This window comes from Lampetra planeri, chromosome 36 (assembly GCF_965212315.1).
Source record: "Lampetra planeri chromosome 36, kcLamPlan1.2.h2, whole genome shotgun sequence".
Classification (NCBI taxonomy): Eukaryota; Metazoa; Chordata; class Hyperoartia; order Petromyzontiformes; family Petromyzontidae; genus Lampetra; species Lampetra planeri.
The window spans coordinates 3,883,839-4,172,196 of record NC_136142.1 but is presented as its reverse complement, the minus strand read 5'-3'; the positions used below and the strand labels follow the sequence as shown (position 1 = coordinate 4,172,196).

The 288,358-nt window shown below is 45.2% G+C and overlaps 1 protein-coding gene and 1 long non-coding RNA gene across 2 annotated transcripts; one reads left to right on the top strand and one right to left on the bottom strand.

Annotated features, from left to right (window-relative positions):
- Positions 1-123,248: 123,248 nt before the first annotated feature.
- LOC144730699 (ephrin type-A receptor 4-like) lies at positions 123,249-230,014 on the bottom strand. The gene is made up of 17 exons (XM_078611390.1): positions 229,739-230,014; positions 208,781-208,845; positions 204,954-205,617; positions 185,671-185,826; positions 176,846-177,184; positions 168,896-169,020; positions 166,386-166,548; positions 161,955-162,063; positions 161,476-161,543; positions 159,719-159,844; positions 158,509-158,694; positions 153,286-153,347; positions 144,059-144,268; positions 140,986-141,135; positions 132,642-132,841; positions 129,181-129,336; positions 123,249-126,837 (listed from the first exon to the last, which is right to left on the bottom strand). Exons 1-17 carry the CDS (start codon positions 229,824-229,826, stop codon positions 126,723-126,725), a joined length of 2,982 nt encoding a protein of 993 aa, XP_078467516.1. The 5' UTR covers positions 229,827-230,014; the 3' UTR covers positions 123,249-126,722.
- Positions 230,015-247,424: 17,410 nt separating this feature from the next.
- Positions 247,425-276,268, top strand: LOC144730634 (uncharacterized). The gene is made up of 3 exons (XR_013587825.1): positions 247,425-247,905; positions 252,435-252,563; positions 276,181-276,268. It is a non-coding gene; the product is annotated as an uncharacterized LOC144730634 (long non-coding RNA).
- Positions 276,269-288,358: the final 12,090 nt, after the last annotated feature.

The following is a 288,358-nucleotide window of genomic DNA, read 5'->3' as shown; positions in this document are numbered from 1 at the left end:
GTCACGAAAGCTTCAAATCAAGGTCTACCTTTATTTAATCACCCCCCCCCCCACCACCAGCCTCTGTCCACCCAGAAGTATGAATCGGTTCACCACAGTCAGTCGATCGCCAGGTCCACGTGTGGTGGGGTAAAGTTTGGCTTACTCCCACCTCTTCCAAGCTGTCTGGCCAGTGTCGCAGAAGAGGCCAATCAGCACGGTTGGCTACGTACGGTGCAATAAAAGTTCAACATACGTACAAAGTACCCCCAAGAGGAGTGGTCGAGTGGAGACCCTTCTGCCAGCATTGGCATGAACAAGGCATTGCAGAACTTCGCCTTTGCCTACATGTGATGTATTTAGCATGTTCCATGTTTACCGAAACGTGTTTGGCTCATGTCCCAAAACAAATTCACAAATATAATCTCATCCCGACGAACTGAAGCGTTGGTTTCCACCTGCTTGCAAATATTATTTAACGATGTATTTGTTAAATGTTTAAATGTAATTAATTTTCTCAATCCTCTGCGTAGACATGCATTTGCTGCCACGTGGAATTAACAGTTATGCAATGGGATTACTGGAAAGGAAATGCGCTACTCAAACTGAGCTGTAAGGTGGCCAGGAGATACGAGTACAGCCAGTCGGACTGTTAACTCATATGTGCAGATGGTATTCAGTTCATCCCACTTGCAAAATACTCCTCGTTTAAAAAAATAATTTGCCAAACATTTTTATGCAAAACCCTTATCAAGAATATCTTCTGACTCGGTGAGGTTTTCCTGCATAATTAAAGGGCAATGTTATTGTGTTGACTGAAGAGGAAGTGAGGATAGATGCATCATTGAGAATATTTGTCATAAATATGGAATGTAAAAATGTAAACGTCATCGAAAAGCCTTCAAAATCATGGTTCGATCGGCTAACGTTCCTGGTTCTTTGTGATAATGAGAACACGATTCAAGATGCATGGCCAAGTGATTAAGTGTGCTCTCTGTTGAGCTGAGCTGCAGAGGCGGAGGTTAAATCAAAGTTAGTGTCCCTGTGCTGAACCGAGTGTTGGATGGTACTACCCTGTGTTTGGCAGCTCTGAGCCTGCGGTAAATATTCAATATTCTTCAGGCTGAGACCAATATTCCAAAAGGGCAACTACTGCTGACTTGGTTTATCGACCCAGGAAGGATAAAGGGGTGAATCGACTCTAGCTGGCACGTGAACTCCCCATCTCAGAATTTGGCTCTTGGCGCTCTACTTGTGCACGTGTGTACAGTTCGGGCACATGTGCAACCCTCCATCAGGTCTGCTTGCAAGAGGCCCAATGAAGCCATTTGCAAGACTGGATAGCCCATTATATGCTGGTCAATTCAGAGTGTATTTATGGTGGGATTGCAAAGGATGCTTTGTCTCCTCTCGCGTTTATAATATAAATTAGCCAATTATCGCCCATGCAGAGCCCCCACAGAGAGAAGATAAATACAACTACAAACAATACAAATGTGAAAAAAAATAGACAATTTGATTTCCCAATAGAATCATGTCCCTGAATGAGCATCCAGAGGGACTCATCGCCTTTAACGGCCCTGAGCTAGAAATTGAAATTCCACATTCCCATGGTGGGGGCCACAGCTGCACAAATGATATTTGAAATTACAACTTTGAAATTGCAAGTCGAGGTTTCCAATAACCGCACCAACATTCTGTTGATTACTGTCATAATGTATGCATTTGGAAACATTTTGTACGTGAGTGCTTGGTGGGAATTTGAGATAACAACAATAGCCATGCAATTGAAAGCGAATCGGGATGGAGAGGAAAGTAATTCAGAGGAAAGTCAAACAGCATAAAGCTAAACTGAAATTAAACTTGTTTTTATTATTTCACCAGGTAAGGCCACAAACGATAGCCAAATTAAGTGGCTTATCACAGTGGCTTATCACATGGACATTTAGAGCAGCCAAATACATACTCTAAACGCATGTTGATTCTAAATGTGGAGAGAAAAACCGGAGGGCCCGGAGGAAAATCCACATGACCACAGGGAGAAAATTAAAACTCCAAATATACAGGTGTCAGGGTCGGGATCGAACCCACGACCTTCTGCATACCAGGCGAGGTAGTTAACGTCCCGCCACCGCGGCGAAATGTTAAATCATCAGCGCGTTGTCCAATATAGGTGAGGAATGAAGCAGAGCAGACAACACTGTCCAAACGCGTTTGTCTGAGTTAGACCAAAATCTTGAGCACGTTTTTTAAAAATCATTTATATTAAGTTCGCTTGCTTGCTTAGGACCGTGCAAATCTTTAGGTCGTTTTTTAACCCACTTCCCGTTATCCAATCGAGCTGACATTTTGCACACAGACTCGTTGTGCGTGACAATGCATTATCGTGAAAAGTTTGTTTCCAAAATTTTACACTGTTTAGGGAATTTTATTTAAATATTTAATTACCAATTGTTTAATGCTGCCAGAGGACGAGAGGACTCTAGCTGCCCCGATGCCACGCATATAAAGGATTTATAGTGAAAAACTTTGTTTTTACGGGTTTACTTGTCCTCTCTCACGCTTTCACCACGAACTACTGTGGGCATCTTCGGGAGCTGGATTGAAGATTCCCACAGTAGCGCGGTGGCAAAAAACTTGAGAGAAGATATTTTATTTCGATTTAAAGCTTTCGTGACTGCAGGGATTCATCTTCTTGTTTCTTTCGGTAAAGTCACGCATTTCACAAGTAGTACTAATCACATACCTGCATTTCCCATAAATATGCTTAATTCCTCTTGATATGCAAATTATTTTGTCAAGGCGCCCTTCCCCCCTTCCAACCCAGCTTAAATATACGCTCCAAGCGTTGTGGCCGAAACGTCGTGAGAATTATTTTATTATGTTTCATTTTTATTATTTCATTACTTCCCTTCTACGTGACTTTACCGAAAGAACCAAGAAGAAGATATTTTATATTGATTGAGCGCCTTTGCTCTAACCTGGAAGACCACACTTGGGTCACGAGTGGCTGCGAAAACCTACATGTCAAAACAGACAGCGCACCGTTTCCCCAAACGGAACTCTCACTTCATCACTCGGCCGGATACGCCTTCAGCATTGTGTAAAGGCATGTCACACACGCATCTCCTCGCGCAGAGCCGCATTCCGTGCTGGAGCGGCCCCAGTGGCAACGGGGTGCAGAGCGAGGGGAAGGAAGCGCTGTTTATGGATCAGGACCTCTGTCGGGGTGTGGTTAGTAAATCTCCGGAAGAGCTCCATCGATTCTCGATCGTTCAGGGAGGCCGCCTTCACCTCTACGGCAGGACGCGGCACTTGTTAGCATTCACCTGCTCGAGCGCAGCGTATTGCTGGTAGCGTCTTTGTGTACCAGGGTCTGATTGAGGCAGGCGCTTTGAGGGCAACAGCCCACAGGCCTCGGCATTTCAGCTGCCCCCCTGGAACATGTACGCTGCTGTCTAATGGTCGAAATGCAATGCTCGCAGTGTTAATTTGGAAATTGAAGCAAAAGCATCGTTACGTGTGTTGCTGGCACGTGCGTGCCAGAATAATGAACATTGATTTCGTTTTGCAATGTGTGCGTTACTTTTACAAATCAGAAATTAACAAACTAAAGGATTCTAACGCTTAAGTGTTGGGCATTGGTGGTGGTAAAGCAGAACAAGGAAAGGAAATACTTCTACAAAAGTGCACCCCCCCCACCCACAACCGATTCAGTCCTGGGCTCGAAGCTGTACCCGATTATTCCAAAATGATTTGATTTAAAAATATCTTTAATGACAGGAAAAACACGTAGTTGGTTCTGCTCATCAATTAACCAGAGCACTGATGAATATATATGTAGAGTTGTCATGACTAAAATGCAACACTTTCATCAATGTCACCACCGTCGTTGGCTGCAGCCTATGTCCGCAATTGTGGCAGGAACAGCAGCGGAACTGGGTGCGTTTGTGCCACGTGGTGTGAATCCGACTCCGGAACCGGCAGTCACTTGGCTGAAGAATGGATAAATGATGGGCAAAGCAGCACCTTCGATTATTACGGTTGGCTACGTAAGGTGCGAAAGAAGTTGAACATACACTCGTGAATCTGACACTCCGACTCCGTGACTGACTCACGCGACTGATGGCTGCCAGGGTGTTTGCTCCAAATGAGAAGTTTGTCTTTACGTTTACTACGTCACAGCAATTGTGCATATAGCATAGATGTGCACCTTCCTATTGTCGTTTGTGTCACACTCCATCGAAGCCGAAATCCTTGGTTCACCTACTATGGTGATATTATATTTGAAGTATTTAGCATGATTGATTTAGAAAATTAGGCAGAGCATACCACTATTATTTCACTCAATCAGTCTCTCTGCTGTAATGTTTAGGGGCTGAACATTCTGCAATTTATCGTTAGAAAATTATCATAATCACAGACTTGACTTCATTCGTGCCACATTCCTGCTTCCTGGACCTTCTATAACATCGTTATAATTCATATCAATCAGTCCGTCACATTTTTTTTATATGCATATACATAAGCAATTTTAAAACGACGCGTGTGTACACTCGCCACCGACAATGAGATCACAGTGGAGGAAGATGATTGATCACTGGTATGCGTCTCTTGCCACGTCGCCTAAAGGCAATCTTTGTCTTAATAAAAGCAGATGAATGAAAACAGGTTATGGAAAAATGTCAAACTCTCCAGGAATGGAATGCGTTTTTTGTAAGAGCCAACAACCTACCACCTTCCTGTTGAGCAGCAGCCGCAGCAGTCTGCCCATAGAACAGCCACTGTTCACTTGCTCACAAAGTCGTAGCCATGCAGTTGATGCCAGCCAGGGAGGTGATGGGCTGATTTGACCCCCAACTTGGGATTTGAACTCGTCTGACCGTCTGATTGTGAGTTGAGCACACTGACTGCAGTTACACAAACACATCACTTCATGCAACTGCAATGTATTCTTTGGGACCTTTCTGTAAAGTCACGTAGATAGGTTGAAAGAAAATATTATTTTAAAATAAGTTATTTTTTGTTATTCTTTGGGTCTTTCGGTAAAGTCACGTAGATAGGTTCAAAGAAAATGTTTTTTTCAAAGAAAATATTATTTTCAAAGAAATGATTATTTTCTTTGAACCTATCTACGTGACTTCACCGAAAGACCCAAAGAATATGAATTCCTGCAGTCACGAAAGCTTTAAGTCAAGATGCAACTGTAACGTGTGATATGGATGCTACCGTGGTGTCATAGTTAGCACACTGTTCCAGCAATTCAGAGGCTGTTGGTGCGATCTTCTGGCGTGGCAGTTACAACACAATAGCGTCTTAAATCTCCTACGCCTCTGTTCATCGATAAGTATGAACGGATACACCGCAGTTAGTTGATTGGCAGGTCGTGTATGGAGGGGTAACGTTTATTAATGCATCATTGCGTGTTCGCTTTGTATGTGTTGATCGACACCCTGGACAACCTTGGAAAATGATTGTTTCATCTCAAAGGATTTCCCGGGTGAAATATTTTAACTAATAAATAAAAGCGTGGGCGACCTTACTTTTCAAGGTATTCATCAGGAGTGCAAGAGTAGGCCAAATTCCCCGGTATAAATGGGTTCACCAAAGCCAGTATTTCACCCTTATATTTTACACATCGTAAGGGGTTGTATTTGGGCCGACACCACCAAATGTGACTTCTTGTAACGTTGTGCACGTTTTGTGACACTGTTTTTTCGTGGCCAGTCGATGACATGGAAATGCTTCCTTTCTAAATAAACACGATCTGAGGAGTCTTCCATTGGTTTGAAAAAAATTATGACCATCACAAGAATTGTTACCAATAAAATAGACCGACTATACATGTTTCATCTCTTTAACAGAAAATAAGAATTCCAGACCTGGCTTTAAACATTGATTTATATATATCACATTTGGGGTTTGGTTACTGAGCAACCTCAATTACTGGTTATCCGCCCCAAAGCACTTTAAAGGTCAAAACTCAAGTGGAAGAAAACATTGATCATGATTTACACTAGACGCTTGAAGGAAAAGGACCTTTTTTTTTACCAACAGAGAAAAATTCCACCATCTACCGCAAACCCCATTAGGGCGAGACCTCCCCCCAATATCTTGCCACCAGAATCGCAACAATGCATGAAATTACGTGGAGCTGACCTTAACGGGGGAGGGGCGGTGGGGGCTCATTCCACTCGGTGGTTTTTTGACAAACTACGCTCGCCGCTTACACGGTGGTCGCGTACGGCCGAAGAACGAGCGGACGAGGGGCTCTGTGACATTCTGCACCATTTCTCACTTTGCTCCTTTCCCAGCTTTCCACGCTGCGTCACGGCGACTGATTTCACTGTAACAAAATTTTTGTTTTTGTTCCTGGGTAGTAAGTGTTATTTTCCAGTTGCTTATGCCTCAAAAGTACAGAAAATGGATATTATTCCCCACCATGCTTTTGTGACCAGGACATTGATATTTAGAAGTGTACCCATTGTCAATGAGAAAACGTGGTGTGCATTTGTGTCTTTCGTTCACGTAAAGTCCTGGTCACAAAAGCAACGTTTGTGGGGAATAATAGCCATTTTCTATACTTTTGAGGCATAAGCAATCAGAAAATAACACTACCCAGGAACAAAAATCATGTTACATGGTGATTTTCCAAGTAATGCATCGATGGTCACAAAAGCCTCGTGCCTTGCAACAATGGTATGAGCGTGAAACTCAATGTATTTGTGGCATTTTTCACCACAGTTTCTAAGACTTTGCCGATATACTCAATGCGTTTTTTGTTCGTGGTCCGTGTGTAAGTTTGTTCCAGTTATTACAAGCTATTTCCTCTGTTGATCAGTTGCTGTGGATGTAAAGTAATTTTGATGAAAAGTTACTCGGGCGTGGAGTGGTAGCACTGTGGTTCGTGCACTGTGCTATCAAACCAATCACCTATTTTTGATTCTTGCCCACGACTAACATCAGTGACAATAAATATCTTAACCAGGCCCTTCCTATCTTGATTTGAAGCTTTCGTGACTGCAGGAATCCATACTCTTTATTTCTACCTCCGTGACTTACCGAAAGAACCAAAGAGTACAGTTCCTTCCTCTCTCCGCCTGTGCTCAGGCGGAGATGGCAGTGTACAGAACGAGGAAAAAGATGCTGGAAGGTGACACTGATGGCTGCTCTGTGCTTTACAACGTTCAGAGGCCTGCTTAAGGCGCGGCTCCGGCTGGAGCACGCATACCACACACGTGTCGGTGATGTGCACGTCTTCTTCGAACGCTGTGGAGCCGGAAAAGCCCCTCTCTGTACCAGCGTGAACGGCACCCTCGCGTTCATCTTCTGAAGCGCTCGCTCGTCACTGTGGCGTGAGCGATGACCACCACCACCACCACCACGTGACTTTTCTTTCGTGTTGTGCGCGGTGCTTGTAGCGCCACAGCGCGTGGATTTATAGCATTTATTTTCATTTGTGTTGCTGGTGACTTTGTGTATTTCGAATCGAAATCGCCTCCAGTGCTGTTGCTGCTGGCGGCAATAAAAGTTGTTTAAAAGTCAAAAGTCTGCTGCTTTCAAACCGGCACTCATCAGTGCAGTGAGGTATGAACTATCCATATACCCAAGAACTAACCATACACTCATCACCAACAGACCATGTAGTTAGTATTTATCCAGCCGTGCATTGACAAAGGGCTATAAATAATAGGCATTGACTACACATTGCAAATCAAGGTTGAAATGTTGCGAATTTAATACGAATAATGACACGTTTCAGCCCTTTGAAAATCCATGTAATGTACATAAGAATGCATGAATCACTGTAGTATTGTCCAAAATACAGATTCACAAAAGGACCTTAGCTTTTTGATTCCATTGTCAAACTGTTCAAAACCTTCCACAAAACGGGGTGTATTTTTACAATTCTGCAGATTGATTGAATGTAAACTCAAAGGGAAAAAAAACTGCCGATTCAATTTATCAACAAACACTGAAGTGCGTTATTGTATGTATGATCGTTTCTTTAAAAAAAACCTGAATTGACTTACCCCACTTTTAGATTGAGGTTTTATGAGGTCAGTGTCCAACTTCTTAGGGTTATTTATCTTTGTTTTAATTATTTAGCAGCACATTTGCTTGAGCTGTCCACCACTTCTAACATGAGAACTACACTATTAAAGGCTTTTGTTGGATAACCTTCAATGTTCACTTCAAGGTTGACTGCAATGTTTGGTATGTATTATCATAAGATGTGGAATTCCAAATCCAAATTGTTGAAAAAACAAATGAACTGGACGTAATTTATCTACGTATATATGTGCATGTGTACAACTTCTTCCTTGTACATAAATTGCCATGTATTGACAATGTGGGAATTCCTAAAGGATATCGGACTATGCATTTATTGGTTTAATTTAGATGGTTAAAACTATTGTATGGTATTTCATGATGTTAACCAACTTCAATAGAATAGAACAAAGCATGTTTTCCCCCGAAGCATCACAATTTCAAGTCCAATCACTAGATTAACACACGGCTTCTCTTTCACCAAACTGGGTTTTCATTCCAGATGAATTGCTATGCACGGATGGGCTTCCAGGTCATCATCATCATCATTAGCGCGTAATCAATCCACTGCTGGATGAAGGCCTAACAAACCCTCCGCCACCCTCACGATCTTGCGATGTAACAATCCTTCTTGCCTCTGCCCACGGGCTCATTTCAACACTACATCTCATAGGTGAATGTAATCGGTGTGGTTGCGTTACCAATAAATGGTGCATATATTCGCACTCCAGTATAATTAGTGTGTGTTCACTGTTCAACCTTGTGACTGCTGCTGCTGGGTCACGGTTGGCTTAGGATAGATGGGCGGTGCGTAAGGGCAGGTTAGGCAGACACGTGATTCAATTGGCACAGTCACGTGACTCAATTGGCAGTCACGTGACTACTGGGCAAGGTGTGCTGGCATGAAAATGTAGCTGAACTATTACAATTTCAGCCGTAGCCATCAATAATACAATAACAATTAACACATTTATGTTTTATTATTTACATTTGATATTAGTAAACTTGCAATGGAAGTTAATTATTTTATACATATTTTAACATAAATTAAAATAATAATAAATGCATGGTCTGAGATGTATTCTCTAGGGATCTTGAAGAGAGGGAGGCCTGTATCGACGGCCACTCGTGATGCCAGCACATCGATATTACAGAAAGTCTTTGTGTGTGCACGTGGCCGGCGTCTGGAGCGAGTGCCAGTCGTGACGCAGTTGACACAAAGGAGGATCACCCGGCGGAACCAAGGACAAACAACGCAGGAGTGCTACCAAAACTTGTATTTCATCATCTTTTCATGACCGCCCTGTGTTCTCGATAACAATCACGGCCAGGAAAGACCGAGGCACAGTGGACAGGGGTCGCATGAATATCATCTTGGACATGTTCCCTTCCTTGGACATGTTCCATTCGAGCATCTATTGATTGTCGGTCATAATTCATGCAAGCAACATTTGCTGCCCAAACTCGGCTACTTCTCTTAAGTTTTCGAATTATGTCTTTAATCTGCATATGTGAAAAAAAACAAATCCACGCGTTTCTCTTAAGTATATCGCTGTAATTTTAAGGATGCGTCTCTCCGTGCTTCTGTGCACACGTTTGGGTCTGATCCGTTTTCTCAATTCATCTACAATGGTAGATGAAGACTATCTACAAAGTCTAATAGAAGCCACTGCATCCAAGAGATATACAACAATACATGATTTGCATCTTATAAACATATATTTTAAACTACCCATAGCGCTCACGTAGGCACAGTCAGCGTGTCTATTGTTGATAGTTTTGTGCATTTCAGGCCGTGGTCGTGGAGAAGTCAAACCGGTTGTTGATTTGCGTCTTTGTGACGAATTAGATAGAAAAGTTGACCTTGACGCACAACACAACATTTACATTTTGTTTGAAACTTTCGAAATGAATAATAGTCTTTGAGTCAATGGACGTTTCCTTGGTTTAATTATACACCCATTGTTATCCATAGGTCATGGGGATATTGCTCACAGAATGCATCCGATCTCGTCACATCTCGGAAGCTAAGCAGGGTTTACCTTAGATAAATGTTCGAGCGGGTGAACGCTCCTGCACATCAGTTTTTTTTACAGGCTGAGTGGCTACATGGCCGGCAAGAGATGACAGTGAACCGACATTAATTATTGTACTCTACTTCAATGTGCCCACGTCTATGCTCCAGAGGTGTGGACTCGAGTCATGTGACTTGGACTCGAGTCAGACTCGAGTCATGAATTTGATGACTTGCGACTCGACTTGGACTTGCATAACAATGACTTTGTCCCACCTATGAGATGTGGACTCGAGTCATGTGACTTGGACTCGAGTCAGACTCGAGTCATGAATTTGATGACTTGCGACTCGACTTGGACTTGCATAACAATGACTTTGTCCCACCTCTGCTATGCTCTTACTTCGCACTGACCAGTGCTTCGAATGAAGGAGATCGTTAACTATCCAGCGGCTTAGACGGGAGAGGTGTGGTCGGATTTTTCTAAACAGATTATTTAAAATAACTTATTTTTGCACATTCTTGTTGAACCTTTTTAGGTGTTGTGTGTGTTTTTTTAGTGTTTTAACTGTGTTTATGATATGCAACTGGTATGAATAAACATACACAGAAAAATAAATGTATTGTAAAACCTTACTGTATTTACTGTACTGAACTTAGCACTCTTAATCTCGAAACTCTGCATGGGGTGTTGATTGGGGGTCTTGAATCGGAGGTCGTTAGTCAGTCGGAATACAACTCACAACAGCTGTGATGGAGGTGCGCCGGATCTGCCGGGGACCGCCGGATAATGTTGGAAGCCGGATAATCGATAATCTACTGTATGGCCGAATGACCCCAATGACTCGCACGGCAGAGGGAAGCCTCTAATCCAGCAGTGGATTGACAAACGACCACATATGTACACATGTATATGGCAATGCCATGTGGAAAAAAAATCCATCGTTATAATCTTTATCATTGTCATAAAATGTTGTTGAGTCGTAACAAAGACACTTCATATGCCGAGGATAAATGCAGATTTGCTGAAGTTTTGGTTTCGTGATTTCTTTCACTTGAACATATGGTCAGACAGCCTTGGCAAGCATTCATAATTGACCGCTAATTCAATAAGTGTGGGTAGTGATCAAAAGGTAGCCAAATGTATATACCCAAAAACAATTAAATTGTGTAATCAATATGCCCCATTCTTTATTACTTTAATATGGATTCAAGTCAAAGCCACATTAAAGTGTCTTCCTGTTCAAATGGACAATATGGTTGTAATCATGTCCATTAGAAGCCCTGAGCCAGTCGTGAAAGTTCCACATTCCCATGGCAAAGCAGGAATTCGAACTCACACTCCTTATATCAGGCAATCAGGACAGCAGCACCACCTGACTGGATTTTACATGGCTTTATCATTTTAAATGAATAAATTACACACGTTCCTGAATAGCCTCAAAGGGCTTCATCTTCTTGGTTCTTTCGGTAAAGACCAGGTCTGTCGGGGAGACAGCGTCTGAATTCAGAATTCAGACGCTGCCTCCCCGACAGACCTGGTCTTCACCTGAGGACGGCTGCTTGCGATGTGGCCGAAACGTCGTGAGAATTATTTTATTATGTTTTATTTTTATTATTTTATTATTTCCCTTCTACGTGACTTTACCGAAAGAACCAAGAAGATGAATCCCTGCAGTCACGAAAGCTTAAAATCGAAATTTAAAACCTCAAAGGCCTGTTGGGGCAAGTGCTGTGAGCAAGACATGATCATGGCCAGCATGGCACACCAGGGGGTGATTTGGATAGCACCACTCCTGGCCGCCACTGTTTCCCAAGTGTCTAAGTTTACACACCGCACAAGTTACTCATCAAGACCGAGATTTTTGCGCTGACTTTACCGGTTTAGATATCACTCGGCACTGATATTGGCTGTGACCAGGAATCGAATTCAGCTTGCTGTGTTGGTAGAGCGGTGCACTAACCCACTGCACTGCCACTCCCCACACACACATATATATACACCACATTACCTTGAACTGACACGTGCTGACTATAGTGAGCACCTCTTAAGGCATGCATGATGTGGCGTGGCCTGAACTATGGGGCCGTCCATAAATGACGTCACGCGATTTTGAACGATGTTTGACCCCCCCTCCCTCGTCACACGGCGTCACAAAAAGTCAGATCCCCCCCTCAAATATGACGTCACAAAGCTCTGCCCCCCCCCCCTCCGGCAAAAAAAAAACATGCTTCAAATCGCTTTAAACTATTGTCATTGTAGTGCGTATTTAATGTGGCGCTGCACTCTGATGTTGTAGGAGAAAACATTTATTAAAAAGTGTATTTAATTAAGTAGAAGGTGTTGTCTATATTTATTTAGAGTTGTGCATTTTGATGTGACGTCACATTTCTCACCCCCCCCCCCCCTCGTCACACATCGTCACAAATGTCTGACCCCCCCCCCCCCTAGGTACGTGACGTCATTTATGGACGGCCCCTATGTCCGGTCACCGCTGTCTCCCAAACGCTGGCACTAACTTACTCGGGTCGCTGGGCTCACAATGCACTGCGCTAACCACAATGTGACTACCCCCTCCCCACGCTGCCACAAACCCCCCGCTGCTCCCCACAAAACAAAGACAAAGATCACCCGCATAGTCTGAACAGACTGTAGGGGCAAGTGCTGTTAGCGAGCACCTATGAAGGCCGGCACGGCACTCGAGGGGGTGCGTGGCCAGCACCACGCCCGACCGCCTTTGTCTCCCCAGTGCCGATGTTTACACGCCACACCGGGTACTCACTTGAGGCTGAGTCGACCTAGGGGAGGCCCAGGACCGGTGCATTTAATGGTCATTGGTGTTGGCCGTGAGCGGGGAACGAACTCGGGACGCCGGGTTCGTAGCGCTGCGCCCTAACCGCTGCGCTCCCGCTCCCCGCACACACAAAGACTGAGAGACACGCATACAAGAGTTTGGCTAATCAAACGCCTGCTAAAACGTATTTCCATAGCAGATGGTCTTTATATACTAAGACACGGTAAGCAGCTTAAGCTCCGTCCATAGAACACAGGGTCTAATTAAAATATCCCGGAATATTGAATAGCTGTGAGACGCAGCAGTCCAACAAAAGCAACGCCACGGAGCTCAATGGGGAAATGGCATACCCAGCATACTTGAATTGTTGCCGCCAGCGCAGTGTTGCTGCGATGATGCGTGCGAATAACAGTTAAGTCACCCCGAAGGGGGTAAAACAAAAAAAAAATTAACCCGTAAAAACAAAGTTTTTCACTATAAATCCTTTATATGCGTGGCATCGGTTTTATTTTATTATTCATTTCTGTTTTTCTTGAGTAAGAGTTTCATTTTTATCACATTGGTATTTTAAATTAAATATAAGGAAAGTCGTATATAAGGATTATAAGGTTTTCAGTTTTTGTATGATTGTTTATAGTGTACATTTTTGTTGTTTTCTTGAATAATTTTCTGTGTTTAGGAAAAATATATTATTGTGTTAGTGAAAAAAATTTTTTCCTAAAAAGTTGAAAATTTTGGAAAAAAAAATTCACGAAAATTAATTATCACGCACAACGAGTCTGTGTGCAAAATGTCAGCTCGATTGGATCACGGGAAGTGGGTTAAAAAACGACCAAAAGATTTGCACGGTCGTAAGCACGCAAGCAAGCAAGCAAGTGAACTTAATATAAAGGATTTAAAAACCGTTTAATACATCACGAACATAACGTGCATGTCAATCGTGCCTATGGAGAGAGTAAATATTTCATCTTAACTCATCGCAGGCGGGGAAAGGTTATCGAATCAATATTCGCCCCGAGGTTTACATTTTCAAAATCAACCTCGTTGTTGTTAGTGGACGCACATTCACTGCACTGGAAGAAGTGGGACAATGGGTGCAGCTCAGAAAGATAATGATGCTATCCTCCGCAAGTGTAAACAGCACATTAAGCATGGCCTTGCGTTTGGTGACATTGGTTCAGTGTCTCTGTCCCCCCCCCTCTCACCTTGCTTGTATGTGTGTATGTTGAACTTCTTTCGCACGGTACGTGGCCAACCGTGGTAGTCGGCAGTGCTGGGGAAAGACAACAAACTAAGCGCAACAAGCAGTTCTAAAGGAATGGGTTTTCAATCGACATTTAAAAGTCGCATAGCTCCAGTGACGTCCTAATATCGGAAGGAAGAGCATTCCAGTTGAGACAATGAATGCAACATCATGCACCACTCATTACAACGACGACTCTGCAAGTGACGAGCCAAGCAAGTGTGGAGACATGATGAAATGGCCGTTGAATGTATATTTTAATGAGTGTTTAAAGTGGTTTGAAAAAAGGTGCCGCTGTGCAAGATAATAAAAAAACCGCCAATACATTATGCACTACATAATGCCATTCGTGTGCATTTAAAGTACCTGTATTTAATACACATTATGTGCAAGATAACACACTTTCCGATGTACTGTCAGGTTGTACCACGTGTCGTTCACTATTTTTGATGTCTCTCTCCATGTGCAGGGAGCTTGTTCGGGAACTGAATTGAAGGGGCTCCCAGCATGTAGAGTTACACCACACACACCGTGGCAGTGTGTCATTTCCACCACTATTACGAGACAGGGAGGTTCACATCCCAGCCAGGTTCCATTCAGCCTTTCATCCCTCCTGGGTCAATAAACCGATGCAGCAGTGGTTGACCTTTTTGGAATATTGGTCTCAGTCTTAGGAACATTGAATATCTACCGCGGGCTCAGAGCTGCCAACAGAGGTGAGCAGCGTCAAATACTCGGTACAGCACGGGGACACTAACTTTGATTTAACCTCCGCCTCTGCAGCTCAGCTCAGCTGAGAGCACACTAATCACTATGCCGTCCATCTTGAATTGAGCTGCCATTATCACAAAGAACCAGGGCATTTGAGTATTGAACGTTGACATTCGAATGCTTTTAACTTTAATGTGATATTTTTTTCATGCTGTTTTTTAGACCAACTATCCTTGTGTTTTATTTTTATTTCGTCATAAATGTTCAGTATAATAATTTTATAAATCTTGCATTGAAAACTTTAACTAATCAGTCCCTCCAGAAAAACGCGATTATGCGATCGCATGATTCCATGCAAAATCAGCCAAAGTCCGCATATTTATGCGGGGGGCGCGTTTTTTCAAATACGTCGCACTTTCGCCACATAAATTGCAGATTTCCGCGCGCAAAATATGCGGGCTTGCATGATTTCATAATCCCCGCATTTTCCTTGCAAAAAGTCACATATATCTTAGCAGAAAGTTGAAAAATGTTGCGTTTACTTCACACAAGCGCAGCCATTTCCCCTGTTGCCATGGGAACGTTATGAAGTGACGTCACTCATTACGCGACATCATTGAAAAGCTGCAAACCCCGCGATGCCAATGCAACCATGATGAAGCCCGCAAATCTTTCTCATTTGCCAACAAACATAAGCGCAAAAGACCGCGCAAAGCAGTTTCCCAGTGTGTTACATGACAGTGGGGGCAAATTATTTTGCACTCCGTGCAACTGCGTGTTGAACCACAGGCGGAAGTCGACGCTGGACAGTAGTATGTAAATTTACATTACTGTAAGACTGTACTGTTACTGTATTGCTTACGTTACTGTGCACTGAAAACACTTATTTTAACAGAAGATGTCTGGTTTGTATAGTTACCTCTGTAAAACAGGAAGCACACATTTTATTTTTTAATATTTTATTTATTCAATTTTACAGAAGTTGTAGCATATTCATTTTGTAAAGCTACAGAACTTGTTCGACTCAATGTTTTGTAAGTTTGAGCCATCTGTTTGTTAAGGTCTGAAATAAAACAAGATGAGAACTTAAATATTCCCAGCACTTTCTGTGATGTAGTATGCTTGCTTATCATAGGAAGTAATAAGAAATGACTCTTTACATTAAAGTAGTAGCCTAGTGAATAGGGTGTTGGGGGAATCACTTTTTTTTCTCTTTTTCATCAAACCGCAGTTTTTGCAAGTTCCCGCAATTTTTGCAAGTTCCTGCAATTTAATCGCATAAAATTGCATAAATATCCCGCATATTCCATCGCATTTTTTAAGAAAACGTGCCGCATAATCAACGATTTTTGCCCGCAACAATCACCAAAAAACTCCGCGTTTTTCTGGAGGGACTGACTAATTCTATGTGGTGAGGAAAACTCGAGTAGCCTAGAGAAAAGCCACCGCACATGAGGGAATAAAACTCAAAACTCAACACAGATACAATAATCCACTGCTGCGTTGCAATTTACTGGTCACCTGACAGCCCAATTCTATGACATCTTACATCTCCCAGCAGTCTCCCATCCAAATAATAACCAAGACTCACCCTGCTTAGCTGTCGAGAGATGATGAGATTGGATGCATCGAGTGTGATTTAGTCAAAGGAAAAAATACATATTTCACGTTGGCAGCATTCATCAGTGGATTTCCTCGAGAGGCTGGACCCTTCCACACCAATGTGTCATTTCCCCACGAGTTCTTGCCCATGCAGAGAAATGAGAACGGCCAAATGTTGTGCTCATTTGTCCTGCAATGCCACAATCCTCGTCTCATTCCTCCATTTCTGTGGTGGTTGTCCTCTTGGGCTTGTTTGCTTACTCTAGAGTAAACGTATTGCTGTTAAAAACAAAAGTCACATTATATATGCAGCTTAGCAAAACTGTCGTAGGAACGCAACTTTTAATGCGTTCTAAGTTATAGACGAGTGATTTATAATTTGCGTGTTTTTGTATAGTCTAAACGGTGGCCCTCGAGCGCGGAGTGATTAAAAAAAGAAAGTTTTGATTGAATACTCTAAGAGATTTATTATGCCCTTGTAGGCATCGTGTCATCATATGCTGTCGAAGAGGTATTTGTGGCTGAAATATGAGCCTCCGCATCATTAATCTGAGTTCAACTTGCTTTGTGTGTGCGATGAAAGAGGGGCATTGGTTGTATTGAATTGATGTGGAGGGGGGTGGGGGGGTGTATACGTGTGCTGTATACGATAATTAATATGGCATCCGTGAATACTAGATACACATTTATATAACACGTCGTGATTGGAGCGTGTTATTATTATTATTACGTGCATAATTCGACAAACTTAATCTACTCCACTGAAAACAATGTTTAGTGGTCACGATCCATTAAAACGAATAAAATGATGACTCTGCTTGCCTTTTTAGACTGCTAGCAGTGACAGATTATGTTTAAATTGGTGCAAAGCGCTGGTCAAGCGTTAATGCGGAGAGACGTTTTCTCATCCGGCGTGCCCTAAAATTATAACCGGAGGTCAAACAAACTGAACCGTGTTTATAGCTCGCTTTCAGTGGGAGTGCACGCGCCTCCGAATGATATTGTGTGTGTGTGTTCCGCGATTGTCACACAGAGCTGCAATGGCAGGGACCAGAGTTCAATTGCCGGCGTGAATATCAAGAGCGGGGACGGTTACGGGGAACCTTTCGTGGGTCTCCGCTGGGTTGCCTCGGCTCTCAGTTGGCTACGACCGGCGCGAAATAAGTTCAGCGTGCACACAATACAGCCGCACACGCGCGTGTTGTGGCTGGTTATACAGCGTGCATATCTGTGTTTCTGCGAGTCCGCGCGTACGTATGCTTGCGTGCGTGTGCATGCGTGTGCGTGCGTGTGTTGTCCACACATTGTGGCGGAGCACAAGGTATATCTGTGTTTCTGCGAGTCCGTGCGTACGTATGCTTGCGTGCGTGTGCGTGCGTGTGCGTGCGTGTGCGTGTGTGTGTTGTCCACACATTGTGGCGGAGCACAAGGCTGGATAATTATTTATAACCTTGGGGCGAGCCTTGCTTTGCGCGGCTCGTTGGACAACCACCGTTCTGGGTGGTGTTGTTTTTTTTTCTGCAGATGGAGGGAAAAACAATTGAAAGAGAATAAATAATTGAAGAGGGGCACCACTGTCTGATTTGTTCATCGAAGGCGGAGAGAGTGTGGCGCTCATTGCGTGATGTGCGGAGTTAGCGGGGAAGTGGTGGTGGTTGGGGGTGGGTAGGATGAGGCGATGGAGAGAGGCAGGAGGGGAGATGGGGAGGGGGATTGTCCAGACAAGCTGTTGACTGCGTTTTGTCTGAGCCCTTGCCTGCTTCTGCTCACACCACCTGCCTCAGCGGCTGGGCATGCCTTCCGTACGTGCCACTGCTACTAAGCTGCTACCATTTGTTCCCCCCCCCCCTCTCTCTCTTATTCGCTTTTTGTCTTAAGGATACTAAAGGGGGAGGGGGGGAAACACCCCAGCAGATTCACTGCGTAATACGTGGTCTTGCTTGCGATGTGCTGTTCAGAGACACACACACGTATATGATGGTATGATGGGACACTGCACATGTATAGATTAATTATCTACGTGCATCTTTCAGTAGGTGTCCGTGATGTTGCTGTACAGTTATCCCGATCTGTTTTTTTTAGGGGGGGGGGGGGGGGGGTGGAGGTGGGAGGGTTGTTCGGCACGATGTCCGACGTTTCGCGCCACGTTCTGGAAGCGTGCTCAGTCCCCGAATAGGCTCCCGTGGACGTGGAGCGTAGCGAAGACTCGCGGAGGCCTTTGTCTGATGCAGTAAGTTGCTCGCTGTTGTCGTGAGGGCGCTGAATAGCGACCCTTTTAGCGCAGGCCCACTCGTGCAGATGAGCCACCGTGTCAGTCCTCCCTCTTCTCCGTTCGTACGTCTGGTGATGTGATCGCGGAGCAACAACTTGCACTTGCACTTGCACGTGGTCAAGCCAGATAACCGCGTCAGAAGCAGCAGAGTGGATCGCCGTGATGTTGTTACATTTTGTACGGTCTGTTCTGGATGACCACAGTCCCACAATGGAGAGTTGTTTTTTTGAGTTTCCATTTGTGCATCGGGTATCCGCATCTGCCATGGTGTGTGCGGATGCGTTTTAGGGTGGACCGTGGGCTGCCGTGGAACATCAAACCCAGCGATCTTTTGCTCGAGTGAGAAACTAGGATGGATTGTGTGCAACTGTGCAAGCTCAAGAGTTGGATTGCTTGACACTGTTGTGTATATTAATAACAAATGCCGTAAGATGCTGCACTTGGGTGTCTACGATATGAATGTGGAATTTATTCCATTGTTTCAGGTCTGTACAACGAGTTTTAGAGCATCAACATACGGTGCGGATATAACGTGTCCTTTATTAATTGCACTTTTTAAAGTATAAATTATCTATTCATGGGGAGGCAGCGGTGGCACGGTGGTTAGCGCACTGCACTGTGTACTCAGTGACCCGAGTTCAAATCCCAGTCACTGCTGGCATCAGTGACATCTGAACTGGTCTTGGCTCACCTCTTCACCAAGGCACACTGACCAGTGTGGTGAAGTATGGCCAAAGCAGGGGCATGGCTAAAATGTGTGGCGAGGCGTTCAGAAGTGGATCGATAAAGCACATCGTAATTTGTATACATTTACGCACAATTCCGTATATTTTTTCTTAAAGCACTCTTTGCAATGTGTACAGATGTTTAATTGCGTTTGATTTGTAAATAATCCGTGGAATCTGAGTCGCTGTTTTCAAGCTCATTTAAATCAGTTGCAGACACAAATATAACGACGTTAAAAATCACACACACGCGCGTGTGCATTCCAAATTACATTCCCCATTCAAATAAGTCCTTTACATTTTGTTCATTATAAATTGTGGGATTTTGTAAAAAAAAAAAAATTATTAGCAGTAGTATTATTTGGGAAAAGATATTTGACATAAGCCTATACCGTGCCGTGGTTCTGTGTCAGGAGGTAATGAATGCTACACAGACGCAGTAGCTGGTGTGTGTACCATGTCGTGACGGGCCAAGGCAAACAGCTCTTTTCCATGAAATGTGCAAACGCGCGCATGCGTGTCACGAGCACTTTCCTCGGACGAGCACAATGAACAATGCGCCTCTTCGGCACGACCCACAAGCTTTGCCACGAATTAGTCTGAGTGTGTCCGTGGCAGAACTGTATCCCACTGATTTCGCCGCTTATATCTCTAAACCTGGATCGCGGGCCTGCGTCCACGTAGCCGGTCTTCGTCAACCTTTTTCAAAACGCGCACGTTGCATGAGCTCTCCCATGTGCTTACCGATTGCGTCGCGGGTTGCATAGAGTCCGACGTTTCGCCGCATGTGCCTGGATGAAGGGGTGACAAGGTGTCGTGATGGGTACTGCAAGGTCTGACCATGTCCGTTCAGAGCTCACCGGTTGCCGAATGAACACATCGCAATGTCGTACTCGTTACACGTAAAGTGCTCGCCACGAATGAAGCACAATACCTCGATGCTCTCGTCAAGGAGCAGAAGCCACCGTGCGAACTCTGTTCATCCTCGCAGAGGCCTTTGGCTGTCCATCGCAACAAAGGCGGTCAACCGCGTTGCACACTTTCAGGTGCGCTTCTGCGGCCGTCTGGAACGACTCTTCGGATATTCGGAAGTCACTGGAAGCTGTGCACTTTTAAAATTCCAGATTGAAGACTCGTTTCTTTAGAGCAGCTTTTTTGTGTTCAGTGTGTTGTCCTTCCCCCGCAACCTCCGGTTAGCACGGTCGGCTACGTACGGCGTGAAAGAAGTTCGACATACATACGCACGTGCAAAATGTCGGACGTCGATCTGAAGGAGCTCACAGGGCAGCCCGAAAACAAATCGGAGAGCCGGTGCAGCAAAACTGCGAAAACCTCGTCATTAGTGTTGTACACTGCATGTTGCAATGTTGGCTTAACACGGCTGAATGCCTCGTATGACGTGGGCTGTGAAATGCCAAATTAATCACATGCAGAATATTAACACTGAAATTAGTGTAAGTAGCAATTACATAGTCTTATGCAAGCTTTAAGTGAAGATCTTATGCAAGGTTTAACGCTTCCCTTGGGGCAATCATTATTGGTTTCCACGAAGTTCTACGTATGTCTTTTAACCCAAAATGTGCTGAGTTGACTTGAAAAATCAATGATTACATCACAAAAGTGTGCCAGTTATATCATTTTTTTTGCACGTTCATGTTATAGAATACTTTTTTTACGTATATATATAGGATTGTACAGACAGGTTTAGTGCCGTTGTTTTGTGGGTATCAGTACAATGAGTCGGCACATCTGAATTTCTTGCCAAAAGCCAGTCTGAAAAAAAAGTGCAGCTACAATCTAGACAAAACAGTCACTGAAAGAGACATGCCGATGCAGTGTTTGAATACAATTTAATTCGATGGCACAAACTGCTTTTTTGTTAACTTTTAATTTGGAAAACTCCGTGTATTATCAAGCATTGCATTCTTTATAGGTTCAAATTCTACCAATCTAATATTTTATTTACACAAAAAAAACACTTTGAAGCTCCATTGCAGGGGAATTAATATTTATAACCTATTTTATAGTCTTAAAGCTCTTTCAGCAGTCAGTTGTTTTAGCTCCAATAATATCAGTGCCAATATTCTGTAATTGTTTTTATAAGCTTGTGCATACAAAATTTTCCCCAAAACAGTCTACTTATCTAGCACCACGTATATATCTCAATAGACAGTTATGAGTAGTAACTGAGGGAGTGATGTCAATTCTAAGCATGCTATAAACGGACTATGAGGCTAATGTTTGGAGCAATTTTTTTCGGAAAAAAAACTCAAGACCTAAGAAAACTCTTATATGTTTGGCCCTCCTGAAATCTATGGGACATATTTATAAACCTTACCAATAACTACAAATGTTTGCTTTGTAAGGCTTTCGAGGACTGCTTATGAAGCTGAGAAACATTATCACGACCCACTTCGTGGTGCTCATTTTGGCAGTGACACAACATACAATGTCACGCTGGCAATGCCCCTTTGTATAGACACGGGTGTATGCGTTTCACATAGCATGACCGCGCGTATAGTTCTATGAGACGACGGTGACTGTTGTTGCGTCAAAGTGCATTCATAATAAACACCACTCGTTTTGCCATGACAAACTGAATTTCACCTGGAGCGATATATTCGTTCCAGTGAGCAACGCTTTGTTGGATGACGCCTGAGCAAACACGCGTTGGATAGTGGCTGTTATTGTTTATAGAGTTATTGCAGCAAATATGCACTCACGCAAAATTTGCAACTGCACCGATGGGATGCATTAAAAGGCAGGCACTTTCTCTTCTCGGTGTCAATGTTAAGCAAGTTAGATAAACAACGAAGTACATTGTTTAACTCGTTATTCACGTCAAAATTACCGTCATGCTTTTGCAATATCAACAACTCCGTGATATATGGGTCCCGCTTTATTTTACAGCATCTATATGTTGACAATCCTTGATAAGTGCAAATATATATGTGGAGAACAGTCTGTAACAAAACAAATTCAACAAACGGACATTAGTATTATTTTAGTGGCAAAGGTTAAAAAGTGAACATGTTGTCGGTTATGCCACTGCTGGCAGAATGGCCTTTACTTGAGAGCATTTTAGAGAGCGTATTTCTTGAGTGCTTGTAAGAGTACCCACACTTTATCTCACCGCACGTGACCTGCCGATTGACGAACTGTGGCGTACCCATTCACACCGCGAGGCGTCCAGTGAATGAACCATTGCACAATGGCACCGTCACTATACGTTCAATGTCACACATGTAAATCAATACAGCCCAGGTGATGCTGTGCAAAATGGACCCTCGATTTTTGCCGAGTGCATGATGGGACTTGTGGTCATTCCACTGTCGAGTTCTTAAAAGCCAATTTTATTTGTTCGAGTTGCATCAACAACGATTTTATCATTTTCATTTCAGATTTTAATCACAAGCCCACTTTGCCCGTCACGAGACAGGCTTCTAAATGGAATTTTTTTTTTTATCAACGTGTATATATATACAAAGTTCACCGCCAACACAGCCTAAATCCACCTGCCTCCACCTCCGTATCGATTTGTCAATAAAAATGTCTCCGTTCATCCCTGTGGCTTGTTATCAATTCCCATCTCCACCTTGGCGAACACAAATAGTTGTTGGTAATAATGAGGGCTCTAATGTTTTGTTCTTCCAGCAGCTCATCTGCCAGCTTTGACAGCCGATTGGAGCGACCGCACAGCGCTTCTGGGTTATTATTTGCTTTTCGAGATCGTTGATGACGGGGCTTCTTGCAGGGAAAGGTCTGTTTGGTTTGATACTAAACTAGGCTCTGACTGATCAAATAGCAATTTAATGAATCCTGGCGGTCCAGCGAGGAGGTGGCGGCAGACCCGAGGCCGTGTTCCGTGTGACAGCTGGCATGTGGGCAACACTCGACCGGCAAATGTTATCGCAAATGAAGGCGATGCTCATGGGACGAAGGCAAGTCCCCATGTGCTCGCTTTACGTCCGCTTGCACAGGAGTGCTTTTTTTTTGGATCGCTGTGCAAGCAGCGAATCTCTGCGTCCACTAATCCCCAACGTTGAACATGTCTCGCATGCGCCAGTGTAAAAATGTGTTTTTTTTTTCGCATAAGCTGCGGTTTGCTCACCACGAATTCATGTGCTACGATTGAATAGAGGCACCGTTGATGACGCGCGCTCTTTGTACCGAGATATTTTTATTTCTTTGGGGGGGGGGGTGGAGGGGTCTCTCACCCTTCTGATGACGAGGGTCTGAATGATTGTTGCGTGAGACGTGGAGAGAACCAGACGATGTTGTTTCTTATTTGGTTCGTCTCCACGTGTTTGAGATACTCAGCATAAATTTGCTCCGGAAACGTCGCCCCCCCTGAAGCAGCTTTTGCCAATTGTAACCCAACGTTAATGCATGTTTTTTATTACTGCTGAATTGTATTTTTTTTGCATATACATATAGTAAGGACATTTTACAGATTTACCTCTACGTGAAACTTAAATAATATGTTTGTATATATTTAATAAGCAAGTTATAGGACAGGACACAACGAACTTTATATATACAGGGTGCTTCGAAAAAATGTTAACACTTCTGAAAATTTGCAACGATACCGCAAGAAATGTTGACAATGATGGCGAACAAGTGGAGACTCTTTGACTTTTTGAAGCTATTCACGTACATTTGTTTTAACGTTACAGTCTATTATCCGTGTTTTCCCATTAAAAGCGATAGTCCCATGTAAGTGTTAACGTTTTTTTGAAGCATCCTGCATATATTTTTATTATCGTTTATGTAGCCGACCTGTCCCCCACGTTAGGATTCACGACAGGAGGAGAGGAACAGGGCCGACTGGCTACTTATTCGTCATCATCATCATCATCAACAGCCATGGTTTATCTACTGCTGGATGAAGGTCTCCCCGTGACGTTGCCATCCCTCGCCGTCAATAGCTGCAACCGTCCATCTCATTCCTGCACGTGGACTGATCCCATCGCTCCATCTCCGTGGTCGTCGGAATCCTTGATGTCTTTTTACTCCTTTGGCCGCCACTTTTGTCACCAATCTCGTCCATGAGGTCATCATTCTGTCTCGCAAAGTGTTCTTCCAGAGCCCGTCCATAAAATGTATAGCATAACTATACAGACAATCTATATATGATGTAGGTCCACCCAAAATGCAATAGGACAGGAATATTTTCTAATTTTACTTTGAATACTATTTTATTCCTAAAGGATTTGTCGATTAGTCGATAGCTACTAATATGTAATCATTAATATGCCAATTTCAAACCTGTACATCAGGATGAAATATAGAAGTTGAATTATCATCTGTGTTACGCTGATATTCTCCAGTGCGACATCTTTCTGGCACCAATCTCTGATGTCGTTGTTAAGCCATTCTCTGTGAGGTCTTCCTCTCTTTACTTTTACTTCCATTTGTCCGAACGCACTTTTAACATTCCTGTTGTTTTCCATCCTATACATGCGTTCAAATAGTGCCAGATTCCTCCTCATCACCGCCTGCATCACCAGGTCTTAATCTACGGACACCATTTTTCTTACTTCTACGTTGATCACTGTTTGGGTCCAGTTTAGATGCAGTGATCCTTTGGTAGAAATACATTTCGAGTGGCAGTATCTTCATCTGTATTTTTTTAATGAATACGAATCATCGATACAGTCAAGCCCATCGTCATTGATGCTTCAATTGTGTTCACGAGCTGTGGAGACACAGACGAACGGAACGACGCAGCGTAGGTCCGTGCAAAACAAGCTCACTTCCTGCCCCAGCAATACGGACACGTTCTGCCAGGAAGTTCTTGTAAGCCGCCTGGTTTTCTTCAGCGGGTGGACCGGGATGGGTGGGTGAGTGAGTGAGTGGTGGGGGAGGGAAGAGACCTGTACTCGGCCGCGTGTTCCCACGTGTGTCGCAAGATGCAAACAAATGTGGCTCAGTGAGGCCCGCGGGACCATTTTAGACCCCATCTCCCCATAAACCGAAGCACGCATCTCGTACAACAATCGCGTACAACGCCAGAGGAAGAGGGAGAGAGATAAAAAAAATAGGCACTGGGGGTTGCTATACAGTGGAATGGGGGGGGAGGGGGTGAGCGTGTTGGGCAAAAAACGCAACTGCTGTTAGCTTTTCACCATTAAAGAGGCAATGTCCCCTGTCATCGTAGCCTCCCGGGAAAATATTATTTATCCTACCTTCGTGCCACCCCCAACCTCCCCTCCAGGAATCGAATCACGGCCACGCTGCTTGACGCGTTAATCGCTGCCGTGGCAAAAGCGTGCGATGTGTGTTACGCGGCTATTAACCCGCGTCTCGTGCCATGCGCTATGGCAAAGCAGGCTCGAACCAAGTGAGTTATGGGGGCTGCCTCCGTGGCCCACGAGCCCTCTTACAGCAAGGCACGCGTCGCCCTGCTGCCGTGAATCAGTGCCGTAGTAAATCAGTGGCACCCTTCCCTGTGCGTGCGTGCGTGCCCAGAGGTTGGTGGAGCGGTTAGTGCCCTGCGCTACGAACCTGGCGACCCGGGTTCGAATCCCGCTCACGGCCACCACCGGTGACGATTATCTGAAACGGTCCTGGGCCTCCGCTAGGTCAACTCAGCCACAAATGAGTACCTGGTGCTTAAACATCGCCACGAGGGAGACAAAGGCGGCAGGGCATGGTGCAAGCCACCCACCGCCTTCACAAGTGCTCACGAAACAAACTCTTGCTTCTACAGTGTATTTAGCCGGCTATACTGGGGATCTTTGTATTGTACCCATTGGTGAGTTGTTGGGGAATGCTGGATTGAGGACATTTGAGTCTGCAGTGTTTCTCGAAAGCCACACCGATACAGATATGTAGACGGAGAGAACACGTGCAATGTTACACCGGAGTGTTTAATTGTGGGTATTTGTGCGATGAAATCAGTTCATGTGCAGATACTCGGTGGATTATTACATCGCAGGAGCATGATAGGTGGTGGCAGCTTGGTGAGGCCTGAATTCAGCAGCGGATTGACCATGGATGATGATGATGATAATGACGAAGACGGAAGCTTGTGTTGCCTCCGAAACGTCGTGATTTTTATATTATTTTTATTTTACGTTTATTAATTTAAATTTTTTACCTACGTGACTTTACCGAAAAAAACCTAAAAATATGAAAAATGAGGATAGTGTCAGCCAAGAGATGGGACGTGTTTGAGAGAACGTCAAGAGCCTGCGTGCAGGCGGTGAGTGGATTGTGACTTAACTTTCGTGACTGCAGGAATTAAAATTATTTGGTTCTTTTAGTAAAGTCACGTAGATAGAAAAACAATAATGAGAATAAAAATGATGAAAATTTTTAAAACCAAAAACTCACGACGTTTCGATCACAACACAAGCGGTCGTCATCATTCTATCTCCGCCTGATGACGACCGCTTGTGTTGCGATCGAAACGTCGTGAGTTTTTGGTTTTAAATGTTTTATTTTATTTTTATTGCTTGTTATTTCATAATTTTTATTTTCTATCTACGTGACTTTACCGAAAGAACAACAGAAGGTGAGTGGATTGTTACATTACGTGGCATTATGATAAATGTCTTGGAAGCGTAGCAGCTTTGAGCCTGCTTGGTACTTGAATATGAAAATCCTGGTGAATTCCAGGTTTATGCTGTGATATGGCCAAGAAATGCCAATGCAACAATAATTCTCCAGTGCATTTGTGCAGAACTTTGAATGGTATCCACTTGCATGTGGGTATTTTCTCTGGATGCTGCAGTTTCCTCCCCCACTGCCAAACACAGACAGGGAAACATCCCATCCTGAAAAGAAAAAAAAGCAGCGTTTAGGCTCGCTGACGTTTTCCTAGATAAATAATGGGCATTATTATTTTGACGATTGTCAATCAATTCACGGTGTCTCCCTTGTTCACATCAGTGTGTGTGGGGGTAGTTCTCATCTTTACAGGCAGCACTGAGCGCATGGCATACATTTCATATTGCCATGGCTGATATGACCGTTACCACAGTATGGCTCCTGTTGACATCTCTCAAAGAGTTGCTTACATTTATATCACGCGTGTGGGGGGTGACCCAGAGTGACTCACAGTAACTCAGTGGCACTGCGCCTCGTTTGTCAGGCAGCACGTACTTAGTTTATTTACTCTTCGATCAAAGCTCACGTGGAGCTGATAGGCACCTTACCCATGAACGGCCACTTAAATGCAGTTGCTTATCCCCTTGGGTCATTACGCTTGCGATTTTTCTCTCCACTGCCGCTGCGTCAATAGTTGTGCTCGTTAGATGCCATTCCCTTTCCAGTCATGCGTCCAGTCCATGTTCAGATGACCGTGTAGAGCAGTGTGCGGGGAGTGGTGGTGCAGTGGTTTAAGGCACTACAATTCAAAACTCCAGTGATCAAGATCGCATACCTGCCCGTGGGTTAGATCAGCGGGCCTCCGCTTGGTCGATTCGACGACCTTACCTGAGTACTTGGAGCAGTATGTTAATAGAAGCATTCGCTAGCCAAAGGTGTTGAGGCGTAGCTGTTGGCCACACCATCCTATGCTTGTCTTCATAGGTGCTCTCTCTTAGTACTTGCTCAAACCGTCTGAATGGCTATACAAACGACGGTCTGTCTTTTGTGTGTAAATGTGCATGCTTGTGTGTATGTGTGTACGTAAGTTCCTCAGCGTCTGAGTACCTGGTTCATTGTGTAAACATCGCCACTTGGGAGACAAAGGCGGACGGGCTTGGTGCTAGCCATCTAGCCCCGTGTGTACCGTGTCGGCCTTCATAGATGCTGGCTACCAACACTTGCCCTCCAAAGTCTGTGAAGGCTATCATGGGGATCTTTGTCTTGTGTGTATGTGGAAGCGTCTAAAAAGAAAGAAATTACTATTGACAGATGTCGTCTCATTGAAAGCATAATGTCCATGGCAAGGTTAAAGGTCAATGGCATTTGTTGATTTTTTTTCTCTCACATTTAGGGAATATATTTTTGTGTTTGTTTCTGAACGAATGCATTGAGCTAACCAAATTAAAAGATCACAACGAAACAATTGAAGACGTATTGGAGGCAGTGGCCTTTCTCCTAAGCAGAGAGATACAACGAAGAAGAGCCATTGCCTGGAATGTTACCTATTATATACACATCTTTGTTTAAGTTTAAGGACAGTTTTATTTATGAATTTGTTCAGCTTTTGTTATTGGTTTAGGTTTTAATGCTCTCTGTAATCTCTGTTAAATTTCACCCCAATACCGTGAATCAATTGTAATTGGTTGCACGATTTAGTTTTATGGTTATGTATCGAATAGCCTATTGTAAGGTACAAAGTCATGCATTACTAAATCTTTAGTTTTTGGACGAAGTTAAATGTTGTTTTTCTTCGTTTATTATGCAAATTATTTTAAGTACTTAAAACAGATTTGTATGAATTATCCTATAACACCAAATTCAATTGACTGCATTTTTTTGTACATTCTGTATTTAATTAATTAATGTACACTTTTTATACAAACCAATTTTTTTATAATATTAAAAGAGTTTAGCACAGAGCAACCAATTTCATTTTTTTCAGCCACATCTTTATTAAATATTCTCCTGCCGTGCAAACTTTAAATCATAACAACGGTTTATGTTGTGGCTGAAGTTTAGGTTTTCCTGTCCTTAACTTGGTCAAGCTAAACCCGCTTTAATCTCTTTCTTTTGCAAGATGCCCTCATCATGTATAATGATGAGTTCGGGTGACGCTAAGTGTACCTACTGAGTTAGCATGCTGTGTAACACCTGGAAGTGAATTCAATTCTGGAGCCAATGACATATTCTCACCGTTCTGCCGCATTTAACGAATATTCATACTCGGTGACGCCTTTTTATAAATAACAGCCGTGTTGCATCATTGGCTCTGCAACCTATTAATAATCTCACGCCGAAGGGCTTCGCGACTACCCGTTTAGTTAAAGCCATCTGGAATCTTAGCTCATCCTGCCACTTAACTGGAGAAGCAACCTTACATTCATTATTCATGCGGGCTTGTCAGGCCACCGAAAATCGATGCATCCAGGCTGGATTTGGGTGCACGGGGGGGGTGGGCAGCCACTTCTCACTTCGATTGCCTGTCTGTGCACGAGGAGCAATCAGCCATGTGCCGGCTCCACCGTCGTCAATTCTCCGTCTGCTGCGGTTGCACTTGGAACTTCATTATTCCGCCGCGATTCGATATGCACAGCGAGAGTTACTTGCGCTGGAGCCAATGCGCAGCAGCCAGGATGTTGCAAAACATATTTAAAGTGGCAACCCGACTGGTTATAATTAAGTTTTACATTAGTAGTTTCTTAAACATGTGACTAACAGTTTTTTGTTCAAGTTGCATGCTTTACAGCTGCTTTATGGAATGCTACACAAATGGGAAATTACAGGCGAAATGAAATGGCCACCAATGTAATTTACTAGCTAATTATGGTAAGAAATAGGAACAACAATATTAACTTAAATTGAGTATCTTACAGTTTCCAAAGTTAAATTGTGTCTCAAAGCGACCAGTCTTGCTCTGTGATAGTGATCTAAGCATTGTTTTACGGTTAGATTCTAATTTTAACTGTAAATCCATCACGCGTAGCTTACTTTAAACTATAATTTATTTACTGCGTCCAAGTAGCATTTTCAAAAAAAATACATAAAAGGACTTCTTTAATTTATAGATACTACTTCCTTAAAAAAAACTTTATTGGGGGAAATTTTTAAATTCCTTATTTAAGTACAAAACATGTGAATTTGGAAACACAACTTATTTTACTTACTGTGGAGTTTCATTTTTGTTACAGTTGTCCTCTGAAGTGTTATCTGGTTGAACCGCGTGTTTGTTGCCCAAGATGTTCGATGCGTTTGCTACACATGCCGGCAGCGTCGTCGGAAGAAGATTTTTCCATCGCACGGAGGGAAATGTCAGACACCGTGCCGAACAGGACGCGGTAAAACCCCAAAACAAAACTACATCGGATAACTGCTCGACTGTTTTGGATACGTGAACTGTGAGAGATGTTTTTTCGTTGCTAACCTCTGCTTATTTTTAACTCAACACCTGGGCGAATTCTCAGTGGCTGGATTCCTCCTTCAGAATGTTGAGCAATGGAAATATTCCACACCATTTGTATTTATTTTGTCTGTCACGTGGTTTACATGAGGTTTCCCCGCAGGCTCTCTGAGTTGCTCTCGCATGCAAACACACTCAAATAAAATACATAGATAAATATTCCAAAGCTCCTGAAAATTAGTCTTGAATAAATACACATATGTATTTATCTGGGATTCAAACTGACTTCGAATCAGTATATCAAACAAACATCGAGATACAGAGGTAGATGCAAAATATTAACAAAACACCGTTTTAAGTATCTTCAGTAAATGTAATCTAAAAACAACAAAAAAGGTTGCTTTATGCATGATGGGATTTACTATTACAGATATATAAACCACGACAAGCACTGCTGGCACAAAACACATGTCCAATCGTGTGGTCAAAAGATTGTGTCGATAGTGTTCAACCAACATTTTCAGATCAGGGAGTTGAAATCTAAGCCTGTCATTGGCGCAGACTATCATCCCCCTGGTATTGCTTGAATAGAGTCGTACTACATTATGGAAAGGCAACAATGGTCCTCCTATGGACATGCATCAGAATAAGCAGACTCTATCATTGGCTCTTGGCCAACAACATAGATAAGCTGCATAGAATTGCTTGCTGGGTCAGGGAGACACCTGCACTAGATTTGATATTCACCTTAATAGCAACAGTGCTGAGCAATTTGAGATATCGTGACTAGGTCTCTTTGGCAATTTCTACCACGAGGCCATTAACACCACCGTGTCCTTTGCTGGTCTCCTTCCAAGCAGTGATTGTGAGTTGAACACTCGGCTCCACTCAGCTTCTGAGAGCTGAGATGAGATCAGGCTCCCGGGCACCACAGATGGAGTTTAAGTTAAGCTGCAGGGACGCTAGGGAATTGACACAGCATAGTCTTCAGTTCGACCAAGTGCTGTAAATTGAACAGTCATTAACAATTGCACATACAATTTCATTGATTTCTGCAGTTCTTCAACTAAGCCGATTTGTTTTTTTGATCAGTGAAATTCTCCAAATTGTGTGTGTGTGTAAAGAACAGCGCGGGAGGGGGAGGGGGGTGAATGAAAAATGTTAATTTGTAATGAATCGCATTTCTAAAGATAGGCAGATCAATGTACCGCTTGATTTAATGTGCAGCTGCATTGTTAACATACGTTGTATATAATCTACACATGCTGCGCAGGAAAATGCGCAATCTGAATTAGCAGGGTTAATTTTTCAAATGCAGTCCTGGCTCGGAAGCCAACATTGTCTTCTGCTATGTTATCCCAAAAATGTTTATTGAATACCTCTCTTGTGCCTTCAAGGATGAGGTACCTTGGGATATAATAAAGTTGCATGATTAATGTGGCTGGCTCACGTTGACCCTGAAAGGCGTGTGATAGAGAAAGCCATTGCTGAACTGGCATTGATTGTCAGCTGGTCATTTCCCCCCCCCCCTCAACCCCCCTAGGCTGACAGTGTCCGTGTATTTGTCAGAGATGAGCAATGAAAAGTGGCACGTTTGTCCTTTCATCTTGCTGTTGTGCTGTGTTTTTTTTATCTCAACGTTTCCCTACGACGACGCGTGGAGAATTGTGGGTGAGGAGTGAATATGCAGCTTCGTAAAAGTACTGGGCTTAGATTTAGTGTGAAATGGAGATGGAATTCACAATTTCCATTCTCTTTTTTACGAGCAATCAGAGTACTAATTGGAACGAGTGGAAGACATGATGATTAGAGCAATGCAAGGGCAGACACCAGCGTTCACTCAACACTACAACCAGATAGAGTAGAATGGGTGGTGAATATTACTTGAGAACTGCATTTTAAAAGTCACCCTAATCGACAAGGTAAGGGTACTTAAAAAAAAATATTACAATAGTTGGAAAATGAAAATGGCCTTTTGTAAATCCAATGTCGTCTGAAGGTCACCCCACACTACCATTGGAGTTGTTTGATTCTTCGACACGCTTGTCAATGTAGGTTGGTAAGCCATGACCAGTTTGAAAATCTACTCACTGCTGATGCTAGCCGTGACTGGGAATTGAACTCGGGACACCAGGTAAATAGTCCAGCGTGTTAACCACTGGACCGCAATATGTTTTTTTTTGGTATACCTATGATGTGAGCCTCTGTATGGCACATGAGGTATAATATTTACTTTATTCGTGAGTGCCTTCAGATACGTTTGTCTTTATAAATGAAACATGCCACAAACGTGCACTCACCTCTAATCACTGCACAAACTTGGGAATCGTGTCCTTAATTCATGAGCATGGGGATGTCTTGCTACACAGGAATTATCTATTCAACTTGGGACTACACTCATTATGAAAAGTAGTAGCTTGAGCAGCATTTATTAACAAAGGCACAGCAATTATACAAGTTAAGTCCCGTATAATCAATTATACAGACTGCATACATGAGCTGTAAATGTCATTAATTTACTCAGCATTTGCGCCTCGCGTGATTGTGTTGTGTGGCTGGCCTCCGTTCCAGATGAGCAGTGCGTTTGGTTTTGATTGATAATTTGGGTTTGTATTTTTAAGTTGAGCAATTTGGTGCATGGCCATGTGTGATTGGGCGCGGTGATACCGCATCTGACAAGGTCACGCGGCAGAAGGGCAACACTTTTAATGACACTGAACGCTATAATACCCCCATTGATTTGTTGGCATGCACTGTCGGTGGAGGGACTTTGGAAATTAAATCATTCCTTGATTCCCGATTGCTCAGGATATAGAAGTGGCATCATGTAAATCCATATTTTTGTAAATTTACAACAAAAATTGTGATCTGGTCAATTGCCTACTTTTATGATTAATATTTTAAAGCGAGCCTTTATTTTATATCTTTAGATAGGAAAAAAACTCACGTTGCATTGATGTGGAGCATTTTTGGATACATTTTTTTTTATATATGGTGCTTAGTACTAGCCGGAACAGTCTAGGACATTGCTCCGGGAATTATGTTGGCACGGCACATTCGTTTCACGTTATTTTGTCTTCATGATTTTAGGAAATATGTGTATAGGATTATAGGAATATGGGGTATAATAATAATAATGATAATGGATTATTCTGCATCGTCCTAGCTTGTACTGCTATCTTCTTCTTTTGTATTGATATTGATTGAGTAGCAATGTATATGTATAATGTAGCAGTAATGCTACGTAATAATCATCGCTACTAGCCAAGCCCAACAACGTTCGGGAAAATACTGAGTAGAGAATGAATCCCTGTATATTTCTCTCTGCATATATATAAAACTGAGCTTTGCTACCGCATGCCACTCCTATAGCATGGATACAATTGCGCTGGAACCAAGCATATTGATTGGCTTCTTGAGAACTCACAGGGATGGACCCAAGGAGGAGGAGGAGGGGGGGGGGTCATCTTTCATGAGCAAAATGCCGTGACACAAAAAAAAGTTGCGCGTTCCACCGTTAATTACACAACGCGTAGCCTGGGCACCCACGGGGAAACTCTGCAGAGACGTACAGGTGTGTGCAGTGTTTGTGTTAGGTTTCAATTTACGTGGGAGAGGTTTTCTTTTGGAAAGCACTGCCGCAATTACTGACCCCCCCCCACCACCACCAACCCTGCACTCTGTGGCTTCACCGTTGATCCTGCTCATTCACCGTTTTAGTTTCGGCACAGTTGGCAGTGGCCAGGGGGCGAGACCCACACGCCTGGGTTCTCATTGAAGATTAATATGGATGTATGTTGACATTATACTGGTAGGAACCACCTGGTTACACAAGCCCACAGGGGATTATTGCGTCCGTCCGTCGTGCAGGAAGGGGCTGGGTGGGGAGGGAGGGGCTGGGTGGGAAGGGTGGGAATGGGCTGGGTGGGGAGGGTGGGGAGGGGCTGGGTGGGGAGGGTGGGGCTGGGTGGGGAGGGGCTGGTCACCCCGTGGTGCCCTTATAAAACTCAACGTTTAACCTACTCACGCCGGCTTGTGCCCGCCCTCACAGTCGGGCATATTTGCGGAATACACCACGCCACCGTTGACCCTGCCCATTGACCGAGCAACCACCGTGCGAAGCCAACCGTGCTATCCAGCTATCATGGCGAAACATCGAGACGTAAAAGTGCACGGCTCAAGTGGCCTCCTAATATCGGAAGGAAGAGCTCTCCAAACGGCAGCGGAAGCGCACTTGAAAGCACTCTGTGGGCTGAATGTAGGGTCGGGAACTTCTCAGGTAGAAAAACTGTGGATGGTAACCTTCATGTCTCTGGATTCCTGATGGCTGTAAAGCTACATGTGCATACAGTGTGTTGAATGAATGTATGTATTGTAAAACAGCCCCCGTAACCTAAAGGTATCAGTGTATATTCAACCAGCAGTGGATTGTCGAAGGACTTTACTTTAAACTATTTTCACCTCTCCGCTTTCCATCCATACATTCATGCATTAGTCTTTCAGGAGCCCACCTATAGTGGCAAAACTGCCGTAAGATCTTTTTTTTTTTTACGCAGATCATTAAAGCGTCTACAATTACTTAAGACACACATTTTAGACCTTAACATCTGCTCCTTTAGAATAAAAAAAACATGCATCACTCCAAGCAGGGCCACTTGACCACTCCCTAAACAAAACCTTAACCCCCTAACCCCCAACGATAACCTTCTTGTCAAGCGTGAAATAGCATCAGAGAAGAGCAACACGTGGGCCACCGTGACTCACCGGTGATACGCTGGCGCCCAGCTTCAGCACGGCGCAGTCGCCTTCGACGCAACAGTTCACTCGGCTCCACCGCCCCGGATGGCCGCGAGCCTGGAAGCAAAGCGCAGCGGCAGTAAGCGCAGCGCTTCGCCTCTCTGAGATTTGGGGGTAGCTGTCGGAGTGCAATTGTGTGGGGGGGGGTGGTGGGGGGATTTTATGTGCACTGCAGTCCGTGGTCATTGGGGCTAAATGAACGTCGATCGCCAGTTGCATCTTTGACAGTCGAAGCTGTGGGGCGTGAAAGTGTAGCGGCTAGCGCAACGAGCCTGGCTGTGGATAATGTGTACGCCAAGTGATATATTGCACCTATGGACACGTATTTTTTTACTTAAAACTTTCGTGACTGCAGGAATTCATATTCTAGGTTTTCTATTTACGTGACTTTACCGAAATAACCAAGAATATGTACCTATGTATGTTGGAATTCTTTTTCACCATACGTAGCCAACAGTACGAATCGGGGGTGCAGGGGATGGACAACAAAATACACCCAAAAATAAGTTCTAAAGATACGAGCTTTCCGAATATTGGAAGGAAGAGCATTCTAAACGGCCGCAGAAGCGCTTCTGAAAGTGCGCGATGCAGTGACCGTCCTTGTTCGATATTGAGTCACTCCCGGACCTCCCTTGTAGCCTTCATTACCTATTCTTTGAGTCTTTCGATAAAGCCACGTAGATAGAACAAATAATAAAAATAATAATATCACGACGTTTCGATCGCAACACAAGCAATCGTCATCAGGTGAGAAATATAGCGGGAGAGCTGCTGAGAATATTTGGTTCATTACCTAAACAATATGGTGAAGTATGGTCAAACAACGGCATGGCGAGGGCATTTGTTCATCAGCAGGTTAACAATGAGGTGAAAGTTATTAATATTATTACGGCTGTAGTAGCTGTAAACACATGAAGACTGTGCATATAACCATTTGGGTTTGCATACACACCGTGTTTTATACTCCTGAAAATTACTCACAAACTGTACAAAAGTCAATAGAAATATTGCGACTTGAGATTCAGGTCAGAGGTCAACCTTGCCCATTAATCCTCCAGAGTCAATAGAATTACGTATCGTTGTGTGGTAAAAAAAAATCAAACGCGATCGTTCTCTAAAGAAACTTCCTCTCACCGTGGAAAGGTGGAACTACTGCTCCTGACAACAGAGATGAAAACAAGCCAATTTGGACTCGATTCACAACCATCTTTAAATTTTGACGGTATCTTAATTTCCCGCCGACTGATTCGCAAAGTTTTTGCTTTTAAGAAAAAGTACATCTGCTCTCCTATTTGCTCTTTAATCAAACCGCTTTCAGAAACTGGAAAACCTCAATGATCAATGGAACTGCGAAACAAAAGCTCCCCCTTATGTCAGTACCAAATTTACGAATCGCTACTGGGATTATTTTTCACTCTTCGATATTCTACAATCATATCTTACTTGTGCACCGTGTCCACTGTTTTTGCTCGCTCTACATTCGATATGCTTATTTCGTTTTCTTACGAGGTCACCTGCTTTATTTATTTATTATTTACTGCTCGTGCATTTGGAGTGACTGATCTCATCAGCGGTTGGCCCCAGAGGTCGCAAACGGGTTTTGATTCCTTACCCGTACCCGGCCGCACCAGGGTCGAAAACGGGTACCCGTACCCGAACCCTACCCGATACCCGGCTACCCGTACACGGCCGGGTATCGGGTAGGGTACGGGTACGAGTACCCGATTGCGACCTCTGGGATGAAGCCATGTTACAGGCGCCGGTGGGTTGATTCTAGGAACTTGAATTGTGAGAATAGGCAAGACGTTGGGAAATGAGTGACAAACGGTTACTCACCAGTGACTCACGGCCTACCCGTACCCGTACCCGGCCGCACCAGGGTCGCAAACGGCTACCCGTACCCATACCCGGCCGGGTACGGGTACGGGTATCGGGTACCCGGTTGCGACCTCTGGTTGGCCCCCCTCGGAGTGGGGGGGGGGCTGGTTAGCACTTGCAACTGGGGCCTGCCTGTGACCAACAGCTGCTGCCCTCAGTGGACGGGCTACACGGTAGCCAATGGGATGACAGTACATGGGCGGAGTGCATCTACGCTGGAGGGTTTTTTTGGGGGGTGGGGGGGATGAGATCACGTAAATATAAATGTGCCGTTAAACCCGCCACCACCACCCGGCACAGCCAATCAGTAAGGTTTGTCACGTAGACAATACGTGACAATTAGTTGCTGCTTCGGTACACGGGTTGTGTGCTGTGACGTTTCGCCGGTAATTGCAAACAGCCTCACAAGGTTGTGCTGCATGAGTAACGAATTGGAAAAAGTTTTGTTTACGTGACAAACCTCACTAATTGGCTGTGTCGGGTGGTGGTGGCGTGGCGGGTTTGACGACACATTTATATTTACGCGATCTCATCCCAAAGAAAAAAAATACCCTCTTGTGGACAATATTGGTCGCGAAAGCCTCCGTGTTACAACTGGATTTAATCTGTCTCCATGGAAGTCTTTGAGTGTTTTCTCTGGGGCACTACAGTTTCGCCCTCACGTGCCCCAAACATTCATGAAATCGATTGACCAAACATTCAAATTCAGGACCCGAAAAGAAAGTCGCAAGATACGGTGAAACTTTCCTAGATAAATAGTTTGCATTGTTTTGGTTAATGTTTGCTTTAAACTTAAGGAATGAAGAAACAACGTTATACTCTGATGTATTTTTCTCTGGCCATATTTATGACAAAGCAAAGCAGATAAATAATAGTCGTGAATAATTGAACATCACCAACAAACTAAGTGATTTAAAACGTTTTAAATGAGTAATTGATGGCACAGCAATTATATAATATCATCATTTACCGAGTACATTTAATTATTAGAATGCTTAATGTATATCTGACCACATTTGTCTTAATATATAAGCATTTTAAGCAATAAAGTTACAATGAGTAAACTGCTTTGACGCACTTATGTGACCTTCAGGTAAATCATTTTAAGCAATATGTATTCACACTGCAAGTACAACTAAATTTAAACACAATACAACCCACGTGCAAAAAATTACTATCCCGGAGTGATTAGCAACTGATGTTGCGATACTCATTGAGAATTAATAATACCGTTTTAGTTGTCCTTCCCCGCGGAATGGTTGGCTACGTACGATGTAAAAAGGAGTTCAACATACGTACGTACGTACATAATACAATAAAACATTCTCGTGTAGAAATTAGATGGTGGTCGTCAACCTTCGAATGACTAAAGCCATAAATGAAGCACACCGCGACTTTCACGGTTTTCATACTTTGGTCAAAAAAAAAAAAGTGCGATCCACCAAATCCGCATGTGCGTCGTGTAATTAAGCCATTGCTCCTGGGAAATGGACATGGATAGAAAAAATAAATATATGAAGCTATGATTGAAGTAATTAAGAGAAAGCACATGGGGATGCTTTAACAATAGGGCTTTGGGTGTTCTCCCGGAGAATCCCATGGGGGAATAGATGCTTTGTAAATGTTCTATGCGAAACGAACTGTATCGTCCCTTGACAGTCCCACCCACCTTCTGTTGTTGTGACCTCAGAAACTAGAGCCCTAATATTGCACGTGTAATTTAAACGGGAGTCATTGGGGCCAGATATTTGCACCCTCCTCACGTTTGGGAAATTGTCTACCGTGCTACGGGCACACAAGCAGCGCACAAGCAGACCGTATGCACACGAATGTGAATTGATGCTCAAGTGCAAAGTGACACACTATGTACAAGGATCCTGGATGTAATCGGTTTGCTGTGCTTCATGTGACTTACTCTCAGAAAGTTGCGTGTTAAATCTCGTGGCGGTGAGTCGCCACATTATTTCTTTGTAAAAAGAAAACGGGAATCCCTTTCATCGCTTGCTCACGTAACTGCTGGTGGGTGGAAGGGTCTCCGGTAGAGATAGCTATGGAGAGCTACTCTAGGCTGTATTGGGCCTACTCTTCTCATGCTGGCTTAGAGATTGTGGTACAGATGGCAGTACCCCCACATTTCCCCACCACACTCGACCTGCAAAATTGACGAACTTGTGTAGTGCATTAAATAGTTAACTCTGCATAGGACAACAATAGTGATCCTGCTATGAATCGACTGGTCCCTGCCATGAAAATAATGAAATTCCAATCACAAGCTCAAGCCATCGACAAATATGCGTCACCCCAAATGCTCGTTTGGACAGGAAGACGTTTTTACGGGGAGAATATGCAAACTCCGAATATACAGGCATCAGGGTCGAGTTCGAACCCACGACCTTCTGTATAACAGGCGAGGTAGTCAACATCTCCTCACCTGCTCGCTGAACAACTTAACCTGAGACACGTCTTTGGCTTCCAACAATTTTCGTGCTGCATGAATGCGGCATGATAAGCATATTTTCTTCAGGACAGTGAGTGGGGCATAATATGTGCTTCACTTGTAAGATGTAAATGATCTGATGATGTTCTCAATGCTGGGCTCTTGAGTGCTCTTTTCATGGCCAAACGTGTTGGAAAAAAATTGGCCCTTGCTATGGAAAATGTTCTCATGAGATCGGGCATTGGGCCACGTTGCAACTGAGGCACCTGCAGTTCAATGCAACACGTTTGTGGAGAAATAAAATTTTTGGGGGACAAAAAAAAATATGCATTTGTTTATCAGCGTATTTCAAAGCAGGTGGAAGTCCATTGAAGTGCAGCGTGTACTTCGTTTTAATACATTATTTATATTGCCAGGAAGGTCTCAATGACTCTCGAGGCCCTGCTTAGCGCTACGAAGCCACGTCCTGTGTTGATTATTATTTGTGCAGGTGTCGGAGAGACTTGGGTCCACGGATAACTAAGTGCACCCACGTGAGGAGAACACTCGGAGTGGAAACCTTTCATTGTTCGAATATTCTGGGAAAAGAGATTACGGGTAAAATGTTCCATTAAAAACACGCGCACAACAAATGTATAGAAAGCACGCGTAATTGTTACAAGGTCAACCTGTCTCCCTCCTGGCTTGTGGACACCACTCATCTGTATCTCTCCCGTGTATTTTCGAGTTGCACCAAATGTTGCTCGGCATAATGTCGAATTCAGCCCCTGGACAAGCCCCTGGTGTAGCCCTACAAATGACTCAATCTCCCGCACATGAACTCTGTATGTGTCTTCATTTTACAAACCCACTGCCAACTCTCAAATAAATATAATTAAGTAATGGCGGTGACAAATTGGGAATGCCTTTATCTAGCAATGGATTGACAATAGCTGATGATGATATCCGAAGACGTTAATAATGACATCTGAAAGCGATTAAAAAAAACTAAAACGTTGCTCGAAGATTGGCCACAGGGATGCACTTCCTTCATAAAATTGACAGTTGCTGTCTCGCACCTGGATGCTGTATGATCGCTGTTAATGCCATTAGCACGATGAACTCTGCCACACTGTGAGCAAGCACATGGCCTCGACCGAGGGCCAGGTGGTAGGGCGGCCTTTCCCAGGAGAGCGAACGGGGATGATCAGGCACCAGCTGGCTAATAAATGGGATTCTCCATGAGGTCCTCTGCCGGGCCAGTCTGGTCTGGCGGTTACTTTTCGGTCATTTTAATCAGCCTGGCCAGAAAAAAGAAAAAAAACTCATGATTATTTAAAATGGGGGTATATCGTAGAGTGGCTTGTTAATGTTACGACGACGTTTGGATCTAAAAAAAAAAATCTGAACTCAAGAGGGATGCGTTGAAGTCATTAATGGGGGGGGGGGGGGGGGTATGCACCATGCTCTGCACAGAGCGCTTTTGATGCACATTTACGAGGGTTGTGAATTGCAATTCCAGTCGACTCATTGGGTTGAATAAAAGAGGTATCACTTTGTGGAACGTCAAGAGTCCTCGTCCATAGAACGCCCTTGCCATGAGAATGTCAAATTTTCACCACTGGCTCATGGCCATGTGTTTATATGAGCATTGAATAAGTGCTCATTTGAGTGCGAAGATACTTGGATTTGACTTTGACAGCAAGGAATCGTAATTATTAATGAAGCCAAATAAAGCATCCTTCTTAATGTGTGTTTACAAGCGGTAGATGCCAGCATTGTTGATCGTAATCAGCAGCAGCCATGATCAATCCACTGCCGGATGAATGCCTCCCTAAGCTGAAACCACCGATGTTCATGGGTTACAATAGAGTGAACCAAGCGTTACAAAAAAATTGCAGACGATTGTTTACTTTGTTTAACTAGGGTGAAAAAAATACGTTCAGCTTTGAAATTGCTCATTCATTAAAATAAAAATAAAATATACTTTGAAAAGTATCATCAAATGGCACACACCGTTATTTTATTAGGCATCTTCTTTTGATTTTCTGACGTTTCACTCCACCTGCGGGGAGCTTCTTCAGGAATTGAATTGAGCAGCTCAGTTCGAGGCAGAACGTAAGCTGCTCAACGCAGTTCCTGAAGAAGCTCCCAGCACGTGAAATGAAACGTTGGACATTGTGCCGAACAGCACGCGATACATCCTGAAGACATATTCCGGAGCAAATGTGTCTTTACTTGGCTTTTAAAAGATACATCGCTTCATTAAAGTAATGTCCCATGTTCGCGATTCGCGTATCAAGTTGTTTACGTATCAGTTAGTTACAAGGAATGAAAAGCGTGTGCAAACGAATGTACAGTCATACATTTATGCGTAATGGAGCGAGCAAAGCTGTACAAGCGAGACAACACTGGGAGAGAGAAACAAAATCAATACAATTAAGATGGTAAAACGAGACGAGAATGGATTGTCACAAATCAAATTCAACAATTTGATTTGTGACAATCCATCACATGTCAGTGACGAGATGTGGGTAAATTCAGACTTGTCTCTATCTTTCTCTCTCTCTCTCTGTTGCTCATCCTCCTCCTCATCCTTGCGCTCAATCCACGCTTTCGCTCTTTTTCTCTTCTTACCCACCGCCTTCGCTGAAACAAACTTCCCCCTCCACACTAAACAGTCACCTTGGCTCACCAGTTTCCGCTCCGCACTCAAAACTCACGTGTTGCTCCCCAGCTCACCCCGCGACCCCCTGAATCTCCCCCTCAAAAACCGCCACCGTCATTTTTCGCTCGTCATATTCTCATTACATGGCTCTCACTCATTCCCCATTCATGCAATGCCTCCATCATCACAGATTTGCCCATTGCTTCATCTCATCCATTTCAATCGCCTCATCTCCACCGTTACATCCGAATGTGCTATTGTTATTTCTGTGTAATGCGCCTTGTATAAGGCGCTGTATATATTCATTTAACGTAAGATAAGACTTGGACTTTATTTCAGCTGGTAAGGCTCCATTGAGCTAAGCAGCTCTGTTATGGGAACGACCACAGGCTACGACTATCAGCAGTGGTGACAGTTTCATGGAATGTGCAAATGAGCCAAATATATATTTCCATGAAACATGCCAAAGACGTACTGCCACATGTCTCATATATGCACACACTATGTATAGGCACGAGGACTGAGGAGTACTCTAAAAGCTTTTAGGACCAAACACTACGGATGTTTTTTTTTCTTCCAGCAAATGTGAGGCTTGCTTGGAAAGCCTCCTAATCTTCTAATGATTCAACAGAGCAGCCCATTGGTGAAAAAGGCAAGTTACGTTATTAAAAATAAAGTAATAAACGTCAAGTCTGTGCAAAAACACTTGGCAGGCCTTCATCCATAAATGCACACAAGACTAAAATCTTCCTTATAGCCTTAACAGACTGTTGTAGCAAGTGCTGTTAGTGAGCACCTATGGAGGCTGGCACAGTACACGGGGTGGTAGCCGGCACCATGCCCGGCCGCCTTTGTCTCTCCAGTGGCGATATTTACGCAAAGCACCAGGTTCTTGTTCGAGGCTGAATCAACTTCTCCACCAATGGACGTCCATACAGGAGCACACACAAAATACGAAACATGTACACACGGTGTGTAAGAGACCAACTGGATATCCAAGTGGTTAGCAAGCTTTCCATTAAGGCAGCAGATTGAAAGGGATCGGTGGGTCGAATCCCATTATAACACTCCCATTAATACTGCATCATCAAGTCTCAGTGTCTGCTGCAGAGTGGAAATGCAGGGTGCAGTGATATCTCTCATATGAGCAGATAAAATTGCGTTGTCATTGCCTTGTTTAAGGGTGGTATTTAAAAGGTACTTTGATGATCAAATGTGCAAAATATGAGTAGTAACGATCCACTCGGGTGGCAGAAATAGTGCAGTGGTCACCGCACTGCACCGATTAACCATGGAAATCTGAGTTTGATTCCCAGCCAGTCCTGGCCTCCCCATTTACTGAACTGCATTGGCCAGTGTGGTGAAGGGTGATGAAATATTTCCCATCATAACAATTCACCCTGATACTTACATAGTATGCTGCAAGGTGACTTGCAGAACATAGTACAATTCGCATTTTCAGGTCCATCTGCGCAAATGCATTTGTACTATTCCCACATACGTCGAGGTATTCTCCAGACACTTAGATTTCCTCTCACACACTTTCCTATATACGTATTGGCATCCATAAGCAGAACTCCATTTCTGTCTCCAAACATAAATAAAATATGTTGCATACCATCAGCATATTGGCTGGCATTCCAGTCCAATATTATCAAGCAACATTTGTCTAAGCAAGCACACTCTAAGAAAATAAAGTCCACTTTAACGACTGCTGCTTTGAATATATTTTTCCTGGAAGCAAAGAGGCTGATGGACCTCTTTTTTGTGTGTGTGGAAAGATTAAACAAAACAGAGTTCTGCTGATATGCGCTTTTCCCCAGAATGCTTCACAGCAATGCATGATGAATGTGTGCGTACATGTCTTGGAACTACGTTCCGAGCAGGGCCCTAATGAGAAAACAAATATTAAGACTTGGTCGAACTTTCCTGGATACAGACATTTTATCTTGGGACATGCAGATGTCCATCATTAACTAAACCACCTCAAGGCATACAGTTAATTTATGGAGCAAGTGATTGGATCATACGAACACACGGACATACATCTCAACTCATTTCTCACGCAATTACATTAATTCATCGAATGCATTTGCATTGATTGCGCATTTTTTGCAATGAATATCGTGATTGATGCAAGTATCTGAAATGGTGCTGGAATAGAAAACAAAATCACAGCTGTGTCTGGGAGTGTTTGTGATAATGGTCAGAGTACTTTCTTCTCGTGTGAAAAATAACAACAGGTTTCTGGCAATAAAACAGGTGTTAAGATGTTCAAACACTAAAAATAAACCTTTTGCAAGGAATCGAGTCTGAACATGGACACAAAAAAAGTCCCGTGATGTAGCTGCTCACCCCGAGCTATGAATGATCTGATAGTGCATCGTCTTTGTACTGTTCGCCTTCTGCCGTTCTCTGGTCTGTCACAGGTGAGAGAAGACCACAACGAAGGTTTTCTCTGGTGTAGGCCAATCCGTCTCAAAGACAATGCACCTATCAGAGCATTCTTGATTTGAAGTTTTCGTGACTGCAGGAATCCACACTCTTTGGTTCTTTCGGTAAAGTCACGTAGGTAGAAAAATAAAATAAAACAAAAATAATGCAGCAATGCATGATGAATGTGTGCGTACATGTATTGGAACTACGTTCCGAGCAGAGCATGTTTGTTTGCATGTTCACCACAAGTACGCCTGCTTAATGCGAACTTGATTCCTTGCAAAAGGTTTCTACTTGGTGCCAGAAAAGGGTAAAATCTCTTCTTAATTTCCATACTTTGATATTGTCAAAAAAAAAAGTCCCGTGCGTTATTCTCCCCATGTTGTTTTGAAACCAGCGGCATTTTAACTTGATATGGAAACATTGAGTTGGCCCAGCTGCTGTAAGTGTTCGCACTTCTTCGCTTAAAGTTCTCTGAAACAAAAAATCTTTTCCACGTTTCAGAATGTTGTGTTTTCTTTCAGTGGCAATTTGACAAATGCGATATATTTTGTTTCGTAACAATACCATTTTTTTTCATTCCTAACAACATTCAGACACATTTGATGTAACTTTTAAAATACATATTCATAGGGTACAAAAAGGCAGATAAGAATTTATTAAACATCTATTGTGTAGTATAATTTGCATCATCTCATCTGTGTGCCAATTAACTTGGGATAATTTGGCCAATGGGAAAGCCCTGTTATCTTAGCTTAGCAGAAGGGCACCTTACCCTAGCCAGCACACAAACCATGGGTCAATTGTGTTAAAAGTAAATTACTGATTCTAAAGAGATGACACCAGAATACAATAATGCACACTTGTGAATGCCACTTTTCAGTATGTAATGTACATTTGTAACAATATATGGTAATGCTGCTTCAGCGAGTCAAATACAATGTGTATTATATTTTTCTGATTGAAAGGCGTTCCGGAAAGTAAGGCGCATCCTCAAACGTGTGCCCAGTGCCAATACAATTATACAAATCGATGCATCCATAACCTTTACTTGAAAATACAGCGGGTCTTATGATCATTTAACGAATGCATGTTGGAGTGTGTGAATATACCGTGCGGTGGCGAGGTGTTAACTCCCTCGCCTGACATACAGGGGGTCGTAGGTTCGATCCTGACCCTGATGCCTGTATATGTGGAGTTTGCGGGTTCACCCCGTGGTCGCTGGACTTCATTTTCAGGTCCTCCGGTTTTTCCCTCCACATTTGGAAACGTGCATATTTGGCTGCTATAAATGTCCACATGATAAGCCACTTCATTGAGAAACCATGTGGGGCCAGGTCGCTGCTGAAAAAAAGCGAGACATCTCAGTGGGCGTTGTCTGATAAAATAAAAAAAAAATAGTTTAATAGTTGAGTCGTTTATTTTAATATCAGCACTTGGGAGGCAAAGGTGGCCCGGCATGGTGCGGACTGCAACACCTTTTCAGATGCCGCCATGGCCTAAATAGGCATTGCTAATAGCACTTGCTTCAACAGATAAGGATACACATGTTAATATCTGCATTTGATAGACATGTATTACAGCGCGCGTTATGTTTCAGATATCACGGCCACATTAATGTGCAAGTTTCATATGATTGGTCTGGAAAAGACAATTGGCAAAGTTAGATTCTCTATCCATCTGTATATTTTTATGTTATAATATATCGGTGTTTTACCCAGATATCCTCAATAAGTAATTGGCAAAATAACCCAAGCAGAACAATCTTTAAAATGCGTCTTTACAGTAAGCCTTTCCTGAATAAATTATGGACTTATCACTACAGCATGGGTTATAGGCACTGTAGGTCCAATGCTCTTGAACCATGAAGGTGTCTATTTTCATGCCAGTTAATTGAATTATTTCTTTCATATGTATATTGGACCGACATTGATATGCATATTAGGTTACCAACAACACACAGAAACAAAGGAGTCCCATTTAGCCTCTTTAGACATAAGGGGGAGTGGCGGTGCTGTGTGGATATCTTGCACAGCACTCATAGAGGCACGGGTTTAATTCCTGACTGTGGATTTTGGTAGTGTATAGTACGTATATAAACTTTTTTTCCCGTGCCTGTCCTAATTCAGCTCAGCCTCGAACGAGCACATGGCATACAGCATGTGAATAGCAACAATGGCGAGACAATGGTGGCTTGCTATGATCAGTGCCGGATGATCCTAGTAGCAAAAGTAGCTACATATGAAGTAGCTACGGGCCCCGCACTTTCAAGGGCCCCGCGCTAAATACTTTCAATCTATCAATTTCAGTTCGGGTGATTCTGCACTTGCTCTATTACTATAGCACTATACTGCCTTCAACTTTTATGAACGACTGGTTGTTTAAGGTTATCGATTTGTCGTATAGCAAGTGGCTGTATAGCAAGTGAAAAAAAAAAAAATTACTTTACTATGCAAGTAAAAAAATTGCGTGTTTTAATATTTACGTGGTTTTTTTCGGGCCCCTTTATAACATATGCTACAGGCCCCGCACAAGCTTAATCCGGCACTGACCATGATGCTGGCCATATCATAACTTCGTGTGACTTCACGGCCCGCTCGGTGTTGACGGCTAAAAGCACACACAGAGACAGTGATCCCCCCTATATAGCCTTAACAGACTGTTTGGGCAAGCGCTGTTAGCGAGCACCTATGAAGGCCGGCACGGCACACGAGTGGGCGGGTGGCCAGCAACACGCCCGACTGCCTTTGTGTCCCCAGAGGCTGAGTCGACATCTGTACATGCACACACACACACCGAGGTTGCCTCTGACCAAAATGCCAATAATGATCCCGCTCTTCGTAGCTCTCAGATGCTAATTAGGGTTGAGCTGGAGCTCGGCTCGTATTCAGGTAGCGAGGGCCGAGGATGCCTCGTAAGACCAGGCCTTGCAGGCTTTGGCCGTGAGGTGACCAGGAGATGGCGGTGGATCAATATCTGGAGATCCAGGCACTTGGGTTTCCTCCCTAATGCCAACCGCTTGTTAATGGTATTGGGCAATAATGCTAATAGCAGGAAGGATCCTTCTTAAAAGAAAACGGATGCTCTACCTTCCTGGGTAAAGCAAATGCAATTGTCACGCTTTCTCACGTCCTGTCTCCATATTGGAAGTAAATCGTAGCTTCTGCGTTGATGATTACGGTATGGAGTAAGCAGAGATGTCCACGGAAATATGAACGAACGTCATTCAAAGCTGGCACACAGCGGCAAGGCACTTTGGCTGTAGATGCTGCCCGTGCCACTCAATGTATGAGAGTGGCAGGGGAGGAAAGGCTGCATTTGTGAGGACAACTCAGGGACAGGTGGAGCGATGAATCACGGGTGCATTGTTACAGAGATGCTTGCACTCGAATGGAGTGATGTCTATAGTTGGCAGCGAATAAGGTATTGATGCTGCTGCTGATGGCGGTGATGATGACGTATCCGTAAACTTGAATTCTTCCTCTTACCATTACGACTAGTGGGGAGTAGCGATGGCACCACGAACCTCAGCGACTTGAGTTCAATTCCCAACACGGCTAACATCAACGGGGAGTGATATCGGATTGTTAAGTACAAGGGAGTAGAGGCAGTGAACTATTGTGATGATATTGATTGGATCTTGGTGTGGTATGATTACTAATTGTGTAGATCGCACAACTTCAAAAATTCGACTCACTTGGTTCGTTGGTTTGGTTGGTTGTGGGTTCAGTTGCCCTATTGGTATTTTTGCAGCTCATCACCGTTGCACTTTTTCGTGGGAAGTCCATGGGGTTTTGTCCTACGGATACCCTGGCCGCCATCAAAGATGAGAACCACCTTAGAATTATGTCTGTTGAACTTCTTTCACACCGTACGTAGCCAACTGTGACCACGTTTTCCAAGCACCGCATGGGGTGTGAAGTGGGTGTAAGAGACCCTGTGTTTAAAAAAAACATTGATTCTTAAGGGGGCCCCATTGCCAGTAAGGTAACGATTTACAATTGTATGTTTCGCAAGTGCTGCCTCAGAAAGCTCAGTGCTTGGGGGTCCATTGTTGTTCACGTTGCATAAGGCCATCAATGGCATGCCGTGAGGTGATTACAGACTATACCGCAGATGCGGAGTGTTTACAGTACGTAAAATGCTGCAACTTAAAGGGAATTTAAAGAGTACAGCTGGCCACTCAATTCTCGTCCATGTTAATATTCAAAATCAAAGGGTCGAGGTCAAGCCCTGACAATTCCTTCACAATTCAAATGTATTTACCATCCCCCATATTTCACTCAGATGTGAGCGAGGCCCTTCAAAATAACCTCAGTAGATTAAGCTGAGATTAGGCCCAATAATATAATCAAAAATACGTTGAGAATTACAAAAAACTCAAGAACCCAATCTTTCTAATTTGGGACCCCCAGAATGATTGAACCAGAGGTTACATAGTTATACTTGTACAGCACGGTCAGCCTTTAAGTTTTAAATTGTTTGGAGCCTCGAGCTAAAAACCGAATAATTTGCCTCGCATGGATAGTGACACGAAACGTCTATTTAGAGCAGACAAATCCCACCACCAAAGATGGCAATGTACAATTACTCAAGTTTAACAGAGGTTAACATATTTGGCTATAAATAGTCATTTCACAAAGAACACTATATTTAATGCACCATATAGAAAAACAAATTCTCACGATTCTAGAACACAGTTAGAATGTCTACCTATCATTCAATCTCTCAATCGCATTTTTTTAAATGTCTGAGATACAAGTCAGAGTGCAAATGCGATGCCTATATACATGTCGGATAGTGCTCACCTTCAATGCTGGCCCTCAATCAGTGGTGGAATCCTCCTTCCTCTGACTCGGGCTTAATATCTGCATGGAACAGATTATGGTGACTTAACACTTATTCATTTTTATTCAACTATGAGTGAAGAGTGGATGCTGCTGTGGTGTAACAGTTAGTACCCAGGACTTAGTGCGACGGTTAGCACCCAGAAGTCAGCGGTTCAACTCAATCTACTAGAGTGGCAGTTGCAACAATGGGCACATGCTATCAAATCGCCGCACCTTTGTTCACCCAACTGTAAAATAAGTAATATATTTTTTAAACCTTTTTTAAAAACACGCTTTCATGAAATGTACCCTACTCGTAATGGCAGAACTCCACGACTCCAGGAAGTGGCCCCGAAGCTTGCCATAACGTAGGGGACCGTGGTCAATTACAGCCAACGTCAGTTGAGTGTGGACAATTAGACCCAAGCCGAAACATAACATATAAAAAAGAACGTTTAAAAATATAGAATTTATATTTTTCATGATAGAATATAGTATTGTCATCAGTATGACATAAGTATACCAAGTTTGCAGTCGATAGCACATTGGGAAGTGGGTTAAAATTGAGTTACAAGATTTGAGAATACAACAACAACAGACAGAGTGAGTTAATAAAAAGCGTGTAATGTAAAAAGGGATACAACCACAGTGAGTTGATCAGCTGATAGAGTGCGGTAGAGTAAAGTCAAGGTTCCTCTCACTTCTTCCAAGGCCACCTGTCCAGCGCAGAAGAGGAGGCTTTAATAGTCCCGAGTAGGCCTCTCTTGAGATATGCTAGTGGAGATCCTTTTTTCCCCAGCATTGGCATGATATTGCAAGTGTAGGGCTGCACCCAGGGGCGGTTTCTTCGTTAGGGCGATTGGGCGACGCACCACCAATGTCATTCAACCACAGAGTCACGCTAGCCGTCACTGTGCCTCTGGATATAGTCCAATCAGCGTCATGTCACGTTCTGTGGAGTACCGCCTCTTTTTGGGCGATTTCACTCTGGCTGAGAATCGCCCCGAGTGGCCCCATCGACTTACATTCAAAGATGTTTTTTTTCGAATGGGGGGCGCTGCAATGCATTCTCTATGGCTTCCGGGAGGGCTCGCACTAACGTGCTTACGTCATCATACGTAAGCACGTTTCATCCAACAATATAATTTGTCGCCACCTAGTGGAATCTTTAATAAAAGAAACTTGAGTGGATTGTATTAATAGTGAGTATAGAAACAAACAAGATGTATTGTAAGAGTCACTTTATTTTTCATTAATATTAAAGAAGTGAAGTTGCCTTTACATGCTTAAGCTGTTAATTTATCCATTGCATGGGTGGACCTTATCCTTATCAATCATCCAGACATTTGCCCCCCTGAGAGATTTTGCAGGAGCCGCCACTGGCTGCACCTATACTTTTCCCTTTGGTGGTAGAACCGGCTGATACAATTCCCAACTGGGATTAGAACCCCCGTCTTTGTGAATCAAGTGCTCCAATCAAAGAGGCACACTACCTCGTGAAAAATACCATTCAAAAAAGTAAAATGAAACTCTTTTTATTGCACCAGGTAAGGTCCACTGAGCTGGTATAGCTCTTTTTCAGAAGCGACCTGGCCACATATGATAGCTCAACAAAGTGGCTCATTACGTGCATATTTAGAGCAGTCAAATAATATAAACGCACGTTTCTAAATTTGGAGGGAAAATCCGGAGGACCTGGAGAAAATTCCTCACGACCACAGGGATAGAGAGAGAGACATGCAAACTCCAAAAAGAGGCGTCAGGGTTGTGATCGAACCCACGACTTCCTGTATACCAGGCGAGGTAGTTAACATCTCCTAGCCACCGCGGCACCATCATTATAAAATAATGTACCACTATAAATACTGTTAAACCTCTTCATGGGGGGATTTTATTTCGCGTGCATATTTTATCCAGACGTCAGAAGTGAATTGTGTCTGAGGATCAGTTGTCTAACTGAAATGGCAGAGCAGTGGTTATGGCGCAGGATTTGCATATGTATCGGAATATGCTGGAGCAAGGGTTGATTTTTCTTAAAGTCACTGCCTGCAAAAGATGTGTCAATTAAAAGTGAATGATGTTAAAATTGTAATGGCTTTTGGTGCTCGCAATGACAGCACTTGTCCCCTAGAGTTGAAATAAATAAATTGAACAGGTGGTCGGGGTTTTTGCTCTTGAGAAAATGTAAAGCGGAGCAAATGACCTTTTGAGATGCCAGTTGTTGTGACAGGAACAAACATCCTTGTGAGCGCTCTAAATTTGCACTGCTTAAAGCAAACACATGCACACGGTGGTGAGAAAAAACATTAAATTATAGGGCAAACTTTTACTACTCCTGACTGCCACATTTTCTTAATACAATATTCGTTTTTTTTCTCTCTCTCATTATGTAGCAACCAACACCCATAACAAATGCCATTATAATAACTTGCCAACACAACTTATCGACTGCTGCATCTTAAATGACAGCCACACACTGACACATAATCAGTCACGATGAAAACATATAAATTCATTAATTCTTTGTCACATTATGATTACAAGTCACATTTTGTGAAATAAAATAATTACGTCAAAGTCATTTCCTGCAAAAATGAGCATCGAGGCATTACTTACCTCCCGTTTAACAGCCCTACTCCTGTGAATGGAAATCCCGCATTCCTGTGACGAGCTGAGTATCTCCATAGATCAACCACAAATAACTTCATGACCAGAAAGTGGTCGTGATTTTGTTGTTGCCGGATGGGGTGATGGGCTGAGACAAATTCCAACCAAGATGTGAGCTCGCAACCTTCTGATTGCTGCAAGCCGCTTGCATCTTTGTTTAGAATGCGTCAATTGTGAAGAAGCACGCGGAAAATTGACCGGGTGGCACAGGAGTCAGACCACTGAGCCGCTGATTTCCTAGGGTTTGAATCCGATGTTCTCATATTTAGCGAGTTGATGTCCTCACTCCGGTGACCATTGCAACAATAAAAATCGTGTTCAATTTGGTTTGTCATTACATTTGGCTTCTGCCAACCTCTGAAACGTATACATATCAGTTTGATTGACATGTGGCATTAAATGGTTTGCCATCAAATGTCAAGAAAGAGGAATGCATGTTTCTGCAATACTCATGTAGTTCTATGACATCTTCTTTGTCCGTTCTAACTCGGAATGATTCACTGCTATCTGTAGAATTCAGATGCGATTCACTGTTAGCCAAAATCGCGGGTAGCAAGTTCTTTAAATAACGAGGGAATACTATAATATTAATTATTAAATCATAACATTCTGTTACATCATGTGTGTAACTTACGTGAATGTATTTTCCAGAATTTTCTACGTTCAAAAGTTGTCTTCACTGCTTAGAAATGTGTGCTTTTTAATTGCAAAAGGAAAGCAGTCAATGTATGTCCCCTGTTAGTTTGGTGGCCAGCTGGTTTCGAGGACTGTTACACTGGATGCCTCACCAGATGTCACGAAGTATAATCACCCCCATCTCTCAAAAAAAAACATTGTCACAGGTGGAGCTCGGCTTCTGTGTTCGGGGGAGGGAGCAAGATCTCGCTTCATCCCTCTCATTAGGAATCACGGGTGCATATAACTAATCCATTTATTTAAAATATGAATTGTAAGCAACTGAAAATGGATTAATAAAGGTGCCCAGTTTATATCGGGCGTTGCTCCCCCCACCCTTTGCCATGCCCCCCCCCCCCCCAAAAAAAAAAGAAAATCAAGTAAATCTGACAGCTTTTCCAGACACATTTAATTTTGTTATAAGAGAGCAGAGGCATCTAATAAGATCGTTTGGTGTTGACCTCTTGGTGACCCCCCTCCCATGATAAAAAAAAGTTATCATGCAGCAACGTCAATATATCTTGCCAAGCAAATGAACAACTGTGTGGTGTGCTTCTCAGTGTTCAGCCCCTCAAGCCCAGTGGTGTTCATTTTACATTGCTGTGGAAAGCCTCTTCAGGGGCTTACCGCTTGTTCCTTACCAGAAAAAATATGAATTATCCATTCATCCTGGTGGGGAAATGGGCTGAATTTACCACCAACTGACATTTGAATGCACAACAGGCTGATAATAAGTTAAGCACTCTCAAGGCAGGTAATGATGCCTAAACTAATTGTTTGATAATTAATATTGTCCCTTAGGCAGGATTACATTACAACAGCATATTTAACGAAACTCTTTATATTTTTTCTCAATACGAATTTCGATCTGTGCTAAACCTATAACTCAACGTGTATTTCAAAGAATGAGATCGTCTACACATGACAAATAATTGTTTGAGTTGGCACTGTTGTGACTTAAATTCTCACGGTTCAAACTTCAAATTGCTTGTGGATTGACACTACAGGCAGGCTTTGGAAAACTAGCATGCGTGCGTGTGTGTGTGCGCGCAGACTGGGGATCAGTGGTGCTGCAGTTAGCTCGCTGTGCGACGAACCCAGCGACCCGAGCTCGATTCCCGTTCGCGGCTAACACCCGTGACGATTATCTGAACCGGTCCTGGGCTTCCCCTCGGTCCACTCAGCCTCAAATAATTACCTGGTGCAGTGTGTAAAGATCGCCACGGAGGAGACAAAGGCGGCCGGGCGTAGTGCTGGCCACCCATTCCCTCGTGTGCCATTCTGGCCTTCATAGGAAGCTACTCACTAACAGCACTTGCCCCAACAGTCTGTTAAGGCTACACGGGGGGATAATTAATCTGTTTGCACACAAGCGAAACGAGGCTGCCAACTGGCTGCACGTGACGCCAAGGCAATGCGACTAGCACGGTGGGGTCAACTCGTGCGAGGCCCCAAGTGTGGCTGAGTGTCTAACAAATCACATTTGTGCACTTCGACAGGACCACGAAGTTCACTTGATTGCTCAGTATAACTTCACGCCGTTGAACTCTACAACACAACTGCAGGTGAACTCTCCGGTACGTGATTTGCTTTAATCGTGATGTTGTTTGCACCTAAGTGTCAAGCCTTAGTGCAATAGTTTGAGAATAATGATGTGAAACCGAGTCGAGAAAGGTTTCTGCAAATGTGCGGCTTCTGAGTTGGCCGCGTGGCCCTGCGAGCTGACAGCGTGTCGAGATTGTTGAGCTGGCACCGCCGAGCTCTTACTTTAAGCCTCCAGGGAGCCATCCGCGATTAAACTTGGTGCTCAAGCCTACCGATTTGATGGCATCATCCTGGTCACCCTTGACACTACACTAATAGAAGTAAATTACCAAGTGCTACCTAATTCAGTATGTGGTATTTAACCCTGTAGGATGAACAAACGAAGTAATACTCATGCTGATGATAATTTAAAGTTTAGTTTTCATTGCTGTGCAATAGAACATTAACTTTTTAAGGTGCATGCAAAGGTGGCACCACGAAATCTGGTGAAAGAGGCCTCGTGACGGCTCCTCACAAAGAGTTGTGTGGTGTCATGATCTGTGATGTCACGATCTGTGATGCCATGCTTGAGTTCTCAAGCCATTCTCGCAGCGAGAGGCCATCGCGATGGTGCTACGTTTCAAAGACAGTAACAGTGGGGGACGGCGCTGCTACACGGCTTCACCACATCGGCAAATTTCCAAGTATTTTTTTTTTAATCTTCTTGGTTCTTTCGGTAAAGTCACGTAGAAGGGAAATAATAAAATAATAGAAATATAATAAAATACAATTCTCACGACGTTTCGGCCACAACGCAAGCAGCCGTCCTCAGGTGAAGAACAGCGTCTTTCCGACAGACCTGTTCTTCACCTGAGGACGGCTGCTTGCGTTGTGGCCGAAACGTCGTGAGAATTGTATTTTATTATATTTTTATTATTTTATTATTTTCCTTCTACGTGACTTTACCGAAAGAACCAAGAAGATGAATCCCTGCAGTCACGAAAGCTTTAAATCGAAATTTATTTTTCATGTTAAGCTGTGACCCCGGTACGTGTGGCCCACTCTTATTTGAATAGCGTCATGCAGTCTGGGATGTCCACGGTGGTGCAGTCGGTGCGTGCCTGTTCATCAGTACGCCCACAGCCGCTGATTGGCACGAAGCACGAACCTGGGCAAAAAGCGGCGAATGCGCCACCACTATGCCATGGCACCGTTCCACGATCGTTTTCTGATTTAAAGCAATACACCGCTGGCTGCAGGATTTGTGAATGGATTTGTTTTTGCCATCTCGTTTGCACGATGCTGGAATCGTAGCTTGGAGAAAAAAAAAAATTCATCGCGACCATGCAGAGAAAGTGCTGTTTTGGTACAAGCCGCTGGTGTGTCTCTTGTTACTCGACACTGCATGTGACATTTCACGTCTGAGTTCTAACCCGTCACCAAAGTCCTCCATCCGTTCTTTCATTCTTCTCCCAACAACGCCAATCAAACCACAACATAACTGCTGTTGCTGTTGTTGGAATCCTGCCTTCCACGGCTCACAGCGGTGAAACCCTGTGCCAACCTCTGATTGGCCTGCATTTGTTTGAATTAACATGGGTACATGTCCCACCTTGATGAAGATTGAGATTGTATTACTTAATCTGTGGCCACCAAGGGTCACTGTCAATAACGTAAAAAAGTAAATCCCCGTGGTCGTGTGGAATTTTCTCCGGGTCCTCCGGATTTTCCCTCCACATTTAGAAACGTGCGTTTATATTATTTGGCTGCTCTAAATATCCATATAATGAGCCACTTCGTTGAGCTATCGTTTGTGGCCAGGTAACTTTTGAAAAAGAGCTATAGAGCTCAGCGGGCCTTACCTGGTGAAATAAAAATAGCTTGATTTTATTTGTTTCCACTGAATGGTATTTTCACGAGGTAGTGTGCCAGTGTCAATTACAGGACAGAGGGACAGAATTATTTTTTTAATTGAAAACAGATTTTACGTCTCTTTCTGATCATGACTATTCCGAATAAACCCAAATAGAATTTCCAATACAATTCCACGATGCCCAGGTTTACGGTGCTTCACATACATACACATACAGGATATAATGTGTTCTTACACATTAATGTCGGCAATTGATAATTCTCGATTGAAAAAAACATAATTTAAAGGTACAAGAATAAGCAAGGGACCAACATAATGAGGGAAGACAATGTTCAAGGATGACATTGCTCTATGAATACATGTCAGAATACCGTTCGCTAATAAAATAAGCGAACAGTGTCGTGCCCTTTATCAATCCGCTGCTGGGTAAAGAGCCCCCCGTGCCGTTGTTGGTTATGGGGGTTGTTTGACCATACTTCACCATGCTGGCCACTGCAGGTCGTTAAAGGGGATGCCGTCCAGGACCTGTTCAGATATCACTCGCCACTGATGCTTTCCATAGCGCGCAATTTAACTCGGGTTGCAAGGCTCATCGTGCCACGTGCCCCACCATATACCACGTGTATTTTAATCGTGCGTGGTATGATACACGCGCATGTGAATGGTTGCTCCTCAGAGAAGAAGGACGCTTGCAATGGCAGTGCTCCTGCACATTTGCGGAGCGATCATATCCTCTATAATTTACATGCGACGGCGTAATGCGTCAAGCACCGCGGACATTAACCGTTTAAACGGTGCGTTCGTATTGGCTGAGCTAAGCCATTTCGTGGCACGAATCGTTGGATTGACGTGTCCACCAATTTATCTGCCGATGGATTGTTCCGAGCCACTGGTTTCTATCATCAGCTGGCGGCTCGGCTGCGAGTAATGAGTGTGCGTGAGGGGATTTGACGCTGCTGAGTGGTCAGCGCGCTCGCTATTGAGCCAGTCGGCAATGCAGCTGACATCTCGATTTTTGGGGGAAATGTGGTCTCAGAACATCCAAAGGGGGGGGGTTGGGGGGGGTGGGATGGCACTCGGTCATAGGGAATACCCCCTCGGGTGGGCCCTCGATTTGCAAACGGCCAATGCATTGGAGGTTCCAATCCCGGGCTGGGAACGACTCGGCACGCTATTATCTATTTGAAGGTTTGCAAAAATAAAAATAATAAAACCCACCAGCTTCGAGAGCTTTTTTTTTTTAGCGGGGGTCATCTTAATTTGGGAGAATGGGCCCTGCCATGGAAATGTGGAATTTCTATCGCTGGTGCAGAACCGCCCGCATTGATGAACATCGCCTAGCGCCTCGCTTATAAAACATAGAGCGTGCTCAGCACTGCGATTTCTTACTCTCGCTACTGCTGGCAGAATCAGAATCAGAATATTTTTATATATATACTGGACGAAATCCGATGAGCTATGAAGCTCTTTTTCAGAGATGTCCAGAAGGGTCTCCGCGGGAGGTAACTCGAGGGAGCCGTCAAGAGTCCCTCTCTGAAGAAGGAACTAATACTTACCTTTAATCGTGTAAGCTTCATATTTACATGATATCAAAAAGATGCTTCACAATGTACGCAGATCACCGCGTTTAACAAGCGACATCACTGATTGGCTGAGCGAAAGTTCCCTTTTGATTGATGTGCAATTGAAGGAGCTTGACTGTAATGAGCGTGATACACTTAAGCGGCAGCAAGACGACTTCATCCTGAGACTCGGAGGGCACCCACTGCTGAAACCTGGGGAGGATTTCGAAGAGCTTAGACTAATCTTTTGAAAAGTTACTGTAGCGTATGACAGCCGTTTATTTCTCAAATCCCAGGGTGGTGACCGGTCAATATTAAAAGTTCGTGTGTTGCGCTCCCATTGAAGCGTGTGAGAACCTTATACATATATCTAAAAAGTGTAAATGTATTTGTTTTGGCGAAAAGATAATTAATGTTGGCTCGTCTGTTGGAGGGGTGGGAGTGTATTTGTTAGCGAACTAATCTGGTGACCCAAGTTCGATTGCTGGCGACGGCAAATATGAGTCAGTGGTGATCATCCGACGCGGTTCGTGTCCTCGGCTAGCTTGGCCTCAGCCTTGTGTGCGGTGTGTGACAAACAAAAACAAAGTGAGACAAAGACGGCCGGGCATGCTAGTCACCTTCTCGTCCGCGCACAGTTGTGTTGACAAATGTGTCGAGACTCTTTGCGTCGCTGCTGTGACGTGCGTACGATTACGTGCGCTGAACTTCGTCCGCGCCGTACGCAGAGATGCCAGGGACGGACAGCAAACACGATTGTGCCGTTCTCCATCAGAGTTCACTGATCGAACTTAACCCCAACGGCTTTTTAAGACCGCAGAGGGGATCTTTGTCTGTGTCCCCCCTTTCTCCACACCCCCCCCCCCCCCACCCCCCAATAATAGCATTTATATTTAAGATCACTGAATTCAGCCTTGACTTGGACTTACAATTATTCACGATTGCATTGACATTACGGTGCTCCTGAACGCATGCAATGAGTATTTGTAACAATTCCAGTGCTTTGTCAATGCGCTGCTGGGCGAGGGCCTCCCCAACCCGTGTCAGTGTTCGTCTGATCATGCTTCACCACGCTGGTCAACGGAGGTCGGTGATAGTGGGGGGGTGATGGGGGCATGTAGCGGTCAGCGCTACGCTAACCGCTACGGACCCGGAGAGCCGAGTTCGATTCCCGCTCACGGCCAACACCAAGTGACGGTTATCTTAACCGGTTCTGGGCCTCCCCTAGGCCGACTTTGCCTCAAATGAATACCTGGTGTGGTGTGTAAACGTCGCTACTAGAGAGACAAAGGTGGCAGGGCATGGTGCTGGCCACCCATCCCCTCGTGTGCTTTGCCGGCCTTCATAGGTGCTCGCTAACAACACTTGTCCCGACAGTCTGTTAAGGCTACACGTGCGGGGGGGGGGGGGTTCTTTGTCTTTGTGGTGGTTGGTCCAGGACCTGTTTTGGGATCAATCGCTTACAAATAATCTTCTTCATATTTCGTATGGCATGGTTGTGAGGGGGAGAGGTGAAAGCAACAGTTTGTTAAATGTCAGAGTTGAATGTTAAAAAGTGGGCCGTTCCTGGCCCATCCCCCCCCCCTCAACCAGTATATATACGGGGTAGTATCTCCTGGAATCTCTCATTTACTTGATACAGCTATCGTGCTGTGACGGTTCCACCTGAAGACGGAAGCTTGTGTTGCCTCCGAAACGTCGTGATTTTTATTTTATTTTTATTTTATTTTTATTAATTTTAATTTTAATTTTGTACCTACGTGACTTTACCGAAAAAAACTAAGAATTTGAATGTTAAGGTCCTTGAAGGAATCCAAGGCGGCAGTAGAACGCTGTACAGATCGCAGCAACACCGCCAGGGTGCGCGCGGATGGCTGCGCTCGTAGGCGGTGCGCTTGATGGCGTGGGCTTTGTCACAGTTGCAGTTTGGCGATTGTCTGAATTTGCCGCTCGTGGAACAACGTGGTACAGCGGGCATCTCTCCCTTGCTGCGTTAGACCGCGGTTCAGCGTGGGCCACAGCCAACGTGTGTGAGAGAGAGAGAGATTATCACGCTACGAAAAATATTAATCGCTAATTTACTCAGAAAAGTCACGCTGATTCTGAAGACTTATTTTTTTTTAAGAGGGCCCTGCATTAGGGATTTTTTGTCAACACCAATTACGTTGCATGTTTGTTTATTTTTTTTATTTATGGGGAAAAAACGATGTTAACCGCTCTCAGGAATCTAACTCAAGATTGCAGGGTTCAGAACACAACAGTCTCAGAGCCGCGCCACTGCTCACGCTTGTATTGACATTCCAGGCAGCTGATTCATAAAAATGAAAAAAAAGTCATTGCAAATCTGTGGCTACGTTTAATATTCTTTGTGCATCAGTAAATGATGCACAAACATCACTCCGGTTTAGTTCGTATATATCTGCACTGTTTTTATGGCTGTGTGTATATTAATGTTTGCATGTTTACAAGTACTGTATATATATTCATAGCCTGAAGCCACTTTACTGTAGGGATCCCCTTTCGATATTATTATGGTGACCTTGTACTCACCTTCTTCATGCAGTGTATCATCCAGAAAAGCATCAAAGGTTGGCTGCAAGCTCAGGGATGACAGCAAAATCCCGGGGTGCGCTGTTCAGGTCAGCCAATTGCTACGATTCTACTCACCAACAACACTGACCTGAAAATACACAATCACCACCAGACGTCCTTACACTCACCGCCCTACGTTGCTATTGTTTGTAAATTTATTTCACGCCTTGCCCGCTATCGCATCGCCATGGTGACATTCATCACGTACGAGCACTTTGTGTACGTACAGGCAATTCCCAATGACGCGTCGGAAGTGGGTAACGGAAGTAAAGGGCACGGTTTCGGATCTGGCTCACAAAGATGTGGGCCTCTTCGCCAGCCATGGCGAGATAAAACGGCGTGATGCTGCCTCGCGCACAAAGGGACCCTTGGTCTCCTGCCAAATTGATATGGATCGGTTGGTGTAACTGCGCTTTGCGGGGATAGCGTTACTGGTGTGAACAAGCACGCAGCTGCAAACTCACGTTTTGCATGATACAGAGATCAAACATGGCATTATAGATTAATCTGCACCTCGCCTCGGAAAGATTAAGTGTTTTAATTCTTGCGGGCGGCTGAGCTTGTTCTGAACATGTTAAGAAAATGTTTGCTGCCACTCTCCATCCGCCCCACCTTTTTGAAATTCACCACGAACCTGGGTGCGTCATGTTGTGAAAGATCGGGCCGTAAGTGTCGTGGAAATTAAAAAGTTCGTGATGCTGGAATCACTTGTTTAATGAACCGTGGTTGTCTCTACAGAGCACTTTCAACCAATGTAATTATACTATTTAATTAAAAAGTGAAATATTTTCTCGAGGCATAATATGTGTTCATATTGGAAAATTGCTATATCTACACCTATTTAACATCTTATTATAATTAGCTTTTTTTCATGTTAAAAGTAATTTAACAATAATGTCTGAATGCGATGTAACAAAGTGCGTGAATTTTGTAGATAATTCGGTATTATTCAAAAGGTAATTATTTTTTTTGAATTTATCTACTTTTCCAGTTTTTGTTGAAGTTCAAACTGGGAATATCTTTATATTCTTCTAAACATTGCATATTCCTTGTTATTGATGAACATCCTTGTTATATTTTTTGTATCCTTGTTATAATCATACATGTTAATGTAAACAACACAGAAACGAAATCCTGCTCACTCATTTCCAACTATCATGTCACGTTGAGTCAAAGTGCAACCCTGATCAGCCCTTAACTATCAGAGGAAATTCCACATTACTATGGCTAGTGTCTGTCTTTCCTTAGGACATTTTTAGAAATACATTAATATGCTGCTATGCCACAACCAAGAACATGATCAATAATATTTAGTTATTTTTTTCTCCATGCCACCATTTACCAGTAACCTCCATGCCCCACACTAATGTAATTACTGGATATCAAGTGATGCAAAAATGGGTCAATTGTATGGACTTTCCATATTGACATTTTTATTCCAGGCTTATGTGATGGACTGTTTCATCTCATCCGTACTGTGTTCAACCACCATAATACAGGTCTAAACACATCTCTCTTTCTCCATAATACGTGTTAAACCGCTCGCTCTCTCTGCTTCTTCCTAAGCACTGCTCCACTTTTAAATCCTCACCAACCGTCTCTTTCCAAAGCTCTTATAACCTTGCTCAATCAAAACATGTTCAACTTCTATCTGTTATCATTTTGAGAGTGTTGTTCGTTGCTGGCCATTCGGCATATGGGCCTTTGGGCCTGTGCTCAGACATTATATCTAAAGTATCCAGCTGGATGTTGATGCAGTTGAGCATTTCACCCAAATCTGGAGACTAATAAGTTTGCTTTGTGAAAGAGGGTCATTGAGTACCATTTTGCGGATCATAACCAGACTGCGTTCCAGCATCGAAAGCGTGGAATTTTGAACGGCAGATTCTGTCCCACCAGCAGAGAATGAGCATCACCCCCTCTACACTTGTTTGATATATGTAGTTTACGCTGAACTTCTTTCGCACCGTACGTAGCCAACCGTGTCAATCGGAGGCCCTCATAGAGAGAGAGAGAGAGACTGTTTGACTTTGAAACCTATAGCCATCACCCCGTTGCAATGTTTTTTTTTGCAAGCGCCCAAAAATGGGCGACGTAAGGATCTGCACCGGGACGCTGGTTTGGCAGAACGGACCGTGGAGGCGGACGAACCGGCACTCCGGCAGCAGCTGCCTCGGAGGCAGTGAGCGGCGGCGCTGACCTCTGGCTCCGAGGTTTTTTTTTCTTTTGCCTGCCGGCTTCAGTCTCCACGCCCAGCGTGCTGCCGCCGTCTGGCAACGCGCTGGACACGTCGCGCCCGGGATGGGCTGCCAAGTCGTCAAGTAGTGCGTCCGGTCGTTGGGGATTTTAACGAGCGAAGACCAATGTACGTTCGTGTCGCGCCAATATTAATTGCTGTCTCCCCCCCCCCCACGCCTGCAATTAGTGAAGTAGTATTTCCGTCGCTGCTTCACAAAGGGACCGCGTGATTACACTTGAAGACTGCATGCCGTTTTAGGTCTGCTTTTGGTGGTGCCAAGCGCTGGCCACAAAACAAAGTTTGTGACCTTGTGCTTGCTTGTCAAGAGCCCTCCCACGGGCTCCCAGTGAAGGCAACGTTTGTCCTCGTGCCCAATGTTGTTCTCCTCCTGTGAAAATCAAAGCCCCGTCTGATACAGATGTTGTGTTCCCCATCGCATGCATCCACAAGAGGATTGATGTCATTTTCAGAGGGGTTTGTAGTCTGTTTTTCTGTGACGATTCAAGTGCATCTATGCTCAAATACTCAAGAGATTGGTGCCAGAAAGATGTGGCACTATTTGAGCGTATTGGCACAAGACAGAGGAAAGTGGAAACAAATGACTAAATGTGCAGTGGACACCCAGGTATTAAACGAACATTGAGATGCATTTCACCTGCACTCTTGGTTTTCAGATAACAGCAGGAATTCCACATTCCTATGGCAAAGGCCAGTCACATCATATTGGCGTGACTGTTAACTTGCCACAGAGAGAGATCCTAAGTTTAATGACCCCACAGAATGATGGGATGGTTCAGAGTTTATCCGGTCCCAGTCATTATGAACCGCCCCATGGTTCAGTTTCACGTGGTTTACAATATTTCCCATTGATGTGTGAATCGGGCTGTTTCTCACCGCGTCCAGTCGAGAGTTGGCAATCATGGAGAGCTGCATGTTGGCGAAGGTTGCAAAGAGTTCGTGAAACATTGGACTAAGTATTGGAGCAAGATTTGAACTCACAACCTTTTGATTGCGAGTATAGTGCTGTCACCACAGCATTACCCAGCAATGTTCTAAGTTATATCGTCAAAAAGTTTATACACGTCAATGTAACAGACACTTAAGTGGTTAATGCACTGTACTTTCAACTCAGAATTTGGGGACTTAAGTTCGATTCCCAGGCACCGATTACCGGTGATTCGTGCCCCCCCCCCCCAATGTGGTGAAGTATGATCAAGCTAAATAGCATGACTGATCGGCATGGGGAGGCCTTCATCGACCAGTGGATTGATAAAGGGCTGTTGATCATATGAGCACAATCCAGTACTGACATTGCACGCAATTGTCTCATCTGAGCACTGGCTAGAGAGAGTGAACATTTATACTGGTAGAAACCTCCTGGTTACACCAGCCCACAGGGGATTATTGTGTCCGTCTGTCGTGCATCCAAAAATGGGATGGGTGGGGCTGGGTGGAGAGGGGAGGGTGGGAAGGGGCTGGGTGGGGAGGGGAGGGTGGGGAGGGGCTGGGTGGGGAGGGTGGGGCTGGGTGGGGAGGGTGGGGCTGGGTGGGGAGGGGAGGGTGGGGAGGGGCTGGGTGGGGAGGGTGGGGCTGGGTGGGAGGGGTGGGGCTGGGTGGGGAGGGGCTGGTCACCCCGTGGTGCCCCTATAAAACTCAACGTTTAACCTACTCACGCCGGCTTGTGCCCGCCCTCACAGTCGGGCGTATTTGCGGAATACACCACGCCGCCGTTGACCCTGGCCATTGACCGAGCAACCCAACGTTCCTACCAGCTCCCTCCGCAGGAATGTGTTTAATTTATATTGGGCAATATACGTGTTATGAACTCTGGCAATGTGAACATTTATATAATATAAATCCTTATCAACCATGAGCCGTTAATCAGTGGCTTGTTCTATGCGTGTCAAGCCGGCCTATAATTCACTCGGAGCTCTGCAAGTTAGCTCTTCATTGTTATCTGCAAATTCACATCGGTGCCTTTGCCTGCTGTGGAAATAGCTGCGCGTTGCATAGCTGACCTTTAATAATTTCTCGAGACCTCTATATTCTTTGTAACATGGACGAGAAGCCTATTAAAGTGAACCGTGCATAATAGGCTCGGGTAAGATCACCCTGTGAGAGGGAGCCGCTGCTGCACCCCCGGTGAATCTGTCCACTCATTCGCGCATTCTAAGCTGATCACAATTAGCTTTTAAAATCTCATGTTACTCGCTTGCATAGTGGAGCGGAGTGGGGGAGGGGGGTGAAAGGACCCGATTGGAAACACGTTGAGGCTTGACGCACAGCGCTAACCGATGGGGGGGATATGTTGTGTTGAGAAAGTCTTCAACGGTGGTTGTGGATGTCATTAACAGCACCGAGTCTGTTCAACGCGATGCGCTGACGTCGGAGCAATCTTTTACAGCGAGAGCTTATTTTTGCTGTTGTTGTTGAGAAAAATGTGCAAAAGCTAAATCCTAATGATTTGCTCGATGCTCAAGGCCCGTGTTCTGGAGGGGTGGTCATGCGCCTACGGTTCATGATGAGGCGACACTGCCAGTACTATCCAACAATCGGAGCACTGTGGATGGAACCGCATGTATTGCACGCAGGCTGCTGTTGTGTTGTGCCGTGGGTGTCTGTGTACGTGTTTGCATGTGTATTTTAGGATTTTACATTTATAAATATTTTTGACAACGTGTACTTTACGCTGAATGTAGAAGCGTGAAGTTACTGAACCGAATTCACATTTTGTAAAAAAAAAACAATTCCTAAATAGGATTAGGCTGTCTCCCTTTGCCAACAAATGGGCAAATTGCCAAGGTGATTTATTTGGGTCATTTTGTTGAGATGTGAGGCTGCGCCTGCATGTTTAACCATACAACCAGAAGGCTATTGCTGTCACTTTAAATCGTCAGTCAAAGTTAGACATTGATGAATTAAACCCACGGTTGCGGTCACCTCGGTCCATCATCATCATCATTGATCACGGCCAACGCACCGCGGGATGGAGACCTCCCCCAAGACGACACCGCCTATCACGATCCCGCAATGCGATAAACCACCTCGCACCTTCACACGAGCTCAGTCGGCTCTGCAGCGGTCATTGGACTTAGTACACATTTATTGTGAGATACAGCAGTCGGTGTGCCCCCAACATTGTGGGAATGTCTCATTCCCATCGCTGGTTCAGGGATGCCAATGAAGCAGAGGTCGCAATCGGGTACCTGATACCCGTACCCTACCCGATACCCGGCTACCCTGGTGCGGCCGGGTACGGGTAGGCCGTGAGTCACTGGTGAGTAACCGTTTGTCACTCATTTCCCAACGTCTTGTCTCTTCTCACAATTCAAGTTCCTAGAATCAACCCACCCGCGCCTGCAACATGGCTTCATCCCAGAGGTCGCAATCGGGTACCCGTTCCCTACCCGATACCCGGCCGGGTACGGGTAGCCGAGTATAGGGTAGGGTACGGGTACGGGTATCCATTTGCGACCCTGGTGCGGCCAGGTAAGGGTACGGGTAAGGAATCAAAACCCGTTTGCGACCTCTGCAATGAAGGTCATTGGCATCGTTATTCATTTTTTGAACAGGGAGACACACTTTTATTTGACAGAGCCTTTAAAAGCACATCGTTATCATCACGATCTTGATGGGGGGAGATACCCAGTAGGGGTCCATTGCACATGTCGTCATTTGTAAGCGCTTAACAGCACCTGTATTTTTAAATATTTTGTTCAATTTAGCTTTGTTCATCGCATGTAAACACCATTTCTTGTTCTCTCTTTAAAATTATGTTTTCACTGGTGTGTTCATACGAACACGAAGACAGCCACCCTTATTCAGGATTACGGGTCTGTGAAGCAAATGTTATTCGTGACTACCTATTGAGGCCAGCTAAAGAAAATATATAACAACATAATAGCTTTGCCCAAGGTAGGCACAGGCCAGGGGCCAGCCAGGCACCGTGATCGTGATTAGTATACACGGCCAGGGACTGAACCCAGATGATTGGGATCAAAGTGCAGGGTGATGACCATTACTTTAACTCATTTGGCCCTATAGATTGCGGGGGCAAGTGTTGCTAATGAGCGTCGGTTATTTCCGGCGCAGCACTCAAGGCGCGGTGAACGTGTAACGAACGCCACACCCAGTCACCTTTGTCTCCCCTTAGGGACGATGTTAACAACCACACCAGGTGCTCATTTATGCCAAGTACTGATACCACATGAGACCGATATTGCTAATGGCATAAAACTGAATTAGCCTGCATTGTAGCGCAGTGTTCAAATGCTTGCCAATGCAGTTTTATATATTTATGCACGCGCACACACACATACGTACCACATCGGCAGCTGCCATTCCACGCCAAGTGGTGACATCACCATGGTGCTTGTGCCAGGCTAGGTGCATTCACAATCAGATTTTTTTTAAATGTAAGCTGGAGAAATCCGATTAGCTAGGACCGTCTTTTTTACAGATACGCGGCAGCCACATGCACATCGTCGTTTTCTTTTTGGTCAATGTAACTGCCATGAAAGGAACATCACGGTATAATAGGTGGGAATGCCCCCTGGCCTTCTCGTTCATGTAAATGAGGAAACATGAATTGCATTTAAAATAGATATCATAGGCGACGTTAAAGAACGGTCATTTACAAAAAAAATGACTCCTATATCCGTTTTTTTTTTATTCGGGCAGTGCTGTTGACGAATGTGTTGAGTGTTAGTTTAATCAAACAATGCACACACTCTGACAGATTTCGCATTGATACGATCGCAACGGTTGAAGTTTTGTGATGACACAAGCAGCACTGTCGATTGGTTAATTGATCGCTATTACGTCCACAACAATTATTGTTGTCGACATTAATTATGCATTCTGCCTCTCCACTGGTAAATGGGACAAACGTCATCATCATCATTCCTAAATCGTGCATGAGTTGCCATCCCATCCATCAAATAGGGTCCACAATTAAAACACGTGTGTATGCAATATTTCACTTTTTTCTATGTTTAAATCATTATCATCATCAATTACTTGATATCACACACGCATACGTTTGTACTTATTTTTTATACACAAGTATACACAAAAGTCCGAAACACCAACGGATTTAAGAAGCAATTTAGAACAGAGCATTGCACACAGGTAGACCCGCACATGAATTCGGAATCACAAATAAATATCCCAGAAAATCTATTACTGTGTGTATACACTGCAGTGTAGCAGCCAAATAATCTATACACATCAATCAGTGGTCACTCACAAATGAATTCAAACTGCACGAGCAATACAGACATCCGCAGCCCTGAAAACGTGAACAAATGCGATTAAAAAGGCATAATACAGACAGCTAGAGTGCTGGAAGCGACCAAACATGCATATCTCAATACGGCACTGTAGTACACTCGCGCTTAATTTCGATTTCGATTCCAGGAAGGATTGATTGTAACTGATTCCACTTTGCGAGCCTTGCAATTCCTCACCGCCGCGTGGCCGATGCACCCTGACGACGCTAGAGGTATGGCAGTCTCACCGGCGCGGACAGCAGTGGGACGAGGGTTACGTTTGTCCGTGTGGATTTGATGCAACGTGAAACACCCGCTTTGACAGAGTGTTCAGCCAGAAACGTAGGAAGCGTGATATTTGAAAGGCAATCCATCTTTGAATACCAGATACTTGACGGTCTAACGGTATTTGTAGAGTGTGTCGCCTGCAAAGTCACAGAGGGCTGATATACCAGATCGTGTATATTAAGGGCGTTTCGGGGGGTGCCCTAAATCGTAATTATTCCGTGAATTACCAAGTACGTGTATAATGCAATGGCACAGTTTGTCCATACTCATATTTAAACCATGTTCTTCATTAATACCAGCTGGTGTATTAGGCTTTAACCTCGTCACTTACTCTAGCTGGCTGTGAATGGAACTCGGGCTACCGGAAATGTAGCTCAGTGTGCTAACCATTACGATTCTGCTCCACATACACACAGACAAACATCGCCCCCCCCCCTATCCTGTAACAGACGATCGGCGCAAGCGCTGTTAGCGAGCACACGAGGGGGTGAGTAGCCAGCTCCTCGCACGGTCGCCTGCGTCCCCCTCGTTCTGGTGTTTACAAACCGCATCAGGTATTGATTTAATGCTGAGTCAACCTAGCGGGGACATATTCTAATATTCGTCACTGATGTTGGCCGTGAATTCGGATCGCCGTGTTCGTAGCGGAGTGCGTTAACCACTACACTACCGCTCCCCTCGTGTGCCACGTCAACCTCCAATGGTGCCCGCTAACAGCACTCGCCCCTACGGTCTTTTGTTATTGTTGTTGTTGACAGACACGCGCGCACATCATCGTCATCGTCGGCTAACAGCGACTGGCTGTGACGTCACAACGGCATTGGCGTCTGGCTCTTTGCCACGTGATGTGGTGACGGGGCTTGCTGACAGCGGGATGTCACGTGACGCCGAGTTGTTTATAAACACGCGCACGTGCGCAGGGTAGGATCCTCCCGAGCAGACAGAGTTGTGTGGACCCCGTGTTGCGAACTATTTACACCAAGTGTGTGCGTTGAAACATGCTATCCTATTGCACATACTGTCCGCACGGAAAAAAAACATTGTTTCGGGGTTTATTGCGTGTGCGCGCGTGTGTGCGCGTGACTGAATGCATGTGACTTTGGCCAAAGTCTCTGGCGATTATTTGAAGTGATGCTGCCCCCCCCCCCCCTAGGTGGTCGATACAGCCTTGAGCGACTACTTGGCGCTGCATGTGTGAGCATCAGCACTGAGGAGACAAAAGGCAGCCAGGCGTGATGCTGGTCACACCACCCACTCGTGCACCATGCCGGCCTTCATTAGTGCTCGCTCGTAGCACTTGCTCACAGCGTCTGAATGGCTATATGTGAGATATTATTTGTTTTACATGTGTGTGCTTGCGAGCAAGTTTCTATGTAAAAGTCTGTAAAAAGGTCACATGGGGCATCCCTGTCTTGTCTTTATGTGTAGGCAGTTAAACAAACCAATGCTGTTTCAGAAATCGCACATAGGTCGATACGTGCAGTAAAATAATATCAATAATTTTCACCGAATGGGAACCAATAAGGCGAAATCAAGTTAAAGTTAATTTGTTAGGTATAGCCCTGTGAGCCATTCGGCTCTTGAATTGGGTGCAACCGCAACAAACAAAAAACAAAAACATGAACAAAAAACATCTTAAAGTGAATATGTGACTAAGTGCAAACGGAAAATCCAAGAAAAGACAGCAAAATATTGCAGAGCGTGTCTTGGATTGCTAATGTTGTTCAAATCTTGTTCGCTGAAGTGTCTCTCCCAGTTGTCTTTGTTTTACCTGGGATGCACACACACTTGGGTCGACTCTGCCGATCGTAACTTCAGGACCGATAAAAAAATGAGTTGGGGAAAACGTTTCCCAACGCCGCTTTATCGAAAACGTGTTTCGTCTGGGCTCTTACTGTATGCTGTTTACCGAATGAGGTCTGTTTTACGGAACACTATGCGAACGATTTATTTACCACGTGTTTTTTTCGTGTGCGTTTTTTGTGTGATAATGTAACACATACCTCGACACGCACAATTGCACGTCTCAAACGCTCACATAATTCCATTTGCATCTTTCCGTTGAGGACGTGAGCCGAGCAGACTCCCAGATGGCAACTCCTTGACGTTCAAGTGGCAGTGTTAGGAGCTGGCGTCGGCCTAGGAATTCAGTGTTAGGGGCAAGGGTTAGGCTGGGAATTCAGTGTTCGGGGCGAGCGTTGGGCTGGGAATTTAGTGTCTGGAGCGAGCATTTGGCTCAGAATTCAATGTTGGGGGCTCGCGTCTGGCGTGAGTGCCACGGTGCCGGAAGAGTAATGGAGATGGGAGTTTGTGTTGCGTTTTCATTGTAAATTATAGAGCGTGGACACACACACACACACTGGCAATGTAAAGTGACTCAGCATTCTATAATGCAATAACGTGGGTGGGAATCTTGCAGAATCCGTTAAACTAAGAGGGAGGCGGGTGCTCATTTCGGACCCAGGAAGGCAACCATTTATTTTTTTCCCAGCAGGTCTATTATTTGTCGAACGCGGTTTTCCCCAACACGTAATTTTCCAGGAACATAACCCTTGCGTTCGAGGTATGCCTGCATAGTTTGGTGAAACGTCAACAGTCGTGATCCTACATCGACACTGGGCAATAACAAACGTGGATTTTCCATCACCGGTTCAGGGATGCCAACAGAGATGCGTACTACTCGGTTTCTTGTTGCAACAGAGAGACTTGAATTTACAACAACAACAAAAACGTGGATCAGAGATAGTATTCTAGTAAAGAAAGCATATTTTCAGGAAACGACCAAAATGTGCATCATTAACCCGCAGCACCTTTGTGAATGTTCGATAGCGTTTGCTTCCATGGTGAGTGCGAATGCATGAGAGGTGCTAACAACAACAGCAACGAGATGATTGCACCCATTAAGAAGTGCAAACTCTTCACATCCCACGGAGTGGAAGCAAACAAACCTAATTACACATTGAGTCAAAGCGTAATCTCTTACTTGCATTACATTTTCTCTCTTATTTCCAGGCCAATTCAAACAAGTTTGCCGAAACGTTTCAGTTTGCTTAGACCTCCACCAGATGCACAAGCCTAGCTTAATAAAAATCGGTATTTGAAAAGGTATTATGATATATAATTACGTGTTTTTTCCATGAACGTATGATATGCAAAAAATACATGCACAGAAAATACACCCCGGCCATACAATATCTATGATCATCATTCACCTTGATCAATCCACTGCTGGATCAAAGCCTCACCAAGCCATTCCTCTGCCCTGCCCCCCATGATCCACCTAGCACCTGCTGATCATTGTGCCCGTCCGAGCCACACAGGACCTTGTTGTACTTGGCAACGTTGAGCCATTGCTGGAAGTTCCACATTGACAACGGTGGGGGAACACTTCCCACGTTATCCATGGGACATCAATATTTGACTGACCACGGAGTGGGATCCTAATTGTTGATTTGGACTTGCGAACTCCAACTTGCCAGTTAAGTTCCCCGCCCCCAAGGATAGTATGCTAGATTTAGGACATGTGCCATCATAACATGTTTAAGAAGGTCTTTGTGTACATTTACAGCGACGTTGTTTCGTCAAGCTCGCACCTCTAATTCGCACGGTTGGCTACGGAGTGTGCTGTTAGCAAGCACCGATGAAAAGCCGGCACGGCACACGAGGAGGTGGGTGGGCAGCACCCCGCCCGGTCGCCTTTGTCTCCCTCGTGGCGATGTTTACACATCTCCACCGGGTACTCCTTTGAGGCTGAGTCGATCTAGGGTAGGCCCAGGACGGGTTCAGATACTCATCATTGGTGTTGGCCATGAGGAGGAATCGAACTCGGATTACCGGGTTCGTAGGGCCACGTGCTAACCGCAACACGACCGCTCCCCACAACAACAACAACCGCCATTCGCCACTAAGTGGCGGTGACCTCACCACGGCGCTTGTGCCAGGCTATGTGCTCGTTGAGGCCACGTGGCCTCCCCACAACATATATATAGATACATGCAAAGCTCCTACTAAACAACAATTGGGTTTCATGCACCACTCTCGACTGCCCATAGCAGCTACTACAACGTGTGGCTTTTCACGATTGTTTGGCCACCCTTCCAAGCACTATCTAAGGTTCAACCAGGCACATTCCAGGTGATCTTGGTCGAAGGCATTTCGTAACATTATTCTTAATTTTGCGATTGTAGTCTAAAAATAAAGTGCTTCGCACAAGCACGTGTGATGGGGGCGCGCTCAGGCAATGCTGCATTGCTCCACTATTACGATGATCAATGGCGCCGTTGACCTACGTGTGGATGTGCCAAGATCAATGGTCTGGAAAAGACACAATCCCACGGTCTCATCACACGAGGCCACTCCAATGACTATTGGCAGCACCATTACAACCCGGTGACGCGCTAATAGTTGCGATTTTTCTCTCTTTAAACATCGATTTTCAGAATAAAAAAATTTCTGAACATACAATTTCGAGACATTCACGACATGCCGTTTGTGGCACGTGGGATCTCTTTGTTACCATGCGTACCAGAAAGACGACCTTTGAAAGTGATGCATTTGTTTTATACAATTGTAATTATACAACACACATTGTGGTTTAACGAATTGTCATAATTCAGTACCATTGTTAGCATCAAGCATTTTTCTTGGTCCTATTTTCTTCGTATTTTCTTCTGTGTCCGCACCTCCAATTAGAATGGTGGGCTATGTACGGTGCAAAAGAAGTTCAACATACACACAGTAGGTTCCATTATATTAGCCGTCATGCAACAGCACGCAATTTGTATGTTATTCGCATATGTTACAATTCAATCGTATGCACGCATATCAGCATTTAAATTGATGCTTCATTGCATGCTTAGAATTGAACGTCTCTCTGGTTCTATGGACAGAAAAGTGGAAAACTTTCAGCAAAATGCAGAATAGTTGAATTTCACATGACCTGATGAGTGGTGAGTTTCTTCGTGAAACATCTGCTGTCTCCTCGTCACACAGTTATTCCATTTTAATGACTTTGGGGGCGTGTGATTGGCAGGATGTACTGATGGGAATATAATCTCAAACCCCAAGGTTGCGTAAAACTCCCTTCAAAGTTCCTGTCATAGAAATGTGGATTTTTCTGTGTAGCTTAGGGTTGGCATCAGATATGCGCATCACCTCATACTCACTTGAACAGGGAAACGCATTGTGGTGGTGAGATGTTATCTACCTCGCCTGGTATGCAGGGGGTCGTGGTTTCGATCCCGATCCTGACGCCTGCTGTATATTTGGAGTTTGAATGTCTCTCACTCTCTTCGTGATTTATGTGGATGTTTATCTGGTTCCCGGTTTTTTTCCCTCCACATTTAGAAACATGTGTTTAGAGTGCTTGACTGCTATACACTTCCACCTGATAAGCCACTTCTCTGAGCTCTCGTTTGTGATAGTCAGGTCCCTCCTGAAAAATAGCTAGATAGCTCAGTGGTAAAATACAAGTTTTTTTGCATGTGGTTTTAGTTAAAATATATTTTCTTTGTTAATACTATGTTCAATTTGACATCTATACGTGTCAATGTATGGACATTTCAAAGTTGTGTCAAAAAACAGACGGTGCATTTGATCCTGATAGTTTTTACTCTAAATGCCTTGGTAATGCAGCTGTGAAAAAGAATGTTGAATAAGCCCCCCACCCTATTGGGATGTCATCTAATCTGATAGCTTGCGGTCAAGAATGCTCCACTGACAATGCACTAGAATCTCTCTAGTGTCTGGAAAGTTACCTGTGGCTACAAAAGGATGTTAAGGAAGTAGCACATGAACGGTTTGCAAGTGAGTCTCATGAATGCAGGTCTGTCGGAAAGACAACGTCTGAAGAACAGGTCTGTCGGAAAGACAACGTCTGACACTGTCTTTCCGACAGACCTGTTCTTCACCTGAGGACGGCTGCTTGCGTTGTGGCCGAAACGTCGTAATAATTATTTTATTATGTTTCATTTTTATTATTTTATTATTTCCCTTCTACGTGACTTTACCGAAAGAACCAAGAAGATGAATCCCTGCAGTCACGAAAGCTTTAAATCGATATTCATATCAGTTGATTGTATCACTCCATTTCCTCCATGGATGTCCACTCAGATACGTCCCATTGCATGGCTGTAACTTCATCATTATTTTTGACCAGTCATCTTCATTTCGAGTGGCATGCCTTGCCCAATTACATTTCTGAACGGGTTTAATAATGCAAATAACCTGTAGCATGTCGCTTGATTCGTGTGTTCTCATTAATATTCCTGAATGCAATTTAAAGCTTGCAGCTCTGCATGCTTGGAATATAAAATATTCCATTCCATACTCCAAAATCATTAAGAAACAATATGAAAAAAAAAATGTGCTCAGTCCCCCATCGTAACACTCTGGGAGTCATCCCTGTATGGATAGTTAGTAGTGGTTGTCATAAAGACAGACTGGGTCTAAAGACGGACTGGCCTCAAGAATTACATTTCCAAACTGTTTCCATACTGCCAGAGTGCTAGAGCATGGAGGATATATATTATGTATTTTTTTAAACGTAACATTTGGCAACACGGGTAAAATTAGGCAAATTATCGGGTGTCTTCAAACTGAATAAACAATAGTTCTAAAGAGGTAAATTCACTAATAAAAAAAAGATTAATTACTAAACAGTGGAAAACATTCTTGGTTTTTTCGGTAAAATCACGTAGAAGGAAAACAATAAAATAATAAAAATATACGTGACTTTACCGAAGGAACCAAGAATATGAATCCCTGCAGTCACGAAAGCTTAAAATCAAAAGTGGAAAACATATTTGTTACAATTCACCATGCATACAACTTAATACAAGGAACTGGAAACTACAGTTATTTGTTCAAACAAATATACATTTTTAAAGTCGTGAGTTGTGGTGTCACAAGGTCAAGTTCTGTCAAGGCCTTGGATAAAAAAAAGTTGGCCTAAAAGTCACGTGTCATTTTTAGACGTCAACTCTTTCTTTCCAAGAAAGTGCGGGTCAACTGGGAAGCAGATTCTAACAGGATCCATCTTATGATGGAAGCAGAAATTATTATTATATTTTTTTAAGAAGAACAGTCTACCTCTGTGTTCTTACTGGACAATAATTAAGTGTCAGAGTTCACGAGTCTCACTTTTTTTCATTTCAACATATGGTTGGGAATAGCTCGACACATATGTGGCTCAATTAAACAATTTCAGAAATTGTCAATGTTTCAAACACAGTTGTAATATCAAAGTAACTTCATACGTTGTCAGTCATTCAGGGGCCCTTTCCTACCAGGTAAGCTACCACCAATGCATGCACCCGCTAAGACACGAGCTCACAAATACTAATCATACTACTCCTACTAAGAGTAATTAATTTAAGAAAACTAACAAAATAAATACTTTGACAACCATCTTATATATTTCCATAACGATGTCACCACAGTTGCTTTGTCCACACGAGAGAGAAAAGGTTATACATAAACCGCTAAGGGGCCGTCCATAAATGACGTCACGCACCTAGTGTGACGAGGGGGGGGGGGTTGAGAAATATGACGTCACATCAAAATGCGCAACTTTAAATAAATATAGATAACACGTTCTACTTAATGAAATAGACTGTTTAATACATGTTTTCTCCTACAACATCAGAGTGCAGCGCCACAATACATGCACACTACAATGACAATAGTTTAAAGCGATTTGAAGCATGATTTTTTTTTGGGGGGGGGCAGAGCTTTGTGACGTCATATTTGAGGGGGGGTCTGACTTTTTGTGATGCCGTGTGACGATGGGGGGTGGGTAAAAAATCGGCCAAAATTGCGTGACGTCATTTATGGACGGCCCCTAATGAGTACGAGATCTATTGCGTGTTGTTTGGTAATATGTCAAACGATTCGCTCCCCCTGCTTGGAGCGTCACCAGGAACGGAATCCCAGCACGTGGAGTGAAGCGTCGGAAATCGTGCCTCGCAACACGTGGCCACAACCAGATAACACATCGGATGGCCGTGTAGAACAACCACGAAAACACATGTTGTTTACCATTCTTAGGATCAATTCCAAATGCCAAAGGCTCCACAAAAACTAAAGCAACTTATTGAACATCCTTACGTAAGCAGAGAGTAAAAAAAACACACCAACATCCCAGGCCTGTTCTGTGCAACTCCCTCGTTTGTTTATAAAGCGACTATCACAATCAGAGACGCTCATCGTTGTGACAACTCTTTACTCGGGACAGGCAAGCGTTTCTCGTTTCCATGCAGAGACGATCTCAATGCATAAGTGAACAACTGGGGTACTGCATACCTCTGAGATGACACTGACCGTAAATGATTATTACATGACTGCTGGTTTAGCGACCCTGCCTAGGCTTGCTGAGTGGTGTGGTGAGCAGGATTAGTTATGGGAAAGGAAGCTTTGCAAGGCACACCTGGCTGCGATTACAGGTGTGCTGCCTGCATCCTGTGAATGTTTTATGTGCACTAAGTGCTTAGACATAATCTGCAGGATCAGGGTCTAAAGAGAAGCTCGACATTTTTTGGCATCTGCTGCTTTTCACTTTGAAAGCACCATAAAAACTTAAATGCTTTGTGGTTGGAATATCTCGTAAAACAATCCGTCGTAGGTTCAAAACACACGTAACGCAAATCCATGGCTTAATAAAAATGAAATGCACGAACCACCACCGTTCGTGTCTTCACGATTCAATTTAAGAATAAATTATTTTTGTTCGCAATTCGGGATTTCAATTCAGTGGAAGCATTTCGTCTCTTTGTCTCGTTTTAAAGTAGCAATTTTTTTTGTATCCGTTCTTATTTTTCTCTGCCTTGTTGGCCTACGTTTATAATTAATTAGTGCGACGTTTGTGAAGATGAATTATCGAACAGGTATTTTGGTACGCGTATCATAAGACTCGGAATCAATTGAATTAGTAGAATATACCACGTCATTTAGTGCATGTATTGTAGTGCACAATACTGGCCGAACATGGCATATCACTTCTTTCCATCACTACGCAATGCGTACCTAGCTTGGGACCAATGCTATAATAACATCACGCACACACGGAATATTGTCGCATGTGTAACAGAACGTAATACTGAAAAACAAAACAATCCACTAGGCATGAACTCAGAACCATCAGAAAACATGCAATGAGTGTTGAAAATAACTGTGTATTTGTGTTTATAAACACTAATGTACGTGACGGAAAATGGAAATGTATGCTTTTAGGATTTTGCAAGTGCAGATTTGTCGTAACTTAAGCATCTCTCATGCCTGTAGTTGCGTTTTACTCGCCGTGCTACAATTCCTTAAAAAATAGTTTAATGACCGTACACAACATAACGGCCAAGTGTTACCTGAGCCTTCCATAGGTAGATTGAATATAGAATGAGTACCTAGTAAAAAAAAGAAACTATGTTTTATTTGACCAGATAAGGCCCATTGAACTATTAGCTCGTTTTCAGAAGCCACCTGGTCAGAAATGATGGCTCAACGGAGTGACTTATCACGCGAATATTTACGGCAGCCAAACACAAAAAAAAATCACGTTTCTAAATGTGAATCGAAAAACCAAAGGAAACCGGGAGAAAAATGTCACGTGACCACTCGGGAGACCATGCAAACTCCAAATATACAGGCGTCATGGTTGGGTTCGAACCCACGACCTCATGCATACCAGGCGAGGTTGTTAACATCGGTGCTCACTGACACAACACCTGCAATCTGCAGGTTAGGACATTACATGTGAATGTTCTGTAATAAAACATATGAAAACAATTCACTGTCGAGGTTTGGTTAATGGAGGAGCAATTCGAGCCAAGTGCCTCAATAATCATGGATAATTGTACAGTAATACTCATAATTTGCACGTACAAATCCACTGCTAGATGAAGGCCCTCCCATTCCGAATTGCTCGTTGGAGTTGTTTTGCCATACTTCGCCATTGCTGCTCCGTGCGGGTTCGTGAATAGAGGGAGAGCTTAGAACCAGTCTCGTGTATCACCGATATCAGATACCACTGATCTTAGCCGTGGTCGGGAAACGGAGTGCGCAGACCGCAGTGCCACCCCAGATCTTTGTAATGAAACAAGGGGGGGTAATTTTCACCATAATGCAATCGCCTCCTCTTAGCAATGATGTCACTGGCTCTTCATTGTCCACTTAACCACGAACATTACGCTCGTGTTACGCCGTGAACTATCGGCAAATTGCAGCAAGATTGAACTATTGAACCTTTGCACGCTACTTCATCTACAAAGCGTGTTGTAACTCAGTCGGCTGTCCAGATGTGTTATGCCAATGCTACGAGTACCGCATGCATTCGTAAGATGCACACCCACCCATCAGTCTATCCAAACAGAATGGGACGCGCACACACGCACGCACACACGGCCGATTTGTGTGTGATGCATTGGAGAGACAGCCCATATAAATTAATGGCTGAAACTAAGACATTTGGTTCAAACTGGCTGTCGCCTGATGAAGCTAGTGGTAATTACTGGCGAAACTTCGCACTCAGATTGTAAATGTTGTGGATTTGCTCTCCAACACCTATATTATGGACTAATACATATCTAACCATTAAAGTAGCTGCACTGTGGTACGTGTGCATGTTTGCAGATCTCTCCCTCGACCGCTCCGCCAGTTTCAATGAACCAGGTGTCATTTGTTAACTTGCGATGACATGGCCCTAGTTGGTGACAGATTCCCTGCTGGTTGCATGAAGTTCAAGGCCATCCTGGAGTTGTGATTCAGTACTGGGCGCTTTGCTTGTGCTTTTAGTGTTGCACGTTGTACGCTTAATGGGTGTAGTTATCGCTCAAGATCAAACTGCTTGTTTTGATATCTTTCGGAGGATGTGTGTGTGTGTGTGTTACAATTGTGATGGTGATACCACGCTTGCTTGTGACTGCCAATGCATGAGATTTGGACGAATTTTCCACTTTGCCCCTCCCTCCGCTGACAGACAGACGGGAAACAGGCTGGTGCACAAGAAACAGGCAGAATGCCCTTTGGACATAATATAAAACAATATTCAAGATATTCAACAGTAAATAAACAGATATCTCCCGTGATGCATCTGTTTCTTGTAACATTTCAATCGCTCCAGCCATTCATAATGCATGCGTTTCTTTTTCTTTATTCATCCTTTAATCCATTCATAATAATACTAAAATTATTATAATAACGCATACATTCATCCCAGATCCATTCTCATGCCTAAGATCCACGCATGCATTATTAATATTGCACCTGACTGCCTTGTTTGTTGTCTCTGTCCATTCATCCAAAATGGGTTGTTATATATATTGTTATTTTTGCGCAAATTGTAAAAAAAAAAATGCTCTTCATTTGTTTGTGCCTTCATTCATGCGCGCGTTTAGTCATTCACGAATGCAACTTTAGAGCCACAGTGCTCGTGGACATATTTTCTTGCATCAGATCCAACGCGTCCTGTGCGTGGTGAGAGAGCCCATCAACAGAGGATAATGGGCGCAGGCTGGAAACAAATAACAACATTCAAGGGTTGTTCTCACAAGCAGCAGGAGCGCACGACTGATGGGAGCTGTGCCTTCCTGCTGTTCGTGAGCACACCTTTTGCTCGTTTCTTTTTTTGTGTCCACATGCCGTTTGCATTGGCGTATGGACACGTGTGCCTACCGTGTAACGATTGCGCAGAAGTGAGTTTAAACGAACAATACATGACGCCAAGATGACTCATTTCAACACACCACGATGCATAGCATCTTGCTGTTATCTTGCCACAAACCCACAGACAAGTCCATTTGGAAAAATAAAAATAAAAACTTGCAAAGGTGGAGCCCTGCAATTGCTTGTTCACGTCACTGCGGGCGGAAGGTCTGGAGAGAGAGAGAGAGAGAGCGTGCCTCTTGACGGTGTTTGGTCTCTCAATCTTCTTGGAAAAGATGGCAGCGCCCGCACTTTGCCCCACCACACATGAGCTGCCGATCAACTGACTTTGACATTTTGCTGGGTGGACAGAGTTGGGGGGCATTGAGAAACTCGCCCCATTGTCTCCACTGCCGTGCCAGGAGACGGACTCGAACTGACGACCCCTCTGTATTGCAAGCTCGGCGTTCCCAACCGTTACATCTTGGCAGTGACCCTTACGAAAAAAAACACATACATAAATAATGCGAGAGTGTGTGTCTAATATAACAAACAAACAAAAAAAAACGAGTGAAGTTTGTGAAAAGAACTCGCTCGCTTTTGCACCGACCGCGCTGGGACGCGATGGGTGCCAAAAGGCAGCCGAAGCTGAAATTTCATCGCTTTGTCGGCACTGGTGCCATGTGGGGATTGGAAGGTGGCTGGGCACTGCGGGGGGTGGGGGGGGGGTGTGATGGTGTGCGAGGCTGATGTTCCTGGGCAGTGGGGGGCGTCTGCAGTGATGGTGTCGGGAGACGGGGGGAGTAGGATTGCTTCGGGAGCCGTCAATGGGGGTAGGGGATGAGACCGGTCTCCAAAGAAACCCGAGCCCCTGAAACGTATGCCTCTGAGCAGACCACTAATGGACAGGGGGGGGGGAAGAGGGAAAATGGAAAGAAGCGTTGCGCTGAGATCACCCCGAACATCCATCCGACCAATGGTTGCGATCACGGTCGGGGGGAGTGGGGCTGCTACATCTTTTCGCCGCTCGCACCGATAACATCAAGGGGCATGTCGAATCTGATGTTTACTTCGCTCCGCTGGACGGTGAGGGCGGTGTGGATGCTCAGCTGTCCCGCTGCAGGATTGACGGGCCAAGCAATGTTGCCATAGTGCGGGATTATTGTGGCCAAAAAGAACGGCAATAATTCTAGATTTGAAGCTTTCCTGACTGCAATGATTCATATTCTTAGGTTTGTTCGGTCCCACCTGATGACGGAGACTTGTGTTGCCTCCGAAACGTCGTGATTTTTATTTTATTTTACTTTCATTAATTTTAATGTTTTACCTACGTGACTTTACCGAAAAAACCTAAGAATAAGAACGGCAATGCAGCGTGCGCGGAGGGTCCAGACGCACTCCATTGGCGAACGTGAATTTATTTTGATTTTTTGGGGGGTGAAATCACAAAAAAATATACCAATGTCTCCATGGCTATGTACGGTGCGAAAGAAGTTCAACATACATTAGCCAAACATTCCTCCCGCATTGGGATCCTTAGTTCAAGATGGCAAAGCAGTCGATAACTAAGAAAGGCATAGGCTTTGAACCCGCAATTCGTTTGTGGACAGATATAAGTACAGGATTGCAATAGGTTCATGAGGCTCACATTCCAGAAACAAGCCCATTTTCTTCAGTTTATTTGAAATGCATTTGCTATTACAGCTGTTAACATCAGCTGTCCGACAGCAGTTCCCTGCTGTCTTTAATGTGCGGAAGACCATCTCGTCTGGTGCGGCGAAGTGTGTCTTTAGTTGCATCTTTTGTTTCCGAGTTGTATGACACTTAAACGTGTTTCATTCTTAGTCTTTTTTTTACGACACGTATTTGTTCGGTTGTGCTGTAAGTCCTCCAGTGTGTTTGTTTTTTTTATTTTATAGCACGCATTGTTCGACAATTATATCCGACGTTTTTCTGCTGAAGTGAGTTTCCGGAACTAAAATTCCCAGCACGTGGAGTGAAGCGTCGGAACATCCACGATCACGAACATGCGGAACAACATTAAATCACACCAGATCACAATTGGTGATGCTTAATCGAGCGGTGCTCATTTGAGTCGGTGTCCTTGAATTAGCGGTGGTATACCCCGCGTTGATGCAGTGAGGCCAGTTCGTGACATCCCAAACAGCAGGTACTGATTCTATTGACCACGGATTGGACCGACAGAGCTAATCCCAAAACTAGGATTAAGACTTGAAACGTTCCAATTGTGAGATGGGTGGCCTTAACTATGGCACCATTTAGCCTCTATTCTCTTCAATATATCTACTGGACAACAGATAAATTAATTAGGCATGCAATGGTGTGCCACTTCACCGGTTTAAGCAGATTATTATGCTCATGATACTTGCATTGAATGGTGCATGCGAGATCCGATTAATTGTGGTCTATGCAATTGATATGCAAAATGTTACTTAGGCAAACGGCGCAACCAAAACTATACAAATAAAACGGAAATTCTGAGACTCAATACAAACTAGATGATAAATTGTGGCCCAACATTTTTTGTTTTCATAAAATCACTCTCTCTAAACATAACTGTTAATCAAATCATCAATGGGTTTGAGAATGGACGTGAAGAGTTATCCACATACATTACACTGGTCAACAAAAAAAATAAAAAAAATTCTGGCCTGGACTTTTGCAGCTGTTTTAGACTAATTTCAGGGTGCTGATTCCAAATATCATCTCAGATTTGCTCTATCACATCCTTTTTATGCTATCGGCATACCCCATTTTCATTGATTTTACCCGAAATTTACTCTGTCACTTATAAATGCAAGTTGTTGCGAGTCAGTGACTGCTTTAGTGTTAAAATATGGTGCTGTATTTTTAGGATAGTGTGTTAATAATATAATTTTATGTAGATATCCACATTTATTTAATATTTTTCTTCTGCAGTTTTAATTGAAAATGCAATATTTGATATCTCAAAAACCTGATGTGATAAACAAAAACTGATGCCAGATTTGGAATCAGCACCCCAAAATTACCTTAAAACCGTTGGAATAACTTATGCCAGAAAAAGTGTGTAGACCAGTGTTATAAATGGGTTTGAGCATGGCACGTAGGGATGGCGCGCACCCCTGGAGGAATCCGATGAGCTATGAAGCTCTTTTTCACAAATGTCCACTGGAGCGTTGCCCCTTCGGATGTGTGGCTTTTCTCCGGGCACTTTGGTTTCCTGCCACATGTCAACTCTCGTTCGTTTGACAGATTACACCCTGAATACGTGGAGGAGCGCGCAATGTGACGCCGACTCGCTGTGCGGCTGCCTTTCCTCGATTGCCTGCGGTTCCTCGCACCTCGTGAGCTGTCATCTCTCGTCGAGAGCGAGCAGAACGCAGTCGTTCTCACGACACGCGCAGTGGTGCGACGCACGCACAGCCTCGCGAACGCGGCTCGGAGGTGACATCCGGGGCGGTTTACTCCCAGTCGCTTGCAAAACATTAAGGCCTCCCATGGTACACTTTACAAGCGTTGCGCCATTGTGTGCTTACATTAAACTTAACCACCCACTATAGGGTAGAATTAATCACCCACTTACGAGAAGGCAGAATTTACCACCGCGGCTGTAAGGCAAAATTAACCACCCGCTAAAACCTAACCATCCGTGGTGAGCTGCATTCCCAAAAGCAAACAGCACCATTAAGCCGCATTTGAGCTTAATGCTGTACCCAGCATAGGGCTATTCGTGTGGAGGTGGGGGGGAGTGGCAAAATGGGGTCACTAATTCATGTGGTGTGGCACCCGTGTGGATGAGTGACACACAATGGGTGTCCCCCAGATCCCCGCCGAAATGTTGTTTTGAAAGGGTGTCGCTGAAGCTTATAAGCGGCCACAGAAGAAGAATCCTGGGAGGTCTGACTTACCATTGCAGGCGCTTTTCTGATTAGTCCCCTGCTGCTAGCGTCAATGACGATAAATTGAAGCTGATTGGGATGTGTTTGTCACTCGTCGAGCATAGTCTGCATGTGATTGGATGTGTCACCGTTTGTGTAAAGTTCTTCCTGGTCTGAGCACACCTGGTTTGCGTCAATATAAAGGCAAGCAGCATACTCATTCCCGAGTCAGAGTTTCGTCGTGCCTGAACATGTGCTGGGCAGTTCCCACCTCTGAGCCAGCGGTGTCAAAATTCCACATTCTTTTGGCAGCGATCAGTCTCCCAATAAATCAACTTGCTGTCAGGTTCCAACAAATGGATGCTTATTTTATAGACCCAGAAGGGATGGTGTTCCTGATTTGACCCCTCCCGGGTCCGATTTGAACTCGCAGCCTATTGTTTTATGGAGCAACACAGTTGGATTTTGATTTATAAATTGTCAAAATTCAATTACGCCTCGAGACGGGTTGTAAATTCTTAAGTTCTCTATGTATTACAGCAGGTGGTCCAGATGCTCAGGAGGCTAAATGTCAATGTCCGAGTACTGAGCCATACCATCTCTTGAGATGGGGGATTCCAAGTGACAAGTGGGATACACGAAAATTGCCATGACCTCCTTCAATCTCTTCTCAGGTTGAAAGCGTTCACACTCGCAGGCCCTTTGGGGATCTCGGCCCAGTCACCGGTGACTGCACAGAATAAGAAAAAAAACCCTCTCCTTCTTTCCTGCAAATTGGCATCCGTGTTTGTTTTGCTCGCACCGAAACTCCGAGAGAGAAAAAGTGGCAAAACAATTACTTGTCTCTGCACCAGAGTGCCTTCCATTGTGGCCAGCCATGAAGGTCTATCGATTGAGTTCAGTGGGAGATGTGCCATTATATTAGTCGAGTGCTGTTGGTGGCCCTCCGAGGTACGCTCCACTGCAGCGATGGGGATATCTCACCCTACTTAGCTGGCAGGAGTAGCGCAGTGGCAAAAACATGACTGTGAGTCATATTTACCGTTTATGTTGCATTGATGTAGCATCACAGTGGCTGGATGAGGCTAAGCCCTCCCCCCCCCCCCCGAGAGCCCCCTGCTCCCCACTAGCCACAGCAATATTCATGCCCCCCCCCCCACAATTAAATAAGATATCACTACAGGGTTGATTGTGTCTTCATTTCATGTGTAACAACCAATCTGGCATGACTGTGTGTTAGACTGTTGGAATCACAATCAGAACTGCAGGGTGCTCCAGATGTCTTGTGACCCCCAATTCATTGACCCCGATTATTTTTTTTCTTTGAACATTCATTTCTGTATGAAATAAACCTTGCAAAAAAATCCTACATTTTGTAACATCAAATGGGGATCACAAAACATCTGGACCACACTGTAGATGGAACATTTTTTTTTATTTAGAACTCCTTTTGTGTTAAGTTTGTTGTCCTTCCTCCGCGCCTTCAATCAGCACGGCTGGCTCCATACGGTGCGAAATCAGTTCCACAGACATACCTGAAGACCCCAGTGGTGAAGGTTGGCTGCATAGAGACCTTGGCCTCTCCTGACGAGGTGGCAGCTTATTGTTTAGACGTGCCGTGTATAAATAATAAAAAAAACATCTCTTACATTGGACAATATTAACATGCTGCTCAAATGTTAACGATATGCAGTTATGCAATCTAGAATGATATGCAGTCGATACAAATATGTGGAGCTGTAAATTGATGGAGCTAAATCATAAATATGGAGTTGCAGATCCCAGCACTTCAATGATACATTAGATGAGGGTCTGTTTTAAAATGTGAAATAAATCTGAAATACTCAAGTCCATTAGCAATTGCTTGATTGGTTTCGGTTTCCTGTGGCAAATCAGCAAGCCATCTGGCTTCACCAATGTGTGGCTTCTCTATGTGGCTGTCAATGTGACTGCAATGCATTCGCCATGATAGGAAATTATCGTTAAAACATTACACAATTTGTATTATTATGTAAGCATGTTGAACTTAGTAATAGTTTTTTCCCTTTCAATTGGTACAAAAAAAAACTGACACCTTTATACAAGGCATCATGTTTGTAATAACCACAACACAAGCAGTCAAAATGCAAACAAAAAGAAACATCTCTGATGATGATAATGATATGCACTGTCCTTGAAGTTGATTGGTCCACACCCGAGACAGCTTTTCTTAGAGCCTAGTCTCCATTGGTGTTGGACCAGATGACGCCAAAAGGCGTACAACTCAAAGACAGCGCACTATCAGAGTATTGAGAGCACGGGGTAAGCATTCACACTATGAGACCTCCTTTAGTACCAGTTGAAAGGGTAAAAACCTATTACTATATTTTGCCACTGGTAAAGGAGGTCTCATAGTGTACATGTTGAACTTATTTCAGACCGTATTGTAGCCAATCGTGCTAATCGAAGGTACACCATTTAAATGTTACATATATTTTGCTCGATAGAATAGATGCTGCCTGGTAAATATTGGTCTCGAAAGTCAATTGAGTGATTGACTAAATGATGTTGCTGTTATTTATATGTGGAGACACACACCATACTGGATAGAGAATAAATTTGGGTTCACCATTCGTTTGCTTTCAATGGTTTTGTGTGTGTAGCGCTCTTGTCAATAACATCTGGCAATTCAGCAGCATTTGCTGCTGGACAACATTGGACTGGAAAACAAGTAGGCTGATGGATTAAAAAAAACATAGTATACTTGACTGGGTCAGGGTGTTGGGAAAATCTGGGCCAAGCCAAATTTTCCTCTTTGAAAAATTGGTCGGTAAGTGTTAATCAGAACACGGCATTAAAGTGTTTAATTTCGCCCCCATTTTGCATCTCTTATGGACTTAACTTATGATGACACGAAGAGGATTATAATCCAAGTTCGCGTCATCATAAGTTAACTTCGAATATATATAATCCAAGTTTGTGTCATCATAAGCTGATAATTATCAGCTCTAACAATTCGGGGTGCAACGACCCTCCCAACAAACACGAATACTATTAAATGCATATAATGTACGTTCTAAACAGCTTAAGCCTAATGCCGCTTTGATAGTTATTGCAATAATATTTATTTTTTTATTTTGACTTAAAACTTTCGTGACTGCAGGAATTCATATTCTTTGGTTATTTCGGTAAAGTCACGGAGATAGAAAAAAAATAATAATGAAGTGAATAAAACATTTAAAATAATAAAAATATAATCAAATAAAAATCGATCGCAACACAAGCGCATGTCATCCTAATGACGTCATCCCGATGACGGCCGCTTGTGGTGCGATCGAAACGTCGTGGTTTTTATTTTATTATTTTTATTATTTAAAATTTTGTATTAACTTTATTGTTATTTTCTATCTACGTGACTTAACCGAAATAACCAAAGAATGTGTGTTTTTTTTTACGTGTAGCAGCCGAAATGAATAATAGCCAGGACAAATGACGAGTGAGACTGTGACGCGCGTGCATGCGTCACACACGCACGCGCACACACCACGTGCATCTGTTCCATTGCGCGCGTGCGCGTATCTGCGCGGGCATATGTTTTGTTTGCACGTGCATATGCACACGCACATGTCCGCGTGCATGAAAGGGAGCAGCGGTGAAGTTGGTTAACCACCCATAAGGGGGCAATGCCCCCCCCCAATATCACGGGGCTAAAGTTATTTCCACCGCGGACAGCTCCGCTGGGGCGTCCCCGCCACGTGTTGAAAGCAAGTTGAGTTGAGCAGACAGCTTCTTCTCGTATACGCTGTGCCGAAGGCGTGGTACACGCTCGCCAGCAAACTGCGTGCCTGACCAAACGCACAACAACAACAACAAAAATCACGCATCTTTTCAAGTCTTCTCTTTTCATCCCGGCTATTAATTCTTGAACGTAGAATTGTTAACGTGACACGACGCTTCATCCATTCTAAGTAGAGTATAATGTTGTAAGCAACTCAATATATGTAACTTTCTTGTTTATTTTGCTCTGCGTTGTGAACTCTGTGGTCAGAGTTTGATTCCATTGACTCAACCATAAATCAGTACCAAGTGCAGTGTGCACGAGTCAAAGGTGACCCAGCATGGCGCTTTGCTGGCCTGAACAGGTGCTCGCTAACAGCACTTGTCCAAAGAGTCTATTTATGTCTGCACATTATATATATGTCTTTGTGTGTGCTCATGCATTCTTGTATGCTTGCTTGTGTGTGTGCTTGAGCTGTGGCACAGTGGTTATTGTTCTGCGTTACAATGCTGGCGACCAGGGTTTAATTCCTGGAAAGGCAATTGCTATATTCAACAACCTTGTGTCACCACTTCAATGGGTGCAACGTACAGACGTCATCTGTGGAGATATTGACGGTTGTGTGCTCACTTCACCAAGCTCCCAGGTGCCATTCCTGCATAATTCAGCTCTTGCTGATAGAACTAGCCCCTACACTTCTACAGTGGATTGTCTCGACTTTATATTTCAACAACATACGGAAGTAGCACGAAGAACTGGGGCTCACAGTGTCCAAGCAACTCCGCTTAAATGGAACACAACGACAAGTTGTAGCAGGCTAAACGGTCCAATCTTTACTTGTTTTAGTATTTTGCGTGTGCGTGTGTGTGAACAGTTCAAAGGTGAGTAGTTCCCCTTCGACCCACCTGACGTGCAGATACCGCACATACTCAGCTCAGAAATGATGGGGAAATGTGACTCTCTTCCCAAGGAGCAGGTGGCCGTGAGTCAGTCTGTAGCGGCAAACCAAAAAAAAACACTTGGCAAAGAAAATATGAGGGGCAGGACCCAGACAGCCCGATACCAAGTTTAGCCCGACAGCGTGACGTTTTCTTCAATTTCAGGAGCTGCGGACATAAATCTCACACGTGTATGTCTGCGTCGTGGTTATTGAGAGAGATGCGTGTGCTGCTTTGGGTAAGATAAAGGCTGAGCTAAAAAAAAAACACGTGTTTTGCATTCACTTCCACTGATGTTGTTAACAATTTCCTCAAATGTCACAGATTTAATTTGTGCATTTCAGAGGGTCAAGTCCACATCAAGTTAAATTGGCTATCTCAATTTAGCATGCATGTCCTTAACCTCCTCGAGTGGTTGATATTAAACCGGGTGTCCTATATAATGATACTGTTCCATTTTCACCCATTTTGGTCAAATTACTGCTGGATGAAAACATGCGCTCCATGTGTTGGTAATTGCAGTGCAGGATTAAGTGCGGGGCCTGTAGCATATGCTATAAAGGGGCCCTAAATACAAAAAAACACATAAATATAAAAAAAACATTTTTTACTTGCATAGTAAAGGAATTGTATTTTTAATTTGCCATAGAGCTAAATAATACGACAAATCGCTAACCTCAAACACCCAATCGTTCATAAAAGTTGAAGGCAGCATAGTACTATAATAATAGAGAAAGTGCAGATTCGCTGAACCGGAATTGATAGCTTGAAAGCATTTAGCGCGGGGCCCTTGATAGTGCGGGGCCCGTAGCTACTACATATGTAGCTACTTTTGCTACTAGGATCATCCGGCACTGGGTCATGGAGGTTGTTTGACCATACTTCACCATGCTGGTCAGTATGGGTTGGTAAGCGAGGATGTGGCAGGACCAGCTCTTCTATCACTCGTCACTGATGCTAGCTATGGCCAGGATCTAAACTCAGTTCGCAGTGTTCATAATGCAGTACACAACATTGTTCACCACATTCCCCTCCCCCCAAGGGTTCCAAAAAAATAAATTGCGCTTCTTACGGACTATTTCTAACGGGCTCATCAACTCAACATGAATGGATCATCGGAATAAATTCCACTGACAATGTTAAACATGTTGGGTCGGGTTTTCCACTCTGCATTTTGTTTTTTGTCCTCGATCAACAAAACTCCATCCATCACTGCCATCTTTATACTTTGCTCGCGTTTTCTCTCTCTCTCTCTCTCCCTTTGCATTCGTTATTTTTGTTTACGAGGTGTACGACGCATTAACCACCCCAATTAGCAAGCACGCAAGCAAACGCTTGCAACTTAAGGCGTACTTTGCAACTTCTCACTTGCGTTTCGAAGTAGTTTTTTCAAGGAATGCGATGATAAACAATTCAAATACAAAGGCATTCTGCACGCACACAGAACCACACTGCTGCCTGCATTACATTCTTGTTCCGTTTTTTCCCCCTGCACTGAAATGTGGAACATCGCTTATTTCGCATCTTAGGTCTCCTTTGCAATTGAGACGTTTTTGTGTCTCAATGGGCTCTCAGCATGCTGTAGGTAAAGTTCACAACGATGAAGTGATGTCTGTCTCTCTGCTCAAATGGCAGCACTTATTTCCATTGGCGGCCCAAGGCAAGTGGTTAAAATTCGGCATTCCCATTAAGAGGGCCAGTGTTCTCATAAGACAACCACTGCCTTGATGCAGCTAATCTGGCTGTGACGGTCCCACCTGATGACGGAGACTTGTGTTGCCTCCGAAACGTCGTGAATTTTATTTTTATTTTTGTTTTGTTTTATTTTACTTTCATTACTTTTAATGTTTTACCTACGTGACTTTACCGAAAAAACCTGAGAATATGAATCATTGCAGTCACGAAAGCTTCAAATCTAGAACCACTGTTGACTTCCCGCAAAGTGGTGCGCACATTATTGAGCCCCTGGAGGCCGAAAGGGCGACGTGAACCCTGCACCAGAATGTGAACTCTCACCGATGTCTTAATTGTGAGCGCGGCACAGTCAACGTGAACGGCTTTTATTCTACTACCTTAATAATGCGCTCTCTGTCGTCGCTGACGTTACACGTGCTAATTGGGCCCCGTGTCCCTTGTGAGTAATGCGGGCAATGGATAATGTGAAAATGAATATAAACAGATCCTCGCAGGAAGTGTGAGCATTCATCATGGGCTCCGCAGCCTGAGTCACACCACAAACACAAGTGTTTCAAAGAGTCCCAACGGCCCGTGGCACAACCGAGACTTGGGTGTAAATTTAGAATTAGCCGTGATTTATCGATTGAAAATGTTCAAGCGCAGCGCAGTCACGATGGAACTCGGTCACATGAGCACCAGTAGCAGGAGGTGCATTGAATCCGAAAGCACGTGAATGTTTAACAGACTTTTTACTTGCTAATGTGAAGCAGTTTTTTTTTTAACTAAATATGTTATGGGGACTAAATATTAACGTTATTTGTTCGCTTAATTAATGTATTAAATTATATGTGAGAATTGTTCCAATCCGTTTGAGTTATCCATACCAATATGATAATGGTCGAGGCATCATTCCACCATTCAGGTGCTGAATTCTAACTTTGTGTAAACAATTAGTCAATGGGTGAATTTTTCTTTTGCCACGAAAAATAATACTTGTCTGTTGATCTGCACAGTTTTCCGCATTGGTCTACGAGCTTTCAGAAACATACTTCACTGGACAAGTAAATGCGGGTTGGTAGAAGGAGGAGAGGGGGCCAGGACTGGTTAAACTATCGCTCATCATGAATGTTAGCCGTCTCCAGGAATTAAACTCATTTCGTCGCGTTTCATTTTACTGTCATGCAGTTATTTTTGACACATGTGCCTGTGACCGGGTTGAGCCCATCATATTTACAATCCCATTTTAATTACAGATGGCTACCCAGGATTGAACTTATCTACCCAACCACCTCTAAATATATATAAATCAAAAGTGTTAAAATATCGAATTGCTGTACATTTAACAATTTTTGTCCGATCAAAATACTGACTCCTGTCATTGGATATGTGCAATTTCTACCTCTGTATCGGGGCCACGAATAGAAAATAAATAAGCACTACCCCTCATACTCATTTAAAGAGAAACATCGATTATTCATGCGCTTCACAATTTCATCCATAAATTACGCGCATTACACTATCAAAGTTTCACCCATTTTGGATGGAGATAATCACCTTTAAAAGTGAAGTTAAATCACTCTCGTTGCCGAGGTGCAGTGGTCTGCGCATTGTGAGCGCACTGCAATGCGGTTTTCCGCAGGAGGTTATTCTTAGACTGACATTCGGTCGTGTGCACATTTTTGCAGGAAGATCCAAGCGCCCATCCAACACCCTCAACTTTTTAACACCTCTCTCGAAATCTCCTCTCCCCACTCTCCCCCTACCTCCCGCTCCCAATCCTTGACCTACAAATGTGCAATGATAAAGTTTGAATCTCCGCTGCGGTAATTAATGAGCCGAAGTTATTGCGCCTGCCTTGCGTTTGCACGATTGACGCTGAAACGCGTAACAAGCTGCCTCGATTATGCGCGCACGTATGCGCGTAAACAATTGATGGCTGGGTAAGAAGTTCGTTCTAACAAATTAGCAAACAATGCAGACGTTGCAAAACCCGTAGAACTGCATCTCAAATTGCTTCACACTTTGTGAAAATATAACACTCGATAATGGCATGCAAGGAAGCCTAGTTTTTAGGTGTTTTCACAGTTTTAATCCATTGTCACTAGGGGTCTGTCCTACATGTCGGTGTTGGAGTGTTTTCAAAGGCATTATCATTGTTTTTTGTCTTGCACATACCACGAACAATGCGTCTTTTACAGGTCAAATCTGTGATTACATGGTGCTATTATATTTAAACGCGCTACTTGTTGTGTTGTGTATGTCTACATCAATTAATTCCCAGCTAAACATCAGTGTCAATAATACTTGAGTGATTATTCGAATTCTGGGATAATAGGTCGGATTAATCGCCCAATTTTGAATTAAACGACGATTGGAACATCATTTCAAGATTGTGTTTATACGGACATTTAATAATGGAATTACCTCGAAGTGCGCAGGTACGTTTGGAGAGGGTGCACACCTGGAATGATGGACACTGGGAGAAAGGAAGAGGAACACGTGGGGTACATAGAACATGCAAGCTACGGATGTCATCTTGACTGTTAGGAAAAGTGGATTTTTGGAGGTGAACTTGATCAGAAGGAATGATAGCCTATGGTGGAGATTAATTATAATCGGTGGGACAACTTGTGAGGTTGGTTGGCAACATCGCTATCGTTTAGAGATTCGCAGAAGGAATGCATCAATGGCGTGGTCTGTTAGCATCATTAGTTCGATTCCAAGTCAAGGCAGATTGGATTTTGAGCCACAAAACAGTCGAAAGCTTTGGAAAAATGTCTTCATCGACGGTTGTCCTCTGTCCTTCCCAGAAATAGTCGTCAATTTTCCCTGGAACGTAGAATTGGAGATTGTTTTACGGAGGGGAAAAGTGTGGATACCCCCACAAAGGCGGTGGTCCCGTGAGCACTGATGGGGCAGCATTGACTTCGACTTTGTCGGGCGGTCAATGTTGTTTGCTGCCCGTCCAGGTGTGATTTCTCAGCCAGTGAAGGCCTGAAATATTGACCCGACACTCGCAGGTGTGTGTTGGTGGATGCCGAAGAATGTTTCGACAGTCTGTGATTAATGTGCAGCGCATGTGGTGTGTGTGTTTTTTGTGTGCGTGCATGCGTGCATACGTGTGTCGAAGGCGCTACATCCGATGCTGCCTCTATTCTGTTCTTCCTAATCACTGCCAGCCTACACCCTCCAACCTGCACTCGACCCCTACGACATCCATTTTCTCCGCGTGTCAACTGTGATCATATTTGTAATTCACGGTTATAAATATTTCGGTGGTGGTTATATTTCTGAAATTCAACATCCACTTCCCAGTCAGGTTTCTAGTGTATAGAGTCACAAGTCCTACGAGATACATTAAAACTGCAACTGTATACTGACACGAGGCATACGATCATTCACCTCCCAATGACTCAATTAATTGTCATGTAGTGAGTCAAGAATTATTAGGTTTTTGGCTAGGTGTAACCATCCCATATGAATTGTCTTTCTCATATGTGTCGTCTCGTTTATTCCGTGTTGTTCTCTCAGATAGACTAAGTGCAACATTCACGTATAATAAGCATATAATGTGAATAAATTGTAATCTATTCCCACACCTGTGATTTGTCAGTGGTATCACAAGCATAACATGTAATTTTCTGACTACATTGTTATATGACTGGCACATTTGTGTGGTTGGTTGGCGTTTATAATTATTCCACGGTACGATCGCTTTAATTGTCTTCTATCTCTTTGTACTGAGGCTTCTATTAGGTCAGCAAAGCCCAAAATGATGTGTGGTGTGGTGTACAAACATCGCTTATGGAGGAGACACAGATGTGACCTGGTGTGGTGCTTGCCAAACTATCCCAGTTTGCGTGTCTCAATGAAGTCAATGTGCGTCCCTAGAACCAGTGGTGGAAATTCCCCATTACAAAGATTGGGGGGCAGTATTTCCTTAGCACGAGCACTCTTGGCTTCCTCCCAAGCAGCGCTCAATATTGTCAACCACACAGGCTGATAAAGTCCTTAAACCATTGTCACTCACAACAATTATGCCAACATGTTTTATTTTTTTACGTGGATATTTGTCAGCAACACATTCTTTTAAGAAACCCAGAATCTGCACTATGGAATCTCCGTGCCTCAAGTCTCCAGCAGCCAGAACAGTCACGTGAGCGAGTCTGCGCGTGGATGATGCGGCGTGCTGGCATTAAAACAAATAAACAAGGTGATGCCGATGATAGTTGGTCTCCGCCCTGCTCGTTTGTTTTCCTACCGTTCAATGATAGAAACTCCCGGCTTCCAAGTTCTCCAGATGGTTGATTCCACTGGGGAAAGGAATGTGGCATCCATCATTTGCAAGCCTTGCACATTCAGGCTACACTACACCCTGCTTAAGCCCAGAGGTCCCCCGTTGCATGCAATCCATCTGAACCACGTCCCCGCCGCTCAAACTCACCCAGCCCACGCTAACAACACAGCACCCATTTTTTTGTTCTGTGGTTCAACAACCTCGAGCCTTGCTCGCGGACGGATCGGCACGTGCGCTCACAAGTCTTTGTATTTCACGTCTATTCATTGTCAATCCAGTTGGGTGGTACGGCGATTAGACGGTTGTCAAAAATCCCAAACACAACGCGTCATCACTTTGGGGGTGGGGGGGGTGTATAAAATGAGCACTGACTCTTTGAAAAAATAATGGAGCCTTCCTTTCCAGTATAAAAATATAAGCATATGTTTTCGCCTTTTATGGCAATAAACAGGTGCAAAGACACGATTCCTTGCAAAGGTTTCCATTTGGTGTTTTAACATCCTAACACCTGTTTTATCGGCAGAAAGGGTAAAACCTATTCTTATATTCTTATATCTTTTTGTAAAATGCATGTTGAGAGTGTCATGGGCGGAACCCATTGAGCGAAAGAGAAACTCTCAGAGCAGAGGACAAACACAAATGTGAGATCATCACATGGAGCATTGAGAAAAGTAAGCGGGCTTGGGGCAAGACACGTGGTTTGTATGGACGCATGTATGTTGAACTTCTTTCGTACCGTACGGAGACAAACCGCGCCAACCGTCGCTCTTGCGACAGTGACCGATGGTACGAGACTGGGGATTGAATGTCAGCCAATGGGAAGATCAACCAGAGAGAACGACCACCGTGGAGATGGAGCGATGGGATTCATCGTGAGGGTAACAAGTGAGGGATGCTCACGGTGTGGGGAAGCCTTCGCGGTGCAGCAGTTGATAAAACCGTGTGAATGATGATGTTGATGACGATGACCCGCCCATACTGGGCATCTGCAAAAACAATTACCTTCACAACTCATCGGATTCCCCCAGTCTAAATAAAGATTCTGATGATAACATTGGCGTATAATTGTCATCAATCGTCGTCGATTCTCAGACAAACAATGCCGTGTATGCATCGTAAACCGTACGAATGCTTTTAATAAATAATGATAAAAGTAGTGCGCTTCGTGATATTGTACATGACTGCCAATGCAGTGAAGTGCTTTTTTCTGATCTATGTATTGTTCATGCTGCCCCAGTATTATATTTCTGAGGACCCCCCCCCCAACGCGTGCCCTACCCCCTAACATCCCACCATCCGCCAGCTTCTCCCCTATTGCATACCCCACGTGTTCCTCTCTTTCTCCTCCTCGCTAACGCTCAAAGCAAACCTCCCCTGACGCCAGCGCCGCGGGTTGTCAGACCAGCAGCCTTATCGCCTTATCGCCCCAATGACCGACCCACAAATTCTGATGAGATTCCATTTTCCTGCCAGACACCCCCCCACCCCCACCACAACCACCACACCGAGAGGAAAATGAGCTTTTTTGGGGCTTTAAAAGGACAGCTGACTAAATGCGGTGCAGAAGAGAGGAGACACGTGGCTCGGTTGATTGGATGGATGAGAAAGCACCCGTGTGGTGTCGAGGCTGAAGTAATGGATTTCCATATTTGTTAGCGGAACCATTTCGAATGCTGGGAAATCGGAGGGAGGCGTCGTCAGTGCAGTTGATGTCGTTGTGGGCATCTCTCTGTTTTGAGTGGACTTCACTGTTAGGCTGTCACGCAGGCTGCTGACACTTTTCGAGTATATTTAGATTGAGGCGCGAGATGGCCAATAGGCTCTCGGCGAGGCTAATACAGCAGGCAGTCATGTGAGATGCTTGATATTATATCTAGTCGTAAATGTTTTTTTTTAAATCTTTGACATCAAAGAGAAATGTAAAATTACCACGTCCGGGGCGTTTGGTTCAAGTAAAATGCCAACCTTTGCTCTCATCTACAGCCACAATTATTTTAGACGTACGTACCCTGAGGTCAGAGCTTTTGCGGGTTCTGTTGAAAGCGCATACCAGTAGACACGCGCGTGGGAAACACTCTAATGCTCTCGTCATTGCCAAACATTGCTTTCAATACGGCATGTGTTAAAATTTGCATGAGGCCAAATCACGCAGAACGTTACCCTATCGGCCTATCCCATCAGACGTCGCAAGCTCAGCGGATTTTGCAGAGTCAGTGCAACTTGCACTTACCAGAGTGGTGATGACACTGGTCAACACACGTTTTCTGGCATAAGGTATTACAACGGTTTTAAGGACATTTTTGTGGTGCTGATTCCAAATCTGGCATCAGTTTTTGTCTATCACATCAGGTTTTTGAGATATCAAATATTGCATTTTCAATAAAAACTGCGGAAGAAAAATATTAAATAAATGTGGATATCTACATAAAATTATATTATAAACACACTATCCTAAAAATACAGCACCATATTTTAACACTAAAGCAACTTGCAACAACTTGCAATCATAAGTGACAGAGTTAATTTCGGGTAAAATGAATGAAAATGGGGTATGCCGATAGCATAAAAAGGAGATGTCATAGAGCAAATCTGAGATCAGATTTGGAATCAGCACCCTGAAATTAGTCTAAAACAGCTGCAAAAGTCCAGGCCAGAAAAAAATGTGTTTTTTTGTTGTTGACCAGTGTTAGTGGTACAAAAGGATGCTCGCTGCATGCACGACGTGGGGCGGCCCTCATCCAGCAGTGGATTGACAAAGGGGACATACATGCACACGTACACATGTACACACGTACATAATAATTTACTATAGTATATGACACAATCGTATTGTGCTACCCTTGTAGTTTACTGCATACTTTATACATAATCCGCAGATTCCCAAAGTCCGTGTTATAAATTGGGGAGATATATGGTGAACCTGTTTGGGGTGCACCTGTCAGGCAGGCACCAACCTTCAAAGGTTTGGTACCTAAATCAAATAATTGAAAATAAAAGTAATAAAACATCGTTTTTTCTTTTGTTTTTATTCCTTAAATAAACACATTTTTACACAATAATAAGCAGTATACAATTATGTTTTTTTTTTCTTCAATGCAGATTAGCCTGAAGTTGAGTTCACTATATCATTGATTTGTAGCCGTTTGTTCATCAGCACAGCCTTGAACCGGCACTGATGAGATGCTGGGCTCAAGTGTGGGGCAGCCAACGTGTGGTTAATCGAGGTTTTAAATCTTTCAACGCACAGAACACCCCGTGATATTAAATTGTCTTATTTTCACTTAATGTTACAGGTAGGCTTCCACGACCGATGTTGTGATTCACGATTGGCCTCTTTTTGATGCACGTGACGCTTTTATTAATTGTCCGTGTCGGGTGGAGGAGGGTTTACGACACACACTTGTACACCACGACTCAACGCAAAATAAACTAATCAATGATGATTTATCTGACTATGGCTTATTCAAGCTCTTATGATGATTAATTGATAAATCCTATGGTTGACATGTAATAACGACACTCTGTAGAATGTTTTTATTTATTATTCAAGAATCCAGAACACGGCTATGGGGAGATACAAATTACAAACATGTGTCGAACCCGGAACAATACACCCTCAAGTGGAGGGTTCGTCCGGATATTAGGAAGCCGCTTGAGCAATGCGTTTTTAAATCTAAACTCATGTATTGAGAACTGAGTTTTGTGTTTCGTTTGTTGTCCTTCCCCCGCACCTCCGATTAACACGGTTGTCTACGTACTGTGCGAAAGAAGTTCATCATACATACATAGACTTGTGCGCATTGCCCTACCAAAGTAGGTGCAGTGATTGGGAGCAGCAAATTAACGGGGAAGGGGAAGAAGAGGGAAGGGGGATCTTTGCAGGATTTTTGTTCTAAATGTGCCTCTATTGGGTGAATAGCGATATCAGGAGCAGTTCTATGAGATCATATTCTGGGAGCTTTCTTTGACACGAGGTGGTGTATTTCTTGCTGCAACCGTTAATCTCATGACATGATTACAATGGGCCAAATGGAATAGCAATGGGAGAATTTATTTTTGTTATCTAATATTACCTTGATACACTGGTTATATCAATATTCTGTTTCTCTTCATGTGTACGGAAGCAATAACTTCTGGAGCTCAATGTCAATGTTGAGGTCTACTTGCCACGAGAGGGCTTCAGCAGAGACAGTTTGTGCAGTTTTGCGACTCCTCCTCAACGGAAGGAGTCTGAATTCCAGTGGTTTTATTCTGTGGTCCATAGTTTGGGATGCGTGGCCACGGTCGTGCTGTGGCTTGCCTTTAAAATTGTATTCATGAAGGAAATGTGCGCGTTGGACTGTTGATGTTCTGATGTAGTTGATGGTTAGACCGTTGTCTTATGACACACAGACCGACAAACGGAAGGGGACGATTATGGCATTATATGGCCCATGGTTATTTTTGGTGACGAGGGTTTGGGCAGCGTATTTAACAAACGTTCAGATTAAATATATTTAACAACGAGAACCAAATTACTCCACTCAAATGCAATCCTTTAAATCTTGTTGCATAAGTGACCATTTGGGGTTTCGTACGTCTTTTTATGAACTGAACTTGACTTTCAAAACGTTGACCTCATTTCAAATCTAACCAGGATTCACTTTATTCCCATGACATGCGGATTATACATTTTTCAACAAAACTCATGCATCTGAACATTTCTTTTCTCTGATTGCCCCGCTTTAAATTGCTATTTTCAACGCTTAAAAAACATTCCCACGAAGGTGAATGCAGAAGCATTTGCAAGTTAACTAAATGTAAATGTGAAGCAATAGATGTGAGTGCTTGTTTTGACAACAGACTCTGTAGGGCATAGGTCTAGAAAAGATGGTAAATAGTTCAGCACATGGATGCACACATGCATACATTAATGTCTACACACAAATTGACTTAGACCCCCCCATTTTGCCTTGCAGGCTATTTGGGAGCAAGGCCTGAAGACTTGCCATGTATGGAAATATGTTGAACTTATTTCGCACCATACATAGCCAACCGTTCTTATCTGAGGTGCGGGGGATGGACAACACACTCATCACAAAAGGCTGTTCTAATTGTTTTTTCAATCGACATTTTTAAGTGCATAGTTCCAATGGCTTCCTAATATTGGAATGAAGAGCGTTCCAGATGGCCGCAGAAGCACATCTGAAAGTGCACAATGTAGTGACCATCTTTCTTTGATGGCCAGCAAAATGCCCCTGCGAGGATTATCAGATGTTGCTTGATGACATGGCCCATAGGGTGTTGGCATAGTTAGAGCCATGCCTGGCTGCCACATCTTATACTGAAAAAAAAATCCTTACCGGATACGCATTTAAATCTGAGTTAACCTCGGCATGGTCCATGACGGATGCAAATACTGCTTGCTACTGGTGTTTATCCACGTCGTTGATTCGAACCCAGGTGACTAGGAAAGCAGTGAAATCCTTTCACCGCTGGGTGGCCAGCACCAGTCACGGCCGCTTTGTCTCCCTCCTGGCGATGTTTATACATTTTAGCAGTTACTTATATGAGGCTGAGTCAACCTAGGGGATGCCCAGGACTGGTTCAGATAATTATAATTGTTCTTGGGGCAGCGTGCTAACCACTACATTACCGCTCCCGATACCCACCAACACGCATGCATACACACACTCAAATAGCAACCATGGCCAATTGTGAAGCAATTTAAACGTGATTTTCTTTTGTATATTCTCTGTCACCAACAGGGACAATAACACACCACTACCCATACAGCCAACCACACACACTCCTTTACTGTATATCTTTTATGGCATTGTTATCTTTACGTAACACAAACAGTGGAAAAAAACACGAAAATAAATTGTTTGTATGTCATAGTTTTCATTACACATATTTTATATTATATTCTTGTTGTGTACTGATATCAACATGGCATTTTTTTAATCCAGCATCTCTCTGATGAAATTGAGCATTGGGTTATGCTCATCTCCATTAGTTTCCCAGAACCAGGAGTGGAAATTCCCACATTCCTACAGTGATGAGCCTACCCACGAGACAGCGATAGTTGACTTCTTTTTAAATGGCTACTCACTTTATCGACCCTTGAGAGATTATGGGCTGAGTAAACTGCAAAACCAGGATCTGACATCGCAACCTTCTGATAGTGTAGCCGCTTGCTCTATCACTCAAACCACCTGGCAGGATATTTGACAAAGAACAGCTTTAAAATATGCAGCCTGCTGCTGACGATGGCGGTTATGGCACCGACATTCATTGAAACTTAACAGATTTCCGCACTCATAATTAGGCCTCGGCAAGGTAAGGTAATTTACCCTTTTTACCGGGTAAAAGGGTAAAGGTAAAGGGTAAAGGTGTCGACATGCCAAGGGGTAAGGTAAAGGGTAGGGTAGAGGTAGCTCGGAAGAATTACCCGGTAGGGTAAAGGTAGCGCGAAGTATTACCCGGTAAATACGGTACCTTGTTTACCGCTATAAGCACGCTTTTATTAAATGTACTAGTAATGGCATCAGTATGACATAAGTATACCAAGTTTGCAGTCGATACCACATTAGGAAGTGGGTTAAAATTGAGTTACAAGATTTGAGGATACAACGACGATAACAACAACGACAACAACAACGACAACAACGAAAACAATGACAACAACAACAACAACAAGCGTGTAAAATTGGAATCATCGAGAGTATTCTATATGATTAAAGCGCTCTACCTTGTAGCATTTACCGTTATAAACCTTGTTCATGTGTAGTAGTACCCCAGTAATTACCCTGTAATCGGGTAATTTGTATGGGGTAAGGGTTAAAGGTAGGGTAAAGGTAGGCTCGTTGCTTTTTACCTTTTACCGTTTACCTTACCTGCTAAAGGGTAAAAGGTATAGTAGAGTGATTGTATTGTGGTAAGGTAAAAGGTAGGGTAACGGTAGGCTCGTTGTTTTTACCTTTTAACTTTTACCTTGCCTTGCCGAGGCCTACTGATAATGTTGCCATCCAAAACCAATATGGTAGCACCTAAGTGTCACCAATGCCGCAAATGCTAAGGCCCTCTGCCAGTGGCGGTCGGTCGGTGGGTTTGCATTGTTCTTAGAAAGTGGGTAGAGGCAGGTGGTATACTTTAGTGTAGACACTTTCACCGGAATGCGTACCGTAGAGAGCCGCTCCAGGTGTACTCAATAGCGTGAGTTAACAATGTTGTGGGCTATGACAGCAAAAGAAAGTTACTCGGGATTTCAGGAACACTGGCATCTCTAATTCCCGGCCCAGCTGAAATTCCAATCGTAAAAAAATAATTTCCTGCAGGGAAAATTTGGAGCGAGAGTTGTGTTTTGGTGGGATGGGGGGGGGGGTCTTCCACATCATGAGATGCTGCTGCAAAGTGTAACTAAAGCATGCTCCAGCCGCAGAGTGAGAAGGCAGCTGTTGTTTTTGGGACCGTGCCGATGGGTTTCTAAGCGAGGGGCCACACCGTGCAATCACACGCACTGACGGATTACATCTCAGAGAAAATAAACAAGGCGCCTTCTGCCCCGTGCCATCTTAACACTGGAAGCGGACCCAGCACAGCTTCCGCGAGGGCAATGCAACAAACAAATCTCACATCTCATAATGTTGTTTGATAATTAATTAACGTGCTTCTAATTGCACGGAGGGAGTGGGTGGCTGGGTGGTGTCGACACAGTTGCCTGCTAGAATTCAAAAGAGACTGATTTTGTAAGATTATATCCCGCCTGGAGCTTGCTGTAATTCATTTGCACCTAAAAAATAACAGATGCGTTCGACTGTTAGCACAGCGTTAATGCCTACAAAATATGTCAATGAAAATGGGTTTTTTGAAATGCAAAATTGCGTGAGAAAAATAGATGTTTGCAGTGCCAGCAAGAGAATATGAATATAATTCCCTCCAAATATATTCAGGTCTTCTTTGATACCTATAGCAATCTAATGTTGTACATGGTTATAACAAATGGGTTATAATAGCTTTAACTCAACATTTTACTCTTCTATTTGAAAAAAAAAAACCTTTGCAATGTATTTGTCACATCATCGGCATCATGAGACATTTTCTACGCACTGTTGAACGAAAGCCTCCCTCGATCATCACCATCTCTCAATGTCTTGTGATGGCAACACACCAGCTCGCTCCCGCACTAATCCCATCGCTCCATCTCTGTCGTGGTCATCATCTTGGTTGCTGGTCTCCTTGTGGCGTCGTTCTCTGGTCTGACACTGGTGAGACTAGGCCCTGAAGAAGGCCGTCTCTGGTGTAGACCAATCAGTTTCAAAGACAATGCCATATATTATCAGAGCATGCTTTTGTTTTACACGTTCGACACATGTACGCGTGGTTAATACAGATATGATTCCTTTGCAAAAGGTTTATATTTGGTGTTTGAACATCTTATCACCTGTTTTATTGCCAGAAAAGTTAACACATATTCTTACTTTTTCATATCTTGGGTGTGTTTCCCACTGGTTAAGCTGCTGTTATGTCACCAACCTCCACTTACACTTGGAATGTTGTGAGTTAAAATCCTCATTGGGGATAAACTCAGCTGATGATCCCTCTGGGGTGAACAAAATCAGTCCCCACTGTGGAGAAAATGTCCTTTGCCACAGGAATGTGGCAATTCCAAATATGGTTCAGGGCCACAAATAGATTTGAACACTGACCCAGACATGTCGACTAAGACTTTTGATTAATCAGTGACCGTAATATGTTAAGTTGTCAAAAAGTCAAATAGGGTTTAAATGATTAATCTGATTCTGTACAGGAATGCCACGGAATACGAGTGAGCCTGAGTTATGGTTGTTCTGCCGTAAAGTGAAATATGCCATCCCACTGTGGAAATATTTGGTCGGCTTGAAAACGTACCAAAACTGTCAGTAGCGTAGACCATGCACGCACACACCACACACACAACGGCCTACTGGTTGAGTGCTGAAAAAGAAAACACTGCCTGGAATCGCCTACGTCCCCTGAGGTCCACTTTTAGCGTATACACTTTCACCGGAATGCGTACCGTAGAGGGCTGCTCCAGGTATACGCATAGCGTGTGTTAACAATGTTGTGGACTATGACAGAAAAAAGAAAAGTCGGGTGTTCCCCATGCACTCTCAGAATTCACCGCGGCAGAGGTGATGTGAACCAGGTTAGGTTTGAAAAGTTCCTTTCGTTGAGAGTTGCAATTTTCGAAAAAAAGGGTGACCCTGAGAAGACAATCAAAGTCAAGTCGCCCCCCCCATGCTGTGCTCATCGCCAATGCCGCCCCTGAGGTAGCGGTGGAAATCCCACAATGCAATGGGAGAAAACAATCTCTCCATATCATGGCCATTCGTTCACTTCGTGTCCGTGTTTAACCGCCACATTTGCAAGACACGACATTCCTCTTACTCATATAAAAAGAAAAAGTATGCCATTGCCAATAGCGGAATTATAACCGAAGCGATTATCCTCACCACTCCTCACTATTCCGATCTCACCCTTCCTCCTCCACTCTCCTCCTAACCACTCACTCTTCCTCCTCATCGCCCTCCTCTTCCTCACCACTCACTCCTACTCCTGTTTTCCCTCCCATCATCTCTATTATCTGCGATAAGCCAACCCCCACGCCCTCCCCCCTCCCCCCCGCTTCTAAATTGTTGTCAAATATTGTTGGTATAATATATAAGTAGGGGGTGAGCGCTAAAACAGAATGAGCGATATTCAAAATAAGATCTATCATTCGTCATTGTGTTTAGCATATAACACTTGTTTCGTTCCTCCACCCCACCATCGTTTTTTAATGCCCCCCCCCCATCCCTCTAAGTCTGGTCACGCTACAAGGCTGTTTCCCACACTGCCATTCGTGCTCATAGTTGTTGGCCAATTTGCATGATACAGGCCCGTGTTGCCTGCGATTACCAACAACAATTAAAAACAAACGTTCATTTCGCACAAGGTGGAATATTCATAATAGAGTTTTTTTTGGATTAGATCGGGTTTAACAACACATTTACATATTTACGCGACGTAACCCAAAAACGTGTATTATGGTTGACATTAGTCGCGGGAAACCTCCGTTTTAAACTGAAGGTGGAATCTGTTTATGGGCCTGCAATTCATCTTTGACACGTTCGACTTGCAGACAAAGTTTCGAGCTCACGACCCTCTGATTGTGATTCTACGCCCTTCCCATAGACTTCGGACGCAAGGTCTGATCTGTGGGCAGGGTACGACATTTTTTTTCAGCGGCCTGATCAAAAAACAATCTCGGCATGCGCGTGTGATACCAGCCTGGCCCTTGTGGATTTACTTTGTTGGCGTTGAATACACCTCGGCGTATGATGTGGACCCGCACGCACGTGGGAAATCGAGCATATCGCACCATTTGTCTTTTTGTACGAGCAGAGCAGGCGGTGGATCCTGGTGCGCTTCGACAGCTTCGCTCGCTCGCTCGCATGGTTTTCCTGTGGGGAAGCTCTCCTTTTACCCCCCCGCTGTGCCCACTGCGCGTGTCTGCGTATGGGCGAGGGCCAAGAATCAGCGGGGAAAAGTCCGCTCCCCTTTTTTCTTCTTCTTCGCAGCGCAACAGATGCGCGATGCGCGGAGTAACATGAGCGGCCAATGTTTGGGTCGATGAGCGCACTGTGCTCACGTCAACGCTCCGAGACACGGCCGTTTGAGGGATTCTTTTCAGAAAGCTATCGCTGTTCCTCGCGGAACATGGGAGGCCCGTCCGTGGTGTAACGGTTAACACATTCCAGGAGTGGATGATTTTGATTCTATCTCCCAGCGTGACGGCTGAATGGGTATACTTTGCCTGTGGTGTGATGGTGAGAGCGCCTACCCAGGGTCAGGTCGAGGGTTGATTCTTCGCATCATTACCTTGAGGGTCGGTTAAATGGGTACCACTTTGTGGCGAATTAAAAAGGGGACATATTTGAAGGGGGGGGTAGACCACTTTCATAACCTTAGGGAGCCACTAACTTATGTGAACGACATTGAAACTGATAGCAACGTCACGATTGGTTAGAGCTGTTATCTTTGAGTCGACTGATGGAACTCCTGTATGAGCTGTCACCAATTATCTTAAGTTGCTACTACACGAACGTGTTTCCTGTGCTTTTGTTGCGGAGCTTAAAGAAAACAACAAAGGATAACAACAATAATTATAGATTGGAAACCTTCATGTGAACAGGATGACAATGGCTGACGAATGTAAATTACAATCCAGTGTTTAGGTTGGCGAGCTTTGGTGGATCGCACGGATTTGTGAATTCTACAAACACACTGCACCGTAAAGTGGCAAGCAGAACAAGAGCATGTGGGCCCATGCACCCATATGTGTGGATCTCTGAGTGATTCATTGCCGGGGGTTTTCGATGTTCTCCAATTTTCCTCCGATATGAAAACTCATCATTAAAAAGGAATTGTCCAAACATTCAGAATCAGATCCTCTCCTTGATAAGAGGCACGTGACTTCCTTGACTATATATATGACATTCATATTATCATTCTAGTCCAGTCTCCGCAGCCTCATGTGGCTCTTTCGTGACTGTTTTCGTGACGTTATTTATTGAGGACCACCGTCTAGTTTTTTACGAGCATTGGCGGCTATTGAAATATAGTTTTTTATACCGAATTCTAAAAAAAATGTCACTTGTTATTTTGGTTTGCCGACCCCTGTTCTCGGCGAGGAACCGGGCAAGCCACCCAGAATGCACCACTAGGGTAACATTTTGGAAAAAAATAACATTTGAAAGAAAAGCCTAACGTGGTTCGGTTACTTTCCTCAAATTGACAGGCGCACAATCGCAAATAGAGCAACAGAATGGCTACAGACGGAACAGAGGCAGAACCAGCAACATGCGCTTTAGGACTGTGAAAGATGCAACTGGGCCGAGGTCAATCACTGCACAAAAACACAGGAAGGACTGGAGAAGCTGGGTTGCCTCAAATGCTCCTGGAGATGATTTATTGTTGAAAGTGAACAGTCGTCATCACGTGGATAAACTTGCCCTCTACCATGGGAATGGTTGAATTCCCACCACTGGTCCAGGATCAAAACTCTCACCAGGGCCACCAACACAGATGAGTGCTGAATCCCATGATCAGTTGAGTAAGAAACACGTTTGCCTTTTAAGTTCAATTTGTTAACATGACACGACACAAAAAATAACACAACAGTCTTCACGGGCTTGTTTTTTTACTGCCAGGCTTCAAGAATACATTGCATGTGCATCGTATATCACATTCCATTGTTTTTACTCTTAAAATTTTCCAATAACATTGTAGAAATGATTCATAGTCCCATCGCCAGTTCACCCCTGTGTGTGCTTTTATTATAGAACAGTAAAAATATTGTTGCGCAGTGCTGTATAAAGTCATGTTTTGTTAAATTAAGCGTTGATAGTAACGTTTCCCTGCCCCAACAACCTCCTCAATCAGAACCCCAGTGCCTTGCCTAAAATCCAACAACAGAACAATTTAATGTGTACAACTATTCAACAAACTATAATATTTTGTTTATTTTACCAGGTAAGGCCTACTGAGCTACATAGCTCTTTTTCAGAAGGAACCTGGCCAAGAATGATAGCCCAACGAAGTGGCTTATCATGTGGAAATGTATTGCAGCCAAATACTCGTTTCGAAATGTGGAGGGGAAAAAAATGTAACGGGGAACCTGGAGAAAAATCCACGCAACCACGGGGAGAACATGCAATCTACAAATATACAGCGGGCGTCAGGGTCGGGATCGAACCCACAACGTCCTGTATACCAGGCGAGGTAGTTAACATCTGGACCTAAGTGTCAATTGTGGCTCTTTCATGAAACAAATGTTAGATTGGTGGTGGCTGATGCAGCCGCTGTCCCTGGGAATGCATTACGAGTACAAATCTCAGTGGGTTTAGCCCGAACGATAAAAAAAAAACACTTCGCAAAAATGAGAGCGATTGTAACAGATATGAGGGCATGGGCAAATATGGCATGCTTAACGGCACTGCTTTGCTAAGTTGTTTTTATTTCTCATGTAAACTTCGTTGGACTTTGAAACAAAACAAACAGCAAGAGTGCATGCACTTCATCGTTCCGCGCAAGTGGTGTATGTGTGCGAGAAGGAGAATGTGTGTCTGTGTGTGTCTGTGTGTGTCTGTGTGTGTCTGTGTGTGTCTGTGTGTGTCTGTGTGTGTGTTTATGCCGATGACTGGTACCAGCGGTGTCAAGATCGGCCTCAGTGGAGGAGGCTCGTGAAGGACGCTACTGGGCAGTTGGAGGCAGTAGCCCTCCAACAACGGAGGGTGGAGGAGCGACGCTCACAACAACGAGCGGAGCGCCGGGTGGCTAAAGCACAGCAAGTTGGTACAGTAGGGGGCACAGGTGGTGCATCAGCCAGTCATCTCGGTCATCTCGGTCAGTCGACCCGTGGCACCTGCTGGGTCTGCCCCGTGGCCTCCTGCCAGCGGGCTTTCGACACTTCACGTGGCCTCAAGGTGCATTTGGCCTGGCACAAGAGTCGTGGTGACGTCACCGCCACTTAGTGGCGAATGGCGGTTGTTGTTGTTGTGTGTATATAGTGGGGAACGGTAGTGGAGCGGTCAGCGCGATGGACTACGAACCCAGCGACCCGCGTTCGAATCCCGCTCACAGCCAACACAACAGTGTCGATTATATTAACCGGTTCTGGCCCTCCTCTCGGTCGACTCAGCCTCAAATGAGTACCTGGTGCGGTGTGTAAAAATCGCCACTGGGGAGACAAAGGCGGCCGGGCGTGTTGCTGTCCACCCACCCCCTCGTGTGCCGTGCCGGCCTTCATAGGTGCTCGCTAACAACCCCTTGCCCCAACAGCCTATTGAGGCTACGCGGGGGATCTGTGTCGTTGTCTTTGGCATGAGCACCACGGGGTGGCCCATGAATCAGTCTAGTGGCTCGCCTCGCACCCAGCTGACATCCTGGCCTTTACTTCCCAGAAACAACACGTGACAGCAGTGACACGTGTGGTATCTGAGTCTGCCCTGGGTCTCTCCGAGGACAACGCCGCCTTCTTAAGCGAGTGGCCGGTCCGGTGTGGTGGGTGAACATCACCATCTCGAAGGATGGCCCCGCTGTCATGCTTCCCCGTAATAGATGCCACCCTCACCTCGCCAACTCCCCGCAGCCTATAAGGCTAAATATGGAAACTTCTGTGCGTTTGTGTGCATGGCACTCTTTTTCTGTTAAGTCCATCCCCCCCCCCCGCTTCTATTGGTGTCTGCGATCTCCCCATCGCACCCCAGTTCTATTATACCCACGCAACCTCTTCCCCCCCCCCAGCCTCCACTCCACTCTGACACCCACTGCCAAGTCACCAGTTTAGAGAGAGAGAGAAAAAAAAACCTGAGGCTCGTTTACATTGGGGTCCCCACACTTCAAACATTAGCCCTTGATAGATGGCTGGCCTGGTTGCGTCCACGCTTTCCCACTGGCTAATCTGTCCCAAAGCTCCACTGGTGCGTGGCACTTTATGGCTTCTTTGAAACTTGTCAAACGGACCAAACGTCTAAACAATTTATATACGAGCGTGTGTCCTGTCCCTCTTTCTCACTCTGTTTATATATCTAGGTATACACACACGCGCTTTTTTTTGTATTTAATAGGGGTAAGGATAAACGCGCGGGCAGGAAGGCACATTCTATTTTAAAATTGTCCACTTCAATATATAAAGTCTTATTAGACAGGCTGCTGAAATGTATTCGTATAAATGCAAGCTTAGCAGCAATAACATGTGGCTTGGCAAACTTCTCTCTGGTTTGGAGATTTATTCATGCCATCTGTTCATCATTCATCCGAAAAGTCGCATTTTGCATTCTTAAAATAAATACAAAGATACAGTGTGTGCTTGTAACCATAATTCTTCGCCTAGAGGCTGATCTCGATCTGTTATTGGATTTCGTACCAAAAACGACAACGGCGCTGCAGTATGCAGGTAGACAACAGACGCTCGGAATGCTTTTAAAGCGAGCCAGCTTGGGAAACTCACATCGCCCACAATCATTTCAATGCAACGGAATATGAAAGCCAATGTTGGAGTGTCCCATTGCTCAAACAAGCCTGGCAAGGTGCTCGCTTCCATTGGCGGCAATTCTTCCCATTGATGTTGAGCAGCGACACTCATTTTACATCGGGATGGTTGCGCAAGAGAATTTCGCCAAGAGTCGTGTGGAGTGTATCGCTGTGGTGTCTCCGTCGTATTGGTGAATCGAGCGTTGAGTCATTATGTCTGTTGGTCCTCTTTTGCACCGGACGTAGCTAACCGCACGCATGGGGGACCACAGTCACGCACCAGATCGTTGTTTTTTCTTTACCATTCGTGCATCGTGTATCCGCGGCTGATGCCGTGGTTTGTGTAGATGCGGAGTGGAAGATGGCAGCATTTCGCACGACCAAGTTTGTTAAGTGAGAAACCACAACTTATTATCAAGTTGTTGTTTCAACCCGGGCGACTGAACATCAATCAATGACCTCCCAGTCCCCAGAGCAACAACTCATTGGAATACATTTCACAATATCAGTACTCATTTTATTGAGCTCACAAAGATCATGCGTTCAGCTGACACCTGCCCAGGATTTATAAACTCACAACCTTGCGATTGCTGGGCCAAGCACTCGAACGACGATGCCACCTGGACGGATAACACGATTGCAAGAGGCATTTATTTAGCTCGGCCTTGTTTATATTTACGTAACCTGGTGAGTATTGGGAGGAGGGGTGCTCGGTTTGTTTGTTGGCCTGGAATGTGGACACATTGGGGACAAGGGACGGGTGTACACACACGAGTGGTTGGAAGTGAGTCATTGTGAATTGAGGTCACCCGCACGAGTTTTGAAAGTCTGACAGTCTTGCCATACAGACTTCGCGACAGTGATGGACAGCCCGAATCTCATGCCAGCCTTCATTTATCATAGAGCAGACGCAGGAATATAATTTAAAGACCAGGCGCGTGCAACAGGTCTCTTGAGGAAAGGGGCACTCACCTTCAGGGTAGGGCGCTTGAGGAAATATGTCTCTCTGGTGCTTACGCAGTTGAAAAATCACAGCCCTAATGTTATGACCCCCCCCAATGCCTCGGAACATTTGGAGGTATATAAATCTGGAGGCATGCATCGTAGAGATAGCAAAAGCAGTGTGATGTGGAATGCATGACTGGGAAGATTCGGTCGGAAAAGTGGACACCAACACGAAAATATAGATATTAAAAGCAGAGTCAATGTCAATCTTAATTTTGGAGCTTTCGTGACTGCAGTAATTATTCTTTGGTTCTTTCGGTAAAGTCAAGTATTTTATCTTTATACGTGACTTTAGTATCCCTCATTGTTCATTTCGAGCAGGGGGTGGTGGTTGGAATATATACTTGAACATTTAATCGCACCTAAGTTAAATATCCTAACATTACCAAACACGAAACGGTGACTTCTTCAATGCTCTGAAGATATTTGTTTTGCAGACACGTGTTATCCAAGATGAATCGATATACGATAACCTAATCGGATGCCATTACGCAACCAATCTCAGAACCTACTTAATACTAGAATGGAAGAATGCCAAGGAATACCAGGTGTTGTAAACGTAGTTTGGAAGGTGGCCAGGTGATGGCAGTACAACAATGTATTCGTAAAGTAAACTACTCAACTTTGTTTTGACCAGGTAAGGCCCACTGAACTTTATAGCTCTTTTTTCAGAAGCGATCACCCACAAATGATAGCTCAACAAAGTGACTTATCACGTGGACATGTATAGCACCCAAATACTCTTAACGCGTGTTTATAAATGTTGAAGGGAAAAACTAGAGGACCCGAAGAAAAATCCACGTGACCTCAGGGAGAACACGCAAACTCAAAATATACAGCAGGCGTCAGGGTCGGGAACGAATCCACAACCTCCTCCATACCAAGGCGAGGTAGTTAACAAAAACACAAGTATTGTGTTTTTTTTGTGTGGAGTTATTACTGATCGAGTCATTGCACTTGAGAAACTGGTTTCATCACAAGTGGCTACCCTGGATTCTAACCCAGGATATCAGTGGTGCCCAGTCAGGACTTTAACGAAGGTATTATGGGCCCTCTGAGCCACTGAGTCACCGACAACATTTTTATAAATTTTATAAACATTTTGACGAATTATCTATTTAAAATTGTAGTCATTTAAGTGCCCCCTTAGAGCCAGGCTTCAGTCAAAAAAAAGCAATTTAAGATATCTCATCACAGAATACCTTTGGCTAAATTCATCATTAGAAATACAGAATAGGACAGGGTCACTTAATATAATGACAGTTATTTTAGACGCAATTTTTTAAAGTCCTCCTTTGTGCTTGGTTGGGCTCACAAAACATTGCTCATCTATATTCATTCTGAATGGAAATAATACAATGCAAGTGTAAAAATACCCATACTACAATGCGGGACAAGAAAGGTACCTTGTCAAACATGTCACTGCTCAAAAACGCATGGGGGATACTCTAATCTCCAATCGAGGCCGTGAACTATTTTTTACTAGAATTGCGTTTTGTGTTTAGTTTGTTGTCCTTTTCCAGCACCTCGGATTATAATCCGATTATAATCCGAGGTGTCAGCAGCGATAAAATAATTATCACTGTTGGCTACGTACGGTGCGAAATAAGGTCAACATACATGCAACTAAGTGGTGCTGTTTTGGCCACCCTAAAGGCAGGATAGGCTAAGTCAATCCCCTTGATTACGATTTGAACATACACCCTTTCCGTTGGTGATCAAATGTTCCATCAGACTCACCTTTCCGCTGGCACTATGACATAGCACTGCCAACAGATTTCCCCACCACTCCATGCTCATTTCAGCAGGGATATACTTTGATGTTTGAAATTGTATTCTAATCGTGAACACTTCTTGATGTACATGTTTGAATAGTTCAACGTTGCAAAGTGTTTTAACCAATGCATCGCCTGGTCGAATCATCAATAATATTAGCACCACTTGTGATAAGTTAACAATGGATATCCAATTGAGAGGTGGTTCCGGGTATAGGAATGTGGAATATCCACCATAAGGTCATGCTGGCAATGCATCAGTTATTTTAGCAGATATAAAATGACAATTTTTTTACTACCCCCAAGTAGCTCAAGGGTGCCCCAGATGAATAAGAAATATAGCGGTGCACGATAAATTAGCCTGAACTCAGATCCTCATAAACATTTTAAACGCTTATCATTCAAATACGAAATAACATGTTTAATTGCAATATATTACCTTAATGATATCACACAACTCTGATATAATGAAGTGTGCAGAGGTTGTCGCGGTATGTTTCTGTAGTCACGTGATGCTTCAAATTGGCTAACACCGTTACTGGTGAAGTTGCCATCAAAAATAGCGGGAAACAGCAAACTTTAGCAATATGCTGCTATTGGCAACCATGCAGACTGCTAGGCTATTTGAACCATCTTGTAAACTGTTGTTTTAATAGCATATTCTTCCAACCTAAAGACAATTCGTTTTACTCTGTGTATTAAATAACAAGTTGGGGAAGCATCGTATAATCTGGTAGGTGTGGAGCACGTGACCAGATTCGCGTAACATTACAGGCAACTATTTCGGATGCGTCAAAATTTAGGCAGCATCTTATCGTTTGGAGAAAACAGTTTTTTCGGTAATAGTTTGAATAGTGTGCCCATATATTTTGGGACAAAATTTCTACATTATTTATCATAGCCACGACATGCGTTGAATTTCCATGAAAGCTACACGTTTGATAACAAATTCAAACATGTATTTCGTCCACAATTACACTGAGAAATCGATGTGGAATTTCAGGACTGGTTAATCCAGCTCCACGGGGGAAACGCGTTTCTGAATTCCCAGCACCGTCAATTACGAAGTCAAATTGTTTCAAAAGGCAAGTCAGATGTCATCAATCAATCGAGCCTCTATTTACAACGATTTAAAACCAATTTACACAGAGTATCCCCATTTGCTTAGGTTACCTGGATCTGAAGGGTATTGATGCTAGGAAATTAAAGATTTGTTCACAAAAGGCGCATAGGGCCTCGACGCATCCGATCCATGTAGCAATCGTGAAATCTGTAGAAATGTCTGCATTTGTAAACATACATTAAAATGATTCGCTTGTGAGGCAACGCCTAGTGCTTTAATTTAAAGATGGGAAATTACGGAGTAGCATTCATACAGAGGTGTAGAGAAATTAGTCAAATAATCGGTGTAAAACATTGTGCGAAGCACTAATTTAAAAAGGTAACATTTATTTAGTTTGAAATATATCTGGTTGTGAACTTCGTTTATTGCTTTCAAAATTGTTTTGTCAGGAAATTAAATAATTAAGACAAATTAACAGAGCAACGATCGTCACAATGATGTTTTGCAAAATGACGATATGATCATCGTACACGGTTTACAGTGAGGTCCGAATTCCGGAACACGGGAGCGATGTGTCGACGATACACAGTTTGACGTTGCTAAGATTACATCTTGACTTAAAGCTTTCGTGACTGCAGGAATTCATGTTCTTCGGGTCTTTCGGTAAAGTCACGTAGATAGGTTCAAAGAAAATAACAAAAAACTACGACGTTTCGATCACAACACAAAGCGATGACGATCGCGATGACGATCGCTTGTGTTGTGATCGAAGCGTCGTAGTTTTTTTTAATTATTTTCTTTGAACCTATCTACGTGACTTTACCGAAAGACCCAAAGAATATGACTTGCTAAGATTGCTGCTGAGATGTCTTGCACGAAGGCGAGAGTGCTGGAGGTTGCTATGGTGTTAATGAATCGACTGCGAGAAAGATTTATATACCACGCGTGCTTATTCATGTGGGTTTCATTTTTGCCTTCGCGATAATGTAACACAAATACTCTTGGTTATTTCGGTAAAGAAAAAATGAAAATAGAAGATACAAATGTATCTTTTATTTTATTTACAAGATAAAATTTTATTTTTCATTTTATTTTTTTATTCTCTTTACCTACGTGACTTTACCGAAAGAACCAAGAGTATGGATCCTTGCAGTCACGAAAACTTCAAAATGAGAATGTAACACAAACTTAAACACGCTCGCGCACGACTCCAATGTCCACGCACCGCCGGCACGCATCACTCGTTGAGGACGGGAGACGGACGCCGAGAAGGCGAATGGACGTGCCAGTCAGACTCCGTTATTCACCCTGGAAAAATCCCGATGAGCTTTGGAGTTCTTTCTCCACAGATGTCCAGTCGTGAAACTGTTAAGGGATGAACGTCGCTCTGACTTATTCTTTTTTACTTCGATCATGGCCACGGCACAAAGGCACTAGCAAAAGTTGTCATGTGGAAACTGGTACATAAGCTCTCTCTATATAAATAGAAAAAAGATCCCCCATATAGCCTGTAACAGACTGTAGGGGCAAGTGCTGTTAGTGAGCACCTACGAAGGCCGACACGGCACACGGGGGGGTGGGTGGCCAGCACCACGCCCGGCCGCCTTTGTCTCCCCAGTGGCAATGCTTACACATCGCACTAGGTGGTACTCATTTGAGGCTGAGTAGACCTAGGGGAGGCCCAGGACCGGTTCGAATAATCGACAGAAACATACACGAACACAAGGGAAAGATGAAAGAGACACATGCGCAAAAAAATATAAAGAACTAAAGACTACGCGGCCGGTGGAGGCCACGCGTTGAGGTTTCTCACACCAGGGACAGCACGAGACAATGGGGCCGCTGCTGCTGCTGCTTCTGCTGCTGCTGCTCGTCGCGGAGGTTATTGTGAGCCCACCGCTTTCCCAGGGCGCATCCCAGGGCGCCGCGAGCTCCAACCCCTCCCTCCCTCCAGCCCTCTCGAGCGGAACGGAGAAGGGTCGTTGGGGAAGACAGCGTGAAAATGCCCCACATTCAGGCGTTTCCTCCTTTGCCATTGAAGCCCCCGGCCGTCACCGCGCTCCGCACACCACCACCACCCCCCCCCCCGAGCCGTGCCCTGTCCCGCTTTGTGCTCCGGCACAATCGCCCGGGAAGCGATGGATGGGTGTGGGGGGGGGGACTCCCCGGGCCATTCATGGAGGGATTTTGGCAGATGAATAATTATCGCCGCCATATACAGACAGTGTCCTTCTTCTTCTTCTCGAGGAGGAGGAGGGAGTGCTTCCGTCGGTGGCATGCGCGTGTTCATAGGTGCTCGCTAACAGCACTTGCCCCAGCGGTCTGTATGGATTTCAGGGTGGGTATCTTTGAATCCGTGTTAAGGAATGATGGCGCAGTAGTTGTCACGTTGTGCTTCAATCACAACAATCCATAGTGTGGTTCCCTCTAGTCGCGCGCAAGGTACGTGACACTTGATTGAACTGGCCAATCGCCTTCCCAAGGTTGACTCAGTCTTAAATGAGTACCCGGTTAGATGTGTAAATGCGGTTGGACGTGGCACTGCCAAACAAAAAAAAACTCTATCCCCGTGCACCATGTCTGCCTTCATAGGTGCTCGCTAACATTACTTGTCCCCAACAGCCGAGCACGAATGTGCGTTTGACCTTCGTCTTGCGTGTGCGTTAAAGAATCGCGGTGCGGCGGTTGTTACGCTGCGCTACGATCACGGCAATCCGGGTCTGATCCCTGGGCATGCTCAGCGTAAGCGGAACGTCCTTTCTGAATCTGCCTGGGGTCTCCGCTATGGTGGACTCAGACTTAATTGGGTTCCTGCATGCGGTTGTTGGTGTGAACATCAGAGACCGGGCATAAGCATAGACATTTCATTTAAGATGAGAGAACACGATGAGCCGTGAATTTCTTCTTCACAGGTGCCCATCCAAAGCTTGTTGCCCTACTATTGGAACCTCATTTGCCAGTAAAAAATATGATCATTGGTTTTTTTACCCTTTTATCTGGCAATAAAACTGACACCTTTTTTACAAGGAGTCATATTTGCATAGACCACAATACCTGCAGTCATAATGCAAACAAAAAAAACATAACTCTGATAATGTATGCACTGTCCTTGAAGTTGATTGGTCCACACCCGAGACAGCTTTCCTTAGAACCTTAGCTTGACCGAGTGTACAGCTACTGATTTTAATACATTTATTTCAACCTTGATGCGAAATTTCACTGAGGGCATCGGCCTTCTTTTGAACCATAAACAAATGGAATTATTGACTACCTTGGCCAGGACCTCAAATGCCCGCCCATTGCCCTACACAATGCAATGGACTGACCTCTTGGAAATGAGCACCCGGCAGCCCATGCCAACCACTCCGATGATTGGAGGTCTCTTGTCATGCGCCGGGAGGTGCCAAGCTGCCTGGGGACTCAGAGCCGTTTGCTCGATGATGGGTGATCATATTCTTAGGTTTTTTCGGTAAAGTCACGTAGGTAAAAAATTTATATTAAAATTAATAAAAGTAAAATAAAAAATAAAATAAAAATCACGACGTTTCGGAGGCAACACAAACCTCCGTCTTCAGGTGGAACCGTCACAGCACGACTGCTGCATCAAGTAAGAGAAATTAAGAGAAATTATTTTATTTTATTTTTATTTTACTTTTATTAATTATTTTTTTTACCTACGTGACTTTACCGAAAAAACCTAAGAATATGAATCCTTGCAGTCACGAAAGCTTCAAATCTAGGATGGGTGATCACATTACCGTCACCGAGTGCCAGAACACATTCCTATGGCTGGCGCGGTGTGTTCACGCTGTCGGGGACTGAATCGATACATTTGGCAGTGGAGGGACACCATAAGCACAACTCTGCTTGGTGTCTCCGCTTATGAATACATTCCAGTCCATCGCCCTATTGGCTCTCGTGGCAGATGCTAAACAAATGCATACTTTATGGGAACCTCATTTGCCAGTAAAAATATGATAATTTATTTTTTACCCTTCTATCTGGCAACAAAACTGACACCTTTTTACAAGGAGTCATGTTTGCATATACCGCAATACCTGCAGTCATAATACAAACAAAAGACATCACTCTGATAATGTGCACTGTCCTTGAAGTTGATTGGTCCACACCGGAGACAGCTTTCCTTAGAGCCTTTTGGCGTCATCTGGTCCAACCCATGTGAGACTAGGCTCTAAGGAAAGCTGTCTCGATCCAGCTGGCTCAGCACTGCCGCTGATTGGAGCGGGGGAGACACTTTGACTTGAAACAATTTGTGATTTTCCTCACTATAATTTGGTGGTTTGAGATCGAAGCTCAGCAGTAATAAAACAAAGTTTGCTTGTGACTGGCAGCGGTTAGCGCATCAGCGCTACCGACCCGGCGACCCGAGTTCAATTCCCGCTCACGGCCAAGGCGCTCTTCCTTCCTTACATCGGAGGAAAGAACATTCCAGATGGCCACAGAAGCACATCCGAAAGCGCGTGATGCAGTGACCGTCTTTGTTCGATGGTCATCAAAAAGCCGCTGCTAGGATGACTCGAGATCAGAACAAATAATTGCAGCTGATTCTCCACAATTAACTGTGACATCGGCTTAAAATTGATTGCTCTCACAATATGAAGTGATTTTCTTTACGTCAACTTACATTTTCCAGACTAATCGCTTGTTAATGTCCGAATTAAGCATTATCTGATAAGCCTAATTGTGGATTCTTTGGTTGGATGTAAGTCTCCAAACTTTGAACCTGCAGCCAAGCCTGTCGACACCTTGACCCCAAGAGCTGTCAGATGTTCCTCTGTGTGTTCTATCAATTGTAGCCTCCTGTCTTCTGCTTGCCTAACAACACAAAGGCCTTACAAGATTACGTTATTTTTTTACCCATTTCCATTCATGTATTTTTTAAGAAAATAGGAACACGGGGCATTTCGCACAAAAAGTGCATTTCGAATTTCACAGCTCCTCCGTTTTAGTTTAGACACTTTATTTATTATGTATGTTACATGCTAAAGATTTCCCACGGAGTCCAGCATCAATTGAGAATTCGAGGTAATTACTGTGGGAGCAAATACCTTTGTAGTTATTGCCAAGACCTTGCAAGTGGAACACCCCCTGCCAGCCCTCCCCCTAAAATTGTAATAACACATCTGAATCTGGAGACCGTTTAAACACCAGCCGAGTGGATTAACTTTGCTAAAGCCAGGGCGATCGCTCTACAGACTGCATTGCAAAATGAGTGTTCTGTCCAGGCAGGAATTTCACAACTTACATGGGTTTTCTTCCATCAAATGCATAAGTGAACGTGGGGTGACCATGGTAGTTTTTTTTTGTATGGGTGTAAAACAGACCACATAACCTTAAGCTGTCGGCTTGCATGGGCGTCTGGATGGATTAGGTACAAGGCCACAAACCACAGCCAACCTAGAACTGCAATTTTCTCTTTGCCACTTTGCTGTCATTTGAACCTGTCACATCATATCCCAAAGCGCAGCATAAGCCTCACAATCAAACAATAGCACAATACAGAGTGGTAATTACAGCTTCTCTTACTGTGTATGTGGGCGCGTGTGTGTTGTTTGCGAGTCCTCACCGTGACCATTGTGCCGATCCCGGGCCTCCTCTAGGTCGACTCAGCCTCAAATGACTACCTGGTGCGATGTGTAAACATCGCCAGTGGGGAGACAAAGGCGATCGGACGTGGTGTTGGCCACCGCACCATGTCGGATATAACGGCCTTCGTCAGTGCTTGCTATAACATCGCTTGCCAACCGTCTTGTCAAGGCTACTGGTCAGTGCGATGCACGGCAATGGCATTGACCCATGTTTGACCCCTTGTCGACAACACACACGCTTGTGAGAAATTGTCTGTGAACAGAGTCCGAGCTTCCCCTTGGGTTTACTCAGCCTGAAATCAGTGTCTCGTTGAGGTGAGTTCAACGAGGGGAGAGGGGGGGTGGAGACAGAATGAGGCGTGATGCTGTTTTTGTCCCTAACTCCTGCGCACTTTGCAAAGCTTAATTGGTGACTCACTGACTACAGCTGCCCTCATTGGCTATCCAGGCTTACGCTGTGGGGGGGGGGGGGGGTCTTTGTCGTCATTATTTTTTTTCAAACAGCGCACAGCAGCTGAGTGAGCAGGTAGTGTGTGGGCGCCACGGCCGCGAGATGTAATTCTACCACGTCTGATTTGCAGGAGGTCGTGGGTTCAGTCCCGACCCTGACGCCTGTATGTGTGGAGTTTGCATGTCTCTCTCCACGTGGTCGCGTGGATTTATCTCCGGGTCCCTCCGGTTTCTCCCTCCGCATTTAGGAACGTGCTCTTAGAGTATTTTTTACCTGCTATAAATTTCCACGTGATAAGCCACTTCATTGAGCGATCATTTGTGGCCAGGTCGCTTTTGAAAAAGAGCGACGTAGCCCAGTGCGCCTTACCTGGCGTTACACTTCTTTCACACCGTACATAATCGGAGGCGCGCATTGCTCCAACGAGTAGCCAGTGCAGCGTGTAAACACGGACAGTGGAGAGACAAAGGTGACCAATGCGTGGCACTGGTCGCACCATCGCGGTGTGTTCCGCAATCGACGGCGCTTCCTGCAATGTGTGAGCAGCGCAGAAAGCGTCGCAGCAATTAGCACGGTTGCATACGTAGGGGCGTGCGTGTTGTGAGAAACAGTGCATTTTGTGCTTGTGTTTTGTCACGCCACTTCACAATCCAAACAAGAGAGATAGACTCTGAATAAATTTGCAGTCGCTGCATGTATCACATAGTCCCTGAATGCGGAATAGGGATGTTTCACCAGCACGTACAGCACTTTCCCAATGTGAGCTTGAGGATGCCTTGACTTGACTTTATGAATAAATAACTGCTTCCTGCCACATGTTTGTGGTATGTCCATGGATGGGCTATGACCGCCAACAGGGATAAGTAATTCCCAACACTTATCTGAGCGCGAGGGACCATGGCATGTTTTGAAGCGGTGGTTAATTTATCAGCCCAATACAATTTGATTAGAGCCACTCGTTAATTAATAACGATGCACCGACAATCTTGCATCACGTTTCCGTGTGACCCAATTCCCTTCCTTCCGTGTGTCTTTCACTCCAGAAGAGAATGCCGCATGATCTCTCAGCGGCCCCTCTCGACTTCTCTCCACAGAGGGACGGGTCATGCCCGTCTCGATACGGCCCTCGAAAGCGCAGGCGGTTGCCGCGTTCGTCATCGTTCTCCAGGGTCAATCCACTGCTGGATGAAGGCCTCCCAAAGCCGTTGCCGTGTCTCTCTCTCTCTCACACAATCTGCCTACCCCCTGGGTATGAAATAATTTCATAATTTCATGAGACACGTTCCATCCCTTGGCTGCCTTCATTCATTCTTGATCATCATCTCACCTGGCCGAGTTTCCTGCCCAAACCTACTTCCTTTTTTTGTTACAGTTAGAACGATGTTTTTAAACTGCGTATCTTTGCGAATCCATGTGTTCCTGTTTGTGTTGCCACATTCATTAAATTTATGCAATAAATTTGCGGATCATTGTGCATGTACAACGTGCTTTCAAGTGTCCAGACTCATGTCTCTGCTCAAACAAAAGTGATGTGATGCTCATTTCCGTTGGTAACCCGAAGCCATTGCTGAACATTCCACATTTTCATAACACATGTCAGTCTCTCCATAGAGCAACCACTGTGGATTTGAGATAGCGATACCATTGACCCCAGAAAGATGGTGGACCAGAATTTTAACTTGTGACATGATTGAGTCAGACATTGAAGCCAAATCACTATTGTAGGCTATAAAGGCACTGCCTTGCTGTGGTAAAGAGGTTTGAGTGCATGGTGCATGGTAAACTAGACTCTTATGGTTAACTTGGACTCCCTTGGTAAACTGGACTTTTATGGAAAATGGACTCCCATGGTCAACTGGACTCCCATGGAAAAATTTACTTTTATGGTAAAATGGACTTCTATGGTGAACTGGATTCCCATGGTAAACTGGACTCCCATGGTAAAATTGACTTTTATGGTAAAATGGACTTCCATGGTGAACTGGACTCCCATGATAAAATTTACTTTCATGGTAAAATGGACTTCCATGGTGAACTGGACTTCCAGAGTAAAATTGATTCCCATGGTGAACTGGACTCCCATGGTGAACTGCACCCCCATGGTAAAATTGACTCCCATGGTAATCTGGACTCGCAATGTCAGGGGTTGCCAACCAAAATAACAAGAAGAGTAATTTTTATTGAAATTTGGTTTAAAAACAAAACCCTCAGTATTTCAAGAGCCGGAATGCTCGAGAATGCGAGACGCTGGTCCTGAATAAACAAACGTGTCACGAGGCAGTTCTTAAGAGAGCCGCGTGCAGCTCCAGCCGCAGGCTGCCGAAACCCCTGGTTGCCTGTACCGGTCAGCTACTCGGAGGGACAGAGGTGATACAAAATGCGCTCGCTTCATCAACTTGCATTGACCAGCATGGTGAAGTATGGATCTAACAGCCTCCCCCCCCCCCCCGCCCGCCAACGATCGACGCGCCTAAACCACAGCTACATCAGAGATGGCGATGGTTTGAAGAGACCATCATCCTGCAGTGGATTTATCTTAGCTGATGAAACAAATGGCGAAATGTGCAGTGGACACCAACGGGCTATCCACCCATGGATCGTGATGATTCATTTTAAATAAATAAAAACATTTGGTATTTTCGTTTCTTCGTTTAATAGCGTCAAAGGCTCACATTCTGTCATGCGCTAATGCATCTGTGCAGAATTAAACTAATCTAAATTACCCATTTTCAAGGATTAATGATTTAAATCAATTACGTAATTCTATGTTCTGTCCTTATGTTTTCCTTTCTCCACACCAGGTTATTATTTAGTCTGCTTCCATTGTTATTGCACAATGATGCTCTTCATTGTTTGCTGTTTAATATACCACTGCATTTGTGTAAAGCAGAACACAAAGGCTAATTGTGTTTGTGTTCTGTGACATTTTATTCCTGTCGTCTTAAAAAAATACTGAAAAACAATGTGTAAAGAAAAGAACAACTTGGTTCAGGAGGTTCAATCTAAATGCATAATTCACCGTTATCTACGTAAAGGAATATTTAGATTTTTTTGTTGAAGGGCGTTCAGTACTTTGCTATTCTATTTAATGTTGTTTCAATTGTCTGTGAAATGAATCTAATTTAATCTCACGTCCCAGTGGGATAGCTCAGAGTTAGCATGAGTGTTTTTGCAGCAGGGGTTGCGAACGGAGCCGGGTGTTTATTTTGAGTACCATTATAATACAAAGCAGTTAAAAAAAAACCCCACATCCATCATGTGAAAGCAAGTCTCATTTTAATACATCAGAGTACGTGAGGTCACTTGCACCAAGGTTGTCCTGCTCTCACCATTGGGGCGGCAGGGTGCTGCACTGGGTAACGCTTTACCCTCATAACAAGAAGCATCTGAGTTCGATTCCGGACTCGGGCACCTTTCTACGTGAAGTTTACATTCCCCCCTGGTTTTGCATGAGTTGCCTTCAGGGTCGCTAGTTCCCTGCCATAGCTACAAACACACCCGATAAAATTGGTGTTGGCCCAGACATCCCAATGTACGATCACCCTGGAAAACTGTTTTTGACTAAGATTGGCTTTCCTCGGTAAATAAATAAGCGTGCCATAATGCAGAATTTGCGCTGGTGGCTCAGAAACGTCAGCCGATGTGAGTGCTGCCCCATTTTCTTGTTTGAGCAGGGAGACAATGTGGACCTTGAATAGTGTCTGCAATACATTACAGCTTAACAATTAAGGTAATTTATATTTTCCAGCCATGTCAATCCACAGACGCCCCCCCCCCAATCCTCCTGTGTTAGTGATGGTGGTTATTTGACCATACATCACCAATGTGGGCAATGCCGATTCGAAGAAGGGAGGCGTTCAGATGCAACTTGTCACGAATGTTAGCCATGGGCTAGGATGCAATTCAAGTCGCGAGGTTATAGAGCAGTGCGCTAACCCACTGCGCCACCATTGTCTTCCCGAGTTTAAAAATACATATGCATGTAATAATAGTAACAACAATAAGAAAGGCCATTGACAATGATATCACTATTTCATGTACCGCTTTATTTTTCATCTTTAAATTGGATGCAAACAAAATAGAGATGGGCACTTCTGACAAATCTATAACAGAATCGCACGCGTAAAAATGGCTTTGTTCTTCATAAAATGAAAAAAAAACTACACCTCAAATTAACAAAAGAAAGTAAACTAACGAGGAAACAACTTTTTTAATTTTTTCCATTTTCTTTTCAATTGATTCAACTTAAATAAAAAAATTGCAATTCTGCGCGTTTAACAAGTCCATCGTTGTAAACAGTCAAATCCGCAAAGAACACATAGTGTTAGGTTCCCCATCCATCCAGGCTATCAAGAGCATTAGGGAATATACAAAGAGATAAAATAAAACTCTGTACATTGGAAAACAACACGCAAACATTTACATTTTTCAGCCACGTATGAGGATTTTAAGTTCATGAGAGTTAATACAGTACATGCCTACGCTTTACATTTGTATTTATTTCATATCACTTTCATTATGTTCAAAAGTTCCACAGGCTTGCTGTTGGATTGCGCCTGAGCTGCGGCAATCTATTTTACTTTTTACAGATGTGATACCCACTTCTAGAGCGTACCCAGTTAAGTGTGGCGTGCGTGATAAGCTTAGCTGCGATGCAGATCAGTCGATGATTGCAAAACACGTCGGAGGGAAGTTTCGACAAACGGCATTCGGGACCTCCCAAAAACAACCCGGGTTGTCGAGAGGCAGTAGAGTGGCATCTTGGATGCCTACGGTAGGCCCACGAAACATTTTGTTATCCATTTAATTCAAAGCAAAAAGAACGTCTCTAACAACGACACGTGGGTTAAAGAGATCTGCCTTTAAAAATGATACACTATGTACACATTTATGATACAAAACAAAAACGGGATTTAAAAGAAATTCGTTGGAAATGGAGCACCAGTTGATTCCACCGGCTGGCCGTGTAGATGATGATGATGGTGATTGGTAGTTAACCCTTTCCCATTTCCAATGACGTATGCGTATGTCATCGGAACGGAATCGGAAGAAAAACTGAAATTAAATAATTGTCGGTTCGTCTTCAGGTCGGAAGACGTACCGTTGCTCATGCTCAGGTCGGAAGACGTACCGAGGCTCCCACAAGGCCATGCGGTAGGCCACGCGGCACGGCTTGGCGCCAGCTATCATTAGAGCGCGGTCGTTATGCTACGTTTCTCGGGGGTGAGTCCAATGTCTTTAAAAACAACGGTGCTATTGCATCTCTAAATACAATTATCTCCAAGCCGCTTGCACATTCTGAGATTCAGCGGTGAACGGGACACCCAACCCTGCAACGTGAGGACGTCTCAGAATAGGAAACGGTGAATGTGAATTTTACTTACAGCGAAAAGGGAGTGTTTTTTTCATTTACTTCATACATTGAAGGCATTCAAATTGAGGTCATTGAAAAATGACGGTAGCGATGGTCCTATTATTCACGTACACTTCTTTTCAGAGAAAATCACGCAGCAGTTTGCACAAATGGATGCTGAAATATTGCTTAAATTTTTGCAAGCTTCCGTCATTAATATTGCAACCCATGTCGATTCACTTTTGAGTTTGACGGCGTGAGGGCAGGAGCAAAGGGGTGGTTAGGGGGGGATAAGGCTAGAGGGGGGCTCAGCCCCCCCTTGTAAAATCTTGTTGCCAAGTAAAAAGATGTTGGTAGGAAATGAGTCGAATTGAGCGCCGGGTGTCTAGCAGCCTTTGTTTGTATACACAGTGGGGAGGGGGGGGGGTGAGACTCAGGGCAGAATCTACGACAGACGGCAGCAGATCGCCGTCGTTACTCATTCTGTTCAGCTTTTAACGGTGGGTCACACCGCAGGATTGTGGCCGATGGCTGACTTCTGCGTTGATTTAAATGGACATCGTTTTGCAGCAAGTCAACCGCTGACCGTTGTGTGGTTATACGGGGACCAGCCATGGGAACGTGGAATTTCTGATGCCGACTTCAGGGGCTGCCCAATGGAGATGAGCGCCAATGCCAATTATTTTCTGTTTTCATCATGGGACCTCCCTTGCCAGTATCAAAATATAAGAATAGGTTGTACCCTTTCCGGCAATAAAACAGGTGTTAAGATGTTAAAACACGAAATTGAAACTGTGTATAGATTTTCTTTTTGTTTTGTAAAGCGTGGGCTCGCGGCGGCAATTTTGACTTCCCATTCAACTCGACGGCAACTCTGTTTGATTCCGCTTTGTTATTATTTACGGCTCTGGGTGTAGCCATTCGAAGCACGCAGGCCGATGTTTAAAACCGAATTTCTGGTCGCATCGAGGAAGTGGCGGCGGCGGCGGAGGAGGAGGATGTGTTTGTGGCGGGACGGGATTTGTTTTGTGTTGTCGGGAGGCGGAGTGCTGTTGACTTCATGAATCCAGGGCTCAGAGTGGCACGCACGTTCTCCCTTTCTGTATATAGTTTTTCTCTCTGTATGTAACCTGACCACACATCCACATCTCTCACCACGTGTATTTACAGTACAAGACAAAGACCCCCCCCCTCCACTATCGCCTTAACAGACTGTTGGGGCAAGTGATGTTCGCGAGCACCGATGAAGGCCGCCACGACACACGAGGGGGTGGGTGGCCAGCACCACGCCTGGCCGCCTTTGTCTCCCCAGTGGCGATGTTTACACACTGCACCAGGTACTCATCTGAGGCTGAGTCGAGCTGGGCAAAGCCCAGGACGGGTTCAGATAATCGTCACTGGGTGTTTGTCGTGAGCGGGAATCAAACTCAGGTCCCCGGATTCGTAGCGCAGCGCGCTAACCGCTGCACTACCGCTCCCAACGCACACACTCACACACATCGTATATATGTATATACGTATATATACGCACGCGCATACAAAGACAAAAATAGCCTCCATTTCGCCTTACAGGCTGTAGAAGCAAGTGCTATTAGCGAGCACACACTCTAGCTCGGCATGGCATACAAAGGGGCGGTGTAGCAAGGAGCCATTCCTGGCTGCCTTTGTCTCCCCAGTGTCGATGTTTATGCACTGCAGCAAGTACTCAATTAAGGTTGTCTCAACCTAGCGAAGGTCCATGGCCATTTCATGTAGCGTGTACCATTGCTGTCATCCATGACTGAATAAAACCCTGGTCGCCCAGCATTGTAGCGCAGTGTACTAACCATTGCACTACCACTCTACGCGTACGTATATCAAGGATGCACACACATGCACGCACGTCGTACAAACCTGCAAGCAACGGTCTTTCTGTTCTGCCCCTTCTCTCGCTCTCTCACTGTGCCTCCTGCCTCCACCCCCCATGGACCCTCCCCCCCCCAAACACCCACACAAATCCACAGCTCCCCTCTCCGCGCCGAGCTCCGTCACCGTTCCCGGATGACCCAAACAAATAAAACAGCAACAACAAAAAAAGTTTTGGCCGTCTCAAAATAGCGCGCGGTGGACGGGGGGGAGGGCCTTAGTTTAGGCAGCCGGGTCAATCTCACACGTGCACTCCCTGGTTGTGCAATTGCACGAGGTCCGCCTTCATGCTCTGAACGCTGCTCAGGATCTTCTTCTGGTGGCCGATGAGCGTGATGCCTATTCTCACGATGTCACTGCAACGACAACGGACACGACGCAGCGGACACGTCAGTGCACCACTTATCCAACCCGAGGTGGTCCCTGCCTCTCTTTAACACGAGTGGCCGTCACCAAACCCGCAATGGCTTTTAATGACGACGATGACAATGACAAGAATGGCTCCATGCTATACCTCACTTGATACAGCTATCGTGCTGTGACGGTTCCACGTAAAGACGGAAGCTTGTGTTGCCTCCGAAACGTCGTGATTTTTATTTTATTTTTATTTAAATTTATTAATTTTAAATGTTTTACCTACGTGACTTTTCCGAAAAAAACCTAAGAATAAGATGACAATCGTAATACATAGCAGCGAAAAAACAAGAGGGTAAAGGTGCCGCCCTGCATTCGCACACCTCGCGCCACCGCTGGCGGAAGGGCCTCCACTGGAGGGAGCTCTAGGAAGCCAATGGAGGGGGCATTCTGGCCTACTCTTCCAAGTTGGTCAGACATCTCGTTGCACCACGGTAGCACCCAAGCATATTAAACTAAAATAATAGCGACACCCATCTGTGTGTAATTATCCAGAGGGGTGACGCAGAGGTTTGGGTTCACGAGTTTGCAATGGGGAGGTCGCGAGTTCGAAATGCCGGTTAAGGGGGGGGTTCGGTTCATCTTTATTATTAGTGCGAAACGTGTCTCTCGTGAAATCCCTCTGAGGTCGATATAACAAGAAAAAAATTACTTTATTGGAAGTCAGCGGTGGTTGTAGTTTGGGAAAACCTGTCCCGCTCACCCAGCCCCTTTGCACGCGATTCTGGAAAATGCTCCACTCACGTTGTGACTCTCTTTATTATTTTTCATAAAAATACAGGAAAGGCTCGGGGAGTCTCACGACACTTCATCCTTTTATCAGGAGGGTCCCCTGTAATGCGAAGTTTTTCCAATATCCGTTTTCTTTTTCTAAAGACAGTGTTCATAGAGAAAATGTGACACGGGAGGCAAAACATTGTCGCACACTGCTGTAAAACTAACAGACGGCGTGTTTTTTCACGGAATCCTTTCTGTTGATATTACCGTTATTAGTCGTTGGATGCTCAGAACGGGCCGTTATTTTTCCAACGATTTTCACCGCGACATAACAAAAGGTGTAATTGCCATACTGCGAAAAGTTCCTAGAAAAATACACAATTTCTACACAAAAACCTGGAGCGCTTCAGTTGGGAGGCTTAAGTACATTGACCGGCAATGTTGGCTTAGCCTATTCTTTATTTGTCTTTCTTTATGCAGTGCAGGTCTATTGACCTTCATTCCACATCATGGGGGATCTATAACCTCTCCACTGGGGATGTCACTGTGGTTGGGTTTCTGCACAATCATCTATGTGCGTGTGTGACTACAGTAAAATGCCGTGGATTCGCACACTGAGGTATTTACAAGTGAAATAAGTAATAACGTTGAAATCTTTATATTCTTGGTTCTTTCGGTAAAGTCACGTAGAAGGGAAATAATAAAATAATGTAAATATAAAACAATAACAATTCTCACGACGTTTCGACTGCAACACAAGCAATCATCATCAGGTGTGAAATCCACAGCAATAATTTTTTTAAAAACGTCGTGAGAATTTTTATTTTTTATATTTATATTATTTTATTATTTCCCTTCTACGTGACTTTACCGAAAACACCAAGAATATGAATCCCTGCAGTCACGAAAGCTTTAAATCAAAGTTCAAATCTTTGTCAATGGACTGCTAGCCACCTCAGGAACTGTCCAACGTGGTGACCATACTTCACCGCGCTACTTCTCCGGTCGTTTTTTTTCATATGCGACCTATTCTAGCTCTGAGGGGAAAAAAAAAAAAAACTTTTCCTCATATGCAGGGGAGAAATAATGATGATGATGATAATAGAGCTAAAACAAAGGGGAAGAATAATGATACATTCACATGGCATGTATAACCATTTCTAATCTGGATCTGTCCTCTGAAGTAATTGGATATAATGTTACCTGTCAGGTCACACAACGAAATGATGTCACACGCAATTATGGCATTGCAAATGCCAGGAGGGAATCGTTTTTGCACTGCTTATTTATTCTTGTTGTTTTTGTTTTGTTTAAGGCAACCCTGCGATCAATTCATCCGATTTTCAACGGGATATGCCCCTAATAGCACAAAAAATTTGCACAAAAATTTCGTTGCCGTTTTATCATCTTCACGAGAGTTATCGTGACCCCTTGACACAAACAGATGGACAGAGCTAATTCAGAAGTGCTTACAACCGTGAACAATTTTACAAAACATCAATTAAGAGACAGAGAGAGAGAAAGAGGAACGACTCTTTCTCTGGTTATGGAAAGGGGGCTATACTCACTCAGAGTCCAGTTGGACCATTTGCTCAAGAGACGTGTACCCTGCAGAGGCAAAGTTGTCCTTGTAGCGACCCATCTTGATGGCATCAAGCCACTCCTCCACCGAGCGGAATGAACCAAAGTCCGGGATGCTCTGGTCCAGCAGGGAGTTGGAAGACCTGGACAGCGCAACGGTGGAGCAAGCCTCAATGTAGCATCGGCGTATTGAACCGCAGAAGAACATCACGCGGCCGATGCAGGCCACCTCATTGCAAACTCGGTCACCGATCTAACGCCACTGCTGCGATTCATTGAAAAAACGACGCTTCGGCTATACCAGGCTGCTCCTGAAGCTCATTCGCCAAATCTTGACCGACATGAACACATGAAAGTTACCGGTCAACTGCCCCCACGACGTTAAAGAAAGTTAATAAAGCATAACAGCTGGAACCTGCTACGAGAGTTAAAATACAGGGCCCGTTTTGAAGTTGCTCTCATATATCCCAAGTGTTATCTGGCTTAAGCTTTGGGTTTTGTTAAACTGGAGCCTTGCAAGTATCGGGTAAACTGAATCGGTCTATTGTGTATACGTCTAGTGGTACATTGAATACTCCTTTTGAAAGACATTTGATGTAATATATTTTTTTTTAAATTCTACTATAAAGTTACAGTATAAAAAAAAAAAACTAGAATTTAGACAACTTTCTTTTATGAAGGTCATGTAATTAACGAACCCCCTCCTTGGGTTACTGTAAGTATCTAGTTGTCGCAGTTTTGTTCATTATATTAATATTTCCCCCCTATTTTATGTCAGTTGTACTGCTCGTGCCATTAGATAACTTATTCGTTCAGAACCCCCAGAGGAAGTGTCATCCCTTCAAATTATCTCTTTTTCATCTGCACATCAGGGGGCACACGTTCCCATATGACCTACTACAAAGATATGTTCATCATGTGCGAGTCCAACTGTTATGATTTTAATTCTCAGATCTGAAGTGAGTTGCCTAATTACGTGAAACCGACATTTTATTTGATTAAGATGTGACCATGCTGCATTTCGTAACCCAAATTAATATGTGGCTCTACCAACTCGGTGCACTGACCCTTGAGTCACCAGGTCATCTCGAGAATTGTCAACATATTCTCACATCTCAAAGAGTCAAAGTGGTCCTCCTACTAAAATGAGCAATGGCTCATTCCTCTTGGTGGACAAGTGGCAGAAATTCCACATTCCTATGGAACGGGCCAACTTTTCATTTGGATGACCACGGCTGACTTTCCCACGAAGTTTAACTCGTGGCATTGAATCTGCAGGGATGTCACCATAGGTTGTGGAGTCAAGGAGTAAAACAAAAACTCAACACATTCTTCAAAAACACTGCCTTGTAGTATATTTATAAGTCAACGTTTTGGGAAACAAAACAAACATGTCCCCGCTTTATTGTACTATGACGAATGGGCATTGCCCAAAATGTTGCTGATTATAAACGTTTACTTTTAAGGCCACGGCGTTATTGAGGAATGTTAATTGGGCTTGTGCACCGCTGCCAATTTAGCATCACCAAATAATGTAAAAGTTTTCTCACCAGGTCACCACCTTGCAAAGTTCAAACATTTTTACCATACATGCGTATGATGCCATTGTAACACTCGTCTTGTACAGCATTATACTCATAAAATATAAATAACTTTGTTAAAACTAAATAAACGTATGACTGCACTAGGATTGCTGTGAAAATGTTTTTTTTATTAGCCTGCAGCATTATCAGCTCGAATTATATACTCCAAAGTAATAACCCCATTAATTGGAATGCCGTGAATTTTTTCAATGATTACAGGCATAAAACAAAAAAATGTTCAGTCTTATCTTAATTAAAATCTGCAAATGACCTTTTTCCTCTACTCCCACGAACTGGGAATTGGCAACATTTTTGGATGATTATTTTAATAGTCAGCTGATCTATTCAACACTGTAGCGTATTCACCTGAGACCAATAAAATAATAATAATCACACAATCAATAGTGGGGGACTTAAACTCACACGCATCATTGCAAATGTAAAAAAAATGGGCCTCAAATCAATATATTATCTTGCAGGGCAAAGCTACACAGCAATTTCTCTGAATGAATCTAATATGTTGCAACAGAGAAGTTACACGGGTATTATCAGCATTATTGTCTGGGCTGGGACACATGACAATTACATTTTTACGTAAAAAATAACACGTACATGTGACTCCATCTGGCAGACAGTCTTGAAATATTTAGCATTTCATTCAAAAGCACAAGCACACTGTCCTTAAGTATCTAAAATACTGGACGAAAGTACATGCATGCAGCTTAAATTGTGGATATTTAAACTCGAGTACTTGTCATGAAAACACATAAATATAAATATTCCCCAATTGGCATTATATACTCGATGGGTGAGTGCCATTAGCGATAATCTAAGGCCATCATGGCAAATGAGCAAGCAACGTGGCCAATGCAGCAACCCCACACATTGTCACAAAGGTCACCCGTATAACCTCAACAGACTGTAGGGGGCAAGTGCTGTAAGCGAGCACCTATGAAGTCCGGCACGGCACACGAGAGTGTGTGTGGCCTAAACAATGCCTGGTCGCCTTTGTTTCCCTTGTGGCGATGTTTAAACGCCACACCTGGTATTCGTTTGAGGTTGAGTCAAAATAGGGGAGGCCCAGGACCGGTTCGGATAATAGTCACTTGTGTTGATCGTGAGTGGGAATCGAACACATGAGTTCAGAGTATATGCAACTAATGTCGAAGTAAACATTTTCAGCACGCACGGAAATGTAGAAAATGTTTCGTGATAATATTTATCTATCTAACATGTGTTTCCTTATCGTAGTCAATGTTTTTTTAGCGAAGGACATTTCACGGTAAGCCTCGCTGTGTCCCTGTTTGGAGTAAAGAGCCAGGAAGTGTAAAGCCATCAGCTATTAGGTCCTAAATTAAGGCACTGTGCCAGCTAGCGGCATTCAGCATTGTGAGTGCTTTACAGAGCGATCTTTTGATAATTGCGAAATGCCAAAACACCAGCATTGGAAAGTAACAAGTACTGAATGCAATGGCTGTAATCGAATTACAAAGGGCAAATAACAATAATATCCATAGATTACTCCATTTGAAGTGTGCAATCGGAGATGACTTAGCATTTAGAAGCTGATAACTTGCATAGTCGTTTTACTTTTTGCTCGAGATTGATGCCAGCGGCAACTAAAATGAGGAAATTAGTTAATTGGAAGCACGTGCGATTGCGAGAACAGCAGCACCTCGTGCACGTTGGCAAAGGCATGCAAGTAAATCTGATTGTTAATTTGGAAATAATAAGAAACAATGTTATTCCATCACACTACTTCTATACGTTCAAAGTATTCGTATTGAGAGAGAGCCCAGCTGACTTTTTTGTTTTAAGTTAATCTCCGAACCCTGTCCGTCGCGCAGCCGCGTCACCCAACACACCTGGTCGTGACCTCTCCAGACGCGGACGTCTTGAGGACGTTGGGGTTGCGAATCATCTTGTCGAGGATGCCGACGATCTGGCCGAACTTGGGCCGGTCGGAGCGCTCCTTCTGCCAGCAGTCGAGCATGAGCTGGTGGAGCGGCAGGGGGCAGTCCATGGGCGCCGGCAGCCGGTAGCCCTCCTCGATCGCCTTGATCACCTGGTGTGCACGGGGGGACATCGTCGGCAGCTCGGACGTCATCGCTAAAACCCCCCTCGCGTCAGCTCGATTTACGTTCGCGTGAAAAGTGCGCGGTGAAGAAGGAGAAGAAGCACGCCTGGAGGTACCGCTGAGAGAGACAGGAAGTGGAGCACGTGCATGCCAGAACGCACGTAGGGTTAATGGCATCGTTTCAAACTGTTCGCAAGAGTATGTGGGCTTGGGGAGGACACGCCACGAGAAGGGATGATGGTGAAAATTATGAATGGAGTGGTAGCAGGTAGTCCTCCTAGATCGCCTGGGGGCACGGGCACACGGGGACATCGTCAGCTCGAACGTCGTCGCTATACCCCTCGATAACTTCTCTGCAAGGCGTCAGGTCGATTTAGATATTTTCTTTAACACTTTTTCTGTTTACCAGGTAAGGCCACTGAGCTATATAGATTTTTTTCGGAAGTCACCTCGCCACAAATGATAGCGAAACGAAGTGGCTTATCATGTGGACATTTATAGCAACCAAATACTCTAAACGAGCGTTTTCAAAATGTGAAGGGAAGAACTGGAGGAGCTGAAGACAAAATCCACGCGGCAATGGGGAGAGCGAACGTGCAAACTCCAAATATACAGGCGTCAAGGTCGGGATGGAACCCACGGCCTCCTGCATACCAGGTGAGGTGATTAACATCTCGCCACCGTGGCGTAAAAAAAGTGTACGTAAACAAGCATGCCTGGAATTATCACCAGAGAGACAGAATGTGGAACACGCGAATGCCAGAACGCACGGAGGTTCATGGCGTCATGTGTTACAGAATGTCACAACCCTTCCACCCAAAAGTAGAATATACCATGCGGCAAATGGAAACCTAAACATACCCACTTTGGTAAGAGAGAACAATGAATAGAGATAATTTGCCAATGCTTTCAACAGCCTTGCGCAGGTATCAAACCTAGATCGTTGCTCGAGTATGCCTGCCACAACATGAAAGTATCCAGCCGGGTGATATTGCGGTTCGAGCATCGATTGTGGTTATGGCACTTTGAGGATGTAGGTTCAAATCCAGCGTGGGAGATAGATCAGCGCCTCATTCCTCTTGTGTGTGTATAAACAAGCGTCACTTTGTTTGTTAGCCGTTCATGGCGGCTATCTTCTGGAAACGCTAGCCTCTGCCATTGGAACGTGCAATTTCCATAACTGGATAGGAGGCTTCATGACCGTCTGAGGTCACGTGATGCAATTATGTTGCACTCATTAATTGTCCTGATGTCGTATTGGCAGCCAATGATGTGCATCCAGCACGGGACTTGACCACCCAACAACTGGGAATGATGCCGGCGGTACGAGGTTGAGGTGGGAAGTTTTGACTTAAAAATGAGTGAATGCAGGAATTCATATTCTTCAGTTCTTTTTGGGAAAGTCACATAGATAGAAAAATAATAATAAAAAATTAAGTGAATAAAAAAAATATAAAAGTATTTTATTATTTATTATTTTATTCACTTTTTATACAAATAAAATATTTTATTATTTTTATTCACTTAATTTATTATTTTTTTTCTATCTACGTGACTTTACCGAAAGAACCAAAGAATACGAGGTGGGAAGGCTTAACGACCCAGTATTTTATAGCAGCACCTCAGAGGAAGTTGTCGTGTGTGTGTGTGAGAATGCTTGACACTGTTGATAAACGGCGAGTGGAAAATACGGGGAAACTGAGGCAGGATACAGAGCAACAATGATCGTGGCTTGGGAAAGCAGCGATGAATGGTAAAAAATGACCACCTACAAATCCATCATCACTTTTTTTTCTTTTTGCTAGTCCTTCATTCATAACGTGAGCTTTTACGTGTCATTTTTTTTATATTGTATTTGCGAATGTGCACGGACACAACGAGTTTGCTTTTGCTTCCATGAGCATGTTTGAGAATTTGTATAAACAAACAAACAAGAGACATTTCTTGCGCAGGTTTTTTTTGTTGATTCAAAGATTGGCATTCGCCATTGTCAAGAGCAAACTCGAGCGCTGCCTTTTTGTTATTGGTGCATATTTTGTCTCCATGGCATTCACAACTTCGTTGGGGTGTGTGTGTGTGTGTTTGGAAGCGGTAGTGTAGCGATTAGTGCATTCCACTAGGGTTACCCAGTGACTTGGGAATCCCCTAGGTCGACGCAGCCTCAAATGCGTATCTGGTGCAGTGTGCCAACATCGCTACTAGGGAGACAAAGGTGGCCAGGCGTGGTGTTGGCCAACCCACCCCCTCGTGTGCCGTACAGGTGGTGCTCTCCAAGAGCACCTGCCCAAAAAGGTCTGTGAAGTCTATACGGGGTATCTTTGTCTTTGTCTTGTGCACGTGTGCTCATGTTGAAACATTGGTTAGCACACTGTGCTAAGATCACAGTGACCTCGCTGGGATTCCCAGCCATTCACATCAATAATACATGTTTTTTTTTAAAGCCTGTCCTGGATATCCCCTAGGTTAACTCGGCTCCATACGAGTATCTGGCACAATGCTGAACATCAGCAACTGAGGAGGAATACATTGACGAAGCACCACAGTGGGCCACGGGACGTGCCTTTACAATGTTAATTTTCAAACAGTTGTTAAATCCCCTACTGATGTACATTTTATATGTTGTACCAGGTCACACTTTCAGGAAGATTAGTATCGCAATATTTTGTTGTTAAATCCAAAGATGTCCTGACACTGAAGGGGCATATCAGTCTGTGTCGATTTCCAGATGGGATTTGAACTTAAACTCTTTCCATTGTGAGCCAAGGTGGTCCCCGCCACACTGCCACCAGGAGACATTGTGCATGTACGCATGCGATTAAATGCATAGAGAGAGACACACACGTGTGTGTGTGTCTGTGTGTGTGTCTCACATGTGTGTGCATGTATCTATAATTTTCCGTAGTGGACAGGTGAAGGTTGGTGAAGATATGTGTTTCTACGGAAGGCGATTACTAATTAGTTCAAAACTAATTTCGCAAGTTTGTGATGCTAAACGTTTGGCTGCAGATGATGATGAGCATATTTTTGTCATAACACAGCATGCTATAATATTCATTCGACAATTTTACCTCGCTTGTGCAAGCAACCTAACTGTGTTGTTAGTAGTAGCAATTAAGCTACAGCGAAGTATAAAACACCAGCCACAATGTACATTTCAGCTATGCGCAGCACAACCCCAAACTCCAACACAATAACACGAATGATAACTTTTTTGTTTAAATAAGCGAATAAAAAGGCAGCATGAAAATAACTTTGAAAGTTGTGGTATCCATGTATGGGCTAATCAGCACAAAAAAAGCCACATATTTCGTTTTATTTTCATCGTTAAAATATTTTTCCCACTGCCTGTTTTACCAGCTTCCATTCAAAGGAAACTCTCTTTCAACTCGCTTGTGTATATCCCCCACCCCCCAACTATGTTTGACAGCGACAGCACACCGTGTACAGGCTGCACGAGTGTCCTGTGAACCTTTCTTACTTCTCAAAGCACGGATGCTCTAGGCACAGGACAAAGAGAAGGGAGAGAGAGAACACTGTGGCTTAAAAAAAACAAGAATATGTACAGAGATTGCTCGAGCAACCAACGTGTGGAAAGAGTGGCCCAATGCGTGACTGACCAGCAACAATTACGGTTGGACTTTACAATCCCGTGCGGTGGTACATGTATAGTGTACGTGTCGAATGGGCGATGAGGAAGTACGTGACAAGTATTATTTTTGCCAGGGTAAGTAAACAATAGAAACATCACTTTAAGTTGTAGCTCCTCTTATCCGCATACCGATTATTATCCAAACAACTGCTGTTATTCAAGCATCTGAATGAATACATACAAAGAATATCAAAGAAAACTCAAAACATTCCTCCATAACACTATGGTCTGAAAATGAGAAAAAATATATATAATTGGGAACATATCAGGAAATGGCCCTTCTTCAGAGCACACACAACATATGTTTGCGTTTGGTTCTCCAGTCGAATTGTTTGCATAAACGTCTTCTCAAGTAACTGCTGATACATTTGGCGACAACATAGATCCTTATTCGCCTCCGTTTCTCAAATGTGTTCTATTTTGTTCCTTAGAGACACTGTAGCTATTCCATTCTTGTCAAAGGTTTTTTTTTTTAGTCATTCCTTCATGTGCGTTTTTTTTTATTTCGGCCTTGGCTGTATCAATTTCTACCCAGTCAATGCATTTTAAAATTCCACAAAGGCTAAGCAAAATGGTACTTGATATTCACTCTTTTCAATTTACAGAATCTGATCTGATAGCACGTGTATTTAAGCAGTCACGAGTGCTTGTTTTCATTATCTCTCATGTATGTCATTGGGAAAGGTGAGGCAAGCATTTACGATCTTTAACAAAGGTCCGCGATGACGTCTCTCATATGTGTGATGCTGTGCATTCGTTAACCCCAGCAGGTTGTGTGCCATATTGCCTTTGAAGGACTCACTTCCATACCTATGAACCCATACGGGTACATGGAATTTGATTTTGTAGGTCCTTACGGCATACAGCGGTTTCAATACGGGCAACGTTTTTTCGTCTATTTGTTTGTGTTTCTCCCTTGTGATGGGACTGCGTAGGACAAACGTTGACGAATGAGGTCTGAATTGGTCTGTAATAAGTTAGAGGCAGCACTGAAAAGTGTGTCGACAGCTGAGCACTTGGGTCAAGCTGGGCCGAAACGACTTTGCAGCTCAACTAACGCAGCAGACGTCGAGCATCGCTCGACAGTTTAAGTCTGCAGAATGCCACATCGCAACCTTGCTGTGCAAGGAGGGAAACAGGTAGACGTTAAAATGTGCAGTCGCCGCAAATGAATTATGTAAACTTTTCCATTAGATTACTTAACACGGTACACTCTTATTCCGCGCTCACAGATGGGTTCAGAAAGCACCTCCTGTGCACACACTCCCTCTCCATTGTGAACCTGACATTCGGGGTCTGCGCCATTCATAACGTGCTTTTGAATATTCACAAAAGCTCACAGCCTAATTAACACGGACAATGCCGAATGGCTGGCCCATTGTACTGCGTACTTAAATGGGGGTGAGGTGTTTTAAAATTGTAAGCTGTTATTAAGCTGTGAAAAGCGTCTGTGATTGGTTACGACCTCCAACCGAGGAACAATTACCCTTCGTACTCATTTTAGTCCGTCACAATTTACGTGGACTCAATTCGAGGGTCTCTCCTTGTCCGTTGTCGATACAATACGCAATAACACGTGGACAGGTCGACCACGGTCAGTTGATGGGCAGCTTGCCTGTGGTGGAGTAAAGTGTGGGTATGCCCTCCTCTTTCAAGACACCTGGGCATTGTGGAAGGGGAGGCCTATAGAGCCGTTCCCCATGGAGGGCTTTCTGCCAGCGGTGGTGTGAGCGTGCAATTGCTGGGCTGCACCTTTACCAATACCTTTTATCAAACAAATCACGAAAAACGTCTACAAAAAAATATTCAGCATAAACTTTAAAATATTTTGTATTTATACTTTTATATATATGTACTGTACAGTGTATATATTTCTACCACGAAAGACTTCTCATGCTTAAGCTAGCACTAAGCACTACTCATCTCCACTGACAAGCCTCAGCCGTTGGTGGAAATTACATGTTATTATGGCAAGCGTCAGTTTTTTCGATTAGAACCATACTTGAATTCCCAAAGTGGTATTTATTTTAGCGACGCCAGAGGAATGATTGGTTGAGTCGACGCCTGACTTAGGATTTAAACTCGTAACCTTCCCATTGCAGTACGGGCAGTCTTATCGCAGCACCACTTGGCCCGGTATATTTTTTTACGTACGGCACAATATTTATACATCTTACTGGGCCACGCCCTCAGCAATTGCCGAAGCCTCTATTATTATTGCGTCCTAAAGTAGACTATAGGATGATAGTTCTGTGATTCGTACTTACACGTGTATCGTAGCGATGGGAAATGATTTTGGGAAGGAGACAGAAAGCTCGTTCTTGTAAAATGCGATTTGAAAACGTGCTATGTTGGGAAGCATCTCATATCGCCCTCTCACATGGATTGTTTTTTCAAACATTACAGCCATCCGTGCCGTAATGAGTGGCGTTGTTGTGCACTGCATCTCAAGGGTGAGATTTTTGTTTTCATTCAATATCTACTCAAGGTCATTTCCAGTGGTGCATCAAAGCAAAGCAAGAGATTGCTGCTTTCATTTCTTTGCATCAATGAACCAGCTGTCACAGTCTGCTTATAATATATTTGTCCTCTTGAATTTTATACATATGCATGTACAGTATGTATACTTGTATGAACATATACAAATACAAAGATAGCCTGTGCAGCCTAAACAGATTGTTGAGGCAAGTGCTGTTAGCGAGCACCTATGAAGGCCGGCACGGCACACGAGGGGGCGAGTAGCTAGCATCACGCCCGGCCACCTTTGTCTTCCTCGTAGCAATATTTACACACTGCACCGGCTACTCATTTAAGGCTGTGTTGACCTAAGGGAGCCCCAGTGACCGGTTCAGATATTCATTGGTGATGTTGGCTGTGAGCAGGAATTTAACTATGGCTGCTCAGTTCGTAGCACAGTGCACTAACCACTATACTACCACACCCCACTGCACATATATACACACTCCCACAAGTACTCGCATATGCAATACGTGAATTATGAGCAGTCTGACACTGACATAATATAGGTTTGTGCATTGGGAGGATCCCGTGGCAGTACTTATCACGCTGTGTTACAATGCAACGTGTCACCATGTTTTACAATGCAACGTGTCACCATGTGTTACAATGCAACGTGTCACCATGCCCTAATGAGCACTGGGACAGTACCTATCTCTGTTGATGGGCCCTATGCCATTGGGTCAATTCTGCATTCGCTTTGTGGGGAAAATAATACAAATAATATTTCAATTTTTTTAATGTGCATTCCATTCGATGATCCCAATGCGCAATGCATGACAAGCAGGAAATAAAAACAGAACCAGGGCAACCGACCAAACTAAAGATGGAAGGCCACTTTCAAGAGATGGGTTTTCAAAGCGGACTTAAATGTATTTACCGACTCCGTTCCATAGCGTGGGTGCCACGCTAACAAAAGCCCGATCACGAAAAGCCCACAACCTAGACCTGGGAGTGCTGAGCAGTTTGAGATCAGAAGATGTTAAGGACCCTGATGGAATATATACATGTATTAGTTCCTTCGAGTTTAGTGGTGTGTGCCCTTTTAAAGCCTCGCAGGTTAATGTGGGATAGTATCTCCGAAGAATGATCTCTGCCAACTTCCCTAAAATGGTACTAATTTTATAGAATCTGCATAGATGATTGGCTGGATCACCTCCCCAAACCAGAATTTGAAGACGTAACATTCGATTTATGAATCGAGTGGCTCTGCCAATTTGTGCAAAATTAACTATTTAAGATCGGGTTTTGAAGTCAGATTGCTTGGTTTGCAGTGCTCCACTGCTCCACACACACACACAGTGTCTCAAGCAGAGAGAAAAATGAAAACTTGGAGATACAGGCACTTCTTTCATGTGTCTCCACATAACAATACCATATGCTTTAGTCCATCAGACTTTTGCCTGTCCAGACTAATGTTATCCAGTGGTATTTGTTGAAGAAAGCAGACTCTGGACTGGTTTGGACCTTCTTGGCCACATCAGCAGAGTCGGGTTCATTAAACAAATGCTGCTGGTTCACCAGATTGTACATAACATAGTTTTTTTTGGTTAGATCGCGTAAATATAAATGTGTCGTTAAACCCGCTACCACCCAACACAGCCAATTAGTAGGGTTTGCCACATAAACAGAACATGCCAATTCGTTACTAGTACAGCACATCGGTGTGTTGGAGAGCAAATCCACATGTCCAATTTGAGTACATTATGGATGATATTGGTGTTAAACTCAGCAGATTGCATTGGCAAGAGCACTCCATCTACAAGAATGGGGGCTCTGTTCAATACAAAAAAGTGAAATTGGATTCAAACTCATAACAGCGGGGGGGGGGGGGGGCTGCTAAACGCACGCGGCCAGATTTCACAACAGGTGGGTGTGCAACACAACGCATCCGACGTGCTTGTTGTGAATGACGTAAAATCAGGAGAGCGATGACTGCCAGGCAGGTGTCGGCGTTCGAACTCACGTCCTGGTTGCTCATGTCCCAGTAGGGCCGCTCGCCGTAGGACATCACCTCCCACATGACGATGCCGTAGCTCCACACGTCGCTCGCGGACGTGAACTTGCGGTAGGCGATCGCCTCCGGGGCCGTCCAGCGGATGGGGATTTTCCCTCCCTGCACGCAACGCAGCACCGCGGGGCGTAAACAATCGTCAGCGATGCGATGGCGTTTTTTTTACTTACCACCGCCACCCAGGAAAGCCTCACCAAGGCTCCCTTTGAAACTTGTTTCAAGCGCTGTCCGGAATTGCGATGATTGGTCAATTCCCACGAGTGTGTGTTTTTAATTTCATTTTTTTTACCTACGTGACTTTACCGAAAGAACTAAGAGTAGGAGGAGACCAGAGTTAGCAGGCATCTTAAGTTGGGGGGGGGGGGGATAACTCTCAAATGCATTGCTGTTCTGGTATCTTCTGTCCACATCACAGCCAAAGTCTGTTACCAGAAAATCTCTCATCTAAGGACTGACCAAACTCAACCTTGCTGGGCTGTAAATTCTCCCGGGATTTCATGCATTCAGGGTGATTTGTACAAGGGCAACGCGAGAACGTGGGGTGGGAGGGGGGGCGGCGTGACTGGACAGTGGTTCGCGCCCTGCGCCGTTCCCTCGGTCGATCGAGTTCAATTCCTGGCCACGGCCAACATCGGCAATGGGTGATACGTGAACTGCTCTCCTTCTCTCTCAACTCCCCCCTCTTCACTGAGCAGCGCTGACCAGCCTGAACTCTGATCAAACAGACTGCAAGATTGACGTGGTGTGAAGATGCCTTCCTCTAGCAGTGGAGTTGCAAACACCATCATGTAATCCACAAGAGGTTAGTTTTTTTTGGTTTGGGTTATATCGCGTAAATATAAATGTGTCGTTAAACCCGCCAACACCCAACACGGCCAAATATAAAAATTAGTAAAAACCGCTAGAATGAATAATAATGATCGCGAAAGCCGCCGTATATGTTTTACTGATCATACGCGTCTTGAAAGCTTGAGGCTCCACTTCGCAATGCCGGTGCTTTGCAAAAAAAAAAAAATCTGAAGGCAGTTGATTAATTAAAATTGATCACTGCCCACGTTTTATCTTATTATAAGCGTTTCCATTCTGAGGCAGTGTCAATGGTTATCGTTGCGATGTCTTCCATTGTCAGTACAATCCCTGATGCTTCATTAAGTTCGTGAAATTTAATTGAACCCGAAAATGTTTTGCCCGCACAAAATATATATTTATAATTTTTTTCTCATTCTATTTACTTGAAACGGTTACAACTACGCGACCACCGCTCGGAGTGATTTAAGTCAAGCGGGGTTCTTAAATGTCTAATTTAGCAAAGTACACGGGGCGTGCAAATTTGTAAAAAAAAAAAGTTTAGCGATTCGACCGATTTGGATTGACGCTCAAAAGGCACCCCTTATCACTGTGTTTAGACTCGTTAGGCATGCACCAGTGCCCCATGCTGCTACCAACGCTCTCCGTTGCGTGTTTGAATTATCCGTGACGGGGTCTCGCAGCAAATCAACCAGGTCCCGTGAATGTAATTTGCTGCACGAGTCTTTGAATTAAATGAGATGCACAGCACAGTCCACTAAGTGGGCCTTTCAATTTAAAAACGAAGTTATTAGCAGATGTAAATTACTGGCTGGCCACAGCATGCGAGGACTTGGCACGATTCATGACGTGCCAAACAATTATGACCTCTCTGATTTATTTGTGCATCAATGAATAAAGTTGGGGGACTGCTTTTTGTGTGTTCAGTTTGTTGTCCTTCCCTCGCACCTCCGATGAGCACGGTTGGCTACGTACGGTGTGAAAGAAGATCAACATACATACGTACATTATTCATAGCCAACATACTGTGCGTATAAATATATATTTATAAATGTGGCTTTGATAAAAAAAAAACAAAGCTGTTTTCTCTATAGTGATAAAAGTCGCGTAAGTGTGTTTTGATGCTGGGTAGAATTTTCACGAACGTTTTCTCTCTTTATCGATAATGCACGGCACATGCAAACCGCGTTGGTCCTAATTTGACAAGTATGCGTGGCACGTTGGGCGCCGCGTATTTTGCGTGGCATATGTTGTATATTAACATCAGCGACTAAACAATGACACATATTTGTACCCTGACCATATGCCTTGAAGGTGCTTTTTACCCAGATGCCCCATTAGGTTCATTTGTACTTTTGCCACTTGTGCCCTCTTCTTTGAATTGCATGAATTTGTAAAGCACGTGCTCTCAATAAACCATATCCATAGCTATACAATGAGCTTTGGATTCAGAATATAATTTCCCGATACAGTCTGGCATGTATGTACGTTGAACTTGAACTGCTTTCACACCTAGCGTAGCCAACCGTGCTAATTGGCGGGGTAGCGGAAGGACAGGAAACTAGGGCATATGATGTAAGGCATACTTTAATTCATATACACAAAGATTATATTTAAAAAAATCACGGGACCGCATAGTTGCCGAGTAAGCACGGTTGACCGCCGACAGCCACAGTTGTGTGGATGATATCCCATGGTCCTCCTCCATATCAGAATCAGAAATTATCCTGGAGAAATGCTATGAGCTCTTCTTTCACAGATGTCCATGACATATGACACATTCCACGCATAAATCCATCAGGGCGATACATTGCCAATTTGCTCACCTTTCAATGAGAAAGGTGAGAGCTACAATTGTCCGCTAGGGTTTTGCTCGTCCCGTCGTCCCTTCTCGGTCAACAAACATGACGAGCATTTCGTGGGAATAACAAAATAAGAATCAACCGGTCCTATGCTACGCAGAGAGTGGTCCCTTCCATAGACATTTGAAAATTGCCTCTCATGGCTCAAGGTCACCGATGGAGATCGGTCCCACCCCATTGGCTGTTTGAGCAGGGAAAGGGGGGCGACATGACCCACGTGGTTTTTGTGTCGCGCCGGGACCCTCTTCCGGAACGGATACCCTGACGCAGCGCGCGGAGAGCGAGATACTTTGGGCCGCACGGCACGGCGGCTTTTGCCTATCGAACGCCGGCGGGGCTGCGACGCCGCTGCTCACCCGGGTGGTATACGCGGCCTCGGGGTCGTCCTCCAGCACCCGCGACAGCCCGAAGTCGGACACCTTGCACACCAAGTTGCTGTTGACCAGGATGTTGCGAGCGGCCAGGTCGCGGTGCACGTAGTTCATGTCGGACAGGTACTTCATGCCGGCCGCGATGCCGCGCAGCATCCCCACCAGCTGGATCACCGTGAACTGGCCGTCGTTCTTCTGCGTGCCCGGAAGATGTGGGTAGGGGGGGGGGGTAGGGGAAGGAGAGAACGCAGAGCAGTGTTGAGCTGCGGCGGTACGGGACCACTGTGCCAGGCGCAAACTCGTTTTGTGAAACATTTCGCAGACACAAAGTACTCGCCACAGATGATAGGCTCTCTGCCTATCTCGTTAAGGAGCACAAACCATCGTCACCCCAACTCCGGCCACCCTCGCAGCAGCTGCGGATTTTGGCTGGCCATCGAACTAAAGCGGCCACCGCGTTGCGCACTTTCAGGTGCGATTCTGCGGCCGTCTGGAATGCTCTTCCTGCCGATAATAGGAATCCGCTGGAGCTGTGCACTTTTAAAGCTACATAGCAAACTCATTTCTTTAGAACTGCTTTTTGTGTTTAGTTTGTTGTCCTTCGCCTGCATCTCCGATTAGCACGGTTGGCTACATACGGTGTGAAAGAAGTCCAACATACATACACCAAGTGGCTCATCATGGAAACATTTATAGCAGCTAAATACTCTAAATGCAAGTTTCTAAATTTGGAGGGATCAAACCGGAGGACCCGGAGAAAAATCCACACGATTGAGGGGAAAACATGCAAGTTTCAAATATACTGGTGTCAGGGTCGGGATCAAACCCCCGACCTCCTGCATACCAGGCGAGGAAGATCACATCACACCACCGTGGTACCCCTGAAATAAGTAAATAAACAAGCCATATAGTTCAAATCTCAAGTATATATTTTCCACGTCACGTCAAATTGCATTTGCTCCGACTTGGCAGAACAGACATGTGACTAACACAGTGCAGCGCTTGCTTCTTGCCAGACTTAGCGCATGTGCTCCAAGGTTAAGCTGCTAAATAATTGGATGCTACTGCACGAGGTCCATAGCCTTAGCCATGGTTCGGCTCAGGGTTGGCTCTGGTTCAAGTGAACTGGATCAAAGCCATGCTCATGCTTAATTGGAGCTGGCTCTAAGCATGGTCCCAGACATTCGCCGGATTTACGTCAACTGAGCCAAGCCACGGCTGAGCTTCCCATGCAAACTTGAGCGCAAGTGAGTGACTCAAGGCGAAGCTGAGCCATGTTAGAGGCCAAGCGAGAGCTGATCCATGCTTCGGAATAGTGCCTTAAGTGATTGTGTATATATATGTGACTCCAACCAACTTCATGTGTCTTCTTGGTTCTTTCGGTAAAGTCACGTAGAAGGGAAATAATAATTAAAAAACATAATAAAATAATTCTCACGACGTTTCGGCCACAACGCAAGCAGCTGTCCTCAGGTGAAAACCTGTCTTCCCAACAGACCTGGTCTTTACCTGAGGACGGCTGCTTGCGTTGTGGCCAAAACGTCGTGAGAATAATTTTACTATGTTTTATTTTTATTATTTTATTATTTCCCTTCTACGTGACTTTACCGAAAGAACCAAGAAGATGAATCCCCGCAGTCACGAAAGCTTTAAATCGAAATTCAACTTCATGTGCACTACCGCATGTGTGCTGTGCTCTGTTCAAATGTGCTTCTGCGTTCCATTGGCACTTTGAAAGCTGCTCTAGACTTGAGTGAAGCATCAAGTATGACGTGATAAATGATGATGATGATGATATGTGGCCACCGGATATGCTTCCTTACGTATAGGTTGATCGTATGAGAGTAGGCGTGTAATTATGCATAGATTCATGGTTTAAAATATGTTATCGATAAGCAAATTAAATTGTGCATGTGAGAATCGATTTTTTTAATGAAAATTACATGATAGATATATGGCAATACTCCATTTATCCTATTAGAGGTAACTAAAATGTACAAACGAGACGGGAAACAATACGACTAATATTGAAAGAGAAAGGACATGAAACGAATTATTTAATCAATCAATTAGGCGATCCAAAATTGTACCAATTCATTGAATCTCTGTTGGAATGTATGTATGTTGACCTTCTTTCACACCGTACGTAGTCCACCGCATGCATCGGAGGTGCGGGGAACACAGCACCCATTCACTATCTTTCAATATCCTCTTATGCACAGTAATAATATGAAGGAACCACAGATAATTGAAACAAATGTAAATTTATCTTGTTTAAACAATTTTCCAATCCAAACCTCTAACTATAAAACCATCACATCATTGCCTGGCATTGTCACATTTAACCGCAGTACCAACGGCAAATAGTTTTACTTTGTCGCTCATGTCTGCTTAACATAATGCTTTGCATAATACCACAAAACAAATGAAACGCCAGGGTTAGCGTGATAATTTTCTCCTGGGCCTTGCATACACAGCCTTTTATTCCTGAGCAGCAGGTTAGAGATTTAGCTTAGCTACCTTCCCGTAATTAAATTTCATCCCGACACTCAGGGAATTACTTTTGAATGGATTACGCAACACTACGTGGTCATAGGCTGGCAATTGCTTTGTTAATTTTTCTTTTCAATGGGGGATAGTTTTGGTTCTTCTTGGCTGTTAAATAGCGTCCCAGTTTACCGCACTGCTGGGCACTTGATGTGCGTTTGTGTCTATACCTGCCCACGTGTGGAGAGAAAATTGTGGCAAAGTTGAGTGTGTGCTCTGCTAAGTTCCGCCTAAGCAGGGCTCTACTCCTGGCGATAATTCACAACCCACAGTGGCAATTGGAATCTGAACTTGCTGGCCTGTGGCCCTTCCCAAGATAAAAGTCAGCGTAGTGATGCATATCTGGTCAAATCCGAGGCAATGTCAATCCGTCTCCGTGCTCAAATGAGCATTGTCGCGGCATTGATCTCCATCGGTGGCCTTGAGCCAGCAGTGAAATTCCACATTGCCAGGGTGGGGAACAGTCTGATCATCTGACCATTGCAACACTTTGAGACTTGATTTTGACTGCATACAAAAAATAACACGCGTGTTGGTTGCTCGCCCGTCATAAATGGGTTACACGTTGGTTCGTGCAACTTCCTCGGCATACTCAGTTTGATTCCTGGCCACGGCTCACAACAGAAATGCTCCTGCAATCTCCCAACCCCTCGCCTCCCCCCATATTCACCAAAGTATGGTCGGGAAATCCCCTCTAACTTAATTTGCATTGGAAAATCTTCATTCGCCGGTGGAGTGAAATAGGTTGTAATTTTGGCATGGGTACATGTATAAATAAATACAACTGAGTTTATAAGCATTGTTTCAGGAGCAAACGATTGACTGTGAATGCAGTTTGCTTGCAGTTTAACGAACAGGTTTGAATATAAACTAATCCATTGCAACAACCTATCCATTATGAGAACAGCGGCAGGTTAAGTCAATGTTACGTTGGTTTGGTAGATAATCAGTAGGTCTATTACACTGCGAGTAGCATAATTGGGCTGATGAGACAAGGGTGGAGTGCATTAGATATTGATGCTTCTCAGTCAATTCCCAGTGTTTCTAAACAGCAGTTTTTAGCACGTACATTTGCGGCGATGGAATGCGTTTGAAAAGTCTCCATTTGAATGAATGCTTCCCTGAAATAAATTCCATTTCCCCTCTCATGCTTCACACTCGGCGTGGTGGACTGCAATGGTTTAAATGAGTATGAAATGAGAACAATTAACACAATACATCATGGCCAATTGGAGTTATGCAGCCATATCTCACCACATCTGCTTTCCATCTGCGAGATATCTCAGTTGCTTGCAGTCAACACTTGACCTCCAAAGTTCGCTCTTAAAGTAGTCTGCTATTCGTGCTATGTCCCTCTGTTACCGACCTCTCGGCAACGCTGTCGGATGTGCATCTCAGTAACCTTCCCTCCATCTACATTGCTTGTCTTCTTGGTTCTTTCGGTAAAGTCACGTAGAATGGAAATAATAAAAAAATAAAAATAAAACATAATAAAATAATTCTCAGACAAAGTCTGAATGAGACTCTGTCTTCTCGACAGAGCTGTTCTCCACCTGAGGACGGCTGCTTGCGTTGTAGCCGAAACGTCGTGAGAATTATTTTATTATGTTTATTTTTATTATTTTATTATTTCCCTTCTACGTGACTTTACCGAAAGAACCAAGAAGATTAATCCCTGCAGTCACGAAAGCTTTAAATCGATACATTGCTTGTCTGCCGGTCTTATGATCCCATCAAAAGTCCCCACGAGACTTGGGCTCATTTAATTGTTTCAAGCTTTACATTTTCACCGGCACTGTTTAAGCATTCTTAAGAAAAAACAATAAAAATGCAGCACCACCAGCACATAGGCTCCTAAGAAAAAATATTAAATAATTGAACAGCATTGTAAAGCGACAGACGTCTTTACGGCACAATTCCCTATGACACATGACTTCCTATTGGATTTTGTGCTCAGTAAACACGCATCACTATAAAGATGACATAGCACGGCACAGGGTGCTGTGTGCTCTGCATGTATCTGGTTGTAACACCAGAATCTCACACGTAACTCTCCCGGTGAAAGTGCAATGAAATGTGAACCTACAAACTGCTCTTTGCAAAGATGTAATTCTCTTATGAAACGATGATGGTGGTCATCATCAGAACCGCAGCGCACGGATAATAGCAGCAGCAGGAGGAGGAGGAGGATATAAAAGTCCCTGCTGTGACCCGAACATTAGTGGAGATTTATCTACACCAAACGTCCGATGAGCCCCGTGGTTGTATAGAAACGTGTGCCTGTGTGTGTGCGTGTTGAGTCGTGTGTTGTGTGGCGAGCAGTTCCAGTGGTTAGCACATTGCGAGATCCTATTCCTACGCACCTCTCCGGTGCGTGTTCGGATTGCCGTTCGCTGCAGGAACTGAGAGATTCTGAACAATTCCTGAATGGTTCCTTTCTGGTTTTTGCCTGAATAAAACTAATGCGTGAGACATCGGGCTTGGGCAAGTTTCATAACACAACACGCTAACCAGTATGCAAACACTCTGTAAGGCACGGACAAAAAAATACACACTGATAATTTTTGAATTATAAAAGCCTGAAACAGTGCCAGCAATTTTGCTAATTGTTTATCGGTCCGCTTAAGTAATTGGTCTATGATCTTTACGTAGTTTGTCTTGCACGGAACATTTTTATTAGTGTAATTGATAATGAAGCTCATGAACAAACACGGCTCATTCCGAGACGTACAGCCATTATATGGCATGCACACACACGACAGAGCAATAAATCCCATTAATTCTGCTGTCATAGTCCGTGATCTCATTAATACCGGGTCACTAATACCCACCACGCAGTGCATTATATGCATGCGTCTCATGTAATCCGCTGGTCAGGCAAGTCCACTGACCACCCCAACTTTAAGGCCCGTGCCAGATAGTCCTAGCTCATTGAGACTCTTTGTTGGCGTTAACTCACAGCCGTGCGCACTTGCTCGTTTCAAACTATTGCGTTTATAAATACATGCGTGAATGAATGGGTGACTGAGTGCATTTTTGTGCCTAATTCTGATAGCGAACCAAAAAAAAATGTTCATTATCACATTGGAAAGTGCTGGCAGGTGTGGGGCCGTGTGGGTAAACTGACCTCGTTTGAACCAATATAATATTGGCAGATTAAATTTAAAGCAAGTTGGAGTGGTGTGCCTCTGCTTACACGTGCGGAGGTGGGGACTTGTCTACATTGGTAACCATTAGTCGCAGATGTACATTTCACAATTTCTACGGCAGAGACCAGTTTGTCCAAAAATTCAGAAATGGGTGGAAAAAAATAAACCCACTGATGACTTCCATCAACGTAGTTCTGATTTAATCACCCTGAGAGTCAGAATCTGATTGCGATTTTAGATTTCAATTTTCAGATCGCACCATCCAGACAGAACTCCAATCAGTTTGTCTTAACCATTACTGATGTTTAACATAGTCATGTTCATGTAATCAACGCATTCATGAGTCATTTCAGCCATAGTTAACACTGGTGGCTGTGCTGTGGATGTACTTGTCCCTGTCATACACATGTGGAAGTTTCCACCATTTGCTCAGGACCAGCAATGGATTTGAACATTGTCCAGTGTTCACCTAAACTTTAAGTTGCTTTGATGTTTTTTTTCTTTCTTTTGTAAAACATGCAAGTCTATAGTGAATTAATTATGTAGGGCATTTAATTAGCCACTGCTTGTAATATCGCAATAACCTTGCTTCCTGTAGTCAATATTTGTTTAATTGTGTCCCTCATAAGGAGCCATAGGACTCGTGACAATATCGATGTCTCAACGTAATTTTTAAAATGTTTCTTATGATTGATTGCCCAAACATAACAGTTAATTAGATTCATTAATCATCATTGCCAATGCATTTTTCCAAACTTAATCTCAAACTTTTCAATCACAACTCCTGGAAGTGTCCCGTTTATGGCAAACACCCTTTTAACTGTCACACTCTGGACGAGTAAGTCAATACTTACAAAGATTAATACATGAATATTCTGGCAATACTGCCTTTCGATGCAGATGTTCTAATTACTGTATTTTGAAGAAAAAAGCACAGAGAAATTCATATACTTTGCCGCATATGACCAAAAATGGCACTCCATCAACCTAAGTAGCGTTGAATAGTCATTAATTCAGACGGTTAGGCATTCCGTATAATTTAAATGTCCATTTGTCAAAATTTGACAGGCCTTTTTCAATGACCGTGATCAGGTCATGGTACAGTAATAAGTAATAACCTTCTCAGCCGCACACGCTTGGAGTAACGCATTTTTACGGGTGATTTGGTGTCAATGTATAGAGCGGGTTTGCCTGCCTTCTGCACCGTTTTAACACTCAGTGGTGACCTTCAAAAAAAAGGCCAAAACGAACTCTACCATGAATAATGTAGGTCTGTTGGGAGTTTTGTGTTGGTATACGAGTCTGTAAACTCTGACGCGTACGCGGCACTGTTTTCAGAAGTGTTCGACTCAAAATTGCAAATGTACAAGTTTCCAGGTCACGTTTGTGCCATCACCACTTCGTGGGGAAGTGATCATTGGGACATGGAGGCACTCTATATGTAACTGCATATGTGTATAACCATATATATATGCGTGTGTAGGGAATGGTAATGTGGTATTTAGTACAATGTGTTGCAATGCATTCACATTCCTGGCCACACGCAATACCTGCGCAGTTGGGTATCTGAACATGGCACGTGTTTCACCCTCTGTCAAGTCGTCCAAAAATTATCTGTTAACATCAGCACTGGGGAGACAAAGGCAGCCGAGTGTGGTGCTGGTCCTGCGAGGCACTTGTGTACGTTGCCAGCTGTAATAGGTGCTTTCTAACAGTGTACACACCTAACAGTCTATGTGGTTGAACGTGTTTAAGTGCGTCAAAGTGTTTCTCTGCTCCAAATGAGTAAGTGAATGACACTAATCGGCATTGACGACCCAATATCCATTGGTGGAAATTTCACATCCCCATGGCGGGGGACCAATCTATCCATAAGTCAACCATCGTTAACCCCCCAAAAAAGTGGTAGTAGCTTCATCAGCGGGGCATGATGCGTTGAGTTGAGCCCCATTTGCGAGGCAAATTTGACTCTGACCACTGTGCCAAAGATGGCCGACTCCTGTGTATACGATTTACTACACTCACCATAAGCATGCAAGGGTGAGCTGCAATCATTACAACCGTCGCGATAATCATTGCAATCAGTGACCGAGTTGAATCGCGCGCAAAAAAAAAAAAACGCACAACGCGGGTTTCAATTTCACTTGCCCATTGTATGACTGGGCAGGCGCACGGACACCGCATCAACGGAAACGAGTTAATGAAAATAATGTGCTTACCCGTACGCAGATTAATTAGTAAAATCCCATGGGCGGCTCCTTAAAAAAAATTTGCTCATTAGGCCTCGCCACGTACGAGTGTCAGTCATTTCTGTGGTGCAAAGTAATGAGGTTGCTGGCTCGACTCACCCACTGGGGAAATGGTCCCGTGTACGTTGCAGGCAAACACACTTAGCGCTTCGGTATCGGGTGGGAATAGGGTGCACTGGCACTATTAACCTCACCGCACCTCGCGCACACCGTGAATATTAGCTGGCCGAGACACCGCTGGGCACCTCGGTATCGAACGGAGGAGCCTTTACTGAGCCGAGATGCTCGTGCGCATTTGCAACGCCCTTCAGGTTTGCCCGCACTTTTATTTGACGTTTGTTTATCTCTGGCGCGGCTGGAGAAAGTCAAAGTGTATCTCTCTCTCTCTCCCTCTCCGTTCAAATGAGCATTGTGGTTGCCCCACACTTAGACATCTGGCTTTGAGCCAGTGTTGCAAATTCCACATTCCTACGGCAAAAGTCAGTATCTTTTTATTTTGTTTCGTGATTTGCGTACCTTTCCTATACTTTGAACTCCTATGGTGTTTTTGTATTGTTCGTTGTTGTAACTTTATGACCCTCCCCTACTGGGCATCTGTGAAATAGAGCTTTATAGCTCATCGGGTTCCTCCTGCAGTATCAATATTCTCATTCTGCGTCTGCATTGCATGACCAATGTTGACTTCCCCAAAACGGTACTTATTTTATTGACCCTGGAAAGAGCCTGGGCTGCATTACCTCTTTTATTTAATTCAATAAGGCATCTGCAGGCATTGAATTTCAGTCTCTATAATAATACTCTCACATTTATTGAGCGTCATTAGACACTGTGTTATATTTGCCCTGCCAAATGGTGAGGGTTGCCACCACTGAGGTACAACAAAAACCAGGCCACGTCGTCGAAAGAAGAATATCTCAGAATAAGAAAAATTAGAAAATCCTGGGAATCCCAAGACAGGTGGCAAATGTACCACTGGCCTAGCTGGGTGTCTGTATTTCCTGTCGTGTAAATGTTGCATTGTACGTAGCTTCAGTTAAGAAGCAGCTTTGAGTATGCTTGAGAAATAGTTCTGGATCTGAAAAGGGGTCAAAAGTCATTTTTCAGTCGTTAATTTCAAATTAATTCCTGTGCCCAGTACTAACAATGAATTCGTTTTTGAGCAGGGACGACGGAGTGAATGAAGGCAATACCAACATGGTTTTTCCCTATGAACAGTGAATCTGACTTGCCAATGATAGCAGTGGTGTAAAGTGGCCTTGCTACTTACCCTTAAGAATAAATCCAAGGATCCATTCTCCATGAATTCAGTGATGATCATGACAGGTTTACCTTCAGAGGGGAAGAACACCAAATGCATTAATTCACAAAACCATTCAAAAATAATAATTTCACTACACGGTAGCATTCACATATTATATCACTGCCGATATGCATCATCATATGTATCTATATATAAATATAACCACAGATGACCACCATGTCAATCTTCTATGACCATGGTGACGCCACAGTATATGATTTATTTCCATCCTCGTTAAGTTGAAGAACTGATCAATATATAACAATAACAACAAACGTGACGACCGCCACTGCTACTCGGACTGTGCGGACTTTGCAATCGAAGCACCACTTCACGAGTATCGCTGATCACATAATGAATGCCTCAAGAGAAGGTGCCATCATGAATAGGCAGCTGCGAAATGTTTAATGTATTCCGACGGTTAGTAAGAAGTCTGCGCGCTTACACTTCAGGGGCAGAAACGCACGGCAGTTAGGTTAGCGCACATCACGATTGGCTGGCAATCATATTGCTTCGGCAATCGCCGCATTCTAAATGCGCTTTGGCTGCGTGCAAAGGTGTGTGGGGGGGGGGGGGGGGCAGGGGGTTGGGGTCTGAATTCTAATGGGCTAAGCGTTTGTCGGCCTTTGAGATTGCTTCCCTCCTGTCGGTGTGTACCGAGTCTTAGGCGGGGGGCATTCATCACACATTCTGCTCTCGTGTTGCTCGAGCCGTACTTAAGAATGCACACCAGACGCCAGATCTTGATTGATTCAAAGCTCGCGGGCAAGGTGGCCAATTTTGTGGGTCCTACCCACTTGCATCAGTAAGTCACACTGCTGAGGCTCGCAACGGGAGCCGGGCGTCCCCAAACATCGTTTTCTTTTTGAGAATTCTTCAAAGGAGCGTTCTGTTGTTGTTGTTGTTGAGAATATGCAGCTATCATGCGACCCAAGGGCGGGTTCACGCTGGGTCGTGCAAAATCACGTGGCCTAGCGTAATGGCCACTCGGAGCCCTCGCTTAAGTGACGTGGTCACCGAGGTGGAGAGTTAACGTGGCGCTGTGTTCACAAAGTTGTGCCTTTGAGCGTCAAGTGAACGGCAAGAGAAACCGCCTGTCGATCGGGGTTAGGGAGGAGCAAAGAGGGGTGATCGCACGACGATGAAGCGATCGTCATCAAGAAGGTGGCACGCTGCGCTACGCGTAGCGTCGCGGTCAACCGTGGCGATGTGAGCACGCTTCACGCAACGTAAGACGTGATTTTCACTTCACGGATTTAAACGATCCAGTGTGAAGCCACCTTCTTAAATTAGCCTGTGCGCCGACTATCCTCTGCCATAGCAATGTGGAATGTACACTGCTGGCACAGAAATTACATTGGAGATGAACATTTAACCCACTGCTCATTTCATGATAGAGACTCAAAAACTTGGCGTTCTTTAATACTCACCGAATACGTGTCTAAGCCAACCTTAATGAAGGTACTGATCTAGTAGAGGAAGTTCGAGAAAACGACGTTGTTAAAAATCACTGCTGCAGAGCACATTTAAAATACGGCCCTCAAATCGAGTAATAAGGCCAATGCGGCCGATTAGAATTAAACACATTTATTGATTTGAGCAAGTTATTATGAACTTGTAAATTTAAATGATGATCGGGTAGGGGAAGGTGTCACTCAGTAGAGAGTAGAAATACAGAACAAAAGAAAATGCTGCTTCCTAAGTTAAGGTAATTGCAGAGAGTATTGCAGGGCCCTTGTTGTGGTAGCGACTTTATCGACCCTAGTGAGATGATGGGCTGAATTAACTCCTGATTGGGTTTTCGACGACAACCCTTTTTTTGTGATTGCGAAGCGCTCGCTTGCAAATCTGTTTCGGTGGCGACGATCTGGTTATGCAGCCGCCCGGTCAGGGGGCAACTCGGCCAATCATCTTTTTTTACGGTTAAACAATTAGTAATCCGCCCTTGGCCTTGCGCCCTTGCCGCAAGGCCAAGGGCGCGTGTGTGAGCACAGAGACGTTTCGACTCGACTCGGTATGCGGTCCCTTCGTACGAGCATCAAAGTCGTGTAAATTAGATAGAGCGTGCCGACACCGCGTCGATAAAGACAAACAACAAGGGTGCCCTTCTCTCTATTCCAGCACGGTGCGGTTCACGGAGCCGCATTCTGTTCACGGCAGCACGTAGCGCGCACGGAGGGCAACAAAGGCGCCTCTCACAACAGTTTTAGCGCAGATTAATCACTTTGTTTTTTTTCCGTCTTGAGCTGCACTGGAGCAAACCCAACTGCCAGCTTGCGCGCGACAGCAGGTCTCAAACCCCGACTTGCCGGGATTGCATCTCTCGGTCTGCTAGCCCGGGACACCATCATTCAGCGCCGCGCGCACACACAAACACTCGGGCGTGCACAACTTATTAGGTCTCATTAGAGAATGCTCCCTTATGCAGAGAGATGGGAATTTGGCCAAGTTGAGATTGTGGGGGTGGGATCACTTGCTGAAGTTCAGCCAATGCTCTCAAGCCGGCAATATGCACTGAAGTGTCCCCTTGTTCGTCCACACAACCCATTGAAGGCTTCTTTAACTCAACAGACATCTTACGGGCAACTAATTAAAAGTGTCCCGTACAAAAACATTCCTACCGTGACATCGAATTACAAAGGTGGATAATATGAATCGGGTGCTCTGCAGTGATAAAACTCAACTGAACGACAAAGTAGCATTGCAAGATTGTGTGGGTGATCGTAATTCCTAATAATGCAGAAAAAATGTTTAAGATTAATTCATTAGCCGGTTACTTTTCACGAATAAACATTCCGATATAGCATTGTATGTGATTCCCATTTTTGCACAGTTAAACAATTTGGATCGGATAACTCTGAGAGACAGGACTTGGGGAAGCCTTCATCCAGCAGTGGATTGTTCATGACTAATGGTGATAATACAATTGTGTAGACTATATAAAATAGACTTCACTTGAGTGTTTGTTGTTGTACAGCATTGAGTAAGGGCTCATTCTGACTGGAAATATCTGGGGAACTATTGTACCGTCAATTATCAGCTATGATCAATTGTCTTGGCAAAGAAAAAACACAAAAATAACATTTTCACTTTGATAATTTAATGGGATTTGTACAAATTTGGAAAACTCTCCATCAATTTTGTAGCGGGGGTAGTTTTCCATAAATAAGAAAAGTCTGGGGAGCGTGATCCATAACTTTCAAAGTAACTTTCTTTCATTGGGTAAACTTGGTTGTGGTAATGGTCACCGGCTGGCAGAGGACAACGCCTTTAGAGCCTTCCAGTTTTGCTGATGTGGTGCACTTTCATCAAGGGTTGGAGGTTAAGGAAAAGATACATTTCATGCACAGGGCAGAGGTCGCAACCGGGTACCCGATACCAGTACCCTACCCGATACCCGGCTACCCGTACCCGGCCGGGTACGGGTACCCGTTTGCGACCCTGGTGCGGCCGGGTACGGGTACGGGTAGACCGTGAGTCACTGGTGAGTAACTGTTTGTCACTCACTTCCCAACGTCTTGTCTCTTCTCACAATTCAAGTTCCTAGAATCAACCCACCCGTGCCTGCAACATGGCTTCATCCCAGAGGTCGCAATCAGGTACCCGATACCCGTACCCTACCCGTACCCGGCCGGTTACGGGTAGGGTACGGGTACGGCCGAGTACGGGTACAGGTACCCGTTTGCGACCCTGGTGCGGCCGGGAACGGGTACGGGTAAGGAATCAAAACCCGTTTGCGACCTCTGGCACAGGGTGGCCTCGTTCCACATATTCGCATCACGCGCGGTAAAGGAGCCCGCGCGTGATTTTAAATGAGTAAACTGTAAAGCGATCCGTTGGCAGGCAGCGGCAGCCATTGCATAACATATTGAAAGCATGGGCAATTACACGCAAGTACGGCAATCATGGGCAGCAATCCTGTTAATAATGCCACACCTCACCATCACTTCCTTCCCGCTGCCTGATGACTCAGCTATTGAAACCCGACCGCTGTTATGTTTTCGTACAGTAAACCAAAGTGACAAACAGGATGGCACCAACAACGAAATGTACACAAAGGAAAACGGATCACGATCCGGGCCTAATTGTAAGACGGGAAGGGGACAGCAGCATGGGATGTTTAGTGAACAGAAATACAAAACACAACACCCACTGCAGGGGACGGCAAGCAGTGGACAACACTGGCGATGGAGTGGCACACGGAGGACACGTGATGGATGAATCACTGGGGCACAAAAAAAACATGAGATGCACGGTGCACATCAAGGGGTAAGCAATTATACTGCAGAACCAAAGCGGTTATAGTAATGCATTTGGGTGCAGGACTAGATTGAAAGTGGCTTCATAATGATGTTGTCAACATGGTAATCATCATCATCGTTGTAGAAATACACAGATGTCCAGTAGGTGTAGCCGGCCTTCAGCATATTAGTTCTAGAACTACAACTATGAGGTTAAATGAAACCACTAGAACTAACAACAGGGGCGACTTTGAGTCTCAATATTTTTGTCATCAAGGGTCCTGCATTGGAAAGTTTGTCCATTTCATGAACGTGCATGCGATTCAACTGGAGTACCTCAAGAAAATCCCACAAACGAAAGGGTACAATTATACCAATCTAAATCTGGACAGACATAACAGCAATTTGGTGTGAATATGCTGCCATTGTACAGATGCCATCAAATTTATCCACCATAATTCATACATGTGCATGTGTTTGTTCTTCCTTGTCTAGAATCTGTTTGATTGATTGGTTGGGGTGTCACGATGGCAATATGGTAATTACCTCGCCTACATAAGGTTGTGGGTTAGATCCAGATCCCTCACATATATATATTTGGAGTTTGCATGTTCTCCTCGTGGTCGCGTGGATTTTTCTCCGGGTCCTCGGGTTTTTCCCTCCACATTTAGAATCAAGTATTGGGCTACGATACATTTTCACACGATGATAAAGCCACCTCGTCGAGCTGCTCTCACTTGTGGCCAGGTCGCAAATGTGAAACTACCGGACATCCGTGAAACTACTGGACATCTGTGAAAAACAGCTGCATAGCTCATCGGATTCCTCCAGTATAAATAAACATTCCGATTATATTACGATTCTGAAAAAAAAATACCTATATCGCTCGGTGGGCCTTACTTGGCGAAAAAAAAATTTGTTTAGGGAAGTTTGATCGTGTGGAACTCACTCTTGGTGATGACCCCCTCCAGCCTGATGATGTTGGGGTGGTCGAACTGGCCCATGATGCTCGCCTCGCACAGGAAGTCTCGCCGCTGCTGCTCCGTGTAGCCGGCCTTCAGCGTCTTGATGGCCACGCACACCTCCTTCTTGCCCGGGTGCTTCAGGTAGCCGCTGCACACCTCCCCAAACTCGCCTGCGGCCAAGGGGGTCGACGATGGTGACAGTGGGTGGCACATGCCATGGATGTCACTTTCTTACTGTCATTATATACAACCGTGTATATAGCAAAGGCCGGATATAAGCACACCCTTATATGAGCGCAGTTCTCACAAGTAACGCGTCATTATATTGCCCTGGAACTGGGGTGGCTAACCTGAAAATAGCCAATAGACGGCTTTCTGCACAGCACGGGGGACATCCTTCATCTCTTTGCTACGACGGTGATCGCGCATTCTGCGTTATGCCCCTTCGATAGAGCCGCGTGTGGTGGACGTGAGAGCCCCACGTGGCTCGCGAAGACGCCGGTTTGACCACCGTTACCCTAAAAGAAGGGACGGTGATGGGGCAGCCCTCTGACATGAGCACATTTTGTTACGCGCGCGCGCGTGAGTGGCCTCGCTTCCGAGAGGTGTGCCTACGGCCAGCTTCAACTGGACGAGTTAAATGTGGCGATGTTATCTATAATGGGCGCATGGTCTGCATTTGAGCTTCCGCAGCAGCTCGAGGCGTAAGCAGCGTTAACCGTGGGATGTGCAACGGCGGCGCCGGTCGATTCAACCACCGCGATACGAACCCGGCGGCCCAGAGTTTAAATTTGGGCTACGGACAGCATCAACGAAATGCAAAGCGATTATTGACACGACGTGGGGAGGCCTTCATCCGGCAGCGCGTGAAGAAGGGATGTACCTAATCTAGTATGGCTATTATTACAATGCACATTACGGAGAGACTGGCCGTTGCTATAGAAATGTGAATTTAATACCAGTGGCTTCAGGGTCACCACCCATGGAGATGAGTGCTACCCACAGCTCGTCTATGCCTTGACTGCCAGCATTGGATCACCGCTTCCGTGCGGAAATTTTAGTCCCCGCATTCCTCCTCACCGCTCTCTACCCCAGCCCACCTGCCCCGCCGCTTGGGTGTGACGATCCCGCGACGGGCATCGGGACCACGAGGTACGGGGCAACGCGGACACGGTTTATAATCGAGAGTCTCACCCGCTCCGATAACTCGTTCGATTTTGACGCACGAGGCATCAATTTCCTTCGCAAACTCGTGCACCGCCTGGTTGGGGTCCTCGTATGTGTGCGGGTCTATGTACATCTTCAAGCCCGGCAGTTTCACTGTGGACGACAAAGTGACAAATTACCCAGGCTAGGCACAAGCCCACGGATGACATTTATTATGCACAGGTAAAAAAACAATAATCACACACACACACCCAGACAACACTACAAATTTGCACGTAAACAAATACTTTTTTTTGTGTCCGATCATTCGTCATCTCTGAACCAATTACTTTCCTTTGCAGCAGCTTTTGTGCCACTAAGGATTATCCTCCCAGTACGGAAAGAGAACTTCTTTTCCCAGAAAGTTTACTAAGAAGAGAAATCGTGCAATCGTATTCTAATTCCATATGGTTTGTCTCATTTGTCATCATTGGGCCATTGCTCTGACTTATTATGCAATGCCTCTTTAGAAAATATATAACAGGTAGTTGGATAGAGTGTAAATAGCACGTGCTATATTCGAACCACTTTGGGAAGTCAACATTGGTTGTTCTGCGGAGAGATAGTCTCTGACATAGTAATGTGGAATTGTCACCATTGGCTTAGCACCAGCAATGGATCGCTTAGGACAACGAATGGACATCAGCATGAGCCCATGCTCTTTGCATCAGAAAGATAGTTCCATGTAACAACAACTTCTTTGAATTTCTCATTGTACGTGAATGCAACGCACACATCAAAACGTAAAGACTTCCATTCAGCCAAATACTCCGAAAGCACATCGATTCTACACGTGGAGCGACAAAACCGGAGGACCTGGATATAAAATCCGCGCGACCACGGGGAACACATGCACACTTTAAATGTGCAGGTGTCGTCAGGGTCGGGATCGAACCCACGAACCTCTTGTATACCAGTGCGAGGTGGCGAACATCTCCCAGCCACTGCAGCGCCCTTGACAGGACAAGCGCATGGCAGGGCAGCTTCACACCCCACCACCCCCCTCCGAGTGTGCCACACATCATCCACACTACGGCTTCGCGGCGGGAAGTCACACTTCTCCACCCCTGCCACTGACAGCCGTGGCATGTGTCTGTGTGTGTGAAAGTGACGTGCTGAGTCCGGTGTCGTTGATTTGGGGGGTGGGGTGGGGTGAGCATGGCACTTCAACTGGAGGCTCCGCTTTGAAGGTGGCACGTCACGGGCCGTGTTGACTAAATGGCATTCTCTTAAACGAGACGGAAGCTTCATTTGATTGGCATGCTTTGGATTGGCGAACAAAACTGTTTTGGTGATGGCATGTGTTATATACGCAAACATGGTATATATTTATATATCACAGCCATCAAGGGTATGTATCCAAGTTGCCGATGCATTACGCCGTCGCCGAGTTTCAAGTTCAACAAAATATGCCTGGGAAGAGCGTTCGCGCTGCTTGAGAGTGGTGGCATACGCAGTGTGGTGTGCGTGGGTGTGGAGGCGAGAGAGGCGGTGTGGTGTGCGTGGGTGTGGAGCCGAGAGAGGCGGTGTGGTGTGCGTGGGTGTGGAGGCGGTGTGGTGTGCGTGGGTGTGGAGGCGAGAGAGGCGGTGTGGTGTGCGTGGGTGTGGAGGCGGTGTGGTGTGCGTGGGTGTGGAGGCGAGAGAGGCGGTGTGGTGTGCGTGGGTGTGGAGGCGGTGTGGTGTGCGTGGGTGTGAAGGCGAGAGAGGCGGTGTGGTGTGCGTGGGTGTGGAGGCGGTGTGGTTACCGTGGCCGCTATGGAAGCGTGTTTTCTCCTCATCATAATCCTGCTTCGCTTTGCTGTAACCGCACCTCCTTAAACGAGAGGAAGCGTGACGCATGCAACAATTCAACTCGACGCAACGCGGTCGCACACGCGCACTTTATTATTTTATTTTTTGGAGGTCGAAAAAAGGAGAAAATTACATAAAAATAAACGCGTTAAAAAGCAAATGTGTGCTCTGTGATGGTACGATCTCTAATCAACTTCAAGTGAGATTGCCTATTTATGCCACAAAATAAACAGTGGACCACACAAAATGAGAATTGGACCCATTATGCAAAGAGGAGCATGCACGGACGCGCGGCATTAAATGAACACGCGCGTGTGCGCGTGTGCGTGCGTGCACGCAGGCGGCTCAGATGAAAGGGAGGGGAACGGCAAAAACGAATTTGTTTGTGCGGCGAGAGAGCAGAAGAGCTCGCCCCGGTGCCCTTGCTTATTACCTCCTTTTGATGATGAAAAAAGCGGTGATGAGTAGGAGCACGACTATGACGGCAAACACAAATGCCCAGATGAGGGTGTCCTGCTTCTGTTCGCTCGGAGAGGCGACGTCTGTTGGGAAAGCACATCAAATACTCCTTTCATAACAGGGCAAAATAAACACGCACGCGCGCGCACACACACACGCGCGCGCACGCACACGCACCGCTTAACAAATTCCATCCAACGCTATAGCTGCTGCCACCCTTTGTTTGTTGGGCGCGATGCGTCGTGCCGTGCGCTTAGCTGCTCGCGGCAGCTCCTAATGACCGGAACGCCCGCTAAATTTTTTTCTGGCGACGTGCTCACTTCACTTGGGCGATGCGCGCCCCACAGCCAGCGTTTGGCCCACCGAAATGAAACGCTCGTGACGCCTCGTGAGCTCGGCGAATGTCACCAGCGACCGCAACCGCATTCGCGAATAATCGGAGATAATTTCGGTGTCGCCGTGCTCTGAATGTCGGCAGTGGAGATTGTGATTAATCTCCGTTTGTGGCGAGTTATACAATAGTAATACTTTCATTGCATAGAGCGTCATTCATGGTCATAGCATCCCATAACGCTGGACAATAAATATATATATGGACGAAATCCCATATGCAGACACTATCAAGCAAATTTAATGTCTACTCCCAAGCAAAATCTAAAATGAATAAACAAATTAATAAAAAAATATGAAAATGTCACCAAAACAAAAGGCACGAACAACAACAATAACGTTATCACCACGGAAGACAACCACTGTTGACTTCCCACCAAGTGGTGCCTGTATCGTCAACGACTCAGAGGGGCGATGGGTCGAGTCGAAACCCCCAACCACCGGATGTTTGAATTCACAACCCTCCGATTGTGAGCTGAGCGCTCGGCCGCACAATGCCACCTGGAACTTAAACTGAGCTCCGAAATGAACGCGATGAAAAATATATATACAGACCGTCCTTTTTTCTCGTCCTGATATCCTCAAGTATGCACCCACTTATTGTGAATCTTTATTGTGAATATTTATTGTGGATATTTATTGCTGAATATTTATTGCGAATATTTATTGCGAATATTTATTGTGAATGTTTATTGCGAATGTTTATTGCGAATATTTATTGCGAATATTTATTGTGAATATTTGTTGTGAATATTTAGTGTGTATGGACCGGTAAGGCGTTCAAAACATTGCAATGCAAGACACCGAAACTAGCACCACCAACCCAAATTCGGGCTTCATTGTAAAAGTCTGGATGGAAATGCAGTGAACGTTTGGAGGTAAGTCAGCAAGTGGTCATGCTCCGGACAGAATGACCCCCACCATAGGAATGTGGAATTTCCACCACTGCTTCAGGATCGCCAAGGGACCACGTCATGCGATTTTGAAAAGGGAGCTGCTCTGGTTTTACATTTTTGGCGAATTTTAAATAGGTTTCGTGCTTGAAAAAAACGTGCCAGTCAGTGCATCCAGAACTTCACTTGAGTCATCTGCCCAGTGGCATTGGACTCCAAATTCGTTCACTTTATCCAATATCTTGGAGATTTCCTCTTCATTCCACTGTACGGCTTTCCCTCCCCGTTCATTCAACGTCCATCGAGCAAGCATCTTTTTTTCTCTGCCACGTGGCCTGAGTCCCGGTTTCCTTCCGGAACGCTCATCATCATCATCACCATCCACATCTCCTCTCGTTCATTGCATTGTTGCGAGGATATGCGGCAGCAGAAGCTGTTGACCAATCGCAAACGCGCCCGCAGTTCCGCATCGGTGTGCGTCGGATAGAACATGGCCTGGGGGAAACAAAGATTCGCCCCTCGGCATCTATTGATCTCCCCCCCCTCCACTTTGCATCTCCGCCCAACAGTATTTGCAGCAATCCTGTGTCTATCGACGCGTTTGGCCTGGGTGATCCTCACGGCAGTGTTCTCGCTCTATTCGCAAACCACTACAGCACGCGAAAGTTCACATCGATACAGGATATAGTGTGGAATAGAAGCTTGCACTCAATTTGTTCACATCCGTGTGATGAATTCCTCATTACGCCTTGGGATCAGCGGGTAAACCCTGCAGTAGGAATATATAATTGTCGGTCTAAAAGTTTTTAAGGTTATTTTTTTTTCGTATTCACATTCATGACAACTTTTTGAATATCATTACCCTCACAATGAGCGTACTTGTGTAATAACCATTACATGCAAATGAAATTTTATACCTGTATATTTTGAGCGCGCTTTCATGAAAATGCACCAGCATTTGAGCGTACATCTACATACAAGGTTGCATGCTGCGTTACATCTGAGTGACTCTTCGTACCACGATCTCCAAACCTTGTGACCACTGCTCTTCTTCGGCATGAGACACTGCGGTTCATAATGCAAATGATCGGCCAATTTGACAAGTCAAGTAACGCCATCGTGACGGTTTTGTTAGCCACCGTCTCCTCACATTCGTTTTTTTTTTTTGCCAACTGCGGTTGATGACCCTTAGGTCAGCCACTTTGCGTCAAGGCTCCAAGGAAACAACTGAAGAGGGGGATTATGGCCATGACGACGATGATGAATTCTGGCAAATTGGCGAACTGAGATGTCAGTTTAACGCGTAGTCGGCTTTCGCGACCAATATCATCTACAATGCAGGTTTTTTTTTCTTGGGTTCGATCACGTGGATATAAATGTGGCCGTTAAGTGGTGTTTCGCCAGTAATTACAACTGGCATCATCAGGCGGCAGCCAGTTGTTAATCACTGGCGAAACGTCGTCCTCGGATTGTAAATGTTGTGGGTTTGCTCTCCAACACACCGGTGTGCTGTACCAGTAACGAATTGGCACGTTCTGCTTACGTGACACAAACTCACTAATTGGCTGTGTCGGGTGGTGGCGGGTTTAACGACACATTATTATTTAGGTGATCTAACCCCCCCCCCCCCAATAAAAAAAAAAACTGTATTATGAATTGAGATGCGAATGCAACCTCACACTGCGTTGTTGCCACCGTACTCGAAGCACACTTACAGCCACGGGACACGGCGTGAACGGCACTTCATCGACACGAGCGCTATCTTCACAGCGCTGTCACTTTTTTTTTTTTTTATAAAACGTGCCCGCCGGTGTCCGTTGTGAAAGACTCAACACTTTCACCATTAGCGGTGACTTAGGTGACCGTTCCCATACGTCTTGCTCACAATTTCGAACAACCTGCTTTGCCGGCATGAATCAGCGTCACAAGCAAACACTAATGTAATTACATTGTACCAACGTCTGTATCGAGCAAACACTAAACTATCTTACAGGGACTTTATCAAATAAAGTCTTTATTTGATCGGTGAGCCTTTGCCTAGTACGACAGCGTCTGTATAATTTTCAAGGGCATTGGTTTTTGCAACCATGTGGAATTGATCAGATGGGAAACATTTTAAACAAATTGCTTAATATATGTATGGGGCCACTGTATATTTACTTTGGATATTATGAGCTTGGAAAGTTGTTTAGAGCACGGTTCTTATACACGGCACAACTTGTATTACATTTTTAGTTGAAGCAAGAATGTAAAAAAAAAGTGTTCAGAATGTAAAAAAAAAAATCAGGGATGGAATCTATGCGCTTCAGCCAAGACCACGCACATCAAATTAGAGAAAATCAGTTTGATGAGCATTGAACAATACTTGCTGTGTGTGTATGTCGCAATACGTGTCAGTGCGAGTGTATGCACGCGTGTGAACATGTGATCGTGCATACACACACACTGTGTCATCCCATCTGTACTGTGCACGACCAGCATATTGCAGGTCAAAACGCTTCTCTTTACGCTTGTTTCCTCACACTGCCCAACTTAAAATCGCCCCCCAGCCCCTCCCCCTGCGCTGCGCTACGAACCCGTCGACCCCCGAGTTCAATTCCCGCTCACGGCCAACATCAGTGGCAATTATCTGAACTCGTCTTCGGCCTACCGCCACCCCCACGGGTCGACTCGACGATCCCAGATGCTAGGCCTCTCGCAAGCCGACTCCACGCAACTGACCCGTGCACCGTTCCGCCTCCATAGGTGCCCACTGCCGGCACTTTCACCGAGAAGCGTGCGCGGAGAACGCACGCCTGGAGAACGCGGTGCGTTTACACACGTGCGTACCGTGGAGACCCACGCTGCTTTGCTTTCTGAACGTCCGCGATTCCATTAATATTGACACAACGGGTCGGTTACCGCCCATTCTGCCGGCGTTGTCTAGGCAAGTGCACAGCGGTGGGATGAGAGATATGTAGGCCGCGCGCGGGGAGGGCGGCGAGATCTGTGCCCGCGCGTGCGTGCGCTCGTGCGTGCGTGCGCTCGTGCGTGCGTGCGCTCGTGCGTGCGCTCGTGCGTGCGTGCGCTCGTGCGTGCGCTCGTGCGTGCGCTCGTGCCACGGGGGCGCTTGCGCCGCTCACAGTCGGGGGACGTCTTGAACTCGACGGCGGGGCTGTAGTCTCCGTAGCCGGCGGCGGTACGCGCGCGGATCTGCAGCGCGTACACCACGGCCGGCTTGAGCCCCGTGATGGTGGTGCTCGTGACGTTGGAGCGCAGCGTCGTGTACTTACTCTCCTTCTGGTCCTTGCGGGTCCGGCAGAAGGCGACATAGGAGGCGGGGGGGGGGGACACAGGGTGGGAGTCACGGCGTGCACCAGGAGCCTTGTCCTCACCGATGCAGAGAGGTGTTTTTTGGGGAGGGGGGGGGGCGTGCCGATCGTTCCACCATTCCCCTCCAAATGCACTTGACATTTGTCCTGGAACAAACTCGGCAAGGCGCTTTACGAGACACCGTTATTTGAACGAGTGGCCTCTATCGATGTCCTCATATGTATGTATACACACGAGGGGCGAATGACGGGCTTGGGGAATGCAGTGCATTACACGCGCTGCTTTGCTTTCTAAACGTCGCAAGCCATGATCTCACAATGGGTCTGTTATTACGGATTCTTCCTAGCGTTGTTTAGACAGTGCACAGCGGTGACATGAAAGATGTGTAAGCTGAAGGGGCCACTGCACAGTGTTTAAAGATCTTGTTCTCAGAAGTAAATATAGATATATATGAATAGGGATGCTGCCTTGATTTAATCGTGAGCGCACTCAACGTGAAATTTAGAGGTCGCCGGTTCGCTTCCATCTCCTGGCGCGGAAGTTGAAACAATGGGGTGGGTTTCATAATTCACCCTGACTGTGTCCATCCACGAGCAAAACAAAACACGTGCGCAGCACAGTTTGTCGACTGGCAAGTCGCATATGCCAGGGGCCAAAGCTCTGGGACTCCCACCTCCCTGCAAGACGTCTGGCCGGCTTGGAAGAGCAGGCCCAATATCGTCTATCAGGACTCTAATCTTGATTTGAAGCTTTCGTGACTGCAGGGATCCATATTCTTTGGTTCTTTCGACAAAGTCACGTAGGTAGAAAAATAAAACGAAATGAAATAATACATCACGACGTTTCGATCGCAACACAAGCGGTCGTCGTCGGGCGGAAAAATTAATCCAGCAGTGGAACTGCTGAACCCGCGAAACAAGTGGAAATGCTGAGTTATGTAGCTCTTTTTTCAGAAGCAACCTGGCCGCAAATGATAGCTCAACCCAGTGGCTTATCGTGTGGAAATGTATACCAGCCAAATACTCTGAAGGCATGATTCTAAATGTGGAGGGGAAAAAATTGGAAGACCCGGAGAAAAATCCATGTGACCACGGGGAGAACATGCAAACTCCAAATATACAGGTGTCAAGGTCGGGATTGAACCCATGACCTCCTGTATATCAGGCAAGGTAGTTAACATCTCGCCACCATGGCATAAGCAAGCACTGGTAGGGCTGCATCTTGAGGACTTTGGTTTTATACCACACGCGCAAAATAATGCAATAAAAAAATGGTATTGGCCACACTTCCCAGAGCAGAATTTTTTTGAAAAAAGATGCCTCAAACTCAGTGAGGCCTTCCTAGGCATTTGAATTCTTGTAATATTCATTACCATTATTGAATTGCGCATATTTCTCTGTAATATGCCAGTTTGAAATGCTTGTTGATTCGAAACGCTAGTTCAAACAATTATAGATCTACCACAACCAGACCAGAGACCAGTAACCCCATTCCTGTCGTTAATTAACATGTGACTGCTTATTACATAGTTTATACACCACAATCAACTAATTATAGTCTGATCAAAGGCAACCAGAATGAATGTATGATATTACAGTTACGTGATAAACTCGTGACAAGCTGACATTATTAAACTGCTAAGGTGTAACCTGGTATGTTGATACTTTTAAACTTAAACTATACATATGAAACACAAAAAAACAATGATCACCCCTCTGAAAGCATGAACATACTTTTGTTGGCAAGTACTGATGAACGAGCATCTATGAAGGCTGGCACGGCACAATAAAGCATAGTATGACCATACCAGGTACTCATTAAAGATTGAGTAGAACTATGGGAGGCCCACTACCGGTTCAGGTAATCGTAACTCATGTAAGCCATGGCCATGAGTTGAACTCGGGTCACCGGGTTCACAGCGCATTGTGCTAACTCTACTGCGCTCCACTTTCGAACGCAAAGACAGAGTTTCCCCCATTGAGCCTCAACAGATTATTGGGGCAAGTGCTGTTAGCGAGCAACTATGGAAGCCAGAACGGCACACGAGGGGGCGGGTGGCCAGCACTACGCTGGGCAACCTTTGTCTACCGAGTGGCGATGTTTACGTATCACACCAGGTACCAATTAAAGGCTGCGTTGGCCTAGGGAAATCATATCGGGTCTAGTTAATCACCACTGGTGTTGGCTCTGAGTGAGAATCAAACTCGGGTTGCCGGGTTCATAAAGCAGCTGCGCAAACCAATGCTCCATCACTTGACACACACACATATATTCATTATATATATATACAATACATTCCAAAATTGTAAGACTTTCATACCTTCTCATAGTATTTGACCTCGTAGTCCAGAATGATTCCATTGGGCTGCTTGGGTTCGGCCCAGTTTAAAATGATTGCATCTTCCGAGATGAGACCCTTCTGGACGTCTGTGATGGGCGATGGTGCTGCAAACAATCCCAGGACAAGCATTGACACTATAAGTACATACATCTTTAATCAGCTGTGCGTGTGTGCGTGTGTGCATGTGTGCGTGTGTGCGTGTGTGTGTGTGCGTGTGTGCGTGTGTGTGTATGCTTTTGTGATGGGCTCACCGTACATTAGTAGTGAGTATACATTTGGCTATACACCAACATGGCAAGCAAGGAAGACTTATAAACTAATTAAGTGATGTCACTACCCCTGGGAGCAATCTAAATATGTGAAGGATAAAGAAGTGCTGAATCAATTACTGGGGGAAATGGCCAAGGCAAGGTGCTTATTTCATTACATGCCTTATTACATTAGGTTGCAACCTTGACTTTCACATGTTTGGACGGGGCTTAGTATGTGCACTGCATAGTGATATGAAATCATATTGTTATATTTTCCACAATCGTTATTATTGTACTCAGTGGCAATATAATCATCAGCATCATAATCATCATTGACGGTATCATCACCATCATTGCCATTGGCCAAATAATAAATATTACTTCGCGTGCAATCCACAATGTCTAATAGCGCGGCATTATGCTTACGACTAAATCAAAGGGAAAACAAAAATGCTCAAATGAGCATTGTGTAATGCATTTTGGTATAGATCAGGGGTCGGCAACCAAAATAACAAGAAGAGCCATTTCTTTCCAATTCGGTACAAAATTCAGTATTTCAAGAGCCGCAATGCATCTGAGTACATACTGTACATACGTACATATCGTCAAGAAGCAGCCCGTAAAGAGCCGCATGCGGCTCCGGAGCCGTAGGTTGCCGACCCCTGGTATAGATGGTCCCAATTCAGTGTTTTTTGAAATTCCATATTACAATGACAGGGAGCAGTCAACCCAGGCAGTGCTCACGTGACTGACTTCAGAGAGAAAGATGGGTGAGCCGTTCCTCGGCAGGGATGTGAACACGTGGTTGTATAATTGGATGGCTGTTGTCCCACATACTGAGCTGTGCCATGTGGTTGGCTCTGTACCCTCAAGTTCGATATATCCCGTAATTGGCTGCGCCGAGTAACCTATGCTTGGCTACGTAATTATCTGTCCCAATTATGTCAAAAAGGTGGTACAAATTGTTCAGACTGTGTTACGGCTCAAACTTTATTGCGGCCGCACTCATCTTTGTTGAAAGTCCTAAGCCAGAATTTAAAATTCTACGTTTCCATTCTGGGGCCAGACTACAGAAGTACGACTGTGGCATATGCGTGCATTCAAATCTAGGAGACTGGCTGATGTGGAAACGTAGTCTGGTGTAGAGTCAGGGAATTCCGTTGCCTGCGGGTTGTAAGGGCTTTGAGTGAAAAATCTGTAAATCAATGGCCCAATTCACGTGTTGGTGAATGTTGCTTTTTGTCCGTTTTTTTTGGCAAAAACACGCCAATGTCTCTATCACCAACAATGGAGCAAATTCCCACAGTGCGGTGTGTTACAACGGTGCCACCAAGAAGCGAACGTGGCCCTCGGCACATAAGGCAAGAGGATCAAAGCCACAATGCGGAGGTTAGAGATTTAAATCCCAGTTGGAGGTTGTCTCGACCCAGTTTCTTTCCTTGGTCATTTGAATGGACCACCCCTCTATGTAGGAAGCCAATGGTTGCTTTTTTTTGTTTTATTATGACAGCATGGTTTCTGCCGTAGGAATGTGGAGTTATTATCACTGGCTCAACACTCTCTTGATTATGGAAAGTCACCTTCAATTTAATAGCGCAAATCGTTGCAGTCTGACATTCACAAATGTAGATTGACTCTTTAGTATGTTTTCGTTGACGAAAATGCGTTGGTTTAGAACTTGCTGCTGCAGTGAACTTGTACATAAAATAGGAGGTTTATTTGAAAAATAACATGTTTTATTTTTTTCTATATAAGGCCAGTTAGCCAAAACATTGAAATGCACCATTCCTCCCAGTGCTGTTATCAAAACCCTATTACGATTCATTAACTTGTTGTTTAACAGGTAGTTTGATTGATGAGTGGTCCGTTGAAAAGAAAAAAAGGTATTTTCAAAGGATATCTGATAAAAAATAAACACATCAAACACTAATAATGGACAATTGAGGTATAACACTACCCTTTAGAATCCAATGTAACTGTATGTAGTTATTATTCATACATAATAGTCAACTTTGATATAGCCATTGCTTGATGTTGCATACATATGTATTAAATATACTGTGTGTATACCGAATATAAAGATCCCCTTCATAGCCGTAACAGACTGTTGGGGCAAGTTCTGCTAGCGAGCACCTATGGAGGGCAGCACTGCACACGAGGGGGTGCGTGAAGCCAGCTCCACGCCCAGCCACCTTTGTCTCCAGAGTGGCGATGTTTACACACCGCACCAGGTACTCATTTGAGGCTGAGTCGACCTAGGGTAGGTACTGGACCGGTTCAGGTAATCGTCACTAATGTTGGCCGTGAGCGGGAATGGGACGCGGGTTGCCGGGTTTGTAGAGCAGCGTGCTAACCGCTATGCCACGGCTGCCCATGTGTGTACATCAACAACTACAACCACCATTCGCCACTAAGTAGTGGTGGTGTCACCACGGCGTCTGTGCCAGGCTAAGTGCACTTTAAGGCCACGTGAGGTATCGAACGATCACTCGCAGGAGGTCACGGGACAGACCCAGGTGCCACGGGTCGACTGACTGAGATGACTGGCCGATGCACCACCTGTATACACAAACACGTAGTTTATATATACAGGTGGTAAATATACACAAACATGTACCAGCCAAATAGTGTTGGGGATTTTTTTTTTACAATTCCCACCAAACGAAATGTAAGGTTTATTAGAAGTCTTTGCAATACGCCCACGGTAGGGTTCTTTGTGAATTTATGAGCCTTTTCTTTTTCAATCTAAAGAATATTTTACGTGTCATCGTCTGTGAATTGTCCACTGACCTAGTGTCCTCGAAAGCTGACACCCAACTCATTTACCCTTTGGTGCGGTGCGACTTAGGTGGAGGAGTCCAATAATGCCGGCCCAATATAATCTCAAATACAAATAATAATGCGGGGATTCTTTCCTTATTATTAATATTATTTCAAACCATATTCCTGATTAGATGGCGTGTCTAGTTTGGCAGCATTGAATGAAAGCTGTATTCTCTTGTGCGTTGCAATGAAGGCAGATGATTCCACGCTTGAATAATAATTACTTCAATTTTTAAAATTAGTTTTTTTTTTTTTCCCATCGGGGATAGATCGACAGACACAACTATATCTTGACACACAGCATTGCACAGTTGTATGAAATTGTGACATTATCAGAATGCGCTTTTTAAATAAAAATGCGTGTCTCAACGTCCAGATACCTTTTTTGCTCTGATACAAACTATATATTCATTGTATAATGTTTGGGTATGGATTGCTTTGCGAGTATAGTAATGTAGTGATGATTACATTACTCTAAAATATTGGTGACCTAGAATCAATTCTAGCCATGCCCATCATGTGTTTAGTTTGTTGTCCTTCCCATACACCTCTGACTAGCATGGCTGGCTACATACGGTGCGAAAGAAGTTCAACATACATACATATATACAAAAGGTATCTTAAGCTGGTCCAACTCTGTTATAGGTCGACTCAGCCTGAAATACGTTCGCACTGTACAGTGCGTCATCACCATCATCCTCACACATCACCTCTTGCGCTCTGGCAGCTTGAATAGGTGCTTGCTAACAAACTAGCTACTGACAATGTGCATTGTGACGGTGGAGCGATTTGATCGGTCCTCGTGCGGGCGCTGGGCTGATTGTTACATCGTAAGTTTGCGTGAGCTGGTGGTGGCTTGGGGAGGCTTTCATCGAGCAGTGGATTGACCATGGCTATTATTGATGATTATGATGTTCGTGATCATATGGGCAAGTGTCGCTGCAGTCAGCATGCTATCCTAACAACTGAAAGGTTGCGAGTTCTAATCCCAGTTCGGAATTGACTTACCCATCTGCCCTCTGGGGTCAATACCACTTAATGCATCTTATTGATCTGACAATGCCCAGTATCTAACCTGGACACGACTAACGCTATTTAAGACGCACTTCTCTGCACACCAAAATATGCATCTCTCCGTCACGCGCAACAGTTGAGCGCGGACAATTAATGCCGATTATAGGAAAAGCAGATAACAGGAAGAGTGGTTAGGAGGAGGTTGGCAAACGACGAGCTGTAGCGCTTAAACTGAGCGGCGACTCGTGAAAACCGCATCAATACCCGGTGTTTTATTCCCACGACCGAAATAATATTCTCTCCCTTGCATGCAATACCCTTATGTTTTGGAATGTCTGATCATTACTTGAAATCACTGTTGCTGCAATAATATGCAAGAAGTCACTGCTATTAGCATTATCAAAACTGTAATTAGCGCATGCTACGCTGTTACTTTTCGCTAGAGTATAACGTCAATGAGCTAATTCACTGTCGTGTTTTTTTTCTTACAGCATTTCATGCTGCACTATACCATTATGGGTCATATATATCGACAGAGGTGGGCGGAGTGGTGGCGCAGCGGTTAACGCACTGCGCTATGGACTCGGCAGCATGTCTTTGATTCCCTGTCACGGCTAACATCCGTGGCGAGTGATACCTCAGCCAGTAGCACGGCTCCCTACCCCCCTTTTTAACTGACCAGCATGGTGAATTATGGTCACACATTCTTCTCATTTGACTCCCACGGTGTTGGAAGACCTTGCTCCAGCAGGGGATTAACAACGCAATGCACATTTTGGACGGTAATATATCTAGAAACATAAATATATTACTCTTAAAATGTAGAACATTTTTCTGAATACCATGCCTTGTCATTTGTACACGTTCAAGCATCGCGTTGGAGCGAGCAAGCAGCACTGTGCTCAGCTGTAGTATCAGCGCCTTAAGTCGACATTGCCGTACAGCCTGTGGCAGCACGGTCTGGTTCACTACACACCCCACTTAAGTGCAAAGCGTCTGTCTGGTCTTGAGGCTTGGTATACGGAGGAGAGTTGCCTGCATTGGAGTCTGTCTGGTTTTGGGGCCAGGTGTATGATTGGGGGTTGCCTGCATTGCGCTGTGTTGGTTTGCAGAATAAAACAAAACACTCACTTTGAAATCTTCCACTCTTGGGTACACAAAGGCACGAGTTGTATTTTTTCAAACAATGCGCATCTCCTATTAGCGGCCACACGCTCGCTGCCTCGAGTGGAAAAGCGCGCGGGGGAGGAGATTTTGTCCCGGCTGGCAACATTGTGCGCGTACGTCATTCAGCACTCGCACGCACTGCTCTACAATCAAAATGAAGCCAGAGCAAAAACTGGACTAGGATATTTTAAATATGAATATAATGCAATTCAATGGTAAGCAATTCATCCAACTACAGCTCAGACTTGCACTCTTTAGCGTCTCTTCAAAGCGGAATTTAGCACTCGTAGGGTCGTATCAAAGCAGGTGATAGAACAGATGCTGAAAGGTCCACCACTATGCGTGCTCGTGAAGAAAACCTTTGAGCCGAGTATCAGAACAAAGACGTACAATGAGTCGTATTTAAGATATTATCCGGCAAACATCGTAACAAGCTATTGATGAATGCCATAAGACTGGCATAATATATTTAGAATACCACGTGGTACATTCAACCTCTTAACCCCTCTCTCAGATATTAGCATTGTGTGTGTTCTTGATCAAGAGTGTCACTTCCGAGTGCTTTGGACGTGACAGCGTAGAGACAAATAAAGACTCGATATGCAGATTCTGCACGGATTGCTCACGAGTTTGTGGAACTCGCCCGAATCTAGAGTGCTCAGCCAATTCCCCCCACCCCTGCCCCCCTCCCTGCGCTAAAAGACTGAAGAGTGTGCACGCATTTTTTTTTGCCCTGGCTTGAGTAAAGCAACGACGACTGTTGCGTGGAGAGACTGGCTGTCCCCCCCCCTCTCCCGTAATGTAGAAATGTGGAATTTCCACTGCTGGCTCAAGCCAAACCACCAGCGAGCGACATTGGAGGCTGAAGAAGTAAAAACAAAATTGACACGGGGCGGAATAGTCAACTTTGGCAAGTCGAGGAGTCAAGGTATTCCCACGCTAAATCAAGACATTATACACCGGTGAGTCGTTGGAGAAATTGTACATTTACGTGGCGGGAAACAACACTCCATTGAACCACATTTCATATTTGGGCAGCAGAGGATAAAAAGCCATTTGTCTGAGGTTTTTGCAGCCTACTGGTAAATGGACCTGGTGCCTCGGGATTGCAAATATCGTGCACATTGCCAGCCCACGCAGAGAGAGCGGTGGTTTCATCAGCACACACACACGCACACACAACAACACCATATTAGTGCTGTCAATCCTGATATAATCTTGCCAGGTGATATTGCAGCGAGCTCAGACTCCAGGTTTGAGGGTCAGCTCTGTCAATCCGATCGTTCCTCTGGGATCATTGAAATTAGTCCCATCGCTGTGGCTGTTACATGGTCACACTAGTACTTGCCATAGGGATGTGTAATTTCCACTACTAGATTGAGACTGCCAGTGAGGATACATAACACCTGCTCCTCATTTTGGTGTGTGGGGAGACAAAAACACACACACACACACCTTTGAGGCTTTTAATATCTTGTTTTCAAAGCTTTACGATTGCCCATTGTATGTGGAGAGAAAGCAGGGCGTGCATGCACACTTGTCTATGCGCGGGGCCTACGCCAATATTGCATTTTTCATTCTCTCCCGATATTGATTCATCCATTATATATCGCTGGCACTTTCTCGTGCATGGGTTTATTGCCATGCTCTTCCCTCCACACTTCTTTATTACCACGGCACAAGCACGTGAATCCGTCAACTCTTCCCAAGACAGTGCCGTTGAAACCTACCAGAGCAAGCTGCCTTGCTAAGGTACTCATACTGTACGGGATTCGTATGATTTATAAAAAAAAAATCAAGGGGATACAGCATGGTATTTACTTTTTAAAAAGTACAGCATTATCATTTATGCATTAACTCAAAGAGGCGGTTGCCATCGATGAATTAATTGATGAATGGAGCTTAGGCCCCATTCACAGCACGATGACAATATTAGTGTTAAACAAAAGCAAAACGGTGGAGGTGACTTCGTGCGAAAATGAACATTGAGTGGTGTAGCTCATCTCAAATTTAACAGCCCTGAGACATTGAGAGAGTGATCTAAATTACACATTCATATGGTGGTGCGAGTCTCTTCACAGGACAACCACTGTTGACTTCCCCACAAAGAGGTTCTTGATTTATGGACCGCAGAGGGATGATGGGCTTAGTCAACCACCAGCTAGTATTTGACATCATAACCTTTCGATTGCCAGCTGCTCGCTGTACCGCTGAGCCACGTGGCAATTGAACTCTCTGGTCTGGTTTTGGATTATCTGGCACGACGTCTTTCCATTTCACTTTACTCCCAAGTTTCTGGAAAAAATGTTTCGAAAAGTGAAATTGAGAAGGTCACTTTCTGCCCCTATTATACAGCACTGCGGGCTGCTGCTGCTGCTGTCATTGTCCGTTGGTCAGAAAGCCGAGCCCAATCAGAGTCAAGAACCGGCAGCAGCAACATCAACAGCCACTGGATTACAAATCACGAATGGTGAAAAAATAAAAACACTTTACATTTTATTTTACCAGATATGGCCCACTGAGCTATGCAGCTCTTTTACAGAAGCGACCTGGCCATCACAAATGACAACTCAACGAAGCCGCTTGACATCACGTGGAAATTGACAGCAGCCAAACACCCTAAACGCTCGTCGATTCTGAGCGCGGAGAGAGAGAGCGGGGCGCGTGGTCTCACCGGCCTGGTTGGTGGTGACGTTGACGGCGGCGAACCGGGACGGGACTCCGCTCAGCTCCGACACTCCGTTGTTGCCGTGCACCTCGAAGGTGTAGTTGGTGTGCGCCAGCAGGTCGCGCACCACCACCGACGTGTTCAGCAGCCGCGCCTGCCGCGGCAGGAACCTCACGGCGGTGCCGCACGGCGCGCAGGCGCCCGCCGACTCGGAGGGGCACCGGCGGCACACGATGGAGTAGCTCACGTCGCGGCGGCCGCCCGTCTCGCCCGGCGGGCTCCACTCCAGCGTCACCGACGTCTCGTTCACGTTCGAGATGACGTTCCCCGGGGCGGACGGCGGCCCTGGCGGGGCGGGCCGCGGAAAGGACGCACGCGCGGCGATGGTCAGCGATCTCGAGCGGCGATTAGCGGCCAGGGTCGGCGAGGTTGTTCAAATCTAGCTGCCGCGCGGTGCCCTTTGGAACGCCGTCTTGAGAGAGCACGTCAACCGGGGAGATGGAGCAATGGATTCGGCTCGTGCACAGGTGCTGCTGGGTGGATTATTACACGATCGTGGGCGATGCGGCAGCTTGCGGGGGGTGGGCCTTTAGCATGGCTGATGATGCTGATGATTTATTAGCAACGGTCTCCGTGTGCATATTCTTGCAGCGGGGTCTTTTGTATAGGGAAGGGAGCAGGTGGAATGCCTCTTGCTAAGGAAGGCGTGTTTGTTTAATCATGTCCTCGGTGCAGATTTATTATCAGGGAGACCAACGAAGGGGGGCTTAACGGGGTCACAGGCTGGTGAACTTTAAAACTCGCTGAATGCCTACGAGAACTCAAGATCACCCATCCATGCAACATACACAAGCGTAGGAGCCAAATACCTCATTATAATGAGCACGGTAAGGGAGTAAAGGTTTCCTGCATCCCCATTCATCAATATCCCCTGTACAATGATTTGCATACCACTGTGTTGGATTCAAAATCAGACCTGGGAAATATAAAACACACGCGACTGAACACACGGGGTTGTTGGATCACATAGGGAATGAGAGCTACAGTGTGCACTTGGTGGGAAGTCAACAGTGGTAAGCTTCTATATAGACTGGCCCCCACCATGAGAGTGTGGAAATTGTGTGGGTTGCGTGTGCACAGAGGCAATCTGACTTTGGGGCTTTATAAACGGCGCCGCTGGCGGAGGTCATTGGCTTGCCAGGGGCTCCAAGGCGAGGTTCCGCTGTTGCGTTGGACTTTTGGGCGCAGCAGTTAAGGAAGCAGCCGGGTTAATGTTACGTAATGGTAATACTAACTGGCTTGGCTCAAGAGTGCAATGATCAATGTCTGCATACTGAGCTTGCCGCGTTTGACTCCAAACGCAAAACCAGTGTAAAGGCAATGAGAGTAGCATAATGAGCATTTTGTCCTGAATATTTAGTTGAACGAGTAGGCTTTTGCGACCAATATTATTCATAATAAAGTTAGTTGGGTTAGATCGCGTAACCCACCACCACCACCCGACACAGCCAATTATTAAGACTCGCCACGCGAACAAAACGCGCCACTGGGATGTTGGAGAGCCATTTCTGAAAAATCGCCCAATGAGAAGCTGGTTGTAAACACCAGCGAAACTTCATACTTACATTGTGAATGTTGTGGCTTCACTCTCCAACACACCGGTGTGCCGAAGAAGTTAACGAATTTGGGCCGTTTCGTTCACGCGACAAAACATACCGTGTCGGGTGGTGGCGAGTTAACGACACACTTGTGTGTTCACGTGTTCTCACCCGTGGGTTGTGCTGCACAGCTCTGCTGTGCGTTTTTTGGGACTGAAGTTCCCGAGGAAGCTTCCGGCGCGCGGGGCAAAACGTTGGCCGCTATGCCGAACAAAGCGCGCGTGTGCATGGAATTCGCTTTTCACACCAAGGCAGCAGACATCGTACTGCTCGCAGCGGACATCGCGGCTATGGCGATTTCCACCTGAAGACGGGCGCTTGTGTTGCGTCCGAAACGTCGTGATTTATTTTGTTCAATTTCTACCTACGTGACTTTACCGAAAGAACCAACGAGTATGAATCCTGCAGTCACGAAAGCCTCATATCAAGATCGTGAAATAGCTTGTACGTGGAACGCATGAGACTGTGACTTGCGTCGCGCGCAATTGCAGCTATTGCGAGAGACAGACGGTGCTTTGAGAGGGAACGTTCAAGCTCATTGAGCAGACTTTTGGGGGCATTGTTTCAAGGGATCTCGTTTTGAGAGCACTCGATAATCAACCAATTACACTCAACTCCTTAACAACAGCAATAACAACAGCAGCAGATAGATTGCTGAACAAACTTCAAAAACACTCTCCACTGCTTCGAGTTCCGATCAATAGGCAATATCAACAGGTCCAATGCAATAACAAAAGGGGCATTTGGAAGCAGAGGCTAAGTAATTAATGTCCCGATTTGTTTCACTGATAACAAGTGGATTATTAAGCCGCGTGCTTTTCAAGTCTCAGTGATAAGAAAGCCCCGCTTCCAGTTTGATTGATTCGGATTCAAACCTGTCCTGTGTTTGTGCTCGAGATACCAACCTAGGTCTTATCTAAAACCTTTTTCTCACATCTTGGGCTCGCTACTTATCCCTTGAAAATAAACCGGCACGAGGATTGATGTGTATCATTGTAAAAAAAAATAAAGGAAGTTTTTTTTCTTCATTAGAAGAACACGGAAAGCTTTATATTGCAAGTGATGAAGACAAAAAACAACCCATATAGCCGAAAACGGTGTTAGGATAAGTGTTGTTAGTGAGCACCTATTAAGGCCTGTACATCACACAAGGGTGTGGGTGGGTTGTCAGCACCATGGCCGGCAGCCTTTGTCACTCCAAAGCTGATGTTTACACACAGCACCAGATTCTAATTTATGGCTGAGTCAACCTCGGGGAGACCGAATATCAGTTCAGATAATTTTCATTGGTGTTGGCCGTGAGTGGGAATCGAACTCGGGTCCGTAGCGCGGCGCACTAACCGCTACATTACCGTAGCTCCGCACACACACATACAGACACGCAGACAGAGACAAAGATACACAGATGCATGCAAACACAGACAAATATCTCCCGTATAGCCTTAACAGGCTGTTGGGGCAAGTGCTGTTAGCAAGGAACTATGAAGGCCGGTAAAGTACACGAAGGGGTGGGTGGCCAACACCACGCCCGGCCGCCTTTGTCTCCCCAGTGGTGATGCTCACACGCCATACCAGGTACTTATTTGAGGCTGAATCGACCTAGGGGAGGCCCAGGACCGGTTCAAATATTCATCACCGGTGTTGGCCGTGAGCAGGAATCGAACTCGGGTGGCTGGGTTCATAGAACAAAGCGCGCTAACCGCTATACCACCGCTCCCCACATGCATGCACACACAGACATAGACGTGCACGCACGCATAGACACACAAAACTCCCCTACTCTCAACCCCACCTCGTGTATCTGCAGCCTTTCATTGCACAGCCACGAAAGTGCCCAAATCACACCAGGTCTCTGAACAGCGAAGCTTAATGGAACCCGGTTTGTGTTTGCAAGGGAGGACTGCCTGTGAATGCCAGGTGTTGCAGGCTTGGGATGCAGGGTCATCTGAAGATATCAATGGATTCTTGAATCCATCTGTGTGGATCGTGGGAGCGCTTCCCCCCTCTCATATGCGTGGTGAGTTTTAATCCAGGTACCCTCATTTCCTCCCACGTGCCAAATAAATTACTCAGTACCGAAGTTAACCAAGCCCATGAAAAATACAGGGTGTTTGAAAAAGATGGACCCGATTTGAAATCGCTATATCTTTGAAATTGGGTCCGTGTTTTTGAAACATCTTGTAAGACTAGGTTTTGCCCTTTCTGCCATTTCTGGCAATCAAACAGGTGTTCAAACAGCAAATAGATACGTTTTGCAAGGAATCAAGCCTGCATTAAGCACACGGACTTGTGGTGAACATGCAAACAAACATGCTCTGATAATATATGGCATTGTCTTTGGAACTGATTGGTCTGCACCAGAGACACTGTGTAGAACCAAACAGTTTCAAAGACAATGCATATACAGAATTATCAGAGTAGGTCTGTTTGCATGTACACCACAAGTCCGTGTGGTGAATGCAGGCTTGATCCCTTGCAAACTGTTTATATTTGTTGTTTGAACATCATCTTAACACCTGTTTGGTTGCCATGAACTGGTAAAACCGAGTCTTATTTTTCATCCTTTGATACTGGGAAAAAAAGATCCCATGATCTAACCAAACCCATTGCTCTCCTGGGTAAATGAATAACGGATTGTTAGTGTTATTGTTATTATTTTATCATCTCGTTTCCAGCACAATAACTCTGGCCACCTCTGCCTCCCTTGTGCAACCACCGTTTCACGCATGCCACGTGTTTATTGCATAGGCGGAGTCAACCGAAGGGATTCCTGAAACAACAACAACAACAGCAAAATATATTTGCGTTGCATCACGGCGCAATTCTGCACCGTGTGTTTAATGCAAGGCAGCGTCATGACAAATTGATTGCCCGTGCTGCTAAATTGTGGACAATCGAAACAACGCAGCTTAAAGCAGTGCGTAAATCACAATGTTGCACGCGTGCGCTGTGCATGCAGGCACGTGTACGTTTGCCTGTGTGAGTGGCTGTGTGGAGCGGTGGTGCAGGGGTTAGCACGCCGCGCTGTGGAAGCTGCGCAGAAAAAGAAAACGGACTTCGACTCCCGCTCACGACCAATAACAGTGGCGAATGTTTGATCTGGTCGTGGGCCTCCACCTAGGTCGACTCGGCCTCAAATGAGTACCTGGTGCCGTGTGTGATCATCAGCACTGGGGAGACAAAGGCGGCCGGGAGCGGTGCTGGCCACCCATCCCCTCGTGTGCCGTGCCGCCCCTCGGCGGTGCTCGCTAACAGCACTTGCCCCAACAGTCTGTTGAAGTATAGTAATAGGTTTTCACCCTTTCAACTGGTACAAAAACACTGTTTTTGAGTTGTACGCCTATTGGCGTCATCTGGTCCACACCAATGGAGACTAGGCTCTAAGAAAAGCTGTCTCGGGTGTGGATCAATCAACTTCAAGGACAGTGCATATCATTATCAGAGTTGTTTCTTTTTGTTCGCATTTTGACTGCTTGTGTTGTGGTTATTGCAAACATGATGCCTTGTATAAAGGTGTCAGCTTTTGTACCAGTTGAAAGGGTAAAAACCTATTACTATATTTTGCCACTGGTAAAGGAGATGTCTCATAGTCTGTTGAAGGCTACACTGGGCACCTTTGTCATTGCCGGTGTGTGTGCACGCGTGTTCATGCGGTCTGCAAATCCGGCGTCTCATATTCCGCTGCCCATGCGGGAGCCACGGAGAGAGCGCTCGTGCAGTCGGTGCGCGAGCTCGTTCGGTTCGCAGAATGCGGCCGGGGCGTTCTAATTTTACCACCGCAGCGGCAACGAGAGGCATTTTAATGATCCCGAAACAGCTGCGGCAAGCGCGGAACTTCCGTTGTGCCGCGCAGAGTACAGCGTGCAATGATTACACCTAGACTAGATCAGCAGACAACAGGGCATTATATAACATGATGTAACATTGTATTATATAACATTGTATTGTGCAACATTGTGCATGCCCTGTGTATACATTTAACCGATTCCAGCAAAACATTTAAAAGAGTCTGCAAAGGCTTCTTACAATTATTTGGTTTCCGTTATGTCAATCCATTCCTGGACGGGAGACCCCTCCGTACACTGTGGCAGTCATCACGATTGTTGATCCATACCTCACCTCACTGGCCAGAGCAGGTCAGTGAGGCAGAGATGTGTCCAGGACTGGTTCAGATTTCACTTGCTGCTGATGTTAGCCATTGACCACGTGTGTGTGTGTGAGTCCATAGTTTTAGCGAGCTCGCTCAATCTGCTGTCTTGTTATAGTGGGGAGCGGTGGTGCAGTGGTCAGCGCGCTGCGCTACGAACCCGGCGACCCGAGTTCGATTACCGCTCACGGTCAACACCGGTGACGATTATCTGAACGGGTCTTGGGCCTCCTCCAAGGTCGACTCAGCCTCAAATGAGTACCTGGTGTGGTGTGTAAACACCGCCACTGGGGAGACAAAGGCAGTCGGGCGTGGTGCTAGCCAACCTCCCCCTCGTTTACCGTTCCAGCCGTCATATGTGCTCGCTAACAGCACTTGCCCGAACAGTCTGTTAAGGCTATATGGGGGATCTGTATATTTGTCAGCACATGCTTTTGTTGAGCTTGCTCAATCTGCTGTCTTGTTAGAGTTGTTGAATATTGGATGACATCTGCATGTGAATGCCTTGTATTTTGTGTACGGCAGGAAAGCAGAATGCATGGGGAAGCTCCATGCATTCTGACGGGTAAACACTCAGACATTGCACAGAACATCAAGAAATCGACTTGCTTGACTCCTTACGGCAAGTGCTTCATTGCCTTGCACATTTAAGAGTTCCACCTCTGTGGGAACCGCCAAACCTTTCGCCATTATTTGCCGATCCTCCTAAGTGCAAGCTCGTGTTGAATGTCATCAAGGGCGAATATTCATTGGAGATTGAAAGCAGAGACACATCCACCCACTGCCACAACTCCCCGGAATCTGTCTCTACGGCGTGGTTCAAGTTACATGGTCGTGTTGGCAAGCACAAATGGCACATTATTATTTTTTTCTCACAGGTCAGCCAATCACATGTGTACACCCTTCATACACAACCCTCTGATGGGGAAGCAATTATTTCATCATAAACAAACATGCGTGTACTTTTTGTAATACTTTCTACAGATTGCAATGCGTTTGTGCCAGAGAGATGTGCATTTAGCCCATTCGAAGAAACAATATGTACACTTCAGGTTGCTTAAGAGTATAAAAGAAATGCATTTTTGGTGGATGCGCAGACCATTTTAGCGTTAGCCTGGTCAACACTTAGCTAAGTGAACCTCCTTGGCTTCCGCAGTCGAATAAGATGAAATACTTGGGTACGAAGAGCCAAAGCCGTGTGATCAACATTCGTAATTGAGGACCAATTGCATGTGCACGGGCAGTTTTAATCGCCGGATCAGCGAGTGCCTATGTCCAAATGTGTTGTGGGAAAATGTTCAGCACTTGAACCAGTGGTGGAAATGGTGGGGCCCGGTATACCACAGGATCATATCCAATAAAAATTTTGAAATCGTTGTTTGAAGAAATGTGAAATGTGTTGCGGCACAGAAAGAATTTAAATTGCATTTTAGAATGCTATTTTAAGCCTCATACAATGCCCAGTCATACGAGTCATGCTGGGTCTTAATTATATTATTATTCACCGAGCATTCAGATGAAATGGGGTTAAATGTGTGGCCCTGATGCAATCTCGAATGCGTAACGATTGATCAGCTAAATGTTGTACTTAGGTACAATTTATATGTAAAGAAATTGAAAGGTGTTATATCATGCCTTGCAATCCAAGTCCGTAATTGTCTGCCAAGTCATTAAAAAGTTTACCCTTGTCCCCTAATGCATCCACACTGGCTCTGAATGGCTGCTGTTCAAATTCACACGCAAGTACAATTCTGCTTGAAATAATGAGATGTCAGAGCTCCATCTGTTTGAAAGTCATCGCCACAAGTTAAATGTGCTCTTACCCGTGGTATAATAGTGGTGAAATTAGGCATCCTAAACCAGATCAGCGCTTATCAACGCAGCCTCAACAAATTCCTGTTCATTTAAACGATGGCAGCTGCGGGGTTTTCATTGCTTCATTAAAAGAAACACTGCAACATAAACACATCGAAGTAGAATTGCTTTTCGTTACTAAAGCTGATGCTTCGCCCGTCTCATGCTAATTGCAAATGACTTGAAAATAAAGTTTTTTTGTTTGTTAAATACACAATAGCCGTCTAAGAGCATGCATTTGTAAACTGCATACGATTAAAATGAACACATACTTTATTTTGTCTGGGAAAACCTCTTTGAGTGTCGAGACTCTTGCTAGGCAATAACTTGAATACGTGTGTTTGGCATGCAATGGGGACCTACTAAGGGCAGCACAATTATACACATCTGGAATGTGCAATGAAGCTTCAAGGATGTAAAATGCATCAACACTTTAAGAAATACATCAGTGATTGTCCGGACGCATTTCCGTTGAGTCCTGATTCAGGACATTTGACCAAATTCGTTGATTCATGGTTTGCGTTGTTTTGTTTACAAGACTTTCTCGGAGAAAATCAAATTTAAACAAGGGGGGAGAACACACTCAACCTCTGTACAGATCGACCAACAAACTACTTGCTCTACTGCTTCTATGGCCTCCACGTATTTACACACAACGACCACAATCTATGCATGATCCACCAAATCCCACATCGAAGCTGCAACATCAAAGGTGTGCTAACCGCTAAACCCTGGATGCAAACGTTCGGTTTTAGTGCGTGGATTTGGTAATGCTGTTCAAAACGCGTTTGTCCTTCAAAGCGATTTGCCAGCGATAATAACATTACCGTCTGAGCTGCAAAACGAGATGACATGATATACCGTATACGCAAATTATAAATGCATCACCGAATAACGATGTTTCGTCTCCCTCGGTGTACTACAGACCGCGGGAGCGTAACTAGATTATCTCAACCCGCCACCGCACGTTGAACGAAACTCGCCGATTTTGCGCCGTCATCGTCGCGCTTGGCGATTTCCGTCCGCAAATTTTCTGACCGTCGACTCAAACAAGTTGGATGTTGACTGCAACAGCTGGTGTGTACGCGCGTGGTGTGTACGCAACGTTGAACTTCTTCCGCGCGCCGTACGTGGCCAAACTGTGCTAAATGGGAGGTGCGGGGTGAACGTACTTGCGCAGGCCACAGACTGGGGGTCGGTTTTGGGCCGGAAGTATCCGTCCTCGCAGCTGCACGACGCGGCTCCCCGGGCACGGGCGGAGCTGTGCGGAGGACACTTGGAGCAGGAATTGTCTCCGGCAAACTCCTTGTAGAAGCCCCGCTCGCAAGCTGCACACCCAGAGGACAACCGGGAGGGCGCAACGTCAGGCAGAGCGAGGGTTGACGCACATTCAGTCTTTGTTTAGTGTTTTTTTACGTCAAACGCACGGTTTATGGCAAGCTCAATGGCACGGCGATTGTCTCCCCCATCAAAACGAGGCGCGGGGCTGGAGCTCATCGCCCATGCGTGGTGCCACGAGAGACAATAGACGAACATTCTTATCTAAAGACCTGAGTGTGGGAAGCGAACAAACCTGCTTTTAACACTTGAATGAGATTGAAACGGAAGGTCCTTGTGCCCTGTTGGGACACTTTTTTTTTGTGTTGGCCCATCTTTGACATTTGCACTAAGTCCTAGGTGGAGGTCAAAGTGCAGCCCTCTAATTTACTTCCCCATACAACCGCAGGCAAAAGCACCTCCATGAGTGGGAGCTCTCCAGATGTATGTATGCATACATACATACATCTGACCTAATTCAAAAAAACCTGTATTATGTATGTATGCATATTGAACTTATTTCGCACCGTACGTAGCCAACCATGCTAAACGGAGGCATGGGGGAAGGACAACAAACTAAACACAAACGGCAGTTCTACAGAAATGAGTTTGAAATCTAGAACACCTTGCTGGCTTGATGTCTTCGAAAATGAGTGAGTACCCACATTTTACCGCACTACACACGACCTGTTGATTGACTAACTGTGTTGCACCCATTGCTACAAAATGGGTGGACAGAGGCAATGGGGATTCAAGAAACTTCCACCATTGCTTCAACTGCCTCACTGCAGGAGATCAAACGAGCATCCTATGGATTGTAAGTTTCTAATGCCCAACCATGAAACCATGGCAGTATCCCACTCATGTGCCGGAGATTTTATTTTCAGCACGAGCGAATGTCATTCACATTCAGTTGAGTCCGCACTCATGGCAGTGAGGCACTCCGTAGTTAATGGGCCTGTCGAGATTCCAGTACTTAAACCAACGGTAGTAAGTATTTCCCTGTGGGGGGAAACTGTGAAGCTTCATTATTATTATTATTATTTTGCTGAAGTTTGACAATAACCCTTGCATGCCGAGAATTTGCAGAACAGGACTGTGCAACCATTCAACATTAATGCATCTGTGTTCTGCAAGTCTAAGTAAACGCTGTCCCGCTGTGCAGCGGAGAATCATTCCGCTGAATGAACATTGCTGCGGATTCCCCGAGGCCTGAACAGAATGTATCAGGGTGCGTGAAAGAGTGGAGGTCGCTGTCCAATGCGAACCAACATTGGTTGCTGCAGTTCAGCGTCCTGCATTGAACGGAGGCTCCATACGTTGTGACTATGGTGAATACGGATTTAGCAATATATTTTAATTAATCAAAGAAATAACGTTGGGCTATGCCCGTCTCTGATGGAAGTCTTGACTTAGTCGTGGAAATTATACTATTCCCATTATGGGAACAAGGAAATCCATAGCAACCGCTGTGCCTGCCATCACGTGGTCCTCGTTTTTACCAATCCAGAATTAGAATATTGATTTATCCTGGATAAATCGGATGAGCTATGAAGCTTTTTTTTCACAGTTGCGCAGTAGGGTGGGTCAGAATCCCTGGAGGGATGACCAGGATGTTAACTCATTGCCCCTGCAATTGCAAGGAGGGGCAATTTTGATGACATTACTGCCAGATCAGACATTATTTTCCATGTATAATTGCTGGCAATCATAATTCTAATAATATAATTAATATAGTGTCTAAATAATTTAATGGTCTTTAGATGCGTTGTTTTCCACGATCGTGCTGTACATCTCTCTGATGATGTGTTTTATACCACGTGTTGTACAACACGAAGACGCATCGGAAAAACACGCCGTACATAGAAAACCCGGCATTACCTAAACACACGTCAAAGAGGGACAGATTTTTTTTTTCTTCTTCTTAAAATGGAACAAATTAAGGGGAGTAAAATAGCCACCGCAAGCCACCCTCAATGATGGCGATTGTATCATTGTAGGCGATCACAGGTTTCACACACCTACAAATGGTGTGCGAAGCCCTTTCAAGATTAACATCAGATATCAAGTAACTGGACGGTGGTGAGACGGTGAGTTTAAAACCCACCAAGCACTTGTCACGTGCCACCTCTTTGGCGAGCACTAAAACCGCGGCGGGCAAATGAAGACGCGGCTTACTTGCCAGACGCTCGCTCGACAGAATGTCCTGAAATGTATTCATAGTGCGTTCTTCGCGTGATCTTTTTGTTGCACGAGCAAATGTGTAGGCACACCCACGGGTCGTCTGATATATTGACAAGTGTATCGATAAATCTGCGGCCGTTGCATAATTCAGAGACGAAATGTGTGTGCGCGCTGGGCAACAGAGGCAATGCCAGTCTCCTCGAGGTGAGTGAGCTTAACCTAAATTTGAATGCGTCTCGTGTGTAGCCCAGCACGCATTAACTAATGTAAACCTGTCAGAGCGCTCTCACATTAATGAGTTTAATGTTGTCCTTCATGTTATAATATGACATCGACCTTCTGACAGCCAGTGCCTGCACACACCATCATCACAAATGCAGAGTTCAATGACAGATGGGTCCCAATTCATTGCCATTCTAATGTGTACGTTTGAACTTCTTTTGCACAGTACGTAGCCAATCTTGCTCATCGGGGTTGTGAGTACTAAAGGTTACCCATCCATAGACGAACTGAGAGGGTGAATATTGCATGGATCTCCAGTTAATACAACATAGATTTAGCACACTTAAAAAAATATATATTTTCAGTGCTTATTAAGTCGACCTAAAAGGGAAATGTTAAAGGCACAATCTTACAATTGCTTGTGCATGCAACAGCTTGCGAAAGGGACCTCCACTACGGGAACCCCTTTAGAGAGTATCTTGGCAAAATCTTCCACACGGCCAGACATCTTTGTCCACACGTGACTTGCAAATCAACTAACTGTAGCGGGCGCATGGATACTGTCCTAGTTGGGTGGACAGAGGCCCTACATAGCCAATTGGAGACGCGGGGGAAGGTCAACAAACTAAACACAATCAGCAGTTCTGAATAAATGAGTTTTCAGTCTGGATATGAAAGCGCATAGCTCCGTTGGCTTCGTAAAAAAATCGGAGGGAAGAGCGTTCCAGACGGCCGCAGAAACGCATCTGAAAGCGCCGCGCAATGCGGTGATCGCCGTCTTTGTTAGTTGGGCTCTGCGAGGGTGACCGGAGTTCGAGCGATGGTTTATGCTCCTTGACGAGATGATCAACGCATCGTGGTTCATTTGTGGCGAGCACTTTGTGTGTGCAATGAGTGCTGCACACACACTTGAAAGTCTGCTGTCACTTGGATGGTACATTAAGCCTCGCTGCCAAAGTTGCTTTCAAACTCTCAACAAAATAGACTCCAAACTTTCAAGATTCGCGCGATGCTTTCAGACAGAACAGTTGCTTTGTGCCAATGTCACGGTCAAAGCATGCACCTGCTGACATTCATCAATGCAATTAGGAAATAATCTCACATACAAACATCGTCTCAGTGTAAACAAGACGCCCTCGCTATCCGGTGAACATTGTCCATTAGGGAAAACCCACACTACAGCTGCAGAATTATAATTACACAGTCATCCTTTCAAAACGATTAAGACTGATAAGGGGGAAAATACCACACCATATATTGAAATTAAGCTCTATGTTTGTTTGCAATCGGGTAGACGACACTTTGGGAGGAGGGCTGGTGAGATGGTGAGCACGGTTTGGTATGAACCGCCAATCCGAGTACAGAATCATGGTCCCTAGAGTTCCCACCTGGTTAAAACAAATGAAACTGAAAGTGTTTCTCTCTCTCTCTATCTCTTCAATCGAGCATTGGCTACTACTGTCCGTGTAAATTGTCAGCCCTGAGCCGATGGACGTTAACTTTCTCCTGCTTCCGTCTCGCTCCCTTTACGGAGACCACTGGGTCCATGAACTTCTGGCAACAGCAACAGCAAGTCCTCCACTGTTGGCGATCATCACATCCCATCTGCTGCTGCCGTTTCCACGTCATTACTCTCCATTCTCGTGCCCCGTCAACCCCATCAGTCAAACGTGTTGTCGGTCATCCTCGCATCGCCCCTTGCTTGTTTTCTGGATTCCTGATTGGTGGTATTCATCTGACCTGTGGCCACGAGCATCACCACCATTCGTATGGCAGTGGCCAGTCTCTCCAAAACATAACCACTGGCCATCGAACAAAGACGGTCACCGCATGCTTTCAGATGCACTTCTGCGGCCGTCTGGAACGCTCTTCCTTCCGACATTGAGAAGCCACTGGAGCTATGCACTTTCCCATCTTGACTGAAAACGAATTTCTTTACAACTTCTTTTTGTGTTATTTTGCTCTCCTTCCCCCGCACGTCCAATTCGCACGATTGGCTACGTATGGGTCAAAAGAAGTTCAACATACGTGCCCATTTAACCTCCCAACCCGCCATTTGCGAATAAAATGCTCTTTCCAAAGCATCATCATACAAATGTATAATTATAGTGTTTTAATAAGAATGATAACGGAGATTAAATCTCACGCTATTTTCGCAAACACATATATATTTATTTCTGGCAGACCATCACTAATTCTTTCGCGTGCACGTGTCGCTTTGAAAAAAAAAAGTTTAACAATCGTGTTAACGCGCATTTAATTGGCCTGCTCAAAAGGAAAAGCTCAACAAGTTTCCAATAAAGTTGCGCGACACTTTATTCAACGACAGTGAGAACTGCCGGGTGTGGCACACCCATGTCAAAACGAAAAAGAACACTTTGCCAAGATGTAAAAAAAAACAAATATTCACGCATGTGAAGCGTGCGTTCATTTTTTTTTGTGTAAAACTCAAAGTCTCTCGAGTTATGCTTTGAGAATAGGTTGGGAGGGGGACGGGGTGGGGGATTGCCCAAATGGGAGTGAAAACAATAGCGCTTGGGAATGGAATGTGACCATTGTGGGTTCTTGACAGCTCCCTGCTGCCAATGCAGATGAATGGACAGCCAACAAAACACAAGAGAGCGGGGGATTTGCATACGGACAATTGGCTGGCTCGCATTAATGCACGGGGCCGCGCTTTCTGTGCATCTGTAATCGCCGTGGAACTGGATACGCGGTCCGGTAAAACCAGTTCTGCAACACGGGACCCTCCCCTTCCTGACACGCCAGTGGGGGGCCCTCCCCTCCCCTACCCCCTCGATCCCCTTTCGCACCCCCCCCCCCCTTGTCCAGTCGCCTCCTCTGACAACCCACGCACTCGCAAAGTTTCACTGCCGTGTAATGCGAGCCGCCAAGGCTGCCCCAACATATTTTGATTTTTCTCCAATCGTATCCCAATTGAGCTTTTGATGTCATGTCGCCGGCGTTAGGGAACGGTCTGCAGACGTAGATAGCATAAAACTACATCTAAAATTGTATGCACACTGTGTAGGAATACTTACCAAAGCCGCCGTTCTATATCAAGTAATATTTGCTGTATGAAAGTCAAACTGATCATTCAAATTCTCATGGCAGGAATGCAGTCAAATTACCTGAAAATGACAATTCTTAAAATTTGTACTTTGTTCTGTGCAGTTATTGGTGACTGGATTCAGACAATCCACCCACTAACCTTGATTGAGAACCTGGTTTCATCAAAGGCCGCTGTCAGGATGTTTGAACCCAAGATCACAGCTGATGCTCGTTTGCATCTGAGCCACCCATCCGACATATCCTGATTTATTTTATTAATTAGCATTCTTCATTTTCCAATGCTTCACGACAGCCAAATACCATTGGTGCCACCACGCCTAACCATCACTTCTTACGCAGGTTTTTAGCTCTATTTACCGAAAGACCCAAAGAATATAACATACGGTCAGACGACATACGGAGAGACCGACATACATCCAGCAGCTGTTGTAGTCAACACACAACCGCCAAAGGCTGCTCACACAACCGCCAAAGGCTGCTCTCACAGCCGGTCGCGCCAGCTTCAACGCCACCACGCAACCCCCGATGAACCGCCCATTGATGCCACTCCGATGCTCGTCTCGATAAAAGTCTCCTGCCGCATCCTGCCCACGAGCATCGTGTCCCTTGCCACAACGGCTTCTCGGCCATGGGAGGAAGCTGCGTGGCTTTCCAGACATGCTCTCATCTGAACTTCCACGTGGCTTACGCTGTCCTCATACGAACTCATTGTAATTTCGGACAATGGCTCATGTAAAAAAAAAATGTTTATAATGTTGGCCTATTTTTCAAAGTAAATATTTAATCGTTTGGGGGTCTCCATGCTCAAATTAGCGTTACACGGTTCATGATTTATCTTGATAGCCAGTTGTTGAAATGCCACGTTCTCATGACAGGGGCCAGTCGAGCCATATCATCACAACGATTCGATTAAGCGACGATGTCCTTTCAATCTGCAATCCAGAGGATCGTCGGTTCAATCTGCTGGCCTGGCAGTTGAAACATGGGCGGGCAGTATGACATTGAGCAAAGCACAGTCAGTCAACCAACAGGTCGTGTGCGATGTGGTGAAGTGTGGGTCTCCTCCCCACCTCTTCCAAGACAACGGATCGCCAAAGAAGAGTAGGCCAAGCAACTTGTGCGACCCTATATAGGGGCTCACGATAGCTCCTTCTCGTGGAGGCCGTTCCAACAACAGTTGGGTGAGGAATCAAAACTAAAAACTGTTTTTTGATTCTACCAGATAAGGTCCACTGAGCTAAATCTCTTTGTTCAGAAGCGATCTGCCTATCACCAGTGATAGCTGAACGAAGTGGCTTATCACGTGGAAATGTATCGCAGCCAAACACTCTATAAAAAGCACGTTTCTAAATGTTGTAGAGAGAAAAAAGGCAGTGAACCCTGGAGAAAATCCAAACCACCATGGGGAGGACATGCCAAACTTTAAATATGCGGGCATCGTCAGGGTCGGGATCGAACCCACGACCTCCTGTAAACCAAAAATCAAGTGTCAGGCTGCACCGTTATCCTCTTTATAACACTGCCAACACGGTAAAGCCCCTTTGAACAAGGGGCAGGCTCTTTTAAACATTAACTTTTATGACATTTCTGTCAAGGTATAAAGCTACCAGTATTGTTGTGACTACGAGCCCGAGTTGACTGTTTAAACAGCAGTTACCGGGTGTACCCCAATTCTGCTGTGATAATCGCACAGGTTGCACGAAGCGTACCTTTAAAGAGAAAAAAAAACCCAGTGCTTCATTTCACTAATTTCGGCAATGGCCATTAACCGTCGCCCAAGGAGGGTTGCAGATGGGGCTTCTTTTTGTTATTCTAGAAGTTCCCTCCCGCACCAAAAAAAAACAAAAAAAACAGGAGTTTTTTTTTGTTTTGCCACATTGTAAAACACGTCAAAGAATCGCCCCTAACGCGCTCCCGTCTTTCACCACAGCCGGCAGTCCGGGTGGGTGGGGGCAGAAGCGGTGGTCGTTCATGTGAAGTTCGCTTTTAAACGCGGGGGGAGGGGGGGACTTTTTTCACGCCAGGTCAACGCGTTTGCCGGATTGAAACTTTGTCTTCACGAGGCCACCACCACCACCCAACCACCACCACCACCCAACCACCACCACCACCACCCAACCACCACCACCTCCACCCAACCACCACCACCTCCACCCAACCACCACCACCACCACCCAACCACCACCACCTCCACCCAACCACCACCACCTCCACCCAACCACCACCAGCACCACCCAAACACCACCACCCAACCACCACCACCCAACCACGACCACCTCCACCCAACCACCACCACCACCCAACCACCACCACCACCACCCAACCACCACCACCAGCCAACCACCACCACCTCCACCCAACCACCACCACCTCCACCCAACCACCACCACCTCCACCCAACCACCACCACCACCCAACCACCACCACCTCCACCCAACCACCACCACCTCCACCCAACCACCACCACCACCCAACCACCACCACCACCACCCCAACCACCACCACCTCCACCCAACCACCACCACCACCACCCAACCACCACCACCACCACCCAACCACCACCACCTCCACCCAACCACCACCACCTCCACCCAACCACCACCACCTCCACCCAACCACCACCACCACCACCCAACCACCACCACCACCACCCAACCACCACCACCACCACCACCCAACCACCACCACTACCCAACCACCACCACCTCCACCCAACCACCACCACCTCCACCCAACCACCACCACCACCCAACCACCACCACCTCCACCCAACCACCACCACCACCCAACCACCACCACCTCCACCCAACCACCACCACCTCCACCCAACCACCACCTCCACCCAACCACCACCACCTCCACCCAACCACCACCACCACCCAACCACCACCACCTCCACCCAACCACCACCACCACCCAACCACCACCACCACCACCCAACCACCACCACCTCCACCCAACCACCACCACCACCCAACCACCAACACCACCCAACCACCAACACCACCCAACCACCACCACCACCCAACCACCACCACCACCACCCAACCACCACCACCACCACCCAACCACCACCACCACCTCCACCCAACCACCACCACCACCACCCAACCACCACCACCACCCAACCACCACCACCTCCACCCAACCACCACCACTACCCAACCACCACCACCTCCACCCAACCACCACCACCACCCAACCACCACCACCTCCACCCAACCACCACCACTACCCAACCACCACCACCTCCACCCAACCACCACCACTACCCAACCACCACCACCTCCACCCAACCACCACCACTACCCAACCACCACCACCTCCACCCAACCACCACCACCACCCAACCACCACCACCACCCAACCACCACCACCTCCACCCAACCACCACCACCACCCAACCACCACCACCACCCAACCACCACCACCCAACCACCACCACCACCACCCAACCACCACCACCACCCAACCACCACCACCCAACCACCACCACCACCACCACCCAACCACCACCACCCAACCACCACCACCACCCAACCACCACCACCTCCACCCAACCACCACCACCCAACCACCACCACCTCCACCCAACCACCACCACCACCCAACCACCACCACCACCCAACCACCACCACCACCACCCAACCACCACCACCTCCACCCAACCACCACCACCTCCACCCAACCACCACCACCTCCACCCAACCACCACCACCTCCACCCAACCACCACCACCACCCAACCACCACCACCACCACCCAACCACCACCACCACCACCCAACCACCACCACTACCCAACCACCACCACCTCCACCCAACCACCACCACCTCCACCCAACCACCACCACCACCCAACCACCACCACCTCCACCCAACCACCACCACCACCACCCAACCACCACCACCACCCAACCACCACCACCTCCACCCAACCACCACCTCCACCCAACCACCACCACCTCCACCCAACCACCACCACCACCCAACCACCACCTCCACCCAACCACCACCACCACCACCCAACCACCACCACTACCCAACCACCACCACCTCCACCCAACCACCACCACCACCCAACCACCAACACCACCCAACCACCACCACCACCCAACCACCACCACCACCACCCAACCACCACCACCTCCACCCAACCACCACCACCCAACCACCACCACCACCACCACCCAACCACCACCACCACCCAACCACCACCACCTCCACCCAACCACCACCACTACCCAACCACCACCACCTCCACCCAACCACCACCACCACCCAACCACCACCACCTCCACCCAACCACCACCTCCACCCAACCACCACCACCCAACCACCACCACCACCACCCAACCACCACCACCACCCAACCACCACCACCACCACCCAACCACCACCACCACCACCCAACCACCACCACCACCTCCACCCAACCACCACCTCCACCCAACCACCACCACCCAACCACCACCACCTCCACCCAACCACCACCACCCAACCACCACCACCCAACCACCACCACCACCCAACCACCACCACCACCACCACCCAACCACCACCACCACCACCCAACCACCACCACCACCACCCAACCACCACCACCACCCAACCACCACCACCACCCAACCACCACCACCACCACCCAACCACCACCCAACCACCACCACCACCCAACCACCACCACCACCACCACCCAACCACCACCACCACCACCCAACCACCACCACCACCACCCAACCACCACCACCACCCAACCACCACCACCACCACCCAACCACCACCCAACCACCACCACCCAACCACCACCACCCAACCACCACCACCCAACCGCCACCCCTCTCGGGCTGTCAAATCTAACATCCTTGAGCCCTGCCGTCTCTCTCCAACACCCGGAGGAAGGAAGTTGTGGGCCCCCTCTGGGCGTGAAAAAATAAAAGGCCGCTTGTAATTTCACACTTGCACTGGGGGTGACAAAAGGTGTGAAGATGAGTGTGGACAGTGTGGTGAGAGCCAGGCGAATTATCCTAAATGTGTGTGTGGAGGGGAAGGGGCGCATATATTTAGCTGTGTAGTACCGATGAAAATAATTACATTTGTATGAACTATCAGCAAGTTGTTGAATGTATATGATGATTATGCGTGAAGTATTAGTCATATTTGTTAAGCATGCCTTCATTCTTTCGCCTCTTAAAATCGATTCCTACGCTGGCAATACATGCATCGAGCAGTGTCTGTAAGAATCGTCGCATGCACTTGGGTCACGTGACTCCAGCGGCCACGAGAGGCTCCCCATGTAACAGTGGCAATGAAGAAATAATTGTTGTTGAATTAAATTGTAACTTCAAAGTAAGACTACATTGGATCTTTACATGAAGACTATTCATGTGTAGAATAGTCAAAACGAAAGTAGCTCCATCCTCGAACGAGCCTTTGGCAGCACTCATCACCGGTGGCATATTAGTCCCAACAGAGGAAATTCCACATTCACATGGCAAAAGCCAGTCGACCCATACGCACGATAGAACTCGATACAAACACTGGTAGCCGCCAAACGGAAAAGTAGACATGTCAATGGCTTGAGCCAGAAATGTATTGAATGAAGCTGTGGAAGCTGACGAGTTAAATGCAGTGTACACCTTGTTCAAGTGCCACACGAGGATGGACGAAGCAGCGTTTGACATTTGGCGAATTCTATTCCTTGTGCTGCACGTGAAAGAATCTCGCCCAAAATGCAGATCTGGTGCAGAGTCAACAGCAGTGAAGGTCATAAAAGGTGCATTTGTGCCCAGTCGCCAGAAGTGAGAACGGAGCCATTATCTCTTTACGTATGGTAAAACACATTGTTGCTGCTTCAGTGGATATACACAGTGCATGCAAAGTGGAGTGGTGGCATAGCGATTAGGGCACACTTCACTAAGACCCCAACAATCTCGGTTCCATTCCTAGTAATACAGTTGGTTGTCTGAACTTGGCCTTGGTCTACCCCTAGGTCTACTCAGCCAAAGTTAGTATCTGGTGTGGTTTGTCAGCGTTGGCCACACAGAGGTGATGTTGCTGGCTCGAACTGCGAGTTGTTCAAGAGCTGCTGCATTGCAGCGATGGACTGAAACCAATCTGCGTGGAGCTTCGAGTGTTAATCCCCTTCACATGTGTATGGGGTTATTTTTTCCTGGTACTACAGTTTCATCCCACATGATGACAACAGACTCATTCGTGGAATCAGTCAGCGAGGCTTTCCTGGATAAATCAAGGGCATTGTTGCTATTCTTAGTAATTGAGGTCAAGCAGTGGAGCATTGCTTCGTGCACTCCACTTATGAATCCAGCGACTTGAGTTTGATTCCCCAACATGGCAAACATTGGTTTCATCTAAACTGGTCCCGAGCCCCCCATTCACCAAATGGCAGGGACCAGTATGGTGAAGTATGGTCAATCAACCCCCAAGAAACAGCATGGCATGGGCAGAGATCCATTCATTCCATAACATAGGGTTGCAAATGATACGTTTAATTCGTTTTAGTCATTATTTAGATACAGGAAGTTTGGGCAAGGGCGACACTGGCAAAATCACCGACTGGTATACAATAACAGCGTTTGTAGATATTAACTGAGAGCGACAGTTTACTTTGTGTGTAGGGCTACGACTTGGACTTTGTGTGTGTGTGTGCACACACATACTTGTACGAATTATTTTCAACAGTGGCGGAGTTGGTAACAGGTTGTGTTGCGATATCAGCGGGGTTTATTTCACGACATTGTGAGCTGGTACTTGCACGCGCTAAAGTGTGAACACTCTGGCGAGAGAGACAAAGGTGGTCGGGAATATGTCACTGTGATGTATTGGCCATCATTGATTTAAAAAAAAATGTTTCCAACAGCACTAAACGCAAGCCATCCAACCAGGCAGGAAATTCGTAACCATGTCCAAATGCGATGAATAACACTGCTGAAAGTAGGAGAGGCAACACTGTCAGTTGATATTTCAAACGCTCGTTCATGGAATTGGCCAAACATTCCGATGCAAGACACTCCTGGTAGAGTCTGGAGACACAGTGAGGCTGTCCTGGCTAAATTGAAAGCGTTATTATTTTAACTCGGACACGACTACTCCTGGTCAGCGTGGAAGAGTCTTCCAAACTGCCTTCTGGAGGGGCTTTCAAGAGCTTCCTCTTAGAAGACCCCCTTCTGCCAGCAGGAACACAATCAAGCAATCGCAGGGCTGGACATTTTACCTCATTATACTTTAAACTATCTTTTAAAAAAATGGTTGATTAAAAACAAAACAAATACACTGGTCAACAAAAAAAAACATTTTTTTTCTGGCCTGGACTTTTGCAGCTGTTTTAGACTAATTTCAGGGTGCTGATTCCAAATCTGATCTCAGATTTGCTCTATCATATCATTTTTATGCTATCGGCATAGCCCATTTTCATTGATTTTACCCGAAATTAACTCTGTCACTTATGATTGCAAGTTGTTGCGAGTCGGTGACTGCTTTAGTGTTAACATATGGTGCTGTATTTTTAGGATAGTGTGTTTATAATATCATTTTATGTAGATATCCACATTTATTTAATATGTTTCTTCTGCGGTTTTTATTGAAAATGCAATATTTGATATCTCAAAAACCTGATCTGATAGACAAAAACTGGTGCCAGATTTGGAATCAGCACCCCAAAATTACCTTAAAACCGTTGGAATACCTTATGCCAGAAAAAGTGTGTTGACCAGTGATATGAATCGGTCAAATTGCATTGCCGCTTAAACTTACAGTGGGTTATGCATATCTCTCCAGTTGTGGCCCCTTGATAAGTGATGCAAATTGCTTTTAGCTAATTTAGCGGCCCACTACCGCCACTGGTTAATGTTTGTTGATTTTACTTCAACAACCCTCCAGGTGATGATGGGCTGAGTCTACCCTCGACTGGATATGAGCTTTGCGACCTTGAGTTAGCGAATGTGGCGCTTTAATCAACAGCACACAAGTATTAAACTCCATACACTACGAATTGTGTATGGACTAAATATTACAATTCATCCCAAGTTTCTAATCCCCCTCCCAACCCCTTGCCCATATCCGAGCTGTTCCCTCAGTACACATCCTTGGAAGTGCACTTTGTCGTCACCCAACACACTCTCACTGCTATTAGTGCCTCCGTAAAATATCTGGCACTCGTAGGCATTAGGTTTGTATGGTAAACAAAACCTGGTTCACTCTACATTCCATGCTGCAGCCAAAGGTATGGCACCTCCCCGGTACATATGCCCACCTCTCATTGTGGCTGTTTTCATCGCTGGGCAGCATGCTTCAACTGTACATACGTATGTTAAACTTCTTCTCCATCATGCGTAGCCAACCACGCTAATCGGACACCCACAGACTGCTGAAAAATCAGCAGAAAGTTTCTACTGATTTTACGTTCAACTTTGACATTTTGTACCCGCTCCCCCCCAAACCTTGACCCCGTCACCCCCGGTCGCAATGGCGCTCACCTCTTCGTGCCTGGCCAAGCTGCCTCTCCCCACGTGTCCCCTCGTTACCCCTCTCTCTAGCCATCTTCACCCCCACAATCCCATTAGTACCCCCGACCCCCTAAGCCTTACCCCATTCACTCTGGCAGCCGCGCCACGGCGGCGAGATGTTAACTGCCTCGCCTGGTATACCGGAGGTCGTGAGTCAACCTAAAAGTGGGCCAGGCCTCGTACATGTCCACGCAACCAATTACCGCTGGTGCAGCATTCGGCGACAAACGCTCCATCGCTGCAAAGCATGAGAAGCAACAAGCGAGCGCATCCCCCCCATCCGCCCGTGTGATATTCGCACTGCATTTCCCCATTCGGCATTCTTGCGGCACAGCGACACTTCCGGCAGCAGGTCAACGCGAATGCCCCGCGCCGTCATCGCCGGGGCTCACGGTCGACATTGGCCTTGGTCGCCCCAGCGCTATAAATAGCTTCACGACAAAAAACAAAAGCGGCGGCCTCGTTGCTCCATAGGGCCTTCAGACGCGGGACATGAATCAAGGTGCGGCGGCGGTTGTAGGTTGGCCTCTGTATTAACAAGTGGATCTGGGGTACCTGGAGAGCTCCGGGTAGCGGGCGGGGAGGGGTCTGAGTTAGTGCACCAGAGGAGCATCTTTCCCACCCCCGTGCATCTTCAGACACGAACACAGATCGATGGCCAATCGCTGGCCAAGGCACGCGGAGGCAACAGAAATGACGGATCGTCTGCAATCTCGGCGCGATTGGAATGCGGGCACCGTCAATGCCGCCCCGAATGGCGCGATCTATCTAGAACTTGACGCTGTGAGAACAAAAAAAGTACCACGGGCCGGGAACACAGACCTCTTATACAACAATTAGGACCTGTGTATGTATGTTGAACTTCGTTTGTGCTGTACGTAGCCAAGCGTGCTAATCGGAGGTGCGATCTGTGCACGTGGATGCTGCTGCTGCTGCGGTGTAATGGTTCATATACTGGAATTGGTTGGATTCGGTTCGAATCCAAAAAAATGTAAAAAATATATATTTTTTATTAACTTCTCGCCTCTGGCCAGCCAGCAGTATAGATGGATACGTGCCAGTTAGTTGATCGGCAGGTTGCTTGTGAAGACGTCTAGTCGAGCGTGGAAGAGTAGACCAGATATCCTCAAAAGGGGGCCCACTAGAGGTACCTCTAGTGGTGGCACTTCGGCCAGCAGTGCAGTGAGCGAGCAGTTGCGGGGCTGCTCCCGCTTGGCTTAGCAGTAGCGCATTCACCGCTTGCTGCAGAGGTTGACGGTTCGAATCCAGCCGCTGCCCTGGTTAACACTGAGGCGCCATGGTGGTGTGATGTAAACTACCTCACCTGGTATACAGGAGGTCGTGGGTTCGATTCCGACCCTGATACCTGTATATTTGGGGTTTGCATGTTCTCCCCGTGGTCGTGTGGATTTTTCTCCGGATCCTTCGGTTTTTACCTCCACATATAGAAACGTGCTTTTAGAGTATTTGGCTGCTATAAATACCCACATGATAAGCTACTTCGTTGAGCTATAATTTGTGGCCAGGTCGCTTCTGAACAAAATAGCTACATAGCTCAGAGGGCCTTGCTGGTAAAATAAAAGCCAAACGTTTAGTTTTCGTTTAAATACTGCGTGCATAATAACCATCATACACAACGTCTGTTTCACATTGAACATTAAAGATCCCCTGACCTCGTTCACAAGAGAAGGTCATTGTGTGCCGGCGTCACGATACAAATGAACCAAATTCGAAGACTTCCTTCCCAAATTCTTCAATTGGGATTATGCATAGCAATCATCGCCCCATACTGGCAGAGTAATGCCCCGTTTCTCTCGTGCAAATTGAGACTACCCTGGTCTCGTGAGTTCTCATCTGGTTCATCAAAATAAAGGTTGGCAATCCAAATTGAGTTGTTTTTTTCAATGCTAGCATATACATTATCATAATCTTTATTCAAACTGGAGGAATCCTATGAGCGATGGAGCTCTTTTTTACATGATTCCAGTAGGACAACAAAGACATGGAAGCTAACAAAAAAAAACACTTAAATAGGCCGCTAACAATCCGAGCAGGAAAGGCCGAGAGATTCTAAAAAGGAATCTCTGATAAATTAATTGGCCGAACAGGAAAGCGAGCAAGTGCCGTTCTGCATCAGGGCACACCGCCGCCTTTAGCTCCCGAACACAGCGGCAATTCAGCCGTCGTGACACAAACTTTAAATACAAACTACAGGCAGCGACTGCAGTTTCCTGCTGTGGGAGCGCGTCCTGTAAGCGATGACGGTCGTTGTCCAAGTGTCACTTCGAGGAGCTTACAGCTGTTGAAGTTTGTAAACTAATTGAAAAGTTTAGTGTCTTGTTAATTTGGTGAAACATTAAGAGGAGAGTACATTTTGAGCAGTGCGTTTATATAAAAAGAGTATTAAAGAAATGTGAATTTAATTTTGGATGTTTTGGGATGATGAATAATCGAAACTATAATTTTGAAAATTATCTCCATGCATTTTCATAGACTTATGGTGTGTATATTCCAATTACCTGCTATAGTAATACAATTGAATATTTTTATTTATTAACTTTGTTAATTATGTGGTTTGTATTAATTTTATTCTGTCGATGGTGAGCACAATGGTGAGCAAAACGCAACTTACACTCCAGAGCTTACGGCTTACATTATATCATCCGGCAGGGCTGTTAACCCACCCCCACCTCCTCCACCTCTGTCCACCCAGCAGTATAAGTGGGAACACCACCACAGCCGACTGGCAGGTTCTGTGTGGTGGGGTAAAGTGTGGGCACACTCCCGTCCCATACAGCGGTGGAATTAAGAATCTTTGTTTCAGTTGACAATGTTGCGATGGCAAACACTTGTGTCGAACTAAATAAATGTTAATTCTAGATTTGAAGCTTTCGTGACTGCAAGGATTCATACTCTTAGTTCTTTCGGTAAAGTCACGTAGGTAAAAAATGAAATTAAAATTAATAAAAATAAAACAATAAAAATCACGACGTTTCGGAGGCAACACAAGTCTCCGTCATCAGGTGGGACCGTTTTATTTTTATTAATTTTAATTTCATTTTTTACCTACGTGACTTTTACCGAAAGAACTTATTGAGCTGCTATGCTTCAGGAGGGGAAACAACTAAAATAAGCCCTGCGATCACTCAGTAGGGCAAAGCTTCAGAGATTGGCAAGGCATTGCTTTTTAAAGGTTAAATGGAGAGACGCACAATGAAGTTGGTTGGCTGCTCGAGCAACGATGCCAACGGACCGGAAATAAAATGAGAAAGTCAATTTATTTTGGCCGAGCACGTGCGATGGTTAAAGTTGATATCGCGCGTCGCGGCGCACACGATGCGAGAAAAGTTCACTTCTCCTACAAATGGTTAGGAGGGCATTTGCTTTGACATGCGCGATGGATACACACAGCTCACGGGCGCGCGTCAGCCAATGATGTTGGCCGTAAGATGAGCTGTGCATGGCGTGTCTTCGTCTGATAAAATTATTCTAAAAACACATTTGGAACACGATTGTGGGATCAAAAAAAGTATGTTTTTATGCACTCGCATGCAATGTCATTGAGCCGAATGGTTCCTGTGTAATAAGTAGCACAAGGTCAAATGATTAAAAAGGAGTAAGTGTGGGAGTCTTTTGTTGTTAGTATCAAGATGATAAAAAAAATGCTGTAGACTTCCTGGCAATAATACAGAAGGTTCAAACTAGTTTCGAAAAATTTAGCAATATTTGGAAGAACGCAATAAACCAGGTGCAGTGTTGACTGTTTTGTTGGCCGACTCTCTGTGTTGTATTGCATTATTTTTCCAAGTTTCCTATGTTTGTTTTCTCATTCATTTGTACCTGATGATGGTTGCTTGTGTTGCAATCGAAACGTCGTATTCTATTACAAATCTATTTATTTATTTCTACTGACTTTACCGAAAGAACCAAAGAGTGCATCTATTGTTAGGCATCAAGTCTGCATTAACCACGCGTGCTCGCGTTAAAACATGCAAGCAAACATGCTTTGACAATGTACACATTGCCCTTGAACATGATTGTCTCGTCATTACATATATCATAAAAAAAAAGTTTTCACAGAGTGCAAAGGCAACTGACACATACTTTGCCCAACTTCAACTCCCCCAGGGTGCAGTGCGAGGGCTGCCACACCGCCTGTGAGGAGGGGTGTTGTCACGTGTTGTGTATTGTCGGGGGGGGGGGGGGGGGGCACGTCAGGGGCGGCAATGAAAAACACTGGTCTCGTGGTGAACGCACTGCGCTATCAACACGTCCACCTCGACTTTGATTCACGGCTAGCAATATCTGAATCTACCCTCGGTGCCCCATTACCCACCCGCACTGAGCCAACCTGGTGGAGTACTGTCAAACAAACCCCTGCGACCAAACGCGGCGTGGCGTGAGCCTTCGTCTTGCAGTGGATTGCCAGTGAGCTGTCCATCATTACTGCTTCACCTAATAATATCATTACTTTTACTGACAAATTGTCTTGCTAACGTTTGCGACCGCGTGACGCTGTCGGAGCAGAACAGCTCCTTCGCGCCATTGCCATGGAGCGGCAACCAACATAACAAGAAGAGCCCCTTTTTTTCAGTAAAAAAACTAAATATTTCAAGAGCAGCAATGCATGTAAATATGTGGTCCTTAATAGATAAAGTCATGAAACAAGTCCTTGAAGAGCTGCACGTGGCTGCGGATCCGCAGGCTGCCGACCCCTGGCCAAGGCCAAGCACCGAGCCATCGAACAAAGACGGCGATCGCATCGCGCGCTTTCAGGTGCGCTTCTGTGACCGTCTCGATCGCTCTTCCTGCCGATGTCAGGAATCCACTGGAGCCATTCACTTTTCAGCGTGGGTTGAACGCTCATTCCTTTCGAACCGATAGGCACGGTTGTCAACGTGCGGCGCGAAAGAAGTTCAACACACACAAACGTGCACCGTGCAGCGCAACTACTACTTATCCCACCTCGTTTTGTGAAACTGGCTTTCGGGTAACGACACGCACACACATGCACAATTACATGCGTACACCCGGCAACGATACGAATCCACGGACTTACCACCGGACCGCACGCCGGACCGTGCGTCGCGTGCCCAACCACCCCCCCCGCCCAGCCCCCACACGTGCCCTCTCTCACCTTGGCACCCCTCCTCCGCCTGCTCGTAGCCGGGGCCGCAGACGCACCTCCCGATGGGCACGAGCCACTCGCCGTCGACGCTGCAGAACATGCGCGGCGCCTCCTTCTCGACCGAGTTGTCGACGCACGCCCCGCGCACCTCGATGAGCGAGGACGAGTCGGCGCCCGTCACCGTGTCGGGGAAGACGGCCAGGCCGCGCACGGTGCGCGGGCAGCGCTTGTAGTAGACGCGCACGGAGACGAGCGCGATGCACGCGCCCACATCCTGGAAGGCCAGGTGGAAGCCCTTCTTGGCGAGTGGGCCCACGTCGCGCACTTCCGTGTTCAGCTTCATGATGCGGCCGCCCAGGTCGATCTCGGTGAAGCTCTCGTCCGCCGCGATGGTGTCCACCTTCACGTACTGGCTCTCGTGGATGCCGGACACGCGCTCGCTGTCCGACTCGTGGTAGTAGACGTTGAAGGTCTCCTTGCACGTGCCCGGGATGCCCGGGATGCTGTTGCAGTCGCGCAGCGTGAACTTGAGCTCGAGGAAGACGCGCTGGGCGCCGCCGCGCGTGATCCAGTTAGTCCGCAGCCAGTTGTTCTGGTTGGGCTTCATCACGTGGCAGACTTGGTACGTCCGAATGGGCGTGTAGAACTCATCGTACCCGCTTATTTCTTCCCACTGTGTTTGTAGGGGCGGGGTGACAGAGGAGGTTGGTGGGTGGAGCGTGGGGGGGGGGCGATATTTTTGTTAGTGAAATTGGAAGATCGGGAGTTTAAAGTCTCATGATTAGAATCAGAATCGTTATTTATAGCTGGGGAAAACTGATGAGCTATGAATATTTTTTTTTCACAAATGTCCAGTTGCAGCGGGTCATATTATCGGGTCGATTCAGCTCCTTGTCACCCCAGGATTCACATTGCGAGCACCACTTTGTAAGGAATCGACAACGGTTGCTCTATGGCATATTGGCCCCCGCCATAGGAATGTGCAATTTCCACCAATGGCTTAGGATGGGAAATTAGATGAGCACCTCCAAATGCTCAATCGAGCATTATGGCACTCTGACTTGTAATTCAATCTTTGGCCTCTATGTACAGTACTTTTATATAAGATTCACAATTGGATACCTCAGCATCATGCAATTTAGTCGCCACACAACAAAATATATAGATTCATCAAAAGATGTATTATTTCATGGTCATCGTGGCACAGATTGAATGTTGTCCTTCGTCACACCTCCGATTAGCACGGTTAGCTTCGGAGGGTTCGAAATAAGCTCAACGTGAGCACGTACAAACGAGACCGTAGATTAGAGACCATTTTTGGTGACTCGAGTACCAATGTAGAATCGGGGGTTGACTGACCTCGACCTTTTGGACCCTATGAGTTCCACTGCTGCCCAAGGACATGGGAGAGACAGTTACTTCCATTCGATCAGATTGCCGGCCTGCCATACAAAAATAATGTACATGCCCAGGCTACAACTGCACAATAGATCACATTCAGGGAAACACAAAATGGAGATTGTTTCGTGTCTTGGAAGATCAATGAGACGTTAAGTTGATAGGCAGACGGCTGCGCTACATTGTGTTCTATTTCTATACGTTTCAACCCAGCCCTACATGTATTTGTCCAAGTGGAAATAATACAAATGATAATTGAACAGTCTATTGATGTAAATTAAAAGCACATGGAGATGTGCCCACATTTTAAAGGACAGCGGCCCGTTTCGGCCACAAAAAATGCATTATGTTACGGCCAAGACTAACGTTACTGTGGTGTAATTGCACAATTTTAGGCACGCCTTTCATTGCCAAACTCGGCTCTAATTAAAACATCGCAAAGGCTCTTACAATGTTGTGGGTTTAAAACTCAATCAGTTTGAAAAATATCACTTCACCCTGCTGTCTGGCTGTGCTACACGTGTGCAACTTTTAACTCTAAAAGCGCTTTGCTATGTCATCAAATTTAAACTGCGATTTGGTGCCATTCAAATTGCCTTGCTGATTGGCTGCTCAATGTGAAATGCATGTTACAGAGACTCCCTTACTTACGAACAAAGTCGATTTGTTCGTAAGTCCAACTTTACTCCTGTCGATTCCAAACATGTTGTACGGGCATGTACACTAAACACGGGGAAATGGATTTAAAAGTTGTGTAATCTCCTGTAGACGTAGATGCCACCGGTTCTTCATGTTCTAGAGAAGTAGATGCCACCACCGACATCTATTGCGCGGCGGTTGAACTTACGACTCTCGGTCTGAACAGGCGACTGGACATACCGACAGGTTTGTTCGTATCTCTGAAAGTTCGTATGTCGAATGTTCGTAAGTAAAGGAGTTCCTGTATTAACATAAATTGCAAATGGGAGCGCTATTTGGTTTCGTTTTTGCATGCGAAAACGCGTACTATATATTCACATATCAAGGGCTGGGAAATTAACTCACCCTGTATTATATCCTCTGTAAAAAAAAACTATAATAGCAATAATGTAAATTCTTTCCCGGAAAAAAAGGCTCACAGCATCCTCCCCGGATATGGTTTGGCACCACAGTCCTGCACAACTGTGTTGTTTGTGACCGAAAACCGGAGTGCCCGGAGAAAACCCACAGTTACGAGGTGGTGCCACTCAGCACCGCCATCTCCTGACCACCCCTGGCATCCCCATGCCAACAAAACACCTGGTGGTGGCACCTGGTGGTCACTCATCCAACGACCGACCAGGCCCAAGCTGCTTAGCTTTTTAGAAAATGATCACAATTATTCCGACAATAGTCGCAACAAATTAAACATTATTTTAATGTTTTGCTGAAAATCAGAGGATCTCCTGGTGATCGCTGGCATGTTGTATGAGGGGATGTTTTTACACGATTCCAAGGACTCTTTTAGGACTAAGTTGACCTCGTGGAGGGCCAGTAAACATTCCAAAACCGGTGTACATGGCCGGAAATCAATCCCAAGTTGTGATAAGCACTACACCACCACTCTATACTAAATATAATAAGGTGAAGAACCCCCATATAGCTTAAACTAATGTTGGAGTAAGTGCTGTTGGTGAGCACCTATTAAGGCCGGGACAGCGCACGAGGAGGTGGTGTGGCCAGGACCACGCCTGGCCGCCTTTGGCTCCCCATTTCAGATATTTACACACAGCACCAGCTAATTATTTAAGCTTGAGTCGACCGAGGTTAATGCCCAGGACGAGTTCAATTGATCTCGACCTATACACGCCTTGGCTATGAATCAAAATCAAGTTGCTGTGTTTGTGGCGCGGCGCAATAACCACTGCAGCCACCACTCAATACGACAACGACGCACTCACAAAAACAATGACAAAGATCCCCCCCCCCCCCCGTATGACCTGAACAGACTGTCCTGTTAGCCAGCAGCTATGAAGGCCGGAACGGTACACGAGGGGGTGGGTGGCCAGCACAACGCCCGACCGCCTTTGTCTCCCTAGTGGCAATGCTTGCACACCACACCAGGTACTCATTTGAGGCTGAGTCGACCTAGGGGAGGCCCGGGACCGGTTCAGATAATCGTCACTGGTGTTGGCCGTGAGTGGGAATCGAACTCGTGTCGCCGGGTTCATAGCGCAGCGCGCTAACCGCTGCACAAAAACATACACGCTCACGCAGGCAGAAGAAATTAATTTTAATGAAATGTTTATTTATTTAATTTTTTACCTACGTGACTTTACCGAAAGAACTAAGAGTATGAATACTTGCAGTCACGAAAGCTTCAAATCTAGAATCAGAAGAAATAACATTTGAGCCAAAAAAAAAAAAGCCTGCACTCATACAGTAACAATATCCGTAGGTGGTCCTTTTTTTTCCCTTACCCCTTCAGGCGGCGAGGCAATCCAGCCAAGTTCCTCCTGCGCGGTCTTTGAGTCGAGGATGTTTACTGCAGGAGACAAGGCACAACATTCAGCCCCGAACACCTGGACACAACGTGGGGATGTTGCAGAGCGCGAGAGGCGTGCGAGGGGAACGTCGCTCACACGTCGGGTTAAGACCGAGCGCGAGGTCGGCGAGAGACATCAAGTCAAACACAAAGAGAGTCACGTGTTTTTTTTTTGGTGAAGTGTGCGAGTGAACTCTGCACCAGCAATGGCACAATGCCATGCATTTTCCAATACTCTACTCATGGTAAACCAAGCTAGTAGGGTCGTCTGTCAGAGAACACTAATGGGAAATGTCGTTGTATCACTGAAATAGTATTCTCTGGATTATAAGAGCCCTCCGTATTTAAAATTTCTTATTTTCAGGAGCATTTTATACTCGAGAGAATACGGTGTTAAAAAACAGTAGTTCACGTAAAACAAACGATTATTTAATAATGAGGCTAAACTGTGAAGTATTGTCTTTCCCATCATTGACAGAAAACTGTTTTTATCTCACTAAACCAGTTATATGTTTACAGGCACATTCGACTCAAAACAAACTCCCTCTGTAACTACCGTGGATGGGCCCTCCCAGGCTCCAGGAGACACTTGAAATTCCAATAAGGCCCCGTGGATGTTGTTGAAATCGTATAGGGATTTTTTGTGTTCGTAATGGAAGAGGCTAGAACTTTTCACCCAGAGGTCAGCTGTCTGTGGGAGTCGCTGGCAGCGATCCAGAGGGCCAACTGAGCGCACATGCTCACTGCACATGTCAGCGAGCCAGCCAGCCAGCCAGCAGCTTAGCCAGCTTGTCAATGGGGAAGGGGTGCTGACAAGCTATCCGTCAATAACAATAACACTAATTAGAATGTTACAGTGGTAATTCATTAGAATGCATCCGGAGCGGTGTGTGCTAGCCTTGACTAAAATGTAGAGCCTCAATATCAAAACACACAATACGTGTTTTTTTAATATATATAAGGAATTATGGGAGCGTGAGTGTTGGTAGCGGCTTGTGGAAGCCTTCATCCACCAGTGGATTGAGCATGGCTGATTATAATAATAATGAACACAATTCATATCGTGCGTGTATTTCATGAATTAGACTCATTGTTCGAACGGGAACGCGGAGGCTGAGAAAGTAAATATGTGAGAGCCTGGACAGGTGAGAACTTGAACCAAGTGAGAGACTGAACCAGGTGAGAGCCTGAACAGGTGAAAGACTGAACATGTGAGAGATGGAATGGATGTGAACGTGGACAGGTAAAAGCCTCATCCAGGTGAGAGACTGGTTCAGGCTCTCAGCTGTTCAGGCATAAGGGGAGGTTGAATTATTACATGCTTCATAACCAACATGTGTTCGTTTGCTTATTCACCAATTCAAATTGATTCTCATGGTTGTCATACACACATACAATGAGATCAGATGCAATTATTTCAAATTTAGTCTCTGTGCTATGTCTAATTGGTTTGTGGATGCCTCGCATGGAAAAGTAATAATCAAACGTGGGTTTTCAACCCACATCACGACAGCCTACATGATTGTGCTGAATGTGTATTGTTACCAGTCTACCGAAATTTGCCATCTGCTGAAATGTGGATGTTCAAGATCCCATGGCACCCTTTGTGTGTGCCGATGCCACAGCCCAATGCACCGAACCTGACAACGCAATACAAGTGTGAGCAGATAGTGTTGCGCTGGCAATGTAGAGTGTGTGTTTGACAACAGGTGACACTTCTATTTGGTGATAACATGTTTGTTTACGATACCCACACAGACACGGCCTAAATAGTTGCACAGTGTCATCTGATTTCATCCCTGTTGGTCTCCAAATAATCACAGCTCCATTTTACAGGTGTCCTTTCATTATCAAGCACTCATGGCTGTATAAGCGCAGTTAAAAAGCGTGTGATGCATTTGCCGATACCTGAACTGGATTATAATTTGAGGCCAAGTCACCCTAGAGGAGACCCAGGTCAGCCTCAGATACCATGTATCACATGTGATCTGTGACTGAGAATAACAACCTGATCGCAAGGTTTACGATTTTTTTTTAAACCAGATAAGGCCCGCTGAGCTACACAACTCTTTTTCAGAATCAACCTGTCAACGAATGATAGCTCAACTTAGTGGCTTATAACGTGGACATTTGTAGCAGCCGAATCCTCTAAATGGATGTTTCTAAAATGTGGAGGGAAAAACCGGAGGACCCAGAGAAAAATCCACGCGAACATGGGGAGAGAGACGTGCAAACTCCGAATATACAGCAGGCGTCAGGGTCAGGATCGAACCCACGACCTCCTGTATACCAGGCGATGTAGTTAACATCTTGCCACCGTGGCACCCCTGATGAGGTTAACTCATTATCAATACCATGAGACCCTGGAACCACGCCATGCTCAACTGAGCTCGCACCTCGACTGTGGACTGCCCGAGAAGGAATGTCACATCCCCAGTTACACAGGGGATCGGTTGCAAGTGGGAGATTATCAGTTTGTTCGGAACCTTTGATGCAGACGATGCGCCTCAAATTCGCGCCCTAGAGCAAAGACAACAGTTATTCTAACAAGATTCGCAGGGTTAGTATTGTACAAGGTGGTCCAGATGTATTGTGGCCGTCAATTAATTGACGCCTGCCATTTTTTTTCTTTGAATATTCGTTTCTGTTTTAAATAACCTTACCTAAAAAAAAGATATCCACAACTCGATCTCCCGAGTGGTCAAGCTCATACACCGCACGAGATTATAATTTGAGGCCAAGTCACCCTAGGCGAGATCCAGGTCAGCTTCAGATCACACGTATCACATGTGATCTGTTCCCAAGAATAAACAAAAACTTCATCACACGGTTAGCTCATCATGAACACCACAAGACCCCGGTTCTCTCCCATCAAAATGAGCCCTTACTCAATGCTGTACGGCGAAAGCCACTCGTTTACTGTGGCCGACAGCCTGACTCGCAGATGGACACCTCAAGTGCATTACAATGTAGATTACAGCAGAGCTTTTTTTTAATAATCCTACGGGGTACGGTTAGAGCGACTGTGTGGGTGTAACATAGAACCCTGCAACTGACGGATGCAGCCAGAGAACTTATTCTATTTTTTTTTCGTAATCTGCATCAATCGGGGGGCTTACTGGTCCCAGCCCAACACTAAAGGCCAATTCTCCACGCTTATTTAACGCCGCTGCCAGCAACAGACCCCCTTGTTATGCATGCAGTGGATGTACCGGCGTGTATGTGTATTCCATATATGAAGAAGGAAAAAAAAAATAAGGGCGCCATCTGGGAAACGTTGATGAAAAGTAAGGGATTATAACTAGCAGAGCTGTCATTGCTATGGTTTTGCACATTCAAAACACGGCCGTGTGCTTTGACCTGCAGTAAGGCTTGATGACATGGCCTTTCATGAGTCGTTATTATTCGTAGTACCATTGATAAAGGGGCCGCGTGGGTTTCAAGCGAAGTGGACGATGGCCGTCTTTGAAATTCCGAAATGCAAGAGCGGGTTGGGAAGCAATCGTTTCGCTGAGAGCTCTTGCGTTTCTCAACCCACGATTATGGGAGTTTTTTTTTCTCTCCGCTGGCGAGGGATTTCCCTTTGCCGCTTAGGTGTCTCGTGTCTGCAGAAAAACTATCACTTTAAAGAACTCGAAGAAAGCCCACTTGGCTCAGGATTTTTTTTTTGTGTGTGGACTGCACTACAATTCCAGTGACATGGATTTACTTCCAAGACAGGATTCGTCATCGGTGAAAAGTGGTATCTGAACCCGTGTTGGGCCTCCCCTAGGTTGGCTTAGCCATGAATGCTTACCTGGTGTGTGATGTGCAAACACCCTCACTGCGTAGTTCACCACACTGCTCTGTTATGTTTCATGTCGTCCCGAGTGTGTACTCACTAACAGTACCATGTCCTATGAGCTATATGGTTACAATTGCATTTTGTCAAGACTGTTTCATTATCAATACCACTATTAATATATATTTAAGCTTCTAAGCTATTTGTTGCGTGTGTGCATGTGTGAAAGTGTCTACTCCTAAAGGAGTGAGTGAATATTCAAGTAAATATTTATTTGAACCAGAAAGGAAAAATATATATGGGGTTAACCAACTTAATATTTAAGACAGTTTGTAAATTAGCATATATTCTTCAGTAAACAATTGGTCTCTGCACCACCTGATGTTTTCCTGTGGATGGTTTTCTCATTGTTGAAATAAATAAATGTAAATGAAACGTACCTATTTTAATTATTTATTTACTTACTTATTTTTAACAAAATTAAAGAGTATCCCTTCTCAAATGCTAATTGGGGCAGCGCTCATCACTGCCATCGGGGTGAAGTATATACAGACGAGTTAGACAATATTTGCAGGTTAATTATATAAATAAAAACATTTGTTTATTTTAATGATGAAGTTAAAACTGTCAAGAAAAAAAACTGAAGTGGGCTTGGGCAGGACACGTCGCTAGACTGAAATTGTGAACATTCTACATTCATATGGCAGGTACAAGTCCATCCACAGAACAAAGAGGTACTTGTTTTATTAACCCAAAATGGAAAATGCTCACGTAAGGCAATATATCAATTTCCTGCAATGGGCTTCACCGTACAAACCTTTGAAGGGGCTCAAATATCCTTGAACTTTATTGCAGAGAACTATGCCAGCCACGCCATGGGCACAGTAAAACGCAGCGTGTAGGTTATAGTCTCGTAAATGAATCTGTGAACTCAGTTTGATGGGTTTTTTTTTCGTTTCCACCCCATGTGTATACGAGCGTCGTACGTCACATAGCGTGCTAAATCTCTATAGGTCATGCGGCATGTGTTTAGCAATCATCGGGCAGGTGCAGTGTGTAATGACATATATTTTGTATTCGAGCGAAGAAGCCTAGTCCCCGTGCTGGGTCGCAAGAACTCGAGCTTGCGAAACAATGCCCCTGAGCTTAGTGAAGCGTGTCAGCTGTTCACCCCCTGTCCCTTAGCCTTGTTTATAGAATACGGGATGATCATGGGTTTTCACACAAACATGCTATTGCAAAATGCTACCGTTCAATGTATTTTTGTATTCAGACAATTAAACATCCAAAAAAAAGCATGACGCCTCAAACTTGTGTCATCAATTTGCTGCACAAATGTTGTGTGCAACAAAGTGGTCTTTATTGATGATGGGCTACCAGTGTTGTAACTTTGTAGTGGCTGTGTGCCTAATGACAACGCAAAAAACTATCGGAATCTATCATAACATTTATCTTGATTTGAAGCTTTCGTGACTGCGGGAATCCATACTCTTTGGTTCTTTCGTTTAAGTCGCGTAGATAGAAAATTAATAGATTGCAACGTTTCGATCGCAACACAAGCAACCGTCATCAGGTGAAACAAACAGCATAAAACTGTTCCTACGTCAGCAGTTCTCCTGCTGTGTTTGTTTGTGTTGCGATCGAAACGTCGTGATCTATTAATTGTCTATCTCCGTGACTTTCCCGAAAGAACCAAAGGGTATAACATTTATCACTTCGTCTTTTTACAATTTCCCCATGAATTCACATTACGTTTGTATTCACCAGCCCAACATTGAAAATACTCCTCACTCACCAAGCTCAGCACAATAACAGCAATGTTTATTTACAAGAGACGTGAACATGTTCGTATCGTTTATAAAATGCATCTTTGACGACAGCTAAATAAAGTAATTAATTTAAAAGGAATCCTGCAAACAATGCTTCACAGTGCATCGCCTACGATGCCTTGTGGGTAAATGTGATATCAAATGTGCACATTGGATGGAACTGGAGTTACTCCTGGTAACAATTGTGCACACGAGGAACGCTCTAAAGACATCGGCGTTGATTGATTTACATCGGAAACTGGGAGTATCTCATGCAACGTTATTCAATAATATTGTTCTTGGACGGAGCTAAATGGACAGGCCACGATTCCAGACGTCTTTAAGAGAAGGCAATCAAGGTAGGGGTGCATTGAGAGAGAAGAGATATGTCGGCGACCTACTTGCTTTACTGCCATCTTCTGGCCACCTCGCAGTCCAGCAAGTTAGTGTCAACATGTAGTGTTCCACTCTTAAACGCGAGACATCACAGCGCCACCACGGCAGGCTTGAACAACACGTGTGTTTGTGTGGATGTATGAGTACCATGTGTGTGCTATGCCTCCATTTCATTCGTTATGTCTGCTCTTGTCGATTCGTGTGTTTGGATGTGCTAAGTAGACATGTATGTTCGATTGCACTGGCATGTATTGTGTGTGCGTGCTGTGGGTACATGTTGTGTGTGCTATGACTGTTTCACTATTCTATGTGTTCCACGACCGTCTGGAACGCTCTTCCTTCCAATGTCAGGATGCCAATGGAGCGATGCACTTTCACATCTAGAATGCAAACTCATGTCTCTTGAACTGCTTATTGTGTTTAGTTCTGTTTCCTTACGCCCCCCCCAGCACCTACGATTATCACGGTTGGTTATGTACGATGCGAAAGGAGTTCAACATGCGCGCTATGTTTTACGTGCGGCTATGAGCACATGCGAGTGGGCTACTGCTGAGCTGTTCGATACAGGTCTGAAACTTCGCTCATGTGAAAAAAAAAAACATGTAAAACCTCAGGCGCCCCATACTAGCATTCTCTTGGCGTTCCAGAACTTCGGTCACGGATATTCTCGAATTTAAACACCACCCATGTCCAACCTAATGGCGCCTTCAGAGAACCGTGGGGCTTAAATCATTTGTGTCCTCATTAACGAAACTTCAGGTTCGCGTGGGATAGCTTGGGACACGACCTATGTAACATATTTACAAGAGATATTTGTTTCATCGTGGGGGGGGTTTGGGTCTTCAAACATCGAGGAGACGCGTGGGAAAAGGATAAACAAACTATCACATGCAGCAGTCACGGGGGAGTGGTGGCGCAGTGGTTAGCGCACTTGCCCTGTGTTCAACTAGGCAACCTAAGTTCGATTTCCAGCCACGGCTAACATCAGTGGGTCCCGGGAACCCCCCGCCCCCCCTCCATTAACCCGCACAGGATTAACACGAGTTAGAAACTACATGCAAATCCACGATATTTGATTAAAACTGTTACGAAAAGTGCATGGGCTTGGGCACGAAACGTCTCTCAAAGTGATCACCAACGGCGATGGAGTGGCAGCCGAGGAATTGAACGCGTCCGTGGGGAAGATCCGCTGAGACGATTGGAGCAATGAAAGCATCTCGTGGCCAGGGCGTTGGGTTGGATTGTTACATCACGGGGTCAGCTTGAGGAGGAGGAGGAGGCTTTCGTGCATCGGTGGACTGACGGATAGGGCCAGTGACTGCACCCTTTGGGCAGAGCTACAGAATGTTGACTAACGCGGCCCTTGCCTGACTCCCAGACTTTTAGGGCAGACCCTTTGTCCGTGGGTTACAACTACAATAAAGACGCCGTGTTTGCTTTCGTGTTTCCTTCACGGCGCGCTGACGATGTTGCTCTCTGTCCGTTGTTGTTTTACAGGTCGTTAATTTTAACGGCCTCGCGAGGGTTATCTCAGCGTTATCCAATTCCACGTCAATCAGTGCCACCACCGCCTCCTCGTGCAGACGCGAGTGCGTGGTGCTCGCGGTCCGAAGTTCCTCTTCGCGAAAATTAACTCAGAAAAGTGTATGTATTTGTGTATATGCAACATTGCATCTATGCAGCGTTGCATATACACTGACACACGGTAGCATTCTGCTGCGGACCGATACATTGGTACGTGCTCATATTATTTGGTTCTTTGGGTAAAGTCACGTAGATAGAAAAAGAATAATAAAGTGAATCAGAATAATAATGGTTTACATAAAAAAAAATATTTTTATTTTTTTTCACTTTATTTATTTCTATCTACGTGACTTTACCGAAATAATCAAGCCATATGAATTCCTGCAGTCACGAAAGTTTAAAGTCAACATTGGTAGGTGCGTTAAGGAATCTGATCGCAGTCACGGATTACTGAAGCATCTAATAGAGTCACATGCCGTGACCGTAGTCCACACATCATGCCGATGATATACGAGCGTTATACGTAGCCGTCTATGAGCAAAAATTATGTCAACGCATTTACATTTACAATCCACAGGAACAGGAATCGAACCCGGTTCGTGTTACTTGCATCATCACAACTCCTTCTCTGCGAAGCGGTCCGCTCCATTCATAATGTAAACGGGACATTCTTAATTTTTGGAGCTTTCGTGACTGCAGGAATTATTCTTTGGTTCTTTCGGTTAAGTCACGTCTAAAGATAAAATAATAAATTAAAATAATAGCGACGTTTCGATTGCAATCGATTGCAGTTAAAATAATAGCGACGTTTCGATTGCAATCGATTGCAATCGAAACGTCGCTATTATTTTACTTTATTATTTTATATTTAGACGTGACTTAACCGAAAGAACCAAAGAATAAACGGGACATGTTTATTAACTCCTAGGTGGCACGCCATTAGCATTATTAATCACAATGAATCACTCAATGCGTCTCGCACTGCTGTGGTGCCATCTCCACACGGAGTACATCACAAAGACAAAGATCCGTCGTACAGACTGTACGGGGCTACTGGGGCAAGTGTTGTTAGCGAGCACCTATGAAGACCTGCAGGGCGCACGAGAGAGAGGATTAGCATCACGCCCGGCCGCCTTTATCTCCCCAGTGCCGATACTTCACACACCTTTGCCAAGTACGGTAGTGTACTCATAAACAAATGGCTGAGTCGACCTCGAGGTCGCCCGCGACTGCTTCACACATTCGCCACCGATGTTCGCCGTGAGCGGGATTCTCCGAGTCTTCATTTGAAGCTTGCGTGACTGCTGGAACCCATACTCTTTGGTTCTTTCGGTAAAGTCACGAAACGTCGTTATTTATTTTATTTTATACCTACGTGACTTTACTGAAAGAACCAAAGAGTATTCTCTGAGTCGTACAGCAAAGCATAGGCCCTGGCCGCTACCCCACAGATGCATTCACGGAGATTGTTGAGCTGAGCCGGTGGGCTCCACGTGGACCGAGCCGGGAGTCGCAATGGGCCCTGGCTATCGGAAGCTCGCGATGAATGAATGCACCGGCGAGGGGAGGGGTGGGGGTTGCCCTTTGATGTGAGGTTGATATATTCAGGGATTGCGGAGCAGCTAGCGGGTGTGTGGGTGGGGAGCTTTCGGTCCAGCGATCCACGTGGCGTGCTTGAACACTTGCTGGAACGACGACAATCAACGCGCGCGCGCGCGCGTTGTTTATTTATATTCGCTGTGACCCATTAATGCGTGCGTGATTTCTAGCGTGGAAGCGGTAGGGTTGGAGGCGAGTGCACTGCGCGACCCTAAGAATCTGTCCATCTTACGAATCCCACCGCCGTCTGAGTTTGACTCCCTGCCCTTGCTAATATCGGTGCGCAAGTTGGCATCAGAAGCAGCCCTGGGTCCCTCTTCAAGGTCGACTCAGCCTTAAATCGTTCCGCCGTTGCGGTGACTATATGTCGGCGCTGGCGTAGACGGGTGCGGCTGGGTGGAGTCTCGACCGGCCTTAATAGGTGCTCGCTGATAGCCCCTGCGCCTCGACACGGAGCCATCTGAGTTGTGTTCCGTAGCAAGGAGTAGTGGCGCTGATGCGCTGCAAGCCGTGGCGAGTTGAATTTGACTCCGAACTATGGCCAACATCAGTTCCACCGTTGTATCGTTACCTTGGCTTGGGACTCCCCTAGGTCGACTCGGCCGTAAATAAGTTCCAGCTAACAGTTCCTGCCAGCCTGTCGGATATGTGGAGAATATTCGTATGCTGCGTTCTAGTCGTGGCAGACAGAGCCAGGATGATTCTATTCCCGCCCCCATTGTCTCTGTATCTTTTCCATTGTTTGGTCCGAGCGAATTTACGGTTGTTCGCATGCTAATAATTTGAATAAGAAAATAAGTCGATGCCTGTCAATCTAATTCAACGGCTGCACTCGAAGACTAATTTATTCGTCTAAGGTAGCGAATCGAAATTCCTAAACTACAATGCGGTCTTAGTGTATTCCAGACTTTTTCATAGCCGCGTGTGTGTATGCGCATTCCCATTGCGCGTGTCGTGATCGGCTCAGCCTTGCAAGAGTCCCCATCGTACTGAAAGTAAGCACTCTATTGGGAAGAGTGGAAAGACAAAGGCGGCGCGGGGTGGTGGCCAACACAATACGGCCCTTCTTGTGTTGACGGTCTTAATAGGCGCTCGCTAACTAAACTTTTACCCTCCCTTGTAAACGACGGAAGGGGGAATGTGTGCACTCGTCTTTGTGTGCGTTTCTTGTGTGAAATATGAAATGTTAGCGTTGTGCATTCACGCACTGGAACCGAAAGTTCCCTGTCGGGTCACGCACAGATGCCTGACAATGGCACCAGCTGTTATCTGCATCTATGATGCGCTGGGCGCGCCCCTAGGTCGGCTCGACCCAAAATAAGAGGTGCAAAAAAAACAAGGCGACTGGACATCGAGATGACCACACAAGACAAAGATCGCCCGTATAGCCCGAACAGACTTTTGGGGCAAGTGCTGTTAGCGAGTAGCACCTATGAAAACCGGCGGGCACACGAGGGGGTGGGTGGCCAGCACCACGCCCGACCGCCTTTGTCTACCTAGTAGCGATGTTTACACACAGCACCAGGTACTCATTTGAGGCTGAGTCCACCTAGGGGAGGCCCAGGACCGGTTCAGATAACCGTCACTGCTGTTGCCGTGTGCGGGAATCGAACCCGGGTCGCCGGGTTCATTGCGCAGCGTAGCGCTAACCGCTACACTACCGCTCCCCACACAAACGGACACACACATACGGGCACACACACACTCACACACACTCACACATGCCTGCCCACCATCCCCGTCGCGTTCAGTTCCGCCCTTAATAGGCGCTCGCTAACAGCGCTCGCCACCGCAGTCTATTGAGGCTGAATGGGGGACCTTTGTCTCCGTGTTGTGTCTTCCTCTGCGCGGTTCACGCATCGCTAAGCACCGCAAGACTGTGGCTCAAGTGCCGCGCAGACAAGCGGCGAGTCGGCGTCGGCTCGCGCTTCGGTATCGCATTCGCCGAGGAAGTTTACGAAGATTGCAGGCCTCCGATAAGTTTAGCGGTGCAATTATGAACGGCAGAAAAAAAAATCATTATCTTACTCCCGCACCAGAGGCAGGCGCCAATGCTCCGAAAAGGGTCTCGTCTGCCTGTCCATTGACCGAATTGAGGATTCACTCGCATAGGCGCTGTGTGTGTGTGTGCGCATCTCTGAGAAAAGGGGGTGAAAACTAAGATGATGGAATCCCGGACGCTCGGTGGGAGATGTGAGCGCGTTAAGTTTTGCATGCGCGTTCGCAACTTGCGATGTGTGATTCGGCAATACTTCGGAATAATTTGACAAATATTACATTTTCTTCTGATTATAAGACGCACTCCATCAGTAGCGGGGGGCGGGGTGGTCTTATAATCCGCTAGATGTGTGAAACCATATCTGTTTGACTTTTGCTGCCACCTGGCACAAGTTTGCGTTGAGTATAAACTTTCAAGAGCGTCTCATATACAATCGGGTTAATACGACCTGTAGCCAGGAAAGCAGGAAAACCCTCGCCGTGTCTGAAGTCGTTTTCATCTCCCAGGAGATCCATGCCCTACGTTGGTCATCTTTGCCCAATACCATTCATGAGTATGCAGCATTGTTGGGTAGATGCTGGCCAACTCGGATGAGCTCGAGTGACGGTGGGATAAAATCGCACGCGAACTCGGCTGCCGTGTGTGGGCAAGCTTAGCCATAGGCTAATGAAGCACGCTGGACCTCTCGGGGTGCCATGGGGGGTTGCTAAGCCGGTGGGTTATACGGAATTAAAACGTTCTGGTTCACTTGCGAGACGGAATATAGTTGTATATGCATGCGCATGAGGCTGTGGGAGCTCGATGGCACATTGGACTTGCAACCCGGGTCCCACCACCGGTTTAGATAACTTAGATTCCATTTTCCGGCGTGGCAATTGAAACAATGGAGCAAGGTTTTTTTTTCGTGTTTAATCCCTAAGCCATGTGGGCCAGCTAGCAATACACGCGGGGCACAGCACAGTTCGTCAGGTCCGCGTGTGGCGATGGTAAAGTGTGGGCAATCCCCCCCCCCTCCCCCTTTTATTCCAGCACTCCGGGTCAGCATGGAAGAGTAGGCCAAATATTGTAATTTGAAACGATGTTTATTTTACCATGTCAGGCCCACTGAGCTATATTTGTATTTTTTTTGTTCAGAAGCAAACCTGGCTATCACAAATGACAACTCAACGAGGTGGCTGATTACTTGGAAATTTATATCAGCAGCCAAATGCTCTTCAGCGCGTTTCTCTAAATGTGGAGGGAGAAAAAAACCCACAAAAATCCACGCGGCCACGAGGAGAATACGCAGGCTCCAAATATAGCAGCAGTCGTCATGGCCTGGATCGACACCACGACCTCCCGTATACCAGGCGAGGTAGTTAACATCCCGCCACCACTCTAGTGGAGGCCCTTTTCCTTGCCTTTCGCAATAGAGCGTGGTAAACGCCACGACGCATACTTCTTTTGCGTGCGTGGGCTGTAGGTTATTGGCACGTCCTCTAAAACGACTGCTCGCCACAGTAAACATTTGGGAAGTTCGTGAATGCGGTGCCGCATGGACGTGTGCGCACGCTCGCGTGCTGGCGTCTTGAACCCGCCCGACTCGGCTCGATGCCCGGTCAAGGCCAACATCACTGACGAATGATATCTGAAACGGTGCTGACTCCCCTACCGTTTTCGAACTCGCGTTGAGCAACTTTGGTGAAGTATGGCAAACAAGACACATCCCCGTGTGTCCGATGCGTCATGGGGAGGCCTCCATCCAGCAGTGGATTGACAAAAGGTCTTTAAGTTTTGTCAAATTATTATCATCATCATTATTATTATTTCGAAAGCAAATGGTTTACTTACGCAGTGAAAATGTATCTCAATTTGTTGCTTGTTCCCGCTTGGAATGTTTGTTATTCAGTTCGTGTGAGACTGCCGCAGAGCCAGGAGGAACCCACACGTGAAGTCCATATCGACGAGTGAATGCATCTCTTGGCGCGCCTGCGCCTGCCGTGCGTGCGCGCGTGTGGGTGTGTGCGTGTGTGTGTGCGTGCGTGTGTGCGTGCGCGCGTGTGCGTACGTGTGTGTGTGCGTGTGTTTTGTCGCTAACAGTGGGGAGCCGGTAGTGTCGTGGTTAGCGCGCTGCGCTACGAACCCGGCGGCCCGAGTATGATTCCCGCTCACGGTCAACACCGGTGACGATTATCTGAACCGGTTCTGGGCCTCCCCTAGGTCGACTGAGCCTCAAATGAGTACCTGGCGTGGTGTGAAAATATTGCCGCTGGGGAGACAAAGGCGGCCGAGCGTGGTGTTGGCCACCCACTTCCTCTTGTGCCGTTCATAGGTGTTCGCTAACAGCACTTGCCCCAACAGTCTATTAAGTCTATACGGGGGATCTTTGTCTTTGTTATCAGTAACAGTGGGGAGCGGTGGTGTAGTGGTTAGTGCGCTCCGCTACGAACCCGGCGACCCGAGTTCAGAATATTTAATTAGACTGAAATAATCCGATGATCTATTAAGCTCTTTTTAACACATATGTCCAACTAGGGGCGGGTCAGCAAGTTTCAACGACAAAATAACAACAGCAGATAGGGGTGGAAAGTATGGGAAAGTTATCCAAGTCACGAAAGAGAAAGAAATAAATAAAATTAAAGTCTACAAATACAAATTGCATAAGCACATCGATTCCTGTCGTTGTTTCAATACCGAATGCCATCTTGGGCAAGGCAGAAAAACAAAACAAAAGTCCAGGATCACGCCAAGACACCACACAGCCCCTCAATAAGATTGCACATTAAAATTGAACTATCAATGTATGAATAAGAATCAAAGTTACAGATCACATTGGCAAATGTGGTTGTGTCCGGCACTTTGAAGGAATATTTGGTGTGTTAAGGGAGGAACCAAGGTTGTTCTTAAACGTTGGCGCTGCAACGGCTTTGTCACCTATTCCAATTCTTGTTCTTGGGATCGTTAAACGCCAATTGGACGGACGTCTTAGACTTCTTAGGTTTTGACAATATGGTATATGGTTAATGAATTAGCAAAGCAACGCGCAGATTTGTCAAAAAGGATTCTATGGATGAACAGGGCCCAAAAAATGTTATCCTCACTCACGGCCAACACCAGTGACGATTATCTGCACCGGTCCTGGTCTTCCCCTAGGTTGACTCAGCCTCAAATGCGTACCTGGTGCGATGTGGAAAACATCGCCACTGGGGAGACAAAGGCGGCCGGGCATGGTTCTGACCACCCACGCCCTCGTGTGCCGTGCCGGCCTTCATCGGTGCTCGATGACAACACTTGCCCCAAAAGTCTATTAAGGCTACACGGGGGATCGTTGTCTATTGGCAAGGAATGCAAGGTTAAAGTTTGCATATTTTCTTACGTGCGACGCAACCCCAAACAGAGCCAATAACCGGATCACCCGGAATGCGACCGCTCTCATCGGATCTCGCAAGCTAAGCAGGGTTAAAAGCATGGGATAGTGCGTGTGTAGGAAACTCCCGCACGCAAGGCAGCCGAGTAATTAGCGCTGTGAGGAATAGAGGGCAGTGCAGCAGCATCCATTGTTATTCTGTCCTCCGCCCACACCTTCACCACCATCACCTAAGCAGCGTGGTCAGGGTTGGACAAGTGTCTCACGGCCTCCAAAGTCGTGGGGAGGATTGAGGCCCCACTGTCCAGCAGTGGATTGACAAAACGACGCGATGCATGTCCAGTCCAACAACCAAGCAGAGAGGAAACAAACTCAGATATAGCATGCACCAATGTTTACCGATGTCTGTATAAACACCGATGCTGGCAAGAACTTAAGAATGCACTGCAGCCCTTTGTGCACTGCTGTAGAAAATCTTCCGCAAGCCGCGTCAATCACCGATGTTGTATGGAGCGTACCTCAACAGCCCGATTGACCAGCGTGTCGCGAAATGCACGATTCGGTCCAGAACTAGAGTTCCCAAGACAAATTGTTGACGTTAGGATGCCTAATGACTGTTATTTGTAGCAACTAATTAAACGGTCCACTTGAAGCTGCGGCATGTTGTTAAGAGCAAGGCTATTGCAACACTCTCTGATCGCATTCCAACGTTAACCCTGTAACTGCAGAGCGCAAGTTGGCCTCTTCGGCAAACCCATACGTTCTTTGTCTTCACGCGAATATACCGACGTTATTTGGCAGCGTTTGTTCAAGCAAGCAAAGTCTCTCCCGCTTCCCGCCTTTTGGGTGTCATCAGCATGCAAGCCTGTCGACCGTTCTTCTAGGGCTGCCGGGTGCTTTTTGGCAAGAGTACTGCGTCTGCACAACGGTGCCATGTTCAGCGCAGAAGCGCAATGCCGCGTACCGCGCGTTGTTGCTGTGGAGCGCTGTGTGCTGAAAATTCGGATAACGGATAAAGTCAGAGCGATTGCCTGCTCCAAATGAGCGTTGAGGCAGCGACGGATTATCGTAGTAGCAAAAGTAGCTGCTACTTATGTAGTAGCTACTACATATGTAGTAGCAGGAGTAGCTACTACATATGTAATAGCTACGGGCCCCACACTTTCAAGGGCCCCGCGCTAAATGTTTTCAAGCTATCAATTCCGGTTCAGTGATTCTGCACTTGCTCTATTACTATAGTACTATACTGCCTTCAACTTTTATGAACGACTGGGTGTTTAAGGTTAGCGATTTGTCGTATTATCTGGCTGTAAAGCAAATGAAAAAAATATTACTTTACTATGCAAGTAAAAACTTTGTGTTTTAATATTTGTCTTTTTATTTTTATTTAAGACCCCTTCATAACACATGCTACAGGCCCCGCACGAGCTTAGTGCGGCACTGCGTTGAGGCGGTACTCGCCAACCGTTTGCAGCCACGAACCGGTGGTGGAAATTCCTCTTTCCTATGGCGAGAGTCGGCGCCTCTCCATAGGGCAACCAACAGTGGTCTTCGTCACAAAGCGGCACTCATTTAAGGCACCCCAAGAGCACGATGGGCTGAGTCAGACAGACACCCCCCCACCCCGCAAGCGGGATTCGAACTCTCAACCTTTGGTTTGCGAGCGACTCAATCAAAACTTACCGCCGTGAGCTCTTCACGTCCTAACAAGACGCGTGTGCGTCCTTGTGTTTTTTTTTATTTTGGCAAGTCCATCTGCCCATTGGCTACCCCGCACCAACATCATCCACGTCCCGACGAAACCCTTGATAAGCTCGCTCCAGCGTCCTCGCAATCGTGTGTTTTTTTTTTTACAGCGGTGCAATCGCCCCTGAAAGCTTAACGTGTTAATTTTAATTGTTTAATTGTCGTCCGCTTCCTGCCTCCCTCTATTGAACACGGGCCATCATACAGCGCGGCCTTTTAGTGCGTGCCGGCCACCTAGTGAGACGTCGGGTATTGAAATGCACGGGATTCTTGCTGGGCTTTACAACAACAAAAAGAACCAAAGCCGCCCCCCCCTCCCCTCGTTAATTCGAACAGATTGTTAATGTTGTGGATTTGCTCTCCAACACACCGGTGTGCTGTACTAGTAACGAATTTGCATGTTCTGTTTACGTGGCAAAGCTTCCTAACTGGCTGTGTCGGGTGGTAGCGGGTTTAACAACACATTTATATTTACGCGATCTAACCCCAAAAAACTATATTATGGATGATATTGGTTGCGAAAGCCTACGCGTTAAACCAAACGCAGCTTACTGTGTGTGTATCTGCAGCAGCAGCAGTAGCTGCACTGGTGCCCAAAGTTTCCACGTCGTGTTTTTGTGTGAGTGCGTGTGTTAACACGTAGCCAGATTTGTTTTTGTTTGCACACGATTAAAACAAATTGCCATCGTCATCATTAACACAGGCGCTTCCTCGTTACGAACGGACGTGGACTATTATTCTACAACCAACAAGCTAACGCCAAGTCAAATCAGCCTTTATTCAGAACACGGCTGGAGGACATTCATGTAAATGCTCGCTGATTGTGGCGAGTCATCTGAAACGTCGACATCCTCCCCCATCCCCCAGTTGTTGGCGAAACGTAACCGCTTTTTTGTGTTTATTTGGATCGTTTGCAACGGCAATTTTCAGAACGAGGAGCACCGATGCGAGAGGATGCGTAGGTTGCGGTTCAAATCTGTCAAGAACAGTGAGCTTGGGATGGCTCAAGATTCATGACGGATTGGTGGCCAGTAAAATGGAACGCGTCCCCGAAGGATGCCCACCAAGTAGATGGAGCGATGGAATTGGCTGCACGTGGATTATTAATGACACCGCACTACCGTGAGATACGTCGAAAGCTCGAGGAGGCCTCCATCCAGCAGTGGATCGATCATGACTGACAATGATGATATAGTGCAACAGTATTGGTGGAGCAACACGCATTTCTAATCTGGAGGGCGGCTTTTGTTTTTTGCTGTTGATATCAACGTTTTTGCGTGCACGGTTATATATGTTCAGCCACTGCCCCTGTACGCAATCCTGTGTCTCTTGGATTATATTTGAAAACAGTTGTATGCTCTAGCCCGCAAGGCACGTTTGAGTTGGATGTTGGTGGTGGGCATTCGACACGTCCGCAGAAACCACATCTCGCACACCGCCTCGCTGCCGACCCGAGGCTAGAGCGTGCATCGAACGGGGAGGTTAGCACTGCTTTGATTTGAAGGCGCAGCGTAATGGGGAAAAAAACGCTTGTCGCTTTAAATAACTTAACAGTGCTTATAACTAAATGAAAATATCATGTCTGTGTGTGAGAGAGAGAGAGCGAGAGGCCTTTTCTTACTCGTCTGTTTATACGCTTTCCAAGTGTGTGTATAAATTTCGATTTTAATTTCGATTTAAAGCTTTCGTGACTGCAGGGATTCATCTTCTTGGTTCTTTCGGTAAAGTCACGTAGAAGGGAAATAATAAAATAATAAAAATAAAACATAATAAAATACAATTCTCACGACGTTTCGGCCACAACGCAAGCAGCCGTCCTCAGGTCTGTCGGAAAGACAGCGTCTGAAGTCTGTGTATGTTTTTAAATCCTTTATATTAAGTTAACTTGCTTACTTGCTTGCTTGCGTGCTTGCGTGCTTGCTTGCTTGCTTACGACCGTGCAAATCTTACGGTCGTTTTTTAATCCACTTCCCGTGATCCAATCGAGCTGACATTTTCCACACAAACTCGTTGTGCGTGACAATACATTTTCATGAATTTTTTTTAAAAAAAATGTACACTGTTTAGGGGAAAATAAATAAATATTTAGTTACCAATTGCTTAATGCTGGCAGACAATCATCTGACCCATAGGTGGCAGCCATCTCAAGCCAGAGGACGAAAGCACTCTAGCCGCCACGCATATAAAGGATTTAGAGTGAAAAACTTTGTTTTTACGGGTTAATTTTTTTCTCTCCGTGTCAATTGCTCTATAGTCTATACAGCCGTTGCGCAAGAGCAGCTTACATTGTGACACTCAACGTACTTATCCTATGGGTGCCATAGGCATAGACGACCCTCGTGTTAGGGTAGGTAGAGCTGTTGTGTGTGTTGTGTTGCGGCACATTCACATTCGTTTCCTCTATTCAAAGTAGATGCGCGTGAGTCAAGAGTTAACAATCTTGAACGATTCCATCGTCCAGCGTTGTGGCTTCCACACGTCTCGAAGCAAAGTCCAAGTTGTGCGTGTTTGCGTTTTCCAACGTGGCGAGTCGTGGTGTAGTGGTCAGCGTGCTGCGCTACGAACCTGGTGACCCAAGTTCGATTCCCGCTCACGGCCAACGCCGGTGACGATTATCTGAAACGGTGTTGGGTCTTCCCCTAGGTCGACTCAGCCTCGAATGAGTACCTGGTGCGGTGGGTAAACATCGCCACTGGGGAGACAAAGGCGACTGGGCGTGGTGTTGGCCACCCACCCCCCTCGTGTGCCGTGCCGGCCTTCATAAGTGCTCGCTAACAGCACTTTCCCCTACAGTCTGTTCAGGCTATACGGGGGATCTTTGTCTTTGTTTTCCAACGTAAGTCTCTATGATGTCGACGCAGTGGCATACGTATCTTTCTTAAGGGAAAGCCATCCACGCAAATATTCCAGTCGCGTGTGTGTTTTTACTCACGCTTCCTATCAACTTTACTCACCGAATGACTCATGCGCAACAGCGTACGCTTCAAAACAGTACTACGCTGCTATCATTATCCTGCGAGCTGGCGAATAGACGCAAGGCCAGGCACATCAAGAGATTATTGACTCTATCTGTGCGGAGTTATGAGCATTATGCGTGTCCAGTTTTATCTCAGAGAATTCGGGTTTTCGCCGCATGCGAAGCCAACCAATTACGAATGGCAGTTGACAAATCTCCTCAATCAGGACTCTCATGAAGAGCGATCCTGAGACTCTCGGTCTTTCTGGGATAAAGGGCACTTGAAAAAAACACACATCGTCATCAAAAGCATCAAGAGGTCTGTGAATGTGTCTCAGCTCAAAAGAGGAATTGAGCGGCCCTCCTCTCGTTTTGGTGGAAATTCCCCGTGCCCGTGGCGAGGGCGGGGACTTTGTTTTTCGCGTTTCATCATTCCATTAATTCCCGGCTCATGAGAGAAACTGCGTGGGTGTCGGAACCCGAAGAGAACTGAAATTCGCCTGCGCTGCATTCATTTATTATTTTACCAAGTCAGGCCCCCACCGAGATATCTTGCTCTCATTAACTAAGCGACCTAACCACATATGACAACTCGTCGAAGTGGCTTCATCATGCGGAAATGTACAGCAACCAAATCATATTTTCCGCATGTTGAGTCTAAATGTGTCAGGGTTAAAACCGGAGGACCCGGACGAAAAAAAAATCCACGCGACCACGGGGAGAAAGAGGCATGCGGACTCCAAATATACAGCCGTCAGGGACGGGCTCGAATTCACGACCTCGTGTATACCCGGCGAAGTAGTGAATGTCTGCGTACACGGCGGCGCATCTCTGTGACTTGAGCCACCGGGCCAGTCGCAAACCCCAGGCAATGCGCGCTCTTGAGCAGAGGAACTTGTCAAGAGCACAGATTCCTTTGTATTATGTCCCCATTAAAACGGACCCTCTAATCCAGTACCCACATTGCGATGTATCATAGACCTATATAGAATTACTTTCTCCGTAGAACTTAGTAATCATGCTCTTGCGTGATGTTCGTACGTTTTTCTCTAGAATAGAGGTCTGCGGGGCAGGCTGTATTTAGACGCTGTGAAATGTCGCGTACACTATACAATGTGATGCGTATGCCGGACGGCGCCTGCTGTACACACGTGTGTAACATGTCTAGATTACAAGTACTTTATAAAATTGCATAGAGTGAACCCAACGCCGCTTTCAGTGCGTGGGTACACTTTTGCAAAACTTGACGGAGGATATACTGCTCCCTGCCATGGGAATGCGGAATTGCCATCACTGCGTCAATGTCGCCAACGGAGATGAACTCCTCGTTTCTATCGCTCGTGTGACCAACAAACGAAAAGTCATTGACTTTCTCCCAGTGCCTTGAGTGAGTAGGAGACGTCTAGTTTGGATTACACACACTCTTTACTTACTGCAGTTAGACCCGCCACTGCAGCAGAGTGCACTTAAAGAACGTGCTCCAAGTGTTGTCAATCTTATACATTCGTGAGACGGTTAAAACTGAGCCGTGGTGACACTATCCCTTGTCTCTGACACTGCTGAAGCTTCACTGCGCATTGCTGTGCTGCATGCACATCAGTTGCACGTGCATGCGTGTAGGAACGTGCGTGCGACAAGTCTGTGATGTTTCAATAAAACTTAAACAAAAAACACAACGCTACAAAAAACACACACGCACAAAGCGAACGAGCGGTTTCAGTGGACGCGGCCGCTTTACCTTCGTTTGAAGCCACGGCGGTGCAAATCCCAAGAAATCCGGCGAAAATCCATGTCAGGGAGAGAGCGGCGAAATTTCCCGAGGCCATGGTCCCTGTGTGCGCGTGCAGGCGCGTGCGTGCGCGCGCGCGCGCGAGACGTGCAGAAGTCGGGGGGTTCCGAACGAGGACGGGCTCCCTCTGCGAGACGAGGCGAGTGGAGGATGCGAAGCCCTTAACCCGCTACCATCCAGCCGAGGAGGCGGCAGAGGAGCGAATGATTGCCGGGCTGCTCTTGCCTCGCCAGCAGCGAGCAAAAGCGCTGAGCCAAACCCCTCCCTCGATCCAAGCCCTCCCCCACACTCCCTCCACCCTCCCCTCCCTTCATCCACCCCTCCCTCCCTCTCCCTTTACCCTACCCCCACACAGCGCTCACGACTGACCCTACCCCCACTCGCAGACACAAAGGCAAAGATCCCCCGTGTAGCCTTTAGCGGACTGTTGGGGCAAGTGCTGTTAGCGAGCACCTATTAAAGTCGGGAACGGTACACGAGGGGGTGGGTGGCCAGCACCACGCACGGCCGCCTTTGTCTCCCAAGTGGCGATGTTTACACACCGCACCAGGTACCCAATTGAGGCTGAGTCGACATAGGGGATGCCCAGAACCGGTTCAAATAACCGCCACTGGTGTTGGCCGTGAGCGGGAATCGAATCCGGTCCGCTGGGTTCGTAGCGCAGCGCGCTAACCGCTACACCACCGCTCCCCTAGTCACTGTCGCAGACACAAGGACAGAGATGAACCACTTCCCTCTGTTAACCCCCCTCCCGTTTAGCCTTACGGACTGAATGGGGCAAGAGATGTTTGCGAGCACCTATTCAGAATCGGAATATTTATTCATACTGGAGAAAATACGACGAGCTGCGAAGCCCGTTTGCACAGATGTCCCGAAGTTTTCACAGATGTGCAGTATTAAGTGAGGTCGGCGTTTCACGCGAGGAAACGGCGCAGCTTAAACCACCCCCAGCGCTGATGTGTGTAACTCACTCCATCAAGAGCTCATTTAAGGCTGGGTCGACCTACGGGCAGGTCGAGCCAGGTTCAGACAGCACTTTGCGCTGATGTCAGTGGTCGTGAATCGAACCCCATCTCCCGAGACACCGACACTTAGACCTTACGAACAAACACGAACGCATCCCAGATGGTCTTATAGACTGTTTTGGGGCAAGTGCTGTTAGTGAGCACCTATTCAGCCACCAACAAAGACACATACACATGCCACCAACCATAGCTACCACCACCCACCCACCCAACCCCAAACCACAAGCTTCCCACCCTACCCCCCCACACACATATCCATCCACTACCGAACTCAACCACCCCTTTCCATCACATCCCCTCCTTTCCTACCCCCCCTCTCTAACGCCCCTGCTCCCACCCTGTCTCCTCCTCCCCCACTTCGCCTTACGCTGCTTTCTTTTATGCTGCCCCTCCACCCGTAGACAGAGCGCGTCGAGCCTTGAAGCCTCCTTCTCCGTTGCACCTCCGCAGCTGACAAACGTTGGTGCTGCGGCTTCGACTGAATTGTCTCCCTGGCCTGGGGGAACGGCAACTGGTTACACTCTGGGAGAAGTCGACGTTGTATGTAACGTTGAACTTCGTTCGCACCGTACGTGATCAACCGTGCTCATCGGAGGTGCGGATTTCGTATTAAGTGGTCCCGCACGCCTGCCACGGGGAATGTGGAATTTCGCACCGGGTTCAATGTCAGTGACGGAGATGAGCTTCGCCGTGCTTGGTACTCATATCCACATTGCTACGGCAGTAAGCAGAGTTATTCATAGTCCCAGGCATTGGGACGGCGCTCATCTGCGTTGGTGGCCTTGAATACGTGGTGGGAATGCCACATTCTCTTGGTTGAAGCTGTTTTTCATAATTAGTTACGTTTAAAAAATAAATAGTGCACGTTACCTGCGATGACATGCGTTTCAAAAACGTGGTTATTGAAAAAAAGGGGAATAAAAAGTGATGTGCCAATCCAAGATGCATGCTTGGAATGGCATTGGGAGACAGAAACACACGAAGGTTAATGACACCACCCAAACCGGAATTGGGCAAGACACATGGCGAGGCGAGATGACTAATGGTCAGTGGCTACGATTACTGACGCCTGTATATTTGGAGTTTGCATTTCTCTCTTCCCGTGGTCGTGTGGATTTTTCTCGAGGTCCTCTCGTTTTCCTATCTACATTTAGAATCAACGTACGTTTAGAATATTTGGCTGCTATAAATTTACACGCGATAAGCCACTTCGTTAAGTTATCCTTTGTTGGCCAGGTCGCATCTGAACAATATATATAGCTCAGTGGGCTTTGCTTGGTAAGATCAAAATAGTTACGTTCATAGTTTACTTTAAGTTTTAGTTAGTTTCAGTTTAATTTATGATGGAATTTACATCCAAGGAATGGGACACATCCAAGAGGAAGTCCACCGAGAAGGTTGGGCAATAAATAAGCTTGTGGATTCGTACATCCCAGGATCACAAGAGATGATGATGGCGTGGGGAGGCATTCATCTAGCGGTGGATTCATCATGGCTAAAGGTTATGATGATAGGAACCTTTCTGAATCTGTGTCTGTCAGTCATAGCACTGTCTGAAGTAATATTTGTCATACAGAATCGCGTAAGAGCTCGTTCTGAATGAAAGGAGTGATTATGAGGCCCGTTGCTTTGCCTTAAAACTTTCAAACAGGATCAGTTGTTGAAATACACTACATATGATATCTGGCATGTATTTGGCTGTGTGTGCGTTGAGTATCTGTAATGAACCTGAATTGGCTCTTGCTGGCAGCAGTAGCAAAACCATGAAACTAATTTTCAGAATTTTTAATGAAATATAAAGTTTCACTCCAATCAATTATTCATCATATATATTCATCACGACCATCGCCACCACTACCACCACTACCACCGTGTTCTTTCAGTCTACTGTGTGGAGAATCTGTAAGCAGACACGAATATACTTGGCTTCTGAGAAGCCGCAATCCATCTCACTCCCCAATGTTTGTCCTGATTAATTCATTCCATCTCCACTTTGGCCATTCATCCCTTCATGCGCGTTCATTCTCTCCACTGTCATTCCTTCAATAGCTTTGTTCATTGATTGCCTTCGAGCGGAATATTCCGCTCACGCCCGTTTTTTTCTTCTTAATACGGACTGTGATGTCTGCCTCTATAGGCCCTCTTCTTTGTTGCTTGGTCCACATGTCTGTATGGTACAATACAAACCTCGCATCTGCTCGTTTGGACGGTGACATCTCACAACATTCAGGGGCTGTGAGGGTGCTCTACGTCTCACCATGAAGCACGTAACTCAGCGATTTGTCATCACCAGTTAATTCTGGTAAAGCCAGTGGCGGGGAGGGGGGGATAGAAAAGCGTTGAAGTTGACCACGGAAAGAAGTCTTTCGTGGCCAACTGAGCAATGGGATTAGGCAAGGATCAATAATTTGCCAGAGCTGTCAAGCTCCACATTAAATACGGTGCAAAGGCAGTTTAATGCATCGTTTTTTATGTTTCTTATACTTCATATGAACTGCCGAATTTGTTAACCTTATATTTCTAAAGCAAACATTTTGTTATCGCAACGTCTTCATAATCAGTGGATATCAAATTCCACAGGCAAAATGTAGTACTGCTTTGAACGTAGCAAAATACTCAATTGGGATGACGCACAGCAATCACCGGCCACGACTGCCAGACTCAAGGCCTCTGTGTGGCCCGTTGTGCCGTGCAGAGACAGCTGCAACCAGGGCTGCCCTTCGAATGTTTGAGGTGAGATGTGATGCAAGGCGCCATGGGTTTTTCGAGGCATTTAGGCACCGTATGAAAATGTTATTAGGATTATTATTATAGCTCCCTTTGTGTTACAACACAGTCTACTGCTGTTCGTGTGTTTTGTAAGATGAAAGCGCGATGCGATGTACACTGTATCAGCATTGAGAGCAAAACACTCGCCATTTAAACGTATTTAGTCAAAAACTGACGAAATAGATGGACAATAGCGTGACCAGAGCTTGACTCACGAACGAAAGGTTGCAACAATTCCGATCCACGGTAGACTTAGCTTACGCACCCTCTATGATTGGTGGAATTAGTATCGCTTTGTGGGAAGTCAGCACCGGTTAATTACCAGTTACTTCTAGAGACTGGCTCCTGCCATGGGAATATGGAATTCATACCACAACACTTTGTTAATATTTATTGTTTGATTTTCTTGCCTCATACTGCATCAAACTTTGAGAAAAATGAGCTTTGGCTGGTTCTCTGGCAGCCTATAGTTAGGCAGGAACCCAGCAAGGACAGGAAGGTGTATGTCATGTTAAAACCCAAGCCTGTCTTTAACGCCTGCACCGCCAGTCACGTGTGCGCGCGTGTACGCGTGTGCTGCGGACGGTGTTGAACATAACAGTGAGTAGGGGTTCTCAAACAGCACCTGTCGGTATGATGTATCGGGATCTTATGTGTGGGAGTGTGTGCGTGTGTGTGAGTGTGTGGGAGTGTGTGGGAGTTTGTGTGTGTGGGGAGCGGTAGTGTAGCGGTTAGCGTGCTGCGCTACGAACCTGGCGACACGGGTTCGATTCCCGCTCACGGCCAACACCAGTGACGATTATCTGAACCGGTCCTGGGCCTCCCCTAGATCGACTCAGCCTCAAATGAGTAACTCGTGTGGTGTGTAAACATCTCCACTTTTGTAATACAAAGGCGGCCGGGAATGGTGCTGGCATTCATCTGTGCTCGCTTAACAGCACTTGCCCCAAGAATCTGTTAAGGCTATACAGGGGATATTTGTCACATCGGCCTCGAATTATTTTCCCCGTTTACGAATTGCAAAGACCACAGTCACTGTGTCTCCATTCTCCAATGAGCATTGACCGGCGTCGAGCTTCATAGTGGCCCCGAGCCAGTGATGGAAACTCCACAATCCAATGGCACGAGCCACTATGACCACAAAGGCAGTCACTTTACCCGTATATGACCAACACTCCGATTGAAATAATTGTGTACCGCACACACTCTCAAATTCTAATTCTCTATACATTTCTCTCCATCTAATGAGAGTAAATATCCCAATATGCAGTGTGTACGCATGCATTATCATTGTATGTCACGTACACAGATTTAATGAATGGCAAACTAATACATATATCAGAAGGCGGAGTTAGGCAAGGTTATGTACGCCAACATTAGAAGGAACTTTCACACAATATAACGTCTAGGTGCAAACACATAGAACAAGGGTAACGCTGCAGGTGTGCGTGTATGTTCACACAACCAGCGGCTCAGGTTTGAATCACAGCATCGGTGGTTATCGGACCTTTGTCCTGCACGTCCCCTAGCTGAGATTGTCGACTAAGCTGCTGCTACAACTTTCCAAGTGACAAGCCACTTTGTTGAGCTATCATTCGTGTCCAGGTCCACTTCTGAAAGAGAAAAAAAATCTACGTTGCTCAGTGGGGCCTTACCTGGTAAACAAATAAAAAAAGTGCATAGCTTAGTTTAGTTGTAAACCAGAAGCTGGAATGGTGCGTCAACTGCCACCATCCGTACGAGGCGAGACGACGCCGGTCACGGCGTCTGATTGTGGCCAAACCACGGCGCCTCGCTCGCTCAAAAAAAGAAAAGCCTCAACAGCCCGTGTGTTTACACAATGGAACCCTCGTCTTATAGGTCCTGGCAATGGCCATCAGTAGGTGTGTGTGTCTGTGTGTGTCTCTGTGCGTGCGTGGGGAGCGGTAGTGTAGCGCGCTGCGCTACGAACCTGGCGACCCGGGTTCGATTTCCCGCTCACGGCGAACACCGGTGACGATTATCTGAACCAGCCCTGGGCCTCCCCTAGGTCGACTCAGCCTCAAATGAGTACCCGGTGCGATGTGTAAACATCGCCGCTGGGGAGACAAAGGCGGTCGGGCGTGGTGTTGGCCACCCACCGCCTTGTGTGCCGTGCCGGCCTTTATAGGTCCTCGCTAACAGCACTTGCCCCTACAGTCTGTCAAGGCTATACGGGCGATCCCTTGTCTTTGTGTGTGCGTGGTAAACGAGTCCGCGCCACGTGCGCGTTGCCGACCGGGGCATTCTCGGGGCATGGATGGTGGGTGGTGTTGGTGGTGGTGGTGGTGGGTGGTGGTGGGTGGTGGTGGTGGTGGGTGGTGGTGGTGGGTGGTGGTGGTGGGTGGTGTTGGTGGTGGTGGGTGGTGGTGGGTGGTGTTGGTGGTGGGCGTTGGTGGTGGGCGTTGGTGGGTGGTGTTGGTGGGTGGTGGTGTTGGTGGGTGGTGGTGGGTGGTGTTGGTGGTGGTGGGTGGTGGTGTTGGTGGTGGTGGGTGGTGTTGGTGGTGTTGGTGGTGTTGGTGGTGTTGGTGGTGTTGGTGGTGGTGGTGGGTGGTGGTGGGTGGTGTTGGGTGGTATTGAGCTTCATCCTGGCCCAAATGTAAAGAACTCATATAATTCTGTAGATTTTTCTGGCAGAAAAGGTGTTGGTGTTCTACATGTCAACATCAGAGGGCTTTTGATAAAATTAAGTCAACTAAAACTAGAAGTAGCAAATCTTGACCCGGACATATTTTGCCTAACAGAAACATTTCTCACTCCTGCCGTCAATGACTTGCAGATTACGATTGACAACTACAACCTTTTTCGGCTTGACCGAGGATCTAAAGGAGGTGGAATTGCCATCTATGTTCGTAATACTATTGCATGTTCACCAGCTCACTCCTTGTTTAAAAAATGTTGCTTTGAAGGTCTGGCTCTCAGAATAACTCTCCCTAATAATCAACACATATTGGTAGTGTGCTGCTATAGACCGCCTAGTGGTAAGGATGTTGAAGCTGCATCTGCACTGAGAGAGCTTCTTGGGGGCCTCCCTAAAGGTGAAATAGTTTTAGTGGGTGATCTAAATTGGAATTGGCTAAACCCGCCGGCCGTGGCCACAAATTTTGCAGATGAATTTAACCTGTTTCAATTAATAAATGTCCCCACAAGACCCAACCTAAAAAATCCGGGACAGTCATCTCTGCTTGACGTCCTATTGACAAATGCCCCTCACAATTTCGCACTGACTGGTGTTCTAGGTAATAACCTTAGTGATCACTCCTTCATTTTTGGGGTGAGATCATCAGCCAGACACAAAGCCCCCCCTAAATTGGTTGAGAAGCACTCCATGAGACACTTCAGCATACAGGCATTTACTAATGATGTGCTTCACTCGGATATTGACAAGGTCTGTGATATTCCAAACCTGACTACGGCTTGGGAGACCTTCAGGTACACGTTTCTACAAATTCTTAACAAACATGCTCCGTTGGTTAAATTTAAAACTAAAGGCAATCGTCCACCATGGTTTGATCCTTTGATTACAAAACTCATGAAAACTAGAGACAAGGCTTGGGCATGTGCTCAGAAAAGTAATTTGGTTAATGACTGGCTAGAATACAGGATTTTAAGGAATAGATGCGTCAAAAAAATACGGCATGCAAAAAATGACTACTTCTCTTCTACTCTCCTTGAATCTCATGGAAATGCCAGGATTTTCTGGAAAACAATCAAATGTATCGAAAAAGCATCCAAAACAGATCATCTGCCCGTTCAGCTTAACCGAAATGGGGAATATTTTTCAGATCCCCAAAAAATAGTTGACAATTTTAACCTTCATTTTTCTGAAGCTGGTACCCTATTTGATAATCTATTGGGAGTCACCCCTGCTCATGCAAATTCCTACACCCCTATCCAAACATTAAGCGAATTTAGTTTTCAGCCAATCCACGAAAGTAATGTTCTGAAACAACTGTCCTTCCTCAAAGGGTCCTCCTCTACCGGAGCAGATAGTATTCCCGTCTTTGCTCTACTAAGTGTTGGTCACCTAATATACAAACCTATAGCCCATATTTTCAACCTGTCCATCAAAGAAGCATCAGTTCCTCTAGAATGGAAACATTCCTATGTTCGTCCACTTCACAAAGGGGGCCCTAAAGATGATCCAAATAACTACCGACCTATCTCAATTTTGTCCCCGTTGATGAAAATTTTTGAAAAATTATTGAACTACCAAATTATCAGTTTCCTGTCCGCCAACAATCTATTACATCTAAAACAATCTGGGTTCCGAAAAAAATACAGCACCACATCTGCTGCATTAGACTCTATGAATCACATTTACAGTAGCCTTGATAATAAGCAGTACTGCGCCTGTCTTTTTCTTGACTTGTCCAAAGCTTTTGATACAGTAGACCACAACATCCTGCTTAGTAAAATAAGTTGCCTCGGTTTTTCCGAAAACACAGTAAAATGGTTAAAAAATTACCTCTTTTCTCGCACCCAAACTGTATTCACAGATGGTTGGAGGTCAAACAGTGTTAAGATAACAAAAGGGGTTCCACAGGGTTCCATTCTCGGCCCCCTCTTGTTCTCTCTTTATGTAAATGACTTGGGCACTGAACTGGATTATTCCAGGGTAAATCTTTTTGCAGATGACACGGTACTAATTACTGCTGGCCGCTCTCCGGATGACGTGATTGCTAAGCTCCAGAGTGATTTCAACAAACTACAACATCAGCTAGTTGCTCTTAAACTAGTCCTAAATCCTGCCAAAACCAAGGTGCTATGCTTCTCACCAGGACTAAAGCGGGAAGTTATTTTCCCCAAATTACATTCCTTAAATAATGATCAAATAGAGCAAGTTAAGATCTATAAGTATCTTGGGATCATCCTGGATTCAAAACTGAATTTTGAAGATCACATTGATTATATTGGGAAAAAGACAAAAATTAAAATTGGTTTTCTATATCGACACAAGCACTGCTTCCCCCCTATGTTCCGTTTGGAATTGATTAAAGCTACCATACTGCCTCTACTTGATTACTGTGACATTGTTTATAAATCAGCCCCAAGTACTGTACTGAAGAAGCTTGACTCAATGTATCACTCGGCCTTAAGATTTGCATTGAACTGCCCATATAGGACTCACCACTGTGACCTCTACATTGGGTCAAACTTAACATCTCTGAATGTTCGACGGCTTGTGCACCAGATCTTATTTATTCATGATGTACTTGCAAAAGAATCTGCAGATTACCTGCTGGATCTCATCTCTGTTTCAAAGAACAAATTTGACCTAAGGTCTACACTCATTTACCAGCTTAATATTCCCTATTGCCGTACATATACTGGAGGAAGGGCCTTTGCTATTGATGCCCCCAGGGTCTGGAATGCTGTTGCCAATAAATTGAAACTTGAGTCACTACCTATGAGATCTTCACTCAAAACTGCTCTAGAGGAGTTGTACACCCCTAGCTGCCAGTGCTATTCAGTGACCTAAAATAAAATGTTTCGCTCCGGATGATCGCTACAAAGTATGACCTGTGTTTTGATTTAGTGTGCTGATCTTAAAGGTGGAGTGACTCATGCAGCCAGCTATGGCTGCAGGGTTTTGGTAGTACATGTTGTTTATGCCATTTATTGTGAAAATTCTGTCACAGTTCCTATGATTGCTTTCTCATTGCTTTCATGGCTTTATTTTGGTGATTTCGAAAAGTTTATTGGTTTAGCCATGTTTGTTTGTTGTAGTACAGAGTTAGACTGATGGCCTTAATTTAAGCTGTCTTGTGGTTGTTGTTGTTGTTGTTTGACTTGCATCCCACTGGGATTTTTGCACACAGCGTTGGTGTACGGTGTTTTTTCTGCAATATTTTGCTGTCTTTTCTTGGATTTTCTGTTTGCACTTAGTCACATATTCACTTTAAGATGTTTTTTTGTTCATGTTTTTGTTTTTTGTTTGTTGCGGTTGCACCCGATTCAAGAGCTGAATGGCTCACAGGGCTATACCTAATAAATGAACTTGAACTTGAACTTGAACTTGGTGGTGGGTGGTGGGCGTTGGTGGTGGGCGTTGGTGGGTGGTGTTGGTGGGTGGTGGTGGGTGGTGTTGGTGGGTGGTGGTGGGTGGTGTTGGTGGTGGTGGGTGGTGGGTGGTGGGTGGTGGGTGGTGGTGTTGGTGTTGGTGGGTGGTGGTGCTGGTGGTGGGTGGTGGTGTTGGGACGCGTGCGACACACGTGGCGAGGCATCACCAGGCCAGGCCAAACGGCAAGGGGGCAATGCGTGCTCGGGATGCTTTCCGATCTATTGACGCGAAAACACCAACAACAACAAAAACGTCACTGAAACGTATCAACTGAGCAGAGGGCATCACGCATCTCCATTGGTGACCCTGAGTTTATTTATTTCGATACAAAACTTACGGTGAGCTTAGTTCACCCGAAGGGGTGATTTGGGTGTTGTACCGGGCATGGCATTCCGACTGTGAGCGCTCTAACCGCTGCACCATCCGATGAGATTCAAAATGCAAAGCGCCTCCTTCAGCTGACATCATCAACTCTGGGGCCAGGGTGGTGGCCACCAAAGGCATCCGACTCCGTATCGGTGGCACACCTCGGTTCTGAGTGTGACCACTAAATAAGTTACTCATTTTAAAATGAACAATCCCTGGTGTAGGTCCCGGCGTGATAATAACATCGATCATGCAGTAAAGCACACTGAGACAAATATATATTTACTTATTTTGGGAGGGGGGGGTCAAGCAAACATCTATTAAAGCTTGCAAACCGCACGAGAGGATGGGGTAGCAACACACAGGCGCGCATTCCTCACCATTATACGTAGGGATGAAAAAAGGTTGTAAATGCAACATGACGTTACTCGATACTCCAATGGCTAACGTATTATAAGGTGTATGTTTCACGCTAAGATGATAAAATAAGACTCGGTGAGACAGAGAGAGAGAGGGTAAAAAGGTAGCAAACTTGGTCAACCTGTTAGGATCATTGCTAATGTGTAAAAAAAAATCTCAGCATTGTATGAGAAAGTTGCATTGTGCATTGTGAGCGCAGCGTTTTGTCGTGCCCAGCACATTGTACTAACGGCATTATAGGTGCAGTAGTGTGCACATAGCATGCACTGCATGTACTAAGAGCATTACAGGTTTAAAGGACTGTAAAGTCCACATTATCGGTTATTTCTCGAGTGTTGCAGTATTTTATCTTAGTAAAAAAAAAGCATTTCGATATTAAAATTTTTAAGCTCAGTAACTGAGTAGAAGTCATAAAACTACACAATAATTATCATCATTGATCATCGTCGCCTGTCCGATGGTGCTATAGTAGGAAGGTACCGTGTAGGGTTTCACGGTTGTACCGTACGGCTCCCTGGTTTGTACCTCGTATTGCTGAACAGCACGTGGTATGATCCGAAATGCGGAGTGCAATATGGCAGGGCATTTGTGTACTCAACAATGTTCAGCTCAGCTCAACACCACAGCTGACATCATATGGATATACTGGCCAGGTCATGGGAATGTGGAATTTCCACTACCAGCTTTGGGCTGTCAACGGAGGGTAGTGCCACGCCAGACACTTTGAGTCACTTTGGCACCCCCTCCCCCACCATGAAACTGAAAAGTGGTCACCACAACTTGGATGGAAAATGGCATTTGTTGAAATGAGAAAATAAGCCCTTTTACTTCAAACAATTCAATATGTATACAGTATTAAAAAAAAACACATTTGGTCTTACAGGAAGCTAAAACATAGTGCAGTGTTCAAATATATACCCTGTTACAAAACATACAGTATATATATTTAAGTAGCGCCGTCATGAAACGATTGACAAACCCCCCCCACAAAAAGTCCAGGGATTTATGACACATTCTTTACATGTTCACCGTCGACAATCTGTTATCATTCGTAATAACAGTAATCACTGCGCGCGCTGCACTGGTGCGTCATGAGCACACATGCCAAACAACAAAATAAAAACCACTCTTGAAAGTCAAGTTGCAGACAGCGCAACAACAGTCAAGACGGAACACCAGAAGGCCCCCCACGTGAATTTCCTCGTCGTAGCCATGACACCCGCTGACCTTGTGCTCGATCCTCGGTCATTGCCCTTCAACTATGTGCGCTATGTCGCCACCTAAAGGCGAGCTTGTGAAGCTGCCGCTACTGCTGATGCTGCTGCAGAGGTCGCAATCGGGTACCCGATACCCGTACCCAGAACCGGCCCTAGACCTTTGGGGGCCCTAAGCAAAATTTGGTTGGAGGCCCCTTTGATGTATGATTTTTTTTCACCCACGAGCTAGCAGTGACTCTAGGGGGCCCTCCTGCTGGCCACGGGGCCCTTTGCAATTGCAAGGGTCGCTTAGTGGCTGGGCCGGCTCTGCCCGTACCCTACCCGATACCCGGCTACCCCTACCCGGCCGGGTACGGGTAGCCGTTTGCGACCCTGGTGCGGCCGGGTACGGGTACGGGTAAGCCGTGACTCACTGGTGAGTAACCGTTTGTCACTCATTTCCCAACGTCTTGACTCTTCTCACAATTCAATATCCTAGAATCAACCCACCCGCGCCTGCAATATGTCTTCATCCCAGAGGTCGCAATCGGGTACCTGATACCCGTACCCTACCCGATACCCGGCTGGATACGGGTAGCCGGGTATCGGGTAGGGTACGGGTACCAGTTTGTGACCCTGGTGCGGCCGGGTACGGGTAAGGAATCAAAACCCGTTTGCGACCTCTGTGCTGCTGATGCTGCTGTTGGGAAGGTTTGTGCAGCTGTGGGCGTCTTGCCCACCCTGTCTGCATCACGCCTGTGAGCCGTTCTCTGGGAATGTGCCCGTCTCTGTGAACAACACGTGGCGAATCTCCGCTTTTATTAACACCCTTTCACTATGGCCTAACACGTAGGCGTTCGGGACCAATAGTATTCGTAATAAAAAGGTTGTTGGGTTAGATCGCGAAAATATAAATGTGTCGTAACCCTCCACCACCCGACACAGCTAATTGGTAAGGGGTTTGTCACGTGAACAAAACGCCGATTAGTTACTACTTCAGCTCACCGGTGTGTTAGAGAGTAAATTCACAACATTTACAATTTGACTAGCACGACGTTTCGCTGGTAATTACCAGAGGTGGGACAAAGTCATTGTTATGCAAGTCCAAGTCTAGTCGCAAGTCATCAAATTCATGACTCGAGTCTGACTCGAGTCCAAGTCACATGACTCGAGTCCACACCATACAGCATCATCGGGCGATTTGCCAGAAGTGTGAAGCCATCCACCTGCTTCCGGCCTTAAATAGCCCAGCAGCAGGACGACGTCATCACTGAGCCCATCAAGTGCAGAGATCAGAGGCGGAGGGAGGGTAATTATATAATAGAATAGTAGTACGTTAATTAGAATGTGTTTCCTCTATGAGGAATTGTAATTGTAAGATGTATCACTTACACTATGGTGTTGTCTGCCGTTCGAGTGGCCCTTCAAAAACAATCTTCTTAGCTCCAATGGGCTTCATTCGGGAGATTGACTTTTGATTTTGGTCAACCAAGTCAGAATCACAATATTTATTTATTACTGGAGGAATCCGATGAGCTATGAAGCTCTTTCGTCACAGATGCCCAGTAAGGCAAAGTGGCTCAGCGATAGAGCTCGCAGCTCGCGATCAGAGAGTTGCAAGCTCAGCCCATCATCCATTGTGGCGTCAATAAAATTAGCACCGCGTTGCCGGAAAGTCAACATTACTTATCCTTGGGATCGATTCGCCTCGGCCATGTGAATGTGAAATTTCTATCACAGGCTTAGGGCTGGACGAAATCCTTTCAACTTCGACTAGAACAAAAGTTGGAGTCAAAAGGACAGTTTGCGTCTGTGCTCACAAGAGCTGTCGTGCGTTCTGCATCTTTGTGAGCTAGTGGTAGAAATTCCAGTTTCATATGGCGGGGAAGAGTCTCATCACAGAACTACCAATGTCACAAAGCGGTATCTATTTTATCCACCCCGGAGGTTGATTGGCTGCGTCGACCTTCGACAAATATTTTAGCTCACACTCATCTAATCGTGAGCCAGGCAAGTGCCCTGCTAAACTACCATCTGGCTGCAATATTACGCACACACTCCTTCACTTATATGCAAGAGGTTATATTTAAGTTGGCAGTTAATCTGCATTTTTACATAATTTTACATGCTGCCATTTATCATTGGTAAAGGTCCGGTGGGTGGGCAGGGGTGTCTATCCATCATCTCCCTGTCTGTCTGGCCAAGCCGCAAATTTCCTCAAGAACCAATTGGATGATCTTACCAACACTTTCAGGAAATAGTGCTAAGACTTTACAGCATAAATATGCTAAATTCCTCTTGATATGCAAATTCCTTTGTCAAGGCGCCCAGCTTATATATATGCTCCAAGCTCGTGTGCTGTTTCATTCAGACTCTGTCGCCTCGACGGACCTGGTTTTCACCTGAGGACGACTGCTTGCGTTGTGGCCGAAACGTCGTGAGAATAATTTTATTATGTTTTATTTTTATTATTTTATTACTTTCCTTCTACGTGACTTTACCGAAAGAACCAAGAAGACTTTACAGCATCTCATTGTGAAAAAAAGGCAAGGCTGGTTCCCATGGGCAAAGGTCAAATGCAAAATCCTTGTATCACCTTCAGAAAAAAGACAGCCTCAACAGCAATCGTAGGTCGCATCAGTTCAGCTGCAATAGAGGAGCTGGTTGAGTCCGTTTGCATACCACAGGAAGCATCACTAACCGTGAGAAGCTACTCCCTGTTTCGTTTGTTGATTTTTCAGAACTATACCACGCCTGTTACCCGCAGCGCAGCTCATATATCGAGGGTGGTTAATCAAAATAAAATCTGCATCCTGATGTAGAAAACTCTGACCGAACTGCGTGATTGACCACGATGGAAGTTGTTCTAGAGCAGAGGTTCTTAATCCGGGATGCACTCACCTCCTAGGGGTGCGAGATGCCCTTTCTGGGAGTGCGAGACGTGGCCAGATATTTTTCAGAAGGTAAATCATCGGAATTCAAATTAAGTACGGGCAAATAAGTAAAACTCATTGTTTCATTAAACCATATGTATTTACTAACATTATACTTTTTTTACGATTGAGACCCAAGGCTGCAGTAAAGGTTAAGAACCACTGCTCTAGATAATATAAAGTATTGGTACCCTTGAAGTGCAAGGCATTTGTGTCCAGAAATATTCCAATATATTCCAGAAATATTCCAAGTGTTTATTTCCAGCCCCGAATACCTCTTTGGGTCACTCCACAAACTTCTTGTTGATAGAATATAGCACATATAACAAGTCACTAAAACATGTAAGTGAGTGCAAATAATTACTTTTAAAACTCTGGCAATGTGTGGAAAACATTGGGAGCCAGCTCTACTGAGTATTCCATTCATCCAGATTCATTTGCATTAAATAACGTTACCATCATTTTATCTGGATTTTTAGAGATGTGTTGTGTTTGTGTTAGTTAATAAACAAGGTGGTTTCAAAACAGCTGTGACAACATCACCTACTCTCAAACTGAACAGTGCCTCTTTTGTTGTGACACCATTCCTTGTATGTGCTCACAATGACAACAGCAACAACAACTCTGTTTTTGCATGTGTTCTGCATATGCTGCTAATGAGAGTTCATTCATTATAATGTTGACATATCAAAACAACAATAATAATGGGGAAATACAATTGCAATCCGTGTTTACAAAAAATAACTGTACTTAACTCTTGAGACAGTGAAAGTGGTAAACATTCAAAGAGCAAACCCACTGGAATAATATATTATTGTTTAGCCGATCTACTCAAATTCCTTGTTAACTTCCGTAAAATATTGACGAATTAATTGTAATGAGATCAATGCGCTGTGAGCAGTGTGAATGTGTATTTCAACAATGTAGAGTTTGGCAGAATATATGCACTTTAAAAAATCATCACGCGAATGCTTTTCTGCCTCGCTTTGCTTTTGGTGCACGTTTAATGTATTATGTATGTTCAACTTATTTTGCACGGTACCTAGCCAATTGTGTTAATAAATTGCCCAACTGGGTAGCACCACAGCAATGACACTGGCAATCAGGTAAAAGTGAATTGCGAATAATGAGCAATGAAACAGTGATACTTCCTAAGATCTGAAGCTTATTTACGACATAAAAACAAAGATCCCCATACTCTTTGTTTTTTTCGGTAAAGTCACGTAAGTAAAATTTTTAAATAAATTTAATTAAATCACTACCTTTCGGAAGCAACGTTTTAAATTTAATTCATTTAAATATTTTTTACCTACGTGACTTTACCGAAAAAAACAAAGAGTATGAATCCTTGCAGTCACGAAAACTTCAAATCTGAAACAAAGATCCCCCTATAGTCTTTTTCAAGACTTGTGGGGCAAGTGTTGTTAGCGAGCACCTCAGAAGGCCGCAACAGCACACGAGGGGGTGGGTGACCAGCAACGATTTTCTTCTTCCCATTGTTGCTGTGACAGTGAATGAAGAACATCTTCATGGTATAAGTCGGGCTCATTACTCCAACGAACAATCAGAAACGCAGTGAACGATGCTGGGCAAAATGCTGGTTAGCATGTGCGTACTGTATATGTATTCAGGTCAGCAGAGAGCACGTGGGGATGGTGCGTTCAAATCCACGCCTTGCCCACTCTGTGTCCCGGGCGCTGACGCTTACACATCCACCCCAGCCAGGCACTGAGTTAAGCCAAAATAAACTTCCAGGAGGAATCCCCAGGACATGTTTTAGACGCCACTTTCCACTGACAGTGGCTCTGTGTGGTGCCAACTGGTAACGTTTGTGTTGCAACGCCGTCCGCAAGCCGACACATTCAAATGTCATTCATACGAGAGGTGTCTCGGTTAGGTCGCGTGAATATAAATGTGTCGTTAAACCCGCCACCGCCCGACACAACTAATTAGTAAGGTTTGTCACGTAAACAGAACATGCCGATTCCTTACAAGCTCAGCACACCGGTGTGTTGGAGAGTAAAAACCCACAACATTTGCTATTCGAGTACGACGTTTCGCCAGTAATTTCAACTAGCATCATGAGGCGGACGGCCACACATTTATATTTACACGATCTAACCCCCCAAAAAACTCTATCATGGATAATATTGGTCGTGTTAAACTGACATGCAAAATATCCCTTGTGTAGCCTTGTCGCCTGTCGTACACAGTGCTGTAAGTGAGCACCTATCTTGTTATTCTGGCGTGGCACGTGATGGAGTGGTGGGATGCAATGCAATGTCGGTCATTGGGATCTGCTGGGCTTCTGTGAAAAAGAGTTTTATAGCTCATCGGATTCCTCCAGTATAAATACATATTCGGATTCTGTTTGACCATACTTAACCTATCAATGCAGATTGGTGAATGGGGAGGTTTAGGGCAAGTTTAAATACCAATTGCCATTGCATCTAATGCAAGTCACTGGGTTAATTAAGTTACCACTTCATACATAGTTTGTTTCACGAGCGAATTATATATATTTATTTACTTGCACCGCAATCACCTCCAAATTAAAGATACGTCAACAGTGTTGTAGGAAAATTACAACCCTCTTAACATGGCCGAATTAACGTCAATGGGTATTTATTTATTTAAAAATGGTGACTCATTGAAAAGAAATGGCCGTGGAAGTTGTTGCTCGTTATGGTTTGCAGGTGTGTAATGAGTGATTAGACCATTGGTTGCAGCGTGCGATTTGGAAATACAGATGGTTTTTAACAGGTCTAATGACGATCCTGCAAACACGACGAGCACAATAATTCCATCCGTTTCAATGCAGTCTCCATTCTCGAGGCCATTCCCCACCTGTCCTGCCTAATTCCTGAGTGAAACGTTCCAGTGTGCACCTGCAAACAACGATGACATCTGCTGCATTGGCTTCGCGTGTGTTGGGCAACTTGCAGGGCAATTTTGCGAGTCCGCGTACAAATGGATGCCCGTCGTCTCCTCTCGTGTCGACATGCCGATGTTAAGGGCGGTTCCTCCGATTAGCACGGTTTGGCTACTTACGTTGCGAAAGCAGTTGGACGTACATACACGCATACAGTTGCGTACATTGGAAACAAGTACCGTTATTGTAGCGAATGAAACAAAGAATGTACAGCGTTATGCAAGTTCACTAGTATGCAGTTGTCAATATGTACCAAGGTGGAGTTTATAGGGCACTGAACGCGATCCTTGACTTCGCCGTGATGTTAAACTCTTTAGATGAATTGTTCGTCACCAAGAAGATGTCTTTACTAATAATGCATGAAGTGGATTGGGGGAAAAAGCCGCCCTGCAGGTATGTTTTATAACCTTACACACACGTTATGAACTTCATAATTTGGTTACCTATAACGTACAATTTATTTTGCACGTGCACAATATGCATGTGTATGTACCACGTGTAAAATCGCATTATTTTCGATATTTTGTCGTCGTTTGTCACTAACACAATTGAATTCGCTTGGAAATATACCTTTAGAAATGTTCTATTTTATATTTAGTTTTGTTGGTAAGAAAGCCAGTGCTTTGAATGCAGTACAGCAAATATATATTTTTTTGCAGAGTTTGTGCGTTTCATTAGCTTTCTTCAAGGGATGTTGTGATAAGTTAGTATCTAATTACGTATATTATCCGTTTGAAAATGACACCATTTATCAATTGCAAACATATATGTTTTGCTGGTCCTCAAATTTTTTGTTTTTGTTTTAAGGACATTACAGAATACATTTGTACGGGTACTGGTGTGTGTGTGTGTGTTTGTAATATACATAACGTGTTTTATTTAACCAGGTAAAGGACCATTGATTTTAACCAAGTAGCACTGGTGAAGTACATTAGTCTGCGATGATAAGGTGGAATTGGCGAACTTTGCAGATGATATTTTCAGCAGTTTCCCACTTACGCTACTGATCCTGGGAGAATTTAAAAAAATGCATATACTGTAATAGAATGGATTCGCCAATGAACTCTTATCCAGGAAAACGTTGCAGGTAGAATGCTAATCGATACGAGCACCAGCACTCCCAATGCGTTTTGACTTGCCACAAAAAATATCGTTACTTTTAATCCACTCCTGGAGTGATAGTCGGAATGACCCCATTATTAAAACTGTTGACCTTCAAATTGTGAATCCTGCACTTTACCAAGAGCACCACTAGGTCCGATCACGATACAAAAATAACCCACACATTTGACAACCATATGTTGGCACGCTTCAACTGTTTTGTTTATCCCTCACCCCCACTAGTTTGATGGTAAACTAAAACAAATGCACTGTAATTACCAGCAGCCACTGCGATGAAAACAACGTGAACACACAACGGTATGAAAGGGAACCGTTACACAAACATCCGCCACAATTAAAACCAACGCGCCTCTTAGCGCTGGAGTGGAGAAACTAAGTGATGGATGAAAGGATGAACACATTTATGGGAAGATTTGTGCACCGAGAATCGGCCGTCCAGTGGTGGAATGTAAACGTCTAGGAAACGTGCATCTGAACGAGCTGCTGGTGTGAGTCGTTTGTCTTTGTAATAAGCCAGACTCACGAAGTCGCTGAAATGTACGAAATAAAATAAGAGTTACGAGGCGTCGATTACCTACCTCCATGTCTGTGATAACCAACGTATCGTTGTATTTGTATGTTGTATAAAGCAGCCACTAGAGATGCTAAGTCGCACTGCAGTGTACACACAATCTAAATTCTGAATCGAATTGTGTCCCGGCATTTAGACGATTAATCCGATTGCTGCAAGGGTAAATCCCTCCACACCATCGCAACCTGGCCAAAACGGTGTAGATGTATCGTGCATGATTTTAATACCGGGAAATATTGAATGCAGGTGGGAATGTGGTCAAGGGGCAGGCCTTTCATCACAAGTAGCACACCCTTTGTTTGAGCCCTTATTGGAGACACATACCTACCATTTGAACCGCTAAAACTTCCACGAAGACAACAGTTGCATTGTAGAGTAGAAATACGGACTTCTATAGCAGCGTATGGTATTGGTATGTGCTTTGACTCTTGCGCGGTATTTTAGAAATTAATGATTGAAATATACTGGATATATTTTTTAAGTAAAAAAAAATGGTCATGGGCAAGCTAACATTTATTTTACTGAATGCATTTTGAAAGCAATTTTAAAGAAGTAAACTCATAATATTCATGGGGGTGGGGGTGAATGTGCATTGGTTAGTAGACTGCACTACGAACCCAGCCACTAAGTTCGATTATATTATCTTTGACTTGCCATCGGACAAAGACCGGCACTGCATCGCGCGCTTTCAGATGTGTTTTTGCGGCCATCTGGAACGCTCTTACTTCTAATTTTAGGAAGCCCCTCTAGCTATGCACTTTTAAATCAATATTGAAAACTCCCTTTAGAACTGCTTTTGTGTTAGCACAGTTGGCTACGTACGGTGCAAAAGAACATCAACATACATATGAAGGAAAGTCTGAGGTCCGAGTATCGGAACCAGCCTGGGCAACCCCCCTGCTTGAACCATACGATACTGAGCAGCAGCATGAAGTATGGGCAAGCACCCTCCATGAGCAACATGGCATGGGGAAGCCTTGATTCAACAGTGGTTTTGGCAAAATGTTGAAATGTATTATGAATACTTAATATTAAATACTGTAATACATCGGGGAATGTTAGAAGAAAACTTCAAATTTTGTCTCAAAGAGTTGTTTAGGTTGTTTTACTAATTCCGTTTTTTTTATCTCCCAATTAGTAAAATCTGATGTTGCCAAAGTACATCTATTTTTTATTGACATTTACTTATACACGAACCTATGCAGTGAATAAAGGGTAAGTTTCATTACCAATTTGCACCTTCTCCAATATACACACTTCCCTTATTACAGGAAAGGCATTTCTTGCATGAGCCATTATTGTGCAGGAAGTCCCTAATGAGCTGATAATGTGACTGATTCGATGTACGTATGAAAAGCCCAGTAGCCAGACAACGATAACTTTTTTTTCCCCCTTTAAATTGTGCATGCCAAAACCGTGTCCATTCTGAAAGTATTTAAATCCGTTGCTATGAATTAATCGGCTATTCAATCCGACGGTAGCCAACCTTAGCCCCAGTTTAAGTTGGACTTAGCCGACCTGCTGTTGACAAAAATGCGTAATACCACATTAAATTCCCATTGTGTACGAGCTGTACTGCGTGTTGCTCGGCATGATGTCCAACGTTTCGCTCTCCGTGCCGGGAGCTTCTTGAGAAATCCAAGCTCCTGAATTGAGGGAGCTGTTGCAGTTTTGTACCTATTTGTCAAGAGTCGATAGTGGTGGCTGTACTTGAATGATGATGGATCTGCAGTACAAGAATAAGTAATTTCCACCCATGATTTAGATGCTCAAATAACGGAATACACATTTGAGTATGGAGACATTTTGACTTTCGGCTTATTTTAAATACTTTATCGCAACATTTTTACGCAAGATTATTTTTTATTAAAAAAAAGTTTAGCTAAACACTTTAATTTTTTTGATATGCACAATTATCTACGTTTACTTTACCTTTTGTTCAGCATGCATGCATACAAACCGAACCGAAAGTTGTTTTAAGCTTCAATTCTATTACCCAGCTGCAATCGTAAATCAATATACAACGTCCCGAGCCCAGCCCACACATTGTTCAGTAGCATTGTGAAATTCTCCTCCCATGTTTGACCATGATTGTTAGTGCCTTTTTTTAAAGCGCACGTTTTGCAGGAACAGTAGAACCACGTTTGCTTAATGGGCGGGTAGGTATGCTGAAAGGAAAGGGAGAACTCGTTTCCACAACAACCACGGCATCATTGCAGGCGTTGGTATACCCGTGTTTTCATCATTTATAAATCCGCCACAGTGAGTCTATTGGCCGTTTGCAAGTGGCGGGGTAAAATGTGGGTACACATTTTCTAGACGGTCTTGTCCGTGTTTGAACGGAGTGGGCCAAAATATCCTCCGTCAGCTTTCTAGGCTCGAGAGCAGTGGTTCTTCACCTGGGGTGCACCCACCCCCTCTGTGTGTGCGAGATGCCCTTTCTGGGGGTGCGACACATGGCCAGATTCTTTTAGAAGGTATAAATTATCGAGAATACTAAGCACGAGCACGCAAGTACAACTACCTTTTTTCCATCAAACCCTACGTATTTATTGACACATTTGTTTAACTGTTGAGAACCAAAGGGGTGCAAGGCTGCAGTAAAGGTGAAGAACCACTGCTCTAAAGCCCTCGTTCAGTGGAAGATCGTTCCTCCCTGTCGATGCGTGTGCAGGAAATGTCAGTGCCTACGCCTTTGCCACCTTATTTGTAATTTTGTATGTCTTTAACCAGCGGACGAACGCACGGCAGCAGTGCGATTTCGCGAGGGAATGCCAATGGCTTTGTTTCAGATGTGTAACGTGTGTAGTGCGCGGGAGAAAGTAAGCGAACGACTAGATAAACATAAAAGCCGCGCTTCCTCTCTCTATTGTTTCACACGGGGCTTTTGGGAGGAGCGGGTGTAGTGGCGTGGGGTCTCTCTCTCTCTCGCCTTAATTGCGGGCCATCAGCCAGAGCGCAAGGCAAATTGCAGGGCAGGAGACGTTGCCCCTGCTGATGTCTCTGTGGCTTGTCTATGAAGCAGCACCTGTTGCACTCGCCTCACCAGCTGTGTGGTTGGATAATATTGCACGCGCTTAATTTCTGGAGAGCTTAAGTAACAGGTTTTCACGATTTCCCCCCCACCCTACCCCTTCCGCTCAAAGGCAGTGCGTTTATTTAAAATGTAATTGTGTTGTTGTTGTTGTTGTCAGATTCCTGCTCATACTTTATTCGTGTTTCCTGCCAGACACGCGATAGACGCGTGTTTGCATCTTGGGCAAGGACACTGTGGTGCGTTCTGAAGACGAAGTGGCCGATTACGCAACCATTGGTAACCACGTCCCACCAAATGAAGCTTATTTCATCCACCCAGGAGGTATGATGTGAGCCGAGTTGAATCTCCACGTTCTGGAGGTAATTGTGAATGTTTTACACAACGGCATTCTACGAGCATTTATGTTACATTGTTAAGGCAATGTGTAATAACATTGTTCTAAACAGTTGCATTATTTGTGAATATAGTAGCATTCTATAGTCATTTGACCTATTGGCTTTCCAGACCAAATAATATCAGCAGAATTTGTGCGACTAATTGGCAGGCAAGCATGTATGTACCCTGCAGTATGTGTGAACTTTTTTCGCACCGTACGTAGCCACGAGTGCTCATCGCGGAGGTGCAGGGGTAAGGACGACGAACTAAACCACAAAAAGCCGTTCTAAAGAAATGCGTTTTCAATCTAGATTTAAACAAATTGTCTAGTGCGATGATCCTTAATGTGGAGGCAACCGGTCTGCAGTTGTGCCCCTGTTGTCTGACTGCTCCCTGCAAGTCTGTCACCTTTGTTTACTCTGGCTGTCACCTGATGAGGCCGGTTGTTATTACCGGCGAAACGTCGAACTCGATGTAAATGCTCGTTGTGCTGAACTAGTAACGACTTGGCATGTTTTTTTTTGTTAACGTGACAAACCTTACTGATTGGCTGTGTCGGGTGGTGGCGGGTTTAACGACACAACCTCTATGCAAAATTTGTTTAAATTTATTCGATGACGACCTCAAGCTGATCACAATGCAGTTCATTTACTGTTGATGGTTTTTGCATTATCCACAAAGAGGATGTTTTTCTTGCCAGCGTTTTCTCTGCGTTGTTTGTATTTAAACTTTAAAGTTTTTTTTTTTCCCGGCCTGCGCCCAATGTTGTCTTTGCCATGCGGTCCAGAGTTTGCGTGCACTGAATCAATCCTGCTCAAATGAGGCACTCCCATGGGTTGTGTGAATTTCACTTTCACCTCTTGCATGGAGACACAGATCATCTATGAAGTGTTGTTAGGTTGCATCGTATTATATGAGGAATCCTAACATCTAAGCACCTGTACAGTTATCTCTATGAAGTGCCATTTACTTTCGCTCTGTGTACACGAGCGCGCAAACACGCACCGCTTGTAAAAGTGGGTTGCTTCTGTTCAGCCCACGGCAGATTGCCTTTTCTCGTGTTAAAATGCCTTTTCGTGTGTTTATGGGTCTATAAATGTGAAGCATTTGATGGCTGCACAGATGTCTTAAAAGTGGGCACTGTATTGTTTGGGATGGTTACATGGTCTCTAAAGTAGATGCCGTTGAGGCAGAGAGCACAAAACAGCCCAGTTCGTCATCACCTCCACGAGCAGCGAGTCTCGCTGAAAATGCATCACTTTAAAGTTACAGTTTACTTAATATGCATATGGTCAAATGGTACTGTGGAAGGTTGCGATTTCAAATCCTGGTTGGGGTTTAACTCGACCCAACATCCTTGGATCTATACAATTGGCAACGGCGTTGCGAGATGCTGATGGTGGTTGTGCTATGGAGGAACCGACCGCTACTATGGACAATGTGGAATTTCCATTGCCAGCTGCGGGTGACCAATGAAAGATGCACCACCCGTCTGTGAATTTAGAGCAAGAAAAGTACGGGGCGTTAAAGCATGTTGTTCTCGAGCTTTATAAAGTTTCGCTGTATAGTTCGGTGCATTATTATTATTACAATTGTAGAGGAGTACTGCGGGGAGAATGGCGAGGGAGGAGGGTAAGTAGTGGGGGAGGCAGGTAGAAGGAGAAGAGCCAGGTACAATGGGCTGTAGGATGTCCCTCAAAGTCCATATCCTTGATGCTCATCTTGATAAATTTAAGGAGAACATGGGAGGGTACTCGGAGGAGCAAGGCGAGTGATTCTACCAGGATATACTGGACTTTTAACGCCACTACCAAGGACCGTGTAACGAGAACATGATGGGAGACTACATTTGGGGGCTGATTCGTGAAAGTGATTTACAGTATAATCGTAAATCTCGAAAAACTACTCGCTTTTAAATCTTTTGTAGTAAATTTTTTTATTATTTTAGTATAAATACATGCTAATTTTGATTCGTATGTTGTTTTTTCTGACTTTATGTGAACGAAAAGACACATTTGCCCGTTTTCTCATTGAAAATCGGTAAATTTCAAAATATCACTGTCCTGGTCACAAAAGCAAAGTTTGTGGAGAATAACAGCCATTTTTCGTACTTTTAAGGCATACGCAATTAGTAAATAACACTTACTACCCAGGAACAAAACTAAAATTTGTTACAAAAGTGTTATGAACCTTTGATGGGTGCTGGGCTGAACCCCACAAACTTGCTGTTGGGAGTCAAGTTGCTCTATCCACGGTGCTTCCAGTTGGAGGTTCTGTTCATCGGCAATTATTGGAGGTCTTTCTGCGTTCTGCCGCTTGTTTCTCCAAGTCCTGTCCGACGCTCGCTGCATGGTACTGGGCGCTGCTGCAGGAAATCAAATGATAAAAAATGTGCTTGGAGTAAAATGTCTGTCTGCTATCGACCCCAAAAAAAAAACCACGTCGGCGAGCTAGAGAGACGAGTTCTTTTAAACTGACCGTGTAATGGCTCGCAGCGAAATTGAATTTCATTTCGAAACGTGTATCAATTTTTTTTTAAATGATCAGGTATTGCACACGCAAAAATATAATTGCTATTTCACTGTAAGCAAACATTCTTTATGGTCCTGAGCGACGTATTTTTCTTTCTCCGTTGACCTGACTTGCCTTTTAACGACACGGACAATTTAAAGGTTATCCCTTCATATATATATACACACAAACAGTGCTAATATTATTACTACCACGCGGTCTTCAACTTCCAAATGAAACAACAGCGTACGGTTCTCGGCACCGCAAGAAAATATTTGCCTTGCATGAGCTTTCCCTTCTTAGGCGCCCTTCCCTACTTGGAAACACAAAACTGTTCCCTGGGTGCAGCGTTTAGAAATCCGTAGCCATAAATAAATAAATATAGCAAGCTGCACAGCCTGCACATATAAATTCCGGGCCCCGCTGAAATGTCTCTCCCAAGAAAATTGTGCAATTAACAAACAATTTGGTTGCAGTTGAGCGGGTGTGAAAGGGGGTGCGTGCTTGAATGGAGACGGGTGGATGATGGGTAAAAGTCCTCCCAGAGCCTCATCCATAATGCACGGAATTCCGTGCATGCATTTCCCTGCTGGTGAATGGAAGTGCCACTGGGCATACCTCGGGGGACAAATGCCTATCACTTATGTGGAAATTGCACAGCTTGCCGCTTTCACCTGCTGCTCGGCTTCCTTGGGCTTCCGAGGGTGCCTTGCTTCCTCGGTTTCATTGTAGTCCATGGTCTTGTCTCCCTTTGTTACTGGATGGGGGAGCTGGCGGATAAGAGGTTGGGTGAGGGGAAGTGTCGTGCCGTTTGCGGGGGAAGTGGTGAAGATATATTTGTCTCCCGAGACACAAGGCTATATATACTCTTGAAATCTGCCACCCACCTTCAAACAATAACTCCGCGAATGCAAATGTTTATTACGAGGTTGTTTGGTGTCCTCACGTCTCTGCAGTGTCGAAGTGTGATCTCTAATTTCAAGTCTGTGAGCTCTCTGGACTCCTGCCCTGAAGAAGGGTTGATCTCCAAAACGTTAGACCTAGTTTTGGTCCTGTCCACCCCCTATTTTAGTGAACAAGCCATTCGAGTACACAAAGGCCATGTATGCGAATTGATACCAGTATAGACACAATGCGAAGTACAATGCCATGTACTACTACTAGAGGCTTAATCTTCATAAACGGGAGCTCTAGAAAACGTGCAAACTCCAAAATATGCATGCGTCATAATTGGTTTTTTACCCTTCTATCTGGCAACAAAACTGACACCTTTTTACAAGGAGTCCTGTTTGCATAGACCGCAATACCTGCAGTCATAATGCAAACTAAAACATAACTCTGATAATGTGCACTGTCCTTGAAGTTGATTGGTCCACACCCGAGACAGCTTTCCTTAGAGCCTAGTCTCACATGGTGTTGGAGCAGATGACGCCAAAAGGCGCACAACTCAAAGACAATGCACCATCAGAGTATGAGAACAATTTGTCAGTTTAGTTGCCAGATAGAAGGGTAAAAAACCAATTATCATATTTTTACTGACAAATGAGGTTCCCATAGAGTATGCATGCGTCGTCGGGGTCCCAATCGAACGCACGACCTCCAGCCTAACACGGCGTGGGAGCCGACATCTTGTCACCGCGGCACTCGAGGGGACGATGGGCATGATGGTGTCGCTGTCAAACGGAGGCTCCTACGTTCGACCAGCACCACCGTGGAGCCGGGAAGACCATGAGACATCGCGAATAACTGGGGAGCACCTCGTCCAACATTGATAGATTTTGTTTGGTGATTAGAGACGGAACTCGTGCTATAGAATGTTCGTACTCAACAAGTGTGTTTGTGTGTGTGTGTTTTGCATAGACTGAGCAGAAACTGGTATGGAAATGTAATACATAATGATAGATGCTGTCTGTTATGGACACAGTGTCGATGTATACATGTACTAGATTTGAAGCTTTCGTGACTGCAAGGATTCATACTCTTAGGTTTTTTCGGTAAAGTCACGTAGGTAAAAAATGATAATAATAATAATAAAATAATAATTAATGAAAGAACTCAATTAAATCACGACGTTTCGGAGGCAACACATCAACACAAGAAGACGGAGACTTGTGTTGCCTCCGAAATGTCGTGATTTTATTTAGTTATTTTCATTATTTTATTATTATTATTATGTTTTACCTACGTGACTTTACCGAAAAAACCTTATAGTATGCACTCTGCTATGCACAGTTCTAATAATAGGAAGGCGGAGATATGAGGATGCCTTTTATGTCCTTGGATGCTTTGTAGATGCATTTCAAATCTAAATCCCATGGCTGAGTGTTGGGAAATTAACCCTCTCAACATCCCTGTTCGTCCTATCCTCCCCAGTCTCAATTCCCACCACGCGATTTCACAAGCCGGTGACCAACCCTGTAAACATTGAACACAAAGGGCCCCCGTATAATTTAGTTGTTGAAAATGTTTATCCTTTGTTAATGCACATTTGTATTCCTTTTTCTAGTGGGGTGAAATGTTCTGACAGCTAAAGTGAACTCCCTCTTCTTGCAGTCCTTTTCAGAGCAAAAGTCTCCCGCATTGTTCCTGTGCTCCATTATACAACAACCTGCTTTCAAGCAATTAAGCATTGCTGGGTGGCATTGTGGTCAGAGGGGTTCTGTTTACAATCGAAAGGTTTAAAGTTCAAATCCTAAAGTGGTCATCGACTCGGCCTATCATCTCTCTATGGGGGTCTGTAAAACTAGTACCACCTGTGGCTTGTGAACATAAACAATTGTACAGAGAGACTCGCCACTGCAATGTGGAAAGTAGAATGTTCAAAACTGGCTCAGGGCTGTCAACAGAGATGGAGGCCAGCTTTTTTATTAAGTTACGCAAGAGGCAATGTGTCTTAAACGAATACAACTTTATGATGAAGTAACTTAAAAACAAACGTTCACAGTGTAATTTAGTTTGCTGCAAAGTAATTGTTGGGTTTGCAAACAAAATTAGATAGGGGCCGAGTGCCCATCCGAGGTGTATTTTTGTCAGTTAATACAATTCGTGGCGAGCGATGTACGGAGCCAGTTTTGGTTCGCTCCAATTGGCCAACTCAACAACCTGAGCGTGGTGAACTATAGTCAAACAACTCCCATGGGTGCAATGGCAGGTCTTCATCCGAAAAGTGGCTTTCAAAAAAGCTGAAAAGCCGCTATAATTGGGAGCAGGTAATTAACGGGGGATTTTTTTTCCAGAATTCGTGGAGATGGAACGATTTTTTTTAAATCGGTTCGCGTGCACGAGTCGGATGTGGTGTTGCATGACGAGTACATTTAGAGCTTGTTGTGGCTTGGGGAGGCCTCTGTCCACCAGTGGACGATGCATAACTCGTGGAGATAATGATGACAAGGTTCTAGAACCTCCCGGTGGCCATTCCGATTTTAAATACAATTTAATATTTGTTAAAATGTCGTGATTTTTTAAATGGAGTTTTTAAGCAAACGTACTTTCAGATGTTTTATATAACATGCCGTACATGTCGAATAGCAAAGGTGCAACCCTGCAATTGCCTGCTCACACCACTGCTGGCAGAAGGGTTTCCACCAGAGGGAGCTCTGGAGAGCCACTTCGAGGGGGTATAGTTGGGCAACGCCGTGTCGCTGGTCTGGGCAATCTTGGAAGAGGTGGGATTATTATCATCACGTTAACTCGCCACGTGAGACCTGCCGATCGACTCACCGCTGGATATCCACAAATATTTCACCCATTTGTATTGACGTGCCAAGAGGTGGGGAAGTCCAGTGTCGCAACACAGCCAAGTATGCTGCTTGTACATGCCACACGCATTTAATTTCCATCAAGGGAGATAAATATTGGCACTCGTCGGGAGCGATCGTGTCCGATTTAAACCTGTAAAGCAAAATCATATTTACAATTTGCGAACCGATTTTGTGGAAACGCGTTCCCGAACAATAAAATAGAATGCTCATTTGTATTGACTTTTTTTTTTACTATAAACGTTTCGAATGTCGAACAAAACCAGACAAAAGGTGCAACCGAACGAAGTCGTGGCCTGCTGAGACTCGTGAAAATGGCAAACCTTTTAATTCAGGCAGGCCTCCCAACAAGCAGAAGGCCCCACACCCGCTGGTTAAACAAAAAGCATTGACTCTCGTTAATAGAGTTAGAATGTGTGCTCTAAAGGCGCTTTTTACAAAAAAAAAACAGTTTGAAAGCATTGTAAACGTTGCCTCAATGGAAGCTTTACAAAGAAAAATGGGGCATTTTGTGCCCGGGTAGTTTTACAGTGGGCCTGTGTGCTGTATAAAACATGGAACGTTATTAAAAGCTTATGCTGAAGCTAAAAGTATACCGCGGTGCATTGTTACGTTTTGCTTGACCTACATCTCGCGAGACACGTTTCTGATGTTAATGAAATGGGTTCTTTATTTGATTACAATTTCTTTTTAAAACGTGGCAAGCATTTCCAAGCCATGTCTCGTAAATTGTATATTTTTGTGTTTAAATAATGTATACATTTCATGCATTCCGATATTAATTCCGTGGCATACTTTAAGTACACGTAGAAGTATACGAGGAATTGCAGTGCGGGGTTTTTAGGCCAGCATAACAAATATGAAGCCTTCAATGCCGCTGTTGGCTTAAATTATTTGCGCGTTTTGTCTGCATGGAAGTCGGGGTTTTCAAAGATGTTTTTAAAATGTACCAATACATATTTAGCATTTTTTTTTTTATTAAAGGTCCCCTTTGTAAGGTAACGAGGGTATTGTTTTACCCATTGACGAAGCTTTTCCAGGTCTCCCCGAATCGTCGTTGGTCAGTGAAGTTCATAGCGATATGACGTGACGCTACAGCTGTTCGAAAGCGGGCAAAGTCTACTCCAAGTTACTGGGTGCGTGGTACACACACCATGATGCTGGCTTTGTAAGAGTTACAAACTGAACCCAACATCTCGATACACTGGTCAGGCAGGTGTGGTCCTGTTCACGAGATCGCTTGCCTACAATCGGCATATTTGCAATTTCGTATCAAGGATGTGGGTTGACGGCCCATAATCCTCTTGGGGCAGTAAAATAGATGCTGCTTTTTGGGGAGTCATTGTGTTTTTTGCGATATGCATAGTTACACTCCTGACACACAAAGTTCGAAAATTCACCACTCGCTCGTGGCTGTGAACTGGAGATTGTTGTGTTAAGCATGCTGATTTCAACTGTGTGTGTGTTCCATGTTCATTTACATATGTTGTAATCGGCAGTACTTCTTGTGTTGGGTTACTTACAATTAAAGCCAATCAACACTTTGATTGCCGACATCCGATGTACTTGCCAAGAAATAACTGGAAAAGAGCATTGCACTATGGTGAATATTTAAGTGTTGGGCATCCTAATAAAATACACAAGTATGTGCTGTGTGGCAGATTGCTTCCGTTTTGATGAGATTGTGATGCAAATTGTAAAATGTTTGCAAGCATGAAGCCAACAACAAGGGCTTGAAACCATTCGGTTATCGCAAAAGAAAGGCAATAACGTGTGGTAATTGTGTAATAAAGGCACAGAGCGTGGCTGGATGCCAAAGCCGTAACTTGTTAAACATACAGATGTCTCGCTGTCATATCCCACTCGTATGGCAGATGTAACATCAATGGGAAAAAAAACGGTTCTGGTACAAAGTCCTCACTTGTAGCATTCTTGGAAACATTGGCTTGCTTTTTTGATGCCTGGAAGAGCCAGTATTTTGAGATTAACGGTGTTCTTTTTGCTTAAATTATTTCCATTTAGACGTAACATTTTATTCTCTATGAACTGCCTCTTTAAGCTGGATTTGCAAAATGTATTGGGACTGTGTTCCGGAATGTGTAATTAGTGATGTTAAAGGACAGAACCATGCAATTAAAGATAATAACTTTAACCACTGCACAAACTTCATGATACGATCATAAAGTATTTAAAATAATTTTTCTAAATAAATTCGAATAAAACCCATTTTGTATAGTAGCTATCTGACCAGGTGGCACATTGATATGATTGTCTGGCTCGCAATCAAAATAATGTAAGTTCAAATCCCTGATGGGGTTAATCTACCCAATAAATGTTCTGGGGTCACATGGTGCAAGTTCCATTATCTATATGTAGGGCATGTAACCTGCCATGAGAATGTGACATTTCCAAAATTGTCTTGGGGCCATGAATGTAGATTATTGTACCTCCCTAATGTGTATTTGAGCACTGATACACTTAGATTTTAAACGTGCTTAATAAATCAGACCCTAGACTTTAATGACCAGAAATGCCTCAACTTACTCTCCAACGTCTTAATATCTATTGTACTACTGAAAGATATGTCCAGTGCCATGATAAAAAAAAATAATCTGGTAAATTTCTTTCAAATGTTCATGATGAACATCCACCCACACATTCACGTTGCCAGTCCAGTTTCAGATTGGCATCGAGGCAGTTTTTTTATGGGACTTGCAGAGATCAGAATGATCATAGCCAGGCGAGCTTGAATGCTTGAAGTCGGCACAGGTGTTCTTGGAACGATAGTCCATGATTCATAAGCACAGAGATAAGAAAACCATGATTGTGGTTTGAAATACATGGAGTGTCATGAGGACGTGTCACTCCTCCGAACCGCACCATTTACTCATGGAGAGAAGGCATTTAGAGTGATCCATGACACATTCCATGGGCAGTTAGTAGTTTTTTGTTTGGTGCAGCTGATAGTAAGGTCCGGCCTCTTCATGGAGGTCTCGCATGCCATATCTGAAGAGGCAGCAATTGACAGGTCATCGCTGTGTATTGAATAGTTGCCCATTTAGGGAGCCATCCCTTGATTAAATGCTGGCATCGATACGCCTCCAGTTGTGTCCGGAGGCTTATTCCACCCCTACGATTGTGAAAGGCTTCCAAAACTCGCATATCAAAATACATATATTTAATAGTCTAAAGAGTCAGAATATATCCCTGTAGCACCCTTGGGTACAAAGGCAATGGTTCGGACACTTGCCCACGTAGCTTCACACACAATCCTTGCAAGAACTATTTAATATATTTCGAAGCACATGGTGAGGATTGTAGAACTCCAGAGTGTTCGTGCAGAGGAAAAGCTGTACAGATGGCAGTCTTTATCTGCTACAGCACGGGATTATATAATTTCACACCGTTGCTTTATCGACCTTGTCAGGGTGTACGGAACCATTTTTTAGGCCCAAGATTGGCATTGTAACTTTGCTTATGCATAGGCGCACACAAACACAGTCACGCCACCTGCCATTCGCCACCAAATGGCAGTGACTTCATCATGGTGTTCGCTGTAGGCAAGGTGCATTGTGTGAAGTTTACAGGAAGTATCAAACATGCGAGTTTTCGTCTTGTGCTTCCTTTCTGGTTATAAATGTCATTATATAGCCATACACACAGCAACGTGCCCACATAAACAGACACATACTACTATGTATTTTGACATGTGCAGTACTCGCATCTCCTACCCCTCCTGATAGCGGTACAGAACACGGGATCAAGTGCTATTAGCGAGCACCTATTAATGTCAGGGTGGCACGCGAAGGGGTGGTGTGGCCTGCTTTGCACCCATTCCATTGCCTGTGTCTCCCAGTTCTGATGTTTTTGAACATTGCACGAGGTACTATTCATTGCAGGCCAAGTTTGACCTCAGAAACCCGACATTCTTTTCATAATACCACTCCCCACTAATGTTAGCCACGGCTGGGAAGCAATCTTAATTCGCCATTTTTTAAATGTAATATGTTACTTTGTGTACGTAGAAATGTGCAGCTCTTAACGTCTACACGAAGCATTCTTATTAATAGCTAACTGAAATGTCCCAAGTTCAATGTTGGGCGGACATCATAGGTGGGGGTAGCCCTTTTATTGGATTAAGATCAAGCTTTTGTGGTGGGGACCATGAATAACTATGGGAGCCTCCGAACACTGGGACGCATTTTGGATCCAGCACGACGTTTCCTTGCAGCACTGCAGGGGTTTGTGTACCTCCCAAGGCGAACTACACGGACATGTATACCTACCTAATGAGGTGTAAGAGTAAACTACCACAGGCCCGACACACTTGCAACATTCCCTGAGTTTAACGCCCTACAAAACCACCCAGGTCTTTAGAAGACATTAAAGTTATTTTGCAGAACAGTCGTGTGTCTCCCTAATACCAAATGAACATTGGGCAGAGCTCATCACTGCTAGTGGCGCGGGGCAAGGAATGGGAATTACACTTATTGGTGGGGTCGGTTGATTTAATTAGGATAAGTACTGTTCAGTAGATATTTAATTGAACCATGTAAAGATTATGATGGCCTTAAATGACCCCCCGAAATGGGGATAAAAAATGGGAACGTTCTGATTGCAAGTCAAGCACACTAACCACAGCACCACCATGCAAAAAATGTTTTGCCGGGTTGTTCAAATGGACGCGCCATTTTATATGAGACAAACTATGAAAAAAATAAAACGAAGGTGACGTAAACAAAATGGTAAAATCGATAAGGATTTTAAATTATCCATTTGTAGTTCCGAACAATGCATCGCACAACATGCACTTTGGGAAAACATTTTTTTATTAACTTGTTATCGTTTTGTGATGGTCACGGGTGGTCTTAAAAAGATCACAATGGAAGCTTGAATGTGCTTGGATATCGGCTCGGCCTGCAGCACTGCTCCACGCCAGGGTGAGCCTATTGATCACATGCAACCGGATTGAGATTTTAGACTTTTTTTCTATTTTCTCTCCGTGAGCAGGGGTCTGTTCGTTTGTCCAAGGCCAATGGACTCTTAGTAAGTCGGCAGCGAAAGTAAAAGTGATATTGAAGGGTTTTAACTTTAAATCAAACTTTACTAGATTTGTTTTGTTGTAATTAGTTGTTGGGCTGGCGCGATTGCCAAGTGGTTAGTTAAGGCACTGACCAACATGGTGAAGTATCGTTGAATAGCCCGCATGATTGACACTGCATGGCATCTCTTAATCTTGCAGTGGATGGACAAAGTGGACTGCGACTCATCACGTTTTGATTATTTGCTTGTTTTGCATTGACATCTTTCATGACCATAGTATTGTCTATTTAAATATCTGTCCGTGTTCATTGGCAGGCCCTGCGTCTTGAGTGATGGAAATGGCGAGGGAGCAGTCTTTCATAGCAAAACCACTGCTGAGGTTCCACAAAAATGTTACTCAATTTAATGACCCCAAAGGGATGATACTGTAAACACTTTGAGTGGACTGATTGGAAATCTGAACTCTTTGTCAAAAGATTGAGGACGGTTTAAGGCACCTTAATCCATGAACCATAGCAATTAACGATAGTCTACCGTGCTACGTACTGTGTTGCATGTTTATGAGCTGCACACATGTGTATACCAGCGAGCCGTGAGTTGGCAGCATGTGTACTTGTATGTATACGTGCTCTATATAATCCACTTTTTTAAGCATCAGAATATAAACCAGCAAATATATGAAGTGTGTCGTAATGTATAAACACAAAATTGCAGTGAAAATGGAACTCATTATACTGCCCCCTCTTTTATATTTTCGCCCCCCCCCCCCCAACCTCGTTGCCAATTTGCATCGCTTAAAAATAACAAAATCATCGCTCGGCATTAGCAGAGCGGACCTGTTTTCGGGCGATAGAAAGTCTTGTATGGTGGGTGTCAGGCGTCCTATTTTCGCAGCAACGGAAGCATTGTGCACGACCGCTTTTAATGCCTTCCTTGGCACGCAACGTCTTGTCGTGTCGCCAAAATCACACCCGTCCAGGGGATGCTAATGCAATTGGCAATGGGGAGTGTGGATTTCAGGAAGGGCCGGCTAATTGTGGCCACAATTGGCTATTCTATTTCAAATGTGTGCTGCGATATTTAGCACTTACAATAAGACCACAACACACCTGTTTCAACCCCTTCACCAAATGTCACAATCCACCGTGATACTTGGCCAACCACCTCCCCTGGGCTTCAGTGATACGAGAATATTTTACGTTAACATGTCGCCTCCTTTATTTATTTTCAAAACCGCATCAAAGGAGCCAAATGATAGCGACTGCAGATTGAACAACGTACAGAACTGTGCAGCGCTGCGCGTACGAAAAGCTCTCGGCCATATCCAGACCACCAGCTCCAGAGATCTTGATGCCGTAGACATGTTGTCGCTTGGATCGGTGGTCTTCGCTCATTTGCAGAGGGGGGGCACTTTCGCCGATAAAACATCATCAGTCCGAGGACCGCCACACATTTGCAACCATTGGATTTGATAGCACGATGATGATGATGGGGCGTGTTGTTTCATGTCTTGTGTATTGTTAGGGGCCGCACTAAAGGCTACCAGGGGCACGCCAGCAGCCCGCGGGCCTTGCAATGAAAAGCGCTGGTTTCGACCATCAACTCAAAGAGTTGGGCAAAGGGCAGTTGTGAAATGGACACAACCATAGACTGGTTTCGTCCTCACCAGGACTCCTCACTTGGCAGCCCAGAGGCATATGGCAGTGGTGCACGTGATTCATTGCATGTAAGATTGTGGCCACGCATGGTTGATCCGTGTAGAAGGTGTGCTGGCCCTTTTGCTCTCCCGCGAGTGGTTAGTCGTGAGCATGTCATTTGCTCGCTCAGATTTACGTGTTGCCCCGAGCGGGCTTCTGTTGCGCAGGTGAACAAAGATCCGCCATGGTTCATCATCGACTCCTGGGTGCGTTGTCTATGCAATGCGGGGACTCCTGGGAGCAGAACACAACGCAGGGTAACATCAGACGCTTCCCGAAGTTTATGAACTGACCCTGTCAAATCGGTGGTGGTCACGGCAGCAAAGGGAAAGACACAGGGGGGGGGGGGGGGGGCTCCATTCGCAGCAGCAGCTGCAAATATTGATGACTGTATTGTACTGATGAGTTCAAAGGAGGACAAAACTGGTCGACACTTTGTTTGTTTCACTGCAGCCTGGTGGCATGGTCACATTTCCTCAACCTTTTCAGTTGATCGTCTAAATGGCAAAATGGCCACACGTAGTTCCTTTGGAGCTGGTGGTCTAGATAAGGTCAAGCAAGAGCTTTGGCACGTGCAATTCACACCTTTTGTGTGTGTGTAAAATAAATATCCAATGCACGTTCGTTTTTATATTGTGACGGCATTTTTTGTTGTCAATGCAGAGGTCATCTGATCCGATTTTTCCCGGTGCGGCAATTGGAAATAATGGGCAAGTTTCCCATGATGCTCGTGCGTGTCTCTGTCTCCACCCGACCAAGTAACTGGCATGGGCACACGTGGTGGAGCAGAGGTGATTTTAATCCCACACTTTAGGGGCAGTGTTTATTGCACGGGAGTCAAACCAACATTTGTATCATTCCTCGAGTTGGAATGTGCTGAACTTAAATGATGCACCACGTTTAACGTGGTCGGTTTGGTGACTGTGCTGAGACCATCAATTTTCTCTACTTGAGATCCTGGTTTAATGATTGTTAGTTTCCAGTCGTGTTGGCTTTGACGTAATTGAGACCCTTGGACCAACCCAGATACCTCCATGTTAACATGATTTGTAATGCTCGGTGCAATTATGTAAATATTTTATCTCGGTCATAAATTCCTGCTCGTGTTTGCTCGAACGATATCAGCAGAATGGGTAATAAAGTTTCTCAGTCTTTGATAACCGGTCCCCATACCAATCAATCACTTCCAAAGTTTGTACCTAAAATTAAAAGCAACGTCTTTATGGCAACGGCTGAATTCTCATTTGTGAAATGCATAATTGTCGAACAGCAGGTTGTATTCGTGGGGGACGCTTAAACCGCTGCTTGCGAATGTGTGGGAGCGCCTTCAAAGCAACCAATGCGCACGGAGCCTCATTCCACTAAAACCTACAAGCGTCAAAGTGTCAACCTCCTCTGTGTTTCCACAACAGTGCACGCAACACCCAGGCTTAAAAAAAAGAGACTCCCGTTTGTGTTACGTTTTAAGACCCGGCGAAAACCCCTTTTTACAACAGAAGCACAACGTTTGATATCACCTTCCGAGTATTTTCCTGCAATGTTATTGATCTCATTCCTGCCTTTCCATCCACATCCCAACTGTGCCAGGAACAAAGCACATTGGTGGGGTGGGTGGGGTGGGTGGGATGTATGGTGGGCTGGGGGACCTCCTTAGTTACCGGCGATCTGTGTATGCTGTCTGGTGAACGTCCTTGGCAGCAGTTGTGCAGGTTGAATGGGCCGCTTGTGGGCCCACTTTTTTTTTAAGCCCTTGATGTCTTGTTGGTGGGATTGTGTCACGGGGTTTTGAATGCTGACATCTCCATTGGGGCTGGGTAATGGTGCGTGGCTTGCTTTTGGTGGTGGTGGTTGTGGGCTGTCGATGTGTACGTGGGGGAGGGGGTGGATGGGATGTAAAGCTGGCGGGAGGGGGGGCAGTGGGGGGTAGGGTGGCCTAGAGGGGACAATGGGACTTGAGGCGGTGGGAAGTTCGGTGGGGGGTCTATGGAGATGAGCGATCCTACAACCGGGTATCTGGGAAGCTTTATATGAGGCATCCTATTGTAATGCTGGCTGTGGAGGATGGGTGAAAGCAATGGGGGGGGGGGGGTGGTATATGGCAGCAAAAGTCTGGTGATTGAAAACAAATGGTTATGAATCTCAGGGTTTTGTTGCTGCAGAATGTGTGGTCTCCGTGGCTTGGCTGTGGCGTTTCGGTCTTCAACAATCTGACCAGTCGGAGCCATCCACCACGGCTGCGTCTCGCGGGTGAGCTTGGGTCAGGGCGAAACCTGTCAATTTCTTCGGTGCTGTCTCGTTGCCCGTATTTGCTTTCATCTGGGCCCTTTGTCGAAATGACCGAGCAGAATCTCCACCAAATGTCCTTTTACATTTGATCAAATAAATGCATTTTGAAATTACTTTCAAATCAAACTTGCCTACGTGTGATGAATGTGATCCAATCGCGGACGGTGTTAATCATTGCACTCTTGTAATACGATTAATGCATTACTTCACACGGCATCATTATTTGGAGTTTGAGAGACAATTCCATTTTGGAAAACGAAAAAATAGAAAACTTTTACACATACGTTTCCAAAGATGAATGTGCTTAATTATTTATCCTACCTGTTATTTAAAACCCAGTAACAGCATCGCCCGTTCGGATCAACAAGACGCATATGCTGATAGAGTATATTGTAATGTTTCCAGTGCCACTGTTGGGCAGTTTACTTCTACCAATCCTGCTACCCAGTTCGACGATTTGCTAGACGGGGCCTGCGCGTTGTACGTTGTGAAATCCAGAGGGGGGGGGGAGGCAGCCTCTTCGTACTCAGTGGCAAATTAGTATGCCGTGTTCTTACGCCTAACCCGACCGCCACCACGTGCTTAAATGGATCCAGAGCCGCTGGTCACCGAGGTGAATGGGTCATGGGGGTGTTGACCATACTTCACCACGCTGGTTCGGTCGGATCAGTGAAGGGGTGACACGTGTTTGTCGCGTTACACGCCAACGTACGGCGCATTGGGATCTACGGATGAAATGCGTCCTACACATGTTAATTATAATTTCTTGACTGGTATGGGTGCCCTAAGCGTATTGGTTACTCCAGAAGAAGTCCAGGATAGTATCAGTGGGAAATTCTGCCTTCAGAATATATTCATATCAACACAGATTCAAGTTTCGCTCGCTACCCAATAGGCATTGGCATTGCAATTACAAGCCACTTAACCAAGCGTTGCTCTGTTCTCTCTGACCAGATGCACAGGGAGATGTGCATCCACATCAGCTATGAAAATAAAATTGCTACCACTCCCCCGTACCTACCATGGGTTTTATTAGTCTCTCGGGGGACATACCATTTTAACTAGGCTATGATGAGCGTTGGACTCAACGTAATGGGAGTACATCTAGAAGGTTTTATTAAGGGTCCTGCTGGCCAGTTATTTATCATACATTGTTTTAGTGCGGCAATCAAAAGCTAATGACAGCTAAGGAGTTCATTTTAGATTTAGGGCACCACTTGCCAGGAGTATCTCGCAACATTAAAGCATCAATTGCCAACACTTTACATGCTTAAGATGGACTTTTGACCTGGCTGTTCTGTATTCTTTCAATGCAAGTTATGAAAATGCTTTTGGTGCATTGTGAAAATAAGCACATGGCCCAATATTGGTGCAGTGAGTTAAAATCCCATTCACGGGACGGCTTAGCTCCATCTCCCCTGCAAGGTACATACAATGAGTATGCTATTGGGGAAAAGTCAAGCTTGGCTATTCTCTATGCATTTATTGGTCCTTATCATGAGGATGTGGATTTCTGCTACTGACACATGGTTGCCAACATAGATAAGCACAACTATAATGATTGTTTGAGCAGTTTAACACTTGCCTTGACTTTCAGCCTCAGACACCCATCATTGTACTTAAACGGTTTTTTTACTACGATTTTGTCACCAGTTATAGTGTATATAATGGGATTCTGCTGTTGGTGCAATAAGCACACTGGGCTTGCAATCCATAGATCGCTGGTTCGATATCTCCCATGGGGTGTATCGGTACACTACAATTGGGTCCATTGTGGTGGGGTAAAGTGTGGGTACTCCCACCTCCTTCCAAGACGTCTGACCAGCGTCAAAGAGTAGGCCCAAAAAAATCCCCGTTTTTATTCATTTTTCATTTCCTACCTACGTGACTTTACCGAAAAAACTAAGAGTATATTCCTAGAGCTGCTTCTCGTATCTACGATAAGCAGTGTTGAGTTGACCAAATACCGTCGAACGAGGCCTTCTACAAGCAGTGGCTTAAGCAAATGCAATTTCATGACTGCACCTCTATATTGACGCTTGGCCACCTCTTTCTAAATGAGTGTTCGACTACGCCTTTTTGCAATACAATGGGCTTTAAAAAAAAAAGTTCCTCCCATGGCAGCGACAGCGTTACAACAAATACTGCGGGCGATATCCTTTTCACCCTCTCTGCCGAGCCGGGTTAAATACATGACAACTTTTTCCCCATTTTTATCCCTAACCCTTGACCTCCGCGAAAGAGGCAGTACAAAGGAATTCACGGCAAATATTTACCAAAGGCTGGGTCTCGGCAGGTAGGGCGGGCTAAGTCGGCGGCAAAGCCAACGGCTGATCGGAGCACTAATGCTGCTGAGCTCTGTATTTTAAATGGTGCCTGTTGTCGGAAGAGTACAAATCACGTGCACAGAACTTACGTGTGGACGCCTGTAGAGTTCGTGAAGTAGCATCTCGTCTTTTAAAATGGACCGAAAGGCTGAAAGGCGTGCAAACAGGGCTGCACCCTTTTGTTTTGCCAATGTGAGGTATAAAGGTGCAGACCTGCAATTGCTTCCGTATGCTACTGCTGATGGAAGGGCCTCCACTCTCTATAGATCCCCTCTGGGGTGGAGGGGGGAGCTTCCCCTTCCATGCTGGTAAAATATTTGAGAAGCGGTGGGAAATCACGATACTTGAACTCACCAAACAGGAGCTGCCGATGAATTATCGACCTTGCGGTGATGGGACCCATGTTATACCGCTGGGTGGACAGTGCTGGAGGGGGCTTAAGAGAAATTTGCGCCAATGTATCAATTCCTGACCCAGTGGATAAAATCCAGCCGGCATCTTCTGGATCGCAAATCCAGTGTGCTCACGATAGCAACATGCCAGCTTTCCCTCGTTTGGTTACAAGGCAGCGGAGTTCATGGCAATGGTATTGCTGAACGCATTTTGGGCCGAGCGTAATATATTTAACCTCCAAGAATAAAACCCTCTCGATTTTCCGTGTTTTTTTATTTCCAGCAACAAGCTAAAAGTTCTAATTTTGCGAAATTAAATTCGGTGTCAAAACCCACGAGAGCCAGCAACAACCACGTTCGCTCAACCTTGTTGTGTCTGGGTGAAAACAACGATGACTGGGCCTTGCCTGGTGCTGCCATAGTGCCGTGATTAATGGCACAGTTAATGACTGAGGGTTGTTTGAGCTGCAGTGAAGTGGCTTTTTCAATTAAACACTCGTCCGTTTTCTCGAGCTCGAGAGGAAAGTTGACAGATATGCCAAAACAAAGCAAAGCCCTTCTCTTTCCCCGGAGTTTTAGGGGAAGCGCTTTGGTTTGTCACCAGCCGTCGAAACGGATATGAAAGAGTTTTACTTCTATACTCGTTGGTTTTTTCGGTAAAGTCACGTAAAAAAAAACAAAAAAAATGAATTAAAATTTAAAAAAACTAAATACAAATTTAATTTAGTTTATATTTTGTTTTCATTTCAATTTATTTAATTTTGTTATTTTGTTCTTTTACCTACGTGACTTTACCGAAAAAACCAAAGAGTTTGGATCCTTGCAGTCACGACAACTTCAAATCTAGTGTTACTTCTTTTGGACTGGCAAATCGTTCAGGCGGTAATGGATATGAAAGAGTGTTACTTATTTTGGGATTGGCAAATCATTCCGGCAGTAACGGAGCCAGAGATATATTGCATTCCCTTTATCGTAATTAAGTTAGCATTGCTTAATTGATGGCAGCAGAAGAAAAAAATAAATCTGCCGTAATATATGATTAAAGAAATAATTGGAGCGGGTTTTTCACCATGTTGCCGAGTGGAATTTCTGGTAGCTCTTGCACAATGGTGTTAATACACCGTGAATCATCGGGATTGCCTCTTAGAAATATTTATAATTTAACATTTGCATCAATAAGGACAATAATCCGAGTGGTTATTATTTTCATTGATCGTCATTGGCTAAACTGTCATCGCGAACGCATAAAGGGCAATCCAACATTCCCCCCCCCCCCCCCCAGCTCAACATTACAACACTGCACACTTAGACACAACACAATGACCGTCAAATGGTTGCATTATTAAATGAAAAAATGCAATATGATGTTTAGTGTTACAATAACATAGCTAATAATGTTCCTTTTTTATTTAACTAAAACATTCTCAATTAGACTCAAGATCATATTTTAGGAAGTTACTGCTTTGGAATTGTTTTCTATTTTGAAGGGAACCTGAGTACAAGGGAAGAACCCAGGCGTTCTAGGGTACAAGGAAACAAATCCATTCGCACAGATTTGCAACTCGCTTGATGGGCTGCCACCTCATGGTCACTGGGTAGCTCTGCACATGAAATGGTTCATGCACACGTGATCTCTCTACGAAACGCCGACCCAGCATGAAGTCAACGTTATGAGCTCAGCATTGCACCAACTAACTGCGAGCACGATGGCGATCATCTATCTTGTTGACTGAAATTCCACATTACAATTGCAAAAGCCAGTTTCCGATGGAATGGGGGCCCCCAACGGTGTGCATTGCAGCTTAGACCAACTACTCGAAGGTTTAGAGAACAACATGTGGCTATGCAAACGGGCAGCGGTGAAACTACTAAATCGGGTCGTCAAAAATTGCCACACGTTCAGTTCTCTTGAGCTGATGGTCTGGGTAAGGCTGAGAGGTTTTGTGCATGGAATACTTGCAAACCGTTTTGCGTGTTGTTTCATCTAATTGTTTTCTGTTGTGGTGTGTCTCTTATTTAAACTTTTATTTGCATTACTACCACTGTTGATTTTTTTATGAAGGTATACACATCAAGCAAGGTGGAATAATGAGACTAGTTGAGCCCTGACCTGAGTTTTCGATTCATAATCTTTAAAATGACGATTTGAGCACTCTGCCACAGGACTACATTGCCAGATCTTCAAACTATACATTTGTGGAGCACTGGAGTTTTTGGTTCGTACCATATATTATTTAGTGCGAGGTTTAATGTTTCAATGCACACGCCGAGAGCCATTTTTTAGGAGGTGGGGATTGAGATGTGAGAATTGATTTTGAGTTATTGAAGAAACTCCCAGCATATGGAGCAAAAAGCCAGACATTGTGCCAAACAAAAATCGCTAAATTTGGCTTTCGTGACCAATATCATCCATTATACAAGTTCTATAGGTTAGATCGCGAAAATATATATTCGCGGGAATATATACGTGATCTAACCCAAAAATATTGTATTATGCATAAACTTGCGAAACTATATTTATTTATCTTACCAGGTAAGGCCCACTGACCGATTTGGTTATTTTCTCATAAGCAAGCTGGCTATCACAAATGATACCCCAACGAGCAGTGGCTTATGCTGCAATTCAGAGCAGCCACGCACTCTAAACGCGTGTTTTTAAATGTGGAGGGGGGGAAAGCCGGAGGATCCGGAGAAAAATCCACGCGACAACGGGGAGAGAGAGAGAGACACCGCAAACTCTAAATAAACATCAGGTGTCAAACAACACTCGTTACATCCATAAACAAAAATCCGATAGCTTTACAGCACAACGGTGAAAGCCAACACTGTGTTTGCCTACTGCGATTTGAATTGTTAATAATGACACGGTTTACGATAAGCCAAATATGAACAACAACAAAAAATGAAAAAAAATTCGTTGCCTTTCTTCACACCACCTAAGAGAGCACATTATTGATTGAGTGTCGGACCTGTACATGTAGATTATTTGTTCGTGGCATTCAGGGCATTCTACAAACACAAACATGCATTAATCAGTGCCTTGAAAGCGCACACTATTAGTGTAATTCCCGGCAGCAGTACACCCGTGACTCACCTTCAGGACGAATAATTTAATATTGATTTACTTTTTCTTCCATAAACAATGCACCGTGGCGCGTAATGTGTGTTTAATGCGTTGGCTGTGTCTGTGAGTGAGTGTCGTTTTGAAGCTGAATCGTAGAGATTCAATTTCTGCCTAGAACAATGTCATTTATGCTTCGTCTGCCCGAGGGACATGTCTCCCTGTTGATTGAATTGGAATGACACGAGTACAAGGGGGGGACTGCTTACCAACTTCCCTGCAAATGGTTTGGTTGATAAGAACATGTATGTAGAACTTATTTTGCACATCAGGTAGCCAACAGTGGTAATCGTTTGGCTATGTACGGAGCTGGTTGTCAAGCAATATCTCCTAATGACCCGATGGTTGCCTAGCTGGTTGCCTAGCTATATAGCTATATAGCTAGGCAACTAGCTGAAAAAAGTGATATTTCTCAGCGGGCCTTACCTTGTAAAATAAAAAAAAAGAGTTTAGTTTGCGTTGGTACGATGTCTTTTTCAGGAACTCAAATCGGTTCTCGTTCAATTCCCTGAAAAAAGAGACCGGCTCTCGGCGTGTGGAGTGAAACTTCAAATATCGCACCAAACAATATGCAACTACTGATGCAAGCTTTGACTATACTTCACCACACTGGTCAATGTGAAATGGGAGAACAGAACCAGTTCGGATATCACACTTCACCATCAGCCTAGATTCGAACTCGGGAATTAAAGTTAACGGTGCAGTGTGCTTACCACTCTGCCACTACTCTCCATTGAATTTTCTGTAGGCTGCAATAATCTGGCTTTTAGGAGTCTTAAATAATGTTAATGCTGCTTCAGGGAGCTTAATAAATATATATACGTGCAGGTTTAATCGCCAAATGATTTGGCATATTTATCAGAAAGGTGAATCTCACTTTTTAATGGTATGTGTGTCTTCATTTGCTTGGGTCCCTCCTAATGACCCAATGGATATTAAGGTATGTCTCATTGTGGGGGGTTTTCCTGGCCACTCTTGGTTCGTCCAATTGCAAAAAAACCCCATAAAACTCGATGTGGAATTTACCAAACAAATCAAATGAATTGACTTTGTTTAAGGGTTACAAAATTGGCCCACTCCTTGTCGTGTTTTGGTAATGAAATCTCAGAAGACGATGCTTAAGAAAAGAGAGCAGCCTACGTGTCTCTTATGGCGTAAATTTGATATCAACGTAAATAACGAATGCACACTGTGTTCGGCAATTTGAAATGCACGCATACCATTCTGGTGCGGGAAAAAAACTAATTTTGAGAAGATAGTTCCGAGCAATGATGTTGTGAACTTATGTTATGCGTGATTATTGTCATTGTTAATCATTATTGGTTATTGTTATTGTTATTATTATTTTGTTATGCATGATCTCACAATACCCTTCATTGCCTCTGCCCATTTAGCCCTAAAGTGCCTCTCTTTGTGCACAAGGCAAGCTATTTCTTTCATCTTGTCAGATGCAACGATTCTTATCCCTAGTGCTGTGTGCTGAACGTGATTTGCGGTTAATTGAGATAATTAATTGCCATTTTGGTGTATCTCACTATCATTAAATATGGATATTTTTGTAACTGTGACATCCGTCAAGGAATGTTTTACTGGGAGTGTGAGCAGCGCTTAGGAGAGGGGGACAACGCCATCCAGTTGTTGATTGACGTAAAACTGTAAGCTTATTTTCCTTTGATTTATAAAAACAAAATTGGTTCTCGTTTTCGTGTTGTTCATCGGATGTGGGAAACAAATCGCATATTTACTTGGTGAGATAAACACGTGTTTTTTAGTTTTTTTTGAGGAGGAGTATTGTCCGATTTACTTATTACATTTAAAAGTAATTTATTACTTTACCGATGATCGGTCTCATCACTCGATTAATTGGCCCACCGGATTAAACATTATGGGGGTGGGGGGGGGTATAGGGGTCTGATGTGTTTTACATCGTTTAAGAGACAGGATGCTGGGGCGTCACCTCCCTTAATTGTCCCAGCTGTGACTTCTTCAACCAGAAAAGTACCCCCCTGAGCCTCAACTATTTTCCAGGCGAGTTCTGCATTAGGCTGCTTGGGTGCAATTCCATTTGCGGCCGTATTTTTGTTGTTTTGTCTGCCACGTAGAATGAGAGACGCGCCTGGAGAAACCCCCCACACACGCACGAGGGGAAAACACTCCCCAAGCTGCGCAAATGACTTCAGTATTTCGCTTTGCTGTGCTCTCCCTGGCCACCTTGCACCCCATGCCTTCCCCCCCCACCCCCGACTCATTACGTGTCGTGCATTGATACATTTCAAAATGAGTCGGTAGCCTCTGCAAGTAACGTTTGAATTACACGTGGTATGCGCCATTAAAATAGATTTGTTGCCGTTGAGGGAATCGGCTTGGCTGGTTGAGTGCTCATGGCCCTCTACACCCCCCCCCCCCCCCCTTATGCCGACCTGTCAAGAAAATCGAGTCGCAGCAGGACGTCTAAAGCATCGGGAGCGAGCCCCAGCGCTCGACACGCCGACTTTGCCGAATTCTCCTGGAATCAGACGAGGGGGGGCGGCGAGGGGGGGGGGCCTTCCATTTTCGGAGGGTCGGCCTGCACCTGGTTGGGCATAACGCAGGGGGGGGGGGGGGAGTTCGAATTCTGTGGATGCGGTGGCGGCTGCGAGAGAGCCCCACTGAGTCCTACCGCTTTAAGGGCCATCCATTTAGTGCGTACGCAAAACATCTGTCAAAACTTGACCCCTCCCCCCCTTCTTCCCTGTACGCACGCGTTTTTTTTACATACCCCCCCCCCCCACCTGCGTACGTACGCCTGACGCCCCCCCCCCCGAATCCTATAGAACGGCCGACATTTAATCCACGCAGAAACGATCAAGGATTAATAATATTAACGTGTTGAAGCAAACAGATAGTCCACCGCTGGACTATCTAACTCATTTGAAGGCCAATGTAGACGCATTAATACGGAGGCTTCATCCCCCCCCCCCCCGTTTCTTATGCGTACATTGTCAGTAGACCCCCCGTACGCGAGCGTACGCATTTGGGTTGACCCCCCCCTACCTCCATGCGTACGTACTTAATGGATGGCCCCTAACTCGCCGCAGATGCTGGAACGGAGAGAGAGGGCGCGTTGGGCTCTGGTGGGTCTGTGACCTGCTTCAGCCAAGTTCACGCAGCAGCAGCAGCAGCCGTTTGCGGAGGAAACTTTTTTTTGTCGGCAGTCTGCTGCCTTGCGTACGAAATCAAATAATTACGCGCTGCCAAGGCAGTTTGTGGGTAATGAAGTATTACGACTGCGTGGGCTTTCACAGCTGTGCTGTAGAGCCCTCCGACGAGTATTTTAGGGAAGCTTCTGTACCTGAAGCAGCTCTCCAAAATGTGGAGCAAAAATGCTGTGCAAAGGCTAACAAATCCCTCCGCACCTCCGATTTTGCGCGGTTGGCTACGTACGGTGTGAAAGAAAATTCAACAAACGTGCAAACAAACATACGCACACTTTGGGTACATCATTGACTTGATAAAAAGTGAGTTGGCCGGAATAGATCGCGAGGACAGGGGGTAAAGGCTGATGGACGAGGATGACAATGGACGAGGATGACAATGGACGAGGATGACAATGGACGAGGATGACAATGGACGAGGATGACAATGGACGAGGATGACAATGGACGAGGATGACAATGGACGAGGATGACAATGGATTGGGAATCTCCAGGAGGGAACGCACGCGAGAGGGTGACCACTATGGAGATGGAACAATGAGATATTCTCCTGTGCAGGAGCGAGATGATGGAACCTGGGATCTCGGGACTGTGGAGGGACGGGGTGTGTTAGAAATGTGGGAAGAGGGCCTTTGTCTAGCTGTGGATAGAATATAGCTGATGATGAATTGTAAGATATGGTGATTCATTATTGAACTTCTTTCGCACAGTACGTAGCCAATCGAGGTGCGGGGGAAGGACAACAAACTGACTTGTCTATTAACGGATACTCATTGTGTTATTGGTAGGAACCTCCTGGTTACACCAGCCCACAGGGGATTATTGTATCCGTCCGTCGTGCATTCAAAAATGGGAGGAGTGGGGCTGGGTGGAGAGGGGAGGGTGGGGAAGGGCTGGGTGGGGAAGGGCTGGGTGGTGAGGGGCTGGGTGGGGAGGGGCTGGGTGGGGAGGGGCTGGGTGGGGAGAGGCTGGGTGGGGAGAAGCTGGGTGGGGAGGGGCTGGGTGGGGAGGGGCTGGGTGGGGAGGGGCTGGGTGGGGAGGGGCTGGGTGGGGAGGGGCTGGGTGGGGAGGGGCTGGGTGGGGAGGGGCTGGGTGGGGAGGGGCTGGGTGGGGAGGGGCTGGGTGGGGAGGGGCTGGGTGGGGAGGGGCTGGGTGGGGAGGGGCTGGGTGGGGAGGGGCTGGGTGGGGAGGGGCTGGGTGGGGAGGGGCTGGGTGGGGAGGGGCTGGGTGGGGAGGGGCTGGGTGGGGAGGGGCTGGGTGGGGAGGGGCTGGGTGGGGAGGGGCTGGGTGGGGAGGGGCTGGGTGGGGAGGGGCTGGGTGGGGAGGGGCTGGTCACCCCGTGGTGCCCTTATAAAACTCAACGTTTAACCTACTCACGCCGGCTTGTGCACGCCCTCACAGTCGGGCATATTTGCGGAATACACCACGCCGCCGTTGACCCTGGCCATTGACCGAGCAACCCAACGTTCCTACCAGCTCCCTCCGCAGGAATGTGTTATAGGCAAGTTTTTTGTTTTGTCGGTGATACTCGTTGGCATTGGTGGACAAACAAAAAATGACAACAACATAACAACAAAATCCACTCAAGTCAATTACATTCCCTTAATCAGGAAAACATAAAATAGGTTAATGAGACCACGTGAAGGACCGTGTTGAATGTCACTCTTGGGCTCTGCTGTGTTCATCACTGACTTTTGCCTGTGACTTGAGGCCATCCAATGGCGTTCACTTAACTTGAGACTCGGAGACGTTTAAACACTTTCTCGGTGTTCCTTGTTTGAATCCTTGACAATGGCATGATTTGTCAATAGATACTAGTTTTTATCAGAATGGATGCCTCCCAACTGACGTCCCCCGGGAGATGGAGCTGTGGAATATGTTGGTGCGTGCAGGCAAATTATAGCATCGCAGGTTTGTGAGAGGTGGCGATAACTTGGCGGGTAAGGCCATCCAACAGTGGGTAGACCATGGCTGATTCTGATGACGAGCGTTAACTAACTCGCCTCGTATGCAGGAGGGTCGTGAGTTCGATCTGACACCTGTGTATTTTGAGTTTGCATGTCTCTTTCCCCCGTGATCGCGTGGGGTTTTCCCTCCACATTTTGGAATCGTGGGTTTAGAGTATTTGACTGCTATACATGTGCACGTGATAAGCCACTTTGTTGAGCTATCATTTGTGGCCATATCACTTCTGTAAAAAAAGTGATACAAAGGTCCGTGAACCTTACGTAGTAAAATAAAAAAAAGTTGATTTTATACTTTAACCTTGAAACTAATGCATTTAATGTGAGGATTGTAAAATGCACCCACGGTCCACATTGTAATATAATTTCTATTTGTGTGTGTAGGTCCTGCTGAGTGTTTGTTGGTATCCCTATATCAGCATTCTAAAAGTGCAGCCTTTAACACCCCCAAAGGTGCAACCTGCCATGATGCGCAGTATCAATCAAAAGAATGCAAGGCGTGTGCATTATTGGATTTGGTTCCGAACGGCGAAATACAGTATTGCTAAACTTTCAGAAGTGAAGTGAGCAGTTTAACACGTGCTTAATTCCCAGAAACACTGATCTCACGATGTGTCATTGACATATCAGCATCGCGCCTGTCCTTGACCAACCCCAGACTAGAACACAATGCCACAATCCATGCCCATCCCCCTCCCCCCTCCCCACTGGCTCCTGCTATAAGAGGAATTTGTTGGTTCACTTATTGACTCAGATCCACCTAAATAGAAATGAGCATTGCACATTACTAACTTCTACATATTACTTGACTGTGACATGACCAAGCATATAATGTGAACAACATGCTATTGCACAGTTGTCTCTGCATGACATTCTAAATCATAGTCAAATTTTGCAGCAGAGCAAATGAGGTGTGGTGGGTTTAGTGTGTAAGCACAGCATTACACGAAGGACAGACTTGAAATACATTCAAAAATTTGCCATACTGATAGAACTTTGATCTGTAGTTCATTTTGTTGTACCAATACCATGATTTACTCCAATTCCTCTGGCCATTCCAGATTAATTCATCAATGTATCATGCTCGGCCTGTGTTTCACAGTGGTGCGAGTTTGTGTTTGCAACTCGTAGAAATGATAAGGGTTTTGTTCAATGTTTCAACCCAATCCGGGTAGCGTAATTTATGGGGAGGCCTTCATTCATCATTTGATGAACAAAAGTCCGTCAAAAATATCTACAGTAAAGTATATGAAAGTTTACCATCTCGGTCAATGACCCTTTTTCAGGACACAGAACATTGATTTTACATGATTATACTTGGAAAATACTGCCCTGGGAAATTTGAGATGTTGACGATTGGAATTGAGTGATGTATTATAATGCAAACAAGTTGAAGCTACATTCCATGAGTCGTGTGACCCCCCCCCCCAAACCCTTAAACGCATACCAAAGCTAAATGTGTATTGCTAAATGAGTCCAGCCAAGCTTGGAGAAGAGGCTTATGTGGTGCATGAGAAACCACGTAGCCGAGGCAGAGTTGTGTCACCTAATGTCAGGGAACGATCTACTTGGAAATGAGGCTTGTTGAAACATTCTTACTGGGGCAATGGCAGCAGCCATCCTCCGCGCATGACAAGAAGGTGGGGGAGTGGCGCTTAGAACAATTCGCTGAGCAGAGGTGGCCAGGTTACTCAGAGGTCGGGTCACTGAGCTGGCACCGCTGAGATCCAGGGTTTGAATCCTGGCTGCCTCCCATGATTAAACTGGGTTCTCCAAAAGAGAAGTTAGTTGACGGTCTCGGCTTGTTTACAATGACTGGTGCATGAAACAGAAAGAAAATAAGCAATTTTGTTATACTCCAGATTTGTATTAAAAGTATTGGCTTGACTGTTATGCACTGAAAATTGGTCTCTAGCAGGGGGGTTGTCAAAGTTCTGCCCCCTAGTGTTGAAGTGAAATGGTTTTAAGAAGTACTTCTATGACATCCACATCATTATCTAACACGTGCAATGACACGGCTGTGTGTGACCGCTAACGGGATGCCTTTCTCTCGTGGCACGACACCGACAGTGCTGTCGGGATATTAATGACATGAAAGTAAGAGACATAAAATGGCCAAAATGTAGCCTCGCCGTGGGGCATTAACAGCGGCCACTTTCCGATAAAACCTGGCGACCACCACGGAGATACGAAATTTCCCCCCTGCCGGTAAAAAAAAATAAGAAAAAAAATCTGCCACTGTAGAGGAAGTGCCATCCCGCCGCACTGCAGCAACGTGACACTTTGCCTGACCACAATAGAAGCTTTTGGGTTGGATCGTGTAAATACAAATGTGTCGTTTAACCCGCCACCACCCGACACAGCCAATTAGTAACATTTGTCACGTAAACAAAAAAAATGCCGAATTCGTTACTAGTTCGGCACGCCGTTGTTGGAGAGTAACTATTTTATTTTCATTTTACTATTTTCTCTGACCACGATGTTCCATCAGCCTCGTAAGTTCCTCCTTGACTTGCCAGCGTAAGGATCATTGCTATTTTATGAGTCCTTGGCTGTAACGAACGCATAAAGGCAAAATATGTTAATGGTATTACGCGTAATATGGAACATATATTCAATCCTCTGAGCTGCATGTCCCCCCCCCCCCCTTACTCTAACGTTAGTAAATTAGTGTGGGAATTAGGAACATCAAGCATCTTAAGGCTATCTCAAAATGACAGCACTGATTAAGCATTTCCTTTAACCTGTTCTGTGGGAGGGTTTTTTTAATTGTCATGTTAATGAATAACCTGTTGGACGGGACTTCACAGAGATCATTGGGTGCCTGATAATGAAAAGGCAACAACATTCATTAGCCTTAAACCAAAAAAACCACTGACAGTCTCTCAGGCTCATACTTAGCAATTACCCTGTCTGGACTTTGATCGTCTTATTTCCCGGTAATGTTATTGCAAGAGCAAAGGAAATTCGAAGCGTCTTACTGCTCAAACAAGCATCCGGTGGTGGTCATCTTTTGATGATCGTCTCGGAAGCCATGCTGACAAATCAACGTCTCTTTCGCTAAACACCAGTATTTTAAAAATAAAAAATGTCGTGGACTTTGCAATGCTATTCGGCTACGGATTCTGAATGCAACTTAAACATATTACTCGACTGTTATCTAACATTCGAAAAGAGACGAATGCATCTTTACGTAGCACTGCATACATTATTTTCTCGCGACAAAATGCTCTATAAAAACTTGAAAAACGTGATTTTTGTATTTGTAATTGTTTATTTTAGTAATATATGTATTCCACGTAAACACATTTCTTAAAAAAAACCTCACCATTTTTCCAATAATTGCGACTTTAACTTGGACCCTTTTCAGCAAAATAAAATATGTATAATTCAATCCTAGATTTGAAGCTTTCGTGACTGCAAGGATCCATACTTTTAGTTTTTTTCGGTAAAGTTACGTAGGTAAAAAATGAAATTAAAATTAATGCATTTAAGAACTTGCATCTTGGAATCCCTGCCTCACTTGATACAGCAAATCTGGCTGTGACGGTCCCACCTGATGACGGAGACTTGTGTTGCCTCCGAAACGTCGTGATTTTTATTATTTTATTTTTTATTAATTTTAATAACATTTTTTACCTACGTGACTTTACCGAAAAAACTAAGAGTATGAATCATTCGTTACGATTCTGTACATCGAATCCGCCAAAGGTAAGCACAACACCTGCAATAACGGAAAGACCAAGCGATAGGCAGGAATGGGGACACCCTTGTATTGTTTTCAAGGTACACAGACAGAGCTGTGCAGAGCGTGCCACTTGATGGGCAGGATTAGCTTATCGCTTGCAGGCCAGACACGTGTGTGGTGACTCAAAACAATGAGCCCCATCCGAACTCTGACCTATTGCGGCTCAGGGAACACTCGCAGCGATTAAGTGCTGACGTGCAGCAGGGGACCCTTTGCGACGGGAACAAGGTGGGTTACCACAGCGCAAAAAAAGGCCCCCTTCTTCTCTGATGTGATAACGATCAAGACTATGGTGGGCCCTCCTTGCAAAAAAAATATACAGCCCGGCCAAATGCATTCAGCCTCCCCCTTTTGTACGCCTCCTGAATGGGAAACCAATAGCCTCTTTTTGTGTGTGTGCTCGCATTTCGAGCACCAAATCTTACAAGCTACGAGATGCACTCGGTCATGCCTGCTTGCCTTGCAATACTGATGTATTTCTTTGTATTCTACAATTCACAGGGTAATACTTTCTTCTCATGGAAAATGAGCAATGGGGTAAAACTAGTCTCAGTTGGTCGCATTTAGCAGGTGTTTAAAATTGAACATTAAAACTAAACTAAACTATTGTTTAGGTAAAGGTGCAGCCCAACAATGTGGTGCTCGAATCACTGCTGGTGGAATGCCCTGCACTCGAGGGAGCTCTCGTAGTGGAGCCCCTCTAAGTCGGTATTTGGCCTACTCTTCCACACTGCCAAGCCATCAATTAACTAGCCATAGAACAAAGACGACCACTGGATCACGTGCTTTCAGATGCGCTTCTGTGGCCGCCTGGAACGCTCTTCCTTCCGATGCTAGGAAACCACATGGTGCTATCACTTTCAAATCTAGATAGAAAACACATTTTCTGATAACAGTTTTTTTGTGTTTCGTTTGTCCCCCACACCCTGCCGCACCTACAATTTAGCACGGTTGGCTACGTACGGTGCGGAGAGTTCAACATACGTACATGCGCACACTGGGAAGACTTATTTTAAAAGAGGAGGATCGCAGGCACACTTAGCTCGATCTCGCGCAACCTGCCATTCGCCTCTGCTGCGGTGCACCCATTTATACAGATGGGTGGACAGAGGTGCGGTGGAGGGGGAGGGGGGTTAAGAAATTTGCACCGCCGGTTTTTATTTTTAAATCCTTTATATTAGGTTTGCGTGCTTGCGTGCTTGCGTGCTTGCGTGCTTGCGTGCTTGCGTGCTTGCGTGCTTGCGTGCTTGCTTGCTTGCTTACGACCGTGCAAATCGTTTGGTCGTATTTTAACCCACTTCCCGTGATCCAATCGAGCTGACATTTTGCACACAGACTCGTTGTGCGTGACAATTTATTTTCGTGAAAAAAAATGTCCATAACTTTACACTTTTTAGGAAAAAAAATATTATATTTAATTACCAATTGCTTAATGGTGGCAGGCAATCATCTGACCCATAGGTGGCAGCTATCTCAAGCCAGAGGACGAGAGGACTCTAGCCGCCACGCATATAAAAGATTTATAGTGAAAAACTTTTTTATGGGTTAATTCTTTACTGCCGCACTGGGAGACAGAACTGGCGACCTCGAGAATGGGAGTCCAGTGTTTTATACCATTACACCATAACAGTATCCCTCCTTGGCGGGTACCCACCTATTGAAAGCTTAAAACTAAACTTACAACTTTTTTTTATTTTACCAGGCAAGGCCCACTGAGCTATATTTTCAGAAGTGGCCTGGCCACAAATGATAGCGCAACAGAGTGGCTTATTCGGGTTGAAATTTTGAAGCAGTCGAATGCTCTCTATTAAAGGGACAATCCATAGTTCTCACAACGTGGCACTTTTTAGTATTTTCCGTAGGTTGATGAGCAGCGTTGACCCGTGACTGGGATTTCAACCCACCCACAACCTTTAAATTGTGAGGTCTAGGTACTCATTCAAATAACTACTTCGTTGGATATGTACAGATTACCAAAACAATATTTACCCCACGTCACATGCCATGATAAAGTATAATACCTCGGTTCTTACATTTGTATGTGTGACACGGAGATATTTTTTTTAACTGTGGCATACCATGTGTCACAAAAAACCACAATACCTATCTGTTATCGCCTCGCAACAATGGCACACTGGTAACATTAATGCAACCAGGATCTGTTCTGTGGTGGTGTAAATCTCAAATTAATTGTGGCTTGTGTCTCCGTGTTGACGTTGCACCGAAAACCCCAAGCAGTAGCAAAATAATTCTCATGAAATTGGGGCCACAAAACGGGACAACCCTTCCCTTGTCTTGCTCGGCAACCAGACATCTGGTGCCGCTGAACGACGCGTCTATCTGATCGCGCGCGCACTGTTCGAGGATCTAGTGTCAATACGCACGGCAGCCATTGGTCACGTGTGTGCGTCACAGTTAAGAAGGGCCTCTGTTCGATCCCCAACTCGGACGGCTCTTCTTAGTGGAATTTGTAGGTTCTGCCCTCGGTTCTAAATGCGTTTCCTCCTGGTTCCCCGGTTTCCTCCATTTGCTAAAGCAAAAAAAAATCCCTACAACGCCACTGGCATTGAGCAAAGCATCCCAATGCTGAACTATTGCCTGCAAATGACTCGGTTGGGATTACAATTAGCGAGCATCGCAATATCTCCTCCTGCAGTGCTTGGCAGCACCGATCATCGCTTGACAGGAGCCTCCTGAACAAAAAAAAAAGTCTCGAGTGAGACTCCAATGAGGCTTTCCAGAGTAAGCGAGCATAACAATAATGATGTATGATTATTAAATAATCTTGTTGAGATGATGGGGGGGGGGGGGGAGTTTGGGGGCATGGGGTAATGGAATATGCGTCCACATCGCAACCGTCGTCATTACCACCCCCAACGACGAGCGTTGACTGAATTTTGCGAGTGAGCTCAAACTGTCCACTGAATCCCCGTCTCAAATGCGCACCCGGATTTAAATAATGGCACGCCATTTGTTGTTTGCGTGTTATCAAGTCACGGTGTACGTATGTTGAACTTCGTTCGCGCACCGTACATTCTCAACCGCGTTAATCGGAGTTGTTGCGCATACCTGTACAACATTGCCTATGATGCGGAGTTGTTGATGCACAATACAGAATATATATAATAATAATGACGTGCAAACTCGTTGTCGTGATACAGCATAGTTATGCAGATCAATAGTTAATAATGGATTAATCGGAGGTGGTCCAAAAATGTAAGGAATTTTCAATAGGATCCGACGTTAATATTAATTAAAAAAAAAACATTAAATGTGTTATCATTGTTATATCTTAATAACGTACCACTAGACAGTCCTTAAATTTTCTGTAAATATCGACAGTATTGCATGAATTTTGTTACACATGTAATATGAGGATATATCCGGCTCACTGACGTATCACAACTCGTCATGGTGATTGGCTCTGCCGGTCCTGGTTTACAGCCAATGGGGGGAAGCCTGGGGGCATGGCCCTGACGTGATGGAAAGGTGACAGCTATAAGGATTGGTTCTGCTGGCTTTGGCCACAGCCAATGGGGAGATGAGTCAGGGGCGTGGTCCCGGGAGCTGACGAGGGAGCCTGGAAGATTCGATGCAGGCTAACGAGGATTGGCGGAAACGTACCACGTGACCCGGGTATTAAATAGGGGTGGAGACGAACGACACGTGGTCAGAACGGGAACGAACAGAGGAAGGGGGCCACGTGGGAGCGGGGTTCCGAGTTGCCACGTGGCAGTGCGTCTCTCTCTCTCTGTCTATCTGTCCCTCTCACGCTGCCTATCAGCAGCGTGAAGAAACTGTAACATAAGTTGAATAAAAGACGGATTCCAGAAGTCGTCTGAACGAGCTTTATTACACGCACATTGTACTTTTGCTCTTCTGCTTATACAACCTTTCTTGTTTTTCATAAAATGTACCTTGGTGCCACTTTTATTTTTCAACTCCACAATATTTGTTCCCTTTTGGCCAAGACGACCTGCTGCTTCGCTCAGTCTCAAATCCCCCTCGCGCTTTTATCGCTCCGCCACCTATTGAACATTCATTCAAATAATAACTTCATTAAATAAAAACGGGCACGCGTCTCTTTTTTTAGTCGGCGCCGATACGAAACGCAGTTGTGAGCCTGTCCGCGTGCGCGGATACGATTGCACACTTTAGAAGTAAAATGTAATCTTAGAAGTTTTCTGTTCGGGTGAATCTCATATCGACGTTCTTAGAGTGTCTGTATCCCCCCCCCCTCATCTAATAATATAATTGCACGTTACATGAGAAATGTGCTTCACTTACGTGACTGGTTGGTGCTGAGGTTAAAGCAAAAATTGACTCTCATTCTTCAGGGTTTCAAGTCCACAGCAGTCGAGAGTCAACCTCTAGGCCATTAACCCCCCCCCCCCCCCCCAACTGGTGTTGATAAAAGAGGCGTCGCGCTTTGTGATGCGTTGACAATGGCTCATCTACGGTGAGATTGACCCATGCCAGCGAACATTTCTGCCGCTGATGACCGCCACCAACAAAAACAAACACCGCCACCCTTCCCCACCCACCTCGGCTATTTTATGGTCCACGAAGACACTGTTTTTGTTGAATCACCATGAACCCCCACGATAAAGGTGCTATAATTCAACATTCTGTCCTATCCAGATTCTCACCAGCCTGGCATTTAAAGCCAATGAATTGTTTTTCTTTTCTTCTGAAATCCCCCCCCACCCCACATCTGTCGTCTACTCAGTAACCAGCAGTCGACAGAAACACGTGTGCACCACAGTCGATTGGAAGGTTTAGTGTGTGGTGAAGTGACACGTGGGTACTCGCCCATTCGACTAAGAGCAACATGTTCGCTATGAGTGGCTATTTAGGGCTCCCTCGAGTGGAGGATGCCCTTCTGCCAGCAGTAGGGTGGAGCAAGCGCTTGCAGGTCTGCACCTCTACTGGTGCGGCGGTTGGCGCACTGCGCTATGAACCCAGCAGAAACATTCCAATTCACCTCTCGTGGCCAACATCGGTGATGGAAATCTGAACTGGTCCTGAGCCTACCCTAGGTCGATTCGGCCTTTATTTGAGTACCTGATGTGATGTGTAAGCATCACTACTGGGGAGACAAAGGCGGCCGGGCGTGGTGCTGGCCACCCACTCGTTCGTGTGCTGTGCCGGCCTTCATAGGTGCTACTCGCTAACAGCACTGGCACCAAATGGCTGTTAAGTCTATACGGGGGTGGGGTGGATCTTTGTCTTTGTCTGTGCTCATGCTGGGATCGTCTTTGTTTCCCACGACGTGTTCATTGTGCAAGAAAAACGCCACGTGGCTAGTCCACATCAGAATGCTCGTACCGGAGTCGCTCGGCTCGTTTGGACCTACGCGAGAATGGTGGTCATCCCTTTTGAAGCTCAAAGCAGTATTGAGCGAAACGTCATCGTATGTTGATGTTAAATTCACTCGTAAAAAGTATTAAGCTACCGGTGACATTTTGTCGTGGCACGCACCCAGAGAGGCGTTTCAAATATGATGCCATTGGTGATGAAGAAGACTGTCTCTGTAAGAATCACTCACTTAAACAGAACGGGCTTTTAATTGAGCAGCGGTTGAGCGGGGGGGGGGGCGCCTTTGGAGGGCACTAAAGGAAATTGCAGTTTTGGGAAAATTGATCGAAATGTTGACCCCCAAGAAGCCGGGGAATCCAACCGAAATCATTGACGGAAGCA

What these genes read in the sequence shown, in the direction of transcription:
- LOC144730699 (XM_078611390.1), bottom strand. Translation starts at nt 229,826, where the DNA reads ATGGCCTCGGGAAATTTCGCCGCTCTCTCCCTGACATGGATTTTCGCC. An exon ending in GGGACATGAGCAACCAGGAC is followed by an intron (nt 132,842 to 140,985) that starts GTGAGTTCGAAC and finishes CGTGCACACCAG; the next exon opens with GTGATCAAGGCGATCGAGGA. An exon ending in ATGGTCCAACTGGACTCTGA is followed by an intron (nt 126,838 to 129,180) that starts GTGAGTATAGCC and finishes TTGTCGTTGCAG; the next exon opens with TGACATCGTGAGAATAGGCA.